Below are 288,358 nucleotides of genomic sequence, written 5' to 3'. Positions count from 1 at the left end.
ACTAAAAATAGTACTACCATATGACCTAGCAATTCCACTCCTGGGTATATATCAGACAAAAATGAAGACTCTAATTCAAAAAGATACATGCATCCCAATAGCACTATTTACAATAGCCAAAAAGACATGGAAGCAACCCAAGTGCCCATCAACAAATGATTGGCTTAAAAAGACATGAGAGAGATATATATATACACATATACTCATAATGGAATATTACTCAGCTATAAAAAAGAATGAAATATTGCCATTTGCAGCAACATGGATGGACCTAGAGAATATTATGCTTAGTGAAATAAGTCAGACAGAGAAAGACAAATACTATGTGATATCACTTATAGGTGGAATCTAAAAAATAATGTAAATGAATGTATATAAAAAACAGAAACAGACTCACAGACATAGAAAGCAAACTTATGGTTACCAAAGAGGAGAGAAAGGAGGGAAAGGAAAAATTAGGAGCATGGGATTAACAGATACAAACTACTATACATAAAATAGATAAGTAACAAGGACTTACTGTATAGAACAGAGAATTATACACAAAATCTTGTAATAACCTATAATGGAATATAATCTTAAAAAAAAAAAGCCAAAAACTGAATCACTATGTTGTACACCTGAAACTTACAGAATGTTGTAAATCAACTATACTTCAACTAAAAAAAGGAAGAAGAAGAAAGAAGAAAGAATGAGAAGAAGGAGGAGGAGGAGAAGAAGAAGAAGAAGGAGGAGGAGGAGAAGAAGAAGAAGAAGGAGAAGAAGAAGAAGAAGGAGAAGAAGAAGAAGAAGGAGAAGAAGAAGAAGAAGAAGAAGGAGAAGGAGAAGGAGAAGGAGAAGGAGAAGGAGAAGGAGAAGGAGAAGGAGAAGGAGAAGAAGAAGAAGAAGAAGAAGAAGAAGAAGAAGAAGAAGAAGAAGAAGAAGAAGAAGAAGAAGAAGAAGAAGAAGAGGTCCTTGAAGCATAAGTAGAATTCTGAAGCAGGGGAAAGAATATTCTAGGCAATAAGAACAGTAGAAGCAGAGACTGGAGGTGGGAGATGGTGTCGTATGTTTGGAGAACATTTGGGCTAGAAATAAGTGGCTCTCTCTAAGAAAGGAGAGAGGCAGAGAGGCAGAGAGGCAGAGGCCAGGACAAGGAAGGCCTCGCATACCATGCTTCCATGACAGGGGACCACGGAAGAGTTTTAGACCAGGAGCAGAAACGTCAGGCTTAACTTTCATAAAGACTATTCCGGCTACAAGGTAGGGGATCAGCAGGAGGGGGTAAACGAAGTCAGGGACACCAGCAAGAAAGCTACCATGCAGATCCTGATGAGATAAGGCCTGAACTACGATATTGGAGGGGACATGATGGATGGGGTAGAGGACATGAAGGAAAGGAGAAGGCTTAGGCGCTCCCAGGACTCAAGCTTGGGTAACTGGATGGAGAACAGAGCTGGGAACCCTCACTGAGAGAGGCGTCTTATCTCTAAGTCCTTTCTTCAGGATGCCAGTGGTCTGGGTCTCGGGGTTGGGGGGTGCTGTCAGCTGCTCTGCTCTCAGGCTGCTTCCCCACAGTGACTGGGGCAGGGCCGCTGTCCTGCTTCAGACCTGGCTGGTGCTCCCCTGGCAGAACAGCCCGCCAAGGCTCAGCGGCCTCTGTCATTGCCACACACTGCAGACTGAGTGCGGCCTATGCATCCTCTGAGGGGAAGTAATTCATACTCTCCAGGACTATTTGTTGGAGGAAAATCACCTGTTTCCAATTACTCTGTGGGTCAGCCTGATAGAATGTTGGACCGAAGGTAATTTCCAATGAATAAGATGTGTTGGGTGTGGCATGTTATTAAGAGAGGACAATATCCTGAACAAAAGCTTCCTGTGGGGAAGTCCATGGTGAAAGGCACTCAGCCCCCAGCCCTGCTCTGATTCCCCAGGATGGCAGATTTGAGAGTCACCTGAGCTAGCTCCCTCCCTCCAATAAAAGTTCCATTCAACAAGTAACAGGACACCAGGGTGGTTGAGTCACAAGCTTTGGGCTCTCACAGCCTTGGTTTCTAAGTCTCAGCTCTGCTTCTCACCAGCTGGGGGACCTCAGCAGGCTCTTCAAGACTGGCCATCAACCTTACCCTCTTTGCAGTATCAGAGGGAAGTGCTAACACTTTGCCCTTTGCATCCTCGGGGCCTCTCCTGGACATCCCACAGCCTTATAGCTCCCTCCTTAATAGGGATCTACCTCGGGGAGGGGAAAGAGCAATTAACACCTTTCCATTCCCTGAGGACTGGCCCTGTCCCCTGCCAATTACTCCATCAGGACCCACCTGCTCTTGAAAGGGGTGACCAATTATCAGGAATAAGTGTGAAAGCGAGTCTGCTGCCTGGAGCCTCATTGCCTGCCTCTTCCTCAGCTTGCAGGCAAGGGGGCCCAGTTCCTGCCCCCCTCAGTGGGGGAAGATCAAGAAAAGATAATGGATTTTCTGAGTGTTCATCCAGCCTCAGGAAAGAAGGGGGCTCATTCTGCATTGTCACTGGAATTAGGCAGAAGCTTGTGATTTTATTTTTAAAAATTATATATGCATGTTTCTGGCAGATAATGCATTTAGATATTTGCATATCTGTATTTCTTCTAACTATATTTTCCCTCCCAGTTCCAAGAAAGAACCAGCCTTTCCTCTCCCTTCACTCTGAAGGAGCTACTAGCAGGCATCAGTTCCTTCTTGGCCTTTGTTTTCCAAAAACTTGAGCTGCTTGAAAGTTTCCTGCAAGGGAGGAAGGGAGAGAAAAGCTGGCCTGTGAGGAAGGAGATTCCCCAGCAGGCCTGTGAGGAGCCAGGGTCAGACCTGCTTTCCTGCGGTGCCATGGGAGGTGACAGGCTTCAGAAGAGAACAGCCAGGTGTCCCCCAAAAGGCTGGACTCTGCCTCCTCAGCGTCCAGCTGGCAGCGATCATATGTCGGCCAGGAGGAGCAGCCTCGACAGACTGGGCTAAGACCTGTTCTCTTCTTCTTGAAGACCTAGCTTGTGTCAGATAGTGTTCTGGGTAATAAGCACAGAGCAGTGAAGAGGAAAGAAAAATTCTCTATTCTTACAGCATTTCATTTTTCAAAGATAAATATATAATTTACTAAGAGCTAGTGATAAGAGCTACCCGCCATAATAAACAAAACAAAACCCACAAAAACAAAACAAGGTGAGGGTAGAAAATGAAGAAGGGGTGATGGTGGAGGTCAAGAAAGATTTCTCTGAAGAGAGTAGATGTGAGCCAGTTAAACTGTAGAGGAAGAGCATTCCAGACAGAGGGGACAGTAAGTGCAAAGGCCCTGGGGTAGGAGCACTAGCATGTCCGAGGAGCACTGAGATGACTAGGTAGCTAGGGAGGAGTAACAAGGGTGAGCCTGGTAGGAGATGAGGTTGGACTGGGGGAGACAGAAGAAGTTTCCTCCCTTCCACGCCAGACAAAGCTACATTTATACCCTAAGGCTTGTCACTTTCTATTTACAAACTTGAATTTCCTCACCCTCAGCATGAGGCTAGTGATACCTTCCCTGGTGAGGATGGTGTCCTGCACTTGACAGTGGCTACTGTAATTACCATGTGTTTATTACTGTTTAATCTCAGTGCTTCTCCTCACTGTGCTCCCATTCCTCCACCACTAGAACTGGATGCTGTCACTGCAGGGACTTTGGGCCTGTGAGCAGGGCATCGGTGGGGTGGAGGGTTGAGCCTTTACCAGTAATTACCGCTCCTGGGAAGCCCTCTTGGCTCGGCTCCACGCTCAGCATGGCAAGAACGACAGCCACTTGTCAGAAGCCTCCCAGAGAGACCACCTGGAAATGAGAGCAGCCCTGATGGAAGGGTGGGGGAGCTGTACTGACGGGGGAAGGGTGTGCGGGGCCCCTTTGTCATCAGGCAGCCAGAGCTGGAGGGATCGCTCCGGTCTAAATTAAGGATTTAATGAGATGAGGCCAAATTAGATGCAATTAAAAAGACACTTTAGAGCTGGCAGACGACCAAGAGAGGCAGTAATGACTTTCCTAGAAGGGAATCCCACAGGCTGGGGGTTGGAGGGGACCAGGAGGGCTTGCTTTTCTACTCCTGAAAACATCCGGGGTCGGGGGTGGGGGTGGGAGGATAAAATAGAATCAATCATTGGCAATGCTGGTGCCTAGTAAGGACTGGATAACCCTCAGATGTCCACCCGGAAGAGCCCTGAGAGATTGCCTAGACTTGTGGCTTCCAAACTGGAATTTTTGGATCCAAAGAAGACATTTAGTAACTTCTCAAGCATTGTCTAAATACATATTTTTTATTATTTAAGTCTTAAAGCAAAGATGCTGTGCAGGATCCCCAATTTTAGCACACAGGGGCCGCCAGTAAGGTGCACAGCATGCTTCCATGTGGACCTCAGCAGACAGCTTCTGCAGCAGCCTGGACCTCCATGTGGATTCTGAGCAGAAGCCCCGTTGCTTGGGAAGGCTGCTCACCTGCCTCACGGGGACTGCCCACCTCGGGTAATTCAGACCTGGACTTGAGCTCACATGGCACAGTGTCCTGTGCCCACTCTTAGGTGACTCAGGTGAAGCACTCAATTAAATGTCTGGCTCAGTTAAAGGCCTGCTCCTGACACTGCAGAAGGGCTGGGTGCTAACAGGGGAGTGGGTAAAAGTGCCAGAAGTATTGACACTATCATATTATAGGAAAACCCTTTCTTATAGGAAAACACTTCTAGCCTGACTTCTGTTAACGCCAGTGGACTGGTTTTGGCACACAGTTACCCTGCAGACAATTCTAGATAGCATGTTTAGAATAAAACTGAATCCTAAAACTTGGACTTCATATGCAAAACAAAGTAAATTTGCCTGTTCAGAAAGTTTGAGTGAAGAGCTGTCAGAAATGGGCACTGAGGCATGAGATTTTCTTAAATGACAGCCCTGAACATCCTTCAAGCTACACTTGAAAAGAATTTTTCTGCCAAACAATGAATATTTAAACCAAGAAACCTATTCATCATCTCCCTCCAAATTTAATACTCACAGTTTAAGGAATGAGAGTTGGGCTTAGGTATTATTAATAATTCAATCCTGACACAAAATAATTACCTATTATTCCTCTTGAAGTTCCTAGATCAGTTTAATTGGAGAATGTTCTGAGATAGGAAGGTAAAGTTTTTGAAAATCCATTACCATTTGCAACTATTTTGGGGACTGGATCAGGATTTTGGTAATACAGTGAAACAAAATCTAAATGATGAAATAAATTGGATATTGATGCTGATACCGGATTGCAAATATTATTTATAATATCCAACTTCAAATTATTTGGGTTACTGTAATAGCTTCATTATTCTCATTGGCTGACTTTATAATAAGTAGTGTTTGTACATTTGAACAGAAACATACATTTATAATAATGTCACTGTTGTCAGTTTTATGTAATGGACTTCCACCCCGACAAATGTGTTTGACTATTACTGTTGAAACGGGTGAAATCACTGACCTAGTCCAAGCCAAACATGATACAGTCAGGATACAGACCCCAGAGAGAGGCAGAGGCTTGTTCATTCAGAACCACAGAGTCAGAAGCCGGGCTGGCTCAGAAGCCAGATTCCCTGATCTGCAGGTGTGAAGATGCCATCCAGACTCTGCCTTGGCTCCGTCTCCTGCCTCCACCTGGTCCAGACCTCTTCTCTCTCAGTGAAACCCCTAGAGATCTTCCTCCCTCTCTCATCCTTCCCTCTCCACACAGTGCTAAGCTGTGATTAAGTCCCTTCCTTTAAAATCCGAGGGCGGATCTGAACAGTGGTTTCTACCTCTTCTCCCTGGAGCCACGATGTCACGTGGGAAAACCCGGTGGCCCACTGTGGGGATGGGGAGACTGAGCAGGCGGCACAGCGCCAGCCCCCAGCCCCACCCCAAATAAGGATGGTGAGTACAGAGTACACAGGGCTCTGACACTGGGGTGTCTGGGCTCAAAGCCCACCTACCCCTCTTACCAGACCTAAACTAGGTGTGGCAATACTGCCTGACGAGGAGGGATGTTGGGAGAATTTAGGGAATCGATCGATATAAGGCACATAGGAAGTAGTCGATAACTCAGGCATTATCATGTTTTATCATAAGAGATTGATGTAAGATGCCCCTTTTTCAAAAGGATTTGGTTGTTAAGGAATGTAGAGTAAAAAACAGGCTTTAAAAAAAAAAACGACTTAGAGCATAAATTTAAAACATTTTACCCTGGCATCTGAGGTCTTCAGCCTTTTCCATCCATCTTCATATGCCCCATGTGCCAGTGGCAGTGGTCTTCTCACTGCCCCCAAAGTGTGCCCCACCAGCTGAGGCCTCTGTATGCGTCTGTGTATGCTGCTCCCTATGCCTGAAGACTCCTGCTCACTTCGCAGGGCCCATCTCTTATTTCACCTCTTCCCAGAAGCCACCCAGGATCTCTCTAGCAGAGACGCCTAAATTTCTATAGGAAGCTTTCAGGGCAGTACTGTATTTGGTGAGGAAGGGGGACTAGGAGATTTGCCTAAAAGTTCTGCACAGCTTGTTCACTGTCTTTACTTAGATTGTGTGTTTATTTGGGTTGGCTTAGCAGGGCTGATGGAGATCGCGGGGCACTGAATGGAATGAAGTTCTACTTCTCCTGGGTGCTCTCAGCACAGAGCTTGTTCTCACCTTGTGGTGGAGCTGGAGTCTGGGCTTCACGGCTCCTGCTTGTGTTCCTTCCCTGCCCTCTGCCCTCCACTTCGGGCTCTGCTCCTGCCAGCCAGGAGGCATGACGAGCTCATAAGGCCTCTGAGAACAGCCACCAGCACCCAGAACATTGGATCTCATGCACTCCAACTCCTCCAGCTCATTGCACAAGTGAAATAACTGAGGCTAACAAAGGATAAAGGCTTTGCCTCGGCCATATATTAGGTGCTCAAAAACACCTTATATTTGGAGCCAGGCAGAGCGGTGTGCTATGGGACCAGAAGTCAATAACAGTTGGACCAATAAATCAAGCAGTAGATAGTGAAAAAAAAACAGAATCCATTGAACTAATCAATAATACCTGATTGCCTATTACAAACTGCAAATACCAAATTCTGATTGTCAGATACTCAAGCCAACAGATAACTGGCATCTAATGTGGTTTCCAAACATCACTGCTGCCATATTCATTTGGTCAAAGTAAATCATGAGGCTCAGTCCAGATTCGAGGAGAAGGGAAACATACTACTTCTTGGTGGTTGGAACAGCATACACATACAGGGAGGGAAGGGATCAATGGCAGCCTTCTTTGGAGACAATCAGCTTCACAAGGGAAATTGTTAGAGGTCTTCTTTCAGCCCAGAAAGTCCCCAGGAATATGTGTGCACATGCAGAGTGGAAACCTCCAGACTATGAAGGCTATGAAGTCTATACCTTGAGAGGCCTTGAAGGTCAACGACAACAACACTCTGAGTGCAAAATGAAAGGGCTCTAACCTGGGAGATAGGCAGTCTGGGTCCTTCGGCAGCTTTGCCCCTAATCTGATGTAAGAAACTGGGCAAGACCCTGCTCGTCTCTGAGCCACCCAAATCAAGTCCACCTCTGCCCATGGGTCATTTGTCCATTACCGTCCATCAGAGTTGAGGTCCTTTTGCTTTTTGCTATTTTCTAGGCTCCTTAAGAAGGACAAAGGGCTCTTCTCTGCTCTAGTTTTAGCAACTTGACAACAGCCCCTTGCCTTTGGATTTATAACCAGAAATCCTGGTATTGCTGAAGTTAGCCCAGTGCTAGACTGCTTTAAAAAGGAGACTCTTTAGAATTACAGCTCAAATACAGAAGAGATCACTGGAACTGAATGGCAGACAAGGGTCCCCAAAGTGTTCTTAGTTCATGCCCTCATTATAGATTGGTATACTGAGAAGGGCAAGGATATAGAGAATTAATTTAGCCAAGCACTGTCTCTCTCTCTCTCTCTCTCTCTCCCTCTCTCTCTCTCTCTCTCTCTCTCTTGAGAGCCCCTGCCAGTCTTCCCCCAAACTCCCACCCGCTAGGCTCAGGACTAACCCAGAAGTCTCTGAGTGCTCAGAAATTCCAACCCCCTGCAAGGCCACCAGGGTCCAGAGCTTTCTCATTCATGCTTTGCAGCAGAAGGGACAAAACTGGGGAAAAACTTGGAAGCAGGGAACCCCTAGAAGTGGAGACATGGATCCCAGTACTTGTCTGTGGGGACACTGGACAGGCAGGAAGAGGCCCCCCACCTGCACATGCCAGTCTTCCCAGTCTCTGGTCCCCATGCCCATTGTTTAGCTATTATGATAACAGATAACTGGAATGTTCCATTTGACTTTAGTTGTTAAGAGTCTCTAATCAAATCACTCTTCTCCTCAAATATAATCTACACTCTCCAGCTTCTTGACTTTACCTCATGCAGTTCCCAGCACCAGGAATGCCATCATCCCGTCTGACCACCTCTTATAGCTCATTCTTCCAGACCGAGCTGAAGTGCTCCCTCCTCCAGGCAGCCCTACACCCTCCTCCCGACACTGGCAGAGACCTCTCCCTTCTTTAAGCCCTCGCTGCCCTTTGCCTTCAGCTCCGAGGCGCTGGACACTTTCTGCCTTAGTTATAAAAGGGTTGCTAGAGAGAAGCCACCCAGCAGTAGGGGTGTCCCCTGACCTAGGAGTCAGTGAACTCGGGCTCAGTCTCTGCCTCCCTGTGAAACCTGGGCAAAGTGCCTTCTCCACTCGGAGCCTCAGTTTCTTCATCTCTGGGATGAGGAGTTGGGCTTCATCTCTAGAGCAATTTTTATATCTTTGTTTGCTACACCTCAGTAACTGAGTCCCTTCCCCACGACAGGCCCTGTCCTAGGTGCTAGGAATATGGAAGGAGACCCTGAGACGATGATTCACGTACAAGTGATTATTAAGAAGGTGCTCTGAGGACACTAATGAACTCATCTACTAAACAGAAACAGACTCGCAGGCATAGTAAACAATCTTATGGTTACCAAGGGAAAGGGGGTGGGAAAGGATGAATTTGGGAGTTTGAGATTTGCAAATGTTAATCACTATATATATAAATAGATTAAAAAACCAAATTTTTTCTGTATAGCACAGGGAACTATATTCAATATCTTGTAATAACCTTTAACAAAAAAGAATATGAAAACGAATATATGTATGTATATGCATGAGTGGGACATTATGGTGTACACCAGAAACTGACACATTGTAACTGACTATACTTCAATCTAAAAAAGAAAAAGAGAAGGTGCTCCGAGGAAAACCAGTAAGGAAGCGGGAAGCAGGAAAGGGAAGGGAGGACACTGGGAAGGGGATGATTCTGGCCAAGTCTCACGGAAGTAGCTTCAGCCTGATCCCGCAGGGTACTCTGGAATATAAGCCACATCTCAGGGTTGTCCAGTCCCATGACCAGGGAGCTGAGCTCCACATTCCTGCACCTGCAAGTCATTAGCTAAAAAGAAGCTGAATTCCTAGGCACTTCAGTTTGTCTGCCATTGTGGGAAGTTTCCAGTAGCCTGGGGCAGGCTGCTGAAGGAGAGTCACAGGTGTGGGCCACTGGAAGCAGAACACCGGAGGCAGGGCAGAAAGGAGCACATAACCAGTGAAAGGTCTCTGGGGAGCACTGGGTGGAGCCCCTCCCCTGTCCACCTCAGACACTAGCACTGCCCCTGTATTCAAGGAGCTCACAGAGACAGAGAGGGACAGAGAGGAAAATGTATTTGCCAACAAGGAATTCAGATTCACAGATAATCTGGGGTAATTGTCTCCACTTTTCTGAAGATCACCTGCAAAATGAGGACTTATAAACTAGGAATTGAAGCACACACAGGAGGGAGGGAGGGAGGCACTGGGCTTACATTATCAAGTCTGATTTGCATCTCCCACTCCCCACCCCCAGGCTGGGCTGCTGTCTGCCTGTTGCCAGCAAGATCGTTAAGACAACTCAGGAATCATAGGACTCTGGCTCCCCACAGACTAATTGCAAGCCCAGGATATCAAAATGGACTGATTTCCCCAGGGACAAAGACTTGTTTTCATAATTCTGATGGTCTCCTTTCATCCTACATCTCTGACAGAGCCAGGACATTAATCAAGTCTTTTCCTGTGCAAACCCACATTCCCATCTTTGGTTTTGGGGCAGAGGGGATTGGGATGGGGGACAAGGGTAGGATCCTGAGAACATGCCTCTGGGTGACTTAATTGAGGATCTGTGAACAGGGGCTCTGTCTTCCCAGTGGATCCAGTCACCCAATCCTAATACCTGTGGAAAGCTCACAGACTGCCAGAGCTGAGGAGACCTTAGTCTCCAAGCCATAGCTTCCAGACTGTGCTCCTCCAAGCCCAACTTTGCAAGAAAAGACCACCAGGATGGAAGGGGCAAGCAACTCTGCCTAGTGTCCTGAGAATGGCCTTCCACAAAGGAGCCCACCTGAAAAGGCATCTGCCACTGATGAAGCCATTCCTCTTAGGCTGCAGAGCCCAGTGGGGCAGGCAGGGTGGAGGGCAGGGGAGGGACCAGCAAGCTGGTGCAGACCCGCCCTGGACCAGAACTCCTGGCTCTTGGTTTAACTTTCCCTCCTTTACTATCCTCCCCTTTCCCCAACCAAATCTGAAATTCAGAGTATGAGGCCTGAAAGGGACCCTAGAGGTAATTCAGTGCAAATCTCCTCCTGCCATCACATGCCTGGACCCTCTCACAGTAAACACTCATCCTGCCTTACGTTGGACCCACCCCTCCACAGCCAGCTCACAGCCTCCTCTTTTATGTAAGAACCTCTCGTCTTTGCACAGGCTTCTCTGTTACAAAAGTCTTCCTCCTCTTGTTCCCCAAACTGCCTGCAATTCAGCTTTCTCACTCCGACCCTGGGGCCCCACAGAGCACAACTATTCCCCTCTTCTGGATGGCAACAATAGTTTACAACAACCATAATAGCACCTTACTCTTTAGAAAAGATTTCTATTAGTCCTTCTCATCCAACTGCTACCTTATGGACCCTTGGTAACAGCCCCAATTCTTCACTGCTGTGCTAGTCACACAGTATTTCTACCTTCTTTATGCCTCTTGTCTTTCATGAGAACACTGTCCAATATGACAGTAAGCATCCTACCAGTCCATTTAACAGCAGCAGCCAGCAGAAGGGCTGGGATTTGCTCAAGATCCCATAGCACAGCTGGACCCCAGAGTTTCCCATTTTCCTTAGAAGACCACTTGGGTGCTGAGTCTCTGTGGCTGTGGGGACCTCATTCTCTCCTCCAGCAGGCATCCCTGGTGCTTCCCTCAGGGCCCATCCAAACTTGTAGGCCCCCTAATTGGGGTGACATTGAAATGTGTGTCTGGCTCCTGTGGCTGTGATATTTAAATCATCTGAGCCCCATGTGGGAAGGTGAGGAAGTGGCTGCACAGCTCTGAGCACCCAGGATCCTGAGTCTGTGAGTATCCTTTTCCCCTGCTCTTTAGTCTGGCTGCCTACAGTCATGTGGGCCCCGGTGGTTAAATTCCACATGCAGAGCTGGGGCTCTGATGTCTGACCTTCAAATATAGGGCAGCTCTGGCCGGCGGGAGGCAGCTGGGAGCTGCTTACTCATAATGCCAGCTGACTCATTTTTCCTTCTGCTTGGCCAATTGGTGGGTGAATTAATTGATGCAGCCAGAATGAGCAGTTACAGGCTTTACTTTGCCGGCATTAGCATCCTCCTGTTTTGAAATCCCTTAGACGGATGCAGAGGGTGGGGGAGCCCTGGGTTGGGACTTAGGTGAACTGGGTTTGACACCTGATCTAGCTACAGCAGCTTGGATGTATTGCTCTGGACAGGTCCCTTCTCTGACCTGGGCTTCAGTCAGCTGGTCTTTACAATGAGGGAACTGGATGCAGGGAGTATAACGGGGCACTTTTGACAATGTCATTCTTCATAGCCTCATGCATGAATGAACTGGACAAATGGCAAGGATTATAAGATGATAGCCTGAGAGTTGCATCAGTCTCATAAATGTGTTTTATTTAACAAGCATACTGCTATATATGGGTGTATTTTTATTTTGAATGTGTTTTGAGGGGAAGTTCATGTTTCAATTTGGCCCAGTCCTCATCATCCCCTACTTTTCTACACCCTTGAGGGATCAGTCTGGCCTCTGAAGACATCTGAGTTTGCAACTCCTGTGCTGGTTGAATCATTTTCTAAAGATAGTATAATAAGAGTGAGGACAGTAATAGCCACATTTGTTTTATGCTTCCAGTTTAACCAAGCCATTTTCCATCTACTGAAGTGTTTGGCTTGATGCTGGAGTCTCCATGCAATTTCATAAAGTCTCAGTTTCCTTATTTTTCCATCAGCAGAGAATTGTGGTGAGGATTGGCTTGGCCATGTATGGTAGAGATTAAATTTATTATTCTGAAAGCTGCTTGCCAGAATCATTGCATTTCAGAGATGAAAGTTAACTTTGCCTTAGTGGATGATTGCTTTGTTTGGGAAAACACACTATTGGACCTTTGTTATCTAAAGACAAGGCCCAGGACTTGGTTTTGGGGAGTGGGGGACAGTGGTAGAGGTTGTGGTAGATGAACGGAAACAAAACTGCTCCACATAATACAGTAAAATTAGGTCATACTTGGGTAGAGAATTTATGAAGTTAACTGATTCCAGATTTCTTGAGATCTCAAGAGCAAGAATTGGGGGGACCTTAAGACATGGGAGAGAAGACGTAAGAAAAGGCTTTTGTCCCCAAGCAGGGTGAATCTGAGCAACATGAACCAAAGGAGGCACAATCAATTAGTGACTCTCCAAAAAGTTTCAACTTCTTTGATAGTAATACTAATTTTTTAAAATTAACACTGTGAAATTGACAAATGTTAACACACTAGAACGGAAGTCACCAAATTACAGCCTATGGGTCAGATCCAACCCACTGCTCATTTTTGTACTGCCTGCAAGCTAAACATGGTTTTTATATTTTTAGATAGTTGGGGAAATCAAAAGCGTATTTTGTGACAAGTGAAAATGATACAAAATTCAAATTTCAGCATCTATAAATAAGATTTTGTTGGTTTGTTGGCCACTCATTTATGTATTGCCTACAGCTGCCTGTGCACTGCAATAGCCGAGGTGAGTAGTTGTGACAGGCTATGTGTGGCGCTCCCCAGTTTACAATCTCCTGAATAAATGGGCACAGAGCCCTTGGAGGAGGGATGAAGGAATCATCACCTTATAAACTCACTGTGGTGTTTGAGGATCTTTCCTACTAAAGACTAGCCCCCCCCCCGTCAGAGAGGAAACAGAGAAAAAAAGAATAGGGAATTCAATTAGGTAATGAACAAAAAGATTCATTGGATAAAACTAGATGCAACATGATTGGTGGAGTGGAGTGGATTGGGGGTTGGTTTCAGACTCAAATCAGATAAATAATTTAGGTAATAGTGTAACTTGCACCTAGGGGGTCTGGGCTATGAGCCCAACTCCACTGGAACAGTATGGACTCGGAATCTCCTGATGTCACATGAAAAAGGACGTGTGAGATATCACCCAGGATGATTATGGTTCTAAGTCCCTAGTGCCAGCCACACCTCTGGGCAACCAGCAATGGTTGCCCTCTGAGGTGGTAACTAGGGCATGGCCACAGATAAGTGACCAGGAATCTCAGCTCACCTGAGATGAGGGTGACATTCCTGGAGTGGTGACCTCAATTCTCTTGGGATGAGAAAGCTGTTCCCTTGGTGAAGAGGTCTTTTTTAACCACTGGAAGGTATAAATTATATACAAAAATAACAAAGTCAACAAAACCCATAATATGAATACATTTGTGTTAAGTTTAGGAATGATCTGTGCATACTTGGTATTTGCAGGGTTTGTGATGTGTAAGAGAATTCGGCATATCTGAGATTTCATTGTAAATCTGTAATTGAGCAATTGATTTTAGACTTGTGATTTTAAATTAAAGGTTGTAAGGGAATTTGATTAGTTTTGTAAACAGTATTGGAATGTTTATGAGAACTTGAGAATCACCATGTTTAGGATTTTGATTTATTAAATTTACAAGAGTAGTTTAAGTGCTTGGAAAGCTTTTGCTTGTTAGGTCAGGCACGTGAAGTGCTGTGGATGAAAACAGAATGCATCAAATTTATAAATGTGCTTCAAAATGCTTAAAGGAACCTAATGAAATAAATTGTAAATGAGACCGTTTAAGGGAATTTGGATTTATAATTAGGATAACAAAATTTCAATTTTAATGTAAAGGCTTAGGGAAAAACAGGTTTTTTAAATTTGTTCCTTTTTCCTGCATCAAAAAAAAATAATCCTCAGTCATCAAGAACTCCCTCTGATACTCATTATGTCTAAAAAGGAACCATCATTGTTCTCCATTCCAAACGTTAGTTCCGGAAGGTGAACAGCACTCTCACGCACTCAGGTCTCCTGGGGGTACACAGCCCCCTCACTTCCCACCTCTCTACATCTAAATAGCTCCCTGTTACTTATACCTCCTTCACATCATGGGACCTGCCCTCCTGGCTCTCCCTGTCCCCCAGGCTATCCTCCCCGCTCACCCAGGTTACTTATCCATCTCACGGGGTCTCCCTGCCTCTGATCTTCTCTCCTCTTTCTTTTCTCTCTTCATGACAATCACAAAGACACTAAGAGGAGAGGGGATCCCCAGCCTGCCTGGCCCTGGCTGCCTTTGTACATCTGCTGCCCCGCTGGCAGCCCCTGAAGTCTGTGGAGAGATGTTCTCGGAGCACCTCACCCCTGGGTAACAGATAGTCCTTCCAGATCAGAGCTGCAGCTTCCTGCCTGGAACAGCAGTGTCATCTCCACAAGCCCAGTTATTGGAGACTTATTGTTGCCAGGATGTGCATGTTAGGAAAGATGCAGCCTCCTCTCTCTGCCCATCTGCTTCTCTGGCTGCACCTCTGCTTTGGTGAAGAGGTCCTGGGGATGTTGAGGGTGACAGCAGCTGCCTTCTCCAGGCCTTCCCCTGGCTGATCACTTTCTTCCAAGGATGTTGTCACCCAACCCAACTCTGAACTCTATCTCTGCAATTTCTGTCTTCGTTAAGACAGAGATGGGCATTCATCTGGGCCAAGAAAGCAAGGAAAGGACTTGACCTTTTATAGCAAAAGCATAGGAACAAGAACCCAGGTCCAGCTCCACCACGGGTTTTCTGTGTGAGCCTGAATAAATCATCGCCCTCTCTGGGCCTGGTTTCTCCTTGCCTCTTATAAAGTGTTGGAGATCCTTTCACCCAGCAAAGCCACTTCTAGGTGTTTAAGGAAGATACTCTTACAGGAACACAGAGACATAATTAAGGATCGCAGCCTTGCTAGCAACAGTGAACAATGTCAGTCTAAGTGTCAGTGCATAAGGGAATGCATGAGTAAATTATAGTGCATACACAGATTGTGTCAGTCAGGCTCCAGTCAGGAAATAAAATTTGCACCAGTTATTTTCCTCTGCAATATTCTGTTATGAAAAATTTCAAGCACACAGGAAAGTTGGAAAATTTGTAAAGTGAATACTCATATACCCACCAAAATTAACATTTGGCCTTATTTGCTTTATCATATATCTATCCATCTTATTTTTTGGATGCATTTCAAAATAAGGTGCAGACAGCAATATGCTTTAACCCAGAAACGCTCCAACATGTGTATCATTAACTAGAGTTCCATATTTGTTTACAGTTTTTTTAAGGTAAATTTTCATATAATCAAACACAAATTTTAAGTCTACTATTTAATGGCTTTTTGCCAAATTCATCCACCTGTGTAATCCAAAACCCTTTATCAACATATAGAAATTACTTTCACACCAGAAACTTCCCTCATTACCTTTCCCCACCTCCACTTCTACCAGTAAACACTGTTCCAAATTTTTCCCACCAGAACTTAGTTTACATAAACTGTTCTAGAATATCATATAAACTGAGTCATACTGTATAAGGCCTCTTTAAGTCAGCCCAGTGTTTTCAAGATCCACTCATGTTATTGCATATATCAGTGGTTTGTTTCTTCTTTTCGCTTAGTCATATTCTGTCACATGGATATACCACTGTTTGCTTGTCCATTCTCCTGTTGATGGTTATTTGGGATGTTTCCAGTTTTTGTCTACTTGTGAATAAATCTGCTATGAATCATTTTTAAACAATTCTTTTTGAGATCATATGTTTTCATTTGCCTTGGGTAGATCCCTAAGACTGGATTTGCTGGTCTTATAGGGTAGATTAATGCTTATATTTCTAAGAAAGACCCAGCACTGCCCACACCCAGACTTCTACCAGGATGTGGCCTATGTCCCTTCCCATCCTCTGCTCCAGGGCAGATGCCAGCCCGCAAGTGCCATTGCCCTCCCTTCAGGGTGAATTCTCTCTCAGGGCCCTCCTCCCCATTCAGTCTTGTCATCTGGCCTTGGTCAGGACCTCTCCAGGCCAGCACAGGTACACTTTGGTCACTGTAGCACTCATGGGGAAGGGCCGGGAGTCTTCAGCCCTTTCGTTCTAGGAGGCCCTGCTTCCTTGTAAATGTTCCTCTCTCTCCCACAGGAACCTCCGGGCTCCCAATATCAACTGAGGGGATCAAAACCAGGCAGTAACACTGGCGTCTAAGGCAGTTCCAGGCCCTGAGTTAGTCAAAATGTTCTGTGAGTAGATCTGCCTGCTCATGGGCCCTTGTCTGCATTCTTCTCTGGCCCATTCAGAGTGGCTGGGGCAGGGGCTGTGAGGCAGGGAGCAGACAGCTGGACTCCCTGGGGCCTGATTCAAGGCTGCAGGCCTGGACCCAACCCCCTGGCCCATCCAGGCTTGACACCTCCCACCTCTCCATGATGTCTGCTAGAGGCCACCAAGGAGTCACTCGTGTTCTCAGCCTTCCCCCAAACATCTCGAAGCACAAGGTTAAGGGTGCAGACACCAAACATAGAGGCCTAGGTTCCAGCCCTGACTGTCACTCTGCAGAGGAGAAAACTAACAGGAAATCAATCTGCCACATCTCACGGCAGGGAGCCTGGATTTCTGGCCTGTTCTTGTCCAGCTGTGTAACATATTAGTTCACAGCATACTCTCACCTATGGAGTGACGGGCAGAGCCTGGTGGCTAAAACCCAGATTCAGGAGCCAGACTGCCTAGGTTCTGATGCTGACTCTGCACCTAACAGGGCAAGATATCTGACCTCCTTGTGCCTTGGTTTCTTCATCTTTAAATGAGTATTCTGAGAGGACTTATATGGTGGTATTATTATGATGATGATGATGATGATGATGATGATGATGATGATGCACTGAGAGAACGAAATGGATGAACACAGGTGAAAACAGAATGATACCCAGAGCATGACAGATATTTCATGAACATTAGCTATCATGATGAGGTCTCAGGGCCTGTGTCTCTGTGTCCAGTTCCTCTTTGTAAGTCCCTTCTCCCTGCCCCCCACAGCAGGTCCAAGGCTGCAAAGTGCTCAGGACTGTTTGCTGAATGAGTGAATGCATGAATGCATATAGAAGCCTTGTCCTCCATGGACACAGGACTCGGGAAGAGGGGAGTCTGGTGACACACTGGAGCTACCTCTGCCAGCAGTCAAGTTAATATGCACTGCTCAGACTCCTTCCTGCTTGCCCTGACCCCTGGCAGGGTGAGCTGTAACCAGGCCTCTGCTGGAGCTGAGTTTTCCCACAACTCACGGTGCCTCTCCTGCTGCCAGCCCAGAACTCCCTGTCTTTGTTAAGACTCTGTTTCTGAAGTCATCCCTTCTCAGCCAGGACACTCTTCAGCTAATGACGTCCGTGGAAAGAGTGGAGGCTGCAATGCACAACCTTGCCCCCGGAGTCAGCCCCGGGGACAGCAGTTTGCCAGGGGCACTGAGGCCTGGAGTGGAGCAAGGTTGACAAGCACATCCCAAGTCCTGAGAGTCAGGGCTGAAGGAGTCCTTGCAGATGTCTGCCAAGCCACCTCCTCCTTGTATGGGCAGAGGGGAGACAGGCCCAGAAGCTGCTGACTCTGGGAGGCAGATCCAGGCCTGGAATCTAGGGCTGTTGACTATCCCACCCCTGCTGCCACACACACACACACACACACACACACACACACACACACACACACACACACACACACGAGTAAGTCTTATACTTAACGGGGGCATCAGAATCCCCTGGAAGGGTCATTCAATCAACAATTGATTGCTGCAGCCCAAGGTCTGATTCAGTAAGTCTGGATTGAGTCCTGAGAGTTTGCATTTTAACAAGCTCCCAGTAATGCTGTTGCTGCTGGTTGGGGACCACACTTTGAAAACTGTTGTTTTAGGAAATTGCCTTATATTCCTAGGAAGTGGGAAGAGAGCCCAAGAACACGGTGCTGAGGAAGCAGGGATAGCATCTGCCATCTGGAAGGCAGGGAAAAGGACCCAGTAGAAAAAACTTGAAGGTTCTAAGATGTGCCTGCTTCAGGGGAAGGTGGCACACGGTGGGCGGGGACAGGTCCTGGGTAGTTCAGGCTAGAGCAAGGCAAGGTGCCTAGGAAGGAAAACTTAAGGAGATGCCCCTCTAGGCTCCTGCAAGTGCAGGGTGGGCACCTGCAGGAGCCTGAGAGGAGTGACTCTTTAAATGTGCCCTAGGGCTGGGCTTGCTTCCCTCAGTCCCAGCTCTGCCCCAGGGGCCTGACAATACACACCCCCTCCCCGTCTGGCAGGTCAGCAGAGCAGCCAGTGTTTTCATGAGGGACTCAGTGTCCATGGGAAATTCCTCTTGGTTTGAAGCATAGCTTTTAAAAGCCTAGGCCAGGAAGAAGCAGCATATGTGTATGTGTGTGTCTGTGTGTGTGTGTCTGTGTATGTGTGTGCCTGTGTATGTGTGTGCCTGTGTCTGTCCATATGTCTATACATGTCTGAAAGAGAGACAAGACCAGAAAATGTGTCAGAGAAAGAGTTCCACAGGGACATACAGCGTTGTGTAGACTTATTATTAAAGTGTGCCCCCCAAGACCAGCGGCATCAGCACCACCTGGAGAGCTTTAAAGAATTCTGAAGCCCAGGCCACTCTCTAGAATCTGCATTTTCACAAGATCCCCAAGTGACAGAGGCATAGGAGCACTGGGATCACCTGGAGAGTTTTTTTTTTTAATACTGATGCATGGGTCCCACCCCCAGAGACTCAGAATTCTCCCAGGTTTGCATGGGCATTGGGTTTTTAAAACCTACCAACATGGTTCTAATTTAGGCTGCAAAGTTCAAGAACCAAGCTGTCTGTAGACAGCTTCAGAGGTCTTCAGAATCAGTGTTGGAGGCAACATGACACAATAAAACTCACATGACATTTTAGAATCTAGGGCACAATTTCTAATCCTGACTCTGCCCCTAACTAGCTATGTGGCCTTGGTTGGGTCACCTTCTCTTTCAATTTCCTAAAAGTAAAATGGGAATATTAACAACCTCTTCGGACCAAAATATTTGTGATTTTTAGAGTCCTAAAGGGTCTTGGTTAACATTTAGGTCATATATTCTCCATTTAACCCTTGAGAAAGCTTTAGACCTTTCTAGACCTCAGTTTCTCCACTTATAAAATTGGAGATTGGACCACTAAGGGCCTTTCTCCGATGCACTGCTCATGCTCCTGCCTTGTACAACGCTGCCTCCCTTCAGTGCGTCCACCTCTCTACCCAGGCATGGCTCAGGGTTGTCCTTCCTCTCTGCACCCCCAACTCCCACCTCCTTAAACTTCAGGTTTCAGCTCAGAGTTTACTTTCTACAAGGAGCCTTCCCTGACCACCCCCTCCCAAGCCCAGGTTAGGGGTCCTATGGTCATGTGAACTTCCCTGCCCCTCCTGCCCTTTATCACCGGACATTATAATTGTCTAAATGCTTGTCTGACACCCAACTAGATTGTGATAGCCCAGCAGGCACTCTCCTCTCCAGCTCCACCTCGGACCCCCTGTAGGTGTTTACCAAATATGTGCCTGAAACTTGAATAAGAAATAGTGGGAGGTTTGATCAACAGATTTTGCAGCTAATTCTTGCTCCAAACTTGTGGCCTTTACCAGTTTGATTCAACTCAATGTTCAGAAGGTAACTGAAGCATGAGTTGACATTAGCCTCAATTATCTAGCTGCTGGAGGAACACGGTTTTCTGGATGGCTAAAGATCAGCTGAGTTACAGACCCAGCTAGTTTTCGACCACAGCCAGTTCTCGACCACAGCCTCCCACAGGCGCACCACAGTTTACAAAGTACTCTCCCATCTGCTGTCTCCTCACTGGGAGCATGGCAGGGCAGGGATTATGGCCATCACACTAGAATGTGAACTGCTTGAGAGCAAGCATATTGTCTGTTTTGTTTACTGAGGTTTCCTCGGTACGTGGTAGGTGCTTGATTAATCTCTGTATGATGAAAGAATCTTTTACCTGATAGATAAAGAAGAGGGAGACTCAAGAGGGCTGGGTGGGTCACCCCAGTTCACAAAGCTGAAGCTTCAGAACTGAGGGGTCCTGACCTCCTATGCAAGGCCCCTTTCCACTGCCCAGGGCATGCACTGCCTAACCTGGTGCAGACGTTATGCTCCAAAATGTGCCAGCTTTGTATGCCACTCTGCTCACACTAACCAAATCTTTTCAAGGGCTTGGGTGATGGTACCCAACATCCATGCCTTGCACAAGCCCTGGAAACATGTTTCCCACAGCCCAGCATCTTCTCTGAGCCTTTGGCCTCTGTGTGTTGGCTGCTCTGCAGGCCTGGTTGAGTGCACCCAGTGACAATTCACTATCCTCGTTCTCTGGGCAGAGTCCTAAGTGCCCATTCCCCTGTAGGCACCAAGCAAAATGGCCTCCCAACCCCATCCTGCTCCAGCCCTCAGCTCAGCATCTGACAGGGATACTGAGGGCTCAAAGACAAGAGCACGGAGAGGCTGAACCAGGCCTTTCACACCTGCTTCTAAGCCAGGAGGGACAGATGGTGGCTGCAACATGGCAATGGCTGGAGCAACTCAGTTGGGGTGAGAACCATTCCCCCACCATCCCCCAGCAGCAAACAAAACCACAACACCTGCACAGAGAAGTCAACAACAGCTCCTGACTACATTTCCTAGTTTCTTTTAACACTTGTTGTAACAGAACAGCTAACAGCCCATAAATAGAGAAAGATTTGGACTTTAGTCTTGGCTCCACCACTGACTTCCCACGTGACTTTGAGTAAGTCAGTCCATACCATCCAGAACATTCAGGAAGAGCTGCCTTGAAGGAACAGAAATGCACAAAAACAGTAACTATCATTCTAAATCACTTTCACACACATCATTTCATTTAGTCGTCAGAGCTGGTCTGTGTGCCCATTTTACAGACGAACAAGTACACAGATGGATTAAGGACTTGCCTTTGGTCGATCATACAGGCAATATGAGACAGGGCAGGGATTTGAATTCCTGCTTTTAACTAAAACTCTCGTTTTTCTCTCTTCATTTCCAGTCAATTGACTTCAATAAGCATTTTTTTCTGATCACATACTGCACACAAGTCCCAATGGACAAACCAACAAATGAAGATGCCATTGTCTGTGCCTTCTAGAAGCCCAGAGCCCAGTGGCAGAGTCAAACACATACTTTACAAACAACCCCATGGGGAAGAAGAGGCGAGTGGCCCTTTGGGGGTGGGATGGATAAAGGCTTCATGAAGGAGGTGGCATTTAACCTGCCCTGAAAGGATGAGTAAGGGTTTAGCAGGAGAGAGAGAGCGTGGAGGAGTCAGAGACATATCACACCAAATGCCCAGAGTGTGCAGAGGCTCCCAAGCGTCCAGACTAAAATATAGAGAAGAATTTCCAGAGGCTGACCCTCAGCAGGAAGGGCCAGGTTGGCAGATTAAAGGGTTTGAGTTTCTTCCTACATGCGGCTGAGAAGCTCTGAAAGGATTTAAACACTGTCAGCCAGCTCAGATCTACTTTAAAACTGATTTTAAAAATCATTTTGTTGCTATAAATGTTCCTTGTAAAAAATGGAAACAAGCAAAGAAAAGTCAACTTTAATCATATTTCCCAGAGATAACCAATCTTTCCTAAGAATATATACACATTTTTCTAAAATGTCATTGTACAGTTAATATTTCTTTTTACTTGTTTTCTACTTAATATTTTGTGAACCGCTTCCATGCCATTCAGTATTCTTCTTTTCTTTTCCACCATGTTTCCAGCTTTTGGAGGTGTCATGGATCTCCCCCACCACACACACACACACACACACACACACACACACACAAGATCTGACAGAAGCACAGAAAACACACATCCCCAAATACACATGAGCTGTGTCACCAGGTAGAAATGCAGACCTTGGGTTGCCAGCTCTGAATATTTCCAAAGACCTGGAAATCCATTTCTCTTGTGAAATCTTCTGGTTTTTAAAGGTTGGTCACTAACTCAAAATATTAATAAAATAAAAACAAAACAAAAGCACTGTGGGGGCCACACAAACTCATCAGAGGTCTCAGTCTGTTCTGGGGCAGCAGGTTTATAATCTCTGGGCAATGCCAATGTCACAGGTATTTAGGGCTTATGATCAGAGTGACTCACGTTTCCAACCTGTCTCACACAGCCTGCCTTCTCACACAGCAAACCCCTCTCTTCACCTCCCACTCCCACACCTCTGCCCCTGCAGCTTCCAGACATGAAGCTCTGCCAAGCCCCACCCTTGTCTTCAGCATCGTCCAAATCCCACTAGAGTCCGCAGGGTTTTATGGGTCTGCACCTTGGATACCTGCCATGCTCTGTCTGTTCCTATCTATCTGGGGCCCATCTCCAGTCCCCTGCTGCACTGGGAACTCCTGGGGACAGCACTCTTTGATTCACCTCTGTGCCCACCAATGCAAGGCCCCCAAAGAGCCAGCCCAGAGCGAGTGCTCAGGAAACAATAGCACCGGTGACAGACCCAGCAGCATTCATCCCCGTGCAAGTGAATTCCCCACTTGGAGCAGAAGGATGGATAATTACAGCCTGGCTTTAGCAATCTGCTATGCATTCACCCCTCAGGGTGTGTGAATTGCTGTGAAATTCTTATCAAGAGGAAAGCAGAAAGTGACTCTTAAAGGGAGAGTTAAAGGAAAGAAGAGAAGGGAAGAAAAGGCTTTGTAAGCTCCAGAGCTGTGACTCTGTTGACTTTTGAGTCACGGAGAAAAAGAGACAGAACTAGGCTGATGCTGTCAGAAGGCATAGGTGGGACCCTAGCCCTGCCTGATGTGACTTTGGGCAGGTGCCTTCCCCTCTCTGAACAGTAAGGGGCAGAACCAGATCACCTCCTAGGGTCTTTCCTCTCTAAGATGCTGTGTAGCAGTCAAAGAGACTTCCAGTGTCCTTGGTTAACACAATCTGGGGTCCACAGGGATTAACTTCTGATGGTCTCTCTCTCTGGGGCCCCCAGCAGGGAAAGGGTGAAGCCAGACCCACCACCTGCAGTCCATTAGCATAGCTGCTCCTGCTTCACCAGGAGGTGATAACTTGGTGGGGGTCCTGCAGGCCCCAAAATGCATCAGAGCCAATGGAGATTTGACCGCTGAGCAGACCCCCAGATGACTCCTGGGGCAGTAGAAAGCAGGGCTGAACTAGTTAATCCCTGCAGGACCTTAAACACGCCACTAAAACTCTTTGAACCTCAGTATCTCCATCAGCAAGATGTGAATGATAAATGCAATTCTGGGTAGATGAGATTATGACACTTAAAAATCCAGCACAAAGCCTGGCACATGGCAGGTGGCTAATAAATGTTGTCTCTGTCTCATGAGCTTCAATTTGATATGAACAGATCAGCCTTTCAACAGAGCCCAGGCAGTTCTGCAGGCTCCAGGAACCTGGTTTTATCTTCAACAGAAAGATCCCAGCCCCACACTGACAGAGACTTAGGGAAAATCATGTGAGCAAGACAAGTAGGCATAGGATGATGAATGCAGGAAGGAGACTTCATGAGAATTTGGATTGGATGATGGAGGACCCAAAATCTCTCGCTGAGTATCCAGGGTTGTGAGTCCCAGTGGGTTCTGCCAAGGGGCTGTCTCAATTGTGTGAAACCATCCCTGAGAAGGCAAGACCTGGGTCCCAGGGGTCAAGGACTGATGGGCAGAGCCCCAGATTCTAAACAGGGCCCAGCTGGCACTTCCCAAGGGTAAGGACTGGTGGCCCCATGAGAAGGGGCACTGGGAAGGGTGGAGCTACAAGTGGGGAAACTGAGGCCCACAGCCAAAAGGAAAGCATTCAGAGGCAAAGCCAAAACCTGAGTTTCCTGAGTTCTTCCTGGGTCTCCCAGGAGAGGAAACCAGGAGGCAGGATGGGGTAACAGCTTTGAGCACCCAAGAACTGAGATAAGAAGAAACTATGGTAAACATCACCTTCCCCAGGTATTCTGCTCAGCAATGCCATGTGCCACCCTCTCTCCAAACGAGCCCTTAGTTTAGCATAACTGGTTTCAATCTTAAAAATTAGTTACTAAAAATTCCTGCCTACTTTTTAAAAAAGCCGGGTTTATATGTTTATCTGTTCAACATGCTTGCTTCCTCTCAGTCCCTTCCTTCCCCTTCTCCCATTGCACTGCTGGCTCTGCAGCTGTACCCTCTCAGATCCTTACCTAGTACCTGGGACATAGTAAAGTCTTGATGCGTGTTAATAGATAAACAGCTTTCTTCATTTTTGAGCATGTTCCCTGGGCAGCCCCTGTGCCAGCTGCTGGCGGAGCAGAGATGCAACTGGGTGGCTCCCTCACCCTGGATCGCCACCTCCATGGCTTGGCACCCTCAGCCTCCATGCCTGGCTCCCGCGACTGGGGCTCCTTCAGGGCAGAACCCCTATATTACTGAGCCCTACTACCCATGTCCCAGGATCCAGCTTAGGGCAGGGGCTCAGAAACCATGGACTTAGGTGAGCAGATGTTTTGACTCTGATGAAAAGTCAAAAGCAGCGCAGCCAATAAGCTAGAACAGGAACAGCCTTTTGCTGTTGGATCTCCCACCTCTGGATCCATCCTCACTTCTGGGTTCTTCCCCCACTTTCCTTCCTCTTCTCTCTCCCTTAATGTCTGCCTCTGGTTCATAAACTTGCTCACATTTTTCTTTTCATGTGTTAGTTTAGGAATAAAGATTAGCTCTCAGTCATTTACCCACTGTACAACCAGGATTACTGGTGGCAATAATCAGCACACAATACAATTGACAAGGGATAAAACTCCAAGTGGTGGAAATTTTCATTGACTAAAAATTGACCAAAGCATCAAATCTTCTCGATGTTGATTTGCTAAATACGGCCCAAGAAACCTGGGCTTGATCAAAACAGTGGCCCAGAAAAGGAAAGCTACAATGGCAGATGAGTCAATTAGAAAAAAAAACCTAACTGATAAACCAAGTCTTCATGGTGAAACAACAGCCTTGACTGAAATAATTTCAAAAAGATTTGAGAGGAGATAAACTAAATTAAAGAGGAAAATGGACCAAAGAAGCCCATTAACTTTAAGGTGCTGGCTTTGAAAAGAAATTTTTCCATAAAAATTAATTAGTATTGATATAATTCTTATGAAAATACTAATAACTGCAGAGTCAAATGCCAAGACCAGGGGTACAGAGGGGGGAGACATGGATGAGTGGGCCTGATTAACCGCGTGTTGTCTCTTACTGCTCACTCTGCACCCCCCGCTGCCTGTGACGAGCTGGCCCAGTGCCTCCTGATTTGTAATCATCACTGTCTTACCAGTGGTTTTTGTACTTCCAAAGCAGTTAAGTTTTTACACTAATCGCTGCCTCCTTAATCAATTAATGAGACTTAAAAGGTCATTTATCATTGGAAATTGCAACTGGAATCACCAGAGCACTACACTGGTACACAGATGCTAAAGAACTGCATCCTACATTGATAATTGTACCCTGGCTTTAATGAGATTCTTATTAACATATACATTATTAATTAGACCATTAATGCAGATGTCATTTTGAGTCACACCAGGATTCCCGGTGGCTCACATGGTTATTAAACCTTGCTAATTTGCACAAGGAATTAATATTATATTAAAGGTTCTCTCCACTGTGTGTACTAAATTAAACGTTCACTTTCGACATCTCACCCGCTGCATCCACTCACACTTGTTAAAGAGAGGAGTAAGAGGGAAGCATTTTCATTCTAAGACTTGAAAGATTCCTATTTTGCAAGTACCTTTAGTGTCTGTAAGTAGATAGGAAAGGAGAGACTGAGAGGGCAGGAGGGGAGAGAAAGCCCCCTCTCCCCACCTCCCACACCTCCTCCAGAGGAGCCTACTGTTTTTTAATTAGCAAGTTTTCTTAATGAGTCTAAAACAGACTATCTGAATTTTTTCTTATTATAAAGTATCATTTATTCACTGTAAATAATTCAGGAAATACACATAAGCAAAAAAGAGAAAATTTTCATCACCGAGTCTCTCAGCACTCGGTAATTACCACTCTAAACATTCTCACGTGCTATTTTAGCCTATTTTCTCTATGTTTAAATAGATATCCTTGTACACAAATAAAATACTCTATACGTCATGTTATAACCTGCTTTTTTAAACTTAATATTTCATGAACACTTTTCTGTATCATTTAATGTTCTAGAGCATCATGAATTGTCTTACTATACAATCTCCTTTTTTTTTAAATTGCTGTGGGTGGTCAGCTTGATGGGTCAGCTTGATTAGGCTATAGTCCCCAGTTATTCTGTCAAACACGAATCTAGATATTGCCATTAAGGTATTGTGTGGTTGTGATTAAAGTCCCTAATTAGTTAACTGTAAGGGAGATTATCCTAGATAATCCGGGTGGGCCTGATTCAGCCAGTTGGAAAACTGAAGAACATAGCTGAAACTTCACTGGAGAAGAAACTGTGCCTGTGGACACCAGCTCCAGCTGACGCCCAGAGTTCCAGCCTGCCCTTCCCAGTGGCCTGCCCTACAGGCCCGCCTAACCAGCGCCCCCAATTAGGTAAGCCAATCCCTTGCAACAAATCTCTTAATGCATGTATCTCCTACTGGTTCTGTTCCTCTGGTTGAACCCTCACTGATACAGGCTGTGTAGATTTTATTATTTGACTATATCGTAATTTACTTAACCAATCCCCCATTGTTGGATATTGTGCTAGACTGTCTTGCTGTCAACTTGGCACCACCACTCTTGTTTCAGGCTGGAACTACACTTCCCATTATGCTATTTCCTGAATGGTTCCATGCTGAAGACTGCCATGAGGGTGACCTGTGCAAAATCTGGACATGAGAAGCTAGCAGGAAGCCATTATTATTGGAAAGGCATGACAGTCAGACAGGACAGCAATGTCACCAGGCACGGCAGTTTCAGCAGACGTAGTGGCTTTGCAGACCTCCCCGTGAGTTCCCACTCCACAGATCCTCTTCGGCCGCCAGACGCACGCTGCTTCTCCGACTCTCCCACTTGGGCCGCCCACGTCACCTGCACCACCTGCAATCCAGGTGAAAGCGGTTCACAACCACCTCTCAAATCCTCCCACCTTCTCCTTCTAGAACCTCCCTCCTACAGTTACTCTCAGATTCACATAAGCCCTAATGCCTGTGCTGAACCCCTTATTCTTGTAATACTTGCAATGGCTCTATTTTCCTGACTAAAATTACTAGTGTTTCGAGGAATAGAGCTTTAAAGATGAGAGTGAGACATTCTCTCACTAATATTAGAATTAAGGGCATTAATGACACCGTGGAAAATCATGGTAATCCATGGCACAAAGTGACAGAATATTTGTTTACATGTTGATGACCCACTGTCGATTGGGTGTCCCTGAGTAAAGACAAGTGTCACCCAGATTTGGGAGACATGGTGAGCAACGTGTTGCATTATTACCTGTCATCATCTGAAGTCAGGTTTCTGCAGAAAGAAAATCAAATGACCACCTAGCTCTGCAGTGGCTCATCCTAGTGGAAATAAGAAGCAGAAGGACTGTGAGGTGAGCTGGCCACTTCTAACTGTGCTGAAGAATTTGAGAAAAGAAAATGAGCTCAGGCTGTAAGTTCCCAGCTCAAGGCCTGAGTAAGAAAACATGAAGCTTTGGTGACTGCTCTGAAATAATCCTAGGGTTCGAGTTCACAGAATTTGCTGATCTGACCATGTTCCCCATCACTCTGAAACAACAGGTCTGATAGGCAGTGGAATGGCCTTCTGAAGACTCATTTATGGCACCAGCTGGGTCATGAGGCTTTGCAGTGTTGGGCTAATATCCTACGGAATAGGGGATACTCTAACTCAGTAACCCATGTATGGTACTGTTTCTCCCACAGCCAGGATTCAGGGGTCCAGGAATCAACAGGAGGAAACAGGAATGGCTCATATCACTATTCCCCTTAATGACACACCAGAAATAGTTTTGTTTCTATCCCCATGACTTTGGGCTCCCTGGCTTAGAAGTTTTGGTTCCCAAAGGAAGACTACTTCCTCCAAAGGATGCAATGATGGTCCATTCTGTACTAACTGGAGTGATTAGTCCTGATTACCAAGGAGAAATTAAATGGCTACTTTACAATAGGGCCTGCTACAGATTAAATATTTGTGTCCCCACAAAATTCGTATGTTGAAATTCATCACCCAAGGTGCTGGTATCTGGAAGTGGGAACTTCGGAAGGTGATTAGGTCATGAGGATGGAGTCCTCGTGAACAGGATTAGTGCGCTCATCAAAGAGACCTCAGAGAGCTCCCTGGACCCTTCTACCTTTGAGGCTGCAGTGAAAAGACAGCCATCAGTGAGGAAGCAGATCCTCACCAGACACAGAATCTTCTGGCACCATGATTTTGGACTTTCCAGCCTCCAAAACTGTGAGAAATAAATGTTATTTATATACAATAGTCTTGGGCACTTTGTTATAATAGCCCAAACAGACTAAGACAGGGACAAAGAGGAGTCTTTCTGGGATCCAGGAGATTTTCTGGATGTTTCCTAATATTCTCATGCCCTGTGGTAAAAGTGCATGGAAAACATCAGCATAGTTTAATGACATAGACTCTTCAGGAATGAAGGTCTAAGTTATTCCACCAGACAAGGAACCATAACTAGTCAAAATGCTTGCTAAGAGCAAAAAAAGATTAAGGAATGGGTAGTAAAAGAAAGAAGTCAAATTCCAGCTACAACCACATGAACAGTTGCCAAAATGGGCACTGTGTGCTTTCTTGTTTCCTTGCTTTGAGGTGAATATATTGGTATGTTAACCACTTCTTTTTCTGTTTTCCTCTCTCCCCTTCCCTTCTGGCTAATAAGAAGTGCATTCATAGTGTTTAATCCTATGTCTCCATATTAAGTTACAGGGTATAAAAGGGGAAGGATGACCCAGCTAGATGAGTAAACATCTTCTAGAGGCGGATAGGGTTTCCTAAAAGAGATTTCATGTCTCCTCTTTTGTGGGCGAGGGGACTGTGAGCTTGTCTTCGGTTGTACGAAGGAGGCATACATCAATCTAGGTGAGAGTGTTTTGTTGTTACTGTCGTCATTCAGAAGTCAGTCTTAGTGAAAGGGATGTGCGCGGATGCCAAGTTGACAGTGGGCTCTTCCAGATCTTCTTGCAACCACTGCTCTTGCATCAGACTGGGAACTATATTCCCTAGAATCCCCTTCCCTGCATGGTTTGTCAAGGAGAGGAACTCTTGGAAGGCAGAAGTGAAGCAAAAGCCATTTTTCTCAGGACATCACGGCAGCAGCCATGGTTGCAGTCAGATGTGGGCTCCAGGAACTCTCATGCCATGGTTCCCTTCAGGTGGCCACACATGCTGGGCTCCTCAGATCTCCCCACCGCCACACACCATTCCTTCAGGGTAAACTGGTTATTCAGTGAATCTCCTGACTCCCCTTCCAGCTCCAATATCCAGAAACTGGGCATCCTCAGACACTGGCCGGTCGCCTCATCTTAAAAGGCCCCTGAGTTTTCACCAAGTCCTCCCAATGGGAGAAATAGTATACCATCTGTAATTCTGAGTATTCTCTAGTAAGAACACCTTCAAGGAGGTCAAGGAGGGAGGGAAGGCATTTCTATGTTCCAAAAGCTAAGAATACAAGCTCCTCTAATGACTATAAGGACCTTTAAAATGGCAAATTCTCCTAGTTGAGGTTTCAAAAACATTCAGATTACAAAAAGTCAGTTTGGCTATAATTTTCCAAGCCTCACCCACTGGGTGAAACAGTGTCCCTCTCTAACCTGCTAGGACACACAGCACTGTTATACTCAGAGGCTCCACTGCTAGTCAAGATGGCATCTTAATGCAAATTAGAACAAGCCACCCATCTCCCAAGTACAATTTTAAACAGGTACACTACTTACTTCTTAATAATAATTGTAACAAAGTCATTTTTAGAAAATGAATCAATTATAGAATATAGAAGAGTACTTGGAATTCATTAAGGTGTACACTTAAGATTTGTATACCATGTGTTCATTAAACCAAAATTAAAAGTTCTAAGTATAAAATTTGAGCTTTTATTCACTCAGTAATTAGAACTAGACTATGATTATTTATTTTCAATTTGTTACACATTGTGTCAGACACCTCTTGTGCCCCACCTCATATGTTCTCAGCCACTTTTTTACTCCAGCTGTTTCTGAGGCAACCAGCTGTGTACAAGGGTCACCTGAGAGCACGTCCTCTCTGCTGGCCCTATATCTTCTGCTTCCTGTTCTGGGGCTTTCCTGCTGGGGTCACAGAAGACATTCTGACAAATATGCAAACTCTGAAGTGCAAGGGGATCAATTCCTCAGAGAACAACCACCCCTACCCATGGGGTGCATTCTGCCTGTCTCCTCAGGTCCTAGCCAAACAGAGCCCAGGTGCTCCCAGCAGATGCCAGGAAGGACTTTCCTTCCTGTTTCATTCTTTCCAGTTTCCTTGTGCCAGTTTCCCCAAATGAACCACCTTCACATCTCAGCCTTTGCCTTTTAGGGGAACCTAGGCTAAGACATGCATCTTGCTTTCATGGAAACAAAATGTTTGTGGTCATTTTAATATGTTTACTTGCTCCCATATCTTGTTTTCTCTAGAAATGATTGCTAGATTTGACTGATTATAAATCTTAAGTAATTTAAAATATCTTTTTCTTGTACCTATTTCATATTTATTAGATCAGTTGGTTTTTACATGGTCTGACTGGGGATGAGGCAAGCCCACCCCCTTTTATTATGTAGTGTCTTTCCTTTATTATTCTTTGTCTTTGGGTTTTGATCTCTTTTCAACAAACCCCAATGAGCACGCTCTAGTCCTGGTTCTGGACAGAATGCATTTTAATTTCAAGAATCTATGTTCTCCACTGGCAACCAACATTGTCAAAGTTAAACATATTCTTGGAAGCACAAAAGACCCAGAGTTGCCAAAGCAATACTGAAGAAAAAGAACAAACCTGGAGGAATAACCCTCCTAGACTTCAGACAACACTACAGAGCTACCAACAGTAATCAAAACAGTGTGGTACTGGCACAGAAACAGACATATGGATCAATGGAACAAAACAGCCTAGAAATAAACCCACAGACCTACGGTCAATTAATCTTCAACAAAGGAGGCAAGAACATACAATGGGAAAAAGACAGTCTTCAGCAAGTGGTGTTGGGAAAACCGGACAGCTGCATGTAAATCAATGAAGTGAGAACACTCCCTCACACCATACACAAAAATAAACTCAAAATGGCTTAAAGACTTAAACATAAGACAAGACACTATAAACCTCCGAGAAGAAAATACAGGCAAAACATTTTCTGACATAAATCTTAGCAATGTTCTCCTAGGGCAGTCTACCTAAGGCCATAGAAATAAAAGCAAAAATAAACAAATGGAACCTAATTAAACTTATAAGCTTTTGCACAGCAAAGGAAACCATAAGCAAAACAAAATTGCAGCCTACCAAATGAGAGAAAATATTTGCAAATGATGCGACTGACAAAGGTTTAACTTCCAGAATATATAAATAGCTCATACAACTTAATAACAAAAAAACTAACAACACAATCCAAAAATGAGCAGAAGATCTAAACAAGCAATTTTCCTATGAAGATATACAAATTGCCAATAGGCACATGAAAAAATGCTCAATATCACTAATTACCAAGAAATGCAAATCAAAACTACAATGAGGTACCACCTCATACCAGTCAGAATGGCTATCATTCAAAAGTCCACAAACGATAAATGATGGAGAGGGTGTGAAGAAAATGGAACCCTCCTACATTGTTGGTGAGAAAGTAGTTTGGTGCAACCATTATGGAAAACAGTATAGAGATTCCTCAAAAAAATAAAAATAGACTTAGCATATGATCCAGCAATCCCATTCCTGGGTATATATCCTGAAGGAACTCTAATTTGAAAAGATACATGCAATGTTCATAGAAGCACTATATGCAATAGCCAAGACATGGAAACAACCTAAATGTCCATCAACAGATGACTGTATACAGAAGTTGTGCGTATATTTATACAATGGAGTACCACTCAGCCATAAAAAAAGAATAAAATAATGCCATTTGCAGCAACATGGATGGACCTGGAGATCGTCATTCTAAGTGAAGTAAGCCAGAAAGAGACAGAAAAATACCATATTATATCATTCATACATGGAATCTAAAAAAAGAAAAACGAAGACATAATGAACTCATCTACAAAACAGAAACAGACTCACAGACATAGTAAATAATCTTATGGTTACCAGGGGAAAGGGAGTGGGAAGGGATAAATTTGGGAGTTTGAAATTTGCAAATATTAACTACTATATATAAAAACATATAAAAAACAAATTTCTTCTGTATAGCACAGGGAACTATATTCAATATCTTGTAATAACCTTTAATGAAAAAGAATATAAAAACTAATATATGTATATATATGCATGACTGGGACATTATTCTGTACACCAGAGACTGACACACTGTAACTGACTATACTTCAATAAAAAATGTTAAACACATTCTGAGAGTTACAAAAGTACTCAGAAATGCATCCAGTAAATTACTGATACAAGTGTATTGCTAAACGTCAAAAGCAGAGCTTACAAAACAGTTTAAGGTTTTAGTTCCTCACAGATCAATGCCCCATCAATAGCATAGTGGTCAATTTTCACATAGTTACAGTAGTTCAAGTTCATCACAATTCTTCAGATTATATATGTCACTCGGAAGAACAAAAGGCCATAATATTTTTCAGCATTACAAACCTTTCTTCTAAAAATAATATTGTTGTATCCAGTATCTTTGAAAAGAAATCGACTTTGAAATTTTATACAGGTCTCAAATGGGCTAATCATGGAATTCAAGGTTAAAATGAATCTTGTTCTGATTTTTTTCTCATGCTCCTTCTTTAGAGAAGTTGGTATTAATGATCTCCAATTTGTTTAGCATTGAAAATATATTTTTCTTAAACATCATCATTTAATTTTTCTTCAAAGAATGTTTTAATTCCTTTGATGCTTTAAAGCATTCTGTATACTGATTTTTTTCCTGCATCCTTTTACTTGTACCAGTAATTTTACATAAAACATCGTGTCAAATTGGTACTAAGAAAATTAATTTAGAAGTAGGTATTTTTAGGAGTATGTCTGAGCTTGCATTCTGCAGTCTATACTGTTATAAACTAGGTCTTTCGATTATAAAACATACTTCTTCTTCAAAAGTAGGACTGGAACAATATGTATCAACCTGGTTAGAACAAGACATTTTACTTCCATCTGCTAGAAAATCATCATGATAAATGTATGCATTACCCATCTTTAGAGTGAAAAAATTTACAATAATATTTTCTAACATTCAAAACAATAAGGTTTCTTGCAAAACAAATGCACTCTGAGACATGACAGCATTGTGTAGTACACGCCTGAACAGCCACACAGAGAAGCCCTGTGGACAATATACTGTCTTAGCATTGGAGGCCCCTCCTCCTATAACCTGGCCCCAGCCTACTTTTGCAGCCTCCCACTTTACATGGCTCTGCTCCAGCCAAATAACCATTCACTATACCGGGCCTTTGCTGTTCCCTCTGCTTTGGATGGCATTCCTGCCCTGACCCTGCCTAGTGATATCCTGCCAGTGGGGACCCTCTCTCCCTCAAACCTCCAGAGCACTGTTTAAAAGGCATTTGAGCCTGACTCCCGACTAGACTATGAACTCTCCAAGGCAAGGAATAGATCTGCTCCATCTTGGCTTCCTGGGAGTCAAACCCAGCCCACAGTAGGCTTGGAAAACTGGATTGAATTGAAAGAGGGCTAGGATCCAGGAAACTCTCTGAAGAAAGTGGCATTTCTTGGTGGTGGCACTTCATACTGCTGGAATGAGGCTGGGCTGATTCTCTGAGAACCCTCCATGGGCAGAGAGGGCCCCCACCATGGGGGAGCAGGGAGACAGGCAACTATGAGGAATAACCTTTCTGAAAAAGCTTTCCCTCCAGTTGGGCTCTCCTGTGGCCTTTCCTAACTGCATCAGCAATCTAGCACTTATTGAGCACCCACTTTGTGCTAGGTTTATTATCCTCAGATAAACAAGACCCAGACTCTGCATTGCCCCAAGGAATTCACAATCTGGTGAGGAAGACACTTGTGGGTCAGTGTTGATAGCACAAGTGTGCCTGTGTTTTGTTTTATTTTAGGGGGGGAGGTAATTAAGTTTTTATTTATTTTTTTAGTGGAGGTGCTGGGGATTGAACCTAGGACCTTGTGCATGCTAGGCAGGCACTCTACCACTAGGCTACACCCTCTCTGCTGTGTTAAGTGTTCATCAGAGGGAAGGGCTAGATTTGATGCAGGCACAAATCAGGCAGCACCTACAGGAAGTGGTCTTGAAGCTGAAATGAAGGCTGAGGAGGAGTTTCTCAGAGGAAAAAGCCCTAGGGATGGAATTCCAGGCAGAGGGAAAAGCACGTACAAAGGCATGGAGGTGTGACACGGTCTAGCGTTTCTGGGGAACCATGGGTCGTTTGGTATGACTTGGTATTCAGGTGTGAGAAGGGCAATACACCTTAGAGCCTGGTCCAAGCCAGATCATGATGCTTGAGAGGTTAGACTTTATCCTGAAAGCAACAGGGACCCTTCGAATGGATGTAGGAAAGCAGAGTGACCAGATAGAGTTTTAGGGAGGTCACCCTGGCATGAGCCACATGTCCTGGAGGTCGAGCCAAGCAATGTGACAATTAATGGGCATAGGGTCACTGGGAGATCTTGTTAAAACACAGCTTCTGATTCGGTAGGTCTGGGGTGGGGCCTGCTATTCAGTAGGTACCAGAAAGCTCCCAGGTGATGCTGATCTTGCTGGTCCATGGACCACACTTTGAGTAACAAAGGAATGAAACGTATTTGCTGGTCCAGTCATTAATGAATGCTGTGAATTTACAGACCACACTTCTGTAGTCTCAGGTTTTCACTTGCACAGGGTGGAAACCACTTTCATTGGGCCCTGCCTGTTCCACCCCTCCCCCATATAGACAAAGGTATCAGGAGGTGCCTGTGTCCTTAAGTGAGTAGAAGCAAGGGGTCATCAGTAGACAGACAGTGAGTCACAAGGTCATTTGTCTCAGTCTGATATACAGGCAATATCAGCATGAAAATGGTCCTGCAATAAGCATTAAAGAACTCATTCATCACAGGATGTGTCCATCCCACACTTCTGGAGTGCTGTGCTCAGCTCTGGGATGGGGGCAATGGAGAACCATAATGCATGAAGGGGTTAGAGGACAGGATGGGGAAAGGACCCAATGGCTGAGGGACCTGGGGCACTTAACCTGGAGAAGACAGGCTCAGTGGGGCTTGGTCACTTCCGAATCTCTGAGGGGCTGTCCAGGACAAAGGGAGCAGACATGATCTGTGGTACTCGGGGGCTGTGCTAAGACAAATTAGTGGATTGGAACCCCAGCAGGAGAGATTTCACTTCACTGTGAAAAAACAAATTCCAATAGTCAGAGCTGCCCAAATGAGAGATGAGCTACCTTGGATAGTTGTTAGATCCTTGTCATTGGAGCTGTGCAAGACTCTTTTAAATAGCAGGAAATTGAATGGGATGACCCGAATCCTGAGATTCTCTCATCTACTCATCCAGCTCAAGAGACACTAATTATTGCAGTGAGCCCCAAAACCCTCTTGCTGTCCTCAGGGGGACTCCAGAGCCAACCTAGCTGTTAATCCTTTGTGCAAATAATCAAATACTAATCATATTTTCACATTGACCATTCATATCCTACCTCCTTTTCCTGGCTGTACCTTGCTTCAGAGAAATCCCCCACACTGGGCTGGGGGTCAGGAATCCTGGCTTGGGCCTGTCTCACCACTTTGCTCTGTGACTTGGGAGTGTTGCCTCCTCTCTCTGGACTTCAGTCCTGACATGTTCAGTTAAACATCACACTCTGACCCACTGCCAAATATGACAAGTGGGAGTCCACTAGGATGAAGACCATCTCAGGTTCACAGGTGAACCTGAGGGCCTAAAACATAGCAGGTGTTCAATAAATACTGTATGAGTTGAATTGTGCTCAGCAGAGTGACTGGAACTATTGAAATGAGTTGAGTCGAATTAAACTGAATTTAATTGAGTTCACAAATGTTATTAACAGAGCAGCAGAATGTTAGTGCTAGATGAAATTTATAAACTCTTTGGTCCCAGACTCTCACTACTCACTCCTCCTTCCCTAACCCACCCCCATTTCCTGCCAGTTGGCAAAGGGACCGAGGAAGTCTCTTTTCACTTATCACAGAAAACACTATCTCTAAACCATCTTACCTGTGTTGAAGGTTTTCACTTTCTGCTTTCAAACCAAACCTCTCTCCTAAGTGACAGACATGTTTGGCCTCTGCCTACCAATACTCCTACGATGATTTCACACACACCACAAAATCATTATGTCCCACTTCCCCCAAGCCTGTCCTTCCACCGAGTTCCTATTTCATCCCCCAGTCCCTTATTCAGGAAACCTGGGGTCATCCTGGACTTTCCTAACTTTTTAAAAACCTGGGCTGACTCCTAAGGGTAGAAAGTAGTGAATGATTCCTGAGTTTATTATTTTTACATCAGTAATAAACTCAATTCTGCCAGGTTAGAATAATTTGAAAAAGATGCAGTGTAGAATTGATCTGAAAGTGCACCTTTCAGCAAAGTACACAAATATTTGCTGAAATAGCCAGATTATAAATTCCATACTCATCATCGTTTTTTTTCCAGAAGCAGCATGCCCCTCCCCACCAGGTTGGCCTTGCTGGCAGCCAACCTAGATCATGCTTTCCTGCCTGAGAGGGGTCGGATCTACTTTCAGGACTGCAGAGGGGCTACTGAGTACCTGAGGGTCTGGAGGCCTGGGTCCTTTCCCCATCTACAATGGGGTCTGCGAGTTAGGTTAGAGAATCAGAATGCAGATCCTGGACTTGGGACACTAGAACACACATTTTCACAGGCTTCTCAAGTGATCCTGATACAGCTGGTTTGCCAGCACCATTCTGAAAATTACTTGACTAGACCATCTAAAGGGGCATTCTGGGACTGACATCTATGAGGCTGTGACAGATGCCCCCTCCTGTCCAATGCCCAGAATAGGAGCTGCCTGTTATGTGTGACTGGAACCACTACATCACACCTATGTTACACCCCAACACGACTTCTTCATGAGAATAGGGCCAGCCGTGCTCAGAACCAGATTAAGGAATTAACTGCCAGACCTGCTGTCTGGGTGGTAATTTATAAGAAGCATTAAAATATTCCTGGAAATATAACAAAATTTATTTTCCAGAACACTCCTCAAAGATAGAACCACGCATTCCTGGAAAGAATCCCCTGACAACATACTTGGGACAAGATGCTGACCTGCCCACTCAGGAGGGTGTTGTAAACTTCTGGGCTCCTACTGGCAAGCAACAGAAACAAGCTCTAGCTAATAATAAGCAGAAAGTACATTTAGGGAAAGCACAGTGAGCAGCTAACAGTGTGGTTCGGACAGACGCAGAGTTAGGATTAGAAAATGGGCAGGGGCCAGGACCACAGCCAGAATGCCAACACAGAGTCTGGCTATCAAGGGCACCACTACTGGCCCCAAGTCCTGTGAGTCACAGCTCACTGGGCACCAGATGCCATCACCCACCCCACTGCCACCATGGCCCCTGGAGGCTGGGTGCTGCTGCTGCACCAGGATGGAGCCTCCACTGTCCCTCTGTGTCACTGGAGCAGGTGGGTCTGAGTGCCTGGGGCCTGGAAAGTGAGTGTTCAGCTTTTCTGCTTCTGCAGTGAGTCAAGCACAAACATAGGCAGGATGTCCAGAAGCCAGGATACCTCCCAAAAGACAAATCTCTCCTCCAAAAAGACCTGGCTGCCTAAAGGGCTCTGGTCTTACAGAATGGAATAGTCATGTTTGGGGCCAGAATTAAATATCTCAGGACAGTAGAAAGAGGATTTGTGTTGCCATTAACTATCCCCTCTCTCTACATGTCAAAGCTTTCATTCTGAAGCTGAGTTAAACTATCCGCCTACCCCAACACCTTCATGACACAGTTAGAACCTGGTCACTTTCCAATGATGAGTTCTGTTCGGTTGGGTCAGAAAGGAGGGACTCAGACCCTGATATGCAGGGAGGTCTGAGCTTACATCCTGGAAATGAGCTGCAGAGGCCTCTCTCTAACTGTGGGAGCCTGGCGTGGGAGGAGCGCGGCCCACATCCTGGACCCCAGCAATTGTGACAGTGAGTTCTTTATGTTTCGGAGAGCTATGCCACTGAGAGCAAGAGGGGGACATGATGACCACTTCTATGTGTGCCGCATACCTGCCTACCCTGTGAGCATCCTCTGGGGCTGGAGATGACATAGTTGTGTGTCCCTCCACCCTCCCCTTCCCTTGTTGACTCTCAACTGCCCACAACCCAATTATTTCAGAGGCAAAATTACTGAGGCCCAAGAGGGTCATAGAGGGCACCTCATCTGGCAAAAAAACAAACAAAAACCAGAGATTACAGGGATCCAGGTAGGAGCAGGCTGCATCTCTTTTCCAAGATGCAGGTTGGGACCAGCCTGGATTCGAAGGGGCCTGAATCAGTCAGCTTTTTGTCAATGGCCCTGAAATGTCAACAACTAACAACATTTATTTCTGGCTCTCATCCATATCTGCTGTGGGTCAGTGTTGGTTCTGTTCCACTCCATCTTCATTTCCAGACCTGGACTAGATGAGAACACCTTATTTCAGTCCCATAGAAGAAGGGAAAGAGCAGTAACAGAAATATGTGGTGGATCAGAAAGCTGCCACTCAGAACTGACACATGGCACTTCCCTTAACTTTCAGAGGCCAAGTCTGATGTCAGTGAGGTGGGGCAATTACAATCTTGTCACAGGAGGGCAGAAAACAAGAGAAACAGTAACAAAATCCTCCACAGAGCCATTACACCAGAAGCCACAGCAGCAGCCCTCATGTTGGATCTCCAGTTCCTCCGACCTGCATGTCCCCCAGGTTCATCCCATTTATCCTGCTCCTTCAGAATGTTCCCTAGGGTTTTGCCCCACAGTCCTAGTCCCATTTTAGAGATGCAAAGACTGAGGCCCACAGAGGAGACCTGGGTCACAAACTCCTCCCCAGTGCCCTTCCCTGAATGAAAGGCTTCCTGCCCACCCCATCCTCTTCCTTGCCTCCTACCCCAAGTCCCCAGAAATACCTGCTCTCTATGGGGCACTGGCCCACATCTGCTATCAACCCAAAATTGATGTTCCTCACTTAGTCTCCCGAGTGCTCTGTGAGGTCAGTAATTTATAAGGCAGAGCTGGAATGGGAGCTGCCTCTCTGAGCCCTCAGTCCTGGTCAGCAAACCATACTGGACCTCAGTTTTGTCCATCTCCAAAGCCAGTGCCCCACCACTGACCCTCATGCTGGCCCCAATCCCCTCCTCCTCAGCCCAAGCCCAAATTCATTGTCACCTGTGGTGTCATCAGTGTCACGATGTCACTGTCCTGGGACTGTTCCCTCTTCACCAGCCCGAACTAATCTTTAATCCAGACCCACGGAGCAGGCCCTTCAGCTCCCATTGCCAGGCGCAGAAATGAGGATAAATGCAGCTGTCAGCGGCTTCCTGCCTCTTTGTTTTTTAATTTACTTAGAGTTGGGCAGCAGAGATGGCAGGAGAGGAAGCAGATGGCTTAGTGTGACAGATGGGATTCTATCTATGACACAAGGACAAGGTGAGAGAAAGAGTGATCAAGAGAAGATGTGGGCTCTGCGTGAGAGCGTGTGTGCACAGGCTCCTGTGCCAGGATGTCTGTGCTCCGGCTGAGAGCTCGCCAGGCTCAGGGTGCAGGCTGGGCACGCACAGGGCTGGGGCTCCAGTTTGCTCAGCCCCACACCTTCACCTGACAGTGAGGACACAAAGGCCCAGAGATGGTGACCTGGTCACCTACCTGAAGGACACCTGACCATGCAGTCCCAGTTACACTGCTGTATACATGGCGGGTGATGCCTGTGGAACAGCTCCCAGGACTGTCCCACCTTCATCACCCCACAGCCATACATTCTTACAGAAGTCTACTTTCAGCCCTGGCTTGCTTATGCTAAAGATTTTCAAGCAGACTTTAAAAAGTGTTTCATGCCTAGAACACCCCAAGGTCTCCAGCACATGAGTGCAGTGCCAGGGTCCCAACCCAGGACTGGGGGATTGGAGAGGGCAGCCCCGCTTCCACCTCCACCCTGATCCCTTGAGAAAGTGTGCAAGTGGAAGAAAGAATCGACAGGTTTTTTTTTTCCACTGGTGGCAGAGCCTTGCCCAGGTCACGGAGGAAAAACAGTGCTGTGTACCCCGGAGGCTGTGTTCAAAGAGGGAGGGGAGTGTGAGATGAAAGTCCCTTCTGTTCTCCTGGGTACACATGAGAGATTCAGTGGGCACAGGTGGCCTGCAGCAGAACTGGGGAGCAGGGGCTGCACCAGACTGCGGAGCTCAGCATGGCAGTGAGAATTTGGAGTTCCCAGGACAACCAGGAGTAAGGGGCAAGAAAGGAAAGGAAATGGAGAAGACGCCCAGAGCCTGCTACAGCAAAGGGCAAGCTTTGTTCTGTTCTGGGGGAGTTTGTTTTTGTAAAAATTGTGTAAAGGGCTGCATTTTATATCTCATTAACAGTATAGGAAAGAAACAACAGGGTGAGGTAAAAACGATGATCCAGAAATGGGACTTCCTCAGAGCCAAAGGTGCCCACGGGAAAAGAAGTACCCTCAGAATTTACAGAAATCTTGGGGAGCATTGGATCGTCCTCAGAATGAGGATGGGGGTTTGAGTCGATCTTCACATAAAAGGCTGCATTTGGGATTCTGAGGGTCATTTTTGTAGAGGAGAGAGAAAGTAGAGATGGGAAACTGCTTTCTCAGGAGCACTGTACCTGCGTGAGAGGATCTGAGCATGAGCACATGTGGGTCACAGGGCCAGCCCGCATCTCAGCCCTCCCCGTCTACACCACAGGCAATCCTCTCGGTAACTTTGAAGATTATCACTCCTGCTTTACACATGAGGAAAGGGACTCAGCAATGAATGTTTTGCCCACAGCCACCCAGAGGATAAGAGGAGGGTCCAGAATTCAGACTCAGGTCTAGCCAATCCTAAAAGTCAGCTTTTTCCTCCCAGAAATCTGGTTCCACTTGGACATGCTAAGCTTGAACTTAGGGCAAGGCCCTTCTCCTCAGTGACTGTGGTTTTCCTCATCTGCCCATGTGAGCTGCACGATACACCTGTCATTTCTAGAGACCCCAAGGGCTCTGGGGAGTGAAACAAGTAACTGGACACTAGGACCAGCAGCCAGGACCTTAAGCCGCAGGGCCTGGAGGTATGAGCATTTCCTCTCCTGATGTGTGCAGGCTCCCTGTTATGAAGAAGCCCAGGAGAAGGGCCATCCTACAGGCTGAGAGATAAGGGAGAAGGCAGAGGATCCTCTCAAACTGTGTGGGTTCCTGGAGAAGACTTCTGTCTCTATGTACTGAGGGTGTAAAAGCCAGGCTCTGCGATCAGACGAGGAGAGTCCAGAGGTGAACGAGGCAGGGAACCCTGATCTCCAGCCTGAAATCTCCTCTCTATCAGGATCTGGGTGGGAAATATAAATCTATTCACTGAAGAGACTTTGGCAAAGGGACCACTTGCAGGGCTTTGAGAAGGATGGTGAAGCACCCAGAGACTCATCATAGCAGGAGCCACTGCACCCCAAGGCCCAGAGGAGCAGAGGGAAGAAATGGTATTCTGAGAGCCTCAGGAGAGCAGAAGCTACAGAGAAGCGGCTGCCTGCTCATGGCAGTCACAGAGGGACCCAGACCCCGCAAGAGACATGATGCTAGAGCAGGATGGGAGAAGAAATACCTGACCTCTCCTACCTTCCACCCTCCCGTTTCCTGCACCTCTCCCTAGACTGAACCTAATCAGGTGTCTGATGGCAAAGGAGATGTACAATCCATGGAGGTCAGGGACTGGAAGGGAAGGGAATTACAGTGGAACCAGCCAGCCCCGGAATGGGGCCATCACATTTTCTCCCACAAACCATGCCTGATCAGGGCTTGGCAAACCCACTGTTATTTTTAGGTGAGAGGTTGAAATGAGAATCTGATAGTCAGGGGCAGGCAGATTTTCCTCACACTTCGCCCTTCTAAGAAGTTGTTGACTTTCACATTGACCTGGAGCCAATGGGACCCTCCTGTCTCAGACCACAAATGTGAAGATCATGGTTCAGGCTGGAGACCATGTTCCCCATTCCATGCAGCTCAGCAAGCTCCTCCTGGGTAGCACCGGAGAGTCTGCCCTGACACTAGTCGCTCCCTTCATAAGTGCTCCTGAGGACACAAAAGACAGCATAAAGAGTCACCTTCATGGATTTTCATTACACTGAAAAGTACATGAGTCTCCAATTAAACACAGAACTTTCCCCTTCTCACTGAGTTTTCTTCTCTCTCTTTAATCCAGCTCCAATCTGGGACTAGCCACTAGAATTCAAAATCTTTCCTGGAGAGAGAAACTAACTTGGAAACTGTTAAGTCACCGGTGATCCTTGAAGCAGTGCTCCCAGTGTCTTTGAGAGAAGGAGGATGCATGTGAATGAGAGATCTGTCTGTCACCCTCCATGAGCTAATGCTGCAAAGATTTGTTGGATTTCTACAAATGAGCAAAACCACATTGTTATCAGCCAGAGCTTGTCTGTACCCATCACAGATTCAGCAAACCCAGTATTACTGCAATTCTGATATCCTACAATTTGTGTGTTCCATTCTGGTCAATAATTTTCCAACACACTTGCTCACCTCCAAATCCCCCAAGTTCTTTATGTCCTTTAAGGCCTGTCTCAAGGGACATCACCATCATTCATTCATTTATTCAAAATATATGTTTGAAATCTGCTTTGTGCCGAGCATATTTATGGCCAGGCGCAGCAGCTACAATGGTAATCAAGACAGACTAGACCCCTGTCCTTCGGATGTTTTCTTCATCATGCAGTCTCTTCCATCTTTGACCTTTCCCTGGGCACCAGCTCTGACGATCATATTTGACCTTTCATGATGATCTCCCCAGTCTGTGTCTAGTCCTTCCCTCCAGAACACCAGCCCCTGAAAGACTGAGACTGCACTCTCCTCTGTATTAACTAGTGCAGCGCCAAACATTCGTGAGATTGGAATCCAACCAGGATCCTTCAAGCAGCTGAGCCCAATCACTTAACCTCCGTCTCTTCATCTGTATAATGGGAGACATTATCTCAGGGTTTCCTGAGTTGAATTTTCTGCATTGATGAATGTGAAAGCACTTTGCAAACTGTAAACCTCTCAGCACAGTAGCCCAACCACCCAAAACAATGAATTAAAAGAAGTTTCCGTCCTGCTCTTCTGCAGATCAGGGGTTGTAGTGTGCTCCAGGGTGAATCTCAGCCAAGATGGAGAGACAAAGCAAGTGCTGACGAATCTGCCTCCCTACCCCACCTCCCTGCAGTTAAAAGGCGGGTCAATTACCATTGGCTCATTTGTAATCATTACAGTTGTCTTGAGTTTTCTCTGCTGATTGCTTGGGTTAAGAAGCCTCTAATCAGTGGAAAGGGTGCAGGGGCTTGAGGGAGCCTTTTGTCTGCAAGCCCCATCCAGTCTCGCCTGGAGGCTGAGGGGAAAGGATATCAGAAAAAGGGTGCTGGTGCCGGCTGTCCTCAGTATCCAGAGGCTTTGTTTGTGGAGTCTCCGAGGTTTTTCTGGGCTGACCTCTGATGGAGGAGCTGGGGAGGTAATCCCATTACGGAAAGGGACCCCTGGAAATTTTCATTAATGTTGATGCATACCGTCCATATTTCACCGTCACCAAAGCAGATTTTCTCACTCTTTTGACGCGAAAACAGACAGGTGGAGTCGTTTTGATTTGGGCTGCCTAGTTTCTTCCCCAGGGAAGCTGCTTCCTCTGGCTTGCATGATAATTGAATTTCACGGATGGAATCGTCCACATACTTCTCAATTAGGGATGTGTACAGGCAGTGAGATTTTTCAGGTGTTGATCTATGATTGTCCTCCTTTTTTTTACCTTTAAATTAATCTTCTTAATTTCTGCCAGCTCTAAATCCAGCTTTGCTAAATAGCATTATTCTGACTTAAATGGTCTAATCTGTTTGTCGTAAACTGGGTACAGCTGAAAATCGTGTATGTGGGAGCCTTCCTCATTAATCACAGCTGACAAGAAGTCAGAAATCAAGAAGCAAAATTGTCTCTGAAGGCAAAGTGGGGAAGGATTGGGAAAAGCAGCCAACGACGTGTGACGGCCGAGTTGGGAAGGCCAGGGCACGAGTCTCCCAGCTCTAGCTGGGTGGCCCTGGTTAAGTCCCTGTCCTCTTTGGGCTTTAGTTTCTACCTCTGGGGGAAAAAAAATGCAGGCAGGGGTGGGATATGAGGTTCAGATCACCAGGGTCCACAGGAACCTTTTTAGCTGTAACATTGTCTGAGCCTATATATGACTTCTCAGGGAAATACCACCAAAGTGACATGTCGGTATTTAAACGCACAGCTGTTGTTGACTCTTGAGAACATCAAGAGGACCTACAGTCTCAATGCTTTACCACAGCATTTTCCAAAATGAGGGAGGCAAGTAGTAAAGGGACACAGACCTCAGTACCCTAGGAGTGCTGAGCCCCTATTGAGTCTCCATCCCCCTGAGCAGATGAAGGGCTCTGTCTGGCACAGCGCATCTTAAACACCTCCCTGATGCTGGCGCCGGTTATCAGAGAAGGAGCATCCTCAGACTCACTCCTTGTCAGGTAGTTAGAATCCAACACCTGTTTGGTAGAAGTCTGTGTGGTTTCTCTGGTTTTCTCCATCTAGGGTAGAGATTGTGTCCTTTTAAGACAGATTTACTAAGGAGCTGATTTTGAAGAAAAGTTAGTGCAGAAGCTGTGTGGCTATGGCAAAAACTGAAAGTAGCACATGGATGACTGCTCTTGCAGTCTCTGAAAAAGTATTCAGAGCCTCAGTAGAGGGGCAGGCACTATTCAGGCACTGGGAAGACAGGTGAAGAACCCCTTTAGGTCCTTAACCTCCCTCCCAACCTCCCACTGCCATATCCTGAGTGTCCATCCCTTGCATAGCCCCCCATCCTGGCACTGATCCTGGGAACCAGCATCCTCATAGCCCTTGGATCCCGGTGCTGTCACCACTCTGCCCAGTTGGGTGACCAACTGTCCTGAGGGGTTGGGACTTTCAATTTTAAAGCCAGGACAGTCCCAGGCAAATGGAGACAAGTTGGCTTGCCTACCAGTGATCGAGCCCAGTCCTAAAGCAATGCTACCCTCCACTTTCTCCATCCTCCACCCCAGCGGCTAAAGCTGCAGGTGAATCAATCTCCTTTCCCCTAGCTCTGCGCAGATTGGCACCCTTCCAAATTCTGGGTTCCGCTTAGCACCACCTGTCAGTCTTTTATAACTCTCCCCACACTCTCAAGAGCTATTTCACAATTCTCCCACCCTCCCCAACAACCCCCATACACCACCCACCTCCCCTTCCACATCTGAGTTTGCTCCACTGAGAGTGTGGAGGGCAGTGAGCACTAATGAAGGCAGTCGATCCCTCCCTGCCAGACTACTTCTCACCTCCCACTGTACACACATGCAGTCCCTCCCCCTCGCTCTGTCCTCTGTCCCCCTTGCTCTCTCCTGTGTCTGCAGGCACTCCCACCCTACTGCATCTTCTCTTCAACCCTTGCACACCCTCCTCCTTCAAGCTACCACCCTCCCTTCTTCTCCTCCTGTTCCCATCCAAATAGCTCTAAGGAGCTGCCTCCACGTCCCTTTCTCATCTTTCCAAGTCATTCACTCCTCCATCCGGGCAGTTGGGCTTCTGCCTCCTCTAAAACAACTCTCTACACATCCCTGCTAATTGCCAAATCCAGCACCTTCATTCTGAGTGTTTTACAGACATCAGCTCATTTGAGCAAACTATTTGTGTTGTTAAAGTAAAATAAAATGATACATCAACCTAGTAAGATAGGTAATCTTTTACCCCCCCCCCCCTTTACAGCTGAGGAAACTGAGGAACAGAGAGATTAAGTAACTTGCCCAAGGTCACAAAGCTACATTTGATAGAAAAGATGGGTACCCACCATATGTTGAATTCTAATACATACCAAGAACTATACTAAGTAGTTTATCTGTTAGCTCATTGAGTTTAAAACAATCCTCCATGGTAAGTATTATTCTTAGGTTCATTTTACAGATCAGGAAAACAAAGTTCAGAGATGTCCCCAGGAAAAAAGTATATATGGGAGAGCCTCAGACAGAGAGTAGGGTGGCCAGGAAGGCTTCTCAGAGGAGGTGCCACCTGAGCAGGGTTTTGAAGCAGGAGTAGGAATTAGTCAACTGAAGAAAAGCAAAAGGGTATCCCAGGTAGGGAACAGTGTCTACAAAGCCTCAAGGTCATAAGATCATGTACCCATCAGGGAACCTCAGACAACTGGGCTGGCTGGAGGTTAGAGAATGAAATGGGGAGTAAGAGAGGTAAGGCTTTCAAGGAAAGCAGGGAAAGAGAGAGCGGAGCAACCCAGGCCACAGGAAAGAATTTCAACATGATGGGGCCATGGCTCTCAAACTGGTGTGCATCAGAATTGCAACACTGCCATCCTAGGCCTCCTCCCCACATAATCAGTAGACCGAGGGCAGGGCTCAGGAGTTTACATGTGTGTGTATATATCTTACTAAGGTTCTGATGTACTTAAACAGCTCTTTAAATATAATTGATGTACAATAAACGGTACATATTTAAAGTATATAATTCAATAAGGTTTGACATATATATGTATGTACATACACACACATGCACACCCACACCCCCATGAAACCATCACCACAATCGGGAGAGTGAGCATATTCATCATTCCCAAAGGTTTCCTTGTGTCCTTCATAATCCCTCCCTCCCAACCCCATCCTCACTGATCTGCTCTGTCCTTATAGATTAGCTTGCATTTTCTAGAATTTTCTAAATGGAATACAATATATATACTTTTTTTGTCTGGCTTCTTTCACTCAGCATAATTATTTTAAGATTATTTTGAGATAGACACATGTTGTTTGCAGAAATAATTCATTCCTTTTTATTGCAGAATAGTGTTCCATTGTGTGGAGGTACCATATTTTGTTTATCCATTTACCTGATGATGGATAAATAACGCTGCTATGAACAGTTGTGTACAAGTCTTTAAATGGGCATACGCTTTCATTTGTCTTGGGTAAATACCCAGGAGTAGGATGGCTGGATCATACGGTAGGTGTAAATTTAACTTTCTAAGAAATGCCAAGTTCCAAAATAACTGTCATTTTATATTCAAACCAGCAGGTTATCATATTCAATACCAGTGAGTGGCATCTCGTTGTGGTTTTTAACTTGCATTTCCCTGATAACTACTGATGATGAGCATATTTTTATGTTCCTAGTTGCCATCCCTATACCTTCTTTGATGAAGCATCTGTTCAACTCTTCTGTCCATTTTTAAACTGGGTTCCTTATTTTCATATTATTGAGTTTTTAGAGTTCTTTCTATATTCTGGATATAAGTCCTTTATCAAATATATGAATTGCAAATATTTTTTCTAGTTTGTTGCTTATCTTTTTGTTCTCATAACAATATCTTTTGTAGAAAAGTTTTTAACTTGATCAAGTCCAGTTTATCAAATTTGCTTCTGTGGATTGCACTTTTGGTGACATACTTAAGAAATCTTCGCCCAATCCAAGGTCATGAAGATTTTGTCTTATGCTTCCTTGTAAAACAAATTTATAGTTTTAGGTTTTACATTTAGGTCTATGATCCATTGAATTAATTTTTATATAAAGCGCAAGGTATAAATCCACATTTTTGGTTTTTTTGGCCTTTAAAAAAGAATCTGGATACTCAGTTGTCCTAGCCTTTGTTAAAAAGTTATTTTTTCTCCACAGCATTACCTTTGCACCTTTGTCAAAAATCAGTCATCCATATACATACAGTTATATTTCGGGACTCTCTATTCTGCCTTTTTATTCTCTTTATTCTGTTTCATTCATCTATTTACCTTTATGCCAGTATCTTTTTTTTATTACTATGCGTTTATAAGTCTTGTATTCAGGTAGTGTGAGCCCTCCAGTTTTGTCCTTTTTCAAAAATTATTTACACTGTTATGGACTACATGCATTTTAGAATGAATGTTAGAATCAGCGTATCAATTTCAGCCAAAAAGCCCTGTTGGGAATTTGATTGTGATTGTGTTGCATCTATAGCTCACAATTTGGGGAGAACTGACATCTGAACACTATTGATTTTCCAAGTTCTTTTTTTTAGGTTTTCTTTAATTTCTCTCAGTGGTATTTTTATAGTTTCCAGGTGCAGGTCTTTCACAACTTTCCTCAGATTTATCCCAAGTATTTTATATCTTTTGATACTATTATAAGTGGTAAGTTTTAAACGTTCTATTTCCAACTTTGTTGCTCGTGTGTAAAATACATTGAAATACTGTAAACTGATCCTGCAACTTTGCAAAACTTATTTACTACCTCTAGTAGATTTTTGGTAGATTCCAATAGATTTTCTACATAGATGATTACATAGTGTGTAAACAAAGACAATTTTACTTTTTACTTTCCAACCTGGGTGTCTCATTTCTTTTTCTTGCCTGATTACACCGGTTAAGAATGCCAGTACAATATTGAATAGAAGTGGCAAGAATGGATATCCCTGTCTTATTCCTGATCTTAGGGAAGATACTCAGTCTTTCATGATTAAGTATGATGTTAGCTATTGAGATTTTATAAATGTCCTTCATCAGAGTGAGCAAGTCCTTCCCACTACTAGTTTGCTGACAGCTTTTATCAGAAATGCATGTTGGATTTTGTCAAATGCATTTTCTGTATTTATGAGATTTTTTTTTCTTTTTTTAGTTTGTTAGTATGTGAATCACATGGGTTGATTTTTGAATTTTAACCAACCCTGCATTTCCAGGGAAAATTGCTTGGTCATGATGCATTATCCTTGTAGTCTATTGTTGAATTCAGCCTCTGTGCATAAGGGATTATTGGACTGTACTTCTCTCTTCTTGTAGTGCTTTTGTCTGCTTTTGGTATTAGGGTAAAGCTGGCCTCATAGAATGAATTGGGAAATATTTCCTCCTCCTTTCCCTTACTCCTTCAAACTTTTTGGAAGAATTTGTATTAAATTAGTATTATTCTTTTCATAATTCCTTCTTAAATGTTTTGTGAAATTCATCAGTGTGGAAAGGTTTTTATAACTTATAAATCCAATTTCTTTAATAGATAAAGGGGTTTTCAGGTTAACTTTTTCTATTTGAGTAAGCTTTGGTAATTAGTGTCCTGCAAGGAATTTTTCCAGTTCATCTAAGCTGTTGGATATATTGGCATAAAGTTGTTCATAATGTTCCCTTGTTATCCTTTCATTAATCTGGAGAATCCATAGTGATATCACCTATTATTCCTGATGTTAGAAATATGTGTCTTTGCTCTTTTTACCCTGGTCAGCCTAATTATAGGTTTATCATTCTTACCAATCTTCTCAAAGAGACAACTTTTGGTTTCATTGATTCAGCTTTTGGTTTTCCTATATTCTGTTTCATTTATTTCCACTTTAATCTTTATTATTTCCTTTCCTCAGCTTATTTGGGTTTCATTTCTATTCTTAAGGTAGGAGCTGAGGTCATTGATTTCAGATTTTTCTTTTTTCTAATATAGTCATTTAGTGCTAGAAATTTCCCCATAAAGTGCTAGCAGCATCTCACAAATTCTAATGTCATATTTTCATTTCATTCTGTTCAAAATATCTTCTAATTTCATTTTTTATGTTTTCTTTGATCCATGGGTTTCTTAGGAGTTAAGTGTGTTATTTAGTTCCCATTTGAGGATTTTATGGAGGAGATTTATCTGTTATTGTTTTATAATTTAATTCCAGTGTGATTTGAGAAAATACTTTGTATGAAGTGAATTGTTTTAGATTTATTGTGACTTGTCCTGAACAGGGTCTATCTCGGTAAATGTGCCATATACACTTGGTAAGAATGTAAATTTTGCTGTTATTTATTTGTCAATAAATGTCGGTGGGGTTAAGTTGCTTAATACTGTTATTCAAGTCATCTATATTTTCACTGCTTTTCTGGTTACCCATTCTATCAGTTTTTGAGAGAGGAGTATTGAAATCCCCAGTGATAATTGTTGATTTTTTAATTTCTCCTTTTAGTTCTATTAGTTTTCCTTTATGCATTTTCAAGCTTTATTGTTAGGCACATAACATTTAGGATTATGTTATCTTGATTAATTGACTCCCCCTTATAATCATAAAATGACCACCTTTATGTCTGGTAATATTCTTTGCTCTGAAATATACTTTAAAATTAATATAGCCTCTCTAGTTTTCTTTTGACTAGTGTTAGCATAGTATATTTTTTCCATCCATTCACTTTTAACCTATTTGTGTCTTTATATTTAAAATGCTTTTCTTACAGGCAACATATAGTTGGGGCTTGTTTTTAATGAAATTTGGTAATCTCTGCCCTTTATTTTGGGCATTTAGACCCTTTATATTTAATGTGCTTATTGATGCAGTCAGGTTTAAATTTCTCATCTAGATATTTGTCTATTTGTCTTTGTACCCTTTTTCTTCTTTTCCTGACTCATTTTTATTAATTAAATATTATGGAGTTAAGAAGAGACATTTATAGATCATAGCCTTCTCCCTCGGAGGGAGAAGCTGTCTTTGGGAGAGTCCAGGAATCAGGACTAGATAGATGGATGCTCCAGGGAAACAAATGTAGCTTCAATACAAAAAACAACAGGGAAAGGTGCCAAAGATGGGCAAGACTTCCACAAGACATAGTGAAAACTCCCCACCACTGGAGGTATGCAAGCATTCACTCATTCAAGAATTCTTATCAAGCCTCTATGTGCCAGGCACTGGGCTAGACACTGCAGATTGAGTGGTGAATAAAACAGACAGGTGTTCTTGTCCTCATGAGGTGGTAAATATTAAATGATCCCACAAATAAATCTATAACTATCAATGGTGATTCATGTAGGACATGAGCTCTGGCAGAAATTGGAGGACTAAATGTCTTCTCTGAGACTAAACATCACAGAATAAAGGAGGCCTTATATAAGCGACAGCTTCAATTGTTATATTATTATTAACATTATTATTATTATTTGTTCTATTGCTCATTCATTTCACAGTTCCTGAGCACCCACTATGGGCTGTTCAAGGAATCAGAGCCTCAAGAGATGGGTCTTCGTCCTCAGAGTGGAAGGACCATCCAAGTAACAAACCATGCAATGGAAGGAGAAGTGCTTTGATTAGAAACGAGGATCCCAAGGAGGCACTGACTACCCAGAAAGCAGCTAGGGGCAAGGGTGGGGGGATTCTAGGATAGGGGTAAGGAGAGCTTCCTGGAATAAGTGGAAGTGAGTTGGATCTTGGGCCGAAGTACAAGATGGAGGAGACCTGAAGGATGGAAAGCAGGCAAAACTGATGTGTGTTGATTCCCCTCATTCCCCTCTTCAGACCTCCAGGAAACCTGACAAATGTGAGGTGTCCCTCCTCTCTCTAGCCCCCTTCCCCATCTCCCTGTCTCACTCACGACCCATTTGGTGGGGGAGGGGTGTTCCGCTCAGCTGGGTCCCTCAGCCAATTAACACTCTTAGCATCTGAAAAGCTCAATCAGCTCCTCAGAGGTGTTAGAGATCAGAGTAATTAAGGTCTCTTTCTAATGCAAATCTAAACCAGAAATTGAATGTTTGTCTCCTCGGAAAATTAGGGTCCCGAGTTCTATGAGGAGGTAGTGAAATTCAGCAGGGGGAGGTGACGGCTTCAAGAACTAGCAGCCAATTTGTTAGGACGCTCTCCAGAAATATTTGATTCAATTGAATGAAAACTTACTCTACATGGCAGTGGAAGTGATATTCTTTAAACGCAAATCAGATCCTATCTCTCCTCTGGTCTCCGATGCACTCTCATTAAAATCCAAAGCCCTTACCACAGGGTCAAGGCTCTACATAATCTAGCCCCTGCCTTCCCCGCAACTTCATCTCAGGCTCCTATATAAAGTGCTTGTCACACTTTGTAATTATTTTATTTACTGGTTGGCCTCCCCCTCATCAGTAAGTACATACATCGCTGTTACTGCTTACCCTAGAGCACAATATACAAAGTTGTCCAAGTGAAAAACAGCTCGACTGCAAATCAGCACTTGCAATTTGGAATGTGCCCTAGAGCCATTCAGAACAGGGCTCATATTCAAAATGACATTGTTTCCCCCTCAACACCATCATCCCATCTCTGTCCACGGTGCACCCTGGCTGTTGTTGTAGGACCAGCCATCACTGACTTCTAGTTGTATCTCAGGGTTCACTTTTCTGGAGAAAAACTAACTATTCTTTCTGAGATGCCCCTCGGCTCCCAAACACTCCTCACAAATAGCTACATTTTAAGTTGGACACTACTCACGAATAACCTCCAAATGCCAGAAGCTTCCTCCAGCCATGGGAACAAACAGACACGTTTTATTTAACTGAGTTGTTTACTATCCTTTTTCCTGTCTCCTCAGTTGGAATGCATGGATGGTAGGGACCCATGTCTATCTCTGTCACCACCAATCAGCAGCACCCAGAATGGTGCCAGGTATTTGATGGAAGTTCCAGAAATATAAAAACTTTAAATGGATTTTCTGAAACTGCTTATGTATAGGCCTAGTGCCAGCACAATGGACGCAGGGGTGGATAAACTCAGATTCAGCCTTGGAGGAGCTCATAGACCCATGGCGGGACACAGAGGACCAAGGACTCATTTGTTCACTAAGCACTTGAGCGTCCCCTATGGTGGAATTAGACCCTCAGTGAAAAGACACAACACAGGCAAATTCCACCATGTGAGTTTTGGCGGGATGGCAGGGTAAGGAAGCAAGAAATAACCATCTTCCCATTGTAGGCAATCTCCCCAACTAGGAGGGATCCTAACATCTCCGTTAGTCATCAGTCATTGTTGGAACCAGAACACTGCTCTAGGCACTGAGATACACTGATGAATTAAGGCTATCCTAGTCCTAAGTGAATCAATCAAATAGACGGCAAAAATGGCCAAAAGCAAAACTAAAAGGCCATATCATAACACCACGTCACATGGTAACAACAGACATATATATGAGTCTAGACCGTTCACAGAGGTGAAGATGATTTACCACAGAGGAGAGTACAGTGAGACTTGGAGAACAATGCCTGAGAAGGGTTTTCACAGCTGAATAGGAGTTTTCCTGGCAGACAAAGGGGAGGAGAACAACATTCCAGGTAGAGGGCAAACCAGATGTAAAGGCATAGAAATGTGAACCAGCATGATGCATCTGAAGAATTGCAAGCCATCTGGGGTCATTGCTAAAGTGTAAAATGAAAAGGAAGATCTGGAGGCATCAAGACAGGAGAAGTAGCTGGGCCCAGATATGGCAAGGTTTTGCCTGGACTTTATACCTCAAGCTACAGGGGACCAGTGCTGGGGTTTAATCACAAGAATGATGAGTAAGCTTTTGCCACATAATAAACCACCCCAAATCTCAGTGGCTTGAAACAGCAATCTGTGCTCATGACTTACCCATCTGGGGTCAGCTAGGGGTTGGCTGGTTCTGGCTGGGCTTTGCTGAAGTGGTTCGGTTCCTTATGGGAGTCTCTTATCTTCTTCCTGGGACCACCAGGCCAGCGTGGGCATGTCTTGCTCATGGTAATGGCAGCGGCACAAGAGTACAAAAGGAGACATGCAAGGTATCTTGAGGCTGGGGCTCAGAACTGGCACATTGTTACTTCCACCTCATTCTGTTGACCGAAGGACACCACGTGGCCTAGTCCAGATTCAAAGGCGTGCACCTGCAAAGTCATATAAGGAGGGCATGAGCATAGGGAGCATTTAGGGATGGGGTCTGTCAATGCTCTCTAGCACGAGTGATACAATCAGATCTCTGCGTTAGGTCTCTTGGCTGCAAGGAGGGTGGATTAGAGGGGATAAGGCAGTTTCAGAGATTTAGGCATGAGCTAAACGAATGCTCCAGGATCCCATGATTCGCTCTTTCCTCTATCCCATGTACTGGGATTTAGCCAGATCAGGCAAAGGGGAGGCTTATCTTTAGTCTTTTGTTGGATTCTAAGAGCTCAGCCTGAGCACTTTGGTGCTTGCAGCAGTGAATAAGGAGCCTTTGAAATAAACAGATAAAGGCTAATATTCAATAAACTAGTGAACAAGGGTTTTCTTTAACTCTCTTGGAAAAGACATCTCTGAGACAAAAACAGAGCTGAGCTGCAATATTGGATAAGCCCCACTGATCACAAGAAAACCTAACATAGGTAATTGACTATTGGCAAACGCAACAGAACTAAATAAAGCAAGTAATTAACAATTATTGTGCTTGGAGGTAATGGAACTACAAATCCAGGCTGCCTAGGTGTTTGTCCCAGGCATCGATAAGAACAAAGTGTTTGTTAGTGGGCGAGTAATCCAGGTGTGAAATTCATTTTATTAAGCTAGATCTAATAATAGGCTTGAATCAGACAGTGGAAAAGAACAGACTTCATCCCCGCTTGCTTACTGGGGCACACAGGGAATAAACTCAAGGCTCTCATTTTTGTTTAAAAGGGGGAATTATGGTAGATTGTTTGCAAAAGTGACCCCCACTGTTTCCCTTCCTGTATCTATGCTTCTTCGTGGATGTGACTTTGTAGCTCTTCCCATCAAGACGTACGTTCTGTTTCCCCGAGACCATGACTAACTTTGAACAATAGACTGTGGCAGAGGTGACACTGTGCTAATTTCAAGCCTTAGCCCCAAGAGGCCTTGCATCTACCACTCACTCTCTTGGGACTCTCGTCCTTGCCATGTGAATAAGCCCAGGGAAGGCTGCTGGAGATGAGTTAGTAAGTCAGCCCAGTTGTCCCAGCAGAGGCTCCCAAACACGAAAAGAGCTCGGCCCAAATCGGCAAAGCCAGCCATAGCTGAGCACAAAAGCAGGTGGAATCAAAGCTGAGTCTGGAAAACCTGCTGGCTGAGCCCAGCCTAAAAGGCCAACCTATAGAATCCTGGGATTAGATAGATGGTTGTTATTTTAAGCCACTAAATTTTGAAGTGATTTGTTACACAAAAATAGATAACAGATATAGGAATATTCGGCATCAAAACAGCTAGAAATAAACTGGCATTTTGATAAAATAATGATAATCACCACTACAAATTACTGGGCACCTGCCATCTACAGGGAAGTTTGTATATATGAAACTTTGCTGGGTACTTTACGTATTCCATGCAGTTTTCTCATTATTGAAATGCTGCAAGGCAGCGTTGTCTTCAACATTTTGCAAGTGGGGCAGGTAAGGAAATTGAGGCTGGGAAAAGAGTTTATGCAACTTGCCCAAGGTCACACAGCTATTGTTTTCTTAACTGGAGGCAAGTGGGGCTTCTCAGAGGCTAAGAGAGGCCTGGGCCACTTCCAATTTTTGAGGTGCTTTGTATACTAACAAGTGGCAATATGAAGAGACAATTATACAAATTGTGACATATTTTAAATCTTTACATTTATTAAGTGATTCACTTTTAATACCAAAGAAAAGGCAATGCAGTATAATTGCTAATCACAAGATAATCACAGCATTTATTTTAAAAAGCATATTAATTTATAGCACACCACAAGTGGTGTGGTTTGGTAATGAAATGCAAGTGTTACTTGGTTGGCTGAACATTTTCTGCTTTCATCTGGTCAGGGTACCTCTGTGATGGAACATATAACCCATATAGCCTCCTTTGGAGATAACATCAAAAGATGAAATATGAGGCCTTTCGTGAGGTGAGGCCCAGCCACAGGGCAACCCCTGCCATCCCCCAGCCCAGCCCAGGCCCAGAAGAGGCCTGTGCACAGGCAAAAGGAATCCATCCTGTACCCTCAGGCAGCCCTTTGCTGAGGGATGAGCTTCCAGGGAGGACTCCTATAGAAATTAAATTTCCTGCTCTCCTCAGAGAATTAAACCATCTTTATTTTCTATCACAAAATGACTATGTTCTAAGATGTTTCACTCCACTGTGTTCAGGTTGACCCAGAACCTAGCAAAGTAGGGATTTACCAAGAAGGCAGAAAACATTGCCGGTCTAAACACAGAGAAGGGGCTAAGGATGCAGGAGTCTCCATGGTCCAGAGGTTGGGAAGGCATCTCAGAGATAACTTTGAGGCTGGCTCTTGAAGCATGAATAGGAGTCTGCTGAGTGGAAAAGAGTATGTCAGGTGACTGGAACAGTGCTGGCAAAGGCATGAGGTTAAGAAAAAATATGCACATGTAGGAATGGTACAGAGACCAGTGTAACTGGAATCCAGGGTGGATGGGGGAGAGTGGAGGCAGATGAGGCCAGAGGATAGACAAGGGGAACAGAGTGGAGAGTATTTTACCCAAGAAAGCAGTACGGTGTCGATCCCTCAAGTGAATGGCCTCTTGCTGCCAAGAAGGACTCTCAGTCCTGGAATGCAGCTGTTCACCCCAAATCAATCCCTACAGACCTGAATCCATCCACTCCTTGCAGTAGCCCATCTACTGTTGTCTTTTCCAAAGACTTCAACAGTCCCCACTCTGCCTGTGGCTCTCCTGCAAGCTGCTGCAGGCCATGAGTTCCTTGGAATCTAAATCCTGCTTTTCTCTGCTAATCTGCCTCATTTACAAACTAACTCTGATGTCTTTCACATAGATTATTCTATTTAGAACAGAAAATGTAAAAAGGTTTTGAAGCAGCAGCCTCACAGCTTCCTCATAATTTTACAGAATCAGGAGTAGAGAAGGGCCAAGAAGAGGGCAGAGGAATGACTGAGGTGACCTAGAAGCATTAAGTCTTGGCATCTGGAGCCATCAGGGTTCTCCTGGATCACCTAGTCCAGGGATGGGAAATACATGACACATGGGCCACCCTCCTCCCATCTGGTGCCCAGGGCAGACATTGCTAATCTATTACCACACACTCTTTAGCTGAGCCCAGAAACAACTGAATTCTCCAGTACACAGCACTATGGGCAGCCTCCACTCATCAGTCAGAGCCAGTCATAAGTGAAAACCAGCTGTCCATTCCTGATGGATTCCATTACTCCCAATTCACAGAGGAGAGAATGAAGGGAGGGTAAGGGACTTGTCCAAGAGGGGCTTTCCTGTCCCTTCAGGCAGAGCTTTCCCCTACACCACATAGCCTCCCCATTTCCACGTGGTTGTAGGGGACAAACACTTTCATACCTCAGCTGTAATTCAGGGAATGACTCCAACACATGGGATGGAGTTTTACAAGCAATGCCATTTTTTGTTTGTTTGTTTTCAGTTCATGCTGTTATTTGGCCATGCTTTAAAATGTTGATTTTTATTATCATAATTAAAGAACACATAAACAGGTAGTAGATTCTGCTCACACACTTAATAAAATCCTAAGGAATTAATTCATTCATCCATGGGCCAGGCAGGGTGTGGGCACTGAGTTTATGAGAACACAAAGGACATCCCAGGTGCCCAGGGGGCTAAAATGCCCCAAAATGACATTCTGCTTAGCTGGGGGGAAGATGAGAGCACGTCTCAGAAGCAGGCTCAGTTCAACTCCTCCATCCCACCGCTGATGGGACCCAGAGATTCCACATATACCAGCCCTCACCCGTCCTCTGTGCAATCCTCCTTAGAGCCCTCCAGCAGGCCCCTATTCACACACCTCCAGTGATGGGGAGATCACTACCTCCCAAGGTTGCCAACTGGATCTTCAGATGGCTCTGCCTGCTACAAATTCTTCCTTTGCTAAAAAAAAACTGGTCCTGCCTTTGTCCCATGGGGAACTAAATTTCTGGGGACCTAAAAGAGAACATTGAGAGGGAGGGTTGTCCAATGAAAGAGATTAAAAAAGGGGAGAGGGAAGGTACTAAAATCATCCTTCCCAATTTATGATGCATAAGACCATTTCATATCCTTGCCTGTAATTCTTACTCATTTCAGTAGAATATCATTGTGTGCATTCTGCCCTGGTATACGCTGGGATTCTTGTAAACCCAGCTCCTTCAGAAGGCCCAAAATGCATTTTCTATGGGATACTGTGCGAGAGAGCTGGTTGCTATGGTAACAATTGGATGTAAATTTCCCAGAACCCCCAACTAACTATTAATCAGAAAGATGAAGAAAGGGCCAGGGAGGTAAATAAATCAGTTAAGAAATCGGCTCCTACCAGGAAAGACAGGGAGCAGGGCCACTCCCAACCTGCTGAGGCAATAACTCATCCCTCCCTTTGATCCTTTAATGCAGGAGGGGCAGCCGGAGCCCAACAGGGACACTTTCTCACTCCCCTCTCCAACCGTCTTGTCCGTCAGTCTTGTGGAGTCAGAGGGGCTTGATGGTGGAAGCTGCACTGGGCATCCCAACTGTGGAGAGTGAGGATGAGTCCCCTGCTAGCAGGAACATCAAAAATGTTCGACCCTGGAAAAATGCTGTGGCCAGCTTGAAAGAAGCGTTCTACTGAAGTGTGGTGATGACAGTGGGATGAGGTCCAGCACTGATGGATAACAGACAGATTAGAGTGGTAGGGCCCAAATTCTAACTAGAAGTTTGTGGGGTTTGTTTGTTGATTTTTTCCCAAGGACTCTATCTTGCTTTCTTTAATGTTTCTATTTGGCTCTTAATAAGGATTGTTATGGAAAGGCTTACTAAACTTCCTTGAAGTAAAGTAGACCCACCTGGCAGGTCCCACCATGCAGCCCTGTGCTGGGGGTGGGGGTGCTTGCTCTAATTATAGGAAATTCTCCTGGGAGGAAAAGAACAAAGGATACTCTCCCAGTGCACATGGAACCCAGCAAAGGGACCATCCATGTGACCAAGAAGGGATCTCGGGCCTCAGGACTGGGAGAGGGGCATTCAAGGTAAGGATGGTGGGCTCCACTGAGACCATTTCCCCTGTTGACCAGGCTCAGTGGTGGCCTCTCTCCTGGCTTAGGTGGGTGGGCCCATGGCAAAGGGGAGGAGTGTATTGGTGAGGACCAGCCCTGGCTCCATGGCCAACTCACCCTGGGATCTTGGGCAAAGCCCTTCCTATGTCTGGACCTCAGTTTCCCAAACTGTACAAGGATGGGCCTGGGGTGGCTGAGGTCAAAGTCACCATGTAGCTGGCAGTGATGAGCTTTGATGCACAGTCTAACACAGGACCCTATCCCCCTACCTTTATTTTCTCCTTCTAGGGGAAAAGTGGGCATAATCAAGGGTGTCATCTTTGGGTGAGAGAAGTGGGGGCAAGGGAAGGGGAATCCACCTCAAAAGCTACCCTGGGAGAGATGTTACCAGAGAATAGGGGGGACGTCTCCAGGGCTCTGAAAGAGGGCCCCTGAAGGCCTCTTTGGTGATCTCTGGCTCTAAAATTTAAGTCTCTTAATCAAGAAAAGAGGAAGGGGAGATGATGAGAGAATAGAAGAGAGCTTTCCACCCTGCAGGCTGATGTTGAATTAAAATCACAAGGAGAAAATTCAAGGGCACCCTGCCTCTCTACCCCGCAGAGTAAGTCCTCATCCCAGGAAAAGCACCTGCCTACACAAGCCACTTTACCTGCTGCCGCCCGTAAGCATCCTCAGAGGCTGTTTCAAGCCCTCAGAGCGAGGAGGCCTTCAAAGGAGCACTGAGGCCCAGAGATGGGAATGATGGACCCACAGCCTCACAGTGAGCAGGTCGGTGAGTCGGGCCTTGCAGCCAGGACTCCTGCCCCCAGATCTATGTGGTTTCCACTGCCCCATGGCCGAGTATCCTTACACTGTCTTCTCTGGGCTCTTGCTATAATTCATGTACATTCTGCAGTGAAAATGGCAGGGAGAGATCCTGCAGGGATTGGTAATTTTTCACCATGGGTTGCACTGAGGCTTCTCTGTTCCCTGGAGGAGGGAAATGAAGGGTTGATTAAGTACTCGAAACATCCCTGCCTGTGGACCATTTAATAAGTGCCTCGTCCATCTCTCAGGCATTAGAACAGACATTTGGTCTGCTAATCCAATTTGGCCAGCCTCTCCAAGGCTGCTGTCGCTGGCTGCTGGGCGCCATTTTGTTTGATGTGTTAGGAAACGCAAGCTTCCTGCACTTGCCCTCACTACTGCTTGATTAATTACAAAAGAGACCTCTCCCTTTGCATTAATTTCCAGTACAGACAGAGCAACCCACAAAAGTCCAACAAGCTTTGAGGATCTGGTGATGACCCAGCCATTCCCTTGATTCTCCCAGCATAATTGCTGGATCTGAATAAATCAGCAGAGACTAGGCCTGGGGTCTGCAATTCTTTACCCTCTGAAGCATGAACTATGCTACGCTGTCCACTTAGCAGGAGGAAATCTAGAAGGAGGAGCCACAGAAAACCATTCCAGCATCTTGTACAAAAATCAATGAGACATTATCGTTTTGTTAAGCAATATACCTTATTTGGATGTGGAATCAGTGCCCAGTGCCATCTGTTTCTCTCAGCCAACAAGATCTCCATGAGTTATTGGGACTTCTCTTTGCTTGGCCACTAGGAAGCTCAAAGTTAAATGCAATTCCGTGGTTCCAGACATAAAGGTTTTCCTGCACACTCAGTGTAGTTTCTGACCTCCTTTTTAGTAGATATTTTTAACCATTGTATCATGTGTTTTCCTTTTTTAAAAAAAATAATGACTGAATTTATCATTTTGCTATATAAACTTGCTTATGCTGTTGGAAAGTTTCCCTATTTCTTTTTTATAGAGAATTATCTTGGGAAAAAAGATGGAATGGACATTTCTTTTTGCCTCACAGTATCCATCTTCAAAAGGGACAACCAGGATTTTCCTCTGAGGGCCTATGTACCCCACTTTTAGTCCAAGTGGTCTAGGTAGACCCTTACTCTCTGGTCCAGCAATGGGCATTGCATTCCTTGGGCCATGGTGATTGGGTTGGAGAGACCCCTTAACCTAAGGTGGTCCAATCAGAGTGATCATCAGAACTGCTGGGAATATGAGGCAAAGCTTCTTGTCCCTTTCTGCTGGGTTTGAATGTGAAAGGATGTAGCCCAAGGACTGCTAGAAGTTATCTTGTAACCCAAAGGGGAAAACCTGTCTGAGAATGAGTCAATCTTGAGGAGGAGGAACTGAGAGACAGAGAAACAAAGAAATGCACCCTGACAGTATTTGAGATCCTATATCCAGCTATACCTGAAGCTGGATCTACCCCTGGACTGTGCAGGGATGTGAGCCAATACATTGACTTTGGGTCAGATTTCCAATCACTTGCAACCAAAAGAGCCCTGAGTTTCTAGGGGTATGGTAGGCTGTTCACTGTCCCTGTGCCTCTAGGTCATCATCTCCCAAATCCTCTTCTCACAAGACCACAGGTGTCCCTGTGACCAGTTTGGTATCCTTTCCATGGAGGTAGTCATGGTGGCACTTTAGCACCATAATACAAGAGTGGTCAGGCTTTGTCAATGACCTCCCAGGTCTCCTTTCTGAGCACCTCTTGATGGCATCCCTTTCAGTACAGACTGAAGGACAGTCTTGTCCTCTCTCCTCTCATGTTGTCATCCCATCTTTTGACCATCTGTCTGTTGATGGCTCCCAAGTCTATATCCAGCCAGGCATCTCTGGAGCTCTCCACCTGGGTGCCCCCTGCTCCAGGCATATCAGCTTCACTATCTCCCACCTGTGGGAAGGAAACTCAGTCATAGCAGCTTAAAGAATCAGGACATGTCTTTTCTCACTCACACTCTGCATCCATTCAACTGATCACCAAGTCTAGGTGAACATCTACGTGATGTCCCTGGAGTCCACTTCTTCCAGGTCACACTGCTTCTGCTTCAGTTCAGGTCAAATCCTGGTCTCCACACTGCTGATCTGCCCCCCACCCCCGCCACTTACTCCCCATGCTTCCATCTGAAACTCCTCCTAAAATGCTGCCCTCACTTTGCTCATAATCCTTAATGTTTCCTGTCACCAAACTCCTCACCTACATGATCTGGCCCCACAGCAAGAATACTCCAGCATAAAGTTCATCCTTCCCCACAAACATCTCACACTTCTCTAGCTCCAGTCTTTGCTCACGTAGTTCTCTCACCCTGTCTCAACCTACTGAACTCCTACTCATCTGTCAAAGCCCAGCTCCAATGCGCTCTCCTTTAAGAAATCTTTTAACTTCCCCCACCTTAGGAATCAAATCATATCGCTCATATGTGGAATCTTAAAAAAAAAAAAAAGAACATAAATACAAAACAGAAACAGACTCATAGACATAGAATACAAACTTGTGGTTGCCAAGGGGGAGGAGGGTGGGAAGGGATAAACTGGGAGTTCAAAATTTGTAGATACTGACAGGTATATGTAGAATAAATAAACAAGATTATACTGCATAGCACAGGGAAATATATACAAGATCTTGTGGTAGCTCACAGCAAAAAAAAATGTGACAATGAATATATGTATGTTCATGTATAACTGAAAAATTGTGCTCTACACTGGAATTTGACACAACATTGTAAAATGACTATAACTCAATAAAAAATGTTTAAAAAAAAAGAATCAAATCATAGACTACCACAGACAGATATGTTCCCAATCCATTGCTAGAACAATTATTTTATAAAATCACATAGGCCCACACTTGACAATTTAAGAACCCGGGACAAATAAAAGAGGAGACCTGCAGCCCACAGCACCTGCTCCTCTCTCTTCCCACCCTCTTGCATGACTCCATCCCGAACTGTAAGGATCTTATTTACATGTAAGTTTCCTACTCAAGCCCTCATGTCCAAAATCCACTCTGCACCCTCATATCCCCTTTCTCACTTGCACAGTTACCCTTTGACCATTCCTTGGGGCTGGGGTGCAGTGACCTTGCAGAAGAGGCCAGTAGGTCCTGAATGCAGGCTTGGTCCCTTTGGGCAGGAAATTCCAGAGTGGAGAGTGCTGAAGTGAGGCCCTGAAATGGCCTGGGCTCTGCATGGTCCTCATCAGCCCTGTATTTATAACAAGCTCCCAGGGGATGCAAATGCTGCTGGCTGCAGACCACACTAGGAGTAGCAAGGGACTGGAGCACCAGGTCCAAGGGTGAATGGATGGTGCACTAGCCATATGCTGCCACCTGATGAGTAAAATACACTAATATGTGCGGTTCCCCAGAATGAAGGAAAGAGCTCAAGAGCAATAGGTTCCTAGTGAGAACAATTCAGTCTCACCTTGATAGCTCCCAACTCCTCCCTGTAGCCCAGAGAGGCAGTGACCAGGCAGGCTGGTAGATTTGGCCCTCTGACTCTAAGGCCAAGCTCTTTGTATGCCAGGTGCTGTGAGGAGCCCACCAGACTCTTGGGAACAGGTAGTAGAAGGGGATCCGGTTATTTCCTGTGTACATATGACTGCCAGTGAAAACAAACCTCACCATCAAACAGCAGAGCTAGAATGATCCAAGGTGGCATCTTGGGGACTTTGGAGGTGGGGAGACACTGCACTCCCCCCAGGGGTCTTCCCTTCCCCTGCTACTTCTCACACTCTTAATTTCACATCCTAGCTGGTTACTCCATTCTCTTCTTCCCTCAGCAATATCACTATCACCATTGGGCACCCCCTCCAGCTGTTTTGGCCCCCAGGCAACAAGATGTGGGATGAAGACTGGGAAGCAGGGATGAGGGGTGGGGGGGGCAGTGCCTCCTTCCTTCTGGTTGTTCCTGGAGTCTTAATAAGCCACTTGAGCATATATACATATCTTATTGCCTGGAATTACTGAGCATCAGGACCAAACATGCTCTAGTACAATTCTCTCACTTTAAAGATGGGGAAACTTAGGCCCAGAGAGGGAAGGTGACCTGCCTAAAGCCATACAGCAAGTTAGGATGGACCTTGGCTAAGACACAGGTCTCCCCACTCTTTGCTAAACCCACCCCTTGCCCACCTTGAGCATAAAAGAGACCTCCCCCGCTTAATAGCTGAATGAGTTTCAGCAAGCAACTTCACCTATCTGAGCCACAGTTTTCTTACTGCTCAGAGGGGAGGCGCAAGTCCCACCTCCAGATTGGTGGGGAGGACTCAGGGAGCCAGGACAGAGCTCAGAAGCATGAAGTAATATTAACTAAAGAAACAGTCCTTGTGTTAGTTTCCTATGACAGCTGTGCCAAATTACAGCTAACTGACTGGCTTAAAACAACACAAATTTCTTGTAGTTCTGAAGGTCAAAAGTCTGAAATGGGTCTCACTGGACTAAAATCAAGGTGTTGGCAGGGCTGCATTCCTTTCCAGAGGCTCTAGGGGAGAATCTATTTTCTGGCCTTTTTAGCTTCTTGAGGCCGCTCACATTCTTTGGCCTCATGGTCCCCTTCCTTCTTCAAAGCCAGTGATGGCTTGTTAAGTCTTTCTCATACATTATTACTCTGGTACCCTTCTCTTGCCTCCCTCTTTCACTCAGAAGGACTCTTGTGATTATATTGGGCCAACCTAGACATCCAGGAGGCTCTCTCCATCTCAAGGTCAGCTGATTGGCATCCTTAGTTCCATCGGCAATCTTAATTCTGCTTTGCCATGTAACACAGCATATTTACAGGCTCTGGGGATTAGGTTGTGGAAGGACATTATTCTGCCTATCACAGTCCTAAACCACTTGGGAAGTTGGAGAACCTAAGGAAAACCAGGACTTCGCTTACAGAAAAATACACACGCAAAAACATTTTGGCATGTAATCTCAGGGGGTTCACAGGCATCCAAGCACGGACTCTGGTATGAACTCTTAGACTAAAAGGATAATATGGGTCCCTTGCCCTTTATAGAAATTGTCATAAGTGTATTAATGTCCACCCATATGCACAAGTGCATATATGTGCATACATGTGCTCATGCAGACACATGTGCACATGCATACATGTCCCTATCCTGCACACATGCACTGTGTACACCATGCATACATACTCACTGTGATGCACACACATACATAGACATATGCACATCACACAATTTTCCTACAGAAATAGCAAGATCTTCGTTGGCTTCTTTGTGTCAGATGGTAAAGGGGAGCAAGGTGAGATCACTGTGATCAGGTGAAATATCTAAAAAACTGGCATACTTCCGAGACCACAACAGGGTGATTTCTTGTTGGCATATCTCCAGTAACTGATTACATAAAAAGATATTTCTTTCCTTCCCAGACTTGAGTCATACTCCCCAAAATCCCCTTCTCTTTATTACATTACCTTTGAAAGGGGCAGGGTCCCAGAGGGGAAGGGAACTAACTGAGGCACCTCCACCCTCACCGCCCCCAGCTGGAGCTGGGACCCTGCAGTTCATCTGGGTGGGGCCCTCACTTTCCCAGAGAGACACAGCTCACTGATCTGCAAGAATGCATCAAACTCTCTGGCAGCTCTTCAGAGGACAACAGTCCATTACCAGTTGGTGATAAGGTCCTTCCACACCTAGGTGGAGGGGGAGCAGGGAAGCAGGTGGCACCTGGTCCCTGCACTGCTCATGTCAATTAGCTCTGTGACAACCGCTGGGCCCACCAACAATGACATGCTCCTGGTGGTGTGGCTTAGGGGAGCACTGAGGAGACACCTGGGGTTTCCCACTCTCAGCTTCTTTGTCCAACACATTTCAACCCTGAATGGGAGTGGCATAGAAGATGGAGGCTCTCGGCTCAAGGTGGAGGCACTGTGGGGAGGACCTGTGTATGATGGCAGGGGAAAGAGGCTGGAGGAGAAGGTCAAGGCCAGAGAGAAAGAGGAGAGGGGTGAGGGCAGTGTGGCAGAGACTACTCATTGCCAACATCATAGTCATTCTCCTTCCTGGTTTTCCAGGAGTTAACAATGTGCCCAGGCTCCGTTGCAACCATTGGGGCCACAGCATACAGTCATGGCCGAGGAAATGTAAACAGCAGTCGTTTGGGTGGGTTCCTGGGAAAGCCATTCTCAGACCCCACTCTGGGTCCCACGATTTACAAGATCTCGTATACGATGCGTGTGCACGCGCACATGCGCACACACAAGCACTCACACACATTCTTAACAAACACAAAGCTGGTCTGTATCATGAGATCACTCACATACTCAACACTGATGCAAGCAATCTATACCCTAAACATCTGTTCTTACTACAAACACCATTCAGGCCCCAGGGAAATATACTTCCACATCCCTTGCCCTGCTTCCTTGTAACAACACTGAGTCTGGAAATTTTGTGTCTGTTCCTGATGACATTGGAGATGAATGCTGCTTTTGAAATCAGGAAGGACTGAATGGCAGAGGAGCTTAGGTAAGGGGAAAAATTGTTAATTCTTTCCCAGCACGTAGCATAATTGTTATATTCTTACACATCAAAGTATCATCTCCCTACTACACCAACCATCCATTTTCTTGCTCCTCTCCAAGGCCCCATCCCCTTTTCGGAGGTACTCACTATTACCAGGGCATTCAACAGTTGCACATGGCAGCTGAAGAGCATGTTGCCACTCAACAGTTCCTATTACTCTCAAACTTGTGTATGTGTAGGTCTAGACAGAATGTGCACAAAGCAGGGTATGAAGCACTTACCCTGGCAATCACATGGATGTTGAATGATAGAATGCCAAGTTTTCATTTTTACAGAAATATTTAATAAGATTTATGTAACTAAAAATTTTTAAATAAAATAAATTAAACAATGTTGCTATACACAAATTATAATTTATATTTTACCTTTTAATTGTTAAATAATTATGACTTCTTTAGAAAAAAATAACCTCTAGAATGTGTATATGAAATATGGTTTTAATTCTTTGGTTTTTATGTTCACTTTAACTTACACTTATTTTTAACTAACACTTTTTGGTAAAAAATATATTCAAATTCTGTATACTTTCACTACAATTGCATTTTATTTTTTAACCCTTTAGATAGGAGTTGGCAAACTTTTTCTTAAAAGGCCAGAGAGTAAATATTTTAGATTTATAGGCAATATGGTCTCTGTCACAACTATTCAACTCTTATGCTGTAACATGAAAACAGCTATGGACAATATATAAAAGAATGAGCCTGGCTGACTGTCAGTAAAACTTTATTTACAAAAACAGGCAACAGACCTGCAGGTCATAGTTTGCCAACCCCTCCTTTAGATCATTACTGTTAATAGCATACAAATTTGTGAAAACCTTGTTGATAACATAATTATTGAATTTTGCTAAGATAAAAGCAAAAAAAAATTTATAGAATATGTAATAATTTATAAATTATGTATACCTTGATTTTTACTATTCATTCAGACTTTGTCAGCTCATCAACTGAATACCTAGATATATCAGTCATAATTAAATTCAATTGTCTTTGGTGCTTTGTTGATTTTCAGTAATATAAAAACTATATTCTAGATTTTGTCCTTTTAAATGTATATTTGTCAAAGCAAGAAGGTGAAGGTATGTTATTTAATAGTCTGCAAGCGTGAATTAACAACTTTTAAATACATAAACATATGGGAGCTGGGTTTCACTTGGTACTCTTGTCCTGAGCCCTGCTAATATCTGGAGGGGACAGGCTTAGCTGGCTTTCCCTTTCACCATTTTGACCTTCCTGCTGTCCTAGAACATAGACATGATGGTCGGAATTTAGCTACTATGTTGTGACCATGAGGAAGAGGCAAAGTGACTGGCAGAAACTTAGGCCTGATAGCACTAAACCCAATTTAGAAACCACCCACCCCCAGACACTCACCCTGTGAAGAAAATGAATCACTATATGGTTAGGTCACTGATTTGAGTTTTCTCTCACAATCAGACAAATACAAATTCCTAGACATAAATTTGTGGCTCTCCCTCCACAGTTCTTTTGATGCATCTATCACAGCTCCCACCACAGGCTGGTTTGCGTTACCATTCATTCATTCATTCATTCATTCTTTCATTTATTTGATAAACATTCACAAGCACCTATTCTGTGCGAGGGCCCAGTGCAATTCTGGGGCTATCATGAGGAACTGGAGAGAAAAAAGAAGACAGATCATCATAAGGACCTCACAGCCTGGTGGTGGAGACAAGCATGGCAACAATCACAGTGGGTCCTGGACTCACTGTGGTACTGGTTAAGAAATACATCAGAAACCGTAAGTCCAGGCTGGTACAGCAGCTCCGCCTGTCAAGTTGTCAGGGGCCCAGGCTTCTTGTTGCTCTGCCATCCTGAGGTTCCCTCATTCACTTGGTCCAAAATGACTCACCATGTGTCCATATTCCAGCTAGCTAGAAGGGGCAGGAGAGAACACGCCTCTTCCCTTTAGGGGCACAGCCTCCAAGGTGCACACAGCACTTACATCCCATGGGGCAGAACGTTATTACACAGCTGCAACTAGCTGCAGGAAAGTCTGGAAAATGTAGTCTTTCTTCTGGGAGGCCATGTACTCAGCAAAAAAAACCCTCAGCTTTCTATTACATAGAAGACAGAAAAATCAGCCACTTCTGCCACACTTCCCAAAATATTTCTGAGCCACCAAAATAATGAACTCAGATATGCAGGCTCGTGATTTCTAGAATCACATTCCCAACAAGATGCTGGCATTTACTGTACTCACTCATCCCTCGCCACCGCTACTAGTTAACTGGCCTTTTGAAGATTTCATTAAAGTTTTATCTCCACTCATTACGCACATGTGCACATGTGCACATACAGCAAAAAATAATACAAAGTTTTTTTTTTTATCACTTAAGTAGAGTCATTTCCTAAATGATGAATTGAGAACACCAAAACTCAGTGGGAACTGGATGACAGGCAGTCAGCGAGGGTCACTCAGTTGGTTCAGCGTGTTGGCCTCACAACCCGGGATTCCAATCCATGGCTTTTAGGGTCTTCAGAAAAAGCCCAAACTATGTGTGTTATGCCTGTGAAGGCCACAAATCCTTTGAGCTGAGATGAGTGTTGTGATGGGGGTGTAAGTGAAGCAGTACATTTTAATGTTGCTATTTTCATTCAAAGGACAATGTAATGTGGAACTTCTACCAGGTCATTTTGAGCTGTATCAAAATGTAAATGCTGTTTGTTTTCTGTGTAAACCCACCTTTAATCCCACCCAATTTCTGTCTCCACCCACTTCTTGCTCTGCTCTCTCTTCACTCATTGTCATTCAACTGCAAAATTTATAACCAGAGCAAATGGCCCATGATAAATGGGCCCTAGTAAAATGTCTGCAAATCCACTATTCTTCTCCCGTGGGAGATTTAATAAAAATGAACTCAGATAAAAATACTCATTAAGAATTGAAACAGAGACTGATAGACAGTGTTTAATTTATAATTAATACATGAGAAAATTATGGTCTCTTTCTCAAGGGTATTTGAAAATATTTTAGTCTCATAACTTTTTACCAGTATCAAAATTGTTCCATCAATTCTCATATTTTAATAATGCCTGTGGTGGGTTTTTCTTTATACACAGAGATAGTCCTTGAGGTCTCTTTTGGGGTGGTCCCTGCACTGGTGGATTTCTCGATGGCTTCGACTGGGTTGACATTTTTAGTCATTTTCTTTCATGTTCCTTTCATGACCTGACCTACCATTGGTGGGATTAATGAGCTTTAGGGGGGGTTATTTTTGACAACTTTGGTGGCTTTAAATAAGTGACTTTGACCAAATTTTTAAATGGCTGAAGATTTTAAGGTGTATTATCTACTAAAGCATCAAAAGGAACCTCTGGGTCATTAGTTGCCAAAAACAGAACCATTTGAGATATAAGGGAAAGATTCAAACCACTTCTGTTTGGTTCTTTTAACTCTTTCTTGGCTAATGTCTTTTATAGTTTTTTGGGCACTAAATGGAAAAAATGTTTAGTACTCAAGAAGACCAAATAGGTGGCATCTAATGTGTCCTGCTCCCACACCATTACCACACAAACTGTTTCCTCGTCTGTAAAAGGGAATAAAAGTGGTACCTACCTCACAGTGTTTGAGGATTAAATTAAGATATGGAAAGTGTTTAGCATGGTGCCTGGCAAATAATAAATGCTCATTGGATGATAGCTATTGTTCTATTGTTGTCTTTAGGGCAAAGTGAAATCATAAATGTTTTACTTCCTCAAAAAGACACCTGTGAATACTGGCATGGTCTCATAGCATGTCCCCACAAGTTACCAAGAGTAAAATAGTGATTTTACAGTGGAGTAATTGGGGAAATAACGATGTAACCAGGTAATTAAAATTGAATCAACAGTGATGCAATGATTGATATTGCGTGCTCCCTGATGCAGTGCCCTGAAAGAGCCCGGTGTCATTTTTATGTGATTCCTGCTAAGAAAGCACGACCTGAGTCTGGACATGAAGAAATACTGGAGGGGCCCAGGCTGAGTAATCTGCTCCAAAATGAAAGGCCTGTGCCCCTTAAAACTGTCAGGGATGTGCATGAGCAGGAAAGACTGGGGAATGGCTCCAGACTGAAGGGGACTAAAGAGACATGATTACTAACTGCAGCGTGTCAGCCTGTGTTGGTCCTGGACCAGAGAGGGAACAGAGACTCTGGGGGACAATTGACAACAATGGGAGTTCTCCGTACAGTTGCTTCTGCAACTTTTCACTAAATTTAAAATTATTTCAAAATGAATTATTATTAAAATATACCAGTATATTTCTTCATGCCTTTGGGAGGCAATGGGTTCCAAACTGGAAACACAATCGCTCTGTTTTAGCTGACACTGTACACCTGCCACCAGGGAGTGGCCACCAGCCTGAATGTACCTGAAGTGCCTTCTTCTGGTGACACCCCGTAGCATGAGATCATCAGGCAAACAGCAAACTATGAGTCAGAGTACTTCTACTTCTGCTCACGAAGGATTCACTGCTATAGAATTGCCCTCCTAGCCTGAAAAACTAAAAACCAAATGAAATGAGTAAAATATCTCTTACGCATATTGGACCCAGGATATAGGACTATGATTCCTGACTCAGGAAAACACACAGGGTAGGCTACAGCTGTCCCAGCTGACTGTATGGAGAGAGTCTCCAGGCCACAGCACAGAGAGGGGGACCCAAACCAAGACCAGCAAACCTACTGAGTTGAGGGACAGATCAGAGTTCAAGGAGGCAGATACAGCTAGATCTGCAGTACAGAATGCCAAAGATGGCAGAGATGCTCAGGGGAGCTCTGGAGACCTGCAGCAGACACAGTGAGAGAGCAGATCAGTGGTTGCCCATGACCAAGGGTGTGCAAAGGGAAGTGGCTGTAAAGGGATGCCAGGAAACTTTTGGGGGTGACAGAAAAATTTTATGCCTTGATTGTGGTGGTTGTGACACAACTGAAAACATGTGTCAAAACCCAGAAACTAACACAATATACACCATAAACTATAATGCATATGACTAACACAATATTGTAAATCAACTGTACTTCAATAAAAAAATTAAAATAAAATAAATAAAACTGACAGGGAAAGGGGGGAATCTACTCTCCCTGTCAAAAGACACAACCTTCCAGTTATAAATAAGTCATAGGATGTGCAGCATGGTGAGTATAGTTAATAGTATTGGATTGCATATTTGAAAGTTACTAAGAGACTAAATCTTGAAAGACCTAAAGATTATTTTAGTGCTTTCTTGTTCTTTCTAGTGTTTGCTATGTAGTGTGTGGAACATGTATTCTTTGCTTTTTACCTTCCCTAGAGAGCGAGTGTGTACGTATGTATGTGTACACATATACATATTACATTACATATTATGTTATACATTATAATGTATTTTATATTATATATTCACATATGATATATATTCTGTCTGTAATTCAACTCTAGTTTACATAATTCAAAAAGTATTATTTAATCCACATTTTTTTCTATCAGTCAAGAATAAATCAGTATTTCCTGAGTCTCTTTGCCTCTTTTGAGAATATTTTTAATTCATTATTTCGGACCACTTTTACAACTTCTTATATTTTTCTCTTTTTAACAGGCACAAGCAACCTGTTCTCCTGTACCAGGGTTTCCCACTCTCAGTTCTTAAATTTGCTTCATCTCTTGACAATCTTTAATACTTTTTCAAGTTCCTTTTTCAAAAGGGTACAAGGTGGTATGTTCTTTTCACTCCTGCATATTTGAGAGTATCCTTCTTGAGACTTCAAACATGAAATGTACCTTGGTGGGGCATCAAATAATTGGATTGCAGTCTTTTCCTTTATTCTCCTGAAAACACTGTTGACGTTATCCGGTGAAATTGAGGGCAAAAAGAGTCTGAAGCCAGTCTGATTTCTCTTTCATTGTAGGGTTTCCTCTTTATTCTACATGTTTCCTGGTAGGGCTTTTAAAATCCTCCTTCTTCAAGCATTTTGTGAGGTGTCGAGGTATAGGTCCACCTTTAGCAATGCTGGCCTGGCACAGGTTGATCTCTTCCAAGCTACACCCTCAGGATTTGCGTGGTGTTGTTGTCTTGTCTATTGGATGATTGCTTCTCTCCGATCTCTCCCACAGAAGCATGGAGTGTCTCCTTGGTGCTGCTTTATTCTCTGGTCTCCATATCTATAAACTTTCCTCCCAGCATTTTAATTTCTTTATCTTTTCCCCTGCATTTTTGATGAGAGTTTTCAACCTTGACCTCTACAGCACTGATTTAATATTTTACAGCACCAATTCTGTTCTTTAATCTCACCAAGGGATTAATGATGAGTTTTAATTCTGTGATTACATTTTTAGTTTCTCTCACAGTGTTTCCTTTTCTCATTAATTCCCTTTTCATTTAATCTTTTTTTAAAAAAAAAAAAAAACCTCATTCTGTGGCTTTTTAAAGAGTGTCTGTGCCTTGACTCCTATGGCTTTCTGCTTTTATTTCATAGGGGGTCATATCTTCTGACATATATAACAGAACATTGAATAGGCTTTTCCTTATTGATCCCGAGTTGATGTTAAGACCTAAAATGAGGACAAAGGGCTGAGTGCCCAAGTTCAGGGGATGCAGCTCATGTAGACCCCATGACTTCATCCTGTGAATTCGTCTCCTTGGGGGCTGCAGGCCACTCGTGGGGCTCCTGAACAGGCAGCCAGGCCTGCATTTCTCAGAATGCTCCCACAGAGGGATGACAAAGCCCCAGCCCCCAACTTCCCTCCTTCCCTTGAAGCTGGCAAAGCAGAACTTCCAGAGCCCAGGAGGCTTCTTTTACAGGAAAAAGCTCTAGGGCTTCACCTAGTCAACAACACCCCTGGAGGGAAACTCAGCCTTTTCTCTGGCTTCAAACTCCTTCAGTTTTCTCCCCAGCACTTCCTCCTTGCCTCAGCCTGGGAACAAAGACATTTGAACAAATCCACAGGAGCATGCTAATTGGCAAACAACTCAGGCTGCCATTGCCCTGAGGGGGTCATAGGCCTGCTGGGCACTGCCAGGGGAAGAGAAAAAATGAACACCTTGGCAATAGCGCCCCTCCTGTATTTTAATGTATTCAAATATGTCCCCTCAAGGAGTCTGCAGGCCCTCAAGGATACAGGGAGTCTGAACTGAAACAATTTCTTCTAATTGCTGAAGCAGACACCCAAATAGAATCCTGGATATGAGGCTCCCGTAGGGAAATTGGCTCACTCTGGCTAAGAGGGGAAGCAAAGACCCACTGCAAATCAGGGTCTGCCAAAGTGAGTTTCTCAGAGCACTATTTCCACGGAATATCAATAGGTATTTTTGAAAACTCGGTTTCAGTGAAAATAAATTTGAGATATGCATAGTAAACAGAGAGGCAGTTTCCTTTCTGCAGGACATACTGGCATCTTGCATATTAATGGCCTATTAGTCAGTCAGTCATTCTGCATACAATGAGTCTCTACTGTGTACCTGGCATTGTGGAAACAGACAAGATTTCACATCATCTGTACCTGCAAATAGCTCACGGCCAAGCATTCCAACTTAGTACTCAAATCGTGGTCTGGGCCAGTCTCTGCAACACTAACTGAAAACTTGCTAGAAATGCAGGCTCTCCAGCCCCTTCTCCAGACCTACTGAATCAGAATCTGCATTTTAACAAGTTCCCCCGGTGCTTCATGTATGTTAGTATGAGAAGCCTGAAATAACACATTACTAAGGAAGAAAAAGGAAGGTAAGGAGAAGGGCTACTCTGGGAAACTGAAAACCTTTTGCTGTGGAGTCCAAGTAGAACAGTAAGCAGCAGAACTGGAGAGTGATACGTTGCCTCATTCCAACATGGACACAGAGAGGCTCTGGTCAAGAGGACTGAGGAGAGCACAGTTCCACACTGGCATCAATATTGGTTGAGGTAAGATTCCGCTTTGAGGAAAAGAAAAACCCTAAAAATAGTGTCTTAAGCAAGATAAAAGTTTATTCTTCTACTGCTTTTAAGTCCAGCAATAAGAAATACTGGGCTGGTACAGCTACCACAGGATCAAGGACCCATGTTCCTTCCATCTTGCTACTCTACTGTGCATTCCCAAATTTGACTCATGGTCCTCTGTGGCTGCTGGACCTCCAGCCATTACAGCTGCATTCCAGCAAGCAAAAAGTAATAAAGAAGGGCATCTCTTCCTACTTTTAAAGGCATTTTCTTAAGATTTACATACCATCTCTATATATATCCCCTTGTGTGAACAGATGTGGGACACTCTCAGGGAGTGTTCCTGAGAGTTGTTCCCTGGGGAACAACTTAGAGAGAATTTAAGAGGTGGCTGAAGAACTAGCAGAATTCAAGTTATTATTGTTAATGTAAACTTCTTTGCATCCACAGTGAGTGAGGACTAGAGAATTAAGGACAGTGTTTCCAGAATGTAACAACTGGACACAGTTCTCCAACTTTGGTGCTTTGGGAATTGGATGGGGTCATCTACTCAATGGTTTCCAAATAATGATAATAACATTAAGTTCATAGGGAGAATTATATAAATTAAAATTTTTTATTTGATACATTCTTCTTAAAACTAGTGCTTGCAACTGCTTGTCTACTTTTGATGAAATTTTTTTTTAAAAAGTAAGTGAACAAATGGCAAATGGAGAAATGAATATTAATGGAAAACAGAATAAAATTGCAAGTTCCACAACTTTTCCACGAGCATATGGTTTTTACTATATTTTGCACACATAATGCGGAGCCACATTTTCTAAAGGTAAACTGTTTCTGGTTCTCAGTTGCATGATAGACTTAAATGTGTTGAGATTTCCCAGAGAACTACAAAGGGTACATTGAAGTCAGATCCTCCATCCCAGAATGGAGTTGAGGTCCACTGCTCTAGGGTAAGGCCAAGGTGGGCCCTGGAATCTGAGAAGCCAAATCAAAGGACCCCACCATCCTCTGTGACCCAAAACAGAAACCTGGGGCCACGTCACAGTAACCCTCTCCCTCACTCCCTACCTCAGTAGTCATAAGGTCTGCTCTGGCCCCCAAATTACTCCTTCTGTTCTTCCTGTGCCCTGAGAGGCAAGAGAGCACATGGACTCTGGAGCTCAAATCCCTGTTGCAAATCTTGGCTTGATTTAGTAGCTTTGTGACCTTGGACCAGTCTCTTAACTGCTCTGCACCTCAGTTTTCACATCAGTGAAATGGAGATAATAATAGCACTCAGCACTGAGGACTGTAAAGGGTAAAGGCATCCATGGACCTGAAGCAACTGAAACAATGCCTGGCACACAGGAGCCAAGTGAGTGTCAGCAATTCTCACTACCACCGTGGCCACCAGCTTAAACAAGGCCTCCCAGAAGTCACTGACCTTCTCCTCAAGGTCAAGGTCCAAACCACCAGACAGCAAGTGCCCAAAGCCCTGAACCCTTCACTCACTCATTCATAAAACTCTAGGGGCTTCTTGTGAATCACAGAATTAAGTAGAAACTTCTAATCATCCCATTCAATGCCCTTTATGAGATGGAGCTCAACAGATGTCTAAGGAGGGAGGAAAAGGATAGCATAAAAGAATGCAGGAAAGAAAGGAAAAGATGAACTAGAAAATTCTATCATCAGCTCTGCTTATCGGCTACCATCCTGAATAAGTGGTCAAGTTGGCAAATTATCTGTTGGCATGAGTTTGTTCCACATCAATTGTTTGAGTAAATGAGTTGTCTCAGGAGAATCTATTCCCTGTGCACATCAAAATCTAGACTATAAATGGGTTAATGTCAAAAGTAACTTACTACTCTGAGACAGGCATTTGGGGATTTGTCTGTAACTGTCCCAGGAGGACACAGCTCTGCAGATCCCCCAGGTATTCAGTGCCCTTAACTAGTCACTGGCTGAACAAGACCAACATACTGCGACTTGGAGAAGGCAGAGACAACACAGAATTTAGCTATAATTGCTCTTCTAAGCAAATCAGAGGCACCCATGGATAAGGAGACAAAATGTCCCAGTTTTAACAGAGAAGGCCCTGCATCTCAGGAAATCCTTCAGTCCTGGGCAAATCAGGGTGGTTGGTCCCCTCATGGGCCCAGCATCAATGGATGTGGACTGGTTTTCAGAATTCCACATTTGCGCTGAGAAGACACCAAAAAAGTCAAAATTTTTGAGGACTTGTTGCCCAGAGCTTCTGGGGAACTGGCTACTTCTAACAAGGAACCCCAGAGCTCCAGCACCTCCTTTTTCTAGAAAACAAAATATGGCTCAGTCATTCCATTAATCATCTTTTTTGTTCCCCATGCCTCCTCTGCCCCTCACCAGGCCCACCTATTCTCCCTGCCTAGTGTCCAGATCCATGACAGGCATGGGGTACCAAGGGGAATCAGAACTGGGACTACCACCCCATCCAAAACTCACCACCGCAACCCAGTGTGGGAGGAGTAGAAGGAACTTGGTGGAGGGGCACTTTCCGGAGGAGAGGATACCCCAGCAAGGCTGGCAGGGGTTATCCCCTGAGGGGAAGGAGGGGTATCCCAGGAAGAGTGCAGGCAGGTACAAAAGCCTGGATGGGAGAGCACTCATGGATCTTTTAACATGAGTGGGGCAGAAATGCAAGGAGGAGAGGAGTCAGAAGAAAAAACCAGAGACCCCATGGAGGGAGGAGAAGAGGAGGAGAAAGACAGTGCCTGGGGAGGGCAGACTGGGTCCCAGCAGCATTCTGGTGGTCCTCAGGGCTGAACTTGATCTTGATCCCAAGTCAGCCTCATCACAAGGCTGCCAGAAACAGCATACTAAACAAGAGCAAGGCCAGTCATCCCTTAGTACCAAGGGGGAAACTGAGGCCCAGAGAGAGGTGGAGACTCACCCAAGGTCACATTGCTGCAAAAGCAGCGTGGACACCAGAACCTCAGCCCCCTAGGTAATGATCTGATTATCAGGTCAAATCATTCCTCGCATTTCTGCATGGCCCATGAGTTAAGAATTGTTTTTACATTTTTAACAGGCTGTGAAAGGAAGAAAGGAAGAGAGAAAAGAAAGAAAGAAAAAGAGAAAGAAAGAAAGAAAAAAAGAAAGGGAGGGAGGGAGAAAGAAAGAGAGAAAGAGAGGGAGGAAGGAAGGAAGGAAGGAAGGAAGGAAGGAAGGAAGGCAGGCAGGCAAGAAAATCACAAGGAAGGCTATGTGACAGAGACTATATATGGCCCGCAAGACCTAAAATACTACCTAGCCCTTTATAGAAAGTTTGCTAATTTCTGCTTTTTTGGATCTGTTCTTCTTCCCCACTAGCGTTCATAGAATTCTCTGGAACTCTGTGGCATAAGTAGGATTTCTCACAACTGTGCAATCAATGTTTAATTCTCTCTCTTCCACTGTCCTGTGGCTCCAGGATACTCCTAGATCCTAGGATGTAGCAGATCTTCAGTCTGAATGAATGAAGTCTGGGCTCCTTGTATCCTTATAGCCTGTACACACACCACTCAGGCTGAACAATTACTTTTGTACAATGGAGGCTGTAACCAAATGCGTATTTTATCCAATTAACCATCACTGAGGGCTTTATTAGGACAAAGTTCCATGCTAGGCTGGTGCTCAGGGCTGGCTCTGCTCACCAGGAGCTCACAGTCTAATAAGAAAGATCAGACATGGACACAAATAACCATAATACAAGCTAGACCATGCAGAAAGGTAGAAGAAGGTAGAGAAAGTGAAATGCACACATAAAAGAAAGAAGCAATTAAACATGAACAGAATTAACATACCACTAGATAAATGGTCAAAACCAGGAAAAGATAATTCACAAAAGGGAATACACTCTAATAAAACAAATATATGGGGAAATCTTCAGCCTTACTAGTAGGCAGAAAAATGCTAATAAAAATTACAGAGATATCTTTTTACGATTATTAAAATAGTAAAAAATCAATTTCAAGTCATAATGCGCAATGTTCTCAGTGGTACAATGAAATGGCTCTCTCACACAATGGGAGTGAAATTGAATACCTCTTTGAAATCAATTTGGTAATAATATCATATATAAAAATGTATGAACTTTATGATCCAGTCATCCCACTTCTAAGAATTGGACCAAAGGAAATAATTCAAAATAAGGAAAAGTTTATATGCTAATACACGCAATGACTGCTGCAGCAGTTATTCGGAGGCAGTATAAAACCTCACCATGGGATTCTCTTCCCAGGACCCCTTTTCTACATCAGCTCACTGGTTATTCAAGGATGACCCACATTAGCAGAACGTGGCTCTGTCCCTAATGACATGGTGCAGTCTGCTCCTGAGAAGGAGGGACCAGTCTCTGAGGGGTGGCTGGATTGTCACATGTAAAGCTTGGGCTTGGTGAGTGGGTGTCTTCTGCCATGTGGACAAGAAAATCAGAGGAAGCAGATCAACTGGGGGAGGGAGAAAAGAATGAAGTCAACACAGACACAAGATAATACCAACAGCATTTGCATCCCTGTTCCAGGGGTCCCCAAGGCCCAGCCAAAGCTTCCACTTGGCTTCTGTAAGATGCCCTAGTATCCTCTGCATAAAGATCCCTTTTCTGCTGAGGCTCATTTAGGTTGAGTTTCTGTCACTTGGAACCAAAAGATTACTAATACACAACGGAATGATGCATAACCATAAAAGATTGTGATGAAGACTATGGAAGCAACATCCTTGACCTAACAAGGATAAAAAAAGAAATCAGCTACAACATTACAGGCCTGTTACATATTCAAAACACATGGACAGAAAAACTAGAAAGGAATACATAAAAATGATAAAAAGTGGTGCCAGCAGTGCGATATGAAAGGATTATTTTCTCTATTCCCATAATGCTGCATCGCTTTTCTTAAACTTAAGAAAAAATTCTGAGCGAAGAGATGAGTCAGAGACCAAAACAACTGTGATGCTGAGTGAAACAGTGCTTGGTGCTCAGACGGAGGGCAGATACAGAGCCATGGGACCCCAGGGAAGGATAGTTTTTATTACCTCCACTGGACAGATCAGAGAAAAAGCCACAAAGGAAGCAGATTTCAAATGGTCTTTCAGCAACAAGAACGTGAATGAGGAGCAAAGTAACCAGGCAAGGAAGGAAACTGAGATGGAGAGAAAGAGAAACAAAAGCTTGGAGGTGGGAGGGCACCATGTTTGGGGAAAGATGAGCTATTCCCTGTGGCAAGAGCAGAAGGACCAAGTGAAAATCAATAGGAAATCAAGCTACATTGCAGAGGTTTTAAACTTGTGACCTTCAGGCCACATTGGCCCAGTTGTTTTTTATTCATTCAGCGTAGTTGACATGTTTCTAAATTAGTTGCTACGCCTCTCATCTCTAATCCTACCCCTCTGAATTCTGCATTGTGATGCACACCTGGGACTGCTCTTGTTCAGCCGGGCCAACTGGTGCCTTCTTAGCCTCTGCCAGTAGGGGGCACTGGAGAGAGGAAGACCACAAAGTGGAGGAGAAAGGGAACACACACTGCAGTGGGTAGAATTTGCTGATTTGGCTTAAACTTATAGGGTTGACTGTTCATATACTATATGATCCACCAGTCCCACTCCACGGTATGTCTTTGAGAAACTCCTCCATGTGCACTGGGAGACATGTCCAAAAATGTTTATAGCAGCATTATTCATGATAGCAAAATACTAGAAGCAAAAGACCAATAATATGTGGCAGTCCACACAATGGAATATTATACAGTAGGGAAAATGAATTAACTACAGCTGCATGCATCAACACAGATGGATTTTAGAAGCAACACTGAGTTTAAAAAAGGATTCACAGAAGACAATATATAGTACGATACTACTTTTATGAAGTTCAAATGCTGGTAAAAGTAAATAACATATGGCTTTGGAATATACACATATTTGCTAAAACTATTACAAAATAGGAAGGAAATGACAAACACCAAAATCTGGGTTGTGGTCACCTGTTGGGGAGGTAAGGAGATAAGATAGGGAAGATGCACCCAGATATATGGAAGAATGCCAGGAAAGTTCCAGTTCCAAAGGTGGGTGGTGGGTCACAGGCTAATTTTACTGTCATGCTTTGCCTTGAATATATACATTGCAAATATTGTTTTGTGTGTGTGTCAACCTATATACATATACATAAAATTATATAATAAACATCTTGAAAAATTGAGTCACAAACTAGCTTGTGACCAACAAAGAGTGTCCTCCAGTGGCCCCTGTGGTCCCACAAACACATCAGTGGCTGAGGGCTGGGAATGGATGGAAGACGGTGGGCTGGACCTGGCCAGTGCCACGTCCAGGCATCCCACCTGTTTGCTGCATCTGCAGGCATGTACATTCCTGATGTGAGCATGGAGAGCCCTGGCCTGGGTTTCTAGCTCTGCCTCTACTTACTGGGTGACTTTGGTCAAGCCCCCCAGCCTCAGTTTCCCCATTTGTTCAGTGGGTGGTCAGAGCAGGTGCTTGCTCAGAGCCTTTGTTCTTAGTGTTATTGACTGGCCTGGCACCTTGATGGCAAGATCTGCTGGGAGCTCAATGGTCCGACCATCATGAGCTGGGGGACTTTGGTCAAGTTACTTGACTTCTCTGTATTTAGTTTTCTTCAAAAGTTAAATGAGGATGGAACTAGTATCTGTCTCAGGGGGTTATTGTGAAGAGTGAAGGAGATAATACTTGTAAAGTATCTAGCACAGAATCCAGAAAGAGGAAGTCTCTAGTAGATGACAACCATGGTGAGGAAGACCCAGCAGACAAGTGACCACAACCATGCCCTAGAGAGCGTCCTCCCATATTCCGGGAGGTGACATCTGGCCAGGCCATTTCCAGCTTTAGCTTTAGCCATTGCTGGAACTGATCACATCTCTCTTGCCTTCTCTTTGTTACCGCCTCAGCCTGACATCCAACTCCCTCCAAAGCCAAACCCCAACCTCCTGCTCTGCCTTCTCCCTCATGTCCCTGTAACGTGGCTCGTGCTCTGGATGCTTCCTCTGGCTCTTGCACCACCACCATCTCCTCTTTGAGACATCATTTCCCCAACCCTGTCTCTCCTGGGCCAAAATTCTCTTCCATTTAGGTTCAGCAGGAGTGGGCCCTCTTCCAGGAAGCCTTCTCTGACCCCTACAGCTAGGGATGTAATCAGGCACTTGCCCAATCTCTTTGTCCCCATCTCGGGACCACAGGCTCTGCACCCCAGTGTTGTAGCTGTCTGTGTCTGCCCCAGCTAACACAGAGGCCCTGGAGAACATGGCTGCATCTGGCAGTGTCTGACTCTAGTCTGACGCACAGGTATGGATTACCGCTCCACTTCAAAAGGAGGGTGCCAATCCCATTTACCTCCCTTGTCTATAACAGGCTTGAGGGTTGCTCCATGGCTCACAGGGAACAGGGACACTCTCATGCTTCCTGCAATAAAGCTCATTTGTCCATACACATCCATGGCCAGCAAGAAGCCCCTCCACCTCCCTTGGATGGTACAAGAAGCCCCCAGGCTTACACAGTCCAGATCTCAGAGTCACTCGTCCTACTCCCCTCTGCCCCAAGAAAAGCCTTCGGGGGGTCTCTGCTGAGGCACCCAGGGTTCCTGGGCTCCCACACAGCCACTCCCACCCAGTCCACCCCCCACCAGGACCCACGTTGTGGTGAGGTTAGGCCTCTCCATGCAATTAGGAACCCACCACACCACTACAGAAGGTAGAGGAAGGGGGAGGGAGAACAGGCAGGCAGTGTACCTTTACCAACCCACAGAGCACAAAGCCTCATGCCCTCTCCTCAGACCTGCCCCCTTCCAGGGTAACCAACCCCATTCAAGGAGGGCCTTGGTTCTCCTCCATGAAGCCAATTCTCCACACTGGCCAGAGGTTACCAGAAAACCTTCTTCCCTTCCTGAACAAAAGATTAAACAAAATTAAATGCCCAGACCTTTAGAAAAACAAGCAGATTCCTCCCTGAGTCGAAAGATATGCAGGGCTATGATAAAGCCTGGGGAGAAAATGCTTTTGTTCCTTCTGGAAAGCCCACAAGAGTCAACAAAACAAGACATCAATTAATTTCTCAATAATTTTGTCATTGCATATCCAGTGTCAGCCAAGATACAACCTAGCCAACTTTAAAAGAATAATTCTTATCTTCCCCATTCCATAAAATACAAGCTAACAGGATAGAAAGCTGCACACAGCAGGTAAGTAATGGTCTTCAGGGTGGCAGGAAAAAGTCTGTCTCATTGGTGAGAGAGCTTTTGAAATGCATCCTGTTTCCCTCTGAGCTCTGCGGTTGGCCGAGGAATGACCCTGAAGATACCTAGGTCCTCATCCCTGGCACATGGGAATGTCACCTGATACAGCAAAAGGGGCTTCACAGATGTGATTAAGTTTAAGGTGTTGATTTGGGGAGATTATCCTGGATTTCCAGGTGGACCCTAAATACGATCACAAGGGACCTTATAAGAGAGAAGCAGAGGGAGATTTGACGCAGACCAGGAAAAGGCACTGTGACCACGGAGTTAGAGGTTGGAGTAATGCAGCCACAAGCCAAGAAATGCTCATAAACACCTGAAGCTGGAAAAGGCAAGGAGAGGGAGCGTCCGCTGGAGCCTCCTGAAGGGATGGGAGTTAGCGCTGTGAGACTCAACTTAGATTTCTGACCTCCAGAACTCTAAGAACGTAAGTTTCTATTTTTTAGGCAATTTGTCAGAGTAGCCACAGAAGACTAAGATAAGGTCTGCCTGCCAGGGACCTGATCTCAGTGGCAGCAACCTTCTCAGCCTCTGAGACCTGGATAACTAGTTCCCCCCGACTTACCTATAGGGTATAAAGAATCTGTATCTAGGAAGAAGGAGAGAAGTGAAACTAAATAGGTTAACTGAGGCCAGGTCATGGGAGACCTTAAATGACAAGGAAAGACACTAGTCCTTACCCTGAAGATTCTGGGAAACCACAGAGGGTTTGGAGTAGGGAAATGGTGAGAACAGATTTTTTTTAATACACCTCAGTTTGGTAGAGAAGGAAATGAGATGTACAAAACCACATGCCAGGATATGGGGAAGAGGTGGTTGCAATAACACAGGAAAAAGATGAAGATGAATGGAGCCCAGAAGAGAGGTCAGGTGGAGGGATGCCCAAGAAGGCCTTAAATCTGGCAGAGAAAGTGAAGAGAAGAGAAGCAGAAGGAGAGCAGGTAATTTCCAAAAAGGACAATCCAGCTTCCGTCTTGTTTAGATGACATATATCAAGAAAAAAGAAGCCATTTGATCACACCTCCCTGGATATGTTTTTAAATGGCAAAGCCAACCAACATAATTCACTTAAAAAGAGAAACTCTGAAATTCCAAGAAGACCGGCATGATCCTGGCCGGTCCAATGACCAGTGAAAGCCAGCTTGCACACTCACTTTGAGCCAAATTTTGAAGAGCATCCAGCTGCATTTCACATGGGCCTTGTGTGATCAGTCCAACCACGCAGACAGGGGGCTTTTACACGGGAAGTGCCTGGGAAAGAGGCATGTCCTTCAGGCTGGGAGGTAGGAGCTCTTGGGTTCAGTCTTGGCTCTGCCACTGGCTGTGTGGCCTCAGGCAAGTCCTTGCCCCTCTCTGTCTCGCCCAACATCAGCAGTGCTAAAACTAAGTGGCAGGGCTCTTGAATTCTGAAGAGATGCCCAAGGGCCATATATCCTGGCTACGGGTAGGAGTCCCTCTTCTGCCCTAAGGAGGGCTGGCCATTTGTTCTCTTCATTTGGCTGACATTTATTGACCATCATTATCTGCCAAGCACAGTGCTCGTTTGGCAGATGAGGAAACTGAGGCAAAAGAGATGAAACGGCTTGTTCAAGACTGCAGAGCTGAGAGAGGACACAGCTGGGATGTGAACACGCACATTCTGGCTCCAGGGCCTGTGGTTTCAGACACTTGTTTCATGTGCTGGGTGATGTGCTCTCCCTCCTTTGTGCTCCCCAAGCCCCAGGTTGTCCTCCACTCCTCTAGCACACTGTCCACTCAGCCCTAGGTTGATCTGTCAGACTCTCCCTGGCCACACTGGGGGGGGGGGGGGGGGGAGGCCTGAGGGTCAGAAATTAGTCAGGTTTATCTCTGTCCCCCACAGCACAGCCTGGCCGTGGGCTTGGCTCTTGGTGACCGTTACTGTGGGGCTGTTGAATAAAGGTTTAGAGTCAGAGGGAGCCCAGCAATGAACTGGGTCCTCTGCCTACTCACTGGGCACCAACTCTGTGCCAGACCCTGCACTAGCACTGTGGATACAGAGAGGAATCCAACCAGGCCCCTGACCTCCGGAAGCCCGGCCTGGCCACACAGACAGATCTGGAAGCTGATAACAGAAGCCCTGTACGTTATTGTCTAGTGTCACCCAGACAAACCCTGCTTCACACTGGGGGAAATAATAATGAAAATCACACAAAAACTGCCTCTGCCCCTGACAGCAATCACACCCACCCCTAGACTCGGAGCCTAGCTGGTCGTGGGGGAGGGCAGGCAGAAGGCGACACTGGCAAGCCTGCCCCTCTCTCCTCTGCCACAAAGGGCACTTCCTTCCCTCATTCAGCCAGACACAACTGAGCAGTGTCGCGGCTGGCCCCGGAGGGCGCAGACGAGATGGATCAGACACAGTCCCTGCCCTTGGGGATTTCACAGGCCAGTGAGCGTGGTGAGCTGCAGGCACAGAACCGCCCCCCTGGCATGCAGAAGTCAGACACTGCAAAGCACCGCCAGGTGCCAGGTGAGGGGGACAGATTAGTGGATCATAACAGCTAAACACACATTTAACTAAACCTTAATTTTATGGTACAGAAATTGTGTGCCACAGTGGGGAGGGGGCTTGCCCATGATCACACAGAGGTCAGTGGCAGAACCAGGACAGGAACTCAAGCATTCTTTCCTTCTTCACACCCTACCTCTTTCCCCAGAGTGGAAGGTAGAAATCTTGAAGATTTACCACCTGCTCTCCACCTGAGATTTAGGAAATAACAGAAAAAAGAGCTCCACTCTTCCATTCCCGACACCCAGCCCCTAGCCCCACATGGACAACAGCCACTACTCTCACACCCAGCCTAGACCAGAGCCTGCCTGGGGACCTGGCCCTGGATCTTCACACCTGCTCCCACAGCCCCAGGGGCTTGTCACCTGCTCAGGTGCTAGCTGTTCCCAACCTACACTGGGAGGCACTTCTGTCCAGGGAAGGAATCTTGGTGAAGGGGAGGAGAAGGGTATGGGGACTCCCACCTGCTGAGCACCACCAGGTGCCAGGGGTAGTGCTATGACCTTCCAGCGTGTTGTCTCCACTCACCCTCACGACTCTCGCCTGGGTCGGTGAGATGACCACACCTTTCAGATAAGGGGACTCAGGCTCAAAGAGGGGCTGCAGAGGTCACCACTGGCCAGTCACCAAGCTGTGAAAGCCAAAAGGGGGCTCACCATCCCCTAAGGACCTATGGACTCACCATCCATTTGTGAACCCACTTCCTGTAGCTTCGTTCCAATAGTCATAGCTGGGCTTCCTACACCAAGTGCAGGACTCCAGGTTCACAAAGCACATTCTCATCAGGAGCCTCTCTGAGCCCTGAAGGAGGAGGGGAGAGGTCAGCCTCTCATTTCACAGATGAGAAAGCTGGGACCCAAGAGCCAGTATGTGGCTGAGCTGATGCCAGGACCCAGATCTCCCAGGTCAGAGTTCTCTGAGAAACCTAAGTCCAAAGTTAGTTTTTGCCAGGAATTATTTTGGGGTTCACTGAGATACCTGAGTTGAGATGGCAGGAAAGGAGAAAACTGCCAACAGTTTTCCACCAAGGAGAGGAGGTAGTGGGAACATCAAGCAAGGTTCAAGGTGGGTCAGGGATTCCAGACAGAGACACATGTCTGGTCCCTCGGCCCTGACTCACACCACTGCCCAGACCCAGTCGTTCAGGACCATGCCTGTCCCCAGATGGAGCCAGCATCACCCCCTAAATGGGCCCCATTCTCAGCCCCCTTTGAAGTGCAGGTAGATGCTATGATGGGTTGAGGGGGGCTGGGCATAAGCCAATAGTGGGAGAGTTTTGCCAGTGTGTTGAGGCATCAAGAGGGGCTCCCAGAAGCAGTGTGTAGTCAGCAAGAGCATGGGCTCTGGAGGCAGAAGGAATGTAACCCCAGGTGAGCAGCTTAGCACCCCTGAACCTCAGTCTACCCATCTGTAAGATGGGGATGATGATAGACAGCACAGCCTAATGGCTGTGAGGGCTGACTGAGTTAATGCATGTAAAGCACTAAGCATGGTGTCCGGTGAGCAGGGAGAACTCAGGACAAAACAACAACAAAAAGCTGCTGGGAATAGTATCAGCAGCAGCATGAGTGGTAGCAACAGTGGTATCCCCAGAGTGGATAGAGGTTTCAGACTGGGCCTTGGGGCTCTGAGGAGCTACCCCAGAGCTCAGGGGTCATTAGATAAGATGGAATCAGGCAGGGTTATTCCTAAAAGGGAGCAGAGCCTGGGGCAATTCAACCAATGCAGAAGCTACCTTATCAAGTCTGTAAGTAATGAATGTCATAAAAAGGTAGGTGCTTAATGGTGTCAGTCTTAACACAGTACAGTCAGCAGTGCCCCATGGCACCCCATCCCCTTCCCCCAGGGGTGTAGGAAAGTACCAAAGATTTTTGCTCATACTCTGTTCCCAGTATCTAGCACAGAGCCAGCCACCTAGTAGGCCCTTAATAATTTTTATTGGATGAGAGATCAGGCATAGCTCTGACTCCAGTCAAAGGCAAGCCACTCTTTTCTGTTTTACATAACAGTATTCCATGTAGATTTTCCTTTGAACAAAAAGGGTTTTTTAAAAACAAAATTGAAATCCAATGACCTAGCTCATGCTCCACCTTTTACAGAAGGAAAAACCAAGGCACAGGAAGTCAGAAGGACTTGCCCAAAGGCACACAGCTCAGCAGTGCAGTCACTGAGTTCCCACAGACTCAGGCTTTCTTCTCCACCCTGTTAGGTCATCTTTCAGGATGGGGCCAAGAGCAGGGCTGGGCTGGGCGCTGCTGGAGCTGAAGCCTTTGGGTGCCTGGTGCCAGAATTGCATCCTATCGCTGGAAACAGACTCTGAGAGCAGTAAGAGGTGCCACCCAAGATTTATGCACGAGGATGTTTATCATCATGTTATTTATAATATTGAAAAATTGGAAACAACCTCGAAATAGGTTAATAAATTATGCCACAATCTTTCAATGGAATATAATGCAGCTACCTAAATTCATCTCTTTGGAGACTGTTAAATGATTAGTTGGAATCAAGGCAAGATACAAACCTCTAATCCTGACACTGATTTTTGAAAATACATATATACCAAAAAGGAAAAAAGGCTTGTTGGAAATACATCCTAATGTGAAGAATGGTTATTTCTGGGGAGGTTGGAAGGTGGTAGTTAATAGGTGATTTTTTTCTTCTACGTATTTTTCTACAATGAACATGTGTTTTCCAAATTTTCTACGATAAAAATGTATTATCTTTAGAATCAGAAAGGGAAAAAAAATTAAGATTCCCTGACCAGGGCCAAGTCCCCCTGAGACAGCCAAGTCTCATTCATCCTTTGATCCAGTGACTGTTCACTCAACATCTCATTTCAGACCCTTGTGTTTCTAGATATTGGAAATGTCTCAGCTTAAAGGCACACAGATGCCATTTTTAATCCATTTCACGAGTCAGTCACCATATATTAATAAGCTATCTCTTAATTGCTCAACCAACCATTAGAGATTCTGAAAATGTTGTAATATATATTTTGCTTGTAGGAAAGCAATTTAAAGGTTCACACTTTAAGGCCTCAAAAGATACTGTTTGTGTCTTTTGCACCCTGTAGATTGCTCTTTGCCTTGTAAGAAGGAATCATGCCAGCCCTTTCCCCTGCAAAGACTGATGGTTCTTATTTCTTCTACCTGATCTTATCACTGATGTTAACAGTTCCTGGCTTACTGTGTGACTTTGAATCTGTCACTTGACCTCTCTGGACTTCAGCATCCCCTTCTGTAAGGATTTTTTCAGCTTGAAATTCTTAGCTTCTCTCAGTTTCTTGGCACTAAGCAGCTTCCAGTGTCAAATGAAGAGTTTCAGACTCCAGACCCATTGGCCAGGCCCTTACAAAATACCCCTCAAATTCGGGGCTATGGATTTCCATATGCAGACTTCGAGGCATTTCAGAGAAGCAGCAGCATCCTTTGGGGCGGTACTAAGATAAAATCAACATCCTAAATGGGCAAATCATTCTGATCTAAATCTTTATGGGCTCCCAGTGCCTCATTAAAACCCAAGGCCTGGAGGCTCTGAATCACAGCTCCTCTTCCCTGAAGCTCTTTAGGAGGACTTCTGATTACCCCATAAATTACATGGTGTCAGAGGCTATCTGCAGGCCCTTCATCTTGCAATCCAGCAGCCAACATTTTTATGGGATGTGGATCCTGCCAGTCTCCCACTCTCCTCCATCCCCATGGTTACCAGGGAGGGCCCAGCAGAACATCTTCCTTGGAGCACTGGCTCAATTTCCACTGATGTTTCTCCCCTCCCAGGAACATATTAAATTCTCCTGAATGGAGTGTTCTTTTTATCAGAAGCCTTTGTTCTCAGCTCTCCTGTCAAAATGAAGTCTAGATGGTCTGTAGATTCTGCTGCCTCAATGAAATTAAATGAGCCAAATTTCAGACACTCTTACTTCTCTCAGGAGCTCAAAGGGGCTTGCCAGTGGCCAGAACCACTAAGAAGACTCCAGTCTCAGGGGCAGATCTCAAAGAGAAGCTATGGTGACAAGCCAGCCAAGCACCATAATGATAAGAGCCATAAAAACATCAAGTGTAAAGAAGGTCAAAATCCTCTCAGTTCACACCCTGGGCTCAAAATCTTGCAGCTCCAAGGGACTTGCCTTTGATTCCCATGCCTAGAATGCTTCCATCTTACCCCTCTGGCCACTTACGTCCATCGCTTGCTGTGTTTTATGGGTTTTTCCAGATGTTGACCATGAGACAAGGATTCAGGTGTAAATATATATTTGGGAGGTGACCCCAAGAAGCACCTGCTGGAGGCAGGGAAGGGAAGGCAGCCAGTAAGGGTGTGTGATCCAGCTTCAATCCACTAGGGAACTCTGAGGGTCAGATTTCTCCATCCCCTCCTCAGACATTGGTTGGAAGCTGCTGGGGAGGACATTTAGTTCTCTGGCACTTCTGGTCTGCCATGTGCTCCGGCCAGCAGGATAAGCCTTTGGGCAAAGAGATGCAAATGCTGACACTGGAAACCAGGTGTTCATTGCAATGGGAAGGGGAAAAGGATCATCTACTACAGCTACCTAGACACTTGGCAAGCAGCTCACCTCTCCTAGGAAGCTGTTCTGGCCACCATGTCCTGGGCAGAATTAGGCCAGTTTGATTCCCTTTTGCAACCTTGCCTCCCTGTGAGGGAGCAAGGAACGTGTGGACACTGGACCCCTGGGAAGAACGTGAGTGCCCTCACAGATAGTGGCTATGAGGACAGGACCCACCTGCTGATATTACCGGGTCTGATGGTCTTCCCCCACTCTCATGGCCCTCCATCTCCAAGGCTGACGTGATACATTTGCTCTCTCAAGAAGATTTGGGGAGCACGGAGGTGCATGCTTGATGACACACCTCTGTTAGCTGCCTTCCCTTACCTTCTCATTCTCCTACTACTTGCACTCAAACCCTTGCCTCAGGTCTACCTCTGGGGAACCCCGACTAAGATAGAGGCAAGGAGCAGAAATGGTCAGAGAGGTGAGATAGGAGCATTCTTCAGGAGAAGTCTGTATAGCAAGACTGAATAGTATAAAAACTTCAATCTTTCCCAAATGAAATTTCCTGCTTAATATAATCCAATCAAAAACACAGTGGAACAACACTTAGAACTTAGTTTTAAAAAGGAATTTTTAAGTTAGTGTATCAGTTACCTATTGCTGCTGTAACAAGTTATCACAAATTTAATGGCTTAAAATAACACAAATAACACACAGGGTCAGAAGTCTGAGGTGAAGTTTAAGGAACTAAAATCAAGATGTTGGTAGGGCCTGCTCTTTCTGAAGGCTCCAGGAGATAATCTGCTTCTTGCGTCTTCTAGCTTCTAGAGGCTACCTGCATTTCTTCGCTTGTGGCCCCATCATCTTCTCTCTCTGCTACTCCTACCTGCCTCTTATACGAACCCTTGTGATTACATGGGGCCTATCTGAACAATTCAGGATAATCTTCCCATCTCAGGATCTTTAACTTAATCACATCTGCAAAATCCCTTTTTCTCTGTAAGGTAACATTCACAGGTTCCAAGGATTAGGACACAGATATCTTGGTTGGGGGGCATTATTCAGCTTACTGCAGTTAGATTAGACAAATAAATGAATTGGAATTGCTAAGAAACTTTTGAAGAAATAAAGAGTAATGAAAGTAAACTTGATTACTTGATAAATAAACTCTAAAACTCTAATAGTTAAAACAGTGTACCACTAGGAGAAAAATCAAAAGTAACACACTAGCACAGAACTAGATCCAATTGTGTGCTAAAGGTTGGTTTAAGATAAAGGTAGTAAAGAAGTGATTATTCAATAGATAGTTCAGTTGGTTAATTATATAAGAACAGAGAGTTTCCTTACAACTTATAAAATAATAATATAAGTAAAGCTTTTGCACAGCAAAGGAAACCATAAGCAAAACAAAATGACAACCTATGGAATGGGAGAAAATATTTGCAAATGATGCGACTGACAAAGGTTTAATTTCCAGAATATATAAACAGCTCATACAACTTAATGACAAAAACACAAAAAAACCCAATACAAAAATGGGCAGAAGACCTAAACAAGCAATTCTCCAGTGAAGACATACAAACGGCCAACAGGCACGTGAAAAAATGTTTAATATCATTAATTATCAGAGAAATGCAAATCAAAACTACAATGAGATATCTCCTCACACCAGTCAGAATGGCCATCATTCAAAAGTCCACAAACGATAAATGATGGAGAGGTTGTGGATAAAAGGGAACCCGCCTACACTGTTGGTGGGAATGTAGTTTGGTGCAGCCATTACAGAAAACAGTATAGAGATTCCTCAAAAAACTAAAAATAGACTTAGCATATGATCCAGCAATCCCACTCCTGTGCATATATCCAGAGGGAACTCTAATTCAAAAAGATACAAGGACTCCAATGTTCAAAGCAGCACTATATACAAAAGTCAAGACATGGAAACAATCTAAATATCCATTGACAGATGACTGGATAAAGAAGTTGTGGTATATTTATACAATGGAATACCACTCAGCCATAAAAAAGAGAATAAAATAATGCCATTTGCAGCAACATGGATGGACCTGGAGATTGTTATTTTAAGTGAAGCCAGAAAGAGAAAGAAAAATACTATATATCACTCATATGTGGAATCCAAAAAAATAAATAAATAAATAAATAAGAAAGAAAGAGGACACTAATGAACTCATCTACAAAACAGAAACAGACTCACAGACATAGTAAACAATCTTACGGTTACCGTGGGGAAGAGGGTGGGAAGGGATAAATTTGGGAGTTTGAAATTTGCAAAGGTTAATCACTATATATAAAAATAGATAAAAACCAAATTTCTTCTGTATAGCACAGGGAACTATATTCAATATCTTGTAATAACCTTTAATGAAAAAGAATATGAAAACGAATATATGTATGTATATGCATGACTGGGACATTATGCTGCACACCAGAAATCAATACATTGTAACAGACTATATGCTTCAATTTAAAAAATAATATAGGCAGATTAAAGAGTTTAATGTTTAGGGGTTTAATTGATACAGTAGTAAAAGGAAAACTATTTACTAGCTTTTGGTGTTAAGAAGGATTTCTTAGTATAAAAGCAATAAAATTTATTTAAAAATTAATTAATTTGACTACATTTAATTTAGAATCTCTAAGTCAAATTTACTATTATATGAATGGTTAATAAGTTCATGAAAAATTGTTCAATATCCTAAGTCATTAGGGGAACGAAAATTGTTATTACTATGAGACACTACTAACCCATTAAAATGACTAAAATTTTAAAGACTTACAACACCAAATTTTGGCAAGGATGTGGAAAAACTGGAACCTCATGTACAGCTGGTAGGAATGTAAAATGGTACAATCACTTTGGAAAATAGTTTGGCAGTTTCTAAAAAAGTTAAATGTACACTTACTATATAATCCAGCAATTCCATTCTTAGATATTCATCCAAGAAAAATAAAAACATATGCTAGAAAGACTAGTACGAGAATGTTCCCTGGGGCATTATTCGTAAGAGCTAAATACTAGAAACAATTCAAATATCAATGGACAGGAGAATGAACTAACAAACTGTGCTATATTCATACAAAGGAATATCACTAAGCAATAAAAAGGAACAAAGTGTATCAACAGTAACAAGATGGCTAAATTTCAAACTCATTATGCTGAGTGAAAGAAGCCAGACACAGAAAAAGTACACACTTCATGATTCCATTTGCATGAAATGCTAGAACAAGCAAGACTGATTCATGGTGATAGAAATCAAAGCAGTGGCTGCCTCTGGCAGGGCAGGCAGGGGCTAAGGATTAACTGGGAAGGGACATAGGGAAACTTTCTAGGGTAATAGAAATATTCTATATTTTGATAGAAATGTGGTTTTCACAGGTATATGCATTTGTCAAAATTCATCAAATGTGACACGCTCTGTGCATCTCAATAACAAAAAGTGAAAAAATAAAATTAGAAGGTAAATGACAAATCAGAAATAATATTTGTTAAAAATATGACAAAGTCTCATAACATTAATATATAAAGATTATTTGGAAATCAATAAAAATTAACATCCCTAAAGGAAAAAAAAAGTGAACATAAATAGACAATTCCCTCCAAAAGAGGGACTACACACACACACATATACACACACACACACACACACACACAGGGAGATATGAAAAGTAGTAATAAAATGGTATGGATACATATATATACCTAAATATGAAAAATGACAAAAGAATTCTCTCCATATATAAAAAGTAGTGATAAAAAATAAGAAAATAACTCTATATATTAAATTAACCAACACAGATTGTTTAATAGTGGTGGAACTAAATGGCTGTCTGGATAAAGCAGTGAGGGGAGAGTAGTCAATAACTGCTAACAGTAACAATGATCCTCCCTCACCCCAACCTTTTTCTACTTTGCAGCACTGGTCCTGGGAGAAGGCCTTAACCAGCAGATGTGATGACACCCAGGTTGGAATTCTGAAACACAGCCATGGCTATCCTAGTCACCCAAAGTTCCATTCGGAATTTCAGAGATGAAGAACACTGAGCCCAGTACATTCTCTATGCTGACCATGAACTTTTATCCTGACTCACAAATTCCTTCCCCGACTCTCATCTCTGCAACCCACCATCATTACCTAGAGTCCTAGTCATTCAGTTCTCCCATCCACAGCAGTATGCCTCTTCAACCACTGCCACTCCCACGTTTTCATGTAGGACATTGACTCGATATTCTGTTCTCAGTCAATAATGTCTCAGAAGGTCACAGAGTCTGAGGAAATAAGGGTTTCCCTAATAATACATCATCTTATTTTCTTTGTATAAGAATGTGCTATCCACCAATATGAGCAGGGAAGAGGAACAGGCAGTTCAGAGAGGTGAAAATGCAGTTAATTAACAAACATATATTAAAACATTCAACCTCATTGGTAATAAAAGATACAAATGAAATTAAGGCCCTATTTTTTTACCTATAAAATCAGCAAAAGTTAATTTTTATTAACAATACCCAATGCTGATAAGACTATAATGAAAACTGGGGGCACTATATATTGTACTATCCTTTGAGAAAGCAATTTGACAATATGAATCAAGTCATAAAAAGGTCCACAGTATTGACCCAACAATTCATCTTCTGAAATGGTACAGTAAAGAAAAAGTCGAAAAGAAAAAGAGAAAAAAGCTTTATGTACAAAGATGTTCGGTCATTTGGAAACAACATAAACAACTCACAAGAATATAGTTAAGTAAATTAGGACACATATATAAAATGCAATATTCTGTAGGCTTTAAAGAAGTGACAATAAAATTGGAAAAAGCAATTCACTGAAAAATGATCGGCTACCCTTGTGATTAAATAAATGCAATTAAAGCAATAGAGATACATCATTTTTCACCCTTCAGATTGGTAAAGATTAAAAATTTTGTTAATGTCCTCTTGAGAAAATGTGGGCAAGCTCATTTACTGCTTGTGGGAGTGTAAATATTGTGTGTGTGTGTAAACTGTCCAAACACACAGAAAATTATGGGCAGGAATATAAAAATATCTGCATATCTCTTACAGATTCAAGTTTTGAAATATTAACATTGGTAGATAGCATTTCTTTGAAGAGTAATTTGTCATTATCTACCATACTTTAAAAAGTATATACTCTTATATATGCCAATAATTCCATTTAATAATATATATTCTCTTTGACTATATATATTATTATATATTGCAATAATTCCACTTATAGGAATTTGATGTACAAAAATAGTTCTGCCTGTGTACAAAGATACACATAGTAAAATGTACAATGAAGTATTATTTCTAAGAGCAGCAGATTGGAGACAACAGTAAGTCCACACAATGAAGAACTGGCTGAACAGACCCTGCTCCACTCCACAGTGGAACACCATCTTGCTTTTGGAACAGAATGAGGGATCTCAATATATGTTAATAAGAAAGTAGCTACAAGATACAGCATTGAGTTAAAAAAAAAAAAAGATGCAGAACAGAATGCACTGTAGGATTCCACTTGTCCATTTAAAAATATATGCACATATACACTTACACTTTTTGGAAGCATTCCCAAGAAAATTTTAAAAAACGGTTACCTTGAGGAAGGCAGCCTTGAGGAAATGGAGAAGACTTTTTTACTTTACACCTATTCCTTTCTAAATTGTTTGCATTTTGTTTTATCATATACATGTGTTATTTTTGTAATTTAAAAACTAATTTAAAAAGCTAAGTATGAATACTGTAAGGCAAATGAGAAATGCATATGACACAATATTAAGTCATCAAAAAAAAAAAAAACAGGATGGATTGTGCACTCTGCATGTAGTGTGGCCATGTGCAGAGGGTCTTTTGGAGATGAAGGTAGTCCTGCTGCCTCTGCCCTTAATTCCAGCCCTGCCCCTCTCCTTCAGAGTTCCCTCCCTGTCCCCAAACTTTAACTCCTCCCCTAAGCAGTAACACATGATCATGTATCTCCTCATTAAGACAAAAACAAAAACTCATCAACCTCTCTGGTTCCCTTGCTCTCTTGTTCTTTCAAAGCCCCTCCAAGCTGGCTTCTATTCCGCCCCTCCCTGGCTTTTTCCGAGATTATCAGTGACTTAACTGCTAAACCATGGACACGTTTCCACTGCCGATTCACTGGAGATCTCTGCAGTGAATCACATCATCATTTCCTCCTTGAAATGTCTCCTCCTAGAGCTTGGATTTCCCTAGACCCTTCCTGCCTCTCCTGGCTTCTGGATAGCTCTTTCTGGCCAATCTGCTGCCTGTACTCTCATGCTGAACTTGGGCAGGCTGAGCCTTAGTCCTCTTCTCTCATCTCTTCACAGTCTCCCAAGGCAATCTCATCCACTCCTCTGGCTTCAAACTCACCATCCATGCAATGAAGCTGCTGAGGGACCAACTTACATGAGGCAATAAATTTACCTTTCTGGCTTCATCCAGTTAAAGTTGGGATCATGTCTCTTACAACTAGAAAACCCCAGCTAATACACTCCCAAATCTATACCCTAAACTTCAAATTCACAAACACAACAGCCTGCTGGATATCTTTACTTGGGAGCCACCGTGCACCTCAGACTCCACACAACCAGAACCAAACACATCTTCCCCTCCCCTAGCAGACCTCCTCCTCCATCTGTGTCTCTTTTCTCAGCCTCTCCAGCTGCTAGACACCCAGGTGAAAACTGAGCCAACAGGAAGCTTAAAATGACAGCTCTTTCTACCCTGTTTGAGATTTTCCAATTCAATTGTTAAAGCATCAAATATTCAGTTGTACAAGCTCCCGGAAACTAGGTTAAAATGGCATCCTTAGAAAGACTGAGGATCAGCTGAGCAGGAGCTGTGCATCAATGCCTCAAGCAACTGCTTTTCAAAGGTTAGACTTGCTCCCACTTTGCTGGCCCAGAAATTATTGCTAAAGAGTCCATACAGATTGTATTTCACTTTTCCCAAACCTAGTACTTTTAGCTAATGGCTGTCCCAACACTACCATTAGAAATGACTTGCCAATCACTGCACACCGCCCATCCCATCACCCCACCCTTCAGGAATCTTCTGTGAATCTCCATCACCACAAGGCTCCAGCCATCCTAGATCCATGCTGTTCCCTGGACAAAATGCACAGGTTCATGTCCCTGGGGCTCCTCTGACGCTTGTCCTTTGTCCTTCTATCTCCACCTGTTCTCTGCATCCATTCTCCTAAGGTGTGGCTCAAACTCTGTCTCATCCAGGGTGTCTTCGTGACACTTTCATGCCCAAGCAGGAAAAAATGTCCTCCTATCCCAAAACCTAAAGGATTGTTTGTATCTCTGACACCTCTGAGAACATATTGTCTTTGGCTTGTGTGTTCAAACAGTTCATCTCCCCAGGGAGGTTGTCAAGTCTACTTGAAGCCTCGCCTGAGGCCGGATGGATGTCTTCCTCCTCCTGCTCCCATTACATGGGGGGGGGGGTGCATCTTCCTCACATTGCCTATCATAGTGACTGTCACCGCCTCTTCCCAAATCTGGCTTTCCTCTCAAGAGTGCAGGGGCCAGGCAGACTCATCTCTGCCTTCATGACAAGACCAGATGCAAAGAAGGACCCCTGATGCCTTTGCCTGATGCCCTCTGGTACTGTCCCTCTAACCAGATGCCCAGGTAACTTTGAGAGCTTGATTCAATTGAACCCAGCAAGAAAGAAGCAGTTGCTGATTTATCTAGGGCAAGAGAGGCGAGAGGACAGAATGGGACTCCTCTGGGGGCAACAGCAACAACAGCTAAATGCACAGGGCTGGTCACCCCTTCAAGTGCTGACAGCCCCTGCCCTGGGATCCCTATGGCAAGCTTGCACGAGAACATCACTCTGAAAGCTGCCAGGCTTCTCCCTTAGAAACACTTCAGGAGCTGGAAGAAAAATCAGAGAAGACAAGGAGGAGCAGCCTAAGAGGAGAAAAATCAAAAGAGCCAAGCATCGAGGAACCAAGGAGAGTTTTGAGAAAAGAGGAAGTGGTCTGTAGGGCCAAATATGCATCTGCATCCATATCTGAGGAGAGGTCTGGAGAAGGAGCCGGAAGACACTGGCTCCCCTGGCCTACAGGAAGTGCAATTTGGCTGGCTCGGATGGGGAGGGCATGTAGGTCTGGAGCTGCTTCAGAACTCCTCATCCTTCAGAACTGTTCATGTCACTATTAGGAAGAGAAGCCCTTGAATGCCATTTCCTCCTACCTGCAAAGCCCTCTCTACCCTCACTGCCTAAATTGATACCATCTCTCCCCAAAGCTGTCCCCTAGATGTCCCCAGATGGGAGGGATTGCCCCATCCTCTGAGCCTAACGCTCTGACTCTTGACAAAAGGGGTTCATCTTGCTGCACATCACAGTTATGTGTGGTCTATCCTGCCCTCCAAGCTATGAGGGAGACCAAGATGGAAGGCAGGTGGGGAGGAGGAAGGGCAGTGACTCCTGCAGACCTACCGTGTGCCGAGTCCAGTCCTGGAAGCTCTCCCCACCTCTGATCTGAAAGCTCATGAGGGCTGAGGAGCCCAAGTGCATATGCATACCCCTGGGCTCTGAGGGTGAGGTTCAAAGCAGCCAACAGAGTTTCTTTTACTTTTAAAAATTTATGCCCCAAACCACAGTGAGATACTACCTCACACCCATTTGAATGGCTACTATGAAAAAAAAACCACAAAATAACAAGTATTGGTAGGGATATGGAGAAACTGGGACTTGTGTACTGTTGTGGGAATGTAAAACGGTACAGCCGCTATGGAAAACAGCACGGCAGTTCCTCAAAAAATTAAAAATAGAACTACTATACAGACCAGCAACTCTACTTCTGGATATATACCCAAAAGAATTGAAAACAGGGTCTCAAATATTTGTACACTCATGTTCATAGCAGCATATTTACAATAGCCAACCCAAGTATCCATAGATGGATAAATGAATAAGCAAAATGTGGTATCCACATACAATGGGTATATACATAGGCCTTAAAAGAAAGGAAACCCTGTCACATGCTACAACATGGATACACCTTGCAGACATGGTACTAAATGAAATAAGCCAGACACAGAAAAGCAATACTGTATGATTCCACTTACATGGAGTACCTAGAGTGATCAGACTCACAGAGACAGCAAGTAGAATGGTGGTTCCAGGGGCAGGGGAAGGGGGGGATGGGATGTTATTTTTTAATGGGTACAGAGTTTCAGTTTTGCAAGATGAAAAGAGTTTTGGAGATTGGTTGCACAGCAATGTGAATGTGCTTAACAGTCTTGAACTGTACACCTAAAAATGGCTAAGATGGTAACAGAAGACTGGATAAAGAAGTTGTGGTATATTTATACAATGGGATACTATTCAGTGATAAAAAAAGAATAAAATAGTGCCATTTGCAGCAACATGGATGGACCTGGAGATCGTCATTCTAAGTGAAGTAAGCCAGAAAGAGGAAGAAAAATACCATATGTTATCACTTACATGTGGACTCTTAAAAAAAAAAAAAAGAATAAAGAAAAAAGAGGACACTAATGAACTCAACAAAACAGAAACAGACTCGCAGACATAGTAAACAATCTTATGGTTACCAGGGGAAAGGGGGTGGGAAGGGATAAATATGAGAGTGAGATTCGCAAATGTTAACCACTATATATAAAAACAGATAAAAACAAATTTCTTCTGTATAGCACAGGGAACCATATGCAATATCTTGTAATAACCTTTAATGAAAAAGAATATGAAAATGAATATATGTATATATATGCATGACTAGATATTATGCTGTACACCAGAAATTGACACATTGTACCTGACTATACTTCAACTTAAAATGGCTAAGATGGTCAATTTTATGTTATGTGTATTTTACCAAAATTGAAGTATAGTCAGTAAAAACTTTTTAAAATATGCAAAATGTGAATTCTACTCCATAGTAAATCCAATCTAATTTTAATATAAAAATGATACATAATTTTTCTCTTAGAAAAAATCTGGTAACAACTGATGCTCCAGGAAGACACTCTATGTTTATTCCAACCCCAGGAGGGAGGCCCATACTCTAGCATCCCTATGAGGGGAGGCCATGTGTCTGACCCTTCTCTGCCCTCCCCATCCCCAGGGCCTCAGGTGCTCTCCTGTCAGCAGCCATGCTGCTAAGAGATTCCTCCTCACCACAGTGGCTGCCCAAAGCTTCGGATTACCCCAGGCCCTAAAGGGCAGAACCTAATTCTGACAAGCTCAACTAGCTGATGTCAGAGCCAAGGCCAGGGAAGGAAAGCTAAGTGAGATGTTAGAATTTGACCATAAGTAGCTTCTTCAGTTGATGACTTAAGTTTCACAGAGCAATCCCTCTTCCCTTTCCTTAGAGTAGTGCTCTCTCCTGGCACTCATGGAGAAACAGCCATTCGAAACAAAGGCGTTCAATTATGCTAATAATAGCTTTTCCATAATAATGCGTAGAGTGCTGAGGCCACCCTAGTATATAATTCCATGGCTTCAACCCACCCCCTCTTCTGACCTCAATCTCAGCCCCTTCTTTCCACAGATCACTGAAAGGGAGTTCCCAAAACAGGACACTCAACAACCCTGTGCCACACATAGCACTAAGCAATATAGGACAAGTCTGACCCAATCACTTCCCTGTCCTCTGTGGCCCCCAGTGGCCTCCAAGTCAAATCTGAAGCTCTGAAGCCTTGCTCATAAGCCTCATCTCCTTCTGCCTGCCCCATGCACCAGAGGGTCTCAGTTCCCTCCAAGCTTTTGCATATTCTGCTTTCTCTAGCTGATTCTAAAATTACTCCCATCCCAGAGCACCATCTCTCCTGCCTTGCACTTTGTTCCCCTGTTCAACTGTGATGGCCCTCAATCTGAGGCTGCCCACAGTTCAGCCCTGACAGGGCATGGCATGTAGGAGACATCAACAAGCACTCTAAAGAAATAAACCAGTGTGGGCTCCTGGAAAGAGGATCCCTAGCTCACGGTGGTTGTCTCTTCTCTGGAGACAGTTCCAACACCCTGTGGTTCGGGCCATGGATGGACATCTGACCCAACCCAGGATGGTTTAAGTCCTTCTGGGGATTTCCCCAACTGGACCTGGGAAAAGAGGAACTATTCATCCCTTGGGGCAAAGGTTTGAGCTGTGGGATGGGGAGAGCGGTCAGTGCTGTGTCCCCTAACAAGGAAGAAGCTATTAGAGAATGGGGCTGACTCACATATAAGTAGAGATGAAAGATAAGCTCCAAGAGGAGGAGCTTGGCTGCATTGAGTTCCTGTGTCCTTGAAGTCAACCTGGACATGATTCGTTAATGTGAGAAAGGCTTTTCCATGATATAGTGACATGGGAAAGCCCAGTATCTTCCCAAAAACCTCCTCCCCCTCTTGGCCTGCATGTATGTGAATTGGGTTTATATGATAACCAAAAGCAGCCTAACTGAGTGAACCAAGTACATTCTGAGTTTGGCCTCTGTTGTAAGGAATCCTAAAGTCAGGCTTGGAAGACTTCCTGTGGGAAGAGACCCCATCATACCCCTTCATCTGCCTGGGAAAACAAGAGGCCTCAACCATGGCCTCTGTTCCTTCTTTACATGTCCGACCTCCCTCTATCTTCCCTTCTAGAGAATTTCATGAAATCCCAAAGGAACTATCCTAACAGGGGGCTGCCTATCCATCCTCATTGATTCCAGAAACACAAGCCCAAAGGAGTGGTATACTCACTATTAATTCTGTCCTGCCCAGGCTTTGTCCTGAGACCCACACAGACAGCCTGGCCAGCAGATGGGCCACTGGGAGGGAGGCCTGGTGTGGTTTCCACTGCTGGGCTTGGGTGAGGGGCACAGGAATGGGAAGGGTTTGTCTCAGATGCACTGTACAAGACAAGAGCTATTCAATTTGAAGATCACATCTCAGTGCTTCCTCTGTAGCCCCTCATCCTTAACTAGAAGAGACAAGATGAGACAAGATAAAATAATGGGCAGGAGACAGCCTGAAGCACTGGAAAACCCCTGGCTGGTTCAGAAGCTTCAGGCTCTAGTCCCAGCTCTGCCCTGACTGGCCACGTGGCCAAGCACAAGCCCCTTCTCTCTCTGGGCCTCTTTCTCCAACTGTAAAGTGACAGGACTGGAAGATTTCTAAGGCCCCTTCTAATTCTGATGTTGGTGGATTCCCCTGTTACATGGACAGGGAAAGACAATAGGGAATTCCCAGGAGTGGGAGGAGAGAGAACAGCACAGACATCAGGGGTGTGGAGCCAAATGGCAGCTGGTACCCCAGTCCAAAGCACAGCCTGAGACAAATGCTCGCCACCCTACCCAAGCCCCTCACACCAGACAGCAGGGTAATATAGGGGCCGCACATCCAGAGATGACAAGTTCTCAGCTCCAGCCCCAGAATGGAGGTATCCTAAAAAGGCACCTCTCCATATCCTACCACTTCTTTCATCCCACTTCATCTTGGCCCCTTTGATGAAAGGGAAAAGGGCAGGGAAGACCAGGGAACAAATCCAAAGAACAGGCACTCCTGAGGGAGGCTTTGGAAGTGGGGTAGGGGGTCCCAGTCCTTGTCTGGGAGTCAAGAGACCCTGGTTTGAGGCCCAGCTCTACCCCTGTCTGCTCTGTGCCCCCAGGCAGTCCTTTCCCCTCTCCAGGCCCAGGTCTCTGAACGGTGAGGGGTGAGAACATTTGACTGCTGAGGACCCTTTATATCTAACATTCCATCTTTCTGGGAGGTGATACTCCAGTAATGATTCAGGTCTCATTCTCCCAGGGATGGTGCAAATAACAGAGCACTTGATGACCATCATGAGGAGAGAGAGAAACGGTTCTTTTTCCTCAATTTACAACCTTCAGTCATTCACAGGCAGCCAAGGAGCCTTACAGATGAGACCTGTGCCACCTCCCATTACCAACCCTACTACCATTCCCATCCTCAGGAGATAGGCCACATCTTTTACATGGCACAGAAAAGGGGGGTGAGAGGGGTTTGGGTAGAAATAACCACCTCCCTGCTCCAGGGATGGTGGGGCCCAGTAGAGCAGGCACCTGTGCTGAGGAAAGACACCAGGATTAGCTATGTGATCTCAGGCTGGCCGAGGTTTAGAGGAAAACACAGGGTCAGGAAAGAGGAGGCATAAGAAGGGGAGTCCTACCTCACGATCTTTTGGCTTCTTTGCACCCGGAGCATCAGAGCTTTCTCGTGGACCCCATGTAAACTCCCTAAATAGACACTCCCACATTTTAATGTAGAACCCAAAGCAGCCCAAATATGGAAAAAGTGGCTTGTGGATTATATCAACCATATCTTCACTCTGTGTAAATAGATGAAGAGTTGGTCCTCTAAGGCCAGGGCCCTGTCCTGAGACCACGCTATGCTCAATCTTTGAGATTAAGGGACTGTTACTGCAGGCCACCTACCCTGACTAATACACTATCCAAAGTAAATAACTAGATCCATCTTTCCTTAACCACACAGTGCCTGAGGTTCTCTTTGGTATTTTGAGGATCCCCAGGAAGCACCCCTATCTCTCTGTTCACTCTAGCTCTATGTGTCTGCATCCAGCTCCATCCTGCTTCATTCCCAGCATTTCAGCACCATCCTCCAGGCCCGGCCCTCCCCCTCTCCCTACAGCCCTTCACCCCACCCCCACCTCAGAACCTTTAACCATTAGAGCCACGTAAGTTCACTGAAGATCTGAGGGTCACAGCAGGGAATTTGCAGAATAAGAAAACCATCCAAAATGAAACATCAGGCACCACATTAGCTAAAGCTCATCAGCCAAACACACCATGAGGAGTCCCTTGTTGCTTCAGCTTTTGGTGAGATTCCAGCCTCCTTACACTTACTTATTCACTCAACAATACTAGCTGTGCAACGGCCATGTTCTGGGCATCCCTTCTAAGTGCTGGGGACATGTATAAAATAGCACAAAGTCCCCACTATTATGAAGTTTACTTTCTAGTGGGAACAAAAGCAAACAAACATATATCAAAGTTAAGAAAAATTATTCAAAACATGAAAGTAAGGTCCTTACAGCCATAACATGGTCTAATAATCTTCCTAATCATCATCTGACTTCCCAAGGCTGTGCCATCCAATATGGGAGCCACTAAAGTTTATGGCGGCTATTTAAATTTAAATCTTGACTTTTTACTTTATATTAATTAATGTAATATATTTAACATAATAACTTATACATTTACATGTAATTTATATCATACTAAATTATTTATATCATATTTATATTACATTAAGTTATATATTATATTGATATATACATAAATGAAATATATATTTAATGCATCAATTAAATTTATTGAGATTTCATTTAATTTAAATAATTAAACATTAAAATTCTGTTTCTCAGGCATACCAACCACATTTCAAGAGCTGACTAGCCCCATGAAGCTAGACGCCATCATACTGGATGGCGCAGATATAGAACGTTCCCTTCATTATAGAAAGTCCTTTCAGACAGCACTGCTCTAGGAGAGTAACTTTCATTTGAGTTACTATTTGCTATTGATTAGGGCCCAGAGTCTAAGAAGTGAAATGTTAACTTAAGGAAGATTGATAAGCTGCAAATGATTTTTGTCCAGCAGAGATGCAAATGATTTCTGTCTGGAAGAAAGGATAAACCTCAGAGGTTAAGGTCTCATTGTGCTATAGGACATTAACCAATTTAGTATCTAACTTTGCAATCTTATTCCAGGACTCTTTTTTCATTTGATTATATATAGCCCATAGTCCTTTTGAACCAGCATTGTCATCCTGCTCATTCTCTCACTAATGAGTTGAATAAATCACTAGCACATCCCACTGGGTGCTTGTGTAAGAGTCATATTTTTGACTCTTTGGAAATTATACTTTGACATCAGGTAATGATCGGGGCTTGAGGAAAATTTAAGCAGACTGAAGAGACAGAAAGCGATAGTGTGCAATTTTAGCTAGGCAGGTCAGAGGAGGCCTTTCTGAGGAGGTGACATTTGAGCAAAGATGGAATGAAATGAAGGAACAGGCTGTTTGGATACTAGGGGTGTGGGGTCCAGCAGGTAAGCACAGGTGCAAAGGCAGGTGTTGAGACTGTCTTTTGCTTAGTGTTTGAGGGGAGCTAGGAAGCTGGTGTGGGTGGAGCCGTGAAATCCTGATGGGTAAAGAGCTATGCAAGAGGCCTGGTTTTGTAGGGCGTTGAGCCCAAGGTTAGGACTCTGGATTGCATTTTACAGGTGGCTGAGGATTTTAAGTGGAAATATAACTCCCTCTCATACTCCAGGGAGAGTGTTGAAGAACATCCTTTGTGATCTGCCCTGCTGAGGCTCTCCCAGGTGGTGGGAGGGAACAGGACACCTTTCACAACATGCTGAGTCCCAGAGGCCGCATTTGTTGAAGCATTATGGGTGGGCCCCCGGAGATGTGCCAGGCCAGACCTGGAAGTAAACTCCCTTGACCGACCTGGCCTCACCCACCCTCTATGTGTCACACAAAGGCTCTTAAGGAGCAATTTTCTCTGGAAGAAGACTTTAGTAGACCTTTCAGAAGGTTCCAAAGCAGCAAGCTTTCAACCAAGAGGTTTTCGTCTCATTCCAGATGGATGAAGCTGGGTTTTCACCAGACATGGTAGCAGGTCTGGGGCTTCAGAGAGCTGGTGAGTTTGCTAGTACGTGACCAAGGATTTGGGATGGATGATATAGACAGGAAGGGCTAAGAGACTGACTGAAATGGGGGAGGGTAAAAAAGCACCTAGAAGTGTCTAAGGCGGAAGAGCAAGGGCAAGAGGGCAGCTATGGCCAGGGAGTGAGATGTGACAGCTGAGATTTCGGGAATGGGGAAGGCCCTCGTGGGTGTGGGTCCCAGCACAATGGTGCCTGCATCAAATGCCAGCTCTGCTACTTAGAACCTGCATGACCTTGTGCAAATTTGTGCAAATTATGTACCCTCCCTGTGGTGCACTTCTCTCGTGTGTAAAGTAGTGGGATAACAGTATTCCCTCTGAAGGACTGCTGGAGCACCAAATGAGATAACCTGTGTGGAGGCCTTGGAACAGTGCCAGGCATGAGGCAAGTGCACCGTATGTACCAGCTGCCGCTATTGTTGTAATAGGTGATCCTGAGACTACAGGGCTGAAGTGGAGCGTGAATCAAAGGGACACTGAAGCCGCTTAGGATGGTGGTGGGGCTTGGGTAGAGAGGGAGAGTGTGTTGAATTGAATGCTGCCTGCCAGAGGTACAAGGAGGCTGGGGTTGACTGTCACAATGATGACCTGCCTGCCCGGGCACCCTCCAGGACCATCTTCCAGGCTCCTTCCTCCAGCAGAATGCAGAGTGAATCCCAAGCCACTCAGAAGCCCTCAGTGCCACCCAGCATTATGGAGTCCTAGGAGTCTTAAGTGCATCATCTCATTCGGTCCTCCCACAGCCCTGAAAGACAAGTATCAACAGCCCCATGTCACACTTCACTCCATGGCCAGAGTGAGTGGACCAAGGGGTCAGCTCAACAGGATTTTCTTCCTTTGCTTCCACTAGGGCAGCCTCTTTTTTGTTGGTGTCCCTATTGAGCTTTTGCTGAAGATACTGCTGGATAAAACTGTTACTGTTTCTGCCAACAGCTTAAAAAATAACAAGGATTGAAGGACTGAAAAGACCTAGCCTTGATCATCTTTTTTGGGGGGGGAAGGAGAGGTAATTCAAGATACATATGTGTGTGTGTGTGTGTGTGTGTGTGTATGTGTGTGTGTGTGTGTGTGTATGTGTGTGTGTGAATATATATATATATATATAATTTTTTTTAATGGAAGTACTGGGGATTGAACCTAGGACCTCGAGCATGCTAAGCATGCACTCTACCACAGAGCTACAGCCTCCCCCCTGGCCTTGATCATCTTTAAGGGGCTCTTAAAATTCTGGCATTTTTTGGCTCCAAATTGCTCTGAAATCTTCCAGGTAATCTTTAGTCTCAGTGGGACCCAAAGAGGTCTTCTTCCCCAAGGTCATTGCTAAGCATGCTCCTTTGGCTTCACACAGATCCACAAATAAACTGAAATGTCAGGCATCCCGGGAGGCTCTGCTCATGGGCAGAAAAGGGGAGGTTGATGCCAAAGGGAGAAGAGAAAAGGAATATGATCTTGTTCCTTTCCAGATCTCCCTTGTTCATTGAGATTCATCAGCAGCTTGCTTGGATACACTTCAATATGCTCCCCGGCAGAGACATACAGAATGCAATGATCCGCAAAGCTTATCTGCTCATCCAGGCGGGTTACAGGACAAAGGGCAGCAGAGGGAGAGCCCACTCAGCTCTACCCTACCCTATCCCTGTCCAACTCTGTAAGCATATGTCCATTTTCACTGCCCCATGTGCCATTCTCCTTCCCCGAGAGAGGGCAGGACCCTCACCCCTGCTGATGGACATGGCTGTTCTGGAACAATCCCTACCATCAGACACTTTCATTCCATCACTCACAATGCTTCCTCCATGTGGAAAAGAATGTCCTTCTGAGTCATGAACCTCCCAACCTCCATCTCTGAGTGTAAAATGAACCATCTCCCCTATCTTTATGTCTAAAAAGTGAGAATTTGGTTAATTTTAAAATGCTCTTATTTGTACTTTTCTATACTTCTTGGTTCTGTTTAATTAGCAGGTATTACAAATATAAAAGCAGTAAAACTATTATTTTTATGTAGGTTTCTTTTTTCTTATCATTACTTACCCTTCAGGGTCCAGGAAAAATTCCTGGCCAGCAAAAACCTCTACCTCTTCTAAGGCCCCAAAGCTCTTCATTTCTCTCTCCTAAATCCCTGAGCATTGTACACCTACAGTTATGGTCTTAAGGCCAAGTCATACCTCCTTCCCAATCAGACTATGAGTGCACTGAGGACAAACTGGGTGATCTGTCCCCACTGCCCAACTCCCCACCTCCAACACCTCCATCATTACCACCATCATTCCCCTTTTCAACAGTACCACAGTATCTCACCCACCACTCACCAACACCATCATTATCACCTCTACGTCATCAATACAATCACTATCACCCACCACCATCCCTACACTCACCATCACTAACACCACAATCAACAATAACAAAACCAGAGTTACCACCACCAACATCATCACCATTACCACCATGCCACTTTCACCACCATTACACCTATGATAGGCAGAAAAATCACTTTCCAAAGGTGTCTACAATCTAATTCCTGGTACCTGTAAATATATTACCTTACATTTCAAAAAGGACTTTGTAGATATGATTAAGGATAAGAACCTTGAGATGGGGAAATTATCCTGGGTTATCTGGATGGGTCCAATCTAACCACATGAGTCCATAAAAATAGAGAAACTTTCCTGGCTGTGGTTAGAGAGAGAGACAATGAAAGAAGGGTCAGAGAGGTGTGACATCACTGGCCTTGAAGATGGAAGAAAGGGTTTATGAACTAATGTATATAAGTGTTCTCTAAGAGATGGAAGAGGCCAGGAAACAGATTCTCCCTTAGCGCCTCCAGAGAAGAACTCAGCCTGCTGACACCTTGATTTTTTATTTTTGAGCCCTGCGTTGGCCTTCTGATCTACAGAACTATAAGGTAATAAATTTCTATTGTTTTAAGCCACTAAATTTGCGGTAACTTGTGACAACAATAGAAAATATGACCTCCAACAATACTGCCACAGTCATGACCACTCACCCCACCGTCACTACCCGTAAAACATTACCGTCATTAAAAACACCACCACAACCACCACCTCCAAAACTCCACCATCATAAACAATAACAAATCACTCCATTAACAATAGCTTTATCCTTAAACAACACCTGTCACTACTATGCCCACCACTACCTCCACCATAAAAGACACTCCCCACCACCACAACCCACATCAGTACCACCACTGTTACCCTGTCAACAACACCACAATCACCACTGCCCATCAATTCAGCCCCCCAAAAGCCACCTATCTAACCCCCTCACCCACCACCCATCATCAGCAGTGCTACCAACCCATCACCACCATCATCACCACCCATTACCACCACAACATCAGTACCACCACAATCATCAATACTCATCTATAACCCCACCATAGTAGCACCCTCTACCACTACCATCACCACTACCTATGCCACCCACCTTCACCACCATCACCACTTCTGAGCATGGGCACCATGAACAACTGGCTGGCTGGTTACATGAATAAATAAGTAAAGGAATGAAGAAAAAGACAGCCTCAGAATGTCTGTGGAAGTCAGCTCCACCGTTTGGTGACTTGTGGTGTGTAATGTAAACAGATTTGCACATCAGAGCTTTGTCTTTTTAACATCCCTTTCAACTTCCCAACTAACCCATCTGCTGCCTTCTTCAGCCACTGTCTGGCACTCCCTAAAGCCTGAAGCAACCTCCTGCAAGACAGTGCCGAGATGGCTGGCAAGACTTTGAGACAGAGAAGCTGAAAGTCTGAGTTCTTAGTGAATGAAGGATAAGTGTGCAGCCAGCTGCCTCTCAGCTCCTGGGGCGATGAGGTGCGGCTGTCCAAGGAGCTCTGAATAAACTAATTTAAAGTGTGGAAGGAGAAGGGAGAAGCAGTCTTATCCAACCCAAATTCTGCTGATGTTTCTGGGCCTTGGCTATTCTCACTCCCTATGAAACGCCAGTCTTGTCCTCCCAGCTTCCCTCCCTGCCACTCAGCATGCAGCCTGATGCCTTGGGACATGGCTGGTAGCCAGAAGATCTAAGTTCTTGCTTCTAGCTCCTGCCCTGATAATGGCTTTCTGGGTCTCCTCATCTGAGCAATGAGTAAATTAGAAAAGATGTGTCTCGTGCTCCTCAAGCTCTGATGATCTCTAGCTTAAAATTTCCACCAAGAGTACTTTTTTGCTGGAATCCATCTCCTTGTATGGATAATCTCTCTCTGTTCACATCCTTAATGGTGAACATGATCCCAAAGTGATGGTTGGGGTGAGCATCCAAGAAGAAGGGATGGAACACTTTATCTTTAGATCCAATGGCTCAGTCATGAATTTTAAAGCTAGGAGGGCTTCAGGGATCAGCTGGTCCAAAGCCTGAGTTGAAAATCCTCTCAAGACCCCCAGCCAGGCAGTGCCAGACCCCAAACCAGGGCCAGAGTTCCTGACATCCCTGCTCTGCTGAGCTCTTTCTGCAGCCCCAGGAAACCTGAAGAAGCTACTGGATCAACCCCAATACTTTTCTTAAGTTCCCACCTCATACCCACATAGCTGCTGTAGCCCAGACGCTACCTGAGGAGCTGAAGCCACAGCCCCCAATAAAGAAGTCTTAGGATTTCTGGGGCCATGTCATCCTATGAGCCTCAGAGAACCCAAAGGGAACAACAGGTGCACTTACCATTGAAGCATTTTCCAGGACTGGGTAGCAGAAGGAGAGGGGAAGACTAGAGGGAAGGCTCTGTTATTACAGCCTTCCTCCATCTCTGCTTCTTGTCTCTCTCACATACTCTTGGTCTCTTTCTGACTCAGTCTCTTTGTTTGTCTGTTGGTTTGTCTTTTATCATTTTTCATCTCTTTCTCCTTCTGTCCCTTTGACTCTTTGTTCCTATCTCATTCTCTCTGTGTTTCTCTCTGTCCACATCTTCTCTCATCTCTTCCTCTCTCTCTCTCTCTTTCTCTATTCATCAGTGGTTTTGCTCTTGGAATTTAAAAGATAGGTGCCAATTTCAAGGTCTTATTATTCCAGCTCTAGGAAAATACTTTTTCATGAAATAAGACATCCAGGAGTTACAACAATTCTTACAAAACTTCATGGTCGGTGGAGAGGGAGGAGCTCAGGTCTGGGAGTGAGAACCCAGTCCTTTCTCAGTCCTGTCACAACCTGCTAGGTGACCTCAGAAAGCCTTTTTGGGGCTTCAGCTTCTGCATCTATTGGGACACGCTGATCCAGAACACCAGCTCCAGCTCTGACAACCCAGTATTTTGAAGGATCTGATATTCAGATTCCCCAGCTCAGCTAGTGTTAATCCTAGCTGTGGGCACCATCAACCACTTGCCTTCATGCACACTGGCAGGGAAATCCACCAGAGTTCCCATGCCAGTAGGCGTCTCTATGCTCAGTGATTAGGATCTTGCACTAACCCTTGCTTCTTCCTCCTCCTTTGTTTAAATGTGGCTGAACATGAGTTGGGTTTGGCAGCAGATGAACCAAGCCGCCCTTCAGGAAGTTCTATCTATGGTAGGTGGATTGGAGGGGGCCTCTCAAGTAGCCGGAAAGGGAGTGAGTCTAAAGCCAAAAAAACAGAGAGAAGTTATTCCCTTTTTCAGCGAATGTTTACCGAACACCACCTATGTACCAAGCACCTGACTTAAATCAGACACTGTCTTTGCCTTTACTATAATATGAAGAAGAAAGAGGTTCTTCTCTGCTGAATGAGTAACATTCTGTTGGAATCCAGAAGCAATAGGGTTTCGCTTTGAATGAAGAGATCAAGAAAGGCTTCTGAAGAAAGTGATAGTTGATCTGAGACCTGGCAGGTGAGTAGGATTTCATTGCACAGAGAGCTGTGGGGGGAAGGTGAGGTCCAAGCAGAGGGAACAGAGAACAAAATAGTAAGAGGGACTATTCCTTCAGAAACAGCTGAGTAGAGAAACTGAGTTGAGATCAGACTGTAGAGGTATGTGGGAACCTACAAAAGGAGGCAAAGGAAATAACCTTTGTCCTGGGGACATGGGGAGTCATTGAAGGTTCTTCAGCAGGTGAGTAACAAGCTCCAGTTTATGCTTTAGAAAGATCCCACTGGCCATCAATGTAGCAATTGGATGGAAGAGGAGAGAAAGAAGGTAGAGACTCTCTGGAAAGACCAAAAAAACACAGAAGTAGAAGCTGTGTCAGCAATCAGAATAAATTTATTCATCAGCACACATACCCTAGGCTACAGGGTAGGGGAAGAAGCCAACTGGAGTGAGTCAGGGACAGGAAATGAGGTCTGAGTAGGACTTAGCAAAGGGGAATTTGCCTTAGAAGACAAGTCTGTTGAAATAAGGAGAGAGGGAAGGAAGGACAACATCTCAGAAGCCCCATGAGTGAGCCTTGTAAAAGAAATCACATGTGATAAATCAGCATACGTCAGAGCTGGCAGAGGTCTTCAAGAGAGTTCAGTTCCGCATCCCACTGCATGGGTGGAGAAACCAAGGTCCAAAGAACATGAATGACTTGGCTGGTTTCTCTGGCAAGCCCATGGCAGAGCCTCATTTAGAATCAAAAGCTTCTGCCTCCAAATCCCACAGCTTACCCCCTCCCACATTTTCTCTGGCTAGTGTGTGGCTCCACCTTGCCAGGAAAAGGGACAAGAGCCACAGGGACCACAGGAAGGTGCCAGGAATCCTAGTTCCTATGAGGTAAGCAGGCAGCCATGGTATCAGGGGCTGTCACTCCACTCAGAATTGAGTGAGGGTAGAGCCAGGACAGAGTCAGTGAAGGTAGAAAGAAATGGTGGGGAAAGGGATATTTCGAAAGAAAAGTTAGCAGGATTAAGTAAATGATGCTCCAAGGAGAAAGAAAACAAGAACATGGGCATCCAAAAGCTCTGGTGATACTGGATCCATGTTGGATGTCACCATCATAGTGAACAAGACCAACTTAGAGATGACCCCAAAGTGAGGAGGCTGGAGGCTGGAGGGGACAGAAGACAGAAGGACTTGTTTAGAGTGAAATTATGAGCTTGGTTTGGATAGGTTGAGTTCTAAGTGATGATGGAACCCTAAAGCTAATATTTGTTGAGCATTTACTCAGGGCACAGAGTATCTGTGCTATCTCATTAAAGCTTCACAAAAACTCCTTGAGACAGCACAATTATTCTTAGTGGATAGATGAGAAACTGAGGAATGGAGCTGTAAATAAATTGGTCTAAGGTTCTCTAACTTCTAAGTGCCCATGTCAGATATCAAACCCAGGTACACCTAACTCCAAAGCCCACTCTCATTATTACTGTGCTCCAGCTCCATCACCAAGGAGTTACAGAGAGAAAAGAAATGAGAATAGGTAAACTCTTGGAAGTAGAAAAGAGAGAGAGAATAATGGGAATATGGCAAACTTGAAGCAAGATGATAAGCCCAGTAAGAAGTCAGAGAGGAGCAGGCAGAGGGAGAATATACAGAGTCTTTGCCACAGAAGTCAAAGCTGGAGGAAATTTCAAGTCAAATGTCAAGACAAGTCTTAAAGTCTGTCTAAAGTGTCTTGTGTGAAGATGTGCTGATCACAGTAAACACAGAAGAACCATGGGCAATAAGAAATCCCAGTGTTTGCAGGTGCCTGGGCTGCCTAGAAGACTCAGAAGGGAGAGTTACAGTGCAGATGAGGCAGGAATAAAACTTGCTGAAGCAGAGTTAAAACAATCAGATCTATGAAGGCATATTAGGAAATGTGTCCTGACACACTTCAGGAAATAACAACAAACTCTGTGGGGATGGGAAGAAAATCTGATTTCCAGAGTTGCCTTTTGTATTACTAGCTACGTCTACTTTTCAACAACAAAAAAACACAAGACATGCAAAGGAAAAAGAAATGATGTGTCATATACAAGGGGGAAAAGCAATCAGTAGAAACTGTACCTGAGGAAGCCCAGCTATTTCAAATCATCTATTTTAATTATGTTCAAAGAACTAAAGAAAACCATGTCTAAAGAACTAAAGAAAAGTATGAGAATGATGTCTCAAAAAAACAGAGAATAACAATGAAGAAATAGAAATTATAAAGACAAATCAGATAGAAATTCTGAGGTTGAAAAGTACTGTAACTGAAATAAAAAACTTACTAGAGGAGCTCAACAGCAGAAATGAGCAGGCATAAGTAAGAATCAGCAAACTTGCAGTTAGGTCAATTGAGATTACCCAACTAAGGGAGAGACATTTTAAAAGAATGAAGAAAAAATGAACAGACCTTCAGAGACTTGTGGGATGCTATCTAGCATTCCAACTTTCACATGATGGAAGTCCCAAAAAGAGGAGAGAAAGAGAAAAAGACAGAGAGAATATTTGAATAAACAGGGTCAAAAACTTTCCAAATTTGATGAAGAACATGAATCTAATCATCTAAAATCTCAACAAATTCTAAGTACAAAAAACACAAGGAGATCCAGACATAGACACATCATAACCAAAATATCAGAAGCCAAAAATTAATGGAGAATCTTAAAAGCACCAAGAGAGAAGCAACTCATGTACAAATTAGCCCCAATGAGATTAATAGTTAATTTTTCACAAGAAACCATGGAGACCAATAGCCAGTGGGATGACATATTCAAAGTGCTGAAAGAAAAAAAACTGTCAACCAAGAATTCTATATCCAGACAAAAATATTACAAGGAAAAAAAAAAAAAAACTACAGACCAATATCCCTTATGAATACAGATGCAAAAACTAACAAGCTGAATCAGGCAAAATATAAAAAGGGGTTATACACAAGACCAAATGGAACTTTTTTCCTGGGAATGCAGGGTTGGTTCAACATATGAAAATCAACCAGTGAGACATACCATACTAGTAGAATGAAAGGGGAATAGTCATCTCAATAGACATAGAGAAAGCATTTAATAAACTCCAACATCTTTTCATGATAAAAGCATTCAAGAAACTAGAAATAGAAGAGAATTTCCTTAACCTATGAAAAACCCACAGTTAACATTACACTTAAAGGTGAAAGCCTTCCTTGTGAATGCCTGAAAGTGTTCTTTCAAGATCAGGATCAGCTTTTACTGCTTCACAGCATTGTAATGAAGTTTGTAGCCAGCACAATTAGGCAAGAAAAAAAAAGACATCTGGATTGGAAAGAAAGAAGTACTTTCTCTAGAACTAGCTCTATTTGCAGATGGCATAATCTTGCATGTAGAAAATCTTAAGGAACACACACACAGTTAGACTAATAAATTCATCAAGTTTGTGGCATAAATCAATATACAAAATACAGTTTACATCTGTACACTTGCACTGAAGAACCCAAAAATGAAATTAAGAAAACAATTTCATGTACAGTAGCATCAAAAAGAATAAACCACTTAGCAATAAATTTTTCAGAAAAGAAGTACAAGACTCATACACTGAAATTCCAAAACATCACTGAAAGAAATTAAGAAGTCTTAAATAAATAAAAAGACATCTCATGTTCAAGAACTTAATATTGTTAAGATGGCAATAGTCCTCAAATTGACCTACAATCCCTACCAAAATCTCAGTTGGGTTGTTTGTTTACTTTTCAGAGACTGACAATCTGATCTTAAAATTCACAGGGAAATGTAAGAGATCCAGACTAGGTAAGACAATCTTGAAAAAGAAGAAAAAAATTGGAGGACTTGCACTTCCTGATTTTAAAGCTTCCTGCAAAACTATAATAATCAAGACCATTTTGTCTGGCATAAGGATAGACTTACAGGCCAATGGAATGGAATTAAGAGTCCAGAAATAAATCTACACATTTATACTCAACTGATTTTCCCCAAGACAGTTCAATGGGGGAAAAATAGTTTTCTCAAAAAATGGTGCTGGAACAAGTAGACATCCATATGTAAAAGAATGAAGTTGGACCCCTCTCTCATATCATACATAAAAATTAACTCAAAATGGACTAAACACTTAAATATAAAAGGTAAAACTTTTTAAAACAATTATAAGAAAACATGAGTGTGAATCTTCATGTCTTTGTATTAGGTGATGATTTCTTAGAATAATGCCTAAAGCACAAGCAACAAAAGAAAAATAATAAATTGGATTTCATCAAACTTAAAAATGTTTGCACTTCAAAGAACACTATCAAGAAATTAAAGAGTTAAGCCACAGAATGGAAAAAAATTTGCAAATCATATATCTGGTAAGGGCCTAGTATCCAGAATATTTGAAGAACTTTTAAAACTCAATAATAAAAAGACAAATATCCCAATTAAAAAGTGGGCAAAGGACTTGAAGAAATAGACTTTTCTCTAAAGAAGATATAAAAATTACTAATAAACACATGAACATTATTAGTCATTAGGCAAATGCAAATCAAAACCACAGTGAAATATACTTCATACCTGCTAGGATGGTCATAATAAAAAAGACAATAACAAGTGTTGTTGAGGATGTAGAGAAATTGGAACCCTTATAGTTTGCTAGTCAGAATGAATGTAAAAGTGGGGTACAGCTGCTTTGGAAAACAGGCAGACCCTTAAAAGTTATGCATAGAGTTACCATATGACCCACATATTCCACTCCTAGGTATACAGCCAAGAGAAGTGTAAACATATGTTCAGATAAAAACTTTTCCATGAATGTTTGCAGCAACATTATTCATAATAGCCAAAAAGTGGAAACAACCCAAATGTCCACCAACTGATGAATAAACAAAATATGGTATATCCATTTAGCATAACATTATTCAGCCATAAAAAGGACTAAAGTAATGACATGCTACAACATGGTGAACCTTGAACACATAATGCTAAGTGAAAGAAACCAGATACCAAATGCACCATATTATATTATTCCAATTGTATGAAATGTCCAAAACAGGCAAATCCATAGAGGCAGAAAGATTCGTGGTTGCCAGGAATTAAGGGGAGAGATAAATGAAAAGTGATTGCCTAATGGGTACAAAATTTCTTTTGGAGGTGATGAAAATGTTCTGGAATTAGGTAATGGTGATAGTTGTACAACCTGTGAGTTATGTAAAGCCAATTACACACTTTAAAAGGGTGAACATTATAGTATGCAAATTATATCTCAATGAGAAAGAGGAGGTAGAACTTTCCAAAGCAAATACTTAGTGGCTGTTTACTGCCTCCGAGAACATCAAGAACTCATTTATATTATCCAGAAAAAAAAAACATATTTTATTCAACTGTTAAATTCTTTTAAACTTATTACTCTGAAGGCTAGCTTATGCTGCATTTTGTACTACCTTCTTACAAAGTGATATATTAATTACTGCTGGATTTATAGAGCAATGTCTGGAAGGTTGTTATCTGAAATGTCAACAGTGATTGCCTCTGGGAGATGATATCTTATGAGGTTTTAAATTTATTCTAATGCTTTTATGTATCACTTACATTTTCTATATGCATATTTATCAACTTTATAATCATTAAAATCCATAAAGCTCTTTTTGTTTTGGGGGAAAAAAACTGGCTATATTGAGAAAATGTGGATAGATAATTAAAAAAATTCTTTCTACTCGTATGAAACCAAAAGCATTTTGCTAGTTGCTCCCAAGAGGGGAAAAACGTCCAATTAGCCAAATGATCACAATTCAAAAATTATTATTTGGATACTGAACAAGGCCTTGTGCTAAGCTGTGCTGTGTGAGAGAGAAGGACGTTTAGGGCATGGTTCCTGCATTCAAGAGTTTTTTGATGTTGTAAAGGACTTCAGATATGTAAATAAATAACTGAAAGAAGGCAGAACAGAAGTCTAGCAGAGAGGCACCTGAGACGCTGCAGGGACCCCTGAGGAAGCTGTGATTCACCACTCAGGGACTCAAAAAGACAGGACAGCTTAGAGTCTGGTCTTGAAGCCAAGGTGGACTTCCCTGTGCTGGGTGGGGGGAAGCGAGAGGAAGGCAAGAGCCAAGGCCAAGGGTGAGGCATTTCTGAGCCCTGTCCACCTTTCCCACTCCCACCCCCACCTCCCCTTTGCAGCCCTGGCCCTCCTGAACCGCTCATACTGTTGGGCACTGGCCTGCGTTTCACACCTCACACTTTTGTTCACCTGGAATGCCCTCCCCTCCCTCATCACCCCTCTCACTCCTGCTATTCTGTAAGACTCAGGTTCCTGTCACTCTTCCAAGAATTCTCCTTGATGGAGGCAGGTTGAGTTCAAGGCCTCCCGCCTGTGCTCTGACAGCATTCTGAGTCTGTCTCTATTGCCGCACTCTTCACCCTGCATTATAATGATCTGTTGAATATTCGTTTCCTCCACCAGATTGCGAGCTCAGATGAAGGAAGGGCTGGGAGCCTGGCACAGGTGTTGGTGCACCTTTAACTGAATGGAACACATGCTGTGGCCAGTCTGGGAAGTAGGGATGCTAGCCATACAGCTCTGTGTGCCGAGCACAGTCTCCTACTCCCTTTTTCTAGGAGCCCACCCTGCCCTCCTGGCCACAGAGTTGGGCCAGTGATGCTGGCTGGGCCAGTTATCACTTCCCAAGCCTCAGATAGTGAGATCCAGGGATGGAGGGGCCCAAGCCAGGCCACTCAGAGTCCCTCCCCCAGGGTAGCGGGGAAGAGGTACACTTTGCCACCAAGAAGGTCATCTGACAGTGACCTTTTTGCTTACCAGGTAGAGAAAAACCTATCTGCAGGAGAGAATGACACACAAGACAAGCAGAAATGAGAGGCAAGCAGAAATGGCGTGGTGGTAGTTACTGACAGTCTTGGAGACCCTGGTTCCAGTCTTTGAGATTCCCAGATCTGGGCTGGTTCAGGCAGGTCTTTCTTCACCCTGAGATCTTTCAATACATACCTTTGTGGGTATAAGCTAGTCAGGCTGGGTTTCTGTCACTTGCAGGGATACCCCTGTCCAGTGCTGAGGTCCTCAGTAAGACATACAGCTGGAAAGATCAGCGAAGGCCAGATTGGGGAGGATTCTAAATGCCATATGAGGGGGGTTAGAGTTTATATTGTAGGTGCAGGAATGGGTACTGGGTAGTCAGAGCCTCGGGAGATGACGCCAGCAACATGTAAGTTTCCATAGAAGGGGAGGGAGACAGAAAGCCAGCTGCAAATGCAAAATAAAACCACCCCCATGTATCACAGAGGTAAAGGAGAAAGAAGGTGGACAAAAACCCTGATTTTGTTACGTGGGAAAGAGCAGCAAGGCTTATGATAAATGGGGAAGTAAAGGAGAAAGGTGGGCATGTCGAATAAATAGTCATTTCTAAAACACTGCAAACAGCCCCACGTGCAAACATTAGTCACTGATACAAATGGGATCTCAGGGGTTTTATAAACAAGCAAGCCATTGCCAAGACTCACATCTGGCAGATGATACATCCATCATGTGTAAATACTTCACGTAGCATCGATTACCCTGATCAATTTTAGGCATCTATCATTTTCTAGGCCTGCAACCCGGCACAGGGAAATTACAAAGAAATAGAATGTTCTGATCATTCTACAGCCACAGCTGGCTCATAGGAAAATAGTGAATAAATCCATAGCAAAACTCAGGTGGTTTTTGAGACATAAAGAAAAAAAATTGTTATTTTGTTTTTCCATAGAATTTTTTCTCAAACTAGATCAAGAAACCATCATTTTCAAAATTCACTACCAAAACCATCCTCAAAGTGGGAGGGAGAAATATCAATAATGATACCCAAGAAATATGGACAACAAATGCTTAAAACTGGGAGCCACAGTCATCGGTCTGATACAGCAGCATGACAGCTGCATAAAGGAAGAGAAAGTAAGGCTGGAAAGGTGGAAGGTGGTGGGGAGTTTAGGTTTTATCTTGTAGGCAAAGGGGAGTCATAAGAGGCTTTTTTAAGCAGGAAAATAACATGGTCAAAACAGTTCAGAAAGAGCCTTTTCTAGGCAGGCAAGGAAACAATAAGGTCCCTGCAAGTGGGGAGAAATCAGCAGACATGGGATTGTCAGTCAAGAGAAATGACGGGGATTGGGGTGGTATGTGTGTGAGGAGCCACTAAGACAGAGGTGGTAGTTAAGGCCCTGCAAGGGCGAAAGTGAATGACATACACTAAGGAGAGAGAAAGCAGCAGACGATCATTGAGCCCTTACTGGTTACCAGCACTACACTGGGCACTTCCTACACATTATCTCATTTAGCCCCTCAAAACAATCCTGCAAGGTAGTGGTTATTATTTCCAAATTTATAAATGACAGAAAGGAGGCTCAGAGAAGTTAAGTAGCTTGCCCAAGGCCACACAGATCTTTTGGACATACAAGCCTATGTCTTTTTCGATATGGAACACTACCTCCTGGCATACATTATTTACACCTCTCAGCTACATCAGGTGGGAGTTGAGGCTGAGATTTAAGACTTTACTGTACAGCTGGTGAGTGCCCAATTCTGGACCTAAGTCCAAGCCAGCCCTGCTCTCATTCCCCATCACCTCCCTACCCAGCTGACCTATTAAATGAGCCTTTGTTCTGCCACATTGTGTAGCTCCCACACATTCATTGTTAAACCAGAAAATCTTATTGGGTTTGTTTTAAAAGGGACCCTAGGAAGGGCCTGGGGGCAGATGTGGGATGGGCATGGCTCTTCCTCCTGCCAGGAGGAGCCTCAGTACCTTTGAATATAATTCTCCCCAAATCTCCTAAAACCCTAGGTCTTACCCAGCAGACCTGGCCTGCCGAGGTAATTTCCAAAGTCCCAGCCTTGAAGCTCACAAATCCTCTGTTCATGTTCAGACATATAAATTGCATTAGTGGAGAGGAGGACTATGCATCTGGTAGTGTGATCTCCGGGGAAGAGAAGGCACTGGAGTTCAAGTACACACACGTGGGCACACTCGGGGCCTGGCCCATCTCCAGCAGAGCCCGGCGGAAAGGCTGGGCCTCTCCAGCCCTCTCCAGGATGAGATGAAAGGAGCTCATTTCCCTCTTAAGAGTGTCCTAGATGTGGGGGAGAGGGACCTCCCCCACTACCAAGCACACCCACACACTCTCAGTCACTCTCACTGGAATTAACATGTTCGCTCAAGAGGCTCGGCCCAGAGGGTCTGGGGCAGTGTATGGGGCAAATATCTTTTTCTGCAGACAGACCAAAGACTCTTGATTTTTTACTTCAGCGCTTCCAGCTAGCAGTTTATCAGACTTCCTATGTACAAAATACTTTTCAATCTGTTCACACTTACCTTAAACCCCTGATCTGTTTTAGGTTCTGTGCTGGGTTCTAAGGACCCAGAGATGAACTGGAAATGGCCCCTGATCTCAAGTTCTCAGTCCAGAGGAGACAGCAGACAGTGAACGAGGTCAGGACTTGGGCTCTGGGCAGGTATGGAGGAAAACAGACCTGGGTTCACACCTGTCTTCTTGCTTGCTAGTTATGTGGCCTCAAGCAAGTTATTTGAATAAATGAGCCTGTTTCTTCATCAGTAACTTAAAATCTATCCAGCTGAGTTGGTGTATTGACAGGAGAGGAAGGATTGGTATACACCAAGGACAGAAAGGATGTACCATATATGCTATTGATTACTAAGAGAAGAGAGTAAATATTTTCAACTGAAAGAATCACTGAAGCCTTCATGGAAGAGGTAGCATCTACATAAGACACTAAAAATGGGTAGATTTTGACACAGAAAAAGCTAGGAAAAATGATTGTGGGGAGTTAAGGGAAAGGATACATAGGTGGAGTGCAGGGGCTTTTGGGGGCAGTGAAATTCTTCTGTATGATAGTAATAGTGGATACATGTCATTATGGATTTGTCAAACCCAGAGAATGTACAACACAAAGAGTGAACCCTAATGTAAACTATGGACTTAATAATAATGTATCAAAATTGGTTCATCAGTTGTAGGAAACATACTACACTAATACAAGATGTAAATAATAGAGGAAACCAGAGGGGTGGTGTATGTGGGAACTCTACTGTAAACCTAAAAAAAAAAAGGGAAGAGAACGAAACGACAAGCATAAACAAAGGCCAGGTGGCTGTGACATGTGCCTGGAGCATGAAGCATCTGGGAGAACAGTGAGCCCAGAGAGGTGGGTTGAATATCATGTTAAGATGTTTATGCTTTATCCTGAGAGTATGGAGAGATGGCAAATATTTCAAACAAGGCGCTAAAATGATCAGTCTGCATTTAAGGATGATCGGTTAGGACTGCCACTGAACAGACTTGAAGTTGTAACAAAGTCCAGGACAAGAAACAATGAAAATCTGTGTTTAAGACAGCAGCAGTGGGATGGAGAAAATAGGCCAGATGAAATAGATGTCCTGGACAGGACCTGGTGACTGATTGATTGATTGATATGAGAGAAGGGGAGAAGTCCAGGAGAATGTCTGGCTTCTGGTTTATGCTAGATGGGAGGGTGGGGGGCAGGGCCTCCCCTTCAGAGATCTGGAATGAAGGAGGGCTAGATCTAAAGACACGATGACCTGTCTCCAACACATTTTTAAGAGAACATCATTTTGGATGTTCAAAACACTTTCTGGAATTCTCCTGACCTGGCCCCTTACGACTCACTGGGGGATCTGTACCTACACATGTGGGCCAATACTCACCTGCGTGGACACTCAGCCTATTATAAAAGTCTTTCCAATGCTGAGCTGAGGGCTACCTCTCTGCAGAATTCCCCAATGGGTCCAACTTGGTCCTTGAGAGCTTCACAGACCAGCTTTCTTTTTTTTGTTTCCCCAGGACAGTCCATTAGAGATCTGTAGGTAATGACCCTTGAGTCTGCCCTTCTTCAGCTAAACAGCTCCTAACCCTTTACCTGATCATACATAATATGGTTTCCAGGCTGTTCTCCCCACTCCAAACATACTCCAAGACACAAAACTCCAGGAATGTCTGATGCAGCCCAGAGTGTGCAGAACAGTCACCTCCCTCCTTCTAGACATTATTCCACCACCAGTGCATCCTAAGATCCTCTTCGCCCATGATGGTGGCCCCTCATACTTCCCACCCATCTCCAATAATTCTATCACCTGAGCCCTTCTTTCATTTACCTCTGTTGAGCCAGAATTCTGCAACTGGATTTCAGCTCCAAGAGTAAGACTTGATACTAATCCTGGATAAACTCCACCCTGCTACAGGCCCATCTACAGGACAAACCAGCTGGAAACTGGAACACAAAGCACCAGCCAAGGTCTTACGAGGATTTAGAGGCAGGTGAGGGGCAGCTGAGATGATCCTGGCCCTGCTCTGGCCTCAGCTCCTCCTTTAATCCACTTTCCTGCCCACCCAGAAGTGATCACACCCAGGTGATCATACCGCACACCCCAGGAGCAACAGACTCCGCGAGGTTAACTTATACACCCTCCTGCTGCTGGACAACACCACCCCTAATCTCTCTAACAGAAATTTCTACAGAAGCCATGATGTGCAAAATCATGTGCAAGCAAGTGTCCCCATAACTTGGCAACACAAGGCCTTCCCAGGGTAGAACACCCTTGCAGCTTCTGGGGACCTTTGTCCATGATAAATCATAAAGCCGGGGGTTGTTGGCCTGGAGGAAGTTCCCACAAGCCAGTCAGGGCCACAAGCCAGCCTCCTTCTACTGGCCAAGGGTGCCCAACACCTCAGTCATCCCCCATCCCAGCAGCTTGCACTGTAGGAACCTGGCCATCTCTCCAAAAAACACAACTGTGCTGTTCCCAGCCCTGAAGCCCTATCCAGAGGCTGATTAAAGGTCTAACTTGCATAGTCGGCCCCTTATTTCATTCAACATTTGGCCCAATGGAAACAATAAATTTAAAACACAGAGGCAGGTGATGTTGCTGACCACAGCAATGATCTAGAAGACAAACCTTAGGGTCACTTACCTTTAAAATTCAATTCATTTTGGTTCATCAAACACTAGTATAGGATTTAAAATGAAGTGATCTAGAGTGACATTGGCAAAATGGCAGAGTAAGGATCTCCAAAAATCCTGTCCGTACAAGCAATGAAACGCTGGCAAAAATTGTCAGAATCAACTTTTCTGAACTCCGGAAATTAACTAAAGGCTTGCAGCAATCCAGGGAACATTTATTCTAGAAACCGTATGTCCATTCAAAGACTCGTACATGAATGCTTATAGCAGCATTCTTCATAATTGCCCAAATGTGGAAACAACCCAAATGTCCATCAGCTGGGGAAATGAGAAACAAAATGTGGCATATTCATTCACAGCAATATTATTTGGCCATAATAAAGAATGAAGTACTGATACATGCTACAGCATGCATGAACTTGAAAACATGTTAAGTGGAAGAAGCCAGTCATGAAGGCCACATAGTATATGATTCTATTTCTATGAAATATCCACAGTAGGCAAATTCATGGGGACAAAAAAGTAGATGAGTGGTTGCTAGAAGCTAAGGGGAGTGGGAAATGAGGAGTCATGTGAATGAGCATGAAGTTTCTTTTCAGGGTGATGAAAATGTGCTGGAAATAGAGAAAGGGGATGGCTGCACAACCTTGTGAATATGAACAATAAAAACAACTGACGTGTATACTTTTAAAAGGTGAATTTTATGGTGTATCAGTTATATCTCAACTTTTTAAAAATACCCAGTAAACTAAAAACAAACAACAAAAACCAATAGTAGCAAAAAAAAACTGTCACTGGCAGAGCCCACTAAATTTGAAAAAGAAAAAATGGGGTAATAAAATGAAGTCTAACCTTTTTTTCTTGTCCTTTGTGCTTAATCCAGTTCCACTTGCTCACAGAGGGCCGTGTGCAGAGGCCTCACACCTGGGACTTCAGACCAGCGTTCCTAGTGCTGACCCGCTGCACCCACCCCTCAGCTCCGGGGGGCGCCCCAGCGACACCTCAGCTCGGGGGGGCGCCCCAGAGACACCTCAGCTCGGGGGGTGCCCCAGCTACACCTCAGCTCGGGGAACAAGCCAGTGACACCTCAGCTCCCAGGACTGCCCCGGAGACACCTCAGCTAGGGGGGCGCCCCAGAGACACCTCAGCTCCGGGGACGCCCCAGCTACACCTCAGCTCGGGGAACAAGCCAGTGACACCTCAGCTCCCAGGACTGCCCCAGAGACACCTCAGCTCGGGGGGCGCCCCAGCGACACCTCAGCTCCGGGGCGGGAGCAGAAGCGTTGTGCACGATTCAAGATTCAAGATTCAAGATGGCGGCGGCGCCCTGTGCAGCGACCTGAAGCCAGAGCAGCACAGCCGTGCGCGCTGGGTGGGGGATGGGGGGGGGACTCTGCCCCCTCCCCGCTGACCGAAGAGAACCCGGTAAAGCAACCCCAGGGAAGGCCTCTCAGGGACAGCGTGTGCTCTAGAAAGCAAGCTCGCACCTCTCCTTTCTTTGATCGAAGAGTAAAACTTTTCCTTTGCTTCTGAACTGAACCCAGACTCATTCTATTGGCTCCAACAACCACGCAGGAGGACCCCTGTAGGGGCACGATTAGAAAGGGTCGGTAACAAAAATACCTCTGTTCCTCTCCTGCTTAAAACTCTTCGATAATTCCCAGCTGCCCTCAGGTTGCATCAGACCCCACAGGATCCCCAGCTCACGTCAGTCTCTCTGCTGTGCCTGGCCCTGCACTGAAGCCATTGGGGCTCTGGGGCTCGTGCCCTCTGCCTGGAGCACCGTTCCCTGCAGGGCTGATCCCTTTCAGTCCTCAGGTCTCAGCTCACAGTACCCTCCTCCGTTCATCCACTCCACAGCACTCAGCCCACACCCACCCTGTATGATTTACTGCCTTGTCTGTGACCTGCCCACCCTAGAAGTAAACTCCATGAGGACAGGAACTTTGCCTGCCTTGTTCACCATAGCACAGGATGGGCACTCACTGTACACTTTTTGTAATGATTAAGTGACATCCTTTCAAAGCTTGCTGTCATTTGGAATTAAGTATTTTTAAATGGCCTTCTATTCCTTGCAATATGTCTCTTTCCGAGAAAGACATTTAATCTGATTGGTCCCGGATTAGGATTTTTTGAATCACATGAAAGATACAGGATGATGGTGAGGGTTGGGGGTATTACACTTGTCTGACATGGGGAAATTCCAGCTCCCTATTGGAATGTCTCAGGCCAAAAGGAAATAACTGCTGTCCTATTGGCCATAGTAGCAGCTTGAGAGGCGCCAGGAGGGACTGCTGCCCGACAGGGCCCTCACCTTCCTGGCACGGACTGAAGTGAGCTGGCCAGGTGCCCTTCCCTCACTATGTGACAGCCGTGTTAGGTGCCATGCTGGGAGGAAGGGCTCCTCCAGGGTATTAGTCAGGGGATCTTGCCAGATAGTTTTTTTTTCTTAGCTGGTATCAGCCGCTTCCTCAATGCAGGCTTCCACGAAATTTCTCATACAAGTATCTCTACTTCTCAGGCATGGAGAAGATACCCACTTATATTGTTTCCATCTTGTTTTCACAAATACCAACAATCCTTCCCTCTATACACATCCCTGTGCACACGTTTTTGCATTCTTATCTGTTTATTTTCTCAGGTACAGTCTTAAAAATAAAATTATTGAGTTCAAGAGTATTCATACTCTACAATTTGATTACCAAGTTGCCCTCCAAAATGGCTGAACCAATTTATGCTCCTCCAGGAGTATATAAATTCCCATTTTTGAAGGCATTTCCCAAGGGTTTTTTATTCCCCAATTTCACTTCACAATATTTCACTTTTTACAGAGATAGAAAGTAGACTCCCCCTCTCACTGGGGAAATTTGGTGGTGGGGGCATGTGTCCTATAGGAGAGCAGAATGGGCCAGGCTGAGAAGGGTTCTGCCTCCTGCGCACACCCTAGGGCAGTGTCTCAAGTGGCCACCCTCCCTCTGGGTGGATGTATCCTGATTCCTGGGCCCAAGACATCAGAGGAGGAGTTACAATGCCATGAGGCAGCCTTTGTGTGATTCCCTTAAACATTCCAAAGCGTTGCCTGGGGAGGGGCTGTGCCAGGACTTTCCTCAAACTGGTGTCATTCCCCACCTCCCCTGGCCCCCTGCTCTGCTGGCTAAAGTCAGGCTCATCCCTAGTCCTTGGATTAAGGCAGACTTAAGCAACAAGGGAGCATTGCTCTCCCCTCAGCAAAATAGTGAAGGTTTAAACCAGACGATAGTGTTGGCAAGTGTGCAGTGAGATAGAACTCCTGTGTTACTGGTGGGAGTGTGAGGGTCAGCAGAAATCCAAAGCCAGAGCAATATTCACACCCTTTCTCCCCAGGAATTCTACTCCTTGGACTTTGCCCTAAGGGAATATCCAGGTGCTGTCTTCGGTTTTATGTACAAGAATGCTCACACTAGCGTTATTCATAGTAGCGACAAATTTGGAAACTACCAAAATATCTGACGATAGTGAAGTGGTTACGCAATTCCAAAGGATCGAATACTGAACAGACCTTCATATTATGTTTTTGAAGAATATTTAACTAAATGGGAAAAGACTCTTGACATATGAAATGAAAAAAAAAAAAGAGAGACAGAGTACTGCCAAATTGTATCTACACAATGATTTCAATTTTGTTAAATGTAGGTAAGAGGCCTGGAAGGTTACTCACTAAGATGTTTACAGTGGTTTCTCTAGATTAAGTGTGGTTATAATTATCTTCTTCACTCATTTATGCATTTCCCAAATTTTCTTTTAGGAGTATATATTATTTTTAAGTTGGAAAAGATATATTAAAAATTAAACGTCCTATCATTGTCCAAGGTTCAGCTGCAATTATACTTTTTCCTGGAAACCCTCCCAATGGGTGCCACAAGCGTTTCAAAGATGTAGCCATTAATGTGACAAGTTCCTGCACCTGTCAGCTCTGTTCATTGTACTTTAGCCCTTGTACCTCTTTTGTGGCACTCACCTTGGTCTCTCTTGCTTTACTGTTTCTTAATAAAGTGCCCACCTGCTGCCCTCTCCCCAGCCTGTTCTCCAGATGACAACTAGGGGGCAGGGAAAAAGTCTCTGTTTTTGTCCTGTTTTCCTAGGGCTGAGGACATTGATTGTTTATTGGATTTGTTGAATATGATCAGTCAGATTGTCCAGAAAACAAAAAATTATAATTGTATTCAGATGACCTAGGTCAGTGGAACTCATATTCCAAGACTGAATGAAGACCTCTCTTTCTGACCATGGCTTATAAGATAGGGCTTGGCCAGCCCCTGGGCATCCACACCTATGGTCCCCACTGTGCTCATCATCCTTGGTAGCTCTTGCTGTCTCCCTCGGTCTCTGGGCCATGACATGCTCCTTCCAGGGTCCTCACACCTGTTTCCTTGGCACGATCCTTTTGTCCCCTTCCAGCTGGCCATCTCCTTGTTATCTGTCAAGTTCAACTCCACAATAGTGTGGTTTGGTCCCCCAGTAGCTCTTTTCCTTCTTATCCTTTTGCACAATTTTCATTCAGTGTTTGTGTGGACATTTGCTTTATGCTTGTCTCTCCTGCTTCACCAGAATCCCCAAAAACCCACGTCTGTCTTGATTACAGCTGGTCCCAGCCTCTGGTGCAGAGCTTGGCACAATCAGGGGCTGAATGAACAAAAGGAGACAGATGACATGGAAAGGATCTGGCACTTAGTAGGCATATTTTTCCATTTCCCTCTTTCCCCAGATCCCAGAGCTGATCCAACTCCCCACGTTCAAGCTGATGATGTGGCATCCAAGTTTCAGAGCTAGCCAAGGCACAGAGAGGTGAAGAGGTACACAGGGCACACAGCCTGTTTGCAGTTGGGTGGTGTCCAGAGCCCACGCTTCCGACTCCGGGAATAGTGCCCTTTGTAGCATGTGGGGTTGGATGCGACCACAGGCTGGGCTCTTTTTTCCCACTACCCAAATCCCTTCCAGGGAACGAGTCTTGATATGGTAGCATGGAGTAAATAGGTTTTCCATACTACCATTTTTCACCAGGGCAGGGAACCTGGCGCTTTGGGCTTTTTGCATCTAGCTCAGAGCAACAACAGTGATCCCTTGCATCTTTACATTGTGCTGTCCTTTCCAAAGCACGTTCACCCTTGTTCTCTTGTTTTAGCCTCACAGAAGTCCTGCGAGGATGGACAAGCAGCTGATGAACCCATATAGCACATGAGAAACCAGAAGCCCAGAGAGGCGTGTCAACTTGCCCAAGGCCATGAAACCGGTTAGTGGAAGAGCCAAACCTTGAAGCCAGGATTCCTGATTCTTAGTCCAGGACTCTTTCAGTATTTCCAACATCCAACCACGACACTGAAATCTTTGTTTCTTATAGCACTTTTTAGTCAATGGCATCTTAGCATCATTAGCAATCTGATAAATCACTGAGGGAGGAGATGATGGAGTGACTGGTGTGGACCCCCCCATCACTCGGGCTGTCATCAGGCCCCAGTTTCCATCACCCCAATCATGTGGTCTGGATCTTAAGGCATAAAGTTCCTTTCCTGGCCCCTCTGCTGTGATCCTGACTCTGATTAAGAGCAAAAGAGATCCTGTATTCTTCCTCCATGCACAGCCCCTGCAAAGCAGGCAGGACAGGGCTGGGGGAGCTCAGGGAGTGTTTTTGATGGAATCAGGACCAGGGATTATGTGTACCAGAGAGGAAAGTGCAAGCACATTTTGATTGACAAGAATCTGGGCTGTGAAACAGAGGGAGAAGAGAAAGGGGAGTGGGTAGTGCAGAACTCAGAACTCTAAAATAATCTGACACAAAGATCATCAAGAACAAGGTATGATATTGGGGAAAGCCCAGCTTGGATGTTAAGTTCTGACTTCCAGTTAGATTTCATTCTGTTACATTAGGTAAGTCACTAATACCTCTCTGGGCTTGCATTTTCTCATTTGGAATATTGCATGGGAGGAGGGGAGGGCTCAAGGTGTCTAGCTTCCAGTCTTCCCAATTTGTTCTGACCCCCAAACTGTTGCTGTGATGATTCCCCCAAATACCTTACATGAATAATCACTTAGTAAAATATCCAAAGAAAGTCAATCCTCATTCTCTGGGACATTTTAGAACACAATGCTTTAAGAGCTTGGAAGTTAGACTCCCTGGGTTCAAACCCAAGTTTGCCACTTATTAGCTGTGCGACCTTGGGTAAGTTACTAAACCCCTCTGTGTTTCAGTTTCCTCCTATGTAAAATAAGAATAATGTGTATACCATTGTATAGGGGTGTTATGTGGATCAAAGGAGTTAATACAAGAAAAGCACCTAGAATAGGGCCTGAGAGATGGTAGACATTCATTCATTAAGTGTGACTCTTAACATTACCCAGTGAAATCTGGCACTCTCCATTCCACTTGAATGAAATTTACTGATAACTGAAGCTTTCCTTTGGCCAAATTGTTAAAAACTATAATTACTTTGGATAAAAGTTAAGAACTATCATTTCAAATGTAAATCTTTCCAAAATACACTGTAAAATGTCTTGCTTTCTTTAACAATATTTATTAATTATAATTCACTTCCTTTCCTGTCTCAGGCTCAACAAGAATAGATCATTGTGAACTAGATCATTTCTAAAAACCTTCCTAGCCTAAGTTCTGAGATCTCATAGGGAGAATAGGCAATGAAATCTCACCTCCATCCTGGAGTGGCTTGTGACACACCCCTGTCATAGCCAAGTCCCCGGGGAGCCCAGCGTCCATACCCATCCCTTCCACCTGCTGCACTGTCTGACTCTCTAGGGTCTTCGTGGGCCCAGCTTCAGGCTCAACAGCAAAGTTATTCTCCCAGCCTCCTGCTCTCTCTCAACGTGTTGAAACTCAAGCCCATCTGGCAAGAAATTTGGCTCTAGGGGTGCCAAGGATGGTAGTTTGCCCACTGCCCCACTGTGTGCCAGGGTTGGCCCGCAGGCTGGCACTTGCTTCCCTTCTACCCAGGGCTTGCATCAGACCAGGCAGGGACCAAAGGGCCTCCTGGCTTCCCACGTGGCCCAGGAGAAGATTTCAGGCAAGGCCACACCAGCACATCAGGATGCCCCTCTCAGCCCCCTCAAGGAGAGGCCCTCAGTGCTGAATGGCAGCCAGTGATGGTGCGGTTCCTTGTCACTGGCGGAAAACCTCTTAACATCCCAAATTGGGGAGCTTCAGATTTTTCCCCAAATAGGGGAAACTCTGCCTCTTGGAATCTTACCTGAGGCAAGGTTAGACTTAAACTCTTAAAACTTGATGGAGGAAATCTCTCTAATGGTCCACAGGAAGTGGAGGGGACGTCTCTGCTCCAGCTTTATGGTCAGGAAGACAAGCTGGATCCAAATGTGTGGTGAAGTTACCTAAACTCTCTTGCAAGATTGGTGTTTTTGGTTTTGTTTTTCAATGCTTAGGATGGTGTCTGGCATATAGCTTAATAAATACTAGTTATACATAAAAATCAGAGTCTTCTACTTCCTGGAGACTTCCTCATCCTACATGGCCAACACACACACACAAACACACACACACACACACGTGCATGCACACACACACACATGCATGCACACATGCCTTTCCCAACTAGGGCCTGGAAGCTTAGATTAAAGAGGAATCAGAAAGTAGATAAGGGAAAAATCCACTCCCCACCATAGCCTCCTTTCCAAGTATGACTCTTTCCCACCCCCAGCACACTGCTGAGAAGTTCCAAAAGCCCACTCCCTCCTCCACCCCAGATCACAGCAATTATATTGAACAGTTCTTGAGTACTTCCTCTGTGCCAGGTGCTGAGCTAAACACCACTCATGCATCATTCCACCAGCCTGGGAGCCAGGTCAGATATTCTCAGGGGTCCTAGCCAGGCCTGGCTAGAAAGACAAAAACTTCTGGCCTCCCGCAGTCCCAAAGTCCAATTCCTTAAGATGACACCAGCCCAGAAGATCCCCAAGCATCATTTCCTGAGGTCAGAAATTCCCAAGAGAGTGCCTCCCCTTCCGTGCTCTCCCACAGTCCACCTTTTTTTAATCTTCAGATTATCATTTAGATTTTTTCCTGAACTGATATAGCAGGGTTCTTTTAGAAAGAAAGAAAGAAAAAATTTACATGACATGTACCAAAGTCATTCTTTTGTTGCCTTTTTTACTAGTTGATCAACTTTGCTTTTTGGATGAGTTTTACTAATTTTGACAAATTGGAACTTCAATAATAGCTTTCTAGTCCTTTCATAAATAGAGAGACCCTCAAATCTGAAACTTGAAAGGGAAGGAAATTATCCATTTAAATAGACCAGTTGTTTTGCCCATCAGCTCTCTTTCCCCTTCCTTTCTCGCTCTGTCTACATGTTAACATAATTTCATAAGACGTCTCCAAGCAGCGTTTCCACTGTAATTAATTGCCTTTCACTCAAAGTGACACATTTAAGAAGCGAAATAGCACAAAGAAAGATATATTTAAGAAATTGAGAGCTCATTTAACTTTGTTACTGATGGCTGTGAAAATGTGGTGCTCTTCTTTAGGGAAAGAGGGGCTCCCAAGGATTAAAGGAGTTTGCCTCACTTAGGGGAGAAAAGAAAACTACAAGAAACAGAGGCAAGTGTTATCAGTGGTTGCCTCCTGGGGATGGAGTAATGGGTAAATACTTCCTTGCTTCTAATGCTTTTCTGAGCTTTCTAATTTTTAAAAAATAAGCATGACTTGTTTTTATAACAAAAAGAAGGGAAAAAACGCACTCAGAGTGAGGGCGGCTGAGATGAAGGTGCATATCTAAAAAACCATTTCCCATCTCTCACTTCCTGTCTTTTCCCAGAGGAAACACCAGGGCAGAGGCGGGAGGAGGCTATGATCTTAAGAAGGCCTATCCCCAGTGGGCAGATGGAAACTCAGAGGTTGCACAACTTGCCTGGGGTCACAGAGTCATTGGCAAAATCAGGATAGCTTTCTGTCTGTAGGTTACCAGGTTGTCTGCCCAGAGCTTGATGCTGTGTTTTCCCCACTGCTCAATGCCAGTACTGAGATCATTAGAGATACCCTAAGCCACTCCAGAAACATAGCCTCCTAATGAAGAATAGGTTCCAGGCAGTCTCCCACCCATCAGGATGGCTACCATCAAAAAACAGAAATAGAACAGAAAATAACAAGTGTTGATGAAGATGCAGAGAAACCGGAGCCCTCATGAACTGTTGGTGGGATTGTAAAACGGTGCAACAGCTACGGAAAACAGAAGTTCCTCAAAAAATTAAAACTAGAACAACCATATGATCTAGCAATTCAACTTCTCGCTATATATCCAAAAGAATGAAAGCAAGGACTTGAAGAAATATTTCTACACTCATTATTCATTATTATTCAAAAAAGCCAAGATATGGAAACAACCTAAATGCCAATCAACAAATAAATGGATAAACAAAATGCAGTATATACATACAATGGAATATTCTTCAGCCTTAAAAAGGAAGGAAATTCTATCACATGCTACAATATGGCTGAGCCTTGAGGACATTATGCTAAGTGAAATAAGCCAGTTACAAAAGGACAAATACTATGATTCCACTTATAAGAGATATCTAGAGAAGTAAAATTTATAGACATAGAAATAGAATGGTAGTAGGGGGCAGAGGGTGGGAAGGGATAGACTGGGATTTCAAAATTGTAGAATAGATAAACAAGATTATACTGTATAGCACAGGGAAATATACACAAAATGTTATGGTAGCTCACAGAGAAAAAAATGTGACAATGAGTGTGTATATGTCCATGTATGACTGAAAAATTGTGCTGAACACTGGAATTTGACACAACATTATAAAATGATTATAAATCAATAAAAAATGTTAAAAAAATAAATAAATAAAACAGACCAAGACAGAAAAAAAAAAAGAAATAGAATGGTAGTTACCAGGGGCTGCAGATGGGGGGGGGGGGGTTGGTGGAGAAAAAGGGAGTTGTTGTTTAATGAGCATAGAGATTCAGTTTTACAAGATGAAAAAGTTCTGAAGAGCTGTTTCACAACAATGTGAATATACTTTTTTAAAATTTTTTTAACCATTTATTTTACAATATATTTTTTAATTGAAGTATAGTTGATGCATAATATTATATGTTACAGGTATACAATATACTGATTCACAAATTTTTAGATGTTATACCCCATTTATAGTTATTATAAAATATTGGCTATATTCCCCATGTTGTACAATATATCCTTGTAGCTTGTTTTATACCTGATAGTTTGTACCTCTTAATCCTCCACCTCACTCCTCCCATTCCCTCTTCCCATTGATAACCACTAGTTCCTTCTCTACATCCGTGAGTCTGTTGTGAATATACTTTTAACACTACTGAACTGTACACTTAAAAATGGTTGAGATGGCAAAGTTTATGTTACATGTTTTTCACCACAATTTAAAAAAAAAAAAAGACTAAGTTGGAGGCATAGCTGATCACTGGCTCCTGTCTCCATAAACCTGAAAAGGAAGGGTTGTCGCATTACTCTATCAACCTTGGCAGTGCTCCCATCAGAGTCCACCATCACCCTGCTTGTGTCACCTCTTGTTCTTCTGTGTAACATACATGTCACACCCATGGCAAGAGCCAGAGAGGGGAGCACCAGACACGGAGGGACTGGAGCCCAAGAGCAGAGGGCACTGGTGCCAAGCCTGCAGACCCCAGCTGAGCCCCCGGGGGCAGGTGGGAGGGAGACAAGATTGGCCTCAGAGCTTTGCTATTTGAGCCTCTTAAGAGAGGAGAGGGTGGGTTCCGCTCTGGGAAGAGGAGGGCTGTGCAGCGGAAGCTTGGGAGAGTTACAGTCTCTAAAGGCCCCTGCAGAAATGTAGAAGGTTCAGGACACGACGACTGATTTCCAAAGCCGAAATAAGAAGAAATCAGCCCCTTCCACTGCTGAGCTCATGTAAGTCACTGATTCGCCAAATTTCCTTCCTCAGCTCCTTGATATCTCCCTGACTGTTCCAGCCTCTGCTCTCCAACACCTCCCTTGACCCCCACCTCTTGTGTCCTCATGATTTAATACCTGTTTGCTGTGTCTACGCATGCATTCCTTCATTTTTTCTTTCATTTATTCGTACGTTCATCCATTCATTTAATATATCACAGAGGTTAAGAGCACAGACTCTGGAGCCATGCTTGCATGGGTTCAAATCCCAGCTTGGCCCTTGTCTAGCTGAGTGACCATAGGCAAGTTACTTAGCTTCTCTGTGCCTACATTTCTCCATCTCTAAAATGGAAATGAAAATAGTACCTACTCAATAATTAAAAGACTTACATCCATGTGAAGTGCAGGGATCCATGCCTGACATATAGTCAGCACTCAAAGTACATTACGTATGATCATTCATTCACTCATTCATTTATCAAACATTCAGAGTACCTACTACACCTCAGGCACAGGCGAAGTTATACTGTGGGCCACGAGAAAAAGAATCTAGATACAGTCCTTGCCCTTGAGTTGCTCCCAGTCTAGTGGGGGAAACAGACTTAAAAGCAACTAAATATAAACCAAAATGGGAAATAAAATGCTATAGGGCAAGGGGACAGAGAGAAAGGAGGAACTGATTTAGCGGGGAAGTCTTCACATAAATGTGGCATTTGAGCTGGACCTGTAAGACAGTGTAAGATTCAAGAAGCTGAGACTGGAGGGAGCCTCTTTCTCTTGGAGTCTGAACCAAGAAATATGTAAGTTCTTGGGAAATGAAAAGAAGTGCTGTGTCCCTGGGGTAGGCTTGCCAGAGAAAATACAGGATGTCCAGTTAAATTTGAATTTCAGATAAACATATTAATTTTTAGTACAAGAATGTCCCAAATATACTAAAAAATTATTTGTTACCTGAAATTCAAATATAACTTGGCGCCGTTTATTTTTGTTTGCTGAGTCTGGCATCCCTACCCTGCGGTGAAAAAAAAAAAGCCCTTTTTGAAGGCTGTGCCCTGGCCTAGCAGAGCCATGTCCCCACCTCGCTCATGTGTGGTTTGCCACCTTCATGAGTCATTTGGCATTGTTGACTCCGGGCTCTAGAGGGACATTGCTGAACTATTGGCAAATCATTCGATGCCACTTTGTTATTAACAATCACCCTCCCCATCTCCCAGACAGAGATGATGGAAAAATTCCACATTTGTTCATTCTGTTGAAGGTCACTGGGTCTGCCGTTTTTATGTTAGCTTCTTTATTTTTCTGAGATCACATCTCTTTTTTTCCCCTTTGAGATTCATTAGCAGCATGATGGAAAAGAATTCATTCCCTTCCTCGCTGTTAGAAAGAGGCAGAGAGGAAAACATGACAACACCAGCATAATGGAGAATCTGAAGACTGTAGCCCTGGCTGTGAAATGCACCGAAGGGACCGAGATCTTAATGGTGGATCCAGAGAGTTACAGGCTGGTGGCACTTTGAGCCAGCTCTTTAGGAGTCTCTCTCTGTAGCTTCCACCCCAGCTGGGCCTTTAAAGCTTCAGGTGAGCAGCAGTGAGTGAAGAGGACTGCCACCTGCAAAAGATGAACCTGGCAGTCAGCAACCAGGTTGGAGCCTGGGGAAGTAAAAAGGCGGTCCTCAGGACCCTCCCCTCCCTCATCCATAAAACATGCCTTGCAAAGTCATTTCACGCCCCAGCATCTGCCTGCTGTTCCAGAAAGGTACACCTATTCATCTCTCTCAAAAATGTTTATGGAGAGAAATTATCAGCAAGAGAAAACAAATTCTCTGGCAAGATATTGCCCTTTGTGAGATAACTATTTCTGTAGGAACACTGACAATGGGGATGGTGTCTGGCTTGAATGGTACGCCTGGGAGGACAGGGAGGTGCCCGTCTACAAAAATTCCCTGAGCAGGGAGAATCTGCCACCTTGGTGCCTGCCTATCTGACTCGGCTGAAAGATACGGTTACAATGAAGTTTCTTAGATTAAAGGGAAGTGGGAGGGGGCGTCCTTTTCTTGTCCGCACATTCAAAGCTTGCTTGGTCAGGCTCCCAGGCCAGAAGACATAAGACAAAATGTAGTCACTGAAAGAAACGACCCCCGCACCCAACCCTGTTTCAGCTGCCTCGGGCTGGAAGGTTTTATTCATCAGGGGCCATAGACACAGGACTGAGGACGCACTAGCTTTTCAAAACCCTAGAAAAATGCTTGTGCACCACAGACATTCTCGTTGACTCCAAGATAGAAAATAAAAATTTCAAAATTGAAATCTAGCTAAATGTTCAGGAACTACAGGATTATGTCAGTTCCCTAAACTGTTCAGTTTGGTATCCATAAAAATGTTACTGCATTTGAAAACAATTAGTGGATTCTTTCACTTCAAGGAATCCCTAAGTATGCAGGATGATTTTTGAGAAATCATAGCCACTGAAAATTAAATTGGCAAAATAACCTTGAAAGCAAAATTATAAAAATGTCCTAAAGACTATTTTAAAGCAAAAATAATTGCATTTATAGTGGGATGGGGGGCATTTTGATGTGTGCTCTGACATGGGATGGTGCATCTAAAAGTTAGACTGCGTGGCTCCTCCAAAGGTCTTTAAACAGCCCTGGTCCCAAGGGACTGGGCCTATCAAAAGGTTTAAAGAGAACAGGTGTACAGAGACAGGGGTAGTGAAGGTCTTTGTAACCAACTGAACTACTTTGTTCATGTAAACCCAAAGACCATTTAAGCTGGAAGGATTCCTGGCGATCATGGAGCCCCAGTGCAAAGACAGGGCTGGGGTCTGTGTCCCCAGACACCAATGCTCTTTGTATAAGATGAGACACCTGAGGCTCAGAGAGGCCAAGGCCATCCCATAGGTCATGCAACAAAAGCATTCATCAGGTGCCACAGACAAAAGGCTGGGGACCTATAGGCTCAGAGATGGGATTCTAAGACTTTTTCTGTCTAGGCTTTGCCTTGACCACTATACCATGCCTGTACTTCCTTCTCCTTTCACCAAAGCACTGAGGCAACCCCCTTGTCCTTAGCAGAATGTCTAGATATCTTTAAAGAGCACTCATTGCTTTGATTTTGGAGGGTCTAACTCATATTCTTACATGCCTGTTGATATCTGCCATCCACTTTTTGATACTCTGGCTTTCCCAGCTTTGGTCTAGGCACCCTGATTTCTGGCCTCCTGATTGGAAGCCCACCTTATCCTGAGCAAATCGCCTAGACCAAGATCTCCTTTCCATCAGGGCTCAGCTCCAGGCGCCATATCTACAGCCTGATACCTGGACTGTGCCCTCTGCCTCCCCCACGTGGCCACTAGGAGAGGTGCGTTTTGGGGACTCAAGGTCCACCCCGGTGTGCCAAGCACTTTTGAGCCAGCATGATTAGTCTATCTGGAAAGGCTTCCTTATTCCTGGATGGTTGGCACCTGGACAGCATTCATCTCCTCCATGCCTACTCTTCCAGTTTATTGCCCATGGCAATTTCAGCATCCCCGCTGAGCAATCTGTCCATCAATTCCCAGGTACTAATTGAGCACAGGTCAATGGTGATAAACCCGGGGATGGGGAATTGCAGAGGCGATGTAAGATGTGGTCCATGACCTTGAGGAGTTCAGAGTCAATAAGAAGAGTCAAAACACACACACACACACACACACACACACACTTTTAATAATTTGATATTCAACTGTTCTGTGCCAAGAACTGCAAGAATTCAGAAATGAGGTGAAATCATTGAGGAGGCCCTGAGGAGAACAGATTTGAACTGGTGTTTGGAAAACAGGAAGTATTTCAGAAACTGAAGTGAAAGGAAAAACACTCCTGTGTGTCTCCTTTAATCTCACACTACCACCACTCTACTTCTGACACCAGGTATGTGGGGTTTTCCAGCATCAAACAATTCTGTGCCACCAACTAGGTATCCAGCAATTTAAGTCAATTCTGACACTACCAGGAGATACATCAGATACCACAGGTTAAGAGCTCAGTCCTGTAAGACTGCATCCCCCTTCAGATGGCCAGTGGCAAGTCCAGTTTCCTGGGCATCTGACAGTTACAACTTGGAGGTTCCTGCTACCCCCTCCTCAGGATTGATTAATTTGCTAAAACAACTCACAGAACTCAGGACAAGTTAATTTACTATATTTCTGGCTTATTATTAAATGATATAACTCAGGAAGAGCCAGATGGAAGAGACACAGAGCAAGGTCTGTGGGAAGGGGCCCAGAGCTTCCATGCCCTCTCTACGGCACCACTCTTCCCAAATCTCCATGTGTTCACCAACCCGAAAGGTCTCTGCATGGCACCCTGTCCTTTTGAGGTTTTAAGGAGGTTTCATTACATTGGCACGACCAATTAAATTATTAGCCATTGGTAATTAATTCAACCTCCAGCCCCTCACCCCTTCCAGGAATGGGGGCTGAAAGTTTTCACACTTGAATCACATGGTTGGTCCCCCTGGCAACCAGCCCCCAGCCTGAGAGCTTTCTAAAAGTCCCCTCATTAACATGAACGCAGGTGTGGTTGAAAGGGGCTTGTTCTGAATAACAAAAGACACCTATTTCACTTTTGTGCTCTTAAAACTTAAGAAATTCCAAGGGATTTAGGAGCTCAGGCAAGGAACAGGATGAAGGCTAAAGCTATATTTCTTATTATAAATCACAACATCACAAGAAGGAAAAGAAGAGTATTCTAGAAGGAAGCAACAGCCACAGCCACGAGAGGTAACAAGTAAGAAAAAATTTATGCCTAAAATAATATTTCCAAGATAAAATGGAGATGAACACTCCTCTTATCTTCTCCTCTGGGTGCTTTTACCACTTTGTTCACTTTGTTCGTCCTCTTTGCATAGCACACATGCCTTCAGATTCTGTAATGTTTACGCATCTCTTTCTGCCATTCATTAAGACATTTTTGGTTGCGAGTAACAGAAATCCAACTTAAATTAGCTTAGGCAAAAAAGCAACTTATGAATTGAAATAACTGAGGAGGACATGGGTAGCAGTAGAAAGAGTGACGAAACCCAGGGCTGACACATGGGATGTCACAATGTCATCAGCTTGCACCCTCTTTCTCCATCCCCCACTCCATCTCTCTCTCTCTCTCTCTCTCTCTCTCTCTCTCTCTCTCTCCCTGTCCCTCTCCATCTCCACTTCTGTTTTTCACTCTGTTCTCACTCTTTGAGGACCTACCACAGCTGGGCTTCCTCTAAAAGTCAGGGATGATGGCCTCCAAGGTAACAAGTTTCATGTACTTGCAGCTGTGATCCCAGAAGCAGGGGAAAGTTTCCCCACTAATTCCATCAGAAGAGTCCCCAGAAAGACTCCCACTGACCCAGCAAGAGAAGCTATGACACTTCTGTGCTCTTCTCTATAACATGGGGCTAGAAGCCTGGGAAGGGCATGTCCCAGAATCCCTGCCCATAGAGCCAGTTCTTCAATGAGAAGCACTTGCCAAGATGTGAAAGGCAAAATCAGACAGAAGCCAGATTTTCGCTCCTCCGGCAGTGTCAAACTTTAGGCTTAGACAGATGTGACGTTTTGCAGTATCCTCTAAGTATTTTCCTGAAAATCTTGGGCCTCAGGATGAGAGGAAGCTGTGATCATCCCTACTGGTTTCCTGAGTTCCTTCAAATTCCTATGTATGAAAGCTAGTGACAAAACCGGTGGCCTTCCTTGACCTCTGTTTGTCCAGACTTTCCAATGATTTTTGTAAGAACCTAGTGCCCTTTATTAAATCCCTTCCTACTTAAAATACCTCGAGCAGTTTCTGTTTGTGACCGTATCCTAACTGATAACATGCATACACCCCAGTGGTGGAGCACAGGGTAGTGTTTGTCAGTCTAATGAGGGAAGAAGAGGAAGAATGTGCTAGCAGCCAAATCAAGAGCAACCACATTTCCCCAGGAAAAATAGTGGGAGGCAAGTTTAGGTGGGTGGAATGAGGTGAGACTATGGAAGGCGACCATTCTGACCTGATGTACTGAGGAAGAGGGAAGTCAAGTGAATATGATGGCAAGGGTCACATTTTAGGGCAACCAGTGGTGGTTCGTATGGGACAGATTAGGGCATTGGCAACAGAAAGGAGACAGTGACAGCAAAGGTGCCCTAGAATGGGAGAGATTTGGGTGCCTCTGAGAGATCTGTTGAAAAAAGAAATGGGATATATTGGTATATTGCCTTTAAGGACTTCACAATAGCTGCCATTTATGAAGTTACAATTAATTATACATCAGATAATCCACTAAATTTTTTACTTAGGTATAATCCTGCAAGGCAGAAATCATCTCTTTTTCAATGGAGAAAACCAAGGGTCGGGAGTATTAACTGATATGCTCAAGGTCAATCAGCCAGAGACCAGAGCCAGGACTGGAACTCATTTCTGTTGCCCTTCAAGTCCTGCATTCATTCCACCAAGCTACACCACCTTCCCTCTAACACTGACCCTTGTAACAGTACAAAGAGCCAACCTTGATCCTCACCCGGCAAGAGGCAGTGGAGGACAACCAAAAGAGCAAAGCCTTTGTCCCTCTGACATGAAGCTCTAAGAAGACTACAATCATGAGGAAGAAATCCGACAAATCCAAACTGACAGATATTCTGCGAAACAACTGGCCTGGTCTCTTAAAACCTGCCAATGTTATAAAAGACAAAAAATAAAGACTGGAATGCCATGCCCTAGATGAAAAGAGACTAAAGAAATGTGACAACTAAATACAATGAACGATCCTGGATTGGATGCTGAATTAAAAAAAAATGCTATAAAGGACATTTGATAAACAAATTGGTAAAGTAAACCAGATATCAAATAGTAATGTATCAATGTTAAACTTCCCACGTGAGATCATTTTATTGTGATTTTGTGGAAGAATGCCCTTGTTCTTTGGAGATGAGCTGAAATATTGAGGAGTAAAACATCACAGTGCTTTCAAGTCATTCTCAAATGGATTACAAAATTGATAGATAGGTAGGTAAATAGGTACAAGTGAAAAATGTCGCTCACCATCTGGTTCTACAAGAAGAATGACGTCACTCACCACTGCAGTTGCTGACTTTTAAAACACTCTGAAAGGAGTTCAGGACAGAGATCAGGAATGAGGCACTCTGTGTTCTGGGAAAACTGGCAGAACAGGTCTTCAGATAGTTAGATATTTTCAGGAGAAATTCTTATGAACCCAATGTCTTGTATTTTCTCATACTTAGGAAAGCACTAAACTCATCAATGGAGAGATCCTCTCCCTGACTAGCAGCAAGCTTCTGCAGAGATGTGTGCTTGATTGTACCAACCCCCTTCACCAAAGTCACATGTATACCGACCTCCCCGCACACCTCTTCGGAGCAGTCCCTCAGAGCTGTCCCAAAGGCTGCCTCGGGGCTAAAATCCTCAGTAAGTCCCCAAATAAAACTGAACTCACAGCTCTCCTGTTGTGCGTTTTGGTTTTGTTTTGTTTTGTTTTGTTTTCAGTTGACAGAAGGTAGAGTGCCGATGTGGCAAGCCCTCAACAATTACAGGGTCTGTGGGGTTGGTTGTACTATTCCTGCAGTTTTTCTGTAGTTTGAAATTTTTCAAAATAAAAAGTTGGAACATTTTTAAATGCTCCCATCCCACCCTACCTCCGCAAAACAAAACAAAACAACAACAAAAAAAAACCACACACACAAAACAAACAAACAAACAAAAAACAAGAAAAGAGGAGGCCTTTAAGTTGAGTATAGCTGAGTCCACCGCTGGCAAGCTGTGTGACCTGGGGACCCTCACGGCCTCAGCTGGGAGATGGCGGTGTTGGCGTCCTTCTGTGGGATGACAAAGCCTGGAACACAGTGGCCAGTAGTGTTCCCTTGTGTTCTGTGTCTACATTTGTTCACCTCCCTTCCTCCTGCCTAATCCCCACTTCTTCTCAGAATCTATTGCACTGGCCACTGAGGGGGCTTTGCTCAGGATAAGTCAAAACAATCACGTACCCTGCAGAATGCACAGTTGAGGTGACTTGATGCCCTGCAGGGACACTTACTGCTGGAGTGGCAGGCTGGCTGACCCTCTGAACATTGGGTCATGGGGACAAAAGTCAGAAATGCCTCCACCTGCCACTTGCTGGCTCAGGCCAGGATCGGTGCTCAGAGACTAGCCAGAGCTTCTCGAAGTGGGACAGTTGACCCATCCGAGCAGAATCAGTTGTGGTTCACATAAAATGCAGATTCCTGGGCCCCCCTAGGCTCTGAGTCGGCTTCTCTGCCATGGTGTTGGCAGTGTACGTTCTAACATGGTGTTGGCAGTGTACATTCTAACACTGTTTTCTAGAGATGCTCTCAGAGTTTAAGCGCCCCTGACCCACACCTTGGCCCTGGTGGATGTTCTACGATGTAGCAAAATTGGTCCATTGGAGAAGTGGATTCCTATGGTTAGAGCCTAATTATAACACTAAAAGGTTATACCCACCACAAAAATGTCCACAAATGAGAACAAACAGAAGTATGAATCAAGTGTACGTAAAGATAAAAGTGGGAGACTTAGAAAAGCACTGTTTCTCTCTCTTTGCCAGCTCCAGACTCAAAGTATGTGAATGAAATGGCTGCCCCAGCTTTGGGAGGGGAGCCGGTGGTCTAGAGCCCCTGAATCCATCACTGTCTGCTCTGCAGGACTTAAGGGAACAGAATGGGCTGCAAGGCCTGGGCAGCAGAAGCCCCTCCACTCACCGTGACTCTGGAAAGCTGCAAAAACCAACAGTTCTCCCCCCGGACCGGTGCAGTAAGCGGTGATCCTATAGCGTCTTATAAACCCCAAGAGCTCCAGAAATTCCAATGAGGAAAGGCTCACTTAGATTCTGCTTCAGATCTTATAGGACCTCTCCTACTGGCCTTATAGGACTCTCTCTGGGGATGGTCATTCTGTGGGATGGCACTTGGGTGAAAGAAGCTGACAATGGTCACCTGGCTTCCCTGTGGCCCCGTGAGGGCTTGTTCGTGGACATTTGATTTGGGAGGTGCTGGGCTCCTCTCTCTTCCAGCCAGAAGATCAGATCATTTGGCTGGGAAAGTTCCCCTCTGGTCCTGAGAATCTTCTATTCCAAACCGGCTCTGGGCAGGCATTTATTCACAGGGTTGGAGTTATTTTGGGAGATTCAACATCCTGCACTCAGCCCCAGGGAGGGGAAGAGAAGGACAGACAATCGGGCAGTCTCCACCTCCACTCCACCCCCAAACTGAGACAGAAGACAGACTGCCCTCTGCAACTTTAACTCTTTCCTGGCCCTGGTAAAGATTAGTGCGTCCCCCTTAGGAAAGCCTCCAAAGGCAGCATGGTAACCATTTTCGTTCAAGAAAAAATAAAATATAGCTGGAGAAAATAATGCATGGAAAGTGATTTTTTAAAATTGTCTTTAAATACTACAGCCAAAGTGAGATGATGGAAATTGCATCAGAACATGTGTGTGTGTGTGTGTGTGTGTGTGTGTGTGTGTGTATGTGTGTGTGTGTTTCAACACTGAAGAAATAAATCACTTTCCCAACTGTAGGGCTTAAAGTAATATTGCACCTTTTCAGGAATTCCGAAGTTTATTTTGGAGATGAGGAAAATCAGATTAAAGGTTTCAGATTTATTGTTTGACACACTAGTGCACACAAAGTTGTTCACATGAAAACCCAGGTAAGTGTAATCTTGGAGGTTTCAACGTTTGCTGCCTTTATGCCTTCTTTTTCAGTTGTTCCCTACGGCATGCAAAACCTCCGTGGGTGAGCTGGGCCTTGCACAGGAGAGGTGCTTGGTGGAAGGAATGGAGAAAGGCAGGCAGCAGGGAGGAGAGTCTGCAATGATTCTACAAGGATGACAAGCGCCCTTTTACATGTGGAATGTCTGTGGTCCTCAGTGCTGTGGTTTATTAAGGCCCAATATGATAACTCATACTTAAGAACCCTGCTTTGTTGGATCTCTGTTGGATTCAATTCCACACACAGTCACTCAGGGCCTAGCGTTTGGCAGGCACTGAGTGAATCCTGGGGGTGGACAGAAATGAATCACGCACAGCCCCTGCTACTTGCCTTCCAGATGTCTCCCAAGGACAGGAGAGTCACACATCCGGGGCACCTGGCATCCCCCAAACCTGTCAACCTGGGGCTGTGAGACCTTCATAGATGGAAACCTGATGTGCTAGTGGGCTTGTATTTTAGTCTTCTGAGGCTGTAGAAAAACGCTGCTCTGTTCTTGAGTATCACTTGCTTCTTAACACAAAGCAAGCAAAACAGAACAAGCACAGTTTTCCTTCTCCACCTCCTCCAGTCGGTCAGCTCTGGCCCGCTGGGTACAAAAGCAGTGCCTGACTCAGACTAACCAGCTCTGGAGATATCCGTGTTTCTCATTGCCCCCAGCCTCCTTGGGACCTGGGCTGACCTCCTGCCCCTCTGACCCTGTCTGGTTCCTTTCTGTCACACTTCCTTGCCCTTTGGCTTCAAGCCCCTTCTGTTGGGCCTTCAGGCTGACTGATCCAGAATGTTATGCCCTCAGACCCCTCTGGCTTTCTTGGGCTAAACTGTCATGCTGCCAGGTGACAACGGTAGCCCTTAAGACCGTCATCAGACCAAAGTCTGAAACTGAAAGTCACTGCCCTCGGTGGGTTTACAAACCCCATAATTTAGCTGCAATTACCAATAGACAGGCACTTTGACCATTTCAATGCATCACTGCAAAGCAATTCAACTGATTCACTTTCCTAGCACTTACTTGCTGATTAGGTGCCCTACTGTCATCAAAGGAACTTTCAAACTGGCTCTAAAACTTTAGCTACAGCAGAGTTACCTGGAGGGCTTGCTGGGCCAGGTTTCGATTCTGAAGTTCTGCAAGGCAGAAGGCCTATTTGCATTTCTAACAGGTTCTCAGATGAGGCTGATGCTCTGGTCCAGGTACCTTACTTTAAGAACTTCTGCTCTAGTCCAGTAGTTTTTAAACTTGACTGCACATTGGACTCACCCGGGGAGTTAAAATAATATAGGCAAATACCTGAATCTACCCCTAGAATCCTGATTTAATTGGTCTGGAATACAGACTGGTCACTATGTGTTGTATAAGCTCCTTAGGTGATTCTCATGTTCAGCCAGTGTTGAGAACATATGCTCTTGTCCAATTCATCAGCAGAGGCTGGGCTAGGGGTGGGGAGCCCCCTTTATTCCCCATGGGGACACTTGCGTGAGATCACCAGATAAAACATAGGATACCCAGTTAAGTTTGAATTCTAAATAAAAAACAAAGAGTATTTTACTATAAGCATATCCCAAATATTGCATGGATGTCCATTTTTGTTATTGTTTTGTTTTTTCTAAATCTGGCAACCCTACTCTTAGACCCTTCCATGATACAGAATGAGAAACAATGATCTGCCAGCTCCCATTATATAAATAGTAACACCAAGGCCCCAGAGGTCATATAGGAAGTCAGAAGAGAGCCAGGATAAGAACTCAGGAGTCTTGACCTCTGTCCAGAACTCTTTCCTTTCCATCACACCTAACTGTGCTGAAGACACTTGTGCCCTTCTCTTGTTAGGGGGTTATTGTCAGTCACCTGGAGGTGACTTCAAAGGGGTCAGAATGATTTATGCCCTCTCTGCTCCCGACCCAGTCCTCACCTCCACCTCCCTTCTGCTGCTGCAGGTATCACAGACACTGTCCTGGGATCTGGCCCCTCTCAGGGCCATATCGTTAATGGCCACCTCAGGAAGGAAGTGGGCTGGAAATGGTACCGGCCAGATACAGCTGTGACAGAGAGCCCATAATTGGGTAACACAAGGACAAGAGGGATTTGGCACCGGCAAACTATAGGCAAAGCATGTTGGGAGAGGCCCACTTAATTCACAGAGACACTTGGAATTAGTTGTAAATTCTCTGGGAAGAGATCAAGGCAGCGGCATAAACAGCTCAATTAAACTGTCACCTCAATGCTCAATGCGCGGTAATGGTCAAAACACAGCCTTTAATCTAGATATAGAGGATTACCTTCTGACCAGTAATGAGATTCCTAAGATTAGTTGTACCTGAGGTGGAGGGAAAAATAGAGCTGGCTCAGCGACACCGCGGACAGCCTTGCATGTCAGCAAGACTGGGACTTGTGTGGAAGGGGCTACCTGGACGCCACAACCTTCCTGGAGCCCCCTCTGGAAGCTGGGAAGACAGGGATGAATCTCATTCTGCTTCCTCCATGGAAGAGATCCTCCTAGGAACAGAACCCAGGAGCACATCTGTTTCAAAAATTCAGCAAGTCTGACCCACTCCCAGCTCTAGAACAAAGCGAATAGCCACTTGCACCAGGTCCAGCACCACTCTCCCCTCCATGATCAACCACGCACGCTCACTTATTCGTCCCACAGACATTTATTGCCTGCCCACTAGGTGTCAGGCACTGTTCTGGACACTTAAGATATGCAGTGAACAAAGAGCTTATTCTTTGTCTTGCTCACTGTGGGGCAAGACAAAGAATAAACAAGAAAAATAAGTAAAATATGCTGTGTGTGAAATAGGAATGAGTGATACTCAGAAAAATAAATCAGGAACAAAGGTATGAAGTATTGAGTAGGGACAACAATTCTAGATATGGTGGCCAGGGGTAGCCTCATTGAGCAGGTATCATTTAAAGAAAGACCTGAAGAAGGTGAGTCATGGGAATGCCTGAGGGGAAGCATTCCAGACAGAAGAGATGTAGTGCAAAAGCCCAAGGTAAGAGAGGGTTCAAGGAACATCGAAGAGGCTGCCTAGCTGGAGCAGGAGAGAGGACAGTATAAGACAAGGTCAGGAATTCAAGGGGGCTGGGTCATGTAAGGCTTTAGGGGCCACTGTAAGGATTTTGGCATTTACTATTAGGGAAATGGAAATTTAAGGAGGGATTTGAGAAGAGGAGGAGCATAATCAGATCCATTTTAAATAGGATCACTGGCTGTGTGTTGAGAGGGAAGCCAGGAAATGGGTAAGAGACACCTGAAATGACAAAGGCAAAAGAAGGAGTGTAGGACCCGGGTGGAAGCAGTGGAGGTGGTGAGCCTTGGTAGTGTTCTGCATATTCCTCGCTGAAGGACTGGATGGAGAAGGAATAAAAAAGGTATCAAGGATGAATGAGGGTTTTGTTTCCAATCTTCGCTAAGCATTGATGACCCAAATCTGTGCTTCCAGCCCAGACTCCAGTCCTGGGGCCTGATACACAGCAGGGGACTGACATTAATATCTGATGGACTGAACTGAAAAAGTAGATGAATCTGTTGGATTGGTGGCACCGCTTTTCCAGGCCATGGCATAGCCTACTTCCAGATAGTAGAAAGAAGTGCAGAGAAAGAGCCGCCATGTCCCCACCTGGGTCTAAAGTGAGAAGTAGAGATGGGGCAGAAAGAGAAAAAGGACCACACCTGACCCTTCCAATAGGATAATCAAGAACAAGTAAGGGGGATATAAAAGGGAAAAAAATGCCAAGAATGGTGGGCATAGTGTTGGGTTTGTGATATCAAAGAGACTTGGTGCCAATCCCAGCTGCGCCTCTTGACTGAATCACTTCCCTTCACTGGTTCCAGTTTTCTATCTTGGAATGGGGTGGCTGGTTTTCTGAAAAGAGTCTGTCCAGCTCTAACCATCTAGTGCTCCAATCCTTTTCTTACAAGTCCCTGTCTCTTCTAGCCGTTTGACACACTGCTCCTTAGGGAACTTTTCTATTTCCTTTCAGAATGATTATTTCTGACTGAGTCTTGTAAGGTGTGTCCCTACTAGTTCCCAAAGGAAAACACTTGCATGTTTTCCTTTTGCCTGCTTGAAATAAATACTACCTTAGGCTAGTTACTCCATATATAAACTGGGAATAACACTAGATTGTAGGGATACTGAGTAGGATTAATTATATACAGAACGTGTAGGGGTTGAGCTGATACACAAGTTTTTGGCATAATACTATAGCATTACAATAATTTTGGCTTGCAAATTATACCCTAGCAGAGGCATCACATGAAAAAGTTGGTCTGACCCCATGGCCTGCTGAAAGTGAAATGGAAAAACAAGTTGTGAAATATAACTTACCTTTCTCAACTTTTGAAAAAGCAGAGATAACTCTTCTATGTGCAACCCACATGCAGGGAACAAGTTTCTAGATCCCGGAGAATTTTTTGCCCAGGGTGGCCTGGCCTGTTGCCAGGATCTGGCTGTGTTCCTCCTTCCTGAACCTAAAAAGCAGAGCTGGGAAGGGAGGAAGCAGGAGAGGATTTGTGGTTGGTTGAAAGGTGAGGCTTGCAATGAAGATGTCCTTGCCTTTCAGGTTTTCTATTTGTGCCTCCCTCATTTGTGGGATAATTAAGTGCTTATACAGTAGAGGAATTATTTAATGGGTAATTTGAGATATTTAAGTCTAGGGATACCCAAAATAAACATCTTAGCCCAGGTCAACTTCTGGGTCCTCCTACTATCTTCCAGACACACACCACACACACATGCACACACACATGCACATACCCCATATCCTAGAATATTTCTTGTAAAATGCTAAATAAGTAGATCTCAGGCAGTGAAGGGGCTGTATAGTTGGTGATGATGTCTGTGACTATGGGGGTCATATGGTAGGTCTGTAAAATTTAACTAACTCATAGAGCATGGCAGTCCTGTCTGCCTAGAGGGAAAGAGCAAATAGCTTGATCCTGAAGGACAATTTGCAGTCAATTCTACTGCATCACTGTGTGTGGCTGAGTGGACAGAGCACAGGCTTCAGAGTAAGACATAAGTTGGAGTCCTGGCTCTGCCACTTACCCACTGTGGCCTCAGGCAGAGGAAGAGGCCACAGCTTTCAGGCCTTCCCTGCCCAAGAGCCTCGGACTGAGAGTTTGAACTCAACCTTCAGTCCTGGCCAAAAGAGCCACTGGCCTTTCTCCCTGCCCTAACAGGTTCCACTTTTCCTCCAAAGCCCATCTATAATATACAAGTTGCAAGTGAAGATAATTAATGATTTTGGCTATTGTCCTAATAAATCAGCACTCTCTGAAAATGTCTCAGATCTCAGTTCTTACACCTGAGGGAAAGTTATATTCTGAGACTTGACCAGCCACATGCAGAGGAGCCCTGGTTCCAGTGTCTAGGCAGAGAGCATGCCACCTCCCAGGAAAAGCTTCGTTTTGCAAACTGTGCACCTCACTTGGCCTGTTTCCTCATTTTTGGTTAATAATCAGAGGATGATCTTAAATTGCAAAGTAGAGACTAGTGGAAATGACATGATTTTTGGTGCTTCCAGACCGGGCAACTGGCATCCAGGCCCACCTGGGTGACCATCCTCTGAGCCTCAGTTTCTCCATCTGTAAAATGAGGGCCCCGGGTTAAATGCAGTTTTGCCAGCTCCTACAATCCTAGGCATTAAACGTTCGTCCCCGCAGCCCCTCTCCGCCAGGTTGGCAGTGAACAGGGTTAAAACCACTACTTCCTCAGAGGTGAAAAGGTGCGCAAACATTCCGACCTCCCCTTAGCTTGCCAATCCGATTGGTGCCTGGCCGGGCCCCTGCCGCCTATCCCGGTCGCGTCCGTCATCTGGATTGCTAAAACGCTCATTTGCATAAAGATTCCTCCGAAGATCTGGCACACGGGGTTGAACTGGAGTCTTCGTCCTTTTAAGAAAAGGAGAGGCACCCTGTCCCTAATGGGTCTCGGCACTGCATTTTCTCCTCGCGGATCACGGAGTACACTAAAAACGTCCCATGTCCCCAACAATAGGGATCTCTTAGTGGCACACTGAGCGGGTCCCAAGGGAGGGTTTGGCCTCCGCACGCGGCAGGCTCAGGCTGGCAACCTCTCGCCCTAGGAGGCGGCGGGCTGCATGCAAGGCGGGCTCGGCTGCAACGCGGGACCCCGGCGCCCTGAGGCGCGACCCGGGGGCTGGCGCCGAGGCGGCCGCGGGAGGCTGCGCGTGCTGAAGTGGAGAGGTGCTCCCGCCCAGGACCCGGGCGCAAGACGGGCGGGGCCAGGGCCGAGGTCTGGCATCGGTGCTCTTGGGGGTGGGCGGGGCGGGGCCTGAGGGGGCGGACTGGGGGCGGGGCGCGCGCGAGCCCGGGGAGGGCGGGGCCGCGGCGAGGGGCGGGCTCTGGTGGCCCGAGTGTCACACACGCGGCGGTTCAGGAGGCGGCGGTTCAGGAGGCGGCGGCGGCGGCAGCGGCAGGCGCCGCTGGGACGGGCACGGGCCCGCGGGCTCGAGCGGGCGCCGGCTGCCTTCCTCCGTTGCTCGCTCGCTCTCCCGTCCGCTTATTCGCCCGCCGCGGGTCCAGGCTCGCCTCAGAGCTCTGAAAGGAAGAAGGGGGGCTGGGGACGCCGACAAGTTCCCGCAGCAGCCGCGGATCCCGGCCAAGGCGGAGGTTACGGTTCCGACGGGGAAGAAGCGCGCTCCGAGGGGAGCGCACGACTAGAGCGTCCGAGGCGGGGGGCGCCAGGGCCTTTCGCTCTCTGTGGGGCCGTGGCCGGGATCCCATGAGACGCGCCCGAGAGGGGCGCGAGATCCGAAGCCGAGGCGGCGCGCGGCGGAGGCGGAGGGCGGTGCTGCAGCTGCCGGAGCCCGGGAGCGGCCGGCAGGAGGCGGCGGAGAGAACTTGAACTTGGCGTCGGGAGCGGGCGCCCCGGACGCCCCTCTCCGGGGCTGGGGCGCCGAGGGACCTGGGAGACAGCTCTGCCCCCCGAATGGCCGCGGCGGCGGACCAGGCTCCCGCGCCGCGGCCCTAGGCGGCCTCTCGCCATGGCCAAGTGGCTGAACAAGTACTTCAGCTTGGGCAACAGCAAGACCAAGAGTCCTCCGCAGCCACCGCGGCCCGACTATCGCGAGCAGCGGCGCCGGGGCGAGCGGCCCTCGCAGCACCCCCAGGCCGTGCCGCAGGCCCCCGCGGCCGCCTCGGCGTCCTGCGGTACGGCAGCCGCCTCCTGCTTCTCAGCATCGTCGGGATCGCTGCCCGACGACAGCGGCAGCACGAGCGACCTCATCCGCGCCTACCGCGCACAGAAGGAGCGCGACTTTGAGGACCCCTACAACGGGCCCGGCTCGTCGCTGCGTAAACTGCGCGCCATGTGCCGTCTGGACTACTGCGGCGGCGGGGAGCCGGGCGGGGGCCAGCGCGCCTTCTCGGCCTCCTCCGCTTCGGGCGCCGCGGGCTGCTGCTGTGCCTCCTCCGGCGCGGGCGCCGCCGCGTCCTCGTCCTCGTCCTCTGGCTCCCCGCACCTTTACCGCAGCAGCAGCGAGCGGCGGCCCGCCACGCCGGCTGAGGTGCGCTACATCTCCCCCAAGCACCGCCTGATTAAGGTGGAGAGCGCTGCGGGCGGTGCAGGAGATCCCCCGGGGGGCGCCTGCTCCGGCGGCCGCACCTGGAGCCCGACGGCCTGCGGAGGCAAGAAACTGCTCAACAAGTGTGGCGCCTCGGCTGCGGAGGAGAGCAGTGCCGACAAGAAGGACAAGGTAAGGCGCCCCTCCGCCTCACCCGAGTTTCCAGAGCCATTGTGCTCACGGGGAAACTGAGGCACCGCTCTGGTTCCGAGTCCCTACAACCACTTCGGGCTAGCACCCTGGAGTCAGGGCTCAAACACTACTTCCCAATTCTGCCTCCTTGCACACGCTCCCCCCCGACACTCCCCCCGGCCCCGATCGTCGGCCTCCTGACACAGTCTCTTTCGCTGCTGCTCTTAAGACGTCCTCTCTCTCAGCCCACAGCCAGGTGTCCGCTTCGAAAGTAGCCTGACGGGAGCGACCCTCCCAGCCTTGCCGCCAAAATAGGCAGCTAGCCCTTCAGCCCCCGAGGAGAAAAATCAGAGAATCAGAGCTGTCACGGACTTAAAAGAGTGTTTACTCTTGTCCACCCCGTCTCCCCCCATCGACGATTCTATAGATGGGAAACTGAGAGGTCCAGAGCTGGGAATGGACTCGCCGGATATTACACACTCTTGGTGGCAGATCTGGACTGGCTGTCTCTGAACGGCTGTATGTAAATTCTTCTAAGCGCCCTGCTCCACCCCCTGCGCCAGGTTTCCAGATGGGGCGGCCTTTTGTACTGGAGCTTCACCGGGAACCACACGCGTGCTTTTCCGGTTGAAATGTGCTGGCCTCCAAGAACGCTCCACTTCGACCTGTTAGTTCCTCTAGCGGCGCAGGAGAGGGGTCCCCCTACCTGGGCCAGCTGGAAGGAGAACCACCCCTCCAATCTTCACCTTACTTCTTGACCTTACCCCGACCCCATACTGTCCCAGGGATGAGGGGGACTATTTTGTGCAACCCCCCTCCCTGAGAAATCAGACCATCTTGATCTCCCACCTTTGAAGCAGGATAATTACAGCCAGACTGGGCCCTCTCCTTCCCTTTCGCACTCCTGTGACACCCTCCCTTCTCCCATAAAATAATACTTGTTTTGTCTACTTCTGGTGGAAGGCAGTATTTTGATTACATCTGAGGCCTGGTGCCCTGTGATGGCTACCAGGCTACTGTCCCTCTTGTTCTCCCTCAAACCCCACCTTTTCCCAAAGGTAAACTTTTGTCCAGGTGTGGACTAGGGGAGGCTGATAAAGAATCTGAGTTTCTTTTAGGACTGGATGTCCAGATAGGAGTGAGACAGGCTCTTACCTGCCAGCTGGTGCTTGGAAAGGGATTTTTTTGTTTTGTTTTCCAGATAGGGGGAGTAAGGGGACGCCCCTCTTAATTTTTCTGCCTGACTTCCTCTCCTCAAGATCCCAGGTCTCCAGAGTATCCCCTCCCTGCTGGGTCTGCTGAATGCAGCATGGGCAGTCTGAGGATTCCACCTTCCACCTCCCCCTGGGGCCAGTTTGGGGACACATCTCAGAAGCATGGATTCTGGGCTTCCTAAGGACCCATGATGTCACCACCTAAATGATAGGGTGCTGGGAGCCTGGTGGCTACCCAGGTGCTGCCTTAAGGGCAGAGGAGATTTCTCTGGGAGCCCCTAGGATCACAGGGTTGTGGTCAATCTGTGAGGGAAAGAGCAGAGAGGCTGTATGGCCCAGGCTTGGCTAGGTGCTGGCCTGGGAAAACCTCAGGTCCCTGGAGACAGAATGCGTGAGGACGGCCCAGCCTAGCTCCCTGGAGAGATTCACTGGACTCCCTGCCTCCCACCTGTTACTCCATGGCCACCTCCCAGGCAGGCAAATCTCCTTTCTCTCTCCCTGCTTGTGGTTCTGTCTGCTCACTAAAGTCTTCCTTTATGGCTTTCAAACTTTAGTAAACATTTTCCCTAATTATAATTAAGACTATTTCAGATACTGAGGAATGATAATTTTTATAACTGTGATGTCCAGCGTGTTGAAGACTTGGCTCCGTTCTGCCAAGTATTTCTTACAGGTCTTCTCTGCTCTCCCCTGCTGGGTACTGGAGCAGGGTTCCTCAATGAATAGTGTGGCCCAAGCAGAAGTGTGCACCAGTGCTGTGATGGGATGGCTTACCAGGAGGTGGTCATGGAGGGCCACTATTGTGGTTGGCTGTGGAAGAGAGCCTGGTGCTTTGTGGAACTGCAGGAAGGCCCTGTGGCCGGATTTAAGAGGTTAGAGTTGGGCAGGACCCCAGAGGAGCAGGAGGGCCTGGGTCAGGGGGCACCTTACCTTGTAAGCTAAGCACAGTAAGAGCATTTAGTTGCTAAATGATGTGAGCAGATTTGGTTTTTTAAAAAAAGATCTCGGGACTGCATTTCACCTACTAGGTTGTGACTTCAAGCCCTTTGATATTTTAAGAAGTTGTTGCAATACAGACTCGATACTCAGGTCCTTGGAGTCAATACCTCCAAGGCATTTCAGCTACCAGGCGTTTTTTTCTAACAAGCAGGAGGGAAAGCTGCCAGAGAGGGTCATACTATGCATTGCTTCTCAAACCAGCACCTGGAGGGCTGGTTAAACCACAGATTGCAGGACCCATCCCGCACAGAGCCTGAGTCACCACACGTGGTGTGGGGCCTGAGAATGTGCATTTCTAACAGATCTCCAGGTGATCTTTTGCCACTGATCCTGGGACCACACTTTGAGAACACTCATGCAACAGTGGCTTTTTAACCCTCTCTCTGAGTCTTCGGCCAGAGCTGATTTGGAATGCAGAGACTACGTCATTTCTGCCCTCCTTGTAGGGCTGCCTCCTAATCTGGGGCCAACACTCACCCCATACCCGCCCCATTCCTGTCCAGGCAGCCAAGAAGCAGCCTGGTTTTCACATTATTTCCAGCCAGACAGCTTTCAGAAGGCCAGGCACATTGCAGATCCAGCCCTGAACACCCTAGAGCCCGCCTTCTGCCCCTCACCCATGGATCCAGGAAAACCCACTTCTAACCCACTTAATCTCAGGTCCAGCTTCTTTTTATCAATTGCTAGGGGATAGGACAAGAACCTGTAGGGCTGTTGAATGCCCCCTGTGTGTCGGGCTGTGTTTTTGACGTCGGTCTGTGTTGAGAGTTGCTGTGGCGTGGAGTAGGAGCTGTTGGTCCACCAATCCTCCTTTCAGGACCTCTGCTGCCAGCCCTACCCTCTCCTGCCTCCTTCAGTACCTGGGCTTCCCTCTGTCGCACACTTAGGCAAACTCCTATTCTCCCAGGTGAGTCCCAGGGCATACACACTCCTGGTCACAATTCGCTGCTTCTGGCCAGCCTCCGGTTTTTCCCTTTTAGAATCAGATGCTGGAGGGACTGTGTTTTCAATTTAAGCAACTTTTACCCAGCACTTATTTTGTGCTCAGAGATCTCTCTGTACAAGGGTGACCTAGGAGGGGAGAGAATAAAGGCTGCAGAAGACTGGGCAATAATCTCTGGCCTGAGCCTCTGGAGGAGACCAACATACATTGTCTTTCCATCATTTGTCTCCCAGTGTTTTTGTCTTGGGTAATTTACTGAGGTCTTCACCTAGGAGGCAGCTTTGAGCTGGATTTAGAGATGGAAGTAGAATTTCAGCTCAGGGGAAGGGCTGACTGCAGCCTGCAGGAGTACTGACGTCCCAGTGTTGTGAGTGTACGCGCGTATGTGAGTGTGTGTGTATATGTATGTGTGTGGGCATGTGTGTGTATGTACATGTGTATACAAAACCTCAACCGGAGTGTGTTCTTGAAAATCAGAGCTTTCTTGCAGTGGGCCTCACTTGGGGAATGAGAGATGACAGTGTGAGATAGGTGGGGGCCTGAGTTTAGACCTCACAGGGGAGTCCTTGAAGACTGTTGAGCCAGGAAAGTGACACTCAGAACCATGGTTGAGGAGCATCCCAGGCTGTAAAGAGCTGCTGCAATCTGGGGGAGATGGGGCTGGAGTTAGGGGGCAATTGCAATATAATCCAGGTAAGAGACAGTGAGGGCCTGAGCTCCTGGGAAGAGACAACAGAACTTCAGTAGGTAGAAATATTATTCCTTCAGGTTGTCTTTATAAAAAAATAATGATGACAAAAGAGGACAGTAACTTGGTAGGTCTCCTTTTGTGCAGCCAAACAGGTCTCATCCCGTTATATTTTCTGCTGAAGTCTTGTTTCTTTTATCATAATTAAGTAAATGTTGTTTCCACTGCAACTGAGAAAGTCAAGATGCACCATGACATCAGTTTCCCAAGTTTTAAATACATGCTAATGTGTACCAACACTTTATATTTTGTCAGCATCCACAGTTGAGTTAAATAACATGTTTCCCAAGGAATAAATAATATCATGTCTAACCTATTTAAAAAAAAAAAACAAAACACTCAGCAGACAGTCTCTGAGCAGCCTGCTAGGCAGGGGAAATTTAGAGAGAATAAGTTGTGGCCAGCTTTCCAAGAGGGAAGTGTCTCAGATTTGCAGTTGAACACCAGCTTCTCAACATCTAGTCTGGGAGACTGAGACAGTTAATAAGACAGTGTCGCATCCTGAGGCATGCCAGGACAGAGGTGTGTGCAGAGGGCTGGGAGGGCCTCAGCTCTGTCTGCAAAGTCAAGGAGGGCTTTCAGGTTGAGGTGACATTTGAGCTTTTTCCATTTAGAAGCTTGTATCAAGAGAATGGTTGGAAGCCCTGAAGGGTGGGAGCAGCAGGGATTGCAGAGGGAGGTTGGAGCCACAAAAGGAAGAGAGTGTCTCATGTGCCTTTTTGGGGAGTTGTGACTTGTCTTTTTGGTCTTTTTCACATCAGCTCATTGATGTGTAGCTTGACTGAAGCTAGGGCCAAGCATGAGCTGTCAGTCATTTCCATTTGGTTAACAACCGTGATCTCCATCCAGTTCTTAGAAAGTAATTAGCTGAAAAGGTAAGAGCCAAGCTTAGTAGCTGTGGTTTGGCTTGGGACACTTTCTCCTTTGAAGTTCTGTCCCATGAAAGTAGTGAGAGAAATGCTGCTTATCAAATCCAGTTTTTCCCATCGATTCCCCAGAAGAGGAATATATTCTTCAGGCTTCAGGCTAATCACTTCATTGGTCATTTAATCCTCACAGTCACCTTAGAAGAGGGTTACACACTGTATCAGTTAGCTATTGCTGCATAACAAATCACCCCAAACTCAGTGATTTTAAACCAGGGATTAGCAAACTTTTCTTAAAGGGCCAGATAGTAAATATTTTTAGGCTTGCAGGCCAGACAGCCTCCATCACAACTATTAAGCTCTGCCATTACAGCTTGAAAGCAGCCATATACAATATATAAAGGTGTTCCAATAAAACTTTATTTACAAAAACAGGTTGCTGGCTTGTGGTCTGTAGTTTCCAACCCCTGCTTTAAATGATAAACCTTCATTATTGTCCATGGACCCACATGTCAACTGAGTAGTTTTTCTGGCCTCAACTGGGTTCACTCAGGCATCTACTGTCAGTGTAGAGTGGGTGTGCGGCCCTGCCAGTCCTAGCTGGGCTCTCTTATGTGTTTGGAGGCACCTGGTTTAGGATGGCCATAGCTGTGTCAGTTTGGCTCTGTCTCATCTTCCAGTGGGCTAGCATTGTTCATATGAGGGTGGCAGGGCTCCAAGAAAGTAGAGAAGCCCATATAGTTTCTTGAGGTTAGAAACTGCTACACTGTCCCTTCTGTGGCATTCTGTTCACCAAAGCAAGTCACGAGGCCAGCCAGGATTCAGTGAGAAAGGAGGAGCTGCAAAGTCCCGTGGCAGAGGGCAGGGATATAGGCAGGCCATTAATTGGGGCTTTCAGTGCCATCCCTCTACCATGGGTAGTCTTATCCCCATTTTACAGATAAACCAAGGCTTAGAGGTTACAACTTGCCTAATATCACATAGCTACCAAGTGTCAGAGCTAGGATCACACCGATGCCATCTAAATTCAAAGCCTTTATGCTTTTCATCAATTTGTTCCACTCTTTTGGACGATTTAGATGGCAATAGTAAGGCTCTGACATTGACTGAAATGTATGTTGTGTGTCTCCCCCTCCCCTTCACTTACAGTTCCTCTTCTTGCACTCTTCTGCCCTAATTCCTCTCTCTTTCAGTCTGGGCTTTGGTGGTCCCCAAAGGGGCCCCAGAACTGGCTTTTCTCTCTCCCTCCCCTATCTGCCTCTGAGATCCATAAATGAGATGTTAATGCAGCCCTTGAGTTATTACATAGAGAAATTCTGCACACAGAGTTGGCGCTTCCCAAGGGATAGCTGCACAGAATGTGTCTCTTGTAGCTGTCATGTCTTCTCATTCTGACACCAAGCGTTCCCTCCCTCCAAGGATTGGCCAGGCTGTGTGTACTCTTTTACAAACAAAACAAAACAAAACAAAACAAAAAACAAAACAAAACAAAACAGTGGTACTTTGGCCCTCGTCAACAAGAAACCTAAGTTTCCTGGAAGGAGATCAAGTGACCATCTTCTAATCTGACAATCTCAGAACATAACTGATTTCCCCAGACTTAACCCTCAAGACCTGACCTCGTCCTCTCCCCACCCCCAAAGCATTTCTGCCCCATAAAAGAGGCATTAAAAGGCAAATCTGAAACAGGTGTGGCTTCCTCTGGTCATTTAACCGAAGCTGAACTTGCCTATGGTCAAGCGCTCCCCTGTGCAGCTCCATTTGGCATTGACTTTCACATCTTATGCTGAAAGAGCCGAGGGGTAGTGTCCTATGGGGAAGGGATAGATCAGGCTGGGCCCTAGAAAATAAATTGGAATTTGTGGCTTCGAAGCAGAGATCTGGGTTGCAGGCTGGCTGATGGCCTAATCTCCGCCTGCTTTCTGAGGGGAGTGTTCCTGCAGGATGGAGATGGTCTGCAGTGGTCTCCGCCACCCTGACTTTGTAACTTCTGTTTGGCTTATGTTGACTGAGGAATTGCCACATGTGGGCCACTGTCAGGAGCTGTGTGGTACAAGGATGAACCACGGGGTGGGTAGTGCTTGCCTGTAAGGAGCTTATCTTCTGGTGAGGACACAGGAACCAAGGTTAGAACACAGCTCTGCATGACAGAATTTATCTATAATCAAAGTGGTTTGGGTGAGCTGAGAGCCATCCTGGCAAAGAAGCTGTTCTGGGCAGAGCCTTGATTCCATGGGGCTACAGGAGAAGCAGGGTCAGGAGGAGATTCATTTTAACTGAGGAAAGTGGGGAAGGCTTCTCAGAGGAGGAGGCATTTGAGTAAGAAAGAGTAGTCAATTGAAGGGGTTTTCCACAATAGCAGTCCTAGCCAGCACTTTCATTGCACATACTCTGAGCCAGGCACTGTTCTTTGTACTCTATATGCATTAACGCATTTACTCCTCACCAGAGTCCTTTGAGGTGGATGCCACTGTCATTCCCATTTTACATATGAGAACACTGAGGCAGAAAGGTTAAGTTACTTGTCTAAGGTCACCCCTTCAGTGAGTGGCAGAGATGAGATTTGAAGCTGGATCCAGGGTCTTTGTTTTTAACCACTGGCCATACCACCTCAGGCTGTACAATCTCGAATGTTCTCTGCCTTATTTGTGGCTAGACTTAAATTCTTTATAAAAATCCCATCTGTTAGCATTGTAGGAGCTACTGATTCCTACATTTAGGTAAGCATTCCACAGCTTAAAGGACACTTTCACACCTATAATTAATTTGATTCTCCAAGTCACTCTGTGAGGAAGGTGCTGTCACCCCCATTTTATAGATGGAAAAACTGAGGGTCCAGGAAGTGGAGCCTGCCCTGCCTCCCAGAGGTACTGATTGAGCCAGTGGCCAGGCTGTTGACCTTGTTCTGAGCGCAGTGCTCTTTGTGCTGTGGTGGTCTGGAGGTGGCTTGGCCAAAGCTCCAGTCCACAGGAAGGGTGACAGCCTGATTGATTTCCGGTTCTTTCCATGTTTTGATTCTGAAACACTTTACTGAGACCATTAAGGAGCATCGACTGAGGACCTTGCTTCCACAATGGAATTTTCCTTCTCTTCCTGTTTGGTATTTTCCAGTAATATTTCTATTAATGTTTCACTTTCAGAGGCACTGGCTTCCTGAGAGTTTGTGCTTTCTCAACTGCTGAGCCAGGAGGAATTGAATTTTCCTCTAAATCATTCAGTTCCTTTCCATTTTCTCTAAGGGGAGCTCTCTCTGGATTTCCCATTATGCTGTAGAGGAAGGATCTTGGAGGTGGGTCCAAAGGATGGAGAATTAGTCAGGGCCCTGGGGAATGACTCAGGCCTCGTGTTTTCCAAGCAGAACTTAAGAGTAATGGTCAGAAAGGGGCTTCCCAAGGCTGATGAGGGGAGAAGTGACTTGACAGGTGGGTTGGGGTGGTGGGGAGGTGGATACCACTGGCCAGACCCCGAGTCCTCAGCTGGACCAAGAGAGCCCATACCAAGTCCTTTCTCCTCATTCATTCATTCAATAGGTATTGTTGAGAGCCTGCTACATGCTGGGTATTGTTCTATTTAGATACTGGGGATACAGCCGTGAAAAAAACAAAAATTCATGCTCCTCTGAGTTTGCTGTCTCATGAGAGGAGTCAAGCAAATATAGTATGTTGGGTAGAGAGTGCGGAGGAAAGTAAAAGCAGAATGAGGAGGCTAGGGTGGGCCTGAGTTTGGGCTGGGGTGCCATTTCAGACAGGTGCTTGGAGAGGGCTTGCTGAAGGGTGTGCTGGTGTGATTCACATGGCTTTCGGAGAGAAGTGCATTCCAGGCGGAGGGAACAGTCAGGGCAAAAGTCCAAGGCAGGAGCATGCCTGGCTGCTTCAGGGAGATCAGCATGACTGAGTGGAGCAGGTGGGGAGGAAGTGGGGAGAGGAGGTCCAGAGGTGGGACAGGGGAGGCCTGGGAGGCACTGAAAGGGTCTCTCGCTTTAACTTTGGGTGAGATGGGAAGTCAGTCAGTGGAAGTTCTGAGCAGGGGAATGACATGATCTGACTTGGGTTTTGAAAGGATCGCTCTGGCTGCCTAGTGGAGAATAGGTTGGAGGGGCCCAGCCAGGAGGCCAGCTTGGGGAACATACACCCACTGGAACTTGAGCACTAGCCATAGGTGATGAGAAGAGATGGGACTCAGGACATCCTGAAGGCAGAGCTGCAGGATTTCCTGACAGATGAAATATGAGATGTGAAGAGGGGTGGAGAGTCAAGAATGACTCCAGATTTTAGCCTGAGCAGCTGGGAGGGTGAATTGCCATTAGCTGAGATGAGGAGGACCCCGGAGGTATAGTCACAACTCAGCCAGTGGAGTTGCCCCAGCAGCTGAGTCCTGGGGCTAAGAGCAAGACACACTCTGCCCTCCAGGGCAGTGAGCTTCCTGAGAACTCAGAGAAGAGAAGGCATGGGCGGCCTCTGTCTGAGGCTAGGGAAAACCACCAGGAAGAGGAGGCCGACAGGTCCAAAGAGAGGTGCAGATGGGCATCCTAGACAGAAGGAATTCAGTCCACAGTGATTGAGATCAGAATGGGAGCCCTTCTGAGTGCAAGCAGGTGTGGCCTGAGCCTGGGGATTCCTTGGTATAAGTACAGGTGATCAAGGAACGAGGCAGGGGGTTGGGTGTGAAGGGCTACCTGCCACTGGTCTAAAATTGCCCCAATTCTCTAAATTCAAGTACCCAATTGAGCCGGTAACCTGGGCAGGATGGATATGAGCCTGGAGCCTGCCTGTTTTGCTAAGCAGAGCATTTCACTGCGGAGCACTTGTGATTGTTGGGGAAGTTCTCCCTTATCAGGGGGCCCACCAGTACGCGGGCTACGAGGAGGAGGCAGAAAGAACGAGGAATGGAACTTCCCCGGTTTCTCCAGCTAAATTCTAAAAATGAAAATGACCAGAAAGTTCTTCACAGTGAAGCATCACTGTTTTGTGGGACATGCACTCCCAGAAAGCCAGACAGCTTCATAATCCTCCTGGTGCATTCCAAAGGCACACATGTGATTTGGGGCCCTCGTGGCATTTGAGGAATGATGCAGCCCCTACCTGCCTTCCTGTGTGGGGCAGTTGCAAGTTGGCTGTGTTCTGAGCAAGCTTGGATTTTTTAGTATATTTCAGTGTTCATCTCTGGGGTAACTTTTTCTTCACCTTTTAACAAAACTAAGGTAAGATTGGTATGGAAAATGCAGGTAAGCAAAACTAAAATAGAGATCAACTCTAATTCTCCAATTGAAAGAAACCACTGAATATTTCACTCTTTTTCCATTCAGCCCCTTTTCAATGCATATATATATATATACACACATATATATATACACACACACACACACATTTTTCCCTCCACAAACATTAAGTAATATTGTGTGTATCTATTTATGTTCTTTTTCGCTGAAAGGCTTGGAAGGATGTCTACATTGTCTTAAACATTCAACAACAGTAATTTAATGTCTGCCTAGAATTCTGGTTGCCTACTTAGGCTCTCCATTATTAGGCTCTCTTATTATTAGTTTTCACAAATTTAACAGAGTGTAATGAACATCTTTGTAACTTAATTCTTTGCACAAATAAATCTAATTATTTCCCTGGGATTGATTCCCAGAATTGTTGGGTAAGAAAGGTAAAAATTTTGATACATGCTTTCATATTGTATTCTAGAAAGACCTTATAAGTTTGTGCCTGTTTAAGGCAGTTTAGTTTAATCTGCAATTTCTTGGGTAAACAGTGCATATGTGCATTGACCACTTGTGTCTCTTTTTCAAACTTGTATACTTCTATCTTCTCTCATCCTTTCTGCCACAGGGTTATCTTTTTACTGATTCGTGAGGGCTTTTGTGGATTAAGGATGGCAGCCCCTTGCCTGCCATTTGGGTTGCAGGATATTTTTTACAAGTTTGTAGTTTGCCTTTCAGCTCTGTAGCTGGTGATTGTTTTTGTTGTTTATACTGAATTGTTTTCTGTTGCTGAATCGGTCTTGATGTTCTTCATGATTTCTTGAGTGTGCTACTTAGAAGAGTCTTCCGTACTCCAATGTATTTTTTCTAATCCTTTGGTTCGTTCGTTCCTTCCTTCCTTCCTTCCCTCCTTCCTTTCTTCCTTCCTTCCTTCCTTTTCGTTTTTAACATTGACATCTTAGTTTGGAGTTTGATTTCAGGGTATGAGGTAGGGTTTTAATTTTATTTTTATGAATGACCAGTCTGTGTCTGGACATCCTCTTCTCTCTTGCTCTGTGATCTGTCTGTATTTCTCCACGTGCCTTTGTAGACTTCAATATTTTGACTCCGTCTCACCCTGACTGCATTTAGGTCTCAATTGCTATTATGATAATGATGATTTCACCTTGTCTTTATAAAATGACACCTTCTGTCTTCAGATACCCATGCGCTTATTACACATTCAATTCCTGACACCTGAGGGAAGTAGTTGGGTGTTAGCACTACATCTTTGGATGCTAGACCTGACACTGTGGGTGAGATGAGGCCAGGAAAACTTCGGCTCACCTCTGATGTAGTCGGCTTCCCTCTCCAGGACCAGGGGACCAACTGTCTAAGTATTTTGGGGGCAGCCATTTACTGTCTGTCCTGCTTTTGTGGCCTTATCTGGGAGTATCTGTTTCAGCTTTGACAAGGTGACTTTTGTGGAGAAAGGGATGCAACATTCAGTCCTCCATGCATCAAACACTTTTTAGACACCTACCATGTTACAGCAGTGGGCTGAGTCCTGCGGACAGTCAGCAATAAGTAAGCCCCAGTGCTCTAACCCAGAGCCCAGGAGGCAATGTTGGAAAGGCCCAGGAATATCTCTACTGCAAGGCAGAGGGAGTTAAGTGCCAGGCCAGAGAGGCAGGTGAATGACCCTGAGTAGCGAGGAGCACTGGAGCCTGCGGTGGGCAGTAGTGGAGCAGGCTGTGGGTGGCAGAGCTCAGACTTGAAGAATGGGTAAGACTTGAAATTCTTGTGTCATGTGGGAACTACATTATTTTGGTCATTTATACTTTTTTAACACCTACAGAGTCCAATGCAAGTGACATGAATTCAGAGTTCTCCCCCTGCCCCCCAACCTTTTCCGGCCCCCTCAACCCAGGTGTCCTGTGTCTTCAATCAGTGAGAGTCCCTTCCTGAATCTCTGTCGCATGTTCTTCTTTTCCCGGCTCAGGCCAGTGTCAGGATAATCCATTCTGCAGTGTCTGCTATGGGGTTTGTGACATTAATGAATTAGTGTTGACGGAACAGATTAAGCCCAGGAGTGTTCACGGGGAACAAGTCAAGGGGGGAAAAAATGCAGATTTTGAACAAAAAAATGCAGATTTTTGAACACTTCTGTGAACATTTCTGTGGTTCTAAGAGTGTCTCCCTAATTCACTATACTGTGTGTCATACCACGTCAATGTGCCCTACCTAGACCAGCCCCAGCAGCAAATTGGAATCACCAGGAGAGCATTTTTCAAAATTTGTTGTTGCCTGGGCTTAACCTCAGACTGGTTACAGCATGGTTCCTGGGGCTCGTGCCTGGGCATCAGTAGTTTTAGAAGGTCCCCAGATGATTTTGATATGCAGCCAAGGTGGAAAGTTGCTGCTCTGGACCTTAGCTTGGGGTTCCAGGGGAGCCTGGGGATCACCCAGTCCAACCCTCCTGCACCCATGCCTGAAAACTTCCAGTGACGACGTAACCACGTACTCCTCTACACAGCGGGGCTTTCAAGTTTTTCTCTACTGTTCCCTCCAATTTAGTACAGGTTTGTTGAGTGCCTGTGCTTACAGGAGCTGTGCTGGCTGACCTCTTTCTCTCTGTAGGTGATCTTATTTTAGTTGGACTCTTTGAGGTCAAGCAGAACCAGTCTAACCTTACTTCTTCCACTTGACGACCCTCAGATGTGTGATGGTATCTTCAAAGGCAGAGGGAAGCTGCAGGCTGTATCATTTCCCCACAGAGCTGGATTCCCAGCCAGGACACCAACTGCTAAGGGCAAGTACCCTTCACAGCATCCCAAGTGTGGAGGACGTTGGTGGACCCCCAGTCTGGGAGCTTCCAGGACAGGAAGTGGCAGGCTGGGGCAGGTTCTGAGTCGGTGGGCTGAGCTTGGCACTGAAGAGTTAGCTGTGCCAAAGCGTGACCAGATGGGGAGCACCGAGGGATTCCCAGGTGGATTTCAGGGGTATCAGACCAAAGAGAGCAGAAGAGCAGCAGTCAGGAGTAGATTCCAGGGGAGCTGATGGGATCTTGCCACCAGGACCTCAGCGCTGAGCAGGTAGCAAGTGGAGCAGAAGCTGCCCTGCTGAGAGAAGCCAGGTATTCTTAGTCCTGGGTCTTTGCCCTTTGTGGGGGTAGCCAGCACGGCAGCACACCATAGCTGCCCAGAGCTGTTGATCCAAACACAGCAAGACCCTAATGGTTTCCCCTGTGGTGGTGTGAAATGAGCACCAGCTTTGGGGTCAGAAGTCTGGGCTCAAATCCTGGCCCTGGTGCTTGGAAGCTTAGTAACTTGGTACAAGTGATTAGGTTCTCGGGGCCCGGAATGCCCCATCAACCCTAACACGGGCGTAACAATGAGACGGTGTTTCCTGACCGCTCACTCTGTGCCTCACACCAATGTAACACTTTCCATGTGTGATCCTCACAGCTGGTCTCTGAGGTGGTCCTGTTAGAAGCTCTCTTTTACAGATGATGAAACATTCTGACGTGAGGTTCAGGGGCAGTACATAGGGTCATTGTGAGGATTTAGTTGTATATTTTGGCAAAATTATAAACGCATACTAACCATAACTAGTTTTCAAGGCGAATGTCATATTACTCTTTAAATATCAGTACTATAAAAAAATGTACACTACTTGTTTCCTCTATTGCTTACTTATTGTGAGGATTTAATTATTTGTTTAAATGGCTAAGTGCAATGCCTGGCGCGTAGGAAGAGCTTTATGAATTCTTTTGGCCACAGTCTATCTTGGGCCTCAGCCCAGCCTCAAACTCTGGGGTTCCTATAGCCACAGTCAAGCCAGTGGGATTTCCATTCCTGGCCTGGTGAGGTTGTCTTCAAAAACTGGCTTTGTCCTTATCTTGACGGTCAGTTCGTAGCTGACCCATGATTCCCTGCAGTGGGAGAGTAGAAGTGAAAACTCCACCTGGATGACCACTCTGTTCTAAATGCTTTATGACTGTTAACTCACAACACACCATAGGATATAAGTTCTGTTAAGAGTCCCATTTTACAGATGGAGAAACTGAGGCAGACAGAGGTGTGGTTTGTTTTTTTTTTTAGTGTGTTGTCATAGGTGACACAGCTAGTGTAGGCAGAGCTGCAGATGGGAGTGTAGAGCCCAGACAGTTAGTTTGGTTTCTGTCTGCCCTTAACGTCTGTCTACATAGCTATAGGGAACAGTGACAGAGGACTGTTCCATTTCATCTGGTGGTCTTAAAACCACAAGGCTAGAGCCATTTAAAAACCACAGCTTTCTACTGTTGATAAAGCATCTGGTTTGTACCAGGCACTGTCCTTGTGTCTTCTCAGGATAATACTACCAAAGGAACATCAGGAAGGCTTCATGGAGGAGGTGGCACAGGAGCTGGGCCTTCATGGATTTGGATATTTAGAGACTGGTGGTTGTGAGGAGGTGACTCTGGGAGGGGGCCTTGTGAATTGTCCAAAGTGTGAGAAGACACAAGAGAAAAGATACAAGAGGGAGAGATGAGGCCAGGTGTTGGAAGGCCTGAAGGGCCAGGCCACAGAGTTTGTCTTTCCTCTGTGGGTAATGAAAGGTGGTGGAGCAAGAGTGACAGGGTCCGCTCTGTGCTTTAGGGAGACCTACCTGTCTCTATCTTAAGAGGATGGGTTAGAGAGGGTGGGGGAAGGGAGGCCTAAGCTGGCCCTGGAAGTGTGGAGCCCAGTTAGGAGGACACCAAATGCTTTAGGCGGAGGCAATGAGACTGACCCCATTCTTCATCCTTAAGCCATGAAATTCTATGACTGACTGTTCAGGCAGCTCTCAGATGACACTGGTCAATGGAGGGAAATTGACCGAGCACGCGTCGGGGATTGATTTCTCTGGATCACCGTTGTCAGTAACTGAGATGCCCTCTGTGGAGTTTGTAAGTTTCCCAGTCCAGCCTAGCATTTGTCCACATTCTGTCAGAGTCAGAGGCTCGTGTACCAGGGGTTACAGGCCTGAGTCAGGAATAGACGCCCGTCTCCACCCAAGGTCTTTCTGGAGAATTGGGCGGGAGGAGGCCTTGTCTGAACCAGGCGGCACCTCAGCTGCTTGTTTCTGCAGAAACATGGAGCAGGAAAGGGCAGAGCCACCCAGCAGCACCTCCGTGAGGGAAGCTGTGCGGGGTGCAGGGTGAAAGAGATGGGGGAGTGGGCCGGGTTTGTTCTGGGGGCCACAGAGCTAGTCACCTGACCTTGAGACCAATGTTCAGCTCTCCCATCTGATGGCAGCATCTCTGGGAGTCGTAGGTGTTCTGGGATGTCTGGGCAAATGATGGCCGATAGAAGGAGCCACGGAAAGGCTGCTGGTGGTGCAGTTGGAGCCTTCAGAAGGGAGCCTGGGGCTCTGGCTGCCACTGGGATGCTGACCTTTAGAGGACGTCCTCCACCGGAGAAGCTCTGAGCAGCAGTAAGTGCTCGTGAACCTTTGGGTCCCCAGGGGCGGGAAGAAACATTAGCCTTGTTGAAGGCGTTTGCTGGGCTCAATTGAAGGGCCCCCTGAGGATCCCTGGCCAATTCCTCCATTCACTGCTGAATCAGAAGCCCCTCTGGTCAGCAGAGGACGCTGCCCAATTCCAGAAGAGGTGCTTTGTAAATAAGGATCTAGGACTAACATGCCATCAGGCCAGCTCAGGGGCCTCTTGCCACAGGCTTGGGGCACACACTTGGGGAATTCAGCTGTCATCCAGCTCCTGCTTGCTGAGCTTCTGTGGGGCTCGGGATCCATCTGAAAGCCATCTGCGGTGTGACTGTGAAGTGACAGGATGATGGGAATCAGTGTCATCACCTGCAAGTCACCCACAGGACAGCCAAGAACATTGTCAAGACCCGGATCACACACGCAGGCCTCGGGCCCAACGTCAGTGTTCAGACCCCCAACCCAGGCAAGTGGCTGGGGTCTTGCCTGGCTTCCCTTTATCCCACCCCACCCTGGTTTTTGTCTGTACCCTTGAATCGGGTTCTTCATCACCCACAGACTAGGGCAGAAGTGAGCCTTGTTTTGAAAAAGCTGAGGAACATTTTTCCATCTAGGCAAGCCCTTTGTTTTGAGGAGTTCCTAAAATTATTAGACTTGAAGCCTCAAGAGGAAGCAGAAATTGTTCATAGAGACAGTTTACAGAAGGGCACTGAGTAAGCAGTTTGGAAGTAAGAAGTCAGTGGGTGGGGGTGAGGGCACATTCTTGATTTTCTTTTTGGCAGGGGTACTATTCGATTCTTCCCCCCTAAATTAGAAATGCCTTTTTAAAAAATACGTATCTGATCTTTTGGGGAATGGTTATTCTGGAAAATATTGTAACCACTTTGCTTTTGATGGTTTCTTCTGGTTTTACCTGTTTCTCTAGCAAGTACTTTGGAGCATTGGATTCTTTCAAGTTCAGCAGCTATAATTCTGTCTGTGCTCAAATGTTTCTTACTCTGCAAATGAATTTTGGTTGTACAGTTTCATTCATACAGAGTCATTTTGTCTAAGACATTGCTGATGGCCACCCAATTGTTATGGGTGGGAAAGGGACTTTAGATCTGTAAAGGGTACTGAAACAGAATGGGAAGTTCATGTGATCTTGTCTTCCCCAGACTTGTCTTGAAAAAAATTTAAAAAGGGAAATCAGGGCTTCCCTTGTGGGAAGAAGCTCAGGCTTCTTTAGAAGATCTGTGTATTTGAATTTCAAAGGCTTGTTTGAATGTGAAATCTAAGGTCATCTTGCATTTACAGTCTAAAAATCAGACACAAGTGAGTTAGATTGTCATTATTAAGTTTATCCTGCAGCCACTAGGGGTGTGACGTTCTCTACTTCTTAGTAATTTAGTGGTAAAAGAATCTTTCCCATTGCTGAAGAAAACACCATTGGTGAAGAAAACACCCCCTGAGCCCTTTTGCTGAAGGACTGTGGGATGTTTCACTGCATTGGTCTACAGTTGGATGATCAAAACTGACGAACATTGACAGGTGGACCCAGAATCACAGGGTGTGTCTTGTAGATTTGTAGCAAGTTGTGCGTGTTGTAGACTGTCATGCACTCAGTTTTAACATACCCCCATAGTACCTGCGCCAGCGCTGGTCAAGGGCCCCCACCTCCCAACCTGATGCCCCCCAGAGCAGTGGTGGTGCGTAGTGAAGTAGCACTGACTGATGTTTCGTCTGGGTTCAAGTTGAGGGTCTGTGACCTTGGGCAAGTCACTCGACCTCCCTGAGCCTATTTTCTGATCTTTAAATGAAGGTGTTCATCCCTGTCATGAAGTCAGCTGATAAGGCCGCTATAAAAAGACTTTATAAATCAGAGTAGCCCTAAAAATGTTGTAGACTTGGTTCTAGGTCGGGAAGAGTGATAGGAGACAGTGAGGGAACAACACAGAGAAGATGGAAAGTTGCTACTCTGTAGCCCATGGTTCCCCTCCTAGGAGTTTATCCTAAGGATAGAGTGAAGAGTCACAGTGATTTAGTTACCAATATCCTACAGCATCTGGAAAAACAAAAAAGTGGAAATCACCTAAATATCCAACTGTGGGAAATGGCATATGCATATGGTGGAAAGGAATGCCGCCAACCAAAGCTGGGTTGAGTAACTCAACTGCAGAGGAGTCAAGAAGGGAAAGGCTCACCACGGAAGACTTCTTAAAAAGTAGGATTTAAGAAACTGAATACTTGTTTTCTCCCCTTTCCCCATTCCAACCTACACATGTAGGGAACAAGCCAGACATAAATAGACCCAAACGTGAACAGTGGTTGTCACTGCCCAGTTAGGTATACTTCAGTTTTTAAAAACAAACACTTATTTAATCACAAAGGTACACTAAAAAAATTAAGTAGTGACATGTCAAGCACCAGGGGAATGGGAAGGTGAGCCGGTGCAGTCTCTCTGCCTCCCAGCCAGTTCTGCCGTAGCCAGCTCTGCCCAGCCTTCTGAATGTGTCGTTTTTTGAACTTCAAAGCCAGGGCTGAGAGAGCGTCTCATTGTGTTGGAATGTGGGTGCTGAGGCTCACAGGAAGTGGTGACAAGCCCTTTGTTATATAAGCTCACCAGGCTTGCTCGGCGGTGCCAGCGCTGGCCCTTGGTGCCCGGTCAGGACATCATCTGTCTGTGTCATGGTCACAGCCCTCGCCTGGGCAGGGACCTGTTATCGGAACTGCGCAGCCAGGCACAGGAAGCCACAGTGCACACACCCTCTCTTGCTTAACTCCCGCTGGCACGTTGGGCCATTCATGAAAGGAGAGACGCCAGCGTGGAGGGATTTACTGGCCTTATTCCTGACTAGGGAAGGTATGGGGATTTTCCCTTGCCCCTTTGGAAGGCACCTCTCCTGGCTGCCTTCCAAAGCCAGAGCAACCTGCTCTTCATCTGCTTCTATTTCTCCGTTCCTATTTGTCTGTGCTATGTGTACAGCTGTGGTCCTGCTGAAGGAGTTAGTCCCCGGGAGAGGGGTTGGTCCCTCAGTCTGGGAACGTGGCTGCTCCAAATGCCGAATGCAGTTTCCCACTCCGTTAACTTCCCTGCAGGAGGCAGGCAGAACGTGGCCAGCCATGCACAGGACAGGTGCCCACTGAAGCCTTGCAGTCTTGAAGCGTTTCCTGTATGGAAGGGTGTGTGTGTACCCGTGCTTGTGGGTAGGGATAATGGAATGTCGCAACCATTGTACTCAGCCTCATGCCTGAGATTATGAGCTACTTTTTATTGAGCACCGAGTGTATGCTGTACTCTGCTGGGTGCTTTAGGTACATCGTTAAACTGTAATCCTCGCAGGAACACTCTGCAAGGAGGTTACTGTCCATTTTTCAAATGAGGAAACAGACTCAGGTCGGGGGATATGGCCAAGGCCTGTCAAATTTCTGTGTTTTAATTGACATTCCTGTTTCATTGGATACGAGGGACTCAGCTTCTTGAGAACATGTACTCATTTTTTATTTACACTGGCAGCTTCTGGCTTAGAACTTGGAACATTGTCACCACTCTGGATGAACTGAACCTTGAGGCTCCATGGCTGGGTGATTTTGGACAAGTCCCATCTCCTCTCTGGGCCACAGTGTCTCCATCTGTAATGGCCACATGTTCTCTTTTACCTGGCCCTGTCTTTTCCAGACTTCCCAGGACAGCCATCCCCAGACCGCAGGTTCCTGTGGAATGCAGTTGATCTTGTAAGAGGTAGTCACAAGCAACTGAGGTCTTTTACTACCAGGCTGAGGCCTGAACATCAGATGACTGTTGTCGCCAATTAACAAGATACAAGAAATAAAGTTGCACAACTTTATAATGAAACCACATTTCTCACTGCCGTTTCAATTCACCCAGCGTTTAAGGCACGCGTCCTGCCCTTGGCAAGCTTGCGTGTTTCATTCCTTACCATAATCAACCACCTTTTCACCTGAATTGGTTTGAAAAGCCTTGGGCAGTTTCCAGAAATTATATCTACTCTAGAGGATGGAAGATTTACCACCCTAAGATGTTCAAAGAAGTGTGTGGCCTCCTCTGGGGGCCCAACTCAGAGGAGCCCAGAGGGGCTTTGGAATAAGTTTGTTCCTCCCAGAGGGGCCCTTGTTCTCGTTTGCATGTGTAAGTCTCCATGCATCTAACACAGGGTCAGCAACTTTCTGTAAAGGGCCAGATGGTAAGTATTTTAGGCTTTGGGGGCAACGTGCAGCTCCTTAGTTCTTCCCATGTCGTTTGAAAGTGGCCATAGACAATATATAAATGAATGAATGGTGTGACTATGTTCCAATAAAACTTTATTTACAAAAATAAACTTCACAGACCTCTGTTCTAAAATGTTAGGCATATCTCTTCATAATGACAGCCCATGTTGACTTGTTCCATCTGTGTTTTTGTACATACTTGTTTTGACCTCCTGATTGCATGGAAGATCCCCCCACTGCATCCCAACTTCCCCTTCTCTCTGCCCCCACCACCAAACAAGATACCCCTGGGTTTCTTGAAAGCTGTCTCTGACCTAGACATGCTAAAAGATCTTTTATCAACACTAAGTTGCACAGAAGTAGCCCACATTCTCATGTCAAAAAAGTACATTCTTATGTCTTTTAAAAATGCACCATTTTTTCCTACGACTATGTTGTCCTGTGTAGGATCTCTTCTTGTATAGTCTGGCTCATTATAAATATGTAGGAAATTGATAGTATTGTCAAACTGCTTACTATTATGGCTTTTTCAGATGCTGTCAGAAGAAAAGTCTTCACTCTTCTGGCCTATCCTTCATCTTCTGTCTTTCAAAGGTGCCTCTGGACATGTCATTACTTAAACACTCTCCGTGGCTTCTATTGTGTCTAGACTCATAGTGTGATGTCCAAGCTGACCCTTACCTTTGTGAAAGGTTTCCTCTTGCTCCATGATTCCCCGCCAGCTGGTTGGAAACCACTTGCCTTCCTCCAGGATTTTACCTACATGCCCCTGTGTCTTTACATGTAATGTACCTTTATCCTCCTCATCCTTCCCAGTGGGAGCGCCTCCCACAGGGCCTGACCTGGAGTGCGCCTAGGAATGCTTGTCACATAGGTGGCCTCAGCCAGGTTGATTGAGGGCCCCATGCATTCCCGAAACCCCCAGAGTCCCCAAACCTCCACTGACTCCAGCACAGGGAAACACCCAAGCCCAGCACCCCCCAGAGCAGCCAGCACACTCTAAATCTATGGCACCTGGTGGGCCTCCAATTGTCAGAGTGGCTTTTGTGCCCACCTTTCTGATGTGATGGTGAGACTTACAAGAGGGCAGTCATCTGGGAAGAGCAGCTTTCTCCCTCTTCAGGGGCGGGTGGGAGTGAGGATGATAACAGTTACCTGCACCTCCTGTATGCAGAGCTCTAAGCCGGGGACTTGTGTGTGAGCTGCCCAGGCTTTAGGGTGGTGTGGCTTAGGGTTTCTTCAGCTCCTTCTGCATTGTGCCAGCACCTTGTAGGTGCTCAAAAAATATTTTTTGAATGAATAAATGAATTAGACTAAAAGAGGTTCTTCTGGAAAGATTTGTTGTGGCCAGATGGAAGGGCCACAAATGCCTTACTAAGGAGTTAATTGAGCCCTTGCTTCATAGGCAGTGGGGACTCAAGGACAGGTTTGTGCAGGGAGGGACGTCTGCACAACATGTGTCACGCTTACCCCATTATTTGCCCTTTCCGGTGTGGCCAAGATGCCAGATAATGAGGTGTTGGGCTGCACAAAGCGCTTCCTTGTGTCGGAGAGAGGCAGGGCCGGCCTTGAAGCCAGTTGGCCACTAGCCTCCTCCCTGTAATTCATATGCAGCAGCAGGTTGGAGTGGGCTGCCAGGCAGAGCCAGGGCTTGCCTGCCTCTCCAGGTCACCGCCTCAGCTTGCTGGCTCCAGCACAGGGGCCGTGGCCCTGACGCGAGGCCTGCCTCTCTGAGCTTTCCCTGCTGCCAGCGTGTTCTGGGAGGATTAAAGGCAGCTGGCCGGCCAGCTCTTCCCAGGATTTGCTGACTCAGTTGATTGCTCCTATGGCAGAGGAGGGGGGAGTACTATTGCCTTCCGATTTCTTTCCTCCCATTACCCCCACTTCAGCTCCACGTTCCCAGGCTGGGTCACCTTGAGCTTCTCCCGTCTAAAGGCAGCTGGCCCCACAGCTAAGTGCTTTTGCCTTCTCTCCCCCTAGAGACCACTTTTCCAGAGAGGATGCAACTCATTGTTTTCAGATTGGGAAATGCACAGTTAAGACATCAGTCCCTGGAATCTAAAGTATGCTGAACAGTTACTTTGTTCACAGGGGGCTGTTTTAATGGTTCAGGTCCCTACACATGTACTGGGTGAACCCCCTGGCATGGGCACAGTGGAGAATGCAGTACAGGGCATTGTGGAGTAGGTGTGCAGAGCTGCGGGACAGGGCAGCAGGCTCAAGGCATTCCACTGGACAGCACAATGATCAGGGTCACAGGGGCGTCTGATTGATTCTGGGAGGGGGAATCTGGTCAGGCTCCTTGGGGGAGGTGGAGGAGGTTTCAGTCTGACCCTGAAAAGTGGCTGGGGAAACAATGAGAAGTACTCTAGGCAGAGGGCACTGCTCGGCCAAAATCATGAAAATCAGTGAGTACAGCTGGGGTCTAGTGGGAAAGGCGTGGGCCTGGAGCTCATAGTGGGAACAGGTGGGGCTGTGGGTGATCTGGCAGAGGGAGGCCTTTGAGTGGCTCCTAGGGCTTGGCTGGAGAGTTAGTTATGCAGTTCTATAATGTGGTAATGGGTCTGAAGGACCCTGGCTGGGCCTATGTCTCTGCAGGGACCCAGGGAAAACCCAGGGCCTGGCCTGTGGTGGGAGTTAACAGGAATTTGACACCTGGGCTGGGCTGGGTCACCCCAGGAAAGCCCATGCTCAGCCAGGCTGGAAATGAGCCCCTGCTGTTCTGGCTGTGGCATCTGCTTCCTTCGGCTGGCCTTCGAAGAGCCTGTCACAGTGACTCTGAGGGAAGCGAGCAGATGGGAAAGATGGAGATGGCCCTCCCGTGGAGCAGGGGAGTGCTGACCCTCACACCAGCATTTAGTTTGTCCTGGGCCCTCACATTTGTATCATCTCAGCTGCCCAGGAGGTCTAGAGAGCCATGATTTACATACAATTCCCATTTTAGGGATGGAGAAGTGAATTTCTTGATGTCCCCCCAAAGGCAGGGAGCCCCCGAGCAAAGTTGGGCCTCCCCACTTCCAGCCCAGTGTATCAGTCACCACACCGCACCACCCGCAGTAATTAAAGGGCATAGGCACCAATAGGAGGTGAAGTATGCAGTTAAATGACAGTTGAAGATAGTGGGTGATTTCTGTCTTCTCTAATACATATAAAGCTCCTACTGCGTGCCAGGTGCTGTGCTGAGCTCTTCTTTGCTTCATTCTTGCGACAACCCCTTTCTTATCGCCAGTGATTGCAGAGTGGGGCACAGGAGTTTGAGTAACTTATGTCACAGCCAGCACTGGACAGATGTGGCATTTGAGCCCAGGCAGTCCCACCCTAGAGCCTGCTCTAACCTGACGCCCCGGTGCCTCTATGAGGCCAGACGTGGGCACGATCCCCTCCTCTACCTCAGCACTCCTAGCGAGCTTCATAATTAGAACAGACTGCAGCTCCTGCTAACGACGTCCTCATGAGATGCAGACTCAGAAGCTCGGGAGAATATTGAGGAACAAGAAAGGAAATAGGTAGAGAATGAGGTTGTTTCCACAAGGGTCCAGAGCACTATTTATAAAAAGTACGTTTGCAAGCCAACTTCGACTGGCTGCTTTTTGGCAGCCACCTGGCTCCTGCCATACTCTTGTCTCCTCTGCCATCCTTCGTGCGTTCGGTACCGGCCCCACCTCGACCCCTTATGGAGGACAGCTGACATCGTATCCCTCCAGTAAAAGGACAACTCTGATCCAGTCATTTAACTTCTTGGAACCTCCAGTGTCTTCCCATTGCCTTTGGAATAATGTGGCGTTGCTTTACCCTGGCATTCAAGGCCTCCTACAAGGTGGTCTTCGTCTCCTCTTCCTGCTATGCCAGAGAACATTCTTCCCTAAACTCACTGAATTTTTACCCCTCTTCACTTTGCCCATGCCCATTCCTGAAGCCGGCATGCCCGACCTCCGTCCCGCCACCCTATCCCGTCCAGCAAGTGCAGGTTCAGCCCAGATCTTGCCCCTTCGCAGAGCGCCGACACAGCCTCTCTTCTGCCCCCACCTGTTGGTCATGCCTCTGGCCTGCCTCACAGGTAGTTTATGGTGCTATGACTGTGCCCCTCCCCTGCACAGAGCTCCTTGTTGGGTAGTGGATTCACCTGTATGTGTGCACAGTGATGGGAAAGAGCTCAAATAGAGCCTTTTTGGGCAAAGGTAAATTGAAGGTTCCTAATGAGTGAAAAGGGCTTTCTGGGTATCAGGCAAGAAGGGCTTGTTTCCAATTGTGTAGAAAAAGATAAAGGACCTGGTGGTGACTATACTTTGACCCTTCACCGCTGGCTAGAAAAAACTGAGCTGTAGCTTTTTAGTCTAGAGAAGAGCAGACTTGAGTGAGGAAAATGTCCTAAGACCTCATCTTTTCCAGTCCTGCCAGGTGCCAGGTTCTCTTGAAGTTAACTTCCCTCTAAACATCTGTGGGGCAAGTATCTTCTAAATTAACCCTGTCATCTTTCCCTGGGATGGCTGCTTTCCCTTCCCACCCCTGCACACCGCATCACCCCTCACCTTGCTGACTACATGTTATGCCTCTGCTTTAAAATACTGACATGTTCTGTTTACAGTAAAGCCCCAAAGCAGAGCCCTCCATCCACCCCCAAACTCCATTTCTTCGTGTCTTTGTAGTCACCCACCACTCAACCCCTCCAACATTGTAGCCTGCTCTCTTTATTGCTCCCCTCCCTCTCTTCCAAACTCCCCTCCAGATGCTTTACTGCTGATCCTCCTACCTCACATGCAGTCACTCCTGCCTGAGCCCTGGGGAGATGTGCCACCTTCTCTAGGAGGCTGTCCGACCCCCCAGCACCGCCCACCTGCCCGCTCTCACTGGTGTGCACAGGAGTCGGAACAGCTTTGCAGGAGACCATGTCTCATCTCCTTTAGCAGAGTGGCCAGAGCCTGTGGGCTGGTCCTGTTCCCTCTCTGTGTCCCCTCCAACACCGCCTCCCACTGTGTAGGTACTAATGCATGTCTGAGCCTGGCTTCAGTGATAACAGCCTCGCCCACCTTTGTGTAGCCTCATACATGTTCTCATTCCCACCTGAGACAGCCCTCAGGTGACCGTGGTCTCTTTTCCCCATGAGATGGCTCAGTGTCGCCCAGGATGGGACATACTGCCAGCTGGCGGCCCAGGCAGGACCACGGTCTCTCCTGCTCTCTCTGCTGCTCTGAACCTGGAAGTTCAGCCACTGTTTGCATTACTCTGAGGGAACTGAGCCTCTAGGGAGAGAACTTTGGGGGTAGTTTGCGAATTTCTGAGGACAGAAGAGTCTTGTCCTCTGAGAACAATCACACTGCAAGACTCAGGCTGCTATCCACACTCCTGTCTATGGCACAGCTCTAGAATGTGGCCTCAGAACCCAATCAGCCACTCTGGCTCAAAATACAGCTGCGGCCCAGGGATTTGTGGAGAGCAGGGCCAGATCCTCGGTCAAGAGCTGCCTGGCGGGGTTCCTCCTTCTCTCCTCTCTCCCTTCGGCCATGAGCTACCCTGAGGAGGGATTGGCCTGTAGGAACCAAGTCACAGGCAGTTGATGGAGGGCCCCCAGCCAGAAGTATCTTGGTCTTTCGAGGTGGCTGAGCTTCCCTGAGGTATTTCTCACATCAGAGCTGTTTATGGATAACTGGGGGTTGTGCGGTCACGTTAAAGAGGTCGTTCAGAAAGCCAGACTAGTATCTACAGGAAGGAACATTACAAGGGGACCTTGTAGCTTTATAACCTCTGCTCTATAGATGGGGGAGGGGCGGGGGGGTCATAAAATCAGAGTGTTTGAGCCAAGAATCATGGAATCCATTCATTCACACACCCCTTGGCCACAAAATAGGAGGGAGTCCTTGCCCTGGGACCACCACCCCCTTTCTTTGGATCTTACAATCTTCATATTTGCAGTAGCACAAGCAGGCTGATGACAGAGGCCTGTCTTCTTTGCTTCATTCTTGAGACAACCCTTGTCGGTGGGTACTTTTCTTATCGCCAGTGAGTGGAGACTGGGGATATTCCTGTAATAAAGTCTCACACTTAGCTTTCTCGTGGGCTTATCATTTAAAGTGCACTGTTTTGTAAAAGAGCCCATATTGTCAGTTTTCTAATTTAGATGCAAGCAGAATACAGTATTGAAGTTTTTTGAGACTCCAGTTGCCTGATTTGGGGACTGCATTGGAGGTGTAAATGTCTGACTGTGGCATTTGACAGTGCACTTTATCTTAAGAATGCTTTTCATCATTCTAACAACAAATTATCCACATTTTTCAAGAGAAGAAAACCATCTATGGCAAAGACTTTCCTGTGCTGTGTTGTCCAGGGCCATCACACCCCCCGCTGGCCTGGCCTTCCTGATGAGCTTCAGGAGTTCAGAAACATGTTCTTTACAGCTATCTCAGAAACTTCCACCTCCTCACTTCCTGTGGCCCCTCTCCAGCCCACTCCCAGTGCCTGTCTTTGTTCTGTCTTGGTCAGGCACTCCCTTCCTGAGGCTTCATCTGCCTTTCCCCACTCTTCTTGTCACCTTCAGTCACCACTGCCCTAGTGGGCAGCTCCTGCCCATTGTCACTCTTGTGCACCCAACTTCTTGTCCCCTGACAGACCTGCTGTTTTCCTTTGCTGTGTGACCTTGGGCAAGTTTCTTAGCCTCTCTGAGTCAGTTTCCTCACTTGTAAAATTCATTTTTTAACTTACCGAGCACCTTATTGTGTGCTGGGCCCTGCATTAGGCACAGGTACCAGAAAGATGAGTGGGCATAGGCCCTGCCCTGGAGCCCCAGTGTAGGAGGTCTTATAATCATGGCAGGATGACTTCATGGGTGCTTGGGAAAAGCAAGTGACATTCTGCCATGGGAGGGTTTATAAACTAAAGTATAATGCATATGGAAAGAACGTTGGTTACTGGGGCTCCTGGGTCCATCACTTTTAGGATAGAACAAGGCCACTCTTGAGTCTGGAGGTCCCGTCAAGCCTGGTGCCTGTGCACCCGCTCTATTCTGTGGCATCTGAGCTCTTTCGTGTATGGAATGCATGGGCCTGTGCACCCGTGTATGAGGGGCGCCAAGCGGTAGAGGGCGGGGCCTGGACACCACATCCAGAATGTAAAGTAGGGGAGGGGGAGTTCTGGGAGCTATTTGGAGTTCTCTAAATGTGGTTTGACCTGATTTTTAAAACCTCTTATACAACTTGTCGGGAGTTAGTGAAACTGCCTTTAGTCAGTGGGAAGAGAGCCAGATTTTTAAAAAATCTTATTGGAGTGTCACAGGATGTGAGATGTCACTTCTTAGCCCTCACAGCTATTTGTGAGCCTGTGTCTGTCCCCTGCCTGGCTTGGGAACTCCTGCAGGACTGCAGTAGTGTCTCGTTCTGCTCGAGTCCTAGAGCCCAGCCCAGGACCTGCCCCAGAGTCAGCCCAGGGAGGCTGAGTGGAGGTGCAGGCAGAACACTGGGGCTCAGAGAGGGGAGAGCTGACTTCTAGCTGGGGAGTGGGTAGGGGAGGTCTCAGAGGAACATGCAGGCTGAGTCATGATGATGAGAATACTGCTGAGCCCCTGCTGCTGCCAGGCACTAAAGTGGCTCTGGTATTATCCTTATTTTATAGATGAAGAAACTGAGGCCCAGAGAGGTTGAGCAAGCTTCCCAGGGTGACACAGCCAGTATTTGAACTTAGCTTAACTCCAGAGCTCTTGTTCTCAAGCACCGTGTCTTGGCACCTAGGCAGAATTTGAATGTGCAGTGACTAGAGAAGGGAGCCCCCTAGGAGGGCAGAGTGTGGGCAGAGAGCCGTGCCAGGGACCCGACTCCTGTGTTTGGGTGGGGGGATGGGAGAGCAGTGAGGGGCTGACGTTGGAAATGAGCCAACAGCCCTCTCCACCACACAGCGGGACAGGACGTTCCTGAGTGACGTGGGGTCTCTGAGCAGGCGTTCCCTCATGCAGGCTGGTGGACAGGAGCCCTGCGAGCTGGCTTTTTCTCCAGTTTCACAGGCCCTCAGTACCTGTGTGAGCCCGTTGTTGTGTATCATAGAAGCTGGCAGGACCCTTCTTCATGAAAAGAGAGGGCTCTCCGAGGGGTGGTCCATGGAATTCACTTTCCCCAGCCCTCCTGTATGCGGCTTCACACTAGCCCCTTACTCTCTCTGAGTCTGTTTCACCATCTCTGCTGGAAGGAGTTGCCTTGTTAGAGTCACTTTCAAGTCCTTTGAGCATAACATTAAGAACTAGAATCTGGGACAGAGCAGCTGAGATTGAATCCTGACTCTAACTCCCTGTCTTGGTGACCTTGGACAAGTTACCCAGCTGCTCTGTGCCTCAGTTTTCTCATCTGTAGAATGGGGACAGTGTACAAATCTACTCCATAGGGGTTATTGAGAGCATCAAAAGAACTGAGTATAGCCCTGGTTGCTGCTCTCAGTACTTAATTGTCTTATGATTGGGCATGTCCCATCCTTGCTTTCTCCAGCCCCTGATTGACCCCGAGACTCAGTGGAGAGGGAGGGTCTGGGGTTTGGAGGCTCTCTGGCCACCCACAGAGCTCCTGTAAGGCCAGGGATGCTTGGATTTGCCCCATCTGCTGGAGCGCGTTAGCGCTATAGACGTTGAGATCATCGCTGCCAGTGGCCGCCTAGCCTCAGCCAAGCTCTTGCAACATTCTCCAGGGCTCTGGGGGTTCCTTGTGCCCCAGTCCTGCGTGGGCAGAGCTCCGGGCAGGTGGCACGTTTTGGCAGGTCCTCAGTGGTGTCATTGGTAAGGAGTTTCCTGTGGCTGCGCTTGTTAGGACTGAGGAAATACAGTTTTTACAGTCCTCTTTTGTTCTTCCCAGATGCTAATAAACTGTTTAAAATTTGGTTAAAATGCTGCTTCTCAAAAGAAAGGGAGGTGTTTTGGGAATTCTGTTCCCTGTTAGTTTGAGGTCATTGAGTTTGGTCTGGGGAGAAGGCTGGATCCAGTGCATTTTTGTTGTCCGGTGAATGTGTTTGGCATTTACTTCTGCAGGGTCCTATCTTCCTGGAACAGCAGGGCACAAGTTAGAAAGCACCTGCATCCAAAGCTCTGGGATAGGAGTGTGAGCCCCTCTGTGTCTGTGGTGGTGCAGAGGAAAGCTCAGGGGGTGGGATTCCTTGCCTCTTGACTCACTGTAAGATCTTGGGCTAGTCACTTCCCCTGGGCTGGGTTTGTGAAATCCTGTGGATAATCGTGAGATAATAGTGGGATTACATGAGCCTGTTTTCTGCTAGAGACCAGTGATTCTCAGTCTTCACTGCATGATACAATCACCCAGGGGAGCTTTTAGAAAACTCTGATCCCAGGCCCCACCTTAGACCACTTAACTGTTATTTAGGGCAGAGCTCAGGCTTTGTGAAAACTCCACAGGGGATTCTAATGTACAGCCTGTTGAGAATCTTAGGACTAGCCCAGAGGTGGGCACTCTGTGGTCCTTGAGCCAAATCTAGCTGCTGCCTGTTTTTTTAAGTAAAGTCTTATTGGCACACAGCCACATCCCTTCATTTAGCTGTGTGTGATTGCTTTTGCATCAGAGTGGCAGTTGAGTTGAGTGGTTGCCATAGAGGCTATATGGCCAGTGAACCAAAATAAATTAACTGTTTGATTCTTTACAGAAGTTTGCTGACCTCTCTTGCTAGACTCTCCCTTTCTTGAGGGCAGACACTGAGCTGTTTGTCCTTCTGTCCCCAGGACCTAGCCTAGCACAGACATAGCTAAATTCCAGGACAGAAGTGGCTTGGGTCTGTCCCAACCTATCAGACGCTGTTGGGGGAAGAGGCCTTACCTTAGCCTGGGCTGAGACCCTTCCCCACTGAGTGGCCTGGGTCCCACCCTGGAGATCCCCTGTCTCGTCTCTACCTGGATGGTGATGCCATCTCTCTGAGGGCAGGCATGTCGAGCCTCCCACCCTCAACATACTTTTAGGAAATTTATCAGTTGTACTACAGAGCAGCACCCTTTGGGCTCTAAAGCTTGGGGGCTTCTTGTGGAAGTGAGAGAAGGTGGTGTACTTTTATAAGGTTGGACCAACCCCTGCCTCTGTGACCCTCAGTCCCATGCTTTGGGGTGCTGTAAAAATCCCAGGAGGAGCATGGAATTTTCAGTGGCAAAGGATCTTAGTCTAGGTCCTTCTGCTGGCTCAACCATGTTCTGCCTGGACATAATCTGTGACAGGGAGCCTCCTAAAATATCCTGTTCTATTTTGAAGAGCTTTGTTTGATCAAATCTTCCTGAAATTGAGTTGAAATCTTTTTCATAACTTCCACTGATTGGTCCATATTCTGTTCTCTCTGACACCACAGAACACGTCTGCATCTGGTTCCAGGGATTAACCACCCATCTGCATTGTGCACACACGCCCCTGAATCTTATCTAGAACATACACACTCCTTCGTCTCTTCAATTATGCTCACGAGACGTGGAGTCCAGGCTCTTTATCATCCTGGTGGCAGCTCTTAATTAAAGTGCAGGGCCAGAGCCTGCACTTTAATGGTCCAGTGGTGCTCAGAATTGTGCAGATTGCAGGGAGACAGTTTCCTCCCTGGTGGTAGAAGTCCTGAGGTCACACCACTGTCAACGCAGCCAGTGGGCAGGTTGGATTTTGGGAAGCTGTTAGACCCCGTGAGCACAGCATCACTTTTATAAAGTTCCCAAGGCAGTGGAGACCCCTGGGTTCTTGATATCTATAGCAAGTTACAGTGTTGTTTCTCCATCCTGCCCACCTGCAGTTGGCCCTGTGGAGAGTCAGTGGACTTCCCGGAGGCCTCTGTCTCTTCCTGGCTTGCCCTCAGGGCTGAGAGGCACACACCCAGCCCCCTCACCTGGCAGATGGGAAGTGTGGTCTTGAGAGAGCTTCAAGGGCCCTGAGATTATGAAATCACTGGGCCAGGAACGAGGTTAATATTTTTAATGGCAAAGGGTGAGCCCCATTATTTCCCCAGCTCATTAATCAATGGTGGAACCCGTTTTACCTGTTAAGTGCCCTGTGTGGGGAGTTCATGAATGGGAATCCAATTTTCTGTTTAAAACCCAAGCTACCTCTCCCCTTCTTAAATCCGGGAGGCGGTTCTGGGGAGGGTGTCGGTATTTTATAGCAGTTCTTTTCTTAGGTGGAAAAGGCTGTGGGCAGCCTTTGAGAGCCCTCCCTGCCTTACCAAGCCAACTCACCTGGCCAGGGATGCAGGAAAGCAGTCCCTGAGCTGGAGATGCTAGTCCTGACAGCTCTAGGGCCATCGATTAAACCTGTTGCCCACAGATTGAAGGATGGACATGACAGAATTGTGGGGAGAGGGGGAATGTAGTCAGATCACTCAGGCGGACCAAGTCAGAGCCCTTTCAAATTGGTTGGTCAGCTGGGGCAATGTCTCCAAGGGAGTGCATTCTTCTGGGGTCTGTGGGTTGAAAGTACCCCCTCCCCAGTTAGGTGGCTTAGTCACTTGTGTTATCCTCACCCAAGAACTGGGCATGATAGAGCACCCATAAAGGTGATGAGGTGCTCCCTTTGATCTTAGGAAAGCACTGCTTTGAGTTATTCCTGGATCCTGCCCCCACCTTAGGCACCATCACTACCACCTCTGGGGTATGAAGGCTCATAGGGATTTCAAACTGGCCACCCTGACCCCAGGACCCCTCCTCTACAGACAGAACATCTTTGGTTCCTCCAGTCCTCGTTGCATGTGTGGACATTTGGTTTTTTCCAGTCCTGCTTGGCTTACCCTAACAAGATGAAAAATGAACCATTGTACCACAAAATCCACTCCCATTTTGCAGTGAGAAAAATGAGATTTACTTTACAGTCACCTTTGAAAATAACAAGAACTTACTGCATGCTGGGAATGCCCAAGTATTAATTCTTATTAATGAAGCAGGGGGCAGCGTTCAGGTTCATCTTCTGACTCTCATTCCCCTCCTGTGCTGTGTGATGCTTCTGTGTGCAGAGGTTTGGGGATGTGGGGAGGGGGCCCTGGGGCCTCTCCACTGCCTCATGGCTGCTGCGAACACCTTCACAACAACACTGGTGCTCATTCCCTCTAATGTAAGGACCTGCCTGCTCTGTCCTGGGCTACTCTTGGTTGTAGGTTGTGGGGAGTAGGAGCAGATGGGATCCCTGGCAGGAAGGAGGAGGCAGTAGGGGATGGAGGGATGTAATTGCTGGAAGCTGAGCACAGAGCTGGCTGCTTCCCCAGGTGTGGCCCGGGCAGGTTGCAGGTGTGATCCAGTCATGGGTGGCTGAGGAAGAGGAAGAGAGACTTCTACCACCCAGCTGACTGAGGGAGTGTCAGGGGTGGCCCTTGCCCAGGGTTGGCACATCTGAGCCAAATTGGCAGCACTTCCTCTTCTTCCTTTCAAACCTCCCTTCAGAGATTTCCTCCTGCTATTGGGAAGGGACCCAGGATTTTCGAAACTCATGCAACAGGCCGTAGGTGGCACAGAAGAGCCAAAGGTTTGGAGGGAGTCTGGCCGGAGTTGAAACCTGCACTGCTTTGTGTGTTCTGAGGCCTCCAGGAAACTACAAAACCTCTCTGGGCTTCATTTTCTCATCTGAAAATGACGTAATTAGGAGGATGAAATAAGACGATGTATAAAATAGCAGTCTTGCCTGCCACATGGTAGGCATTCCCTTCATCATCAGCATCACCTCCGAGCCCCTTGCCAGTTCTGATCCTCTAGCACGCTCAGGCTCTTGGAGGGGCCTGGTCTCAGGGCCTCAGGTCCCGGCAGAGAAGTGTGTGAAGACAGGAAGCTGATGGTGGGTTGGGGATGTCTCTTGATGGTGCAAGGGGATGGGTCTCCCCAATCACTTGATTAACACAACAGCAGTGGTGCTCTTTTGAAATTGGTAAATCTGGGACTCCGTTCAAGATGCCTTTGCCTCTCTTTAAAAAAGATAGGACCTTTCTGGTAGCAGGTGACTTATGACCTTTGGAAGGGGATTTTACAACGTGAACCAATAATTAGGGCCATTTCGTGCCTGATTCATGAAGCTACTGTCAAGCGCAGCATTGGCATTTCGTGGAGGCCCGTCCTCTGTGGTCTAGAATGTGCCCTTGGAGTGAGGGCAGGGAAAGCCAGCCCCCTTAAGTGGTGGATGTACACCAGACCATTGAAACCCAAAGAAGGGCTTCAGTTTTGAGATAGTGCTGGAAGTACTGAAATGCCCATGTGTTCCAGTGTTTCCCCCCAAAACATAGTGACCTCCAATGGATTTAGAAAAATAAAGTTAGGGATTGTTTTTATGAAGCTAAATTCATTTACTTTAAAGGACTTTGCTTTATTCTCAATTTCCTTTTTACCGTTTTTGTTATTGTTCTTTCCTTTAGAAAATGCAGGTGAGGACAGGTGGCAGTTGGATTTCTTATAGTGTTGTGATCCTGTGTCTTTTCACCTCCTTTTTTGTAATTAGAGTTGTCTCTGAAATCCAGAATTCCAGCCCCGAGGACCCACCCTAACTTTCCCATTTTACAGATTGGGAAACTGACAAGGAGTGTGACTTAGCTAATGGTGCCCAGCTGGAGAGAGGAAGGGATTAGAGTTTGGGCCTCAAGCTTCCCATGGAAACTTCTTGATGTGGAAGACATCAGAATCTGCTGTAGAATTTGTGGGGTCCACCCGATACAAAATTAGAATGCGCAGCCCCCTTGTTCAAAAATTACTAATAATTTCAAGATGGCGACAGCAGAGCATTAGTCAAGTCAGAGCCCTGTGTGACTGCAGAGGCCACATGCCCATGAGGCTGGCCCTGAGCATCATAAATGTCAAACTCCCTGAAGCACTGGCATTTTAAAATACCAACCTATAGTACTTAACTCAAGAAATGAAATGCACTGTGCTGTGTCTTTGAAATTCCCTGAAATCCCCACTTAGAGCATTTCCTCTGCTCTCCATAGCCATCTGTGAAGAAGCCTAAGGTTAGAGAAAGAAGCCAGTGGGAGGAACTATAGAGGTGAGGCCTCTTATAAACCTGGAGGAAGGAGGCAGGACAGGGGGTGGTTATCAGGACTTTTTCTGCCATCTCACCCGCTAGTGTTTGCTCTGGTGGCTCCATTATCTCCAGCGAAGGGTGTCATGCATCACTGAGGGCCAGTGGGTCTGGGGTCACCTGTCACAGGAGCCTGGGCCAGGCAGATAACCGGGCTGGTACAAAAGACCAGGGTTCATGGCCACAGCTGTTGGTCAATGCCTTCACTGGACTTTGCTCACTGGATTTTTTTTGGTTTAGGGCAGACCACAGCCCTTCTCTTTGCCCGTTGGCTATGATAGAGGGCACACATCTAACCTCACAGCACATCTGGAAAAAACGAATGGAGGCCTGCTGGAGCCCGTGGGTGGGCAGGCATATGTGCCTTCATGGACATGCACATACATGCATGTCTAGGTGCAGATGCACGTGCTAGGCGTTCATGTATATATTTACTTATTTTATTTACTAAACTCTTAAATAATCCTTATCTTGTGCTGTGTGCATGGTTCTAAGCGTTCAACAAATGTTAAGACACTTAATTCTCATAGCAACCTCATAAGGTAAATCTTAGTACTATTTCCACCTTATAAGTGAGGAAACTGAGGACTGAGAGTAAGTCATGTGACTTGCCTAAGGTCATGCAGCCAGTTAGTGGCCCAGCCAGGAAGCATGCAGGTGCTTCAGTGAAAACTGCTTGTTTCTAATGCCCTAAGCACTAGTGCCCCTTATCGGCATGGATGTCAGGCATCCCCCTGGAGAGAAATGTCCCAAAAGACACTCTGTTGATTCATTAAGTCATTGACTCATCGAGCATTTACTTGGACCCGATTCCATGATTTTGTACAGTCCCCATTGGAGTTGCAAAGCCATTATCTGCCCACAGCCTCGTGAGGGGGGTATGACAGGGAGATTCTTCTTCCCATTTCACAAATGAGGAAACTGAAACTCAAAGGACAGCAGTGATGTGGTCAGGCCTGGGGCCAAGAGGGACAGGAGCCTGGGTCGATCTGATGGGCCCCCATATTGCTTCATTTAGGGGTAAACTACCAGGTGTGAGGCTCTTCCCAGCCCCAGGCAGCCGATGCTGTCAGGCCCCACCATGTCCCTCCTGCTCGCCAGTCTGCCCTTCTCCAGCTGGCTGGTATCCACATTTCTGCCCAAGGGCTTCACGCAGAACCTGGAATGAGGCAGCCACTTATGAGGCAGGCCAGAGGTTGGGGCCCAAGAGCAGCCTCCAACAGTGATGAGCAGGAGTTAGCTGGTGTCTGGTCCCCAATCCCCTCGCCCTTGGTAAAGTGATTCTGAGCAGTGGGTTGTGTACGGTTTCCCAGAGTTTCCCTGTGGAGTGGTGCTCGGTTGTCCACCTTGGTAGCTACTGCGTTCCCCTCCGCCGCCCATTTCCTCATCTCTTGTAAGTGTCAGCTCCCAAATAAACTGCTTGCACCTGAGTCCCAGCTTCAGGGTCTGGGGAACCCAGACTAAGGTACCTGGCCTGTGGCATGTCAGAGGTAGGAATAGCATCCTTTTCGAGTTCTCCAGTGCCTTCGGCTGTGCCAACAGAGTGTGCTGGCCATTGTGTTATCCCTTGGTCCATTGACTCAGTCTCCTTCTACCCCTGGAGAAAGGTGTTTTCCTGTGAAGGTGGGAGAGCTCAGGCTCAGAGAAGAGGACATACCCAGAGCCCCACAGCTGATAAGAAGCCAGGAAGCGCTGAAGCTCCAGTCTCTGAATCCAGTACTGCCCTGTACGTCCCTGCAGGCCCCAGCTCCTGCCCAGCACACCTTGTGGGGGCTCTGCTGTGCCCCAGGGGCTGGCTGCTGTGTGGAGGGAACCTGCCTCCCAGCAAAGAGCTCATCACCTGGCACATCATAAACATGGAGTATTGAACAAGCCACTGACACCGTTACAGACATATGACATTGCAAAGCTCTGTCCCCAGTAACCTCCCCATACATTAGGAGGGTGCCAAGTACATATAAGAAAAAGTGCTTTGAGGTTCAAGGACAGCTTCTTGGCCTAGAGGACAGCACGTGAGAAAGAGTTAATCAAAGCTTGGTTGCTGGAGGATTCGAGAAGTTGCATTATTTAAAAAGTGAATCACCATTTATTGAGCACCGACTATTAAGCTGAATATAATTGGAAACCCTCAAATACAGTGGTGGTGATGGTGGTGGTAATTATGGCCAATGCTCTGTGTCCTCAATAAAAAGCCAGTGACTCTGGGGGTGGGCAGCTATTTGGTGCTGCTCGTGTCTGAAAGGCAGTCGGCCTGGCCTGCCTTGAGGCTCCCATGTTGGAAATGTGCATGACTCATCCTAATGGGCCTCATTCAGAGAGAAGACCCTTGGCTTAGTAAGAGTCCTGCACGACTGTTGCTGATTATTGAAATGCACTGTGCCGGCCCGAGCCCTCTCTCCCCTTAATCCCGGCCCTGAGCACAGAGCACATGCTGGTGGGAAGGCCACTCCTGCTCACTCCTGGGCCCAGCATAGAGCTCAGAGGTCCAATTTCCAGAGGTGCTGCAGCCCTCAGGAAAGGCCTTGGTTTCTAGGTGCTGTGTTTTTGCTTCACATACTTTTCCTGTGAGTCCACTGGAGAAGTTGTTCTTACTAGACAGAGCCTCCTATTACCGTGAGAAAGCCTCACAGGCATTCCCAATTGTTTCCTGGGAAGGGAGTTGCAGGTGGGATGGAAAAACGACTCAAATTCAGCCGTTTAAAACCCGTTTTGGAAATAGGCAGGCTGTAAATATATATGTAGGTTACCAAATGATAGGTTCTTGTGCGGCTGGAATTTGGTAGGAGTCCGGTTTTGTCACCCTGCTAATAAGCATTCTATTCCTGGATATCTGGGTGACCTCCACAGGACCCTGGATGACCTCCACAGGACCCTTCCCCTTCCCTGGCCTTGGTTTCCTCCTCAGTAAGAGGAGAAAATCCATCAGGTTGGATGATGGGTTGAGATGATGATAATTGCGTGATAATTGCAACTGATGTTTCTTGGGCTCTTGCTGTGTGCCGGGCCCTTTCTAAGTGCATCACTCAGAATGGCTCATTGAGTCCTCATCCCGTTGTCATTGTATAGATGAAGAAGCTCCGGCACAGAGAGGTAACTGACTTTCAGATCCTGATGCGACAGTCTCCTATCCTTCCAGCCCTGAGTGCCGTGCAAGGGAAAGAAGAAGATCTCGGTCTTACCCTTCATGTCCCAGGTCTGATCTGCGAGCACTTTCTAGGGAGTGGCCCCAGACACCAGGAGGGCACCTGTTCCCCCTTGAGCAGAAAGCTTGGAAAAATGGACTGTCAGGGGAGGTTGATGGGGTTTGGAGGAGGGCTGGGCAGTGTTGAGCCAGAGCTCCAGGGAGGACGAAGGAAGGCCCAGTGGGTGACCCCAGGTGGGCTGAGCCTGGCCTGGCACCCACCTGCCACAGGGAGCTGTGGGTGGGGATGCGGGTGGGGTTGGAGGTCTTTGCAAGAGGAGCTAGGGGGCTTTTCCTGAGGGGTGGATATGTCTGAAATTTTTAGGAAAGATTTCAAGAGAAAAATTAGATAGCCATCCAAGTATTGCAGAAACCATGTGGACCTGGGAGTGAGGAAACATTTGGTTATCTGTTTATGACATTGACCTTTACTCCCAGGACCTTCTGCTCCCCAGTGGATTCATGCTTTTCAGGCTATGGATAGTGGTGCATATTGGGATTCCAGGTGAGGTTTCCTTTGCACAGATTACACACATAAAAGTTTGAAACCCACAGGGCTAGACTGTCTTCAGGGTCCTTTTAGCTCTGACCTTACCTGTAATGACGCCACAGACCCCCGGGTGCTTCTATCCTTGGGAGGAATGCACTGAATTCTCTATCCATAGCCCTGGCTGAAAGCAGTTAAGAAATTCCAGGATTGAGCTATTTCTGTGTTCAAAATAGAACCTCCCACTGCTTGAGAGACGCTGAGAAGCTGGTCCCTGCCACACAACAGTGAGGTTCTGGGGTAAACAGGGCCGTGCCAGGCTCTGCTCCAGCAGCCTCCCACCTGGAACCCACAGCCTTCTCCACAGGGTGAAACTGAAGGAGGGTGGGGTGTGCAGGTGAGTAGGGGGGAGGCGAGCAAGCAGGGCCCTAGAGGCGCTGACAGAGGCTGTAATTTAGAATGCATTTTTCCCGACAAGTTGGAGCCTGCAGGTGTCTAAGCAAGCAGCTGTGGCCGTGGGAGGGGTAGGACTGGAAAGACCAGTGGAGACCACCGCCTCCTGACATGCGGGCCAGGTAACTGGCTAGTTTGTAAAGAAGCATTTGCAGTAAAGCACCCAAGGTCTGCACGAAGAAACACATGGCAGCTACTTGAGTACTGACGACTGTCCCAAATGACTGAACCGTGAAGCCAGGTGGGCAAAACACCTGACCGCCACGTATGAAAGTGGGGCCTAGAACTTTGAGGTGACTCTGCATGTCTGAGCCAGACCTTAGAGGAGAGAAAGGGAACCAGTCCTCAGAGGTCGGTGTGGAAAAACACCCTCCCCACCATCTGATTTCCAGGAGTTTCAGCTGAATGCGTGAATGTAGCTAATTAATCTTGCCCAAATTAATTTTCTTGCCGTGTCAGAAATGATTAATTAGTGCACCTGTAAGGAGAGTTGGTGTATGATGGTCAAAGCCGGGGACAGAACGAGGCAAGCGAGGGCTGCTTGCTTGTGTCTGTCCCTGTACAGCCTGGTTCTGTGGCATCCCCACCCCCCACCCCCCACCCCAGAGACCTGGACACGGGTGGGGACCAGGAGCACCCTGCCGTCTCAGCACACAGAGGTTAGTGGAGGGCCCTGAGGTTCTCTACCTCTTAGCCAAGTGGCCCAACTGGGAGGTGTCTCTTACCATAGCACAAGAGGGGAAAAAAGGATCGTTCACAAGCGTTTTTCCTTTTGTGGTTGAGAAATGTGACAGCTGTTGTCATGCCTAATTGCAGCCAATTTTCTCTGTGTAATCACTGGGCCCTTGATGGGGGTTTCTTCTCAGGTCTTCGTTTTGTCTTCCCCACTAGATTTTCAGCTTCTTGTGGGCAGAGACACCAGCACTTAACTCAATCCTGGGCACCCAGGAGCTGTCACAACAGCCTGTTCTTTATAAACTACTGACACAACCCCAGAACATCTCATTATTTGCTATTCATGACATTCATGTGAAGCTGAGAAAGCAATTTTGCCCCATTTCACAGATGAGTTGCTGAAGCTCAAAGAGACAAAGGAGAGTTACCCAACAAGGGTATAGTAGAGCCAGCTCGGCTCCAGAACTGCCTGGGTTGTTCCTGCTTGGCGCTGTCCTTTCTGGGGCGCCACTTGTCTTTCTGTGTGTTTGCACAGCCCCAGCAGTTGCCACAGCCCACCTGCCACTGTCCAGCTCTGGGGCTTTGGAAACACCACCTGCCTCGGTCATGATGGGGGTTCTGCAAACAGCCACCCACCTAGGCCTTCCCTGAAGCTGAAGTTCTGCTGTGGGGCAGCCAAAGCTGTGCTAAATGTGACAGCACAGACAGGTGTTATCCAGTTAGTCGACTTCTTCCCAAAGCAAACGCCCACCTTAGAGCTTCTGCTTGGACACCAAAATGGCAGAAGCTCCTGTTCGCAGGCAGCAAGTCCTTTTATTGGCTGTTGGATGTTCTTCCTGACTCACTAAGCTTGCTTCTGTATAATCTGGGTGCATGCAGAACATCTGTCCACTGCCTCCTCTCTGGGCAGCCCCCAGTCATTGGAAGCCCTTTCCAGACCCCCAAATCCTTGTTTCATTAGCACCATCTCTTGGTTGGCATGGCAGCAGAGCCTCCATCTTGGGGGACATCAGGCCTGCCAGGACCTGTGTCACAGTAGGTCCCAAAGGAAGACCAGGACTCCAGTCTGCCAGTCCCCAGATAGGGGCAGAGGCATGGACCCATCTGGCTGCTGCTACCATCTCATGCCCTGCAAGCTGTTTGCTCACCTTCAAGGAGCCCTCCTGGCTCCTAAAGTGGGGAAGAGGGCCGGGTTGCCTCTGTTCCAGAAGGCTGTGTGGCTCCTGGGTTTCAAGCTGGCAAGCCAAGATGAAGTGCCCAAGGCTGTCCCTTCATAGTACCCCCGCCCAGCTTGCCCTGCTGCCCCGCACAGCGAGATAGCCAGTTATATACCGTCCCGTATTTTCAGTTGCGTATGATGAATTGCGATAGAGTCAGCACTCGCTGCCTTGCCTAAGGCTGAGAGAATACATCTCATCTTAGCTGTTTTTTTAAAGGAGCTCTAATGCCAGGGGGCTTGGTCATTTAATCTGGGGCTCCTGACCTTTCTGAAATGTGCCCAACACTTTGTGGGCCTATATAAACATAATGGAGGGAGCAACAACTTCATCAGTTACAAGATTCCCAAAGAGATCCATGACCCTCAAACCGTTAAGAAAGCTAACGCAGTCTTAATGGTGAATTGTTAAGGAAATGGCCCGACTGGGACCATGTAGAACTTTCCCAGGTGTGTCCATATGCATTTTGCTTTGGAGGGGAGCAGAAAGAAGTCATGGGCCTGGAAAGGACCCAAGACCTCATGGGGTGCTGCCCCCTCACTTTCCAGGGCAAGGAGAACAGCCTAGAGTTGGGGAGACTTGTCTTGCCTCATCCAGCAAGTGGCTAAGCTGGAGCCAGTTCCCACAGACAGTAGAGCACAGGAAGGTGAATGGGGCAGTGGAGACAGTGTGGGCCATGCACTCGTGGAAGGTGGCGACTGCTTCTCCTTGTGTCCCTCCTTTTTAGCAAGTTTGAGTGATTTTAGCAGGGGTGCCTGTGCATTTCAGCAGTGTCTCTTCTCCACAGTCCTGCCAGCCCTCCCTGGAGTGATCTTCCTAGAGAGTTTGCTGAGAGCCAGGTAGTTTTGGCTTGAAAGGGTCTGTGCTTCTAAACAGATTGCCTTGCACGTGTTCACAGCCAGGACCAGCGTGGGCCTGGGCCTCCCTCGTGGGGCAGGGCAGGGTCTTGCCTCCCCCTGCTCAGGCGTGTTGCTCAATCTGGGCCAGCCCACAAGATTGCACAGAGGATGCCATTACCTCCACGTCTCAGATCCTGGAGATGGACCAATGCCTGTGGGATCATCTCACTCCAGTTTATCCGCAGGGAAGAAAGCAAGAGAGAGCTGCATTTAACACTGACTTCTTGCTTCACTTTAATGAACAGGACTGAGAAATACCTGGGAAAATTGAAATTCCAGAGTAATATCTGGAGGTTTAGTTTTTGATTGGTGGGCCAGAGGGCTGGCTCTAGCTTAACATTTCCTAAACTTTACTCATAAGAATCACCCAAGTTGCTTATTAAATATACAAATTATTGGGGCTAGGAATCTGCTTTTTTAAACAAAGGTTCCAGGCCATGCCTATCTTCAGGCAAGTTTGGGAAACAGTTTATCTATCTGTACCAAAAATAACCTGTGAAAAGGAGTACACTTTTAAAAGTTTGGTTTTGTGTATACTACATTAGTAAGGCTTTTTGTTTGTTTGTTTGAAAAATGTGTTAACATTATAGACAAGTTTCCTTTTATTTCTGCTCATTACCTCACTCCCAGTCCCCTCTCCTCCCAGAGGAGATATCAGTCTGAAGTGTCTGTCTCCCTAGACGTTTTCTTTACATTAAATAGAGATACAGGTTTCTGTTTTGTTTTTCATAAATAGGTATCATCTTGTATTTATCATTCTATAACCTGCTTACTTTCCATTCAGAGCTATGTCATGGAGAACTAAGTTAGTGCAGGTAGATACCTATAGAGCGACTGCTTTTTTTTAACCTGCTGCATCATATTCCATAATATGAAACTGGCATGGTTTATTTAGCAGTTCCCCTTTGATGGATATAGCAGGGGCTCGCAGTTTCTCTTTATCACTTGCTCCAGGGAGCATCCTTGCCCATGTCTCCCTGTGCACATTTGGGAATAAGTACTGAAAAGTGAAATCACTGAGTCAACCCATGTGCATTTTTGGATTTTAATGGATTCTGCCCAAAGTTATCCTTCAAAGTGGCTCTGCCAATTCACCCTTCCACCCAGAGCCTGTGGAGAGGATCCAGTGCCCCACACAGGTGCAACTGTCTCACTAAAGTGTGTGGCCATGTAGCCAAGTGATGGTACCCACCTTCCTCTACGTCTTCCCTTGGGGATGAATAGGAAGACTACCTCCTATTACAAAGCTAAATCCCCAGGATAGAAACCCTCAGCCTCAGACTGCTGGAGGGAGGGACCAGTTCCACCCAGCAGAGTGGTGCTAAACAGAAAGGAGGCCAGTGGAGTCGACTCCTAGTCTGCAGCCAGCTCCCAGAGCCTTGTCAGAGAGGTGCTGGGTGTGGTGGAATTCTAGAACCCTCTGGACTGCAATGGGCTATGTACAAGGCAATGGGAGGTTAGAACAGGTCTCTCAAGCCTGTTCCCCCTTCCACCCATTTCACTGCTTTATGAGCCTGTGAAAGTCTTTTAGGGGCACTGGGCTGACCTGGGTTCTCCAGTTTTGTTTGAAAGCAAGAAAAGGCCTGCTTGGGGTTTAGCCATAACCTGGCTTCTTTTTCAGAGATGGGCCAGTATGCCCAACCTAGGAGGCTAAGAAAGCAAAAGAAGATGACTACCAGTTAGGCAGCTGCATTCTGACAACCCCGTCTTTCTGCTGCTCTGCTCTCTGGTAGACTGGTGGGACTGGTGGCCTGGGTTCCCCTCAGCCCCGCGCCTGCCCTAAGGCAGACAGGCCACACGGAGGGTCCAGTGCCCTGCCAGGTCTTTGCCAATCCAAATCAAAGCAGGGAAAGCTTCTCATGCGCCCAGGTGACCCGACCTGCAGTGAAGTCCCGGCTAGCTCCCTTCTGCTTGAATTGTTCAATCAGATTTAAGGGACTTGTCCACTAACTGGGGCATTTTAAAGCAAAGCAAAAGCAACCCCACCAGGAATCCAAGCCCGCTTCTGGAGAAACTCATTCCCTTTCTTTTGATTCAGAAAATCAACAGCCTTCACTCAAGCCCCCTGCCTGGCCATCCTGACTTACAGTGAGCCCTGGGCAGCTTGGACAGTGACCGCACTGCCCAGTGCTCGTGCCTGAGGCCTGGGGCACATCACGCGGCACTGTGATTACACTCCCCACTCAACTCTCCTAACACCTGGTTAAATTTTTACTCCAAAAACCAGGACATGATTTTACAAAAGGTCAGACAACTCAGTGAGTGTTTGCCGAGTTTCACATTGCTCAAACCTCAAATTCCCTCACCTCTACCAACCTCACTTTGAAGTTTGAAAGCAAATTGATTAAATATACATTTTAGGAACCTTCCGATTTGCTTCTTAAACTAACAGAATTTTAAGTTTTTTTTTTTTTTAAACAGAAGGATTTTCAGCTGTCATCAGGTATAACTGGAACCATATGTCAACAGAGACCAGGGGCTTTTCCTGGTTTTAGGATTTGTAAATTCTTATTGAAACGGAAGTAAGCAGGGCAGGCAGCTGGAGGGCCCTGTGACAGCCGAGCTCAGATCTCATTTTAATTAGAAAATACAGATAGCGCCTGCTGAACCGAAGGCCTCCCAGAGCTCCTGTCCCAGGGCGAACAAAGATTTGGTTTATATCCTGCAAGCCTCTGTGTTTGCAAATTACAGAGCACTTCCGAGAGGAGTTGGAATGTTGATTTCTAGATTACGGAGCCTGCAGCCCAACACCCTCCTCAGCTAATCCCTCCAAATGATTTTACTTTCTTGGGGAAATATTTGCTCCCTTCCTCACTGCAGATTAGAGGGAGGGTATTCATGTTGAAAAGAGACAGTAAGGAAGTCCAGGATGAGAGAAATGAGATTAGATGTCACCCACAGCAGGTTCAGCATTTTCTCCATTGGGCTTCTGGCCCCTTGAACTCCGAGACACAAAACCCTATACCAGATCGGCATCTGAGCTGTTCTGTATGACACTGGTTCACGTGTCTGATTTTCTCTCTAATGCATTCTACAAATGGTTGCATAGAAATAGCATATGAAAGACGTTGCTGGCCCTAGTGCTCCCCCACCCCCATCTTTCCCTGCCTGGTGTCATTTGAGCTCAGTGAGTCTCCAGAAAGGCCACGATTACAACAATGTCAGTACCTGGAAGTTCCCCTGCTGGGACTCAAGAGCCTGACCCACAGCCGCATAGATGCAGTGGAGCGGGGGCAGCGGGGCCGCTCATGCTCAAATGATGGGCGCTCCAGCCTGGGGTCTTTCACTGATGCGCGCCCGCTCTTGTCCCGGGAGCAGTGACTCTGTGTGCTATGCCTCTCGTCACCCCCCCCCCCCCCCGCCCCGGCCGCACGCCAGTGACAGGGCTGCTGCCTGCTGGCCCTCTGCGGGCATCCCGTTCCTGGCAGCTGGAGGTCACTCGCTCACCCTGCCAGGGCTGCTGCCACAAACTGCCATTTACCCAGCAGACAAAGAGGGTTTTTCCCTTCCCCTGGGTTTACAGGCTCCTCAAATGCCTTACATTCCAAGAGCTGAGAGAGAGCGGAGACTCCTGTGGTTTCTAATTAAACCCACAATTTAAATAACAATTCATGAAACCCCAAGGGTTGAGAGAAATGCTAACCTACCCCCTCCCAAGAGAGGCAGCTGGGTGGCCCTGGCTGGAAGGCTGAGGATTTGCCCTTTGCCAGATGTGTGACCAAAGAGGCAGAAGTCACAGTGAGTTTGTGGTGGAGCAAGTGTGCATTGAAAGGGAACAGGTTTGGCAGGTTCCTGTCCTTTCCCCTTTGGTGAAGGTGCCCCTCTTGAAGGTTAGGAAGTAAGAAATGGGAGGAAAAGTTGCCGTGTTTGCTCAGCCTTCTACTGAGAACTTTCACCCTTCTCCAGGGAAAATGGAACTTCGTCTCTGAAGTGTTCAAATCCCAGATTCCCACACTCTCAGGGAACTCCCCTCACTGCCCCTACTGCCTACCCCCAGGTGACTGCTCTGTTTGTTGTAGAACTTTACTGTTTTCTGGAATACAGGCAAACGAGGAGGCCAGGAAGGGTCCTGGGAGGCAGAGCATCCAGCCGACAGTCTGGGTTGAGCCCTGCCCGCTCTGGAGCCAGTTTCTGCGTCTGTTATAGGAGGGTCTTCCTATGTGTTTCTTCCAGGGCCCTTTCTGGCCCTGGCAGTCTGTCTGTCCATCCATCCCTGAGCTGCTTTTGTGTTCTCACTGGGCCTGTCTGGGGCCACAGTCATCTTTGCAGAGCGTTGATCTCACCAAATTGTTGTCTGATTAGCCAAGGCATGGTTGTGTTCCAGATTTGGGGAAAATGGAACGCTGGACGTAATTATCTGTAGACAAGCTCTTCTCTGCCTCAGCTGGCACCAGAAGCGTGTCAGCATTTCCAGGCTTTCTGTGAGCTCCTTTCCAAATTTACTCCGTTTCCATTCCATTAAATTGAGCAAATCATATTCCCTGAGGACACTGTCCAGGTTCTTGCCTCTGTGTTTGTCCACTGGGATGCCCTTCTGTTCTCACTTCACTGTGCCAGGAGTGGCCACCCCACACGCCCAGACTCGGGCCTCTCCCTCGAGAGGGAGCACTGCCAGCCTGGGTCCCTTTGTTACCCCTGTGAGAATCAGAGCTCCCTGAGGGTGGGCACCATCTCTGGTTCCTGCTTCTGCCCCTGACTCCTGGCCTGTCTGGCGCAGGCTCAGTTTATATTTGTTGGAGCCAAGCCTGGCTGTGAACAGAAGTGAAGTAGAAAGCCACAGGTGGACTCACCCCTGCCATCTTCTTCCCTGCAGGTGACCATCGCTGATGACTACTCAGATCCCTTTGATGCCAAGAATGATCTCAAAAGCAAAGCAGGAAAGGGGGAGAGTGCCGGCTACATGGAGCCCTACGAGGCCCAGAGGATCATGACAGGTAAGCGGAGCCCGTGGCACAGAGACTTACAACTCAGCAGCTGGGTAGAGGGGTTGCCCCTTCACACCATCCCCTGCCAGCTTCTACAGGGGAAGGTTTGTGCTTTCAAAGTGGTGGTAAGGAGGCAGCGCTCTGTTGAATCTTCACCACAGTATATCTGTTCATGTTTCACCGACCTCAGGAAGACTCTAACAGGGCACACTGACAGTCCAGATACCAGGGTACCAAGTGCAGTTAATAACCAAGATAGGGACACAGAGGAGCAGCTGTGTGGGTTGGGCCCCCCTGACCCCACAGAAGGCAGGGGCCATGAGTCAGGGCACAACGTGCTGCAGAGTGTGGATGGGTGGCCCCCAATTTTGAGGCCTCCAGAACACCTGGCCACTTGGTGAAGGGCTGAGGCAGGAAGCAGTTGACCCATAGGGACTTCAGCCGGACTTCTGGAGGGCCACGTCTTGTGCCCTCTCCCATTTTCCTAGTCTCTCCTGGTAAAGCAGCCTCTGGTGGGCAAGAGGCCAACTGCTGAGTGTGTGTTTGGGGCCAGGGACCTAAGGGTGGGGCAGCCTGCTCTCTTCCAGCAACTCAGGGAAGCAGGTCTGCTGGCAGAATCTTCACCTGAGGCCTTCAGTAACGCTCGTTCCCGCTGTCACATCACCTCACCTCCACCCACGTCCCAGGACCTGCACCAGGCTCCATGAAGCAGCCCTGGCCCAGCTCAGCCCTTGGGGCCTTGCCCTCCCTGTAGCTCCCGCCAGTCTTGCACTCAGCGGGCCTCAGCCCAGGTTTAAGGGGGTGGTAGGTCCAGGAGTGATTCTGGGACTCTGACATATTCATAAGTCAGCACAGCAAAGGATCTTTGAGGTCATCAAAACCCAACAGCCTCATCTTACAGATGGGGAAACTGAGGCTAGGAGGGAGGGGGACTTGCCCGAGGACACACAGTAAGTTGGAGACAGACTGGCAAGCATGGCCTGTGCTCAGCAGGCAGTCTTTGGGGTATCTTGCTGAAGGAAGTGTAATGTTATGTTTAATGCTGGGGTCTCTGGGACATGAGAAAATGGCAGAAGCCATTGAATCTGGAGCCCCTGCCAGGTCCCGGGCTCTGTACTAGGCCCTTTGACATACCCCCTCATTAAGCCTTACCGTGTCCCTGCAAAGGAGGTGTTATCTCATTTCACAGGTGAGGGTGACTGAGGACAAGTAGAAGTGAGAGGCTCAGACCTGCATCTATAGAACACGGAGGCAAGGAGCTGAAGGAGGTGGGGCTGGGACACCTGCCGGGAGCCCAGGCTCTGGGGAGTGTCCACCACTGCCTGGCCTCTTTGGAGTGGAGCCAGGCTCCTCCTGGGTGCTGCCGAGAACCTCGGCAGTGAGGAGATGGTTAGCTGGGTGGAATTGTCCTATGGGACTTTGGCTTTTTAATGAGGCACACCCAGGGGTGCCAGGTCCAAGGCAGGGCAGTTGGAGTTCACCAGAAATCTGTTAAGATCTCAGGCTTTCTCTCTCTGAAAAAGCTTTCTTCTATAGCTGCTCTGTGCTTTCTTCCTACCTTGGAGACTATGCCTAAATTTACCCTTTTTCTTTTTTTACCTTTTTTGTTTTTTAAGGAAATAGGTGATTAAACAGGACGTTTTCTGGTTGTGATGACCTTGCGGCAGCTCTCTTTGACTTGGAATTCTTTGTGTGTAACGTCACCGTCACCACAGGACTGATGGCAGGGATGGGGGCTGGGGTGAGCCAGCACGGCATAAATGTTCCAGGAAATAGCTCACTGAGCTGCCTTGAAGCTCCCGGGGGGGGGGGGGGGGGGGAGCAGGATAAGGAGGCGGTGCTGGGGTCGGCAGCGGAGCAGGAGGTGGCACGGAACAAGTTATATTCAATCTCTTAGGGTGATGTTTTTTGCTGCTGTCATACTTATTGTATGTGTGCACTTAGCTTCTAGTAACTGGGCAGGCATCTTTGGTACGGAGAGTAATGTTGCTGGGAAGAGCGTGGCCTCTCTTGTGCTGGTTTGGAAGGAGCCCAGGCTTGAGCCAAGCAGATCCAGGATGGCCACTTGCCACCAAAGTGACCCCTGGGCCTCAGTTCCCCTTGAGAAGCACAGCCTTAGAGTGGGCAGTCAATAGTATTTCCAGCTGCTTTTGGCTGCAAGCTGGCTATCTGACTCTGGCAGCACGTTCTGTGCCTCTGTTTTCACCTGTTTATGGAATGATGGGTCGGTAATAACAGCAGCGGCGTGGAGGCCACTGCTAGTTTCTCTCGTACTTGTTTACGGCACTTGGTGTGACATTGGATCCTCACCATCGCTCTTTGAAGTGTAGGTGCCCATTTTACCAATAAAGAAACTGAGGCACAGAAAGATTAAGTAACTAGTCCAAGGCAACATAGCCAGGTAGTCATTTGGGGGGCTGTCTGCCAAGGCCTTCTTTTAACCGCCGTGCAGGACTTCTTTCAGGGCCTGTCCAGCCCCGGTGCACTCACTGCAGCTTGATTTTCAGGCTCCCCAGCATGGGCAACACGGCCCGTGATTAACTGATGAGGTTTTGTTCTCTGTGTCCTTGGCGCCATGCAGCAGGTGATGGGGAGCTGGTGGGAGGTGTGCTTTTGTGAACAGAGAACTCGGCCCAGCCCACTGGCTGTATGGAGGGCATGGAGAAGCATGCTTGTTTTCTCAGGGGCTCCTCTGACCCCCTCCCCTCTGTCTGCCTCAACTTAATCTCTCTCCCGGGCTCCTCTTTGTGTCACCCAGAGGAATTAGGCTCTGGCTCCAAAATGGAGGCTCAGCTCTCCATGGAACCTCAGAACCCATGTCTGCCTGGGCCTTACGTTGTGCCCTCATCACCTTTCTCACCCCAGCAGCGGCTCTGGCAATATCTCCATAACACCCTAGGGCTCTATGGAACCCGGTTAGAAAGCTAGTGACCCAGTCCAGGCTTTCCTTTTTATAAGTAGGGACACTGAGACTCAAAAAAGTCGTGATTCTTTTGAGAACTTTTTTTAGCCCACCAATTAAATGTGAAGCTGTCTTGTGAGGCAGTGAGTTGCCCATCCCTGGAGGCATCCAAGCAGAGGCAAAACAACCAGCATTGGGAGATGAAGGTAGTTAAGTCTCAGATGCGTGGTTGGCTCAAGCGACCTTTCCGGTCTGTGTCAACTCTGAGTTCCAGGATGTCATGATTCACTGTGTCCTGCCCCATCACCCCATCATTAGACACCCAGCACCAGCCCCATGAAGGGAGCACCTGAGACCAGCTCTGAGTAGGAGAGGATCTGGTTAGCACTGGCAGCTTCCTTTCTCAGTGCCAGCCTGACTCGTGCCAACTATTCAGTCCCAGTTCCCCTTTTCATCATCCTTGGCTTATCCCTTGAGGTCAGATTCTGGTCTTGGCCTTTTCCACGTGTAAATGGAAGAGGAAGAATCATACCACTTCTGGGTTTCCTTCCTGCCCCAGTGTCTGTGTAATTGGTGCCCCCATGCCAAACCACCCATTGAGCCAATAGAATTAGCCTCTCCCTAAAGCCCTGCTTTGCAGCCCATTGTTTAATTCTTCCCTGAGTCTTGATCCTGGGGCTTGAGGGGTCCAGATGCACAGAGACCTGCTGATGCGGTGGGAAGGCTGCTGGGCTCCAAGTCAGGCTAACTTGGGTGCCTGGGTGGGTCAGGATGTGTAGCCTCTTGGAGGCCACAGTGTCCTCATTGTAAATAGAGCACGTAACTCTGACGTGAGGCTTGGGTAGAAGAACAAGCTTTGCACATGTGTGTGACATTGTTGCTGTTGGGGGTGCAGAGGGCCTGTTTGGTCCTTCACATGGTTTTCTGTGCTGTTAAATCCTCTGGCCAGTCTCCGCTGGGGCCCTTGCCAAGCCCTGCTGTGTTGGAGTCTGGACCATGGAACCTGGGCAGATACCTCCCTTGCCTCCAGGAATATCCATGAAGCAGGGAGACAGGCATGGAACATGGGTAGAGGGGCTGGTTGGTATGCAGAGGTGAGCTGGTGAATCCCCAGGAGTTCAGAGAAGAGACAGCAGCTTCCAGTCTGGGCCATCTGAGTTGGGTGGGAGGTAGGATGGGTGGGGATGAGAGCTGGCAACCAGCAGAGAAAAGAGCTTGAGCAAAGTTACGGAGGCGTGGGAACTCTCTGCTGGAGAGGAGTGGCGGGAGATGAGGCTTCTGATAGGATCCCGACAGGAAAAGCACATGGGGCAAGAGCTTATAAAGACTGATCAGATCATGAGGCCCTAGTTAGCCTAAAGGCACAGAGTATTTCTCACCTGGGATCTTTCCTCCCCAGGCCTTCAGCCCCAGGAATTCTCAGAGGTGCCGCAGTGGTGTTGGTGACAGGGACTGGTATTGATGACAGGGACAGTGGTGGTTAGTTTTTTTCAGAGGGCTTTCCTGTATGCCAGGCTCTGCTCCATGATTAGCTCATTTAATCCTCCAAGGAGCCTGTGAGGTCTAGGTATTACGATCAACCCCCCCCCCCCATTTTACAGGTGAGAATACTGAGTCTCAGGTTAATAAATAAGCAGCAAAACCAGGAAAAGCAGTGCCCTCTGGAGCCCTCACCTGCAGCTAAAACTCTCGCGTCCGTCCAGGACTCCCAGAGGATCTGCAGAAGTAACTGGGAATTTTACAGTTACTTTGGCTTCCTTTTCAGGTGTGACTCCTGCCCCTACACCCGGCACAGTCCTGTATAAAATTGTTCAAAGTGTCATCTCACAGGATGAATCACAGAAGCATTAATTGAAAACATTTTCATATAATTTTTAATATGTAAGCAATTATACATTAAAAAGTCCTTAGCATGTTTTTATTATTAAATCAACTTTATAGCATAATAAGAGGAAATTAAAAGAAAGCCATTACACAGAGCCCTGCTGCCCTAGCATGGCCGTTTGTTTGCCTTGCTCACAACTTGCCTTCTGTCCCTTTTAACTCCATGTGCTAGTAGGCACGCTTCTGCTTGAAGCCCAGAGAAGGGCATGAACTGACCAGAGTCACACAGCAGCAAGCCGCAGAGCAAGTCTTCTGACTTTTAACACAGGGCTCCTGGGCTTTGTTTTGAAATGTTTGAAACCTGCCCTTGCACCGCCTGCCTGACAGACAGAAGGCTTGGTCGTGGACTGTGCTGAGTTCCCTGGCTGGTCTATCATTTACCAGAATGACTTACCTACCGGACAGGAAGCAGATAATCAAGTGTAAATAGATTTTGTATTAGTCACCTGATGACTTTCCTGTTCTTGAGAAACAGTACAGCTCACACGCCCAGCCCGTTGGTGCTCACCTGCTGAGCTCCGGGCTCAGGGAGGCCAGGCAGGGATGGGAGCTGCCTAGGAGGGGAGCAGGAAGCCAAGGTTTCCATGGTGACCAATGGGCCCACACTGGTAGTCGCTTTCTCACCCCACACACCCTTTTGACCCTTGACACTGAGCTTGTTCAGCTTTTCAGGAAAGTTGCAGCAGGATTAGGACAGGCCACAGAAAGCTGACAGTCATAGACGGTACCCCTGCTATGGGCCACACCCTGGCCTCTGTCACATGGGGACCCCTTGTCGCCTGGGGGAGATGAAGTAAGAGCTCAGTAAATAATTTTTGAATGTTTGAGGCTATTATTAATTCCAGGGACCCAGGGCTGACAGACAGACATGCTGAGGCCCCCTCAGGAGCCCAGAGACATCCTGTCTACCTCTGAAGAGTGCCAGATCTGAAAAGTTTGAGTTTAAGCAATTGCTAAATGGGTAGGGATGTAGGGAAGGAGCTGGCTTGGCCTCTGGGTGGGAGTTGGGTGGGAGTTGGGTGGGAGTTGGATTGGAGTCGGGCAGGAGACCCTTGGAGCTTTGCTCCATCTTGGAGACCAGTTCTGTCCCTACGCTGGGGCACTGCCTGGCGAGGTCCACTTGTGCCTCTTCTCCCTGCTCCCTCCTGGCTGAGAGCTCCTTGAAGGAGGGGACTGGGTCTTACTGTCCTCATGTCTCCTCTGGCTGAGTACATATTCACCAATTGAATGAATGAGCCCAGGAATACAAGTCTGTATGGAAAATGAATGAACAAAAAGGAAGCGAACAGTAAACAATTATTTGCTGTAAACAACTTTTCCCATTTTGCAAGACACGCCTGCCTAGAGTCATAGGACCTGAATCAGGGAACAAAGTGCAATATGTTCTTTCAGTGGATGGGTGTTTGCGATTCATTGGATGGATCTGATCTCCACCGTGTGCTGGCATCATTCGGGGCTGAGCAGTGAACAAAGCAGAGTCCCCGTTCTTGTGAAGCTTTCACTCTGGGTGCAGAATCAAAGAGGAGTGTTATGTAACTGTGATTCCCATAAACTAATTTCTGGGAACTCTGGTGTGGGGAGGTCTGTATCCCAGACACTCCACAGCCTCTGATCACTACAGCTCAAGGGCTTTCTCAAAAGTCAAGAGCAGAGTGGAGACTTGTCCCCAGAGCCCTGGCCACCTTCAGGACATAGTATGGCCTCATTTCTGTCTTCACAGTTTGAGGGGCACAGCTCTGGCCCAGCGACTGCAGCTACATTCTTCTCTCTTTTTGGCTTTGGTGCAGGAGCGCAGACTCTGGGGTTGTCATGGATTTTCCCAGAGCAGCAAGCACCATCCTGTGTGCTGGCACCAGCCTCGTAGGTATGAGGGCCCAGGATGCTGACTGGGATATCTTGCTGAGCACTTGGCAGTGAGGGCCCAGATGCCCAGGACTGCGGCCCCTAGCTCCTTCTCTTTCCTGGCAGCTGTGAGAGAAAAGGGCATCCTCCCAAAGGTAGAAATGAAGGAATAGGAATATGAAATAGAGGAGCTCACTTCCCCATTTACCCCTTGCCCTTCAGAATCCGAGAGAGACATTAAAAGATCTGAAGGCACAGAAACTGATGGAAATGCCTGTCCAGAAGTAGACTCAAGTCTGTCAGCAGCAAAGCTGCAGGCATCCTCTGCCTACCCACCAGAGCCTTGTGTGTGAGCAGAGCATGGAGGCTGTGGGGAAGCACGACCTGTCCTGAGCCGGTTAGGAAGTTGTTTAGGAAGTCGCACCGCTTGGGTGCAGAGGATGTATTAGAGCAAACAAGCAGGAGGCGGGGAGACTGGTTCTGTGGTTCTGTGGCTACAATAGTCATCTAGGCCAGGGGCGTGAGACCGGAGCCAGGGTACTGTAGGGTGCTGCAGCCAGGAGTGGGTGGGTGGGGCGGAAGAGCTTGCAAGCCTTGGGGTGCAGTGGGTAGGAGGGAGGGAGGAGCTGGGATCCTGGTGAGTGGGAGGATGAGTGTCAGTTACGATGGGGACTGTCCTATCTGAGAAGAGGAAGGAAGGTTCTTGGGGGAGGATTCAGTGGGTTCAGACTTGGCATCATTGCATTCATGTGTTCAGAGGAGGGCTCCTGGGCTCTAGTGGCATTGGGGCCACCCTGGGGGGTGGCACTGGGGAGGAGCTGGTTTGCAAGGGTGAGCAGGAAGACTGCCTGCCGCAGTTTCTGCCCCTCCAGAAGCCCTGAAGAGGGAGATTTGGTGATTTGCCCCACACCCTATTATTTGACTAATTAATTAGTGCCCTCCTCTAACTAGGGCTCAGGCTGGCTTTCTGGAAATTTGTAATGATGACAGAGGGCTGTATTTAAAGGACATCTTTTACAGATTATGCCAGAATATCCCTAAGGCTCTGAGAGGAAGCAGTGTCATTATTTCCATTTTGCAGATGAGAAAGCTGAGTCTTGGAAGCTAACTGGAACCGAGTCCAATTTCAGGCCCCCCTCTCCCTGTGGGATCAGTGCCTGGCTGTGCAAGGGAGGGATGCTGAGTAACAATGGGTTTGCTTTTTTTTTTAATGTGGCCTTTCCATCCATGGGGTAACTTGACAGGTGCCTGAAGCCCAGTCCTCCTCCTCCTCCTCCTCCTCCCCCTCCCTCTCCTCGGTCGTCCTGCCTTTCAGCTCTTTCACCTGGCGTGGTGTCCAAGGAGTGCTCTGCCTCCTTTTCAGTCCTTTTCTGAAACTGGCAATGTGAGCATAAATAAATAAAATGCCACTTTTCTCTCCCTTCCAGAATACAGGCTTCTAATCGTACTTGGTGACCTAAAAATTGACGCACTGGAGAAGGGTCGCCTCCTGGGGCCCAGGCTTCACTGTGGGTCCTCCCTGGTCTAGCTCTGCAGTCACTCTTTGTGCAATCACGCTGATACAGCACTTGCCACACTGCCTTGTGATTTACCTTTTGGGTTGGTGGCCCCTGGAGGGCAGGGACCACAGGGCTTGGAACTCTTGCCCTCAGACTGTCAGTGCCCAGTGTTTGCGATACTGGCCTGGAAATTTCCAGTGAAGAATGTCCCCAGGTGGAGTGTTTTGGAATGATCGGTAAACTCTTCCCCCAGGGTTATAGGCTTTCAGGTTCCAAGCTGGGTGTCGAGTCCCCAGCTGGCTCAGCCCTCGGTCCTGGCCAGGGGTCTCCATGTCCCTCTCTCTGATCCTGGGCTCAGCCAGCTGCCTGCATCTGTGTAAGTTCACTTCCATCGCCAGGTCTGGTGTCTCCATGCGGCAACAGGCACATACACTCATGTTCCTGAGCCCCAACCACAGAGCCCTCCAGATTGGGGGTCCTTTCAAGTCTGCATTGCCCTTCTTGGCCCCTGGTGTCTCCGGCTCCCCCTCTAGCTGGGTGCCCGAGTGTCTGGGCCCTCGTCTCCCTCACTGACCAGCCTTCCTCAGGCTTCTCTTCAGCACCAGCGTCCCGCCTGCCGAAGCTGGCACTCCTCTGGCCCGACCCACAACCTCCCCAGCCAGCAGGCCTGGCACAGTGCAGGGTGGGGGAGAGTCTGCTTCCGTCCATCTCTTCTTCAGTGGGCTCCAACTCTGCCTTTGTTCAAGCTCTCCCTTGCCTTCTAACCCCAGCCTGGCCTGCCAGCTTCCTTCAAAGCCACCAACCAGCTTCTTTCCCTAAACTCCCACAGTTTTAACTTAGAACTGACCAGTCTGCATCCAGTCAGGACCCTTGCCCTTCAGAGCTCCCTCCTCAGTCCCCTTAAGGCCCAGGGAGGCAGTACATGGGGTTGTTTCCATTTTACTGGTGAGAAAGCAGGAGCAGAGGCTGGAGCAAGTGCCAGCGGCCACAAGGAGGGTTTCTGGCATCCTGGGAGCTGTGTTCCAGAGGCCAGGCAGGGGTGGGTCAGGTGGCAGTGGGGTAGGGGGAGGACCTCAGGCCGGGGGAAAGCCATGGATCTGAGGATGGTGAAGACGGAGATGGGCAGCCATGGGGTCAGACGGGATGGATGGTTCAGGGCCAGCTCCTGCCTTCCCCAGTGACAAAAAAGCAGAAGCCTGAAGTGGGGAGGGGCCCCGCCCACAGCCTGGAAGACCTGAAGAACATCCAGTGGGTGACAGTGCCTGCCTCACCTCAACCTCACCTTCCTTGGCCTCTTCTAGGGCTTTATTCCCATTCCCTGCTTCTGCAGAGGATCTTTGCTAAGAAGGAGTTAATGTTGGGCCCAGCTGCCGCTGGGGGAAACAGGGCAGGGTGGTTGGAGGGCGGGGTGGTGTCAAGAGCCAGTAAGGCAGAGGAGGGACAGCCTCACCCTTCAAGGTGAAGCTGCGGAGGGGGCTTTGTCCAGCATCTGTTGTGCCCCTGCTGTGCTGGAAGCTTGGAGCCCACCTGGGCCTGCCCCCTGGAAGGCGATTCCAGTGGGAGGTAGCATGTGCCATGTAACTAACTGCATCAGGGCTTGAGGATGTCAGGTGTGGGCACAGAAGTGAGTACCTGGGGGCTAAGAGGGAGGATGTGGACTGGTCTACCTGGGTTGGGGGCATGCGTGAGAACAGACTTCTCCACTTGGTGCCTGGCCTGGGAAGGGCGGTGGGAGCAGAGGCAACAAGGGGCGTGGGCCAGCCCCATGCTCCAAGGGCAGGCCTGGAAGGAGTTGCTGCAGGACTGGCCCCGACAGACCCCAAGGAGGCCCTGCGTTTTTGTCAGAATTGTGAAAAGACACCCAGCCAGGGCAGGCACACTTAGGCTGTTGGCTTGCCTACCTCTGCCCCATCCTTCCCCGACCCCCACCCCCACCCCCAGCTGGGCCCAGGCTTCCATGCAAAGCAGACTTGTTGAGTTGAGCCTCAGAGGAAACTAGGTGATGTTTTCATTATTTTCATAATTTACACCAAGAAATTAGGAAGAAGGGTTTATTTGTTATTAATGTACTCAGCCTGTTTGCCCCCAAGACTTGAAACTAATTTTTATCTGGATGATGATTTGTTGTAAATTCCCAAGGCTCCCCGTGCTAATGAAAAGCTCTGGGCTGCCTGTAGGGCCCCAGCCCCACGCCCTGCCTCAGTCCTCAGTGTTCACAGGAGAAGGATGGAATCTCTGGGGCTGAGACCAAGGAATTGCCTCTGGTTCCATGAAACCCTCAGGCCTCCCAGCCTGCAGAGGACTTGGTGCTGAGTCTTGGAGCCAGTGCTTCATCTCAGATCCGCCATCTGTCTTTAGCTGTCTTTGACCTGAACTGTATGTGGTTCTGTTTGAAAAGCTTAAACTCGGATGCTAAAACCAATCATCTTTGGTTGAGTGAGGATTTTAGAGCCATGCTAGACTAGGGGACTATCTGCTCGCCCCCTTGTTTTATAGGTGAAGAAACAGAAGGCCTGGGGGTAGGGTGGCGCAGCCCAGTGAGTGCTGGAGAGGTGACGTCCTAGCCCAGGGCTCCTTCCAGTCTCCACAGTGTGGTTGGGGAAGTGACCCAAGGCCTCCTGCAGCCAGTGTCCCCTTGTCTCTAGGGAGTTCCTTACCTGTAAATGACCCACTCCTTCCTGCATCCCCTGCACTTTGTAGTGGCTGGCACTCTTGGGAGTTTTCACCTTTGCCCAGTCACCAGGGAGAATGAAACAGGCCCTCCCCCTGCCTTCCTCTCCTGGAGCCCCATCTAGGTCAGTCTGTTGCTCTCCCTCTAGGGTCCTGTCTGCAAGGAGCAATGTCTCTTCCTTTTCTGGGACTTAAGAGTCTATGAGGAAAACTTGTCTTGGTTTCAGGGAATCTGTAGATCTGTGGATATTTCTAATTAATATTGTCAGATGAGTTGGCCTTTCTCTAATTTCTTCCAGGACCTTGGCTATCAGTTATATGTGTGGGGTGATTGTCATAACAGTTTATATTTACTTCTCCTTTTACTAATTATAAAGTGCTTTCTTAGACATCTCATTTCATCCTTGGAATGACCTTGGAGGGCAGCCTTGTTATTTTATTAAGATAGAGAAACTGCAAACTGGGGAATGAAGGCAGCCTGCACAGGGTCACCCAGCAGCAGGGCCTGGGCGTGTGCTCAGGTCTCAGGACTCCAGGTCCAGTGCTCACTTGCTGTATCACATCAGTCCCTGTCCCTGCCCCTTTCTTCCATTCACCAGAGCCTCCGCTCTGAGCTAGGTCCTGCGGGGAGGGGTCACAGCGCTCATGCCTTCCAGAGCTCACGAGCTGGAAGGGAAGGGGACATCTTATCTACAGAGGCCTCAGCGGGGAAGTGTGGGTGAACTGCTGAGTGCTTGAGTCACCATTCAGGCTCGTTGGCAGACGCTGGGGGAGATAGCCCTCTGTACCGGCAAGTGCCTGTCCTCCAGGGGAACCTTGGTTCCCTCTGAGGTCAGGGGCTGCCTGTCGCCCCAATGTCCCCCAGCACCTGGTCTCATTCTGCAGCAAGGTGGAACTGCAGAGGACCCAGCTCTCCTGGATGAGACTTCCAGGTCAAACCGTCCAAAGGGCTGGGTCCACAGAAGCCACCGGAGGCTAAGGGACAGGGCCGTGCAGGCCCTCCCCACCCACAGAGAGCCTGTGTGTTTTCTGCACACAGGGTGAGGAGAGGCGCAGTTGTGTCTGGAAAGAGCCCCGGGTTTGACACTAGACACAGAGCTATAATTATCATCCTTAATTACATGACAGTGCCTCTGCCAGGGAGACGGGCTGGACGATTATCTCCTCTCCTGACAAGGGTGGTTCCGTCTCCCTTTATGAGTACTGACATAAACAGCACACACACACTTGAGATTTCAAAATTATGAAAGGCCCATTCAGAGTCACCTACCAAGGACTCTTGGCTTCTTCTCCCGGAGAAAGGGGCCAGCCAGGCAGAAGCCATGCAAGTGGTTTCTTGCCTGCTGCTGAAAGAGAATGCCCACTTAACCTCTGCAGTGACGTGATCTCTAACACTGGAAGAAGAGAACACACCTTTTCCTGATGCTTAAAGAAAAGAAGACTGGCAGAAGACTACATAACTATAGCCCTTGTGTTTATGTTGAGCACATCCATGTTCCTTTGATTCTAAGAACACCCTGGAGAGGTTGAGAGGGCATGTGGTATTATCCTCATTATGTAGGTGGGGAGATGAAGGCTCAGAGAGGTTAGGGCACTTTCCTGAAATCACACAGGAAACCAGGACTAGAGCCCCAGTAGCTGATTATAAGCCAGGCTTCCACGCACACACAGGGGTTTCTGTGGTTCATTCTGGGTGTTCCCTCAGCCCTTGATGTGCTCTGAGGCTCTCATTCTGGTCCAGAGCACCTTGCACTTTATAGGGCTGTGATGAGGGCGGCCCCCAGAGACTCTGGAATCATGCTAGAGTCCCCAGATTGACTGTACAAATGAGCCACATGTTGCAGACAGAATAAGCCTGCCTGGCCTCAGAGCAGGTCTGCCAGGCCAGGAGCATGCAATGCAGTGCAGGAGATGTGCAGGCACAGTGGGACACCCGCCCAGGCTCTCTGCCCCTGCCGTGCTCTCTGAGCAGCCAAAAGACGGTCTCTAAAACATGAGGAGTGTCAGGCCAGCACCCTGCCCACCACCCTGGGTTGGGTTGAGGAGCAAGCTGCCCTGAAGACATGAGTTCAGGGCCTTCCAATGTCAGTTTGTGCCGTAGTCACATGGGAAAGCTAAGTGAGGTGTGTGTGCCATACTGCAAGTGCAGGTTCCTAGGCCCCACTCCTTATAGCTCTCACTGGGGCCCAGAAATCTGCATTTTAATGGCCTGCTCCATGACTCTGGGACAGATGGTCCCATGGTTACATAGGCCCTGCTTTAGCCTGGGTTCTCCATCAGTTCTGATGCTATGGTCTGGCCTGCCAGCAGCATTGCTCTCCCTGGCTTCTTGGCTCATTCTCTTTCTGCCCCCCTGCAGGGGCATGGACATCCATTCCGGTGTCTCCTTGAATTACACCATACAAGTCCAAAGCAACAGGGTCTGCAGAGAAGAGCAGAAACCCCTGCTCTGGGGGTGGGCAGTGCGGGGCGCCTGGCTGCATGAGGGCCCAGCCATGCAAGCTCATCTTGTTAGCTTTACAGAGCTGTGATTTCGCTGCAAGAATCTTGTATATCTTTGAACTGCCAGATATCACAGGGCTAGCGTGGAGGCTGTGCTGTAGTTCAGGGAGGAATTGTGAGCTGAAGGACCCCAGAGATCATCCTGGCTCCATTGACTCCTGGTTTGAGTGTGAACAAGGCGCTGCCCCCTATGGACTTCGTTTCCGTGTCCTCATCTCTTTTTTTAAAAAATAATTAATTTATTTGTTTGGTGGTGGGGTAATTAGGTTTGTTTGTTTATATGGAGGTACTGGAGATTGAACCCAGGACCTCGTGCATGCTAAGCACTCACTCTGCCACTGAGCTATACCCTCCCTACCCCAGTCTCCCTGTCACTAAAGTCAAGACTTCAACCTGATCCTGAGGTGATTTGAGTCCTAATCTCCTCTGGTGGAGGCAGTGGCAGCCATAAGACATGCTAGAAGTGCACAGATCCCACTGGGCCCAGGGACATGACCTCCCAAACACAGAAGCCCTCCCGGACGCTGCCTGCCGGGCTGGGCTGGGCTGCAGTCTTCCGTGCCTTTGTTTGCCTGTCACCAGTCATGATCAGACCTCCGCACGATGTGTCTCACTTGGTGTCGGCAGCTTCCACTCAGCACTCTGGAAACCTGTTTACAAACTGAAGCCACACTAGCGTCCCTGGGGGATATCCTTCCAGAGAAGCCTGCTTCCAAATGGAGCGAATTTCACCAGGCCTACTTAAAAAAAGACTTTAAAAATATGTATTTTAAAGGACTGTCATTTTGCATGTGCCTGATCCCAGTAAAGAGGAGCAGCATTTGCACTCCTGGTACCCCGTGACCCCGCAGCACAAGGGCAGCTCTCAGAGAGAGGACCAGGTCAGTGGCCACCAGCCAGCCTCCCTGTTCAGCCTTCCCAGATTCCTCCTTCTCGCTGTCACCAGATGATTTTCCCAGATGTGGCCGGATGGTGTTATTCCGTTGCCCGGAGAACTTCACTGAGCCCCACAAACCCAAGTGCAGACTTTCCAGGCCTTCCTCAAGCCACACCTCCCCCTGCACCCTGCTCAGGAGACCCCAGCTCCAGGCAACACCTCCAACACCTCCCTGCTCTCCTGTGTCACTTCTCACCTTAAGCTCCTCCTCCCAGGAGTTTTCCCCAAGCTCTTTGCTCCCCCAGGACTCACATAATGATTCTTATCCCTCCCTCTTGTTCTTACTTTTGGTTCCTGGGTGAGTCTCTCCTCAGCAGCCTGATCAGGGCCTGAGTCATTCCCCAGAGCCCAGCACGGGAATAGCTTGTTGAAAATGGAATAAAAACAGGCCTTTCCTCTGCACACGTCTGAGACTTGCCTTTGAAGTTGGTTTGATGGCTGCAAATGTAATAATCAGACCATTGGATCTCCTGTTTATCCCTGAAAAATGAGCACTCACACACAAATAATGATTTTGAGACTGTGGGAGCACGTGCTCTCCTGAGTGTGAAAACAGGCGATGCAGAGACAGTTCGCTCACTCTGGGGGAGATGTGGCACGTCTCTGGGGTGTCTGCGGTTTGGGAGAGCTTACAGTTTATGGAGCCGTTTGTGGTCGGAAAGTGCAGGCCTTGGCTGACCCTGGCCCTAGTGTTCCCCCCTCCCTCCAAGCTGCAGGCTACTGGTCACCGGTGCCTTGGAGTCATAACTCTGAGATCTCGGAGCAACAGGAACACTCTATATCCCCATCGTGTTTCCCTTTACAAGAAGGTAGGTGAGCGAGGTGTCCTTTACAAGGGAAAGGAGCTCTAAGGCAAGTGTCTGTCACATGGCTTGCCTGCCTCCTGTCTCTGCTGGCTTTGTTGTACTTGGTGGGTACCAGAAGCCAGGAGGAAACATGACTCCCATTGTCTGCACCCCCATGTCAGGGCCCTCTGCCCCTCAGGGGGCTCCTGTGTGACCTCAGGCCCCCACAGCCCTGTTGTCCCTTCTCTCACTTGCCCTTGTCACACAGGGAGAAGCTCTAGTCCACTCTGGACAGAATGACCATCAGCTGTGGGGTAAAGGAGCAGAGCCTCAGCCTCCCTCTCTCTGCCACGTGAAAGGCACAGGACTCCGGGTGTGGGCCAGGGGGTAGTGGGCCTTAGAGGGGCAGGAGGAGGCTGGTGTCACACACCATCTCCTTAGCCTCTCAGGTCAGCCACAAAGAGATGGCTGGGGGAAGGGTGGGCTGGCAGGACTTCAGGAACGTTTTGTCCATTTAGTGGCCATTTTGTGACCCCCGTGCCAGGCACTGAGGACACTGACATAAACAAGATCCTGGTAGTAGCCATGGACCTAGGTCAGGCACCAGAGTATCTTGGACTTTACTTCGGGGTTGGGGGGGATGCAATCCTCACCAAGATGGCACAGTCACTTGGGTTCCAAGGGAGGAGGACGCAGGAAAGGCTTCCCAAGAGTTAAAGCTTGACTCAAGTCTCGACAGATGAGCAGGCCGGGAGGAGGGGACCCACCAGTGTTCTCACAGGTGCTCAACTGGGTCCTGAGGAAGCACAAAGGTGGCGCTGTGTGGAGGAGGGGTAGAGACAGCCTGTGCAACACCCAGAGAAGAAAGCCTCCCCAGGTAGCTGGTGTGGCTGCAGCTTCGAGGCTTGTGGAGGGCACGTACGGAGATGAGGGCCACAGGGAGTTTGGTGGCCAGTTCACAGAGGGCTTGCCGAACATCTGGAAGGAGTTTGGGCTTTACCCCCAAGGACTGTTGGGAGATATTGAACTGTACCCTGCCCCTCACTCACTTCCCAACCATCAGCTCATCTTTCCTCTGCATCATCTCAACCTCATTGAGATCTCCCTGCTGGTATCAGGTGGGCACTGGGCCACATGGGACACACAGATTAATCCCTTTGAGCCTCTGCTCTAAAACTGAAGTCAAGTTGGAAAATCAGTCCAGGATAAGAAGCTGAGGACACAGAGTCACATGGCAGTTAACACCAGCACTGGAAGAAATGTCTTGAGGCCTTGCATGAGTAACTGACATATGAAAGGGACAGATAATCAGTGCTAGAGCAGGCGGCAGAGGGGCAAGATGCCTCCCCGGGGTGGTCAGGGGCAGCGCTTGAAGGAGGTGAGATCTAAGCCTGGTCTCAAAGGGCTTTGGGAGCTGAAAGGAGAGGTCATTGCTGGTGGTGGCAGGGTGCATGGAGTGGGGAGCAGGCAGTGACCTTGGCCCAGGGTCTGGCACACAGTGAATGTGCTGACTTTGTGACTCGGAACATGTCCAGCATTCAGGGGATGGGGATCCAGCCAGTGTTGTAGAAATGAGGGTTTTAGACTCTCACCTAAGTGTTAGCTGACAAATATTTTAAAAGAACTGTTGCACTATTTAAGTCCTGAAAGCAGGCTTCTGCCATGTGAGCACCTATGCACATAATCACAGCTCCTGCACGGGCCCAGGTCATGGGACCTGGATTAGGAACCCTCCATCCAGGGCTGACCAGGCTGCAAGGCCATTCTCCCTCCTGAGCAGGTTTCCCTGGGAGCCCCAGCTGAGCTTGAAGACTGTCATGCAGGTGAGAACCTGGGGAGCTCTTTTAGGGCATGAGGGCAGAATTGGGCTTCAGATATTCCTAAAAATAGAGATGCTTGTGGACAGGTGGCCCACCCTGCATCTGCTCCCACCTGCAGACCGTGGCTGACTGTGGGGACACAGAATGGCTGCAGTCACTCCAGCTCAGGCATTTTCCAAAACAGCCATTCCAGGTTGTTCACTACTTAGAAAAATCTCCATAAAGCACCCCAGCACATCTCATTTTAAACAGTGGGAGCTTCCTAGTGAACCCTGTAAGCGAAATTAGTTGCGAATTAAACCCCCAGGAAACAGAATGATTTGACCTATTGTGTAGAATTGTTGGATGTCAGCCAATTGGATGTTGAAAGACATCTGCCTAAGATGATGATTTGGCTCTTAGAACAATTAGTCTTGAGCCATTCCTGACATCCTGGCAGATGTAGGGAGTGAAGTCGAGGGTCCTACGACAGCATCCTTCTCTATGGAGCAGGCAAGAAAATTTTGAGCACCTCTCTTCTCTCTACTCCCCCTTCCCTGCCCTCTACAGTGTTACCCTCACTGTTAGTATCCTTGACCTCCTCAGTGAGGAAAGCAAGCCAGGCATTGGGAGGCTTCCTCCAAGGGTGAATGAGATTTTCATGGACTTTGGGGACAGAAGACTCCTCAGTGGGACCCCTGAGGCCCTGTTCTCTCCCCCAGGCTTGGAGCACACTGTGATCACCACCAGCAGGGGAACATTTTTCCAGACCGGCTGCCAAGGACTGCCGAAGTTTGCGGTAGCCAGCCCCACTCAGTTGTCAGGAAGACACAGAACAGAAGAGCCTTCTCTGAGTCAGTGGTGGGCAGGTGGTTGGGGTCTGGGGCCCAGAGGCCAACAAGTTTAAACACCAGAGGAGAGCTTGTCCTGAAGAGTGGTTGCGAAGTACCTAGGGAGGACAGGATGTCTCTGGTGAGGCACAGCCTCTTTGTCTCACCAGGACGGGGATGAGCATGGAGCCCTGGCGGTCATGTGGCCTGTGGTCGGTGCCTCTGTCGGGGGGACGTGAGTGAAATCTGAAGTGCATGCATGTCTGTGTGGCGGCAGCTGTAATGTGACAGCTGCCACCCCTCCCCCATTCCTTCCCCTCTCGCCACCCCCACCCCCGTTTCCGAGCCAGTGAGGAAGCTTGTCTGGCAGCACCAACTCGGCTGTCATACCACATCAGTTTTTGTAGGTTCCCAGCTAGTGGAAAAGTGCCAAACGCAAGCAGATGATATACTTAATGAAACGCTCGGAGGAAAGCTTTGGTTCCAGTTATTGGGGGCTTTGTATATAACATAAAGCACTCCTTTTCCCAGAGTATTTCCAAATTGTTCAGGGGTAGGTGCCATGCAAAAAAAAGTCATGTTTCTAAACCCTGAAATCAGATCGTGCCTTTTCAGAACCTTGTCACACAGTGTAGGATTCTTCCTTTTGGGGATAAATATGGAAAATATTGAATAGTGATATAGGAGTTAATTCTGTTTGTTCAGCATCTGTGAAAGGCTCAGTACATGACTGATATTACAAAAAAAAATGAAATGGGAAGTCTTCCCCTTGTGGACATAAACTGATGGAATGGCGAGTCATCTATACCAGATGTCAGCGAGAAATAAGGCTGTGTGTCTATCTGTGCACATGTATGTATGTGCCATGCTAATCTGTAACATCTGCATGGAGTTTTATGGTTTACAAGGCTTTTTTTGTATCCTTTGTCTGATATTATTTTTTAACAGCCCCATGGGGCTAATAGTAGTATTCTCCCCACTCCGAAACAGGATACCTAGGCTCTACTGGGGCAAGTCAATCCCCAAAGGGTGGGAGCTGGTTAATGGCAGAGCCAGGTCTTGAACCTGAGACTTCCAAGTCTGGTTCCAAGATGTGCACACGAGTCTATTAGAGTTGCCAGCATGTTTGGTACCTGGGACTGAAGCACTGCATTATTAGGGGAGGTAGGAGGTTCATTGTTTGAACTGTATTTGCCTTTATTCCAAGACAGTCAAGGTTTGAAACATGCTGGAGTGCGGGGTGGGGCAGAAGACAATACTGTTTTCACGCCCAGCACCCTGCACTTGCTGCTCATTGGGTCGAGTGACGTCATTTGGGCTAGAGGCCCAGAGAGGTTGGAGGATTTGCCAGGGTCACACAGCTCGGAAGTGGCCTGGATTTGAGAGTCAAAACCAGATTCTGTGGACACTATTTACTCTGCTGTGCTACTGGGTTGCTACAACCATATATAAATGTAGAACGTAAAAACAAAGGAATGGTATGAAAAGAGGTTATTTAGTAAATAAATGAACAACCAAGGTCAGTCTGCCGCCTAACATTTAGTCACTTGACAGACTAGGAAGCTGCAAGGAGCCTAGGGTCTGCTGGCAGTGAGCTCAGCCAGGCTCTTGACCCCCAGCCCGAGTTCTACCCATTGCACCCCAGGTCTCTGCTTGTCTGAGTTTTCTGCAGGTCTTCTAGCAAACGGCTAGGAATGCTCTTGAATCGATCTCTGTTCTCTATTGCCAGCTTCATAGTTGGAAGAGAACCTTAAATTCCAGACTGTGGCAACCCCTCCCTACCAAGTGAGACTGCAGTCTCGGGCTCATTTCAGAAATTGCATATTTCTCAACGGTGAGTCTGTGTTAGTACTCCAGTTATTTTTAGGTGGGAACTTTATATTTTCTCTTTCATACCATTTTGGCTTCTCTGCCTAGCAGGGGTTATATTTTCTATCTAGCAATAATGTTGGAGCTGCCTTATTTTTAGATTTGTTCATTTTTCTTCCTGTGATTTCTTTTTTCTTCTAGTTTAATACACACTCAAATAGGCTTTCTTTCCCGCCCCACCCTCCCTCCCAGTTCTCATTCACTGGGTCTCAAGACTTAATCCAAAGGCAAGTGCTAAGACTCATCTCGTTCCAGGAAAAAGAGGAGTCTTCAGCAAACCTCGAGTGTCTCTTGTCACATGGGCTGCTGCTTGTCATTTTATAAAAGTCTCTTCACCTGTCACTTACTCCAGGTGCCCCTGGCTCCTGGCTGAGACACTCACATAGACACACCTGATAAGAAGTGCTTTTGATCCCTATGCCCCACCCCCACCACAACTCTGCAGAGAAAACCTACTGACCCAGGTGGTATGGGGGCTCTGAGGGGCTGGAGCAATAGGCTGCTAAAGGGTCTAGCACGTGAGCATGTGACCCTGTGCGTGTATGTACATGTATGTGTATGTATGTGTGTTTATAAATGTAAGTGCACACACATACATACTCTGATGCCCTCCAGACCCTAGTTCCGTCTCTGGCACTTGTAGCATTTGATTCTGGCTTATGGGCATCCCACAGATAACACCTGCGACAGGACCTGTGGTTGATACAGTGTGTTGTCATCGTTTAGCTCATTTATGCCACCCTGCATGCAGTGGCAAGGCAGCAGTGAGAATGCAGTCTTGAGGCTCCCAGGGACCTGGCCAGCCCAGCCCCCAGCACGTGATAAGGTGAGGTGGGGCAGACCCGGGGCCCTGCTCATCCCTTGGCCTTCTCAGAAGCCTTCCATGGCTCCCCACTGCCTCACCACTAAACCGTGAGCTCTCAGCCTGCTGGTACTTAAGCAGACGATGCAAGTAACTACCCAGCCCCAGAGAAGACTGTGTTTTAGGCTGTGAGCTTCTCTAGGGCAGGGACCAGGCTTGACTGATCAGCATTTCCCCATAAACCAGCAACACGGGTGTTCAGTAGGCGAGTGAGTGAAAGAATGAACCGGTGAGGCAGGTTGTGGTATCCAGACCTCCTCCCTCACCCTTTCTCGCTGTGTGGATTTTCAGGATCAGGACTCTCAGTTCATTTCCTGAAGCACCCTTCTTGTGTTGGAGCTGGAATCCTGTCTCAGTGCTATGAATAAGAACTTGTCAAGCTGTTTGTAATCCCTTCTGATGCCCTTGGCAGGGGGCCACCTTAACTGGGTGTTGAGGTCTAGACCTGCTTCCCTGAGCACCTGCCCCTCAAAAGGATAACCTCTTTGTTATCACCCATCTTAGGTTGGTTTTTGGTTCGCAGCCTGCTGATCAATGTTGATTGATGGGAATTGCCTTGACTCGTCACTTACAAAAAAGGATAACAAGCCCCAGGGAGAGTGGGGGTCCTTTGCAGTGAAACCATGGGTCCCGAGTCGTGATCAGGCCTGTCCTCGTAGCTGTGTTTTGGGAAAACTTTGGTGGTTTGTGGTGCCAAGTTCTGTAACTGCAGTTCTTTAATGTGTCTTTAAATAATTAGTGCCTCCATGAATGACCAGGGCATGTTTGGGGGACTGTGTTATAATCAAAATGTACATCTTAGAGTTAAAAAACAAAACATCATCTCCTCCAAACTCTATTTCCTAAACTTGAAATATGTAAACATGACATGAAATTGTTTCAAAACAGTCACAGAAGCAGAAGCTGTTGATCTGAAGCCTGTTCCACGGGAACGTTGAGCAGAAGACGAGGGGGGAATTCCATCGCCGTAGTGCTTCCCGAGAGCAAGCAGGGAGCGGGGAGGACAGGGCGCACTGGCTCTGAGGACAGCAGATGTGGCACATCTGCTGCATGGCCGCACTTACCTACTCTTCCTGTCGCTGCCTCGGTTTCCTCATCTGTCCTGGGATTCATACCAAGTCGCTGGCACAGCGCCTGGTTCACAGTAGACACTGAACAAGTGCTGTCATGAACAATGATGATAATGAAGAGGATAGTTGCATGTGCCACATCTGCACGTGAAGCTTCCTTTAAAAAACATTAAATACATTAAATAAGAAATAGATTTAAAAAAAAATGTGCTCTGGGTAGGGAAATTCGAAGTACAGGCACATAGAAAATGAAAAGTGAACTCTCTCTTCAGAGACAAGAATCGTCATTAATAATTTGTTGTGTATTCATTTCGCCCTTTTCCCATTGGCTTACAGAAATACGCATCTCTATTCATACTACCAACATTACTTCCTACATAAACGCTCTCCTACTAAACATCATTCTGCATCAGAGATCTTGTCCAAGGTCATTAGTCTTTTCAAATGACTCTCTAATATGGCTGGAACACAGTGTATTCAGTCACTCCCCTATTTGTAGACTTCTAACTTGTTTCGAGTTTTCTGTTCTCACGTTCTGCAGTAAAGGTCCGTGTACGTTTATTTCTGCTTGTGGGTCTGGATATTTCTGTAGAATTGATTTCCAGAAGTGGAACTTCAAGCCATAGGCTATTTAATTTTAGTTGGATTCACCAATTTTATCTCTGAAAAGGCCATTTCCAGTTTATACCCTCTTCACCAGTCTATGAATTCAATTCTCTTCCTAAGGTAGACAGATGTTTTAAAAATATTTTTTTTTTTTTTTCTGTGCTAAATTCTAAATTTGCAAGGGACTGTTTACATTGTTCTTTCAACCACTATTTACAGAGCATCTGTGGAGCCACGTTCTGTGCTAGGAATCACAGAGAGGGGGCTGTGTCAAGATGGGTTGGACTTGAACTTGGCCCTCAGAAGCTAGAGCGGGGGTGGGGGCCGAGTGTGCAAGTGAGTAGAACGTGGTAGCACCTCAGGGTCCCTGGGCTGAGGAACACTCACCACCAACACTGAGGGTGTGCGGGTGGCGGTGGGGGGGATGGTTAAGCACCATCCTAGCTTTTTGAAGGGAAGTGCTGGTGACAGTGTCAGATTGATCTTTGAGCTGCTGCACCACTCCTTGCACACCGTGGGGGTTCAGTACATGGGCTCCCAATCTGAACAGAAACTGAGACTTAGGGTTTTGGGGCTCCTAGAGGGGAGCCGGTTGGAAAAGGCCACCAGTGGTGAGAAGGCCATCTCCCCACATCTCACGGTACCTCTGCTCTCGGGTTCCAAGCATTGATGGCGCCTTTCACACAGACAGAGTCTCTTCAGGGCACCTTTTTAGGGCCCTGAGAGGAATTGTTCTTGTGTTTGCCAGCATAAAAGCATTCATTATCCAGATGCTTCCGTCCAAAAATTCTTGAGATGGTCATAGGGATGGCGTAATCTGTGATAGCTGTTGGCAGGAAAGAGCCACTTGAAGGCTATTCTGAACAGTGGTAGCTTTCAGGTTCCTAATTCTTGTGTGTAGCACCTCACACACACCTTCCCCTTCCCCACTCCTCTTTCAAAAAAGGCAAAAACAATTGGGTTTTTTTTTGTCCTGTGGCACCAAGATGTAAAGGTAAAGTTGGAAAGACCAGTGGAGTAGGACCCGTGCAGATTTGTCATTCTGACTTTGCCAGGTCCCTTCAATACTGGGTTTCCTGTTTGCCCCACTAAATGGGCATGCTGGCTTTGCTCACCAAGATCTGTTTACCATCGGATGGTTATAAGAACCAAGTAACACAAAGGACTTTGTGGACCAGAAAGTGCTAATATGGAATGAGGGAGTCTTGCTGTTGGTCTTTTTTGTCAAGTTTGTGTTGGCCCTTAGCAGGTGGTCACTTCTGGGCCAAGGAGGGATCCTCTGCAAGATCCCCAGTCTTGCAGTGGCTTTGCTGTTGTGAGGTCTCCTAAAGGTGGAATTGCAGGTCCTTCTTAGGGAGCTGATGCTTGGCTGTGTCCCTAGTTCTTCAGGTTCAAGAAAATTGGCAGGTCCCCTCTGCATTGTGATAAAGAGGTTTGCTTATAGTCCCAGCTTCTGTGTTGTTGCGCAGTCTTTGCAGGAACTGTTTGAGGAGTGGGACAGACAAGCAGCCCATCCTAGGAGCACGTGGTAGGCATGTGGGGAAGGGCTTGTCATAGAGGCATGAATAAGTGAAGGTTCTCCAGAGAAACAGAACCAATAAGAGAGATTTATTGTAAGGAACTGGCTCTTGTGATTATGGAGACCAGCAGGTCCCAAGATCTGCAGGGAGAGTCAGCAAACTGGAGATCAGGTAGAGCCTGTGGTTTAGTTTCAGTCCAAGCTTTAAGGCCTGAGAACCAGGAGAGCTAATGGATTATTTCTAGTCCAAAAGCCACCAGGCTCAAGACCCAGGAAGAGCCAATGTTTCAGTTCAAGCCTGAAGGCAGGGGGAAAAAAAATTGATGTCCCAGTACAAATGCTGTCAGGCAGGAAGAATTCTCTCTTTATTAGGGGAGGGTCAGCTTTTATTGTTCTATTCAGGCCTTCAACTGTTGGGCAAGGGCCACCACATTAGGGACAGCAGTCTGCTTTACTCAGTCCACGGATTTAAACGGTAGTCTCATTCCAAAATACCTTCACAGAAATACCCAGAATAATGTTTGACCAAGTATCTGTACACCCTGTGACCCGCTCAAGTTGACACATTAAATCAATCACAGGCAGGAAAGCACAACTTTGTGCTGGAGTAGAGCTTCTCAGTAGAGGTTCTCATTGAATATTGGGGTTGAGTTTTGGAGGAGTTTGCTGGAAGGTGGTTAGGGTGCGAGATTGGGAACCCCACACACTGTAGGATGGCTGCTCCTGTGTGTGTCCCCTCTTCCTTCGTGTGCTGGTGCCACAGCACTGGAAGAAGAAGTCTGTGCGAACATCCACTTTTCATAGAATCAGACTGAGGGACTCTGCAGCCAGAAAGACCTCCAAGACCATCTGCTTCACCCCCTCCTGCCTCACCTGCGAGGAATCTTAGCCCCAGGGGATCAGGCAGCTGACCAGGGTCACACAGCCGGTGAGCGGAGGGCCAGGCTGGTGGTCTCAAGCCGGCAGCCTCCTCATCACTGTACAGAAGGCTGAGGTTGTCTACCAGTCCCCAGGGGGATTAATTCCTCTCTTGAAGCAGTTCCAAAGCAAGAAAGGCTGGGGTAGAGAGCTTGCCAGATCTCAGCAAGTCACTTCCGACTGGACAGCTGTGCTGGGCACAGGGCATGATGCCAGCAACCCCCCTCAGCATGAGGCAGGGACCCAGTGACCAGCCCCAGGGCTGCCGCCACCACCAGATGGGTATGGCTGGGGTCTGACCAATTTGGCTGCAAATCTGGCATGTGGCAAGGGGTGCTATTAGGTACAAGTAGAGGGAAGAGTCATGCCTGGAAAGGGGCCCTGGCTCTGCCCTGGGAGGCTGGCACCCTGCACCCAATGCCAGTTTATAATCACTTGCTTAGGTCCAGCTAACCTGGGACTAACAGCATATGTTGGCCACCCCTCTACAGATCTAGAATGTGCTTAAATAAGTACTTGATGGGCAGGTCTCTTCCTCTTGATGCCGCCCTTTGCTATCCTTCCAGGCTGCCTAATGATTCCTATAGGGACCTATGTGTGGTCCTAGTCAGATAAACCCCAAGATGACCCAAGTTACCCTGACAAAGGAGCAAACTGATGACTAGAGGGAGGAAGTCAGTCACCTGCCTGGCATCACTCAGTACGGTGAAGCTAGGACCAGCAGCTGGAGCTAGGACTCAGCTCTTCCAGTGCTTGCTTCCCCTGCCTACCTGAACATGTTATGTTATTTTGGACCTGGTGGAGTGGAGGGAGTACCAACTGGTGTTGGAAAAGTGGTGCAGACAGCTGCGTGGTTTAGAGTGTGGGCTTTGGAGCAAGGCTGCCTCCATCACTGGCTTACCGTGTGACCATCTTTAAAGTGGTAATGCCAACAGCACCCCTTGTAGAGGTGCTGTGAGAACTGAGTGAGAACATGGAGGCAAAGCACTTAGCACTGACACTGGCACACCGCATGCACTCAGCACTCAGTAATTCTTGAAGTGTGTTGAGAGTTGAATCTCCCAGACCTTGGCTGAACAAATCAGCCTGTCTGAGCTGCAGATTTCTGACCGCTCAGGTAGGGAAGGGACTTAGGTGTGGTCATGGCTCCTCCAAGGCTCACTCTGGGAGGTTCCAAGAGAAAGGGCAGGTGGTGCTGCTCTGTGAGGGGTGTAGTTGAGCTGGTCTGGCATGAACATCTGTTCCCTGTGGCTTTATCACATTAGAGTGTGGCCCAAGGCCCCTGGAAGCTGAGACCTGCCGTGCCCAGCAGACTGGAAGATTGCACCAGTGGGGCGACTAGCCTTCTTTATAAGTATAGTCCGTCAGTACTCGGAAGCCACAAGGCTGGACTGTGTCTGGCCTCTGTAACACAGGGGTCAGGGGACATCCGCCCCTCTGAGGGTTGACCAGAGAGTGCTAGTACCAGCCTGACCTCTGCCCCTCATCTTGGAGAAATGCTTGCTTTTCCGCTTTGAGGAGCTGTTTGCAGGAATGTGTTTTTCCTTTTGGAGCCCTGGGCATCCTCCATCCACTTCTTGAAAGGGTGGAGCCCTAATTGTTTGGGAGGCCGGACCTTCAGGTCATCAGCAACTGATTGCCACACCCTGGTGTTTCCTGCCTGCCTTCAAAAGGCTTTGTGTGTGTGTGTGTGTGTGAAAGCACAAACCTGGTCTACATTTTGCAGTTTCCTGCTCCCTCTCCTGGCACTCAGGGCCCTCCATAGCCCAGCCCATTTCCTTTTCTAGCCACTCCCCATCTCCTTTCCTCAGTAGCACTGGGCTCAGGACAACTCACAGGCTTTGATTTTTACCTCACAATCTCTCCAGCTTTCCCCTGTCTACAACTTGGCTTGTGCTTGCCCTGCCTCCATTGCCCTTTCTCCTGGGGCCCTCGTCTTCACCTGTCTGCATCTTCCTTCTTTCCTTGAGTGTAGTCTACCCTGCCCTCCGCCCCATTCACTGTCTGTCACACTAGGCAGGCCCCTTGGCTTCCGTGGCCCTTAAGAGGCCTCCTTTCACTAGGACTTGAGAGCCTATGAAATGCCACCTCCTTCTTAAGGGTTTTCAAAATCCCTGGGACCACCTTTGCTTTCTGCCCTTACCAAGCTGCCACTGTCTGTACCACTTTAGAACAGGTTGGTCCCAGTGGGGACTCTGAGCTGCCTGAGCCTCAGTGTCTGTCCTATAGAATACTGTCACCTTGTCTGTGTCATGGGGATGAGGAAGGACATGCAGCCAATGCTCAGGACAGTGCCTGGCACAGCCAGGTGTTCAGCAGCTCGTAACTTATTAATTGAGTCCTCATGAACGTTGGCATCCTGATTCTCTCGCTGAACTACAAGTCCTCTGGGGATGGGGGGAGCCTGGGGTCCACCCTAGCACCCAGTCACGGTCCAGTGGATGTTTGAGAAAGAAAGGCAGGCAGTCTCTCCGCTTGCCTGTGAATGTGGGTCTTGCCGTCGACAGGAAGCCAGAAAGCTGTCTCCTGAGAAAGTTGCTGCTCTGAATGGATGCTCATTGATGTGCTGCCTGGAGCCTGGGAGCAGCCAGGATCCTGGAGCAGCGAGTTCGCCTCAGTGAGTCTCCACGGGGGATGGCGACACAACTCAGGCCTGCAGCCGCTCAGAGGCCTCTGCACGCAAAGGCTGTCACTGGAGGAGAGCAGAGTGATGGGCAGGGTGGAGTGCCCGGCCATAATTGCAGACAGCTCCCAAGAGCTCTGCGAAGAGGCCCGCATGGCCTTTTAAATCGTGAGGAAAGCACATTTGGTGTCATCGGAACCCCGAACCCCCACCGGCCCCCTTTGGTGTTGCAGAACCGGGTCCTCGGGAGAGACCCTGTCCCTGTGCAGGTGACCGAGGGGAGGGAGCAGACTGGGCACCCTGACTCAGCCCTGGGCCTTCCCCTCGCCCTTGGGCTGATCGTAAAAGAGCAAGTGGTGCAGGTCCCGCCGGGCAGTGACAGGCCTGCGCTGCTTCCACGGACGTGACCGTTGTTCTTGCTCCACACGCCTGATCTGCAGAGCTCATCCTCTTTTTTCTGGGGTGTTTCTGTGCATGCCCAGAAAAGAGATGGTAAGAGAGCTCCAATTAGTCAGTCTCCTGGCTTCTAGACAGCTCCGGAAACCGGACTAGTTGGAGGAGGAGGAGGTGGGACCTCTGCTTGTGTTGTGTTGGGTTGGTGTCCAGGCTCCATCTCTGAGCCGTTCTGCCCTGCCCTTGCTGGCCTGCAGTGTCCACCCAGGACCCCTGCTGCTCCGTGCACCACCTCAGCCTCCGGGGGACCCCTGAATTCAGGCATTCGTTGAAGACCCCCGGTTAGGAGGAGGGTCTTTCTCCAGCAGATGTTTTAACAGTTCAGTTGTGGGGAACATCCGTTGTCTTCCCTTTGATGTGGCGCCTCAGAACCAGGCTGGGTTTCAGATGCGTGTCTAATTGGGAGCAGCCGCCCACTGCTCCCGTGGAACTCCTCACTTGGGCTGTGGGGCTAGGTGTGTTTTTTAACACCTCAGACCTGACTGAAATAGATGCCTCTGCCTCCAGAAGGTTACAAACAAGACAGTCTGATAAAGAGAAGTCAGGAGCGTCTGGACAGGCAGGAAGAAGAGCCCTGCTCTAGGAGTTAGAGGACCTGGGGCCTTCTTCTCTTCCCCAGGCCTCAGTTTCCCCATCTGTAAAATGTGGTCATTAGACCCCTGGGCACTGAGCCCTCCCCTGTGTGTTTCGTGTTATGCACAAGAGTTGTGCAAAGCTCCCAGGTGGAGACGTGCAGTTGAAATCCGAAATTGTGGATCCAGAAATGGAAGTAGGTTCAGAGATGGCTGGTGAAGCCCTTCCATTTTCAACACAGGGTTGTCCTGTTAGAGTTTGTAAGCAGGCTTTCTGTGCTGTGGGGGACGAAGGGTGATCTCAGAGGAGGAGGGCTCATGGAGTGGTGTTCCATGGAAGCCCCAGGAAATGATACCAACATTCCTGGAGTGCTCTCTGTGCACCAGGTGCTGTTCTAAACACTGAACATAGATTAATTCATTTGATCCTCATAACATCCTTCCACGTTGGATACTGTTGTTCCCCCTCCAGGAATGAGGCAACTGGGGCAGCTTACCCTGGGTCCCCTGCTGGAGCCAGGATTCAGGCTCCAGGAGTCTGTGCTGTGCTGTTGAACCTGTCGCTTACCTGGACCCCAGGATTTGCCTCCCCACAGGTGGCTGGTGCCATGGCAGCCCCATTATTGCTCTAGTAGTGCAGCCCTAGACCATAGAGTTCTGATGGCACAGCCAGGCATGCCCATCACAGGCTGAGTAGAGGTTTTTTAGGCTGAGCGGTGATGGCAGGACCCGGGAATGGAGGCCTCTTTTGGCTGCACCTCTCTACTGAGCTCTGCCACTCTGTGATTTGGCATCTAATCTGGACTCCCAGGCAAGCCAGCTGGGAAAATTAGAAGTGAGGGGCCTGCCGGCCAGCATCTATCATTTCCAGCTAGGCACCTGCACACCTGTGCCAGCCTCTCCCCGCCCAGTTCTACCCTACACGGAGGTTATAGGGCACCTCTCCTTAGACACTCTTGGGGGTGCTGTCCTGCAGCATTCAGGGCTATCCAGAATCACTTCCACTGCCTCGGCTTCCTCACCTGCTGGACCCCTGGACAGCCCATCTCCCCCACTTATACCTTGTGCTTCCAGCCCCTGTGCCTCTTCCTTGGCTCTGCATTCATCAAACGCCCATTTTCCCTGCCACACCATGAGGCCACAACTTCGTGTCTAAATACTTTAAGGCCCTCCCAGGTTTCCTCCAACTGAGTTGTAGTGTCACATCTGCTCGCTGTTGAGGACCCTAAGCCGCCTCTGTTGTGTTGGGGGCTCTGGCCCTCTCTCGCCGAGAGCTCCCTGAAGACCAGGACCGTGTCTGGTTCATCTCCATCGAGCTCTTGTTCTGGGCATTCGGTAGATGTCTGGCTGGGTGTGAGGACAGGTGGGTGCCATGTTGCTGGGGAAGGCTGGGTGCACCAGGGCTGCACTGCACTGCTGTCCTCAGCCTCAGTTCCCCAGAGGCTGAAGCCGAGCCCTGCCCTCCTCTTTCTGTTCCTGAAAGGAAGGTTAAAGGGATAAAGAAAAGATTTCTTTTCTTCTCATCTTTTTCGTTTAGATGTGTGTCTGCCTGCTTTCAAATATATAGATTTGAGGCTATTCATAATAAAAGGTAATGTATATAATGAAGCTGTTAGGATAGATGTCAAGACCCATGTAGAAGGAAGGGCGAGTGAAAGTCGATTGACCCAGTACCAAAGCTAACATGGCTACTGGGTTAAACATCAGAATTAACTCTGAGCTTCCTGGCAGCCAAAAGAAAAAACAAAACAAAACAAAACAAAACAAAAACAAACAAAACTGTGAGGGGGAGGCACAGAGTTGGGGAATACCAGAGCAAAATGGAGCTTGTTGCCTGTGGACGTAGAGATCTCTGAACACTTGTCAGAGCCGTTCAGGAGGCTCCTGGTTCGCACCTAGATCTGTCCTGGGCCCCTCTCTCGGAAGATCACCTGCTGAGATGATCACTCTGGCCTTTGCTTCTCCTGGTCACAGTCCTTGGTCGGCACACCAGCCTCACCCTCCTGGCTCTGTGCCCTTGGTGAATGTGCCCAGGGCCCCTTCCAGTTCTGACATTCTCTGATTGTAAAAGAAAGTACTCTATTTTTTTTTCTTTCTCTGTATGTAGTTCCACTTTAAAAACCTTTCTACTCTAGAGGTCAACAGAAATCCCTACCCTGTCAATTTACTGATTCTGCTCCCTGCCTAAGAGGCATAAAATCACAGGCTGCCACCCAAGATTAAAGGTCATTTTCCATGAATTTATAGATGGTGATGTCCAGATAACTTGTGACTTAAAACATATGGTCACCAGCTCCCCTATTAGATTAGTCTCTGGACGGTCACAGATCGGTCTGGGTAATAAGGAGGATGGACCTGGTCATTAGGCAGGAGACAGTGATGTCTGGCAAGCTGGCCTGGCACAATGGCCCTTAACTTCCTGGGGCTCTTGGCAAACGTCTCCTGGGAGAGGAGATGCTCCCTAAATGGGTGTTTTCTCGGGCAAAGGCAGCTGCTTCCGAAACACACAGTTCCTATAAGCCCAACCTGCTTAAAATCGTATTTACTTTCATGTGATCCTTTCTTAATTACATTTTTCTTTACTAGCATCCTTATTCATTATTTAAAACAACTTTTAAAAATAATTATGCAACCATTCCTTCCTCTGTACACAGTAACTATTTACCTTTCTGTATCAGGTTTTCCGCCCTTTATTCATGTGTAGCTGTACTTACAACATTGCCGTCATGAGAGTTTAGACACTATGAGCAAAGTGTGCAATAACAGTATTCAGCAAGTCCTAAGCAAGGAGTAGAATTCCTTTGGGGCATTGTTCACATTGCCCGGGACTAATTTAGAAAGCCCGCATTTTACAGTTTGCTCAACACATAAACAGTCTTGTATTTCACTTTTTAACTTAGCATAATTTCATGCACACTTTTTCATGTAGCTACATAATCTTAAGATTCATCATTTTAATGGCTGCTTAATATTCCATCCAGTTTGCGTGCCATAATTTACTCAACTGCTCCCTATTGTTGGAACCTTAATGAAAATTTGAATTCACCATGTAATACAGGGGGAAGCTCGTTTTAATGATTACCATTATAGCATCCCCTGCCCTAACTGCATGCCATTACTAACTCAGCTTTGGTAAGGCGCAGATGCTTTCAGAACAATAAATCCTGTGTGAGAGGTGGATGCACAAGTCCTTCTGATTTAATAGCTAATCTGTTCACTGCACATGTTTTCCTTTTAGGCTGGTGTTCATGTGGAATATCCATCTCTCCTGACTATTGTGCAATACTAAACTGTATGCATTTGTCATATTGTTACAGGTACCTTATCACTGTGGTCAGGGACTTTAATGAGTTAACTGAATTTGGGGGTAAAGAGTGGTTTCTGGCTGTGAGTTGTCATCCTTGTATCCCACTCACATTCATTGAACATCTGTTTGCAACTGGGCTCCTTGAGAGAGCAAGTGAAGATGCTCCTGATTGCTGGGGGCCCACAGAAGTGCATCCTTGAGTTGCTTTGTGGCCCAAGATTAAATGGTGATTTGCATGCAAAGTGCTTTGTAAACTGTAGAGTACATGTTAGTGGTTGCTGTTCCTGCTTGTGAGAGAGGATGAAGTGGAAGGTGGCGTTCGTGGGTCCGTGCCTATCAGCTGCATTCCCAGTGTCCCTAGCCCTCAGAATTCTCCAAAGACAAGAGGCTAGACTGTACTCCTTAAACCAGGCCAGGAGTGATAAGGATGACGATGACCCCACAAAGCACTGATCAGATAGTTTGGTAGATTTCGTGATTTACAGAGTTGTCTCCAGTACTTTACATTGGTCTTCGACTTAAAGTGACCAAGTCCTGTCTTTTATAGCTCTTCCCTTCTCCTCTTCCTCCCCCATAAAAAGGAAAGCATCATCCCCAAAACTAATAAATCACCCCAGTTTACTCCTGGGACCTGACAAAGCCGTGTTTTGCCAAAGTATGGGACATCTCAAAGGAGACACGATTTTAGGTGGCCTGAGAACCACATAGTGAAGTTTTCCCCTTTTTATTCTTATTCTTTCTAAAAGGAGAAGGTTATTCTTATTTGCCAAAGAAAGTGTCTCGGTTTGCTGCTAGTTCCCCCACCGGCTCTCCAGTACTTGTGGGGCTCCCTTCAGCAGAGAGAGCGAGCCTTGGACTTACTTCCTGGCGATAGTACCTACCTAACTGGCTTTGTTCTCGTTTATTCTGTTTATGTTTATCATCTGTTTTTGGTAGAGGATAATGGCTTATAGGGTGGTGATTAATAGCCTCCTTTTTAAGTGAATTTTATTTCCTCTAAAAAGTGAAACTGTCAGTTTTTAAAAATGGCATATAATAATCCAGGCGGTACTCAAAAACGGCAAAGTCGCGCAGTCAGTATGTGACTAAATGAAGTTTAGGGGATGCTACCATAGCGCTGTTTAATGTCAACACTAAAGGTCAGTGCATAGCATCAGTTGGTTTCTGTTGAGTCAGGGCCTGTGCGCGGCGTGGGGTTTTGCCATTCCTGTGAATGGCCTTGAATCATGAAGCCCAAGCTACAAGAATGCTCTTGCTCAGAGGGGCTGACGTCGTCAGTGTATTTTGTCAGCTGCTCTTCAGGGCACATGACTCCCGTGGGCTTCTACTGTGGCTTTATGCCATCAGAACTCTGATTTGCAGAGTGCCTCAAGAGTCCATTAGAACAGCACGCTCTCACTACCCTCACCGCTTCACATCAAGCCTCACCTCCCCTCTCTCACCTCCTTGGACCTGGTACTCCAGCAAAAGTAGACAGTGAATTATTATTCAGCCTTAAAAAGAAATAAATTCTGACACATGCTACAACATGAAATAACCTTTAAAACATTGTGCTAAGTGAAATAAGACTGTCACAGAAGGACAAATACCATACGATTCCATTTATATGGGGTAGCTAGGTAGTCAGATTATTAGAGACAGAAAGTAGAAGCGGGGGGAGGGTGTAGCTCAGTGATAGAGCACATGCTTAGCATGCACAAGGTCCTGGGTTCAATCCCCAGTACCTCCATTAAAAAAAATAAGTAAACCTAATTCCCCCACCCCACCCCCCCAAAAAAAACCAGAAAAGAAAAAGAAAGTAGAAAGGTGGTTGCCAGAGGCTGAGGGAAGGAAACTGGGGACAGTTAGCGGGGGACAGTTTCAGTTTAGAGTGATGAAAAAGTTCTGGTGAGGGAAGGTGGTGGTAGCCGTACAACAACGTGAATGTACTTAATGCCACTAACTTGTACACTTAAAAATGGTTAAAATGGCAAAAGTTAAATGTTATATATATTTTATCGAATAAACGAGAAAGTAGGCAGTGAGCTCATTCTCTCCAGCTGCACTGTCCTGGTCCAACCACAGGGAATCTTGTCCCTCTCCTGTTTCCGCTTGTCAGAACTGCCACTTCAAATGCCACCTCTCTCTCTTCCTGCCTCGTCCCTCGCAGGCCCTGCAGGAGCCCCTTTGCCGCAGAGCAAAGGTGATTTACGTACCCGTTGTCTCTCTTCTGGAAACAGTGGGCTTGCTGAGAGCAGCCTCGACAGTGAACCCTTTCCTCTCCCCCGTCCTTTGTGGGCCCTGCACAAAGTGGGTGTTTATGATCAAAGCAAATAAGCCATCCCTATTTGGCAAAGAAGCACCTGACTGTGGCATCCTGGCATCCATCTTTCGGCCACTGCTGGCGTCTTAGGAATGAGCAGCAGCTGAAAGGAACATGCCCTGTCTGGGTCCTCAGACTGGCTGCCACTCCTCAGCCCCGACTCAAGCCAGGACCTGGTATCCTCTGCAGAAGATTGAGAGCTTTCCTTCCTTATTCAGAAGTGAAATTGGACATCTGCTCTCTCAAGTTTCTTAGCTGTATTCAGTGTGTTAGAAGACAGGCAGGCCCTGGGGGAGGTAGAAGGGCAGGAAAACAGTCACTCCTGGGACTTTAGGGGAGAAAACAGTCCCCTGGGGATGGCTCTTGGCTTCTTAGGTCTTCAAAATGAACATGTGAGCTTGGTGGACACTTGAGGGTCATTTAGCCCAATCTCCTCATTTGACAGATAGGGAGTGACAAGTCCAGAGGATGGGCAATTTCCCTAGAGGAAGGACCCTGTCCCCACCACTCATCTGTAAGCGAGGGGGAAAGAACTCTGTGTTCTGGGCCGGTGTCAGAACATACCCAGAACATCATGCTCACGTCTGGGCCCTACCCTTGGACAGTGGTCATGAGGTTTCTGATTCTGTCCTTTGGTTCAAAGCCTGAGATCTTTGTGAGGAAGACTTGACCAGTGAGAGCAGGGGCACTGCCCTGGGGAGGGGCGGAGAGGAACAGTTAAATGCAGCGAAGAGGCCTGTCCTGTGCAGTCCCCACCTCTCTGGGTGGTGGCTGGTGGGTGTCACCTACCAGGTCCCAGGTGATGAAGCTTGTACTATGCATCCTTTATATCTCTGCTTCCCTCCTTTTTGACTGCAGAATTTCAGAGGCAGGAAAGTGTCCGGTCGCAGCACAAAGGCATCCAATTATACGACACCCCTTATGAACCCGAGGGCCAAAGCGTCGACTCAGACTCAGAGAGCACGGTCAGCCCCCGACTGCGGGAGAGCAAGCTGCCCCAGGATGACGACAGGCCCGCCGACGAGTACGACCAGCCGTGGGAGTGGAACCGGGTCACCATCCCAGCTCTGGCAGGTAAGGAACCAGCGGCCCTGCTCAGGGGCGGTTGCTGGCCCACATGGTGCTCAGCTTTGTAAAGAGGGTAAGCACACTCGGCCCTGCCTGCTCATGTAAACCACAGGGCTTCACGTATGGCTGGGCCCCTCAAATGTGAGGAGGGTCCAGTCTGCAGAGTGGTTCCTTTTGTACCTGGTAGAGCCCAGTGGCTCCATCCCATCTCACACCTGTGATAGGCCTGCGTGTATCCGGGGCCACGGCGTTCCTGTCCCAGCTTCAGCATGAGCCCATTGACACAGCACAGGCCGTGGGCACATCCTGACCTCAGGGGCCAACCCTCCCCCTGGCCAGGAGCCCCTTGAATGACTCAGATGCCTCCCTTCCTCCCCACCCTGAGACTGGTTTTCTAGAATCCAGTGTCCATCACAGCACTGAAACTCCTCTCCCTCAGCCTTTTGGGAAATAAGTCTGCCACATGTGTTACCTCTCTTAGGCCATGTTCACACCCTTTGATCTGAGTACCAGTCCTTAGGATCCAGGTCAAGGTTACAATCTAAAGCGCAGAGAAGGCATGATGATGGTGAGAGATGGAGAACGACCCAAATGTCCAGCAGTGGGGATTGGTTAAAGGAATGTTGTGCAGCCACTACAGAGTGACATTGACCAGGAGTTTATAATAACCCAGGGAAATGCTTATGTTTAATGTTAAAAGGTGGAAAGTCAGATGCAAATAACTTTTATGTGTCTAAGAGTTTAGGCATTGGAAAAAAGACATCAAATGACTAATTTAATTCTTACTACATTGCAGGTCATAAAGGGAGAGTTTTTGTTTTTAATTTAAGATTCATTTTGCCTGGAAGCTCCCTTTTTCATGCACAACTAGACCCTTCCTCCCTTTCTAGCCCTGGAAGTGAGGCCTCTGTCCTGCCCTCATCTTGATTCCCTCAGTCAAGATTCTGGCTGTTGTCACGCATACCACTCACCATCCCCTGGATGTAGCCACTCTGTGCGAGTCCTATTCCTTCTGCCTGAGTGCCCTTCCCTGCTGTATCCTATCTGGAAAAGTCCCACCCCTCCTTTGAGGCCCACCTCAGATGTGTCACCGTCACTGTGAGCCCTCCTGGTACACAGCCACATGTCCCATGGGCTCCCTTGCTGCCTCTCCAGGCCTGTTGAACTCCCTGCGCACAACCCTGGGGCAGCATTTCTCACTGTGTAGAGTCAGTGCTGTGGATGCTGGGCCCTCCTGCCAGGTTGGCAGCGCCCGGCTGAATGCCAGAGACGAGAGTGGTCGTGTGACTGAAGGTCCTTGGTCACCTCAGGTCTCTCCCGTGCATTTCACGGCCTCCTCCTCCCTCGGCACGGGAATCCAGGGACTGTCCTGGCACGGCTGGTCAAGGCGTGCTACTCTCGGGTGTGAGAGGAGCTAGAAGGGGGCTGATACTGCCCCAGAGGTGGCTCTTCACAAACCCCAATTGCATTAAAGGGCTAGAGGGCTCATGTGACACCTCTCCTGGACACCAGGGGCCTGTGGCGTCCCGCCCCCTCCTGGGCTGACCGCCCTGCAGGTCATGTTACCTTTGATGCTCTCGTCTAGTCTGGTGCTTGGCTGCTCACATGTGGCCCTGGACCAGCAGTGTCACTCACCCGGGAGCTAGTGAGAAATGCAGGGTCTCAGGCCCCGGCCCAGACCTGCAGAGTCAGAATCTGATTTAAAAGACCCCCCAGGTGATTCGTGGGCACATTAAAGTTAAAAGCACTGAGCCTACAGGACAGCCATCATCTCTTCAGAAGGCTCTGGGGCCAGGACTTGTCCGCTTCTGCCCAAAGCCGGTTTTAGAACTTCTATACCTTTCATTTTTCATAAAGGATCACAAGGTCTGAGATAGAACTGTCTCCAGATAAGTTTCTGAGCCACAGATATCCATTTGGACTTGCTTTTATATTGCTGACTTGCTTTCACAAGTGTCATTGTAGGTCAACTTCTTAGGCTGCTGGTAGAAGACAGACCCAGAATCACATCCCCGTGTGTCTCATCAAGTCCCTTATCTCTGTGTGTCCTGCTCTGGAGTGGATACCGATTATGCTGTTTTGGGCTCGGCTCTGATTTCTGGGGCATAGAAGGAAGCTGTTTCACTCGGGCTGGAGGGATGCTGTAAGCGGCAGCCGTTAGTCTTGACTAGATCCCTCCCCACGTCTGTGGACAGAGCCTGTTGGATGCGGTGTTGGCAGGCAGGAACACCGTCCTGTTTCCTAGCCCCAGAGTGCAGGTGGAGTGAGGTGGATGGGCCACCTGTCAGGTAATAAGGACGAGTTGAAACAGCTCAGTTGGGTTGCTGAAGTGCTGCCACGGCTCCATTTGTAAACCCAGAAGTGTGGCTGCTCAGAGACAAAGGATAATGTTCCCACCTCAGTCAGCAGTGTATGGGGCATGTGCTTTGGCACGTCATTGGTGGTGTCAGGGAGCGAGGCAGAGCTTGGCTGGGCCCCGTCCTCCTATTACCACACTGATGTTCCCACACAGTTTATCTGGGCCCTCGGAAGCTCTCTGTGATGGGCCTCCAGAGCCTGGGGTGTAGGATCTGTAGCTGGGGTACAGGCGACTGGGCAAAATCCTTACCATCTCTTTCCGACCCATGTATTCTGATTCTGCCTATTCAGCTCACATGAGGGAACTGGTCAGTGTTTTCAGATTTTTCCAAAGGTGTGGAGTGTGGGGCCCTCCCAAAGGGCAGAGCTGGGCCCACCAAGGAAGAGTCATACAGATTTAGGGTCCAGGTGAGTGGTAAGGATTTCAGGTGTACCTGCAAGCGAATCATGAACTTCCTCTCCCTGGGGTTTACCAGCAGAAGCTTGAACAAGGCAGGACTGGTGTTGAGGGGTTTGCGCTACATCAGGAACTTGGCCTGCAGCCCCTCCAAGGATGTTTCCATGCTTTGGTCCATCAGGACCCCAGCATGCTGGTCAGAGACCAGGACTGATCTCTCTGATTCAGTCTACAAAGCAAAAGTGCTTTCCACCTTTCAGAGTGCTGTCCTGCACTGCATTGTGAGAAGAGTCACTTCTCAAAGGGATGCTTCAGTGTTCTTCACAGAAGTAGGCCTTCTCAGCCAGTGCAGCCTTTCAGGAAGGCTTAATGATCACTTCCCGTCTGTCGTGAAGACAGCTATTGCAGGGTGTAATGTAGTTCCAGCTTCTTGGGAATGTAAGTCTTCCCTTCTCTCAGAATTCTGTGGCCAGGCAAATGAGAGATACCACAAGCTCTCCAAAAAGCCTTGGGCCTTCCTTGCCTGCCCTCCCTCTAGGAAGCTATTGGTAGCCTCAGCCAGAACCCCCGCCTCAACCCGTTCAGCACCAGAGTCCCATCCCATGCACTAAGTGCATGACCTTAGTTGATCCCAGAGCCCAGGACAGATGCCGGTCAGTTTCACCTCTGGCTGCAGGGAACAGGGTGCAGCCCTGCTATCCACAGAGAGGTGGTGTGGCTTCCATCAAGGTGTCAGCCCTTTTCCTACCTGGCAGATACTCCTGCTTTCAGAGCTGGCTGGACTGAGTCCTTTCCCTGCTTTGACTCACCTGGGAGTAGCCTGCAGGTTCAGCCCCAGATACAGCTCCCTGCCCTAGGAGTGTGGGGCAGGAGAAGAAGCCTGGGTGAGGCCACACTGGGTGATTCAGGGTGGTACTGCTTGGCACTGGTTGGTGCGGAGCGTCTAACCAGCCCCTGGGCTTTTTGGCACAAATTATGAGATGGACCAATGGAGCCTGCACAGGAGGTGGCCACACAGGGAGGGGGCCGAGGAGCTGGGTGGATAACTTGGAGAAACAGACCTGGGCTCACGGTGGAATGGGTTTGGAGTCTTCACATCTCTGAGTGGCCATTGGGAGGACAGGGACTGAACCTGTCCTGGGGGCCTCTAGTCCCTCACTGGGAAAATGTGCCTGCTGCAGAGGGTCCTGGTGAGGCTTAAAGGGCACCACATGGGGTAAGTACTGACACGTACAGAGCACTCTGTGCGCGTTATCTTTTTCCGTCTTCACACCCGCCCTCTGGGACGTTAGTTTCCTCCTTTTACAATAGGGAAACTGAGGTCCAAAAAGAAGAAATAACTTTCCCAGGAGCCCATAGCTAGTCAGCCATGGAGTCAGGATTTGAACCTGCTAAGACCCACTGCAGAGCCCAAGCCCTAACCCTGTCGATGTCTGGGCTCCCTGATGCCTTCCAAGATGCTGCATATAATGTGGCTGGAGCCCTCACCCTCCCAGAGCCCACGGGAAGTGTCACATGCCTTTCATTGCCCTTGCCCAATTTCTCCCTGTGTCTGCAGCTGGTAGGATACATTCCTGGGGTGTGTGTTCCCACTTGGAATGATTCCAGCTGAGGATGCTGTAGGAGCCCAAGTTCTGGAGGCTTGTGTCTCCATGGGAGTGACCAGAGCCATCCCACGGGTTGGTCATGGTCTGCCACCCCTCAGCACAGGAAGGGGTCCCCACGCCATGGCATCCCACTCCCCCTTGTCCAACTGGGGAAACTGAGGCTGAGGGAGGGACAGAAACTGCTGGAGCCTTCATAGCAGAGCCAGTCAGGCCGTACACAGACGATGGATTGGTGTTTCCTTTTAATTCAGTGGGTCAAGTTAAAAGCTCTGTCCTTAATGATTTGCAACTGCTTCTGAGAAGCAAGTGATCAGAGTGCTTGTTCAAGGAGCTGGGCAGCAGCAGAGTGGGGGAAGGGCACCCTCGAGATCTTTCAGAGAAACAAAGGCATTTTTTGACTCACCGTCTAAAGATTTGTCTCTGTTGAAGCTACTTTTCAGGCAACATCCTGGATTCAGCCAGTGATGGGCCTGCCTCCCAGCAAAAATAGAAGATAGTCCTATGACTCAGTGCTGAACGTACTTATTCTGGGTATTTTCTGTCTTCCACATTAGCTCCTTGGCCAATTTCTCTGCCCTGGAAAGCTCAACACACTGTCTTGCGTGTCAGGAGCCATTCAGAAAGTAGAAGGAGTCAGAGAATCCCAAGTGCACATGCCACCTCCACCACCCAGCAGCTGTGGGACCTCAGACAGGCTGCTCAGTCTTCCTGAGCCTTCGTTTTCCCATCTATAAAACGGGGACAGTCACAACCTTTATCATACTGGATTTCTGTGGTGACCAAAGGAAAAGATCTGGATGAAAAGACATCGTAAACTTTAAAGGGTCACGCATGAAAGAATGGTTATTGGTGCTCAGGGAAGGCTCACTGTATTAAATAAAATTTAATTTTATACATTAAAACAATACTGCATAAAGAGGTATTTAGGGGGCACAGAGGGCCCATTTATGATGTTCACTCCCAGTTATTCCTGGCAATGGGAGGCATGGATGGCATGGAAAGCAACCCTTCAGTGGTTGTGAAATACTCCACCTCAGTTCCAGCAATAATTCTCACCATGAGCCACCCGGTTTTTCAGTCTTTTATTCAGCCCCTCCTCAGGGATGGGCCACTAGTCCCCAGGTGTGAGAGGGACCCACTGCCCTTCTCCCCCCGCTCCCCTCCCCACTGTAGCTGTGACACGTTTGTGGATTGGTTGGTTTGCCCACAGCGTGCAGCAGAAACACCCAGAGGAAGCAGTGAACAGATTGCTGGGACCCTGATTCAGTAGGTTCCAGGGATGAGGCATGAGAATTTGTAGTTCTAAGAAGGTCCCAGGTGTCGCTGATGCTACTGATCTGGGGACCCCAATTTGAGAACCTAAAGCATACTCAGTACATACTACATGTTAGGTACTGGGGTCAAGGAGTTAAGGAAGGGGTGTCACAGCTCAGCTCTGGGGGTGTCAGTGCCACTTCTTCCAGGAAGCCTTCCATGACATGACCAGTCCCTTCCCAACCTCATCCCAGGTTGGGCTGGGGCCCTTCTGGGCTCCTACCACTTTCCATATGGGTGTGCAATGGTTTTTTCTCAAATCACCAGATGCACGTTTGTCACTGTCAGCTTGGGGGGTGCTAATGCTGCATTGGTCACCCCTTGGCCAGGCACTATATTTAGTTTTTTGTTTGTTTGTTTTTAAATATATTTTTATTGAAGTATAATCAGTTTACAATGTGTCAATTTCTGATGTACAGCACAATACTTCAGTCATATAGGAACATACATATATTCGTTTTCATATTCTTTTTAACCATAAATTACTACAAGATACTGAATAAAGTTCCCTGTGCTATACAGTATAAACTTGTTGTTTACCTATTTTATATATAGTAGTATCTGCAAATCTTGAACTCCCAATTTCTCCCTTCCCATCCCCCCATGTTGAGTTTTGACATTTCCCCAGCTTTATCAAGTGAGGATCGAAGGGCAGAGAAAGGGGAAAGTAAGGTCCCAGGTATTTTTATTTCCTAAACAACTGTGAGTCATCTCTGAGCCAGCTCAGTTGGCTAATTTAAAACAATCCTATAAAGGTAAGTGGGGAGTGGAGGAAAGGCAGGAAATTAAAACTTAGTGAGCACCAGTTATGAAGCTGGCATGGGTTAACCCTCTGAAGTCCTGCAAGGTGGGTGTGGTTTCATTGTCATCACCTAGATGTCACTACTCAGGCTCAGAGAGGGTGAGTGGCTTGCCCATGGTTACACAGCTCATGAGCTCAGGTCAGGTGCTCTCTCCACTGCTGCATTGACATCTTGAGTGTGTAAAGGACAGGTCTGAACATTCCCTTTACCTGTGCTGGTGACACGTGGCTTGGATTGTTCTCGAGGCAGAAGCAGTTGTGCCTGCTCCATGCTGAGCTTGTGACTTGTCACTGTCACTGTGAAACACAAATGCTGTGAAGCTGGTAGTGCTAACGTTGAGTGGGTCAGATCCTGCTCCAGGCTCACTGTTCCCACCGAGCCCATGTCTCATCCTTGTGTGCTCAGAATAAACAGGCTTGGCCTCTGCAGAAGGTTTCACAGGGAATCTTAGATCTGCCACCATCACCTGCATGCCCAGCGTGTGCTGCCTCCTCCTCGCCATCGGCCCCACTGGGGCTCCCGATGCTTCCTGCCCCCTGCTCAGCTTCCCAGAATGCCTTGGGCCTGGGAGGAAATTAACAATTGTGTTTGTACTCGGAGCTTTTTGCTATGTAATGAGTAACAGTTGTAATTAATGTTTAACATGTGTGAACAGCAGGTCTGCAGAGAGAAGGGGGGTATAAACGAGAAAACTGGGATCACTCGCTTCCTTTGGCTGATACGTTACTGAGGGACAGGTTTTTCCAGTTGGTTTTTCTCTTTGACATATGAATGAATTAATTTAGTAACCTAAAAAAAAAAGAGAGAAAGAAAAACACTGGTGCTTCATAGCTTTGGTTTGCCTGCTAATTATATTGATAGAAATGTTTCTTCAAGTGCCTTTGTCTCCTGGGTGGAAAAAACCCAAAGATTTAGTAGACTATCTTTGCTCTTTTGTTTGGCAGGTCTGAGAGCTTCATGTGGATATATATTTTTTTCGCGTGGATATTTTTAAGCTCTGTGAGTTCAGAGACTCTGCTGGCCTTGTTCACACCTGGGTCCTCACCTAGATCAGTGTCTGGCACGTAACAAACAAAAAGATATTCACTGAATTATCGAATAAATCAGGTCTCAGGAGAACCCATCCCAAGTTCTCTCCAGGACACAGAATACATAGGTATCATGCAGCCCTGCTCACAGAGGTAGTGTGTTTTCACGTCATTCCTTTGTGCTGTATACCTGTCTTCTCTCCAAATGAGGCTGAGGGACCTACACAAGGGTGGGCACTTTTGAGTGACTGTTGACGACTGTGGTTGTCATCTCTGGTCTGAACTTGAAGCTGAGAGTGTGTCCCTGGATGTTTGAGGATTGGCCCGTGAGTTCAGATGCCACGTTGGGGTGGGGAAAGTGGTGTGCCAGTGGGTGGCAAGCAGCCCCCTGATCGCCATGCACCTGCTTGTCCCCTCCTGTGGCTTCTCCCTCCCCTCACCGCCGTCTGTGGAGGGGCAGCAGCAGCAGACACGTAAGCAGCTGGGCTAGGGCTTTGGGGTTCCTGGGAGCGGAGACTCATTTCTACAAATGCCCAGCCTGCTCCCTGCAGGTCCTCTGAGGCTTGTGGATGGGGTCCGTTTCCCAGGCCCTAGGATTCTAAGTGTCTGCAGGTGAAAGCATCAGGAGACACACTATGTCAGACCTGAGCAGGCATTCTCCATCTGACAGTGAACCCCGCCCAGAACTAGCAGAGCTGTAGGGTCTGGGTTTAAAGCCCCATGCTGCCACTTGCTAGCGGGGTGACCAGGGGCAAGTTGCCTGTTTCTTCATCTGTAAAACAGGGTGGTAATTGGTGCTGAGAGTCGGGGGCACAGTGAGTGCTCAGTGGATGTTGGCTTTTGGTATCACTGTCACTGTTGCTTTTGAGAATGTGTTACACTGTAGACAGGATTTGTGCTGAACTTGTTAGAGGCCCCTGGGATTCAGAAGACTTGGGTTCAAGTCCAAGTTCAAGTCTAGCAGTTAATGTGGGGAAATTCAGTCTCTTTTCCTACCTGTCATTTCTCATCCAGAATATGAATTATGATAATGAAGATGGATTGCTTCTGCAGCTGTAAAATCCTTTGTTTTTGTGTCATTTCATCATTTTCATCAGAATTTATCCCTACATTTCCTGTAGCCAAGTGGCAGCCCTTGGGGTGGGCTCTTTGCACCAGGCAGTGGTGTCCATGTCTCCTTTGTGGGGTGCAGAATTGTAGGACAAAGGCACTCCCCCTGGTGCCAGGCCCAGGTTTGGGTATGCGTGCGTGGACAGCGTTCCTGAAACCAGATGGCATTCCTGGAGCCCGGGCGGCATCCCGGCGCCTGCCTCACAGCTTTCCCGATGCCCTGCTTCTCGGGGAGTCACCACCGCCACCGCCCTCACAATGAGGACTTCTGTCCTCAGGCACGGCCCTCAAGATGTGGCAGCCTGATGCCCTGGGGCCTGCGTGTGCCTGCGAGATGAACACAGAGGCCTCTTGTTGGCAATCCTGGAAAAGCAAACCAAACATTTGCTGAGCTGCCTGCCCGTGTCTTACAACCTACCTGGAAGTACAGCTTTCACTCACGGGGAGAGGGGAGAGTGAGGCCTGCTCCTGAACTGCTGCCGAGAAGGGGGCTTCACCTCTCTGGACCTTTCTCCATCTGGAAAATGGGAAGTCTAATCTCTGTCTTGCTGTCAGGAGCAGGTGAGATGATGCAGAATGTATGTTTAAGAAGCTGAGGCAGCAGAGGACCATTCATGGGAACAGGGTTTTAGTCAGATGCAAGTGTTTGCACACTATTGTGAAAGGTTATGGTGTTTCCATATACTCTGGGTCGTGTGGGGCCCCCGCCTTCCCGAACCAATGCCCAGTCTCCCTCCTTGCCCCTTCTTGGGGGCTCACAACTACCTGGGCAGCAGCCCCTTCTGTGCCTCTCCACCCCTGCCCTCCCCACTCCCCGCCTGTCCCCCCGCCACAAACCCACCAGCATCAAGGCCAGGTCTTCCACAGCATGGAGGAAACGGCCCCTAGAACTGTATGGAAGGGGTGCCTTGGACGCCTTTGTCCTGTTCTCTGTGCCCTTGTGTTTTCAGAATGGTAGGACATCCAAGAACACCAGGCCTAGAGCACTGTCCAGGCCCCTCCTGTCAGCCCTGTATTCATTTCTGCCTCATCCACACAGGATCAGAAGCCTCTTCAGCACCCAGGAGTTCTTTGCAAGGCACTTCATGCGTGGGGTCTTATTTTCAATCCTCGAATCCTCGTTGCCTTTGCTTAAAGGACTCTGTCCTGTACAGGAGAACTGAGAGGGCCAGAGGCCCCAGGCCAGCCAGAAAGAAGTAGCTACTGACTGTGGAGCACGTCATAGGCCTCACCCGGGGCTCAAGGCCCTGGGCTGCCTTTGCTCCTGTCTAGTTTCTCGTGAATGGTCCCTGTCCTTGGGGGTTGCTGTCCACACTCGCTGTCAGCCTGGAGGATGTTTGGCAGACTGTTGACTCTTCTCCCTGTTCATCCCCAGATAAAGGCACTCCTAGGGCACCCCAGTTGAGGAGGCTGTTCAAGGCTTCGATTCCAAAGCAGAGGGGTCAAGGGTTGGGGTCTGGGGCCCGCTACCTGGTGTGGCAGCCTGCTCCTATCAGCTGGGGCAGGCTCCTTGGCCGCAGCAGGCCCCGTTCATAAAAAGGTAGACAAAGTAGCACCAACCTTCTAGGTCTGCTGTGAGGGTCAGAGGAAAATGTCACCTGACATTCTCATGTGCCCGCTAGTGCCCAGGAAGCATTCAGTGAAAGTTAAGCCATTTTTCCAACTATTTTAAAATAATTTGAGGAGGGAATCTAGCTCCTAAGGTTCCTTTCTTGATTGATGAATGAAGTCTTTTGTTCCTACCGACCACGAATCTGGGTGAAGATTCAGTCCTGCAACAGATTCTGAGTGTCCACTGTATATCAGGCACTGTTCTCGGCATTGGGAATTCAGCTTTGAACAAAACAATGTCCTGTCCTCTTGGAGCATCCAACTTAGGAATTTCAGCACAGGTTAAGGAAAAAAGATGGTGGTTTCTGATACAAGGCACCGCACCCTCTGGACTACATGAAAGGGAGCTGTTCTGAGCATGGATGTGACGGTGTGGAGAGGGAACTACCCCTTACAGGGGGCCTGCCTGGACTTTGGTACATCATCTGTTACTAACAACCTCCACAATCCTTTATGGTATAGGTATTGTCAGCCTGGTTTTACAGAAGAGGCAGCTAAGCCTTAGAGAAGTTTAGAAACTTGCCCAAAGTCACACAGTAGTGGCAGAGGCAGGGTTCAAATCCAGATCTTCCTAATTCCAAAGTCCACACCCTTTCCATGACACTAAGCCCATGAATTTCCTCTGTTCCCTGGCTTTGCCACAGCCCCTGGGCTGTTCCTTAGAGCTGGCTGTGTGTCAGGCATGTGGAGGTTCGGAAGAGGCAGGAGGCCCCATCTCCATCCAGTTCTGAGAAGACACCTAGACACCACACTAACATAGACTGCAGTGGGATCAGACAGTGGCATAGACAGGGGAGGTGGGGTTCAGAAGAGAAATGAATTCCACTTGGGGGGATCTGGGACAAGACGTCCCCTAGGAGGTAGCTTTGGAGCTGAACTTTGAAGAATGACTTAGATTTTTTGCACACACAGATACTGGAGAAAGGGATTCTAGGAGGCAGACACAGCAAAGCAAAGGCCAAGAGGCAGGGAGGCAGATAATGAATTTGGGACCAGCCATCCTTTGTGACTGGAGCCTAGAGGTGGGTGTGGAACCCAGAGGGTCAGGTTGTCACCAAGTCATGGAGGACCTTGAGCACCAGAATGAGGAGTTTGCCCTCCATCCCAGGGAACTGGGAGCTGGCAGGGGTTCCTGAGCCCAGAGAGCTGTGCTTTAGAGGCACATTGGCTTTTGGGAACCTGATCTCTCTGGCCAGCACTGAATGATAAACAGGAAGGAGCTGGACCCTGAAGGAACACATTTATGTCATCTATGCGAACATTTACTAAGCACTGTCTCCATACCAAGCACTGAAGTTGGTTTCGGGGCAGACTAGAGATTGGAGAGGGAGAAGAGAAATAAAATCAATCCCAGGCACTGCCCCGTCAGAACACCCCGGCTGACTGGGATGAGTGACGTGGGTACTCACTGAGCTACCAGAGAAGGGCCAAGTGCTGTGAGCCCCCCAGGAGGAAGGTGGGTCTCAGCAGATGGGATGGGGGAGGCTTTGTGGATGAAGGGCTTTTGTTCCAGACCTTAGAAGCTTCTAGATACAGAAGTCACACAAATGGAGGAGGAGGGTGATCATTCCAGAGACTAGACAAGTGAGGCACAGCCCCTGCCCACCCCCCCCCCAGCTCTTCCAGTGTCCTCGTGGGAAAGGAGAACATGAGGGTGAGGTCACCCTGGTCACCCACAGGGCCCCACCCCTTAGCATTGAGACCCTAGAGTGCTTCTTCACCTCCTCTGGGCCCCCAGTCCCTCACTTATTACGCACAGGGTGGCAGGGTTATTGGGAGGGTTAGAGCTAGCATGGCTGTGTGGGACGCTGTCTTCTGTCATTGGCAGTGACCCAGCTTAAGGGCCAATTTGGAATTGGTATACAGTCTATAATACAAGTAGGAAGGGGACCACCAGTGTCAGAGGCTAATCTAGATGGAAGAAAGGCCTCCAGAAGGTGGGGACACCTGAACTTGGTCTCAAAGGATGAGGCCTGTCAACAGACAGGAACTTTTGGAAGGATATTTGGGCTATCACGAAGGGGCCATCTCACCTGCCCCAGAGACAGAGGCTGGTGGAACCATTAATAGGGCCACTTCTCCCACTGCCACCAGGGGTCTTGTCCCCTATCATCCTACCAAAGGCAGAAGGGCTCCTGAGGCCTGGCCTTGCCCCCAAGTCTCCCCTCCCTCCTACGGAACTCTCACTTCCATTTGTAATTGCCTATAGGTGGAATTAATTAGGTTCTGTCTTTCTAACAACACACAAGAGTGGCGTATTTTTTTCTCTAAATGTGGATATTCTTTTGAGGACTGTGTCTTCCTTTATCTTTTGCAGAAAATCGCTAAATTAAAAGAATTGCCATTTTAAATTGCAGATTAAAGAGAAACTTAATTAGAAGGAATGAAAGCAATTGTGTTTGGAGCTTTTGTTCTTAACAGTTTTTTTTTTTCTCTTGTGCTGCTGAATCACTGCACTTGGAGTTTGTGTATTTTTATTTTAGGTGAAATGATTTGCCTAATTAAGCCTGTCATTCATCACCACCTGTTCCCTCTAAAATGTATGGCTATATTATTAAGCTTGCAGGCGAATGTGTAAATTAATTCAGAGGGGAATTACAGCGTTGACTGGGATGTTATTAGGTTTTATCCAATTTATCTGGTATGAAAACTGATATTTTTCCCCAATAAAGTGAAACAGCAGCTCATTAAGTTCATTCATTCATGGAGCACCTACTATGTTGTGGGTGTGTGCTAGGCATGGGGGGTTAGGGCAAATATGGTACAGCCCCTGCCCTTGAGGGGCTCATGAGGAGCCAAACAAGGATGCTAGTGCTTAGGCCAAGATCAAGCTAAAGTCTGGGAAGAGGGTGAGGTCAGGGAAGGCTTCCTGGAAGAGGTGACTCCTGAAGAGCAATCAGGTGGACAGGTTGGAAGAAATCAGGATGGGAGGCAGAGAGCATGACCTGGAAGGGGGCATGGTGAGACCCGAGACTAGACAGGTAACCAGGTCCTAAGGTCCAACCTCAGCCTGAAATGGCCTTACCTCAGATGTCCCCCTGGCTTGCCTGTCCTTCCCTCCAGGCATTTATTTAGATGTCACCCTCGAGGGGCCTTCCCTGCCCTGCTTTTGTTTTGTCCAGAGCACTCAGCACCAGCGGGTGTGTTGTGAAGTTTTCACTTGTCTGTCTTTCCTCACTGGGACTCTGACTGCTGAGGCAGGGATTTCTGTGTGTCTTGCACACTGTTGTTTCCCAGCCCTGAATTGTACCTGGCACATGTGAATGAAAGTCTAGGAGTGGGATAGGTGGACAGACAGCCTGCTGGACCCGGATGTAGTCATGAGAGTGACCACACACACGGGTCCAACGTGTCTGGAGCCTTCTGTTGGCAGGAACCTCTCCGCTGTTTTCCATAGTGATTAATGCAGAAGAGTATCTCAGCAAGGAGGAAAAGCTTTGCAGTCCTGATGGTGGATAGCCTTGCTCCATGGCTGAGGCATACAAGTGCATTCAAGTTCCTCGGTCCCCAGGGACAGCACATCACAGTCAGAGCAGGTGTTTCCTGCCACCTTCTGTGAATGTGAGGTTGATCACTATGTGTCTGGCTGGGGTTGGAGGACTGCTTGCCACGTCCATGCTTGCTGGCTAGGGGCAGATTTCTGCCAGTGTGTGTCTGTGGGCCTGGGGCTGGTCATGGCCTTGGGAACATGGTCTGTAGGCCCTGACCCAGTTTACTCAGCACACTGTGTGTGTCGGGCCCTTGGGATGTATTCCCTCATCTGATCTCCACAGCAGCCTGGTAAAGTAGGGAATGGGGCCTCAGAGAGGTTGAACAGCTTAGCCAAGGCACACAGCTAACCACTGGCCAGCTTAGGAGGAGGACTCAGGTCCGTTTGGAAGCTTCTGTGAAGTGCTTACTATTGTGCCCACACTGAGCACAGACTACATGCTAGGCACTCTGCTGAGATCGCTGTGCATCACCTGCCGGAATCCTCACAACAACCCCGTGGAGGGGTACAGTCATTATCCCTATGTTTCATATGAGGAAACTAAGGCCCAGAGAGATTATTTGCAAGGTGGACCAGCTGGTCTCCAGGAATGCTTGTAGCAAATCCAATTTCAGCTCATGTTTTCTGCTCTTTGTGGGGTATCTCCAGGGTCCTACCCTCAAGTGGCATTCTCCATAGTCCATGGGGTGAATGACACTCTCACAGGTCCAGGGCAGAGAGGAAAGTACACAGGGGGAGAGCCCGTCCCACTGTGCCAGGCCTGCTGCAGCCTCCCCTGGGTGCTGGGCCCAGGACGTGGCGGGCTGTGTGTGGGGCCCACACAGGGGCCTGAGTGAAGAGAAGCAGATCTGTGTGATACAGCACAAGCCTCCATTGAAACTCTCTAGGAGAGAGTCCCAGGAGAAAGAGGCCAGATGTGGCCAGTACAGCTCCAGGTGGGGTGGGAGAACGGGAGGAGGAAAGGAGCCACTTGGAGGCAGGTTTTGGCACAAAATGTGGAAAAGCTTTCTCCCTGAGAGCTGACTATGAGACTGAGCACCCTCGGAGTGCCATGTCCCCTTTTGATGGAGGTTGCAGGAGGGTTCCTTTGAGAATAGGGCTGAGCTCCGTGGCATTGGGAGACAAACCAGCCCATCAACTGCATCATCTGGTTTAGACAGCTCATGCACATCCTGTTTTAGGAAGCCCATATCTTTTCAGCTATGTTTGTTCATTACCTGGAGATCTTCCTCCTGCAAATTGTAGAGCCCCAGAGAGAACCATCCCCTAGGACCCCACTATGCGCCACCCAGTAACTCCTTGCGCTGAGCTCCCGGTAATTGTGTACTTTCTCTCTCCCCCACAGCCCAGTTTAACGGCAACGAGAAACGGCAGTCATCCCCCTCGCCTTCCCGGGACCGGCGGCGCCAGCTTCGAGCTCCTGGAGGGGGCTTCAAGCCCATCAAACATGGGAGCCCCGAGTTCTGTGGGATCCTGGGAGAGAGAGTGGATCCTGCTGTCCCTCTGGAGAAGCAAATGTAAGTTTTCAGGGAGCAAAGCCCAATCCCAGCAACCAGTTCACGGAGTCACTGTCAAGACTCTAGAAAGTCAAGGCCACCGACGAGTCTGGCCAGTCGGAATTAGAACTCGCGTCACCTGATTCTTAGCCCTGTGCTTTCTCTCTCCACACTGTATGACCTCCCTTACTTTGGATGACTAGTAGGAAGGACTGTGAAATTGTCCACATCTTACATCCTCCTTTCAAAGCTCATCATGCAGCGAATTTTTGAAAAGCTAAATGTATACTAAATCCTGCCCCCTGATTGTAAATTAGATTTATTTTTAAGCTACAATGATGTTTTTGCCCCACGTCTGCTTGGTTGGACACCTTGACACTCTTGATTTGGGTTTTCTCCAGAGACTTTCCAGCTTTAATCAGCAGCCTAGTCCCATCCCTGCTGCACCTTTCCCTCCCTGCTTCTCCCCAGCACTGCTGGTCCATTTTTACTGCCCCTTCCCTAGACCGTGATGATCATCTCCCTCCTCTGCTGGAGTCTCAGGTCCCTGCTCTGCTCTGAAACCTTCAGTGGCTCCCATCACCTCCAGGATAAAGTCCCATCTCCCAAGACTGCCCCTCGCCCTGTGAATTGCCCCCAGACTGCTTTTTCAGTTTCTCGCCATTCCATATACCAGCCCTAGAGTGAAATTCTCCAGAGACTTAAAAGTGCAGGCCCTGAATCTTGTGCTGAGACCATCAGGTGTATCACCCTCTTAACAAGCGAATGCGGGATAAATGGGGTTATCACTGAAAATGAGAAAATTGAGGCCCCAGGAGGTGCAGGGCCTTGGCTAGGATCTCAAGGGTCAGATTGGAGTGCAGAGGGAGGTAGGATTTGAACCCCAGCCCCATGACTCAACCCCCACCCTCTCCCCTTACTTCCCGCCTGTACATACTTCTCCCCAATCCTTAGCAAACAGCCGGCACAGAGTAGGCACTCAGTAAGTCCGAGAGATTAGCTGACACCCAGCCGGTTCCCTGTGAGACTGCATCCCATGCATTATGTACTATATTAGTCTCCACCCCTGGGATTCTGGTCTCGGCCCGGCCGGCAGTGCATCCCTCACAGGAAATGCTCGCTCGGTGAGCAGGATGCACGGTTTTCCGAATGATGTCATGTGCTCATGTGCCCCTTTTTAAGCGTGTGCTGCAGCCTCCTTCGTGATGGCCCCGCGCCTGCTGTACCGAGCGTGGGGGGTAGCGCTCCCAGCGGGTGTTGTGTTAATCACTTCTCACAGCCACGCAGATTGGGTGGCAGGTTTTGCTTATTTCTGATCAAACTGTGTACTTTTAAATCAACAAACAAAATATGATCCAGAGATGCCTGGGAACTGGGAGCTGTTCAGTGTGCATCCTGAGCCAGGTCTGCCTGGGGTCAGCGGCCCAGCAGACCAACCCTGGGCAGGACTTCGTGGGCCCCCGGAGGGCAGTTCTGCTGCCTTTCCTTTCCCGCTCCCACCCAACAAGGCCCTTGGCCAAGTCCAGAGTCATGACTGGCTTTTCCTCCCCCGTCGTCTCATCTCCCCAGGATTATTCTGGCCTGCTGGAGGCCCTGACTCATCACTGAAGAGGTGTGCTTAGGTAAGACCTGACCCAGGCAGAGAGCTTCTCCTAATCCCCAGTCTGGGTGGATGCTTCCTCCAAGTTCCAGCTTCTCTCCTCCCAGCACAGGGGAGAGGGACATGGGGACACTGAGGTGTATGCCCCAGTCTTAGAGGATTGCTGAGGATGGGCAGTTACATATCTGCCCGGGCACCCAGATCACCTGCTTTCCCTCCTGCAACAGTGGAAGGGCTGCCCAGGTACTCAGGGGTGCCTACTTCCTCCATCCTGCATCGTTATTACCATCATATTCTGGTCATGAACTTCTTAAAGCAAATAAATAAGTTAAATAATAACGACTCGACATCCCCCTCTGACTTCAGCCCCTTTTGGGAGCATAAGCTCCTTGAGGACAGGATCTTGTCTGGGACACCACTGCATCTTCAGTGCCTAGAATGGTGCCTGGCACATAACAGGTGCTCAGGGAGTAGCTCACTGTCCATACAATGGTCTGTGTCCCCAGAGAGCTGTCAGTACTTTCTCTCTCCCTTCCATCGCCTCCCACTCTCACCCACCACAGTCTGCTTCCCTTTTCTACCTGGGTCACAAGGTGACCTCTTCTGTCCTCCATGGCCGTCAGCACAGTAAATAGCCCCCTCCTTCGGAGACACTCTCTGCTCCTGGTTTTTCTGCTGCCTCCCCAGCGCTCCTTGCGTCTCCCCCGCTGGCTCCTTGCCTCAACTTGACCTGAAGGTTGGATTGTCTGGGGCTCAGTTTCCAACTACGTGCTCTCCCTTGTTGGTCTCCTTGGGATCTTGGCAGTGATTCACAAGTGCACATCCCCAACCCACACTTCTGCCAGAACTCCCGACTCCTACATCCAGCTGCCTTCTTGGCATCTCCACTTGGCTGACGAGTGGGCATCTTGAATTTAACATGTTCAGAACTGGACTCCTGAACTTCTCCTGCATACCTGCTCCTCCCCAACTTGCCCACCTCCACAAACGGCATCACCTCTACCCAGTTGCTCAAGACACAACCCTGGAGTCACCTTGATTCCTTTGTTTGCGTGACACCAGCATCTAGTGCATTACTAAGTTCTGCCAGTTTTCCAACCAAAACAGCCCGAATTCATCCATTCTTCTCATCTCAGGTCCTCCCGTCTGGACCACAGCAGAAGCCTCCTCACTTGTCTCCTACTTCACTTCCCCTCTGGCTGCTCTTCAGGGCAGCCTGACGAACCCTTTTGTAAGATCATCCAGAGCAAGTATCTGTTAAGCATCTCTGTTTAAAACTCTCGTTGCCCTCCCTATACTTAGAATGAAATCAGACTTCTTCCCTTGGTCCACAAGGCCTCAGGGAGCTGGGCCCTGCCTCCTGCTCCATCCTCATCCTCTGCCACTTCCCCCGCTCACAATGCTGGACTGTTCTTGCAGGCTCATTCCTACTTCAGGATCTTTGCACTTGATGGCTCTGCAGAGAACATATTTTCTTTGGCTTTTTACATGATTGGCTCCTTCTCAAATGCAGATTCTCAGGTCAAATGTCATCTCCTTGGGGGGCCTCTGTCCATTCATTTTATAGAGAGCATCTCCCCCTCCCCAGTCACTTCCTTATCACAAACCCAGTATTCCTACATAGCACTTACCTATATAAGTTGTTTCCTGAATCTGTCTGTTGACTCTCCATCTCCCTGCGTGAGCCCTGTGGGATCAAGGATGTAGTAAGTGGTGAGTAAATGTTGGATGAGCTCATAGGTGTTGGATAGGCTGCATGGCGATGACTGAGTCTTCTTAATCCCCGTGGTTCCGCCATGAGTGATCAGCTCTGCAGAGTCCAGCACATCCCCACGAGGGCCTCCTGCCTCTGCCTAGTTTCTCTTCTGGGTCCGGCAAAGCCTTCTGGGGCCCAGGGCTTCCCCGCCCCAGCAAACAGGACCACCCAGGCCCATCCTGTCTCCCGGTGGCCATATTTCTGCTGACAGTCTGGCCACTGGCTGCTCCCCTTACCCAATCTAGTGTCCTTTGCCCCTTCTCTCCCAAACTTCTCTTGGTTCTCCTTTGATCCTCGCCCCCGAGGCTCTGCCTTTCTCTCCATGTGGAGCACCCGGGAGGGAACAAGCAGCTTGTCCCATTTACCCACCAGGGATTACCCTCAGTGAGGCTCTGGACCCCCTGGAGGCCCATTTGCCACCGCCTCTTAGGGCCACTTGCTCCCGTGCTCAGGGAGGGCAGACGCAAGCGACTCTTCCCCGGAGGCCACTTCTAGGCCTTTCCCTGAGGACGGCTCTGCTTTAAGTAGCTGGAACTTGTTTTCCTAATAAAAAAGCATTTTTGTCAGCTCGCCGGGGGTATGTTACATAGGTGAAATTTCCCAGAAAACAATCTTGGCAAAACTACTAACTCTTATTTCTAACATCAGCTCCATCCTTGTCTAACCATTTCTCTCACTGACAGTCATGTGTCCTTTCTCAAGCATACCCTCAGCCTTCATGTCTTTGGGGGTGTCTTAATTATGGCAGCCCTTGCAGTCCCCAGCTTCACATCCTCTCAATATCTGTGTAAGTGTAGACAGGAAGGCAGGTGTGCAGTCTGCGTCTCCCCCTGCCTTTTCCCTTGCCGAGTCTCACTCCAGATGTCCAGCCCCAGGGCTGACCTGCTGTGAGTAGTCACCTCCTGGGTGGTCAGTGACTCAGTCACATGCTCATTGGACAGGAACACTCATCCTTCTCACTCTCCAGTCCTTGCTATCCTGGAGCTCATTGGGTTGTTTTTTTTTAGGTTATAATTATGTCATCCCCACTGCTGCTAACTGTTCAGAGCACTGCCTTATAAATAACAAAGTGCAGAGAAAGGCAGTGCGAAGCTTTTCTCCAAGCAGAGTGTCTATGACAAAACTCTCAGGGGTACTGGGCACGTTCGCAGGGCACTCCTGGGCCAGGGTGATGAGGCAGCATCCGCTATACACCTGGGAGTTTAAAATGCAGCCTGCACAGCAGGTAGCAGCCTGAAATAACGATAGCTGGAGAGGTGACCCTTGGCTGCCTGCAAGTACAGTCTCTTTCTGCTGATGCTTGTAGCTGCCGTTTGTTGAAACTCACCCCATCTCAGGCTCTGCATCAGTCCTTCAGTGCATCATCCCATTTAATCCTCACAACCCCAAAACAGGGGTGGAGTGATCCTAACTTGATAGGGAACCTAGGTGCACCCGGCTTCAGCTGCTTGAGTCACATGCCCAGCTGGCCAGTGGCACAGCTGCATGTGTGCCTCAGTGGCTGAAGTGTGATCCATCCTAGGCCATCCGGCACCTCTGGTTCTCTTCCTGACCCCATCTCTGGACACCTTCCCCCTAAGCCAGCCACTCTGAGACCATAATGTAAACAGAGACACATTCTGAGTATATACACTGACCAGCATCTTAGGATCTTCAGTCTTCCACTGAAATTTTACCTTCAACTTTCCCAGTCTTGAAAGTCAGCATTTCCCCCTTTGTCCTGCATTTGGGGCCTTAGGCATCTGCCGTGGTGCCCCTCCCTTCTGATTCTGCCGATCACCACGTGGTGTCCGGAAGCAGTGACACTGGGATTCCGTGTGCCCAGCTGATGCCAGATGCACTTGGCAGGAGTGTTGGCGTGGCCACCCCACCCCAACTGCCGGCTTTCCTGAGTAAGGAGCACCGCCTATTTGTCCCACAGGTGTCACAGAGCCAGCACATGTCCCTCCTGTCAGGCCCTTTGACAGCTTCCACATCACTCAGAGAGAGTGCCTTGTGCACCCGGCCCTGCCACACAGCCTCTAATGCCCCACCACCCATCCTGGCCCCTGCCTCACTCCAGCCCAACTGGCCTCCTTGCTGTTTCCAAAACACGCCAGGGGCTCCTGCCTTTGCTGCCCTTTTTTCTGCCAGATATGCTCTCTTCCAGCTGCTGTCCTTCGTGGCTTCCTCCCCCACCTCTTTCAGGTCCCCGCTGAAATGTCACTCTCCATAGGCTTCCCTGGCTGCTGCTTAAACTAGTGGTCCCCACCTCCAGCTCCAAGCCAAGGCGCCTCTGCTCCATTTCCTCCGTAGCACCCACACTAGACTGTAAGCTTCGAGGCAAGGAGACCACAAATTTGTTCACTGTTCTCTCCCCAGGACCTACATGCAGCAGGCACTTGGTCGATGTCTAGTGAATGACTGAATCCATGAACATATGTGCACAAGCACGCGCACGTGCACGTGCACATGCGTGCACTTGCACTGCCTCGTGACAAGGAGGCCTGGGACACCGGCAGCTGCCCTCCAGGGGGGCTGAGCCTCCTCGAGGAGGAACAGATTTTTGGGTGTCAGCTGTAGGGATCTGTCCCCACTGGGTTCTGACCCCCTCTCTTCTCCGCAGATGGTATCATGGAGCCATCAGCAGAGGAGACGCTGAGAACCTGCTGAGACTCTGCAAGGAGTGTAGCTACCTTGTCCGAAACAGCCAGACCAGCAGGCACGACTACTCCCTCTCCCTGAAGTGAGTACACCTCAGCCACCCCCGGGGCCCTCAGCAGCCCGCAGCGATGCGCAGCCCAGCCCTGGTGTCTGTGGCAGAAAGACCCACCAGTGTCCCCCTGGGAAATGTGCCAACATGAGTTATTTCAAGCCTCGCTTTCCAATTTAATCTTATTCTCCTGGGATGCAGAGGAGTTTTCATGTTCTCTGTTTCTGGCTCCCCAGAAGAGGGGGGGCATTTCCCTAGGATTGATATTAAATATCCAAGAATAGCTTTCACATCTGTGGTGAGCCGGGGACTATAGAAGCTCCTAGCATGCTTCGTCCCTGTCTCAAACCTCACACCAGCCCTTTGATGAGAAACATCTTGTCCCCATTTTGCGGGTGAGGAAACTGAAGCCATGGCTGGCCCGAGGGGCAGGACCAGGACTCGAGGCTGGGTGTTGCCATGAGAACCATCCTTCCCTTATGTCCTAGGTTGATGTTTGGGACGGTCTGATTTTTATGTGTCACACGAAGGTTGTGAGAACACTGGGAAAAGCGAGGAAGAATCCTGGTGCTATCACCCATGGCCGCTTTGTAAGCTGTCAGGTCTTCCTGACCCATGAGGCTTTGCTGTCAGGATAGGTGGCCCTGAAATAAGAAAAGGTTTTTTTGGTTGAGTGCTTCATCATCCGGTGCTGTTATTGGATGGAAGCCAACAGATTATCTAACACCCATTTTACAGATAAGGAAAACAGGTCCAGAGAGAGGAGGGATTTCTCAAAGATACACAGAGAGTTAGTGACACAATTGGGGTGTAAACCCAGGCCCTTCAGCCAGCACAGACCACCAGGAGCAGTGCAGCCCTCTGTCTGCTTTCTTTCTGCTCTACTTGCCATTATTAGAGGCTGTGTGATACAGAGAGAGCCTGCTGGGATGCGGCTGTCAGGACAGCTCACGTGCAGGCCAGGCTGTGTAGACAGTAGGATCAGTGCAGCCAAGGAGAAAGACTGGCCTGTGCTCTCTGCTCAGGACTGATCCCCCTGAGAGGGACAGTGACAAAGTGCAGAGCAGAGCATGGGCAGGAAACAAGAGGCCCTGGAAGTCCTCCTAGGGGAGAAAGGATGTGCAGAGACATGGGGGAACCACAGATCCCTCAAGGACTGTCAGGGCAGAAGGCGCACACGTGGTTGGCAGCCCCTACATCAGAGAGTTGTGAGAGGCCAAGTCTTCTAAAGGTCAGAGCTGGTCAGGAATTAGACCGATCCAAAGCTGCCACAAGAGGTAGTGAGTGTCTCATCCCTAGGGGTGTGCAACCAGGGGCTGGGTACCCACCTGGCCGGAGAGGACGTGGAAGGGATTTCTAACCAGCTGGGAGGGCACTTGGGACAAACAGCATCTGCATACCTCTTTGTCCACCATCAGGCCTGACGGCTTAAAGAACCAGGCTGGTTATTGCAGCCGAGGAAAATTCAATATGCAAAACTGTGGCTGGGCCGGAGGCGGCCGAAGCCAGAGGATTGTCACTGCATTGAGAGGACAGCGGCGGGGGACAGGTGCACCATGCTGCCAGGGGTCTTCAACTCCCCACTGCTCCGCGCAGCCCCCTCCCTCCCTCGCTGTTTAGGTAACCTAGCAACCCAGGTGCCCATGAGTGTTGCTTCTAGGTCTTCACCTTCCCGCCTCAAGGTAAATCATTCCTTTCTGGGCTGCAAGAGGTAAAGGAAGCAGGTGACATCAGAGATGGGACTCCCGTGTCACCACCCTTCCCCACCAACCCAGGCATCCTGCCCGCCCCTGGGCTTCCTCACGGTCATCACACTGGCAGTCTCTGAGTTCCTCAGGGAACCCCATTCTTCCTGGAATCCTGTCGTCTGAGGCCAGGCCAGAGGGATCTTCCCGAGAGGACTGACTGAATGCACGGAGGAGGGGTGAGGCGCCCATGTCAGACCCAGTCATTCTCCATGAGGGCCACGGCCTTGTCACGCTTCTGTTTACTCACTGGGGAAGGGCTGGGCCCCAGCACTGGGCAGGCCCCGCTGTACCCCACCGTGGCCCTGCCTGCAAGAGAGCAGCAGCCTCCCGAGCACCCAGGACGTATCAGGGCCGAGGAGGCAGCGCAGGAGCACATACAGAATCTCGAGCCCGTGGCAGAAGTACTCATACCGGCAACACCTGCATGGTCCATTCCTCAGTGCCCTGTGCCCGTGCCCTCCGTTATGCGAAAAGGCCCAAATGCCAGCTCATAGATGGGGCTTCAGAAGAGTGTTTCTGCCACAGTCCTAAGAGCGTAATTCCCTTTTAGTCCCTGGTTTGCACCCTTCCCTGGACAGAAGCACTCTTGGGATAGACAGCACCTTGATTCTGTTCTGTTCTGTAGCAGGCTTATAGTCCAGCGGTCAGGCTTCCCCATTCCCTGGCCTTGTGTTGGCAGCCACGTCACCTCTCTGAGCCTCAGTGTCCTCTTCTGGGCAGGGGAGGTGATGATGCTCTTCTTACAGACAGAAGGCCTCCCTGGCCCAGCCTGTGCAGGGTAAAAGTTACCTTGTATTACTTCTACCCTGCCCCTGCTTTCCCGGGTCAGCCCTGCAGTTTCATTGAAAGCCATTTTTAAAAGCTGCAGAAAGGACCCGTTGCCCAGAATTCTGGACGGGAGAGCTGTCCTGCCACTCACAGCTCACTGTGTGACCTTAGATGAGTTTCTTCCCTCTGGGGCTCAGCGTCCACATCTGCCAGGTGAGATTTAGACTTTGATGGTTGCTAAAGGCTCCTCCACCTCTGCCATCAAGGTGTCTCTGACTCCTCAGATTTCCCCTGCCAGTGGGCTTAGCCACCCTTGGTCCTCGAAGTGCTCTGGTCGCACCCCCTGCACTCCCAGGCGAGGGAAGGAGGTTGAGGAGCCTGAGGGCACAGCCCAAGGGCCTGTGCTGGGACCCCGGACAAGAGCACTGTGTCGTCAGGCCCGGGTTTGTCTTCCTGCACCTGTCCTGTCAGGCCTCATTATCGGGAACTGCAGTTGGGAGGATTGGTCTCTGCCCATGGGTGCTGGAGGTGGCGGGTTTAGTTTTTCGTGCTTGTCTAGAGCCATTAGATCCCAAGCACCAGAGAGGTGGTCTCACCTGGCTAGTTTTCCCTTGAAGAAGCCCAGAACTGGGGAGGAGGGCTAGGCCATCCTGTGGCTGGCCAGAGCAGCCCACTAAGGGGAGATAGGCTTGTTTCTCGGAGCAGCCCCAGTTCCCAATGACCAGTCAGGCCTGCCAGCCAGGGAGCAACACCTGGCATTCATCACCTTGACCACAAATGGAGCTGCCTTCGTACTGAATATCCCGGCTGCTTGGGGCAAGTGCCAACTTTGCCTGCCACCACAGGAGGTGCGAGGTCTCTCAGATCGCAAGACCTGCCTGGTTGGGGCAGGGTGGAGACTGGCATTCCCCATGTGTGGTGTTGTCAGGAGTGCGGTGCAAATTGACTTTGGAATTCCAGCTATGTTATCATGTGAACCTTGGGTCCTGCTGTGAGGGTATTCTAGGTGGAGAAAGGGTTTGGGAGAGAGAGTCTGGCCTCAGAAGACAGGGCCCCTCCACCCCTTCTGTCCTGCTTTCGGCAGATACTTATCAGAGCCCTCCGTACCAGGCACTGGGCTGGGCAGCAGAGAGAGGAGAGGTGAGGACAGCCTGGCCCAGGCTGCAGAGCTCCCAGGCTGGGCCTTGTTGCTTACTGCAAGGCGGAGGTGTTCTTGAGCCTTAAAGAGAGGGTAGGTGTTCCCCAGGCAGGGACAGTTGGTGGGCATTTCAGGTGGAGGGGACAGCCCAGGCAAGGCCATGCAGCTGTGGAAGAGCCCAGGCAAGGCTCACACCCTGCAGAGAAGCTGAGACTTAGTTGTGAGTGCTGGGGCCACTGAAGCGTGGGATCCACTCTCGGGCACCCGCCCGAATACTTCAACCCCTCTTCCACCCTGCACATCCGCAGCACTTCGTGATTTAGAAAGCCTGCACGTTCAGTTAGGGACAGCCCCACAGGGGGGCCAGGGCAGAGATCACCATCCTCGTCCTCACCTTGGGGTAGAGGAAGCTGACGGACCAGCCAAGACTGGAGTGAAGGCAGTAGACTCCAGCCCAGTGTGCCTCCACCCCCTTCCAGGCACTCCTTACACTTGTCAGAAGGTTGTCAGTGTTGAACCAGTCCCTTTGCTTCATGGGTGTGGAGACTGAGACCCAGAGGGGATTCATGACTGACCAGCCACCCAGCTGGCAGCTGACCACACAGACAATAGAGATGGTGACTTCTTCCCAGTCTGGGGACCAGACAGATCCCTGGACCAGCCCAAGCTGCCCCTTCTCTGAAAACCCCCTGCACCCATGGCAATCCAAGACAGCACACCTGCCTTCCCCACATCGTCACCTCCGAGTCCCCATCATGGCAGGCACCCCTACTCGTGAAGCAGTCTTACAGAGGTCCTGCCTCATGGCTTTGGAACACTGCCCTCCCCACCTCCTGCAGAACACTCCCTCTTCCCATCTCAGGCCTGACCTGATGGGGTGTCAGGCCGTTGGCGCCCTCTCAGCTACCAGCACACACGTTGACCCCAGCCCCAACCATTGACTTCTGGTACAGTCACTCCGGCCTCAGGGAAGCAAAGTGTTGAGCTTTTAGAAATTGGCAAGAAAACATCACTCTCTAACACAGTTTCCTGTCTGGAAAGGCAAGCAGTGGGGAAAGGGGATGAAAAGTCTTGAAAAATCTTGTCAAAAGGGTTCTTTAAGCACTTTAAACTAGAAATGACTCTTTGCAAGTTCTAGTTTCAAGAGTTTTTGCAAAGGAATCTGGACAAGATGAGGGAAACAGAATTTCAAAGACTGAAGGATTTGCAGCTGAGGGGCAGGGAGGCAGGATGAGCACCAGGGCCTCCTTGTATGCAGATTAGGCCCTGCCGCCTCTGGGCCCATCCCTGGGAGGGGAGCAGGCAGAGGGGCCCTTTGAGGCCTCAGCAGGGATGCCACTGCTCTTTTGACAAAGGCCCAGCCCAGCTCTGTTTAGGCATTCAGAGCCCCAACCCTTGATGGGGACATGACCCCAAGGATCTCTCATGAAGGGGCCTTCAGCTTTCAAATCCCCGGAGGCAAACTGCACAGCATCCTTGCAAATGTGGCCCAGGTTCTGACCTCAGGAGACATTTCTGGGGTCTGACCTTTTTCTATCAGGCTGCCACTCAGGCCTGATGACTCAGGAGTCTTTCTCAGCCCATGAGATCTGCCCCTTCAGTGTCTCATTATTTACTGAGCTCCAGTCTCTAGGATTTCATAACCCAAGAGGGAAAGAGGTGGTGTTTACACCTGTAACTCAAATATTCATAAACCATGTTTAGGGCTACTCAAGGCAGAAAGTACTCAGGGCCATGAAAGAGGGAAGGAACCAGAAGAGGGAGTGTTTGAAAGCTGGGCAGGTCTTAGACCTGTGGACAGGGCAGAGAGGGCAGCCCTGGCAGAGGGAATGGCCCAGAGGAGGGAACATTGTGTAAGAACAGCAAATAACATTGATGGGACCCCTGGAGAGAGGCGGCCCTAGTCTCCAGGCTGAGGAATTGGGGCTCCAATCTGTAGGGCAGGGGCATCCCTGAAGGTTTTGAGCAGAGTTGCAGTCATGTCCTCAGAGCTGTATTCCAGAGCCCTTCGTGAACCAGAGCATCGAATGGAACACCACTTCTGCCTCGTTCTCCCCCAGCATGTCCTCAAACACACCACGGGAGCCAGCACCGTTCAAGAGGCTAGGAGGCGGCGGGCAGCATGTGAGCAGATGCCCCAGGGGGAGACCCAGGGCAGCTTTATAAAAGAGGCAGAGGGAAAAGCATGGCTCTGCAGTCAGAGGTACCTGGGTGTGAGTCCTGGCTCCACCTCTTGCCCACTGTGTAGTGCTAGGCATGTGACTTTACCTCCCTGGTCATCGTCTGAAAGCCGTGAGGGCGACTCTCGTAACGCTGCTGCAATAACTAAGGCAGCTGCACAGCGGGCACTCTGGTCCCCCGCTGGCCCTTTAGAAATTGCTGTGGAGGCAGCGGGCTAGACAGGGCACCGCACTGGCTGAAGAGCCCCAGGGGTCCGTTCAGACTGTGTCTCCTCCTGGATGACTTGGGCGAATGTCTCCCGATGTGTGCCCGTAGGAAGAGGGTCTGGAGTTCGATCAGTAAATCTGCTTCCAGGTCAGGGGCTCCATTGATAGGACAAGCTGCCTTTTCACTTAGTCCTTCTCCAGGTAGAGGAAGAGAGGTGGGACAATTTAATCCAGAAAACGCCGCCTGCTGATTGCTAAATGACATCCATCAGGTTCCTGCTTGGAGCTGGGAGTTGTGCTAACTGCTGGGCAGCCAGTCTTCACCACACATGCTTCCTGAGCTCCCATGGAGAGTGGTGGGTGTAGCGGCACTGGAGGAGCTGATAGGCTGTGTTCCAGGGGTGCTGGGGGGTGCATTTTTGTTAAAGCTGTTTTTCTTTCTTCTCTCCCTCATTGATTTATATAGTAAAGGAGAGAGTTTTCAAACAGTAGGCATGTCTGGGTCTAGGCAGGCGGGCGAGTGATTAATCTTAGTTTGTTGCTGCTGACAGCCAGGAGCAAGAAATAATAAAGGTTTGCGGGGTGGGGAGGGGCAGGGGATGAGGAAAGGCTGCTCGCCTTCGTTCATCTGCAGGGAGCCTGGGCTTCACTTCCCTCCACCGTCTGAGCACCCCTTGTCAGGCGGACGTCTGAGGCTCCAGACTCTCAGTAGGGGAGCTCCCAGGTGTCCCTCAGACCACAGCAGAGCCTCCCTGGCAGTTGTTGGATTCTCTGCCCAGCATGACCCCTAACCCCAGAATGCTCGACCACATCACTGCTTGCCCTCCTCCTCAGCCTGCTCCTGAAAGCTAGGCTTTGAGGAAGGTGGGCATGGGCCACCCAGGGCTCTGGGTTCCTGGCTGTCTGTCCCCATGACCCTCTGACCCTGCACCTCTCTGAGCTGCCAGGTGGAAGTCACTGCTGGAGGAGTAGGAGTCTAGAAGAAAGAGAAGTGGAGGTCAGGCAGACTGGCACAGGGGTAGCCGACTGACTCCAGGCAGACAGGGATGGCAGGAAGGAGTGGAATGAGGAGGGGTTTTGACGTGGGCCTTGGAGAGGGAGGAGGATTGAGGCAGTTGGGGATGGGCAGGGTGAGGAGCTGCCCATGCTGAGGAAACAGCAGCCCTGGAGGAGAGAAACTCCTTACATTCTAATCCATAGTTTTCAATATATCCCATCACTAACATCCTTCCCTATCTCCCCAGGAAAGAGGAAGTGGAAGACCCGGGCTCTGGATCAGTTTGGCTTGGGCTCTTAAACCCCAACTCCACCATTTACTAGCAGGGTGGTCTTAGACAAAGGGACTTGTCTCTGAGCCTCTCTGAGCCTCAATTTCCTCATTTATAAAATGGGTTTTACAAATGTATTCATGAAAAGATCATATATGTGAAGTCCTTAGCATGTGTGCTAAGCAGTGGCAGGCAGGCAGTGAGTGGTAGCTCACTGTCTTTGTTACAGACTTTGGAGAGCCACGAGTTTTTGAGAAAGAACTAGGTGTGGTCCAGAGCCTTGAGAATTGTCTGGGTCTGTCCATGCCTGCATCTACTCCCCTTTATGGGGTGGGATTTTAGAGTTTATGCAGGCTGCAACTTGAGAAAAATCCTACGTTGCTGTGAGACTCAAATCCAGGCTGCCCTCTTCCTGGCTGTGTGACCTTGAGTAAGTCACTTAACCTCTCTGATCTCCCAATTCCTCATCAGTGGCTGAAGGTGATGACCAACCACTTCAACAGGCATTCCTTTTTGTCTTCCTCACTGTCCTGCTGACCCTCTAGCTCTCCCTCCATGTCTTCAGACATCATGCATTGAATACAAGTTTTCTCCAGAACCTGGTCTGGTCTTGTTATCTCATAGGGAAGCCTTTTTGTGGCAAGCCAGGGCAGTAGCTCTGATACATAAAGTACAGTTGAGCAGAAATCTTGGGATTTAGGGAACGGAAAGAGACCATTTACATCACCTGGCCCAGTACCCTGTAAAGGTAGAGAAACTGAGGCCCAGAGAGGGGAAAAAGCTTGTCCACCTCCTGGCTTCCTAGCCAGGCTGTTTTCTGGCAGCATCCGAGTCAGCCTGAGAGAAAGGGCAGGGGAGTTAGGGTGTCTGTGTCTTTGCTCTCACTGCATGAAAGATTTCACATCTTTTCAGGGCTGATGGAGGGAAAATGAACTTTCTGCTCAATTAGTGTGTGGCGTGTTTGCTCCTTCTAAAAGGTTTAAAAGAAATGCTGCAATTAGAAGCTGCTGCTGTAGGCAAAACAGGCTCCTCAAATGCTCCATGCAGGAGACTAAATGAAAACAGTGAACTTTAGAGATGGAGGTTTTCAGAAGCCCCATCTGACCGGGGATGTATCTGGAAGGCAGATCGGGCTACAGGGCTGGCTGCTGAGGAGGCTGCACCAGTTCAGTGAAGGACCAGGGCAGTGGCAGCCGGATGGAGACCATGTCTTGGTAGAACTGATGTGAGTGAGAAGGAGCGAGGAGTCAAGGGCCTCGTCCAGATTTCTGAACGGCCTGGTGAGTGGTGGCACCGGCAGCCGCAACATGGACCTGGGATGGTCAGTTTTGAAAAAGCCAGGAAACTCTTCCTAACTCAGCTGCCCTCTTCCATTGGTGCCCAAAACCCAGAGGCAGGAGGTGCCCACACTTGCACTGCCAACCCATTGTCCAGAGCACCTGCCCACCTGTCAGTGCCCAGCATGCCTGCTGGTGGGCTGGGGTTTCCCTTCCTAACCTGCTGTGTCTCCCCTCCCTGCCAGGCATGCAGCATTGCCCTTTGCTCCCCGCCGAGAGCTCCCTGGTCCGTCCCCTCTGTCTGAGCCACCCCGATTACATTTCCAGCTGGTTTTTAATTATCTCATATCAGCTTGCATAAATCTGCCTGTGTGGCTCACCCTCCAGGGAAGGCATTTCAACTGCCCGTCCGTCGCCAGGAAGCCTCTTGTGCCCTGGGACAGCTTCCCTTCTGAGGCACTGGGTGGTCTTTCCAAATGAGAAAAACATTTCTTTCCAATCACATTTCTAACATCTTGTTAATAGGACTTATTTAATAATATTTTTGCAAAAGCCATCTGGTAATGGCTTGATTGGGAACTTGGGAGGGCATATGAGGTGCTGTGGGGACAGGCCATGGTGACAGATTCGGACCTCATATCTGCCATCAGTGAAAGGATGGCAACACGGAGAAGGATGCAGTCAGGGGTCAGAGGACAAGCGCCTGAACCCCACTGCTTTCTCCAGCCACGAGGGTCACTCAGCGAGTTATTTCATGTCTCTGAGCCTCAGCCCTGAGGCCCAGGGACACAGCGGAAGGGAAAGCTCTCTGTAAACCCTGAGAGGCTATATGAATGCAGGTGGGGTTGTTTGCAGGGTCTTTGTGCTTACTTCCCCCAGGGACATATTTGGGGTCTTATTTTGGTAATAGCTAGGTAAATAACTCAGAGGGCTCCAGAGGAAATATGATCAGTCCCCACCTAGAGGCATTTGGTGGGGCTTGAAGCAACTGCAGTGAAAATCCCAAGGTTCACTGTTCCCCAGACATTCAGGCCCTTGCAACTAGAAGGGTCTTGAATCATCCAGGTCAAGATCCTGGCTTTGAGATGAAAGAAACAGGCACAGGGAGGGGAAAGGACCTTCCCAAGGTCCCGCAGTGAGTTGCTGGATCCCAGATGTCTCAACTCCCGTTCCCAGGGTTATTACCCTTCTGAGCCCCATACCACTGTATTTTCTTCCATTTTCTCCATAAACGTTCTTGGTATTTGAGGCAGATTTATAAAATCAGATGTCAGATTTTATAGCTCTTGTCTTTGCTTCCACAGTTCAAATGCTAAAGCTATAAAAATGTTTTGCTGTGCACGTGTGTATGTCGCATACACATATACACACTCTTCCACTTTGCTGGGGTGGGGGCTGTTCCATGCCTGGTTCTTAGAGTGCCCTAAACCTGCCCTTTGCTGGGTAGCACCCCCAGTGAGCAGCTACCATCCTCCTTCCAGCCCTGGGTGCTTTCTGCCACTTTCAATGCCTTTTTTTTTTTTTTTCAAAGATTGCTTCACCCAGGAGGAATATCAGAAACAAATGCTTTTGGCAAAGCTGGCTTATTAGAAATGCTTTAATTAGAAGCTTTTTTTTTTTTTTTTTTCCTGTTCTCCTTTTGAAAGTCTACATGCTGCTTACGGCCCCCGGCGGCTTGGGGACCAGCCTGCCACATTCTCAGCACAGGCTTTCAGGGCAGGGGCGACAGGTCAGCAGTGCACCTGTCACTGCTGCATTCCTACTAGGCACTGGGCCTTTGACTGGATGGGGTGACAAAGGCATGTCAGACTCTAAGCTCGTGGTCTGGGCAAGGGGACAAGCAATAGGTGAGTGCTGTGATGGAGGGAGGTGTGGCAGAGAATAAGTAAGTGGGGAAGAAAGTAAGTCTGACTGGTGGCATCTTGGAAGGCTTCCTGGAGGAGGTGGCATGTGAGCAGGGCTTTGGAGGATAGTAATGTATTGAGAAGTAACAGCGAGGTAGAAGGGTAATTAGGTTTGGGATTAGAGGAGAGTTTGTGCAGTGTCCCCTCTCTCTGTGGTGCCAATTTGAGTTTTCATTTGTCCCCTTCACATAAGCCCTGCCTTGGCCCAGGTGATTACTAATTGTGGACAGAGATGTGCCTTGTGAACTCCAAAGTCTCAGTCAGCTCCTCTGTCTCCCCATGGCATTCTTTCTGCATTGTTGGTCCTTTATCTTTCCCACGATTCCTTCCCACCCCCGACCTTGCCAAAAATGCAGTCGTGTGCCCATCATTTCCACCTGACACTAAAGGTGTATACCCACCTGGGCTGAACAAAGCCTCCCAGGGAAAAACGCATTTACACGGTGCCGGGCAGGCGCCTTTCAGTCCCTGCTACCTGGTGTTAGAAATTGATTTGAACAGGCTTCTGCAGCGTATCCTCTGAAGCAAGTAGAATTGTGCCAATAATAATGATTAAAAACTTGGGGCAGTATATGAGTTGTGACACAAGTGATGATGGAAACACTGAGGCAGCAAATGCATGAGATGGTGTGTGCTGGGCACACCCACATCTCAGATTCACCATCTCCAAATGTTAGCATAATTCCATTTTGAGTTCAGGTCTTCAAGCTAAAAAAATACTTTTTCCCATCCTGAATTGTTCGACTCTTACCCCAAAAAATCTTCTGTGACAAAGGGTTGAGTGTCTCACTTTTGTAGGAGTTGTGCTTTTAAAAAACCAATCTGTTCCAATAGTAAGTAACTTTTTGGAACTCAATTACTTGCAGCCATGCTAGAAAAAAAAACTGTAATTAATGTGGTCAAACCCTAGCCAAATAATAAAATGAAAGCTTTGTTGTGTATCAAGGCAGAAATCAATTTCATTAGGGAGCAAAGAGCCAGAGATTTAATTTTGAGAAAACTCCACCCTGGACGGAGGTTGTCAAGAAGCTGCCAGAATGAATGCTCAACATGAGAGGATTCGCCCTCCAAAGCCCAGATTACTAAGGGCTGATGGTGACCTTCCAAAATTGCATTTGCAAACCTTCCAAGTGTGGCCATAGCCAGTGAGCTTTTGCTTCTTAATGTGCTTTGACTGGGGCCCCTTTTGGTTTGGTCAGGAGGTGCATGTTGTCTATACCCACTGACACTTGCGTGTCAATGAGATCCTGTCCTTTGGGATCAGGAGGAGGTAGAAGGCTTGTGGTGTCCACATTGGCAGTGGAGTCGTATCCAGAAGAGGGGCTGATGGCCAAGTGGGGCAGACCCACTGGGGTCAATGTCCAGTTGCAGGCCCCCAGTGTATGAGAGATCGTGACACAGGAGACACAGGAGAGGACAGGGGCTTCTGCCTCATGAGGACAGCTGGAGAGAGAGGAGCAGCCTCAGGTTTGCTCTTGCTTCGGGAACCAGAGCTCAGTGATGATATCAGTAGGCTGCTCTAAGTCATATTTCAGCTCAGAACATGGAAGGACTTTCCCATGGGCAGAGCCGTCAAAGGTCAGAAAGTATTGTCTTGGTAGGGAGTAAGCTCCCCAACACTAGGGGTAAGCAACAAAAACTGGACACAAGATGGGTATGTTACATAGGACTTTCCATCATCAGAACTAGAATGGTGGTTCTCAAACTTGAATGTGCGTGGGAATCTCTCAGAGAGCGTGTTAAAGGCAGAGTCTGGTTCCTGAGAGGCCCAGGGAGCTGCAGGCTTAGCAAGTCCGCAGGGACTGTGATGTGGGCGTTCTGGGGCACATTTGAAAACACTTTATTTTTGAGAAACCTGTGCAGCGCTTCCAGCCCTGAGACTCTGGGGTACCTTTAATGAAGTTAAGTCCTTTTGTTTAATATCTAAATAGTCATCCCTTCCTCATCATGTGATGTGAGCATCTCCTGTGTGCTAAGCTTCAAAGGTTTAGAGGTTTGCAGGACCTCAGTGGTCAGTCATCTAGTCCTGTCCCTTTGTTGTATAGATGGGGAAACTGAGGCTCAACAGGGCAGGAGCCAGGGCTGGGACCAGGTCCCTCATGTTCAGTTCAGAGCTCTTTCCATTTGCTTTCAGTGGACTTTAGGGAACATCATAATCTACTCCCCAGTTCACCGATGAAGACACTGAGGCCCAGATCCGCAAGGACTTCTGGGAGTGTCTCCCACTGAAAACCACTGTCATTCACATGATTTGCAAAAGACCCTTGGCCAGGGTGTCTGGGTGGCTTACAGTCAACTGTGTGCCTTTGAAATTCCAGGGAGGAGGAAAGTGCCCTCAGGTTACAGGCAGGACCACCAAGCAGGTAGGTCTGATTTAGCTTGCAGTTTTTAAAAGCCTTTCTGAATTTTCTTTCTTGTTTTTTGTTTTTTGTTTTGTTTTGTTTTTAAGTGAAACTGTAAGTTGGATCTGGTGCTTTGTAGGTGAGTCCCCCACAAAGCTTTGGGGGGACTCACCTACAAAGCACCTAATCTCACTTGGTCAGTTAGCAAGGGAAGCCCCCACCAGGAAAGGAGTTGGGTCAGGAGATAGTAAGGGTAAGCCCTGTGCTTTGAGGATAAGGATGAGAACTGGGGAGTGGGGGGATTGCTGCCTCCCCCCACCCCCCGTATCCCCACCTTGTCACAGCCATCACTGCCTATTCGGAACATACAGAGGCTCCTGGTAGTGCCCGAGAATCCCCTCCAACTGATGGCGCAGGGTGAGGGTGGGGGCATTCTGGTCCCTGATTCACTGGAGAGTAGGAGCAAACCTCCGCCCTCCCTGGGTCTCGGTATCACCTGTAAAATAAGGGCAGGAAAACAGATGATCTCAAAAGCCTCTGCTTAGTGTCTTGTCTCCCTCAGAAATGGTGAATACAAACAGTACACACAGTAGGTACTTAAGAAATGCTATAGACCATCTATGACCACTATTTTTTAAGCAGAGAAGCCTCTTTCCTCATCCTTCCCATTTTGCTTTCACATGGATCCCAGTGTGTAACAATGTGCTTTTGAGGGTGTAGTGAAATACCGCTTGATGTTTGGGGAAATTGATCTCAGGGAAGAAAACACCCTGCCCATTGTCACCCAGCGACAGAGCTGGGGCCAGAACCCAGCCTCCCACCCCAGCCAGGCGGGCTGCCCAGCTGGAGGAGGTGGAGCTACTGCCAACGTGACCGTGAACCGCAGACCAGGCAGACGGGGAGACACGCTCAGCACTCAGTCTGGGCAGCATGGAGCCAGCAAGACAAACCAGATGGGCAGCAACTTGTATGCAGGCTCCCGCAGGGCAAGTAGAAACCAAGCCACATCTGAACCCCGAGCCGCAGCACCTGCCCAACATTCTCATGCACCATCCAGCTCAGACCTCGGGTCAGCTCTTATGGATGGGCAGTAAGAGCTCCTTCCCACAGAGGAGGAGTTGAGGCTTAGAGAGAGACACGACTCAGAAGTGGCAGGCCGGGACTCAGACCCGGGTCTAAGTCCCCCGGGTCTGCAGGTGGGGGACCCCTGCACTTACCTTTCAGGGCTGTCTTGCCTCCTCACCCAGGCATGCTCCCCTCGTCTCACTCTCCAGCCTCACCTGGGTCGACCCCAGGTTTCCAGCTCCCCCTTTGCCTAAGGAAGCCATCATGCCCCTCAAGTTCCTCTCTATGGCAGCTGGTGCTCACCCCACAGCTGCCTTTGCCCAGTATCTGCCCAGTCCCTGTTCTGGACCTTCCTTCGGGTGTGGTGTCTTCCCCCTGCACCTGCTGGTTGGGGGTGCAGTCTGGAATTGGTCCTTGGAAATAGCCTGAAGCCCTTTGCAGCCAAGCCTTCTGGCAAATTCTGGGCTGTCTTAAGCCCTTAAGTGAGGAGCCACACGACTAACATGTATCAGGTGTTCATGCTTCATTCACACAATGTTCTCACTGACCCCTTACCACTCCTGTGAGGGTGAACTTTTGTTATTCCCATTTCATAGATGAAGGATTTGAGGCACGAGGTGACTATTGAAGTTTGGGGCTGGATTATTCTGTGTTGTGGGGACTGTCCTGTGTATCATAGGCTGTTACGCAGCATCCCTGACCTCCGCCCATGGATGCCAGCAGCTCCCATGTTTCCACACATTGCCAAATACCCCCAGAGGGAGGTAGACTTGGCCCAGTCGAGAGCCAGTGCTCCACGGAGAGTATGGGCTGAGAAGGGCTTGTCCTAGTAGAAGGAGACCCTCCAGGCCTGAATGCACTCTGTCCGTCCTGTTGGCACAGGTGTTAAGAAGCCTGCTTTTGCCATTGTGCCATCCCAAGCCCAGGGATTCACTGCCTTTCCTCAGCGTGAGGATGGCCATCTTGCCCTGCCTTGGTCTTCCTGCTGATGCTGGCGCAGCCCCCACACCCCTGTGATGTCTCTCATTGGCTTGAGAGCTTCAGCACTGGAAGGACCCCCTCTTCCTTTTCCAGATGGGGTTGCTAAGCCTCAGGGAGTGGGGACCTGCCCAGCCAAAGACATCAGTGGGATCAGAGTTTGAACCCAGGCATCTGCCTTCAGTCCAGCAACCACCACCAACCCCACCTGCTCCAAACACAAAGGGTCTTTGTATTCCTAGAATAGTCCTCAATCAGAGGTAAAAAGGAAAAGGAAAAGCAAAAGCATGCTAGACCCTTTTTCCCTTCCTAAAGCTCTGACAACATCTCATGTCACCCCTGCCTCCACCCTTCCCTTGCAGTTTCCATGTGCACTTAGCCGAGCCAGAGGACTGATGGGAACACCAACCAAAAGGACTGCAAAAGTCATCCAGCTTGACCCCCATGTGTCATTACCCTCCCATTTACACGCTCCCAGTCATGGGAGGCTCACTCCCTCAGCTGTCAGTCTTGATCATTAAAATCTTCCTGTCTGATACTACTGAGAAAGTTGCCCCAGATGAATTCATTTGGACCTACCTGCTGCATTGTGTGGCACAAAACAAGCCTCCTGCCTCTCCATGTTTGCCAGAAGATGCGTCTGCCAGCTCTCCTTCTGCCTGGAGATGGCTTTTCATCGTGATTTACTGAAGGCCCTCACCCTGAGCCGCCAACTTAGAGCTTGAGAAATGCCCAGGCTTCTCGGGGAGGCTAATCGCTGCCGATGCGTTTATTGAAGTCTAATTATTTGGTTGTAAATCAAGTTGTTGGGCTCAGCGGTGTTCACATTTAGATGTTTGTTCGCTATAACTTGGTGCATATGTCTTTGGCTTGTCACCCTGAAGGCTGTTTCGGAAGGCAGTGGGTGGTGTGTGACCTCATAAGCCCCTTCCCCCAGCTCCCTCGATTCCTTGAATGTCTCAGCTGGAAGGGTCCTCCATGCCCCCCACTCCATGCTTTACACAGTTAGAGAACCCGTCACACAACTAGGACTCACGTCTTGGTCCTCTGGCTCGGAAAGCCCTGGAGTTGTCTCACTGCGACCCAGGCAGGTTGTTTCTCCCTCTGGCCCCTGGTGTTCTTGTGTGTGCAGTGGATGTCTTGCAGAGAGCGCCAGCCCTCCCAGCTTCTTTGTGAAGCTACAGGTTGGTCCAGTTACAGACCAAGGGCAGCAGCGGCTATCATGTTCCTGTTTGTGTGCCTGGCTCCCAGGCCCTGTGCTGAAAGTTCACAGCGTGTGCAGATGCTGGCCTGCACGCAGTAGGCCCTCAGGAGATGTCAGCCAGGTACCTTTCCCTGGAGGGCCCCCATCACTTGAGATCTGGGTATTTCTCTCCCACTTCAGGCTCAGGGCTCTCCTCAGAACATGCTTCTCTGCAGGCACTCACACTGTTTCTGGAGTGGTGGCACCTTGCTCACAGGCATGGTGAGGAAAGTTTGTTGTATCCCACCTCCCTGGAGATCAAAGAGCAGACAGTTCAGAGCCATTTGCTCGCAGAGGCAGCATTGCCAACCATGGGGTGGGCTTATGGCAGGAAGTACCTGTTTTGTAGGCCTCTAAGTAGCCACTGAGGCAGGAGGTATCTTGCCATGGTCACCCTCCAGGCCGGCTCCCTCATCCAAGGTCACAGCAGATCAGCATCAGAGCCAGGCCAGGAACCACACCTGTCCCCCATTAATTCAGCACAAATGCCCGTGTCCATCTCCACCCTGACTTGAGTGCACACCTGTGGGGACAGAAGGACCCGTTGGGCTGGTCTCATGCCCTCCCCTGCTGGTCTCAGGGCCTGTACACTGAGGCCCTGAGGGTGAGCGCTGGTGGCCATTGTCATGTTCACAGACAGCAGAGGACCTGTGACACCTCCCTCCCCTGAGAATCATCCTGCAACCAACTGTTGAGAGCATTTCAAATGCACAGTCTCCTCCTTTCTCTGCTCTTACCTATCTCCCCAGGAATCTTACAAAATGTAAGATTCAATTGTTTAATTTAAATGACCTTACTAGAAGAGGAGGGGATACAGCCACTTAGAGACTGCTGGGCTCCAGAGCAGACAGGGCCTGGGCCATCGGGAAGACGGGGCTTTAAGAGAGAACTTGTATCACATATCACATTTTATCTAGGCCCGGGCAGGGGCACTGGTCGGCTCAGTGGACCCAGAAATGATTTATTTTCAAATCCCAGGGAAAGAGAGGGGTTTGACCCATTCTTCCCTGTGGCTTCCCTCAGGTAAGCTTTCTCTTTCTGATTTGAGAGGCAGGTGCCTTTGTACCCTCTGAAGGGGTGACCCTCTGCATGCTCCCCATGGCTCTGCCCCTCACGAAACTTGCTCTGCAGGCTTTTTCTGGGACCAGGGCTGCCAGACACAGCAGCCACTGTGTCTGGCCTTGGAGGAGGCAGCTTCTACCCTGGCTGGGCCACACTGGGGGACAGGGTGGATTGACCACCAGCCTGCCCTCAGGAGCTTGCTGTCCAGAGAAGAGGATGCATGGAGCCTTGTCCCTCTGGCTCAGGACAGACCCTCACTAGGTAACTGCTGGATGGATGGATGGACAGACAGAAGGACAGAGTGCCCAGCTGTGTGCCAGGCATGTGCTGAGGGCCCAGAGGGGAGTAAGGCTTGGCCTGTTGAGAAATGTCACGATGAACAGGGTTCCTGACCTCAGCAGCTCACAGAGCTGCAGGGCAGAAAGAGTTTAAAGGCCCACCTGGACACCAGGATCAATCTGCTTGGGTGGCCAAGCAAGGGAAGATAAGGCTGCAGTCATAGTTTCAGGGCCTTGAATGCTCACCACAGGCTAAGAGAACACAGGCTTCAGAATCAGTCCGATGTAGTGAAATCCCAGCTGCACCATGTCCCATGGGACAGAGCACACAGCCTCCTGCAGCCTGTTTCCCCATCCGCAAAGAACAAGAGTTACACTAAGCAACTGAGCAACATTGCTGTGGGCTTAAGTGAGATAACACGTGGCAACGGCTCAGCTCAGCCTGGTGCACAGGGGGTTCGAGCATGCATTCTGCAGTGGCACTGGGGAGCCATGGACAGTTTTGAGCTGATAGACAATGTTTGGGGGCATCTCAGTCAAGAGAGCAGCTCCCAACCACCTTTCAACAGAGGTGAACCAGAGATCGCCTCTGTGTATGGATTCTGGTAACTAGGTCCTACATGCTAGTCCCAAAGGGCAATTTCCTTGCCTTCTCCTGCATAAATATTATATGCAAGTATTTTTAAGTCATTTCATCATGAAAAGAAGTGATTTAATATAACTATCACCCAGGATTCTTCATGAAATATGCATCAAGCAATTAGGTCTAAAAGCGAGAGGTGAGGCCTCGCACCCTGCTCGGGCGGGCAGCTGCGGGCTGAGTGATGTTTTATTAAAGCCCATGATTATGAGACGAGGTGGGGCCTGTTATTAGGCCCGGCGCGCCAGGCACGTTTGATAATCCTGGTGATGAGGAGGTGCTTTTTGTGATGATAATGAGTGATCTGACAGCCCCAGCACCCTAGCCTCCGCCAGCCTTACAAGACTCATTAGACAGGTCACCCACTGGAGACACCCCTAATTGTGACTTTGCTCTTGCAAGATGGCCTATCAAAGGAAACGGGGCTGACGCAGGAGCTTGGCAGGTGGCGGCAGCCTGTCTGAGCTCCCCAGGGACTCGGGCTTTCCCAGAAATGATGACGGGGAGGTGGCAGGGGCCAGGACCCAGCCTACCTGACCCTGCACTCATGGGTCCTGCGTTCTGGCCGCAGCCACAGCCCACCTTGCTGCTCTCTCTGACCTCAGTTTCCTCCAGGGTATCCCACGATAGCGGGTGGGGTGAGATGAGATGGTGCCCTGATTTTTTCTTGCTCCGGAAGCGTTGTCCAGGGCACCACGGCATCCTTGTGCATGCTGGTTGTCTGAGGCACCCACCCTCCTCCCTGGGAATTTTTATCTTGGGCTGGCTATCTTCTTCTGCATAGAGCTGAGGGTCGTTAAAGCCACCCCTGGCAGCTGTTTTTAAATCTTCAGCTGTTGTTAGGTGGCATCTCACTTGTGGGGACCTCGTGACCCATCAGGATGTATCACCACAGCACACTTCCTGGGTATATGTTGGCAAGGCTTTGAACCTGACTTTTGCATGAGTTGGGGTTTGACAGACTGTCTCAAAAAGAAAGCCTGCTCACTTTGCAGGGCCCGCCAACCCTGTGTGATAGGTCACCACCCTGCCTCTGTGGCAGGGGGCTCTGCTAGTCAGGACACACCATCCCCGATCACTCCAGGCCCCTGTGCTGCTCTGACCTGCCATCAGCCCAGTGGAGTAGGACTGAGGCCCAGAGTCGAGGAGCCACTTGCTCAGGGTCTGGTGCCTCTTGCCCACCACCCTGCCTGGCCTCACATGGAGCACTGAGGGCTAAGTCAGAGCCACTCCTGAAGCTGGACAGTGCTGAGGGCAGGAGCGTGGGCTCTGGGAAAGGCTCGCCAAGGAGAAGCAGCAGCGCTGGCGCTGACTGCTATGTGACCCTGGCGCAGCCACCTCCCATCAGTGCTCAGCACAGGGCTTGGCTCACAGGAAGTGCCCAGGAAATATCAACCCCGAAGGCCATCCGGGCCCATGCCCAGTGAGAGCAGGACTGGAGGCCTGGGGCAGCAGTGGAGGGGGCGGTGAGGCTGCAGAAGCCCTCACCAAGTGGGCAGCAAATTATGTTTATAAACACAGGATCCAGGACCTTAGACCCAGAAGTGCCCTCTGAGGCCATCCAGTCAGCCTCCCCGTGGATCCAGTAGGGGCTGGGATGGCCCAGCATGGCCCAAGGACAGCCTGAGGTCCAGAGAACCACCCTGAGGTCCAGGGTGCAATGCTTGAGCCCAGGGGAAGGGCCATTCCTACAGGGGCTCTAATGTGAGGGCCGGCTCCTGGGCCTTTCTCCCTCTGCAGGGAATGGTCAGGCCATGGACTTGAGGGTCACAGGCCTGAGTCCTGTCTTGGTCTCTGAACTTTGTGACTACCTGCCCCCTTGGCACAGCCCAGCTCAGAGTTTTAAACTAGCATGTACTGGAACACCAGCGTCAGGGGAAGAAACACTGGGCCTGGAGAGTCAGGAGGGACCACAGGTCAGTGCTGGCACCAGTGTCTGAGGTGGAGGCGTCAGTGTGGAGTTTCTATACCTGGTGGCTGTACCGAGCCCTCAGCTGAGAACAGAGGAGCTTCAGCTCCCATCTCTGATCTGGCAGCTGTTGCCACCATCCCTGCCCACTTCATCCCTCAGTGGATGTTTTAAGAACAGCTGGTGTGAAAATATTGCATTAACCCATATGAGCTATTTTCCTTAACCTCAGAAGTTACATCAGCTCCCCCTGCAACTTCACCCCTGCCGTGCCTGCAGAGCTGCAGCGGTCAGACCAGCTCAAGGCTGGTTGCTGTGATCTAACACATCCTAGGCTTTGCTCTCCCAGCTGTGAATCTGTGGTACATAAAACCCAAAACATCACCCCATGCAGGGCAGGACATGTCCAAGGCCACGCGCGCGCACGCACACGCACACACACACACACACACACACACTCTTCTGCATTGTTCACCTGCAGTTCCAGCCCTGCTCCCCAACCTACACACCCCTTTTGCAGGCAAAGCTGAACATGTGGCCTCCAAGAGCACAAAGCTTTGTAACTATTCCTGGTTTCCTTAGTCACCTAATTTCGACGCTTTATTCCAGCAATCACAGTCCTTTCCTGGCCAGCTCAGATTTGCAATCTCTCCAACAAGGTGGGTAGCAGAGTCTTAGCTCAGATGGAGTTGCGCAGTTTTTCTACTTAATGCTCTCATCAGTTCCTTTCTAATGGCTTAAGCAAGTGCGCCTCCTGCTTCTCAGATGTGTCGAAGCAATTCTCCAGTGAAATGACCCTTCACTGTGGAGCAGAACTTGCCACAGGCTCTGTAATTAGAACATTGTCAACCTTAAAAAATCTTGATTTAAATTTCAGTTCTTTACAGGAATTATCCTCTCTTGAAACATAATTGCTCTCTGAACGATTTCCTTTAAGCTGAGGGTGACACTTCTAAATACATTATGAGCAGATGTATTGCTCAGTGCCTGCACTTCATTAAGCATTTGCTCTGCCCATGTGAAAATGATCCTAGAGTCCAAATTGACACATTAATAGAGCAGGCACTGGTAAGCGTGGGGAATCCGTTCTGGCTGGAAGAGAGTTCTGGCGTGGGCGTAGCTAAAGCAAGAAGAACCAAAGCCCAGAGGGGCTGCAAAACTGCAAACCTATGTCCACATTGGAGCTCTCGGCCTCGCGCAGGGTGGGGATGGGCTTTGGAGAAGGCACAGGAGATCAGAGCCCCAGTTCTCTCACTCAGTGACACACACCCAGTAAATTGGACCATGCTTTTGGAAGCCAAGCCATCCACAGGTGTGGTGGCAAAATCATAGAAGGCCAGGCTTGGAGCTGAATGGATAGGGAAAGGGCAGCCTGGGCAAGGCAGGTGGACGGAGGTGTTAGCCATCCGATGTGACCAGAGTCCTGGGTGGGGGTGGGAGAGGTCCGCTAAAGGCCAGGCAGAAGCAGCGCTCCACCCACCATGCTGGTGCAGCTGGCAGGCTGTGAGGGTCACTGGCACAGGGCTCTGCTCTGACCTCCGAGGAGCCCACCTACTGCCCTTTTCAGCAGACACCGGGCATGGTGGGCACAGAGCCTGGGCCCTGTGCTGGAGCTCTCAGGGAAATTGAGAGAATGGATAAGTAATCACAATTCATTCAGCTCATTCAGGCATGTGCTGATGGAGGCGTGTCCTCCGTGCAGTCAGAGGGAGAAAGGAGCCCTGCCTGTAAGAGCCTGGAAGACTTCCTGGCCAAGGAAATGCTCAGGCTGGGCCTTGGAGAGGAAGGAAGCACAGAGAGGAGAGTGCCTGAGTAGGGGTAGAGGGGGAAAGCCCACATTCTCCCCACATTCTAGTGGCTAAAACGAGTCCCTCACATGGCTACAGTGGTTACAAGGGAGGCTGGGAATTGTAGTCCTTGGCAAGGCATCCCCTTCCTAATGACAGTTCCATCCTGATGAAGGGGGAGCCTCTGTTTCCTCATCTGTAAAGCAGGGGTGATGACCCCTGCCCTGCCCACTTGTCAGGGCATGGGGTCTTAAACACTGTGCCTGCCAGGCAAGGTGTAATTTCTTGTCTACATCAGTAATAGGAAGAGGGGCCAAGTTTAGGGGTGTGTCTGTTTTCCTGAAGAAGTCCCCCAAAGCTCTCAAGGTCAGAAGACTCTTCTGCAGCCGTGTTTGCTGCTGGTTCCTGGTGCACTGCTGGGATTAGGGGAGCTCTTAAGTGCAACCACATTTAAGCTGGTCTCAGGCCCTGTTCCTGGCTGGGATCTGTTCTGTCCCAGAGGAATCCTTGCACCTTAGCAGGGATTTGGCCAGAAGAATTCTTTGGGGTAAGGAATATGAATACATGACATATCCTGGTTCAGAGCAGAACTGAGTGGCTCTCTGAGAATTGCTTTCCTGTTCCACAGCCCCCCGACCCCCTTCCTCATCCTAAGCAGATCCTAATCATCTCTGCACTTTGTTCACAGGAGCAACCAGGGCTTCATGCACATGAAACTGGCCAAAACCAAAGAGAAATACGTCCTGGGTCAGAACAGCCCCCCGTTCGACAGTGTCCCAGAAGTCATCCACTACTACACCACCAGAAAGCTGCCCATCAAAGGGGCCGAGCACTTGTCCCTCCTCTACCCCGTGGCTGTGCGGACCCTGTGAGTCATGCTCTGTGACAGGGCCCAGACGTGGAGGAGCTGGTGGCCCCGCCGACCCACCCGGCCACTGTTGCCACCGTGTCCAGTTTGTGTCGTGTGTATGGTACTAGCACACCACTGCATGTCTCTAGAATGCTGTTGCCACTTACGGGGGCTGGAAAAGGCCTGGATAATGACTGAAGGACTGGCCATCATGCTACCCTGGTCCCCACCCTCACCCCTCCTCGAGTTTCTGTGAATTAAAATATTTGCAAATCCAAAGAGATGCCTTCCAGGATGAACAAAGGAGAGCAGCTCGGAGGGGCGGGGCGGGAGCTCCCGGGGTTGCGGCTCTTTGTTCTCCAGCTGTCCACAAATTCACACCTGTGTACAGGCACCGCTTTCCCACTGGGCCCCCTTAGTGCTGGGAGCCAAATGCTGGTGCGCTGAGCCTCCCCTCTGGGGGGAGGGGTGTGTGTGTGTGTCTGTGTGTGTGTGTCTGTGTCTGTGTCTGTGTCTGTGAGTATGAGCACATACCTGGGAGAACACGGCCACACACAGATGCAAGCCCAGTCATCCACTTTAAGTCACTCAGTGTAATCATTAGGAGATCTCCAAGGAATCATTGTGCAGCCAGAAAGAGGATTCAATTATTTATGAATAGTGTGTGTAAATAAAATAGTCATTTAATATATTCTTATCCCTTTTCTTAATACACCTCAAAGGGTCTCTGAGGGGGGCAGTGCTTACCTGCTGGTTTCATTCCCAGAACAAGGTGTGTCTCCTGGGCGCACGCGGTAGGTATGACAGGCTCTGGGGTGGGAGGGAGGAGAGCCCCCAGCGCAGGGCTGAGGCAGCCGGTGGGGCAGAGGGGTTTTCTTTGCCCCCTGAGAGTCAGCCTGCAGGAAGTGGGGCTCAGGCTCCAGCAATGGTAGCCTTGAATGTTGACCCAGCAACCACGCTCTCCCTTCTGCCTGTAGCAGCCCAGGGATGGCAAGTCTGTGTTAACCCCCAGGAACACAGTACCCAACGGTTCATAACAAGCTCTCTCCCCATTATTTGGTCATTGCCACCCTGTAAGGCATTTAACATGTGGGGAAAGGGAGGCTCAGAGAGGGAAAGTAACTTGTCCAAGGTCACACAGCCCATAAGCAGAGGAGGTTCTGGAGCCCAGACTGATGGGCTCCAAGGCCAGTGCTTTGGCTCTCCATGGCCTCACTGTCACCCTGCTCCTGGGGGAAGGCAAAGCCTGACCTCTCGAGGGACGTGGCGCCTTCAATCGTCCGCACTGCTTCCACACAGGTAAAAACACCCCCACCCCCACACTCCACCTCTGTCTTGTCCCTGCCCTTGACAGGAGACGGGGTCTTTCTCACAGAGTCAGGGCAGACACCTGGTAAGTTTGCTGTTATTCAATTCCCCTTCCTTTCCCTCTGACCCACCCACCAGACCACAGTTAAACTCGATGGAAGAAATAGAATCATCCCACCCAGCAGCAAGGAAGGCATGGCTGCCACCTACTGAATGAGGTGAGAGGGACCCAGACACAGCACAGGCTTCAACGCCTTCACCAAGCACGCATCATGCTGCCTGCCAGTGGTCTGAGTGGAACGGAAGTTTGGTGACTGTCGTCCCCAGCTCCAGGGGGCTGAACCGAGTCTGAACATCACCAGCACGGCCAGGCCTTCAGAGATGCTTCAGGCCCACTGTTCAGATTGGAGGCGAAGGCCCAGTGACGGGAGAGGACTTGCCAGGGCCGAGCAGCACTAGAAGCCCAGCCCCTTTAGGTGGCTGCTACGGCAAAAGCTGTTTCCTTGGCAACCACTTCCTGCCCAGCCCGCCTCTTGCTCTTGCTCAGCCTCCCGAGTCCTTGTCTCCGTCCAGGTGGACCCAGCCCCTCCTGCCTGTGGCCTGGGTCTAGTCGCCAAAGCCTCAGTCCTGACCTTTCACCTGTTTTGTGTTTTCCAAAACATCCTTTGAGGCAAGAGGACCTGGAGTGATTCACACTTTCCTCTTTTTTTTTTTTTCCTACTGAATGGGAAAATGAGTGAGGAGTTGGCACTTGTCCAAACAGAGGTGTCAAAGGAGACTGGATCCCAAGGATCCAGTTAGAGGCTGGGGACGTGGGAGGCAGCCTGTCAAGGGGACGGGGGTGGCCTCCACCAGCAAGTCCAGGTTCCTGCAGGGCTCTTCCTGAGGCCACAGGTGGGGCAGTACATGGGCCCCACAACCCTTCTTGGTAGACAATCTTCAGAGCAGATTTCTCCTCAGAAGCAAATGCCTGAGGTCTGAGGATAAGCGAGACTGCCTCGCCCTCTGGCCTTGTCTTTGCTCTCTTAAGGGATTCCTGGGCCTCCCTCCTTTCCCCGCCTCCATCTTCCTGAAGTTTCCCTGGGAGGCCCAACCTCCAGCTCCCCTTTGGGACTGAGTCCGGCAGAGGAGCCAGCTTACAGGATGGGAGCTGCTGAAAGAAATTTTTTTCCTTAATTTTATGAACCTCTCCCTCTTCTTCCTCTAATTGTGACCGTTTCCTCTGTCAGCGTGTATTCATGTTTTCTTGGACATCTAACAATTGAAACAGCTTTTCCCTTTCAGAAACACTCACATTCAGGTTACTGGCGTTGGTTTGGGTTTTGTTTTGACTTTTTTTTTTTTTTTTTCATCTGCTGCCAATTAATGGGGAGAAAAAAAATGAGCTGGATTTCTTTGAGGGAAAAAAACAAGCTCCTGCCATACAATATCTCTCTCTAGCATTTTGTCTCAGAACACAGCCTTCAGCCCCTGACAGGCTGCCGTCGTTACTCAGAGCCACAGAGCTGCTGGAGTTTTTCCCTTCTTTCTTTCCTTCCATGGCTGGCTCCATTATTGACCGTAACGCCCCGACCACTTGAGTGGTAATGTCCTTGAGCACTGAAGAGTCAAGGGCCTTCTGGGCAGGCCCCCCAGAACACGATGGCAGCCCCAAGAAGAAAGGAGGCTTTGTGGGGAGAGAGGGCCCACCTGCCTGTCAGGAGAGAGGCTCACAGAGCCGCCCTTCTAAAGAAAGTGTGAGGCGGCGGCTCCTCTCTGGGCGGCTGGGCCAGTCAGGCTGAGCTGTGCTGCCCTCCCAGGAGGCTCTGGGCTGCCGCCCCTCAGAGGCCGGTGGATGAGCCGAGAGGAATCTTGATGTAACTTCGAGCAAGGGCACCATATCTACAGGGGAGCCCTTGACAGTCACAGGACCCAGAGGTGGCCTTTTGAAGATTTGGAACACCAGCTCTGGCTGGTTCTCCAAGACACTCTGAGGGAAGTGGCTGATGCCACTTGACCAAGGGCCCAGCAGGGACAGACAGCCAGGCTTACCATGTGCTCTCACAGGCCCCGGGGACAGTGCGTGCAGAAGTGACAGATGAGGTCCGCTGGCACTTGGAGTTAGCCCATCGACGCTCGTGAAGGGTCCTGGCTGGATCAAATGGTCATTCAGCAAACTGTCTCTGCCTTCCAGACTTGGTTACCAGCAAAGACAAATGGAGCAGGCTGTCCAGGGGAGCCAGCACAGCCCAGAGACCCACACAGCGTCCTCTGGGCATGGACAGCCCTCCGCCCCTCCCCCCTTCCCCGGGGCTGCGGTGTCACAAGGGCCAAAAGCCTTGTGCCCACCACCTACTCCTCAAAAGTGTCCTGTAAAGCTCTAATTCTGTGTGACAAGCTGTATGATAATGTATATTTAATGTGAAGCTTTTAATATCCCAATGTCTTGTTTAAATGTACCTCACTGAGCGCACATGTCCTATTTCTTTAAAATGCAAATGTGTGCCCCAGGATCTAGTTTGATTGCCTTCTTCTTGCCGAAGCTGAAGATCTGCCATCATCCCCCAAAGGTAGATTGTTACAGGAAAAAAGGAGCCTTCCTGCTTCCTAATTAGGAGGAAGCTAGAGCCTTAATGAGCTCGTTAAATGAAAACAAATTAATTTGTTCAGCAAACATTTGCTGAGTGCCTACTGGTCCTCAGGCCAGTGAAGGCAGAGGAAAATGGGACCCAACACCTGCCCTCAAGAAGTTTCCAGTGTGGGGGGAAAGCAGGCAACTACGAGTGATGTAACAGAGAGGGGCTATGGTGCCCCTATGTCGGGGGGGCGGAATTGGAGGATGAGTAGGGAGCCTGGACGGCTGGTGTTCTGGGCTGAGGTAACAGGTCAGGGATCATCGGGGGTCCAATAGGCCTGGTGGAGCACAGCCTGCCATGGTAGGAGAGGGCAAGTTCTCTGGGCCTCCAAGGGCTTCCTCCTGTGGAGGGAGAATTGCAGAGCAGGGCGAGGGGAGGGGTGTTCATCCCCTTGGTCTCCCTGAAGCCTGGGAGATGGTGGCCTGTTTTCTGGAGAAAGGTGGGCAGTCTCCCATTTGCCCTCACACCATCATCATCATCCTGTGCTTATGCTGCCCAAGGCAGCGAGAGCCCGGGGGTCTGCAGCCCAAGCCCCTCCCTCACACACGGCTCAGCACTGAGGAAGCACAGGGTCCCTAGCATGCCCGGGAGCCTACTCTGGAGTGGAGCCCGACCTCACCCTGCCCTGGAGGAGCTCACTGCCTCTCTCATCCCTCACTCCTGAGGACGTGGCCTCCATCTCTTAGCAGGCCCCTTCCTCGCCTGCTGCCCCAATGTCTCAGGCTTTGATTCCATATTCCAGTGACCCAGAATCCACACCTCCAACTCCTTAGTCCCTCATTGCACAAACCCACCATACACCACACACACACACACAGACACACCACACACATAAACACACACACCACACACGGACACCACACACGGACACCACATACCACACACAGACACCACACACACCACACACACCACACATACATACACCACACACACACCACACACACACACACACACACACACACGGCTTGTTGTGGGAGGCCCGTGTTCAAGGGAAGGCAAAGCCCTGGCATGTTCCTGGGCCCAGCAAGGACCAGGGGCCAAGGGCAACCCCAGCGCTCTGCAACCAGGAATATTTCCTGAAAAGAGAGGAGAAAATGTCTCTGGTGGTCCCCTCTAACGTCTGTTTTATGTTTGGGGGAGTATTTAAATTTCTGTTTTGGTTCAATTTAACAAACACTGAGCATGAAACAGGGTCTGGGACAAGCTGATGACCTGGAGCAGGAAGCTGAGCACAGAAAACATCTCCTTCAACTAGTCGACAGGAAGTTGTGGGCAGCCTGACGCCTGCCTCCCTGCATCTCTGCATAGAGACCCAGAAGTGCGGGCCAGAAACTGAGGTCCAGAGAGGGATAGGGGGTTGCTCAAAGACACACAGCAAGTCCACCTCCACTTGCCTCTGATGCTTGAGGGTGGCCGCCTTGGTCAGTACAGCAGCTCTAGGAAGACAGGGGTAGGGGTAGGGATTCTCCTAGGACAGAGTTTACAAGTCAGTTCCCTCTCTCTTGCTCCCTCTGAGAGGCAGCATCTCAGACCTGCGGTGACTGGTATCATCTCCGGCTTTTGGGGACAACTTTGAAGGGACAGCAGGATGTCACCAGTGTGGTTCTGGCGCCCTCGTGTGGTTCATTTCAGCATTGCAGACAGTCCCAGGGAGTGGGGAAGGCCGCTCTGCGGAAACAAACTGAAGAGAAATGAGAGGGCTGCATGTAAACGTGGTGGACGATGGGTGCCGTAGCAGAGGGACAGACAGCAGAGGAAGGGACAGAGAAACGGCTATCTGAGCCTGACGTCACATGCAGGCAGAGGAGCTGGTGTAAGCAAGACCTGGGAGGCTCCCTCTGACTCCCAGTCCAGGGCTCTCTTAACTGCTTTCTACTCTTTGGCCCCGTTACCTCAGGCGGACTGAGAAGGAAAGACAGGCCGAATGAGAACAGCTGAGTACAGAACAGTTTTATGCAGTATTTCTTTTACCTATTGACTTTCTGATGGTAAAAATTACTGTTTACTTACTGAACGAAATTTTTATTTCAGGGAAATGTAAAGAAGAAAATTAAAATTACCTTAAAGAAAAGCACTGTTATTCTGAAGTATTTCCTCAGTCTTTTTTTCATGCATATATATAATTTTTTCCAGCTGTATTGAGATACCATTAAAATATCATAAACTTACACATTTAACATTGTATAAGTTTAAGGTCTACAAAGTGATGACTTGATCACGTATATGTTGTGAAATGATTACCACAATAAGGTTAGTTAAGACATCCATCACCTCCCACATTTACAATTTTTTATATGTGGTAAGAACATTTAAGAGCTAATGTCTTAGCAACCTTCAAGTATGTGATAAGTGTGGTTAGCTACAGTCACCATGCTGAATATGAGATCCTCAAAATTTATTCATCTTGTAACTGGAAGTTTGTACTGTTTGACCGGCACCTCCCCTTTTCCCTTCACCTCTCAGTCCCTGGAAACCACCATTCTACTCTGTTTCTGTGAGTTTGGCTTTTTTCAGATTCCACATGTAAGTGAGATCACACAGTATTTCTTTCTCTGCCTGACACTTCACTTAGCATAATGTCCTCAAGGTCCATTCATGTTGTCAAAAACTGTGCGATTTCCTTCTTTTGTGGCTGTATGACATTTCATTCAGGGCGTATATATGTTTATATACACCTCACATTTTCTTTATGCATTCATCTGCTGCAGGACACTTAGGTTGTATACATTGTTTAAAACAAAATTGGGTTCATGTTGTGCTTATATAGTTCTATAACCTCCATTTTCCACTTAAAATAGTGTCATGTGCTTTTCCTTCATGTTATTAAATCTCCTATGACGTGACCTTTTTCTTGGCTGCATGATATTCTACTTTACATTAGCTTATTCAAGTTTTTGTACAAACAGCTCTGCAAGAAATATCTTTGTTCAGAAATCACTACCCATATTTCTGTTTTTCCCTTAAGGAGGAACTCATAGAGATGGCATTACTGGGTCTGAATCTAGATACATCTTTAAAGATTCCTGTCCTCCAGACAGACAAGTTTACTTTCCATTGCCAGGTCTGGGAGCCCCCCTAAGAAAAGTCATTTGGTTACATTAGAGGACCTGCAGCAACTTACACTTTTCATAAAACGTGAGGCATGAGTGAAGCCTTTTCCTTTCATCAAAAATAGCCTGAGCTCAGGCATGGGGGCTGTGGGGGCAGGACAAGAGGCTATCTGAGCTCTGCTTGTAGGTGACCAATTGTCCCAATCTGACCAGGTCTGAGGGGCTTTCCAGGATGTAGTGCTCTCAGTGCCAAAACTGGGATGGTCCTGGGCAGACAGGAATAATTGTTCACCTTAGCTACCAGACACCAGCTCCTGGTGTCACCCTGAGCAAGCCCCTTATCCTCTTCACCTGTGAGGGGGATGTCCTGGGCTGGGGGCCAGGCAGTGCATGAGGCAGGTGTGAAGAAAAATAGCTGTCACCCCTTGAGGTGGGGCTCCAGGTGGCTCAGGCTAACATCCTAACTCCATCATTTCCAGCTGTGTGACCTGGGCAAGGTACAAAAATTATCTCCACCATAACACGGTACAAGAAGTGACCTTATGGTGTCATTACAAAAATTACACACAGTGTTGGATGAACGTTCTTAGCACACCTTAGCTTTCGTCAGCCTTCAGCTAGCGTCAGCTAGGATGAGAACAAGGCGAGTTTTCATAGGAAACACAGGGGCCAGTACAACCACAGACTGTGAGAGGAAAAGGGGTATGGCATTCCTAGAAGGCTTCCTGTAGGAGGTGAAAGTGGCGTCCACTTTACAAATTAAAAATGCCCCAGCCCTACTAAACATAGTGACAGGGATCAGCGCTCAAGATCCTGTTCCTCTTGGGACTGAAGTCCAGAGCGGTTTTCTCCATCCTTTACCTCCGCATCTTCTGACATCTCATCTTTATTTATTTAAGTTAATGTTATCATACTCTATTATTTAAATAATAAGCAGCTGTTTTATTTACTATTTAGATAATTACATTTGTTTATTTCAATATTAAACCTAGTATTATCTTTATTGTTTAAACATCAAATCTATGCAGTGTCTTTACTGTTTAAATATTAAACATGTATCGTGTCCACTGTCTGTCTCCACCCTCTAGAATGTGGCCTCCACACAAGCAGGGATCTAGGCAAGCGACTGGCACATAGCAGGTGCTCAATAAGTATTTGTTAAGTGATGTAACAACGATACAAGTCTCCAATTACAAGGGACTTACTGCATGTGCCCTACACGTTGTGCATGCGCCAGTCTCCCACCAAGAGAGCCCCACTGTGCAGATGAGAAACCGAGGCTTAGAAGGTGCAGCAGCACCAGGAAAAGCAGAAGTTAGATTTAGTGGTGGGGTCCCTGCACTCCCCCTCTCTGCCTCACGCCCCAGAGGGGAGCCACCACCCAGAGGTTAGCAGGATCTAAGGGAACTATAGAGTCCCTTCACCCCAGGAGCAAGAGAGAAGGGTGACCTGTTCCCTGAGCTCTGCTGCCTCCTCCACATCCACCATGTGAATGAGAATCAGTCTCCATCGCACCAGAGCTGCATCCTGGGGAGAGTCCCTCAGGGACTCAGAAGGTGGGCTCAGGAAGGCCCCTCATCCTGAGGCGGGGATATTGAGTCTCTGAGAGGGGGAGGGTTTTGCCCCCAAGGTACACAACTGGGAAGCGGCAGGTCTAGGACTCAAACCCAGGTCTGCTGACCTTGCAACGTGCCACATCTAGTTCAGTGCTTCCCTCTTTGCCTCATCATGTGATTCACATGTGACTCAAATTCTGAAGGCCTTCTGTTACCGAACAAAAGTTCGTGTTCCCAACACACAGTGAGGGCAAACAAACCGAAACATCGGAGTTTGAAGCAGAGAAAGGTTTATTGCAGGGCCAAGCAAGGAGAATGGGTGGCTCATGCTCAAAAGACCTGAACTTCCCGATGGTTTTCACAGAAAAGGTTTTATAGAAAAAATTTAGCGTGAGGTTACAGGGCAATGCTCCAGGAATCTTGTGCTGTCTGAAGTTGCCGTCCTCCACCTGGGTGGGGGCCCTAGTTCCTTCCTACAAAAGAACTCAAAGATACAGTTATGCATATTCCTTGAGGAGGAACCAGGACCCTGCCCTGAGTCTGCACTACTATTTCTTGACTGTTCCTCCCTTCTTTCTGCATTCACTCCCTTCCCTGATTAGTAACTGTTTGAACCTGTCCTTTGGAGCGCAGGGAAGGTCAAGGAGGCTGAATGAATAAGAAATGGAGGACAAAGAAAGGATTTGTACCAGGGAGGACCCCATAGGGTCCTGCTTCACTTCACTTCCTCTGGTCTTGGTTGACATCAGGAACCTATATTTGTGACAAGCTCGTTGGGTGTCTTATGATCAGAGAGTCTTAGGTAAAGGGCCAGTCTCCCCTCTGCCCTGCAGCTCACTGTCCACAGATCCTTTCCCAAGTGCCAGGCACCAACTCCTCAAATGACCTCTGAGTGGGATTATGAGATTGTGCTTCTGTTCTCAAAAATGGTGGAGGTGGTGCCATCCCAGCCTTATCTCACTAGGAAACAGGTCACAGGACTTCCCTGAGCACACGAAATCAGAGGGAATAACTATCCCGTAACTACTTGGAAAACCCAAAGACTATTGTGCAAATGTTTGATGTTTTATTGACTCAGTCCTTGCTAGGTAAAACTTCATTTGTATTTCAAAAGTGTGTGTGTCACTTAGATACCAAGTAAAGTGTCTCATGATCCCTCTCAGAGGTCAGCAAATATTCTGAGTACCTGAGAGTTACCTTTCTGGGGGGCATAGGCTCTGCCTGTAGGTATGCTTGGAACAAAGGCAAATTTGGGGAAAGGAACCGAGGTCAGGGAGAATGAGAAGTCTGGGACTCCTTCCCATCCCACACTTTTTCTGGAGCCCAACTAGTTTAAACCTTAGTCATGCTTTGTGGGTCACCTCTTCCAGGTAGCCTTCCCTGATTGCAGCTAGTGCATTTTTGTTCTCTTATGGACACTCACAGCACATGGTACGTCCCTGTCTCAAGCCCTGATCATTTCTCCTTAGGATTGGACTCCAGTTTCCTCTCTGGGCTGCAGGTTCATTCACTCACACATTCCTGAGCCCTGCAGGAATTGAAACTTTCAAAGTTTAGGTTACTATTATGAGTCAAGATATCAGTTTAGAGCTGTTGTTTTCCAAAATTGTCTGAGAAGAATCACTTGGGACTTGTGTTAGACAGAGAGAGACCACTGCCCACCCCCCCACCCCTCTGGAAATTTTGTAGTAGGTCTGACTTGGGGCTGGGGATCTATTTTTTAACCAATCTTCCAGGACCCAGAATCTAGCTTTCCAATCTGTAAAGTGCATACAAGGCACAAAAAACAGCACTGTGGGGGAGCTCTGCAGCATCAGGTAGTGAGGTCACGGTCAGGGAGAGCAGCAAACATCCTCTCTGTGAGCTGAGCAATGAAGGGTGAACAGGACTTTGTCAGGAAGCAGGCAGGGCCCTCGAGGCGCAAAGGACTAAGTGTTCGCAGTCTGGGGACTTGTACAAGAACACAGGCAAGTGAAAGTTCTGGGAAGAGAACCAGCAGCGGCTGGCCTGTGGCTGCAGCCTGGGGGTGTGAAGGGGAGTGGCAGAGACAGGCACAAAGGACTGCAGGGGCCTGAGAGTTGTGAGCTGAACAGAAAGGAAGGTCACTGACCCCTTGCTCGGGAAGGACCGCAGATGACCTTATCTGGACGGAGCTGCTCACAGTAGCCTGGACTCCACTGATGACAGCCTGTGTAAAGCTGTTTTTGTGGACATAAGGGCCCATGGAGCCTGAGGGCACTAGACAAGTTTCTAGAAAGCATTTTGGCAGGAGAGGGAGGGAGGTAGGGGGTAGAGGGTGCTTAAGCAAAGCTCCATTGGCAGCATTCCTTCCCATCGCCCCTTCCCCAAGAACCCAGATCCTCTCCACCAGCATTGTATTTGGGCACTCTTTTTGCCAAGCCCTGAGCTGGAGGGCCAGAAACAAGTCAGACAGCTCTGTCCTAGTGAGCGGGCAAGGGGAAAGGGAGACACCTTCATGAATGGTTGTAACATAAGGCAGATGTTAGAACTGCCCCAAACTTTGTGCTAGGGGAAGTTAAGGGCAAAAGCAACCAATATTGCCCAAGTTGATCAGAGAGTGCTTTTTGGGGGAAAAGGCAAGTGGCCTTGAAGGGTTAATATGTTTGATTGCCAAGAGTTGATGAAAGGGGAAAAAGGGTTTAAGGAACACAAGAATTTGCAAAACGTTGAGAGGCTGCACATGGCTGAAGCCCAGAATGTAACTGGGGATGAGGCAGACAGACTGGTAGAGGGGCCAGGACACAGAGAGCCTGCGAGTCAAGTTAAGGAGCTTGGATTTGGGTGGAGGGGGCAACAGGGACCCACTGGAAGTTTTTAAGATGAGGAGTGAGGTGATCACAGCTGGGTTAGAGGATGCTATCTGACATCTGAGACGGAGGTTGGAGGTATGGAGAGACTGAGGAACGAAATTAAAGAACGGGTAGATGAGGACAGAGAAATGAAAGACTAACTTTAGGATCAACCCTGAATCAGAAAATAGAGGGTTTTGACTTCCAACATTCATATGCCCAAGAAGAGCCAATTAAGGATCTTGGAGGGTTCTGACCAGGAACTAAGAGCTGGAAGGGCAGAGGCCTACACGGTGACCTGCCGCACAAAGAAATGGACTGGCTCAGCTCCAGACAGGAGTGTTCCTGTCAGCCTGGGATTTCCCCACTCTGTTAAGTCTGTTGTGTGTTTAATTTCAATCTTTACCTCCTCTTTAGGTTTTACCACAGGAGAATAACTGCTGCGTTCTAATCTGAAATGAATTATTTGTGCTTATGAACATGCTGGATGCCTACCTGGTTTATTTATTTTTCGAATAATACATCTGAATAGGAACTCACACAAGACAAGGCAAACATAATTCTGACGTAAATGTCCTTCCCCGACTGCTGCCTGATTAATCATTCTGAGCTACTGTGTGGACGTGTCATCCTGCGGAGCCTAAAATCTATCCCTGCATGCTAATTAGATGCCAGGTGCCTGCAACTGACAGTCAAGATTTGCTCTATCAAACCCCACCACCTGACCTTTACAATCTTATCTCCTGCTGCTATGACTTTCTCCACTAGTCCAGATTCCACTCGTTCATCCTCCAAAGCCCAATTCAAACACCTCCTACCCTATGAAGCCATTCCTGGTTCTCTCTTAAGTGGAAAGGCCCCTCATACTTCTGAATTTCCAGAGTCTTTTATATCCTTCATTGGATTCTAAGTTTCCCCAAGAGAGCTCAGGCAAGGACAATGGCACACAGTAGGTACCTCAGCAGAGCATTTGCCGAAATTAGGTAGCATGGTCTCCCACATCCCAAGAAGCAATTAATCAGGCCAGCTCAAGCAGACCACACAAAATTTTGGAATCACTATCTACAAAGTGCTCTTAGGGAGAGCCACTCACCTACAGCCATACCCTGACCAATGTTTTACTCCAGTGGACTTGCCTACTGGACTGAGCCCAAGTGAAATGCATTAACTTCACTTAGCTGACGAGCCTCGTGAAGATTGTCGC

General features: G+C 47.8%; 1 protein-coding gene across 1 annotated transcript; it reads left to right on the top strand.

Moving 5' to 3' along the window:
* Window positions 1-150,357: 150,357 nt before the first annotated feature.
* On the top strand, window positions 150,358-276,094 carry SHB (SH2 domain containing adaptor protein B). The gene is made up of 6 exons (XM_031450057.2): window positions 150,358-151,641; window positions 196,979-197,099; window positions 231,700-231,915; window positions 246,973-247,144; window positions 253,085-253,204; window positions 275,654-276,094. The coding sequence occupies exons 1-6, from the start codon at window positions 150,931-150,933 to the stop codon at window positions 275,835-275,837; spliced, it is 1,524 nt and encodes a 507-aa protein (XP_031305917.2). The 5' UTR covers window positions 150,358-150,930; the 3' UTR covers window positions 275,838-276,094.
* Window positions 276,095-288,358: the final 12,264 nt, after the last annotated feature.

The sequence above is a fragment of the Camelus dromedarius genome, chromosome 10 (genome assembly GCF_036321535.1).
Source record: "Camelus dromedarius isolate mCamDro1 chromosome 10, mCamDro1.pat, whole genome shotgun sequence".
NCBI classification, from domain to species: domain Eukaryota; kingdom Metazoa; phylum Chordata; class Mammalia; order Artiodactyla; family Camelidae; genus Camelus; species Camelus dromedarius.
This window is presented reverse-complemented; position numbering and strand designations above follow the sequence as displayed.

Bases quoted from the DNA above. Each gene is read 5' to 3' on its own strand.
- SHB (XM_031450057.2), top strand. From the start codon at position 150,931: ATGGCCAAGTGGCTGAACAAGTACTTCAGCTTGGGCAACAGCAAGACC. The intron at 197,100-231,699 runs GTAAGCGGAGCC...TTTTGACTGCAG, and splicing joins GGCCCAGAGGATCATGACAG to AATTTCAGAGGCAGGAAAGT. The intron at 231,916-246,972 runs GTAAGGAACCAG...TCTCCCCCACAG, and splicing joins CACCATCCCAGCTCTGGCAG to CCCAGTTTAACGGCAACGAG.